Source organism: Mytilus californianus, unplaced genomic scaffold (assembly GCF_021869535.1).
Source record: "Mytilus californianus isolate M0D057914Y unplaced genomic scaffold, xbMytCali1.0.p SCAF_61, whole genome shotgun sequence".
Classification (NCBI taxonomy): Eukaryota; Metazoa; Mollusca; class Bivalvia; order Mytilida; family Mytilidae; genus Mytilus; species Mytilus californianus.
Genome location: NW_026262714.1, coordinates 90,168 through 372,438, shown reverse-complemented (window position 1 = coordinate 372,438; position 282,271 = coordinate 90,168). Strand labels below are relative to the sequence as shown.

The window sequence follows — 282,271 nt, the reverse complement described above, 5'->3', positions numbered from 1 at the left end:
TTCTGGAATATATAAATTGATTGATTGAATGGTGTTCAACGCCACTTTCAACAATGTTGTGGTTTTTCGTGGCGGTCAGTCTTTATTGGTGAAGGAAACCGGAGTGCCCGGAGGGAACCACCGACCTGCGGTAGGAAAACTGACAATCCTAGTCAATTAGGATTGGAGTCGAGTGCACCTCCCCCGTGCGGGATTCGAACGCACAAACTCAGAGTTGACAGGCTAGTGATGCAGTAGTTCGACTACTTTTTTTTCTCCTGCGTACTTAGACCACTCGGCCACCGAGGCCCCTGTAATATACATAGATAATCGTCGTGTTAACATTGCGTTAATCTATAGCCGCCTTTGAACTGTCGTGGAAATATTTGAAAAGCATAGCGTACCACAGTCATGTAATTTGTTACAATCATTCAGGTATAAAAAAAAATGCATTTCCTTATACACTTAGCTTCATTACGCAATTGTAATTTAAAGGCCTTAATATTAAAATATGTTTGGAATCAAAAGAAAAAAGTAGAGCTCTGAAATTTAAAAGAAAACACTTCTAACGCTTTTCGATGCCTAATGCGGAGAAATATATGCTTACATGTAACAGTCCAGAGCACATGAAATCAACCCGTGATTTTGTAGGATGTGTTTTGCTCAGTCTTTTCGTATATAGTTTTGTAAAGTGGTGTATGTCTTTTCGTCGTTATAATGTTGTTTTTTTTTTGCCATGATTTTGTCAATCCCTTTACGACTTCCTTATATCAAACATGCGCTAATTATTATGTAGATTGATTAGCATATGTTAACTTTAATGTAGGTTTATAACATCACCGTTTAGCGAGTTTCACTTGCTTATTGTCGTATTAACATCATCAGTTTAAAACGAGTGGTAAACACATTGTATGATAAATATACTTTTTCGGGGATTGTTATTTGTTTTAAGCTATTATATATTCTTTACGTAGAAAAATAAAAAGAGCAGATTCTCCTCAACGCACATTAGACATTTCAAATAAATTTACAAAATTCATAAAAGGAATAGCAACATGATGTTATAAATTCCCAACTGTATGAACAGAAAGAACAAAACAAAATTACTACTCAATCCGTATAATTTTTTTTTCTTCGCGGAGATTTTTAATATGATAAAGGCATCCACGATTAATTCATGTTTCAATTATTTTTATTTTGTTACAAATAAAGAGAAATAGATGTAAAATAAACCAAATGAGGTCTAATATATGCTTGATTGTCCCACAAGGCGACATACAAAAAAAATATTTGTTTTAACAAATACAACTGATGATAAATAAAAAAATACACAATTGAAAACTTTTCGTCGTACATACACGCCTCAAGATATGTTTGCAAAGCTTGAAACAGTTTTGGTACATGACATACATTGAAATGATACATTGTATATCAATACATAATTCACAAAAAAAAAGAAGATAAAAGTGACTTTATTTTGTTACGCTGTAATTTATTGGTATTGCCGAAGTTTTTGAAATGAAATTTACGCAACGTTTGGAAATTTAAAGGTTTTATGTTAATACCTATTACATAATTGGTTTTACAATACAACTTAATTGAAACGGTGTGAAACAAACTGACGATATATTTCGTGAAGAAAAGGTGTTTCAAAGTAGAAAGGTTTGTCGCACTAGTGTTTGTCATGTGGTCCAGCATTAAGGAATTAAAGCTTACCGTTATCACATGTTTCACCATGCCATCCTTTTGCACATTCTCCATTAGAACAAAGACCATTGAACTTGTTGCAAGGTACAGTGCGACAGTTACATTCCTTTGCACAGTCTTTCCCAAATTTCCAATCCTCGCATTCTACAGATACAAAATAATTATATGTTATACGAAAAATTTTAATCGAATTTGTAATGTGTTGACACATTAAAGTTATACTTCTATTTACTAGAACTCCTCTTCCCGCCCCAAAATAAAGATGAATAATAGATGAAAAAAATATACATTCATACAATAATTATTTGTACAAGTTTGGTTATATTGTCGCGTCTGATTTACCAATACATATTTCGGAATACAATACTTGGACCTATCCATTTAATCTTTAAAGATTTCATCCAAGCTTTTTCTTTTGTTGAAGTTCGTGTTGATCAATATCAGTATCTCCTTTCTTTGTGTAAATATGTCAATTTGAGTTGTCCTAGAATCAACTGAATGATAGGTAAGAATCCATTCATAGATTTGTAAATTGGAATACATGTGTAGCCTTTGTGCATGACATAATTAAGATCGTATTTCAAAGTGGCAATAATTGTCGTCTTTTAAAAAAAAACATTGCCCATTTAATGATTTGTTTATAGCTACATAATTTCATTTTAACAATAGTTTCGTCTATCACAAGTGATGACCAGTTGTCTGGCGACTCTGTTTATACATACCCTGATTGCAATTTTGTCCTTTGACAAAACCTGGCTTACATTCACTCGAATTATTGCAAACGCCGTTAACTTTGTCACATTGGTTTGATATGCATCCAAAACAGGTCTGCGAACAGTTAATACCAAAATACCCAACGTCACATTCTACAATGAAAACATTATCTACTAGTAATGAAAGTTTTGCCTGTTACTGAGAATAAGGAAATTACTGCCTGCATTTATTCACGAGATTAATGAAAAGAATGTTTAGATAAATGTTTAATTTTGACAACTGAGAGTCGAGTTGAGACATTTAAAAAAGGGATCAACTCAAAGTATGATTTTACAGTTAACAGTACATAACCATATTTGACATAAGCGGTCATCTCAGACGATTTTAATTTTGAAATTATAAAATCCCCCCTCCTCAGCAGCAATATACCATCTTCATTTGCATATGGGATATACATTTCTTAACTCATTCGGTATTCAAGAGATTGTAGCTGTTACTCAGACTTTATAAAACGTCATCACTGAACAGACAATTAACATTATCTAAAATTTAATTATCTTATTTCTGTTTGTTATCAAATAAAAATAGATAAAAAGAGTCATTATGCTAACATCAGCATTTTCTAAACATAAAAGATTCTTTTATTATTTCAGATATATTTCTAGTAACACAAATTCTGATGACAGACGGTATCAAACAATATATAATATTAATAATGTGTACTGCTGTATCCCGATTTTGAACATTTTTACCTATCATGTCTGTTTGTTTTGTTCACACATTGTTGTCAATATAATGGAATTTTATGCGACTGTCATACAAGTGAGAGGTTTAGCTAACTATACAACTAGGTTCAATCCACCATTTTCTAAATAAGAAAATGCCTGTACAAAGTCAGGAATATGACAGCTGTTATCCATTCGTTTAATGTGTTTGAGCTTTTGATTTGAATTTTCCTCGGAGTTCGGTAATTTTGTTATTTTACTTTAGATTAATTTCGATCAGTTTGCCAAAGTCAGAAGGAAGAAGGCAAAGTGATAATATAAAAATAAGAGGCGAACAAAAATGACACTAAAATAAAACCAAGAATATTGTAGATTTGCATTGTTGAAGGCAATCTCTATGATTCAAAAAGAAAAAGATTAACAAATTGTGAAGTTTGCTTTATAACAATGCCAAAAATCAAATAATAATGCATTTGTAATAATCTCAAGAACAGTGCGTCTTTAAAGCAATGTATTACATAGATACATCTCAGGTGAAATTTTGAATTTATTAATGCGGATTGCTTATACTTGAAAATAAATTGAAACAATTATGCATGATAAGCATCAAGCCAATAAAACAAACCTTTTGTACAATGGTATCCTTCCCATCCTTCATTGCAACCTCCAGTACACTCGCCTGATACGTGATGACATGGTTCATTTAAGCAGTTTGCAGAACAATGCCTACTACATTTACTTCCGAAGTTTCCATTAGCACAGACTGTAGAAAAATATGGTTAATTTAATGTTGTTATCGAAACATTGTGTCATTTAAGCAATTAAAAAACTGTAAAATGATTCTTTAAAACACGAACACTTTATATCCTAGAGTTTATTCATTTTACTTTTGCCGAGAAGCAATGTTTTATCAAATTGTGTTTATAATCCATGTATCATACATACACGTGTCAAGAAACAAACATGTTTAAACGATGCAAAGGGACTATGCTATTTCGAAGTTTTGTTTTAAATAAACGAATGATATCTTTCATATTTTGGTAAATGCTGAACAATTTCGGCTTATAATTTTCACCATGAATAGTGTAGCTATTTGGCTTCCCTTTTTCCATCAACAATGTTTTTCATTTAAGTCGAAAATGACTTTGTTTGGAGTTAGCTGTCATTAATCATTCATTATATACTATATTGCCCCCTTTAATCAATCCATAGATGTGCAAATGATAAAAAAATATGTTCAGCTCTAATATGTGAGTAGAGGATATATATTGAGAAAACTGCATGACAGGATTTTACAATAACACTAATATATTTACCAATGTCACATCGATAACCAATCCATCCATCTAAACAACCAGATGTACAATTTCCTGTAACTAAGTCACATGGTCCGTTACAGTGGCAAAACTTTTCACAATTGTCTCCGTATCTTCCTAGGGGACACCCTGTAGACAACATGAAACATTGGAATTAATATAAAATCCGTGTTTGATCTAGGTAGTTTACTGTGATAAATATCTGTTTGCGACAAGATCATGCATGATATAAAGATATATAATCGGTTTTAAAAGGCTTGTACTTCGTATATACAAATTATGATTATATTCTGTGATTGAAAACATTCTTTACTGATTTTATCTGTTATATATCCTCCTAAGTTCTTAATTGTTCGAATATTGTGCATGACTCTGAAACTTGAATAAAAGAAATAGTAGTAGTGAGCATGAAAATAGCAGCATATATATGGCAATTATCTGAAAAATGACAAAATCTCATATGTCAGTTTTTGTGTACTAATTTTTTAGATGAAGTAGAATATTATGTTTATAACAAAATTTGCTTTACCGCCAATTTCAAATTCACACACATCAACTTCACTTGCTGCAGGTGGCACATATATAATATATCTACAAACGGCATATACATTAATATCCTTAGTCGGACGTTCACCCTTATATAGCAGAATGCCATTATCCCAGGAATCACTGGTATTGGAACAGTATACTATATCTTCACCCGTTGTTACTTGTGTATCTGTAAGAAATAAGCATAAACTAACATCCTCGTATATATTAGATTGTGTTATCCCGTTTGTAATAAGTTTTCTAAAGGTACAGTGAAACTTCTATGAAATATGTGTGTTTATGGGAAAATTTAGTTAATGTTTTTGCTATCGAAATCCTCGACTAAATAGTTTACCAGTAATAGAATAAAAAGATTACGTTCATTGAAATCCAAATCGTCACTACAGGCACGGGCTGAGCAAGTGAAGTGGGATTTATAAACACCGTTAGATGGGATCAAAGGAATAAAGACGGTAAGTCAATTACCTAATTTATTAACTACAGTCGGTACACCTCGACATATTTAGTTAGATCTACCGAATTGTGCCGTTTTTCCTAAACCATAAATTTACATTCCAACAATGTATCACTTTACAAGAATGAGTACTCAAACTCTGGGTACATGCAACAATGCCGTATTCTGATTAATAACAGCTTGCCCAATTGTCAGTAGTAATATAATGCTTACTTACTATTGTCTAATAAATGTTAGAATAACTTCTTACCACCAAATGTGAAATAAACTGTAGTTACAACACTCAAAGATCCAGTGTCGACCTGTAGGTGAGAACCTGATCCGATTGTCATGGAGCACAGACCCTTTGTCCGGTTACCATCAATGGCCAAACTTGCTGGATGATTTGGTTTAGGTTGATTTTGTGTGGCTGTCCCATTTGAAGCTAAATTATCTGTGACATAAATAATTTTATCAATATTGTATGATAACTTTGTCGTGAAAATTCGTTTGTTTTACATTAGCGTAACCAGCATACAGGTGCTTTATTCAAACATTTTTAATTTTAAGCAATACTATTTGACAATTAAACAATGAAGAAAATTGAAGAAAAAAAATTAAACATACAAAACAAAACACAGAACACAAAATAACGTTTAAAACAAAATAACAAAATATAAAAAATTCATGTACAAGTTAAAGTATATTGTAATTGCAGTTTGACTTTCAATTTTAATAAGTTAAAATCGAAATAAGATATACATGTCCATTAAAGAATTTCAACAGATTCCAAAAGTCAGAATTATAGAAAGCTAACTATCATTCTATTATTCTTTCAAATTATTTTTCAATTTAATAGTAACCACTACTTGCTTTCTAAAACGAAATTAGAAGAAAACACCTACATTTGTTACAGTACTGTCCAGCTCGTAATGCTATGCATCCTTCAATACAAGCACCTGTATTTATATCACATTTGTTATTAAAACAGTTATGTTTGTCACATCCCCAGACACAAGAACCGTTTTGAGGATAACAATAATTGCTTATGCATGTTGCTGGACATGATTTCGTGCAGTTTGTGCTCCATGAACCTTTGAAGCAGCCTACAATACAAAATATTTTAGTACTGATATGTACAAACACATTCATATATCATATACAAGTCTAAATTGAAAACAACGTTCAAACCATATAAGTTTATAACCTCAAAAAAAAACATCTTCCTTCCAATCTGACTGATATTCATATCTTGTGTCATTGCATTGCTAGCAAACAATCTAACAAAAAAAGTGAAATAACAAAAATACCGAACTCCAAGGAAACTTCAAATCGGAAAGTTACTTATTAAAAACTCAAACACATAATACGAATAGAAAACAACTGTTATATATCTGACTTGGTACAGAAATTTCCTTATGTAGAAAATGGTGGATTAAACCTCTCACTTGTATGCCAGTCGCATAAAATTCCAAACGATCAGTCTGATATAGAATTCTGAAAATATTTGCGGACATGACTTATACCAGTCCAATGTTTAACAATAATATCCGGGAAATAACTTTTTTCGAGACACTCCTTGATAACTATGGTATAACATGGAACATCCGATCCTCCGTATATACGACGAAGAATATACGTCAAATGAACTAGACATATATTTACAAAGAGTGTGGTTATGTAAATAAAAAAGTTCTTAAATTGAATCTGCACCTGTTACATTGTACATAAAATATTAACTTATTGCGTATTATTGGACGACTTATGCTTATTTCCATTTAAATCAAACATGGGAAGATACTGTGTGTTTTGCTCAATGACATGATAATAATAGTGACGTACAAAGAGTATACAATCAGTGCTCATGACATGACAGGTTGAAGCTGCAACTAGTCGAATTACTTCGGGTTATATTTTCATTTTTCTATAATTTGAAATCATCAATTATTTCAACATTCTCTTTTTAAACGAATTATATGTTGTGAGTACATTAATAAAAAAAATCCTACACCAACCCTTTACAATAAATGGTTTCCTCTACTGGAAAAGGGATGAGAAGTTTTCATCCCAGGAATTTCATCACAAAACCATTGATTCTTACATTAATAATGTTCTGTAAACGTTTGAATACTTTACCATAGATTGCTACGTAACACAATTCTACGAAGCAAGTTGCACTGGGTCTTCTATTGACGAAATACATATTTTTGGCTAGCATATTACAAGTAATATTCTGAGTAATGTTAGGTTGGCCTTCTATTCCTAAGTCTGTGTAGCACCGATTTGAATCCTTACTTTCATCTGCGGTTCCATTCCCTAGATACAAACGAAACTCATCCATACGTTCTGGGTCTGTAAGAAGGAAACTAATGATAAACAATGTTTAAACCTATTAAGTATAGCTCCACCTAAGAATCATGCAATATGAAGAAAAAGTGATTTACCTTATGTTACCACTGTGCTTCATATTTGGTTATGTGACACATTTTGAGTAAAAATTAAAATATATTCAACCATAATTGTTGATGCCTACTATTAATGTCATTTATACACTAATAAAAATTCAGATGGGCATGTTTTCCTCACTATATAAGCATTGGAAATATGATGGATGTAATAACAAATATCTGCTGTGAACAGGCTATTTGTAGTAAACCATTTAGCATTACAGAAAATATTGAATCTTCCAAACAACATATCAATTTTTTTTTATTTGAAGCCTTGCACCTATCTCAAATTATTTTCATTTTAAATTAACCGCTTTTTCTTACTATTCCAAGAAAGACAACTCATGTTGAACTTCAAAACAAGTAAAAAAAAAATTCATATTGTATTCTGCATCTTTTGAAAAAAAAAACAACAGTTTGAGAAATTGTTAATTTAGTAAAGATTCATTTGTTTATGGTGTTAGATTGGATATATTAATATTTTTTACTAATCATTTTTGTCAAGTGCATCTTGTATATTGTTTACAATTCATCACTTCCGGTTCTGCTTCACTACATGTGGAGGCAAATTTACGATGTTGTTTATGCAGCTTTCTGCAAAATAATTCTAGTTGTGGTCTTTACTAACGTTACTCAAAAGACACAACTCTTATTAAGCTAAGTGTTTGTCACACAGATATGTAAAATATCACTTGAATTAGCTGTTGGACTGAAATTCTGAATGTAGAAATATCGCTGCGTACAACTACAAATTACTACAATCATGAACGAACAACTGAAGAAAGCAGACATGTTAAAAGTGTTATCCCACAGAGAAAGGATTTTTGCTACTAATATTTCACTCAGAGTTTATCCATCACTCTGTATCAAACTTGGTATAGAGTATCGACAGGGTGGAGGTTACTTAAACTTGTTGACATCCTGACCATGAAAGCAAAAGACAAACATTCAGAGGCCTTTCAAGTTTCCATAGACAAAGGATCCTGGAGGAATACAAATATTTGGAAGTGGTAGGTTTAACATGTTTACTTTTTTTATTATTAAATGTGAAGTACAAGTACATTAATAATAGGATTATTATTTTAATTCTTTTTTTTTTTTTTTTTTTTGGGGGGGGGGGGTCTCTATCTACACATGTACATGTAGTATTTGTTCAAATGTTCACTGTGTTTCATGTATGTGACCAATAGCTTTCATGTTGGTCTGGGCCCAGCGGGATCTGTCCCTAAGTCCAATTAAAAAAATATGTGTGTTTCCTATTTCCTTACCTACCCTATAATTCTAAGCTTAGATATACATGTAGGAAGATGTGGTATGAGTGCCAATGAGACAACTCTCCATCCAAGTTACAATTTATAAAAGTAAACCATTATAGGTCAATGTACGGCCTTCAACACGGAGCATTGGCTCACACCGAACAGCAAGCTATAAACGGCCCCAAAAAATTACTAGTGTAAAACCATTCAAGCGGAAAAACCAACGGTCTAATCTATATAAAAATGAGAAACACCTATGAACCACATAAAATGACGACAACTACTGTAATCAGATTCCTGACTAGGCATACATGTGCATGATATACGGTACGGGTACAGTACCTTAAAGTTTTTTTGGTCAATTTTCAAAAAGCACTGTTCAAGTCAGAATTTCTCACACATAGACTCAATATAAAAAAAATTGTAAAATAATTAAAAAAATTCCAACCTACATGTTCATGTACCTACCCCATTTTTTTCAAAGATGTAATCATGGTACATGTAATAGGAAAATTACATACATACATATTATTTTATTTAGCCTAACCCATCCCTCCCTAAAACTTAAATCTACCAGTCCCCATACATTTTATAATTATAATGTTGCAATTGAAATGGAATGCTACCCATGTAGTCATGACAGTTGACTTGTTTGGTTAAATTATTTATTATTACTAAAATAAACCCCCTAAATATTTGAAATATCAAAATAGGAAGATGTGGAATGATTGCCAATGCACAATGTTTTACTAGACATGCTAGAGATCAATTGACAGTCACATAGAAGTAAACAACTTTCTAGGTTACTATCATTAACACTGTACAGCCTTCAACAATGAGTAAACCCATTTATATTGTATAGTAAGCTATAAATAGCCCAGAAATGACAAATGTAAAGCATTTCAAACAGAAAACTAACAGTCTGATTTATATACAATTTATTTTTTTAATAAAAAACAAATATGATATATACAAAGTACATGTACAGAAACAACATGAACAAAGGACATCTGAATTACATGCATTACAGGCTTTGAAGGCAACTATTATTCTTAATATGAGTGAGGAACTGAAATACATACATGTACATTGTATTTACTGTAATTTTTTTTATACATCATGGTGGACATCACTGACTTCATATCACTCTTTACTGTTGCCAGACTCACTTTAAGGAACCTTGGAATTGCATTTGTATTTCACTTTACTTCCTATTCCTAATTAAGCCTGCCCATACAGAAAAAATGATAGGATGGCCAACTGCATTGCTCAACTGGCCGCCAGTTGAACAAACAGTTGAGGGCCAGTTGAGGGCTAGCTGGCAATCAGTTGAGCAAATAGTTGAGGGCCAGTTGAGGGCTACCTGGATTTTTGCCATGCAAATTAGGTAGCCCTCAACTATCAAATGCTCAACTTTATGCAAATTAGTTGATCAAGGTTGAGAAAATATCATAGTTGAGGGCTAGGTGTCCAACAGTTGAGCAATTAGAGTTGAGGGCTACCTGGCTAACAGTTGAAGACCAGGTCATTATAGTTGAGGGCTAGGTGGCCAATAGTTGAGGGCCAGGTCATTAAAAGTTGAGGGCTAGGTGGCCAATAGTTGAGGGCCAGGTCTTTAAAAGTTGAGCATTACATGTATCTGGTCATTGCAAACTGATGACTACACATTGTAGAAAAAATAAATTTAAATTGTGTATTTTATATAGCCAAAATACTGCTGAAAGATCTTAACACACAACAGACTACATGACGGCTTTATCCTTGCTTTTTAAAAGTTATTATCTAGTAAATAAAATCTAGTTAATCCTGCAGCCATATTAATCTTTATGCAAGGAGAAGTATTTAGATATATATTGAAATACTCAAAACAGAAAGTGTTGTTCAACCAGAAAAAAAATTATATATATTTATCTGTCATTTGTGGATAGATGTCTTATTTGCAGTCATACCCCAGATCTCTAGTTTTATACCAAATTCATTAGAATATTCTTATTTTATTAGAAATACTTTCTAAAACAAATTGTCTTAATAATAAAATGAATATGTCTCCTGTCTTACACATTTTGATAATATATAAATTAATACATAAATATATTGTCTCAAATTTTTCTTCACTCTAAAAAGTTAAGAAGACACTTTAAATATCACTATTTTGAACTAAAAGAGCATATACACTTATTCAAAATGGTGGAAATTCTAATCCAATGTACTTACCAAAAGATGTTAACATAAATATGTGTTAAAACATCAATCTTCCTAAATCCAAGAGTCATGTCATCAGAAGAATACACTGCACTATTCAATGTCAATACAGTTATTTGTAACTTTTTGATCTACATCCATTGTAAAATTCATATTTTATTCATGATAGCTAGAAGACATCTTTGCTTGCCATGTGCATGCTCAAGCCCAGTTAAAATTTTAAATGTTTGAGGTTGTTTAGGGTATTTTGACAGTGTGATCCCTTTGAAATTTGCCCCTAATAATAACTGTTAATTACCTTAATCATGAATATTTGATATATCTTATAATAAAAAAAATACTGTTTGTTTTTTTAATTTATCTTTATGTTATGAGTTATAGTTAAGTTAAAATACAGAAAAATGTATAAAAAGATGTGCTTCCCTTAATTTGGCCTCAAACTCTGTGTACATTTATAATAGTACTTCCTGTCTACTTGCATTATACACAGAGATAAATGGAAACCAGATGGCACATAACATTTATATCACCAGCTCATATTTCTAATTGCTCAACTTTTGCTCAACTATATGAAAAGTTAAACCAAAGATCAATTGCTCAACTTTTCCTCAACTACAAAAAAAAATCAAAGTCTGAATGCTCAACTTTTCCTCAACTACAAAAAATTCAAAGTCTGAATGCTCAACTTTTGCTCAACTATATGAAAACCAAAGATCAATTGCTCAACTTTTCCTCAACTTAATGACCAGCTTCAGTTGAGGGCCAGTTGAGCGACATCTATCAAACATACAGTGCTTGGCCAGGTTTGAGTTGAGCTAAGATGCTCAACACCTAGCCCTCAACTATTTTGCTTAAAACAGCTAGCCCTCAACTGTCCGCCACATGGCCCTCAACTGGCCCTCAACTTTTTTTTCTGTAGGGGTGATACAAACAAAAATATTTTTTGAGAAAAGGTATGAATATGAAAAACAAGATGTGGTATGATTGCCAATGAGACAACTATCCACAAGAGACCAAATGACACAGAAATTAACAACTATAGGTCAACATACGGCCTTCAACAATGAGCAAAGCCCATACCGCATAGTCAGATATTACAGGCTTACAATGAATGAAGATTATTCTATATTTATACAATTTTTTTGTTTTGCTTTATTCAAAAATCTTATGAATATTAACTTGTTTTTAAGGTATCTAAAATGTAGCTGCTACCAGTGCCATTTAAAGTTACCAGAGCAGAAATTTAAGTTAAGGAGAAAGTGATACACAAGGTAATTTACCAATAGAAAAATATTTTTTTTAAAGGTATTGATAATTTTTATATCAGAGAATTTACTTGTCAAAACAAATAGAGAAATGTTAGTAGATTGCGCCACTTTTCTTCTCCTGTATACACTTTTTCAATGCCTTTATTTTACTGCACTGATACTTTTGATTTCTATACACACATTATGTAAAGTACATTAGATTACAACTGGGCTTAAAAAGTTCAATTTCATTGATATGAAACTTTTGTAACTCTATATCCTGATATCATATACGGTGAATCAATGTGCTTGTAACTTTTAGTTAGAGTCTGATTATATGGTTACAATGTACCTTGTTACGCAGGGTTGTCAATAAATTCAAACGGTTACACGCCATTTTTCCGACTGCCCATTGTTCCGATAACCCATTACTCCGACAACCCAATAATCCGACAGCCCAATAATCCGACAACCCATTGCTCCGACAACCCAATAATCCGACAACCCATTAGTCCAACACTTAGAAATAATTATATTCCCCGGTATCAGGGTTAAAAAAAAAAAATGTCTGTCTGTACTGTAACGTATATGTTATTACATATATAGTCCTAATACTTTTTATATAGTTACTTAATTCATAATATGTATAATTATACATAATTACAATTTGTGTATAGAGGTACAATTTATATCATTCAATTATGTATTTTCGCGCCTTTTTGTATATACAGAAATCGCTTAATATTTACGGAATTAAAAAACGGATATACAGAACTATGTCCGTACGAATAGACTTGTATATACAGAATTATGATGTAAAATTCTTAGCTTACGCAAATACAGACTATACAGAATTTTAATTACGTACTATATATATGCAGAATTTTAATTACAAAACAAAATGTACTTTATACAGGGAATTATTTATTCAGATTCTGATCAAACAATTTTCAACAAATTAGGCGGGGTCAGAATATGATTTGCTGATATTGTGTGGCTCCAATATCACCAAATCCGACCCGCCACCTTAGGGATTAGGTGGGTGTCTCATTCAAAACAACCTACGACTTTTAAAAAAAATCTAAAATATGTGTGTCTTTTTATGTTGTAATCTTATACCACTGTTTCAGGCTAGGGTGAAGGTTGGCACCTGTTAAAACGTTTAAACCTGCTGCATTTTTTGCTCCTGTCCTAAGTCAGGAGCTTGTTCTTCAGTGGTTGTCGTTTGTTGGTGTGGTTCATAAGTGTTTCTCGTCTTTTATTGGATGGAAAGTTGTCTCATTGGCAAGCATATTGCATCTCCTTATTTTTATATTACACAAGAACAAACAATAGACACTTAAAACTAGTTAATCTAAAACCAACGTATATATATTGACCTCCATTGGATTTTGTTTTGTTGTGATTGTTTTTCACCAAAATGTATGTAAAAATGAAAAAGAACCCCATTGTGATACATACAGCCAAGCGTTAAGAATAATGACCCGTGATTTTTCTGACTTAAGTGGTTGTGGTGGCTCCGTTTTCGTGTTTTCATTAAAAGAATATATGCTGAGTCTACGAAAAATCACCCTGTTTCTCACATTTTCTTGCCTTTCATGAAAAATATAACATTTTTGCTACGGATCCCAGTACAATTTCTGAATAAAACTATATATATTGATGGGAGTAGGGGGGCATAGTTTTTTTCAAGAGTCTATTTGTTTCCAATGAAAATACAAAGCAAAACAAAATTTTAACTAGTTTTTTTATACAAATCAAACAATAAGAACAAACAACCCCCCCCCCCCCCTTCACTTCAAAGAGCCCACAAATTTTCAAAACTTGGATCAGATATATAATATAGAAAATTAAATTTACTCTTTATTTTTCTATATTTATCAAATCTATTTATAACTTTCTACTTTCACTTTTCAATTAATTCCTCTGCCAGAGCGATATTCATTTTGATACAAAAATATAATGTAGGAAGATATGTACTTCAATTTTTAAAAAACAAAATTTAACAGTTGTTTCGAGTTTTTGACATCACAATGCTTGTTGAATTAAACAGGCGATTTTATTTGAATTGAATTTTGTTGTACACACTTCATCAGATTTTGTTTTCTATCATGGAGAAATAAACTACTCACTGTTCCAAGTTACTCAATGTGTACTACAGTGTATAACAGTGATTAGTTTATTTCTCCATGATAGAAAACAAAATCTGATCATTCCTTAATCATCTTTTAAAATCAGTTGGTAGTCTTTTATGACATTTGATTTCTATGATTTTCATGCTTACAATTTTTTTTAAAACATGATCATACATGTACCATTAATTGGCACTAATACATTTGTATTTCAATATTTGCAGATTTTCCAGAAGAATTTCATAATCATTAATGAGCTACATAACATACATAAAGCTATCAGAGTTACATATAAAGTCTTGGCGGCAGCATGATATAAGATGTTTGAACCAAGACCGTTGACATACTACCCTTTTGGATGAATTAAAGCCCGAAGAAGTTTTGATCATTATGGACTGGGCCATGAATTTTTTTGCCCTAATCCTTCAAGGAAAAGTAATCAAAGTGGTTTGGTTAGAAGGGACTAAATTGGCTTGTGTGTGTCTGCATCTTCAAAGATAATGACTTGATTGATTATTTGTGAAAATTTTTTTCATAGAATTATAAGGAAAATAACGCTTTTAACTGGTTTTTGTCTTGCCTGTAAAAAAAAGGGAGCACTATGCGAGACTTAGTGATTACTATCTGACTGCATCAGTGTGAACTATTTGTATAAATCTTTATGTTTTAGAAGGGAGAAGACCAGGATGCTTCACACCTTGTATGCAGATACCTTATGCTAAGAAGTTTCCTTCTGTCATGTGTCCCTTTTCCTTGACCTCATTTTCATGGTTCAGCAAAACCATAAAATATATATCTACCAGGTGGATAGTGTTGAAAAACTTTAAAAACAAATCAGTTTTTTGGTCATGTGAATTTCTCACTTGTTATGAATAATAAGATTTTTTATGCCCTTCTTAGGGCATTATGTTTTTTGGTCTGTACACGTTAGTTTGTTCGTCTGTCTATTCGTTCGTCCATAGCCCACTTCAGGTTAAATTTATTGGTCAAGGTAGTTTATGATGAAGTTGAAGTCCAATCAACCTGAAACTTATTACTCATTTTCCCTATGATATGATCTTTCTAATTTTAATGCCAAATTAGAGTTTTGACCTCTAATTTCACAGTCCACAGAACACAGTATTAGAAAATGGTAGTGTGAGTGGGACATCTGTGTACTTTGGATACATTCTTGTTGTATATATGGGTTCCTTGTAATGCCTACATGTCTGTCAGAGAGGGTTCACATGACATTGACCTCATTTCATGTGATCAAGGTTTAAGTTAGGTGAATAGGTACTTTTCTCAGATACTATAAACAGTAGGTCAACTGTATGTGTGTATGGTATGATTGTAAAGGGACACAATAACTACTAAATTGAAAGGGGTTCATATACCCCCTCCCTTTTTTTCCAAAGTTCACATGGAATTCCTCTAAAATTTTAAAGAATAAGTACATTTTTCAATAATTTAAAGGGTATTATTCCTGCATTATAAACATATCTAAAAAGCTTTCATGTATTTATTATAGAGCTGATACTGTCAGAGTTAACATACAGAAAAGGGGTGACAAATACATGTATTTTTAAAGGGTTATTTTAAAGTATAGAGTCAATATTTAATATTTATGCTCCTAACAATGATTATGTTCAGAAAATTATAGTTTGAACAAATATTGTTTAGGTGATTTGAAATGAAAATTTGTCAATCTAGTCATTTGTCTCCATGGCAACCAAATTTACTTTTGAAACTAATTTCTTTATTTTGAATAATTTGATGATACTTGGTGGAAAAAAATACAGAAATAAAATGCGTGATTAAATTTATATCATTATAAAGCATACATTTATTAAAAATGTGTATTTCTCAAAATCGTTGTGTTCTGTTTCCATGGAAACTGGTAGTTTGATTTGAGGATAATTATAAATTTATAACTGTTTTCTTTACTTTGTTATAATGTTTAGGTATAATAGAAGTTAAAAAGACATAATCATATGAATTGTGCTATGAATACATGAAAAAAAATTAGCCTACTGTAAAAAAAAAAATTTGAGCAATAAAAAAATGAGACAAAAAAAACTTTTTTTTCCCAAAAATCTAAAGGAGGCTTCAAATGATTATTTTTAATATGTTATAGACAAAGGTCCAATGAACAAATGCTAACAAACAGTTTATTCATAGGACTCTGTTCATGGAAGAAAATAGAATTTGAAAAACGTTATTTTCACTCCTTTTAAGAAAATGAAAAACTGCAACAATTGGTTGCCATGGAAACAAGAGTTGCCATAGTTGCAACTTCTGTTTATCAACTTTAATTTTTAGAACAAATGTGAAACTATGATAATATGTAGATGTTTTATCGAAATTAATTAGCTGTTTATAAAAAAATCTGTGATGAAAAACGGTAATTTTTGAGGTTTTAGGACTAAAATTAAAGAGCTGTTATGGTGCCATTGTAACCATAGCAACCAAATGTACAACACATGTTTTACTGTTATTTTTTTGAGTTTTCTATCAAAATAGAACAAATGAAGCCCAAAAAAGTCAATTTAACAACCATCACTGTATCACCCTCTGCATGATTCTTAGGTGGAGCTATACTTAAATGTATATCAAAATGGAAAAAAAAACGGTCTCGAAAGTTTTTAAACAAGATTTTTGTAGGAACCATGATTTGCTTGCAAAAATCTTAAATTTTAGCAAAAGATATAGGATAGAGATTAAATTTTCCTTTTTATTGTAACGTGAATAGTTCTTGCTCTCCAACATTTCTTGCAGAGTTTTACAAATTACTCACAATTATGAACTTCCAATATTTGTAATTATTCAATATTAAATAAATATGCAAATTATATTGATAAAAGACATGGATAGTTTGTATCTTTTGTGTAGAAATGTCATTTGTGGTGATACTATTGACTTCATAAATATGTTGCAAAATAGATATTTCGGATTATTTTATATCTGACTCTGTGGTATGGGTTTTACTCATTGTTTACGGCCGCACGATGACTTATAGTTGTAAACTTCTGTGTCGTTTTGTCTCTGGTGGAGAGTTGTCTCATTTAAAATCGTACCACATCGTCTTATTTTTTATATTTGAAAAACAGCGGAATGTTAATCATAATCATTGATCAGTTGCAATGTTGTTTGTTTTCTAAATATTATAGATTATATAGAAATAATGAAATATTAAAGATTATATAGAAATAATGAGATGCTGTATGATTTCCAATAAGACAACTACAACCTGGGACCAATGGACTAGAATGCAAACCGCTATATGTCACTGTACGGCATTCAATAATTAGAAAACCTCGTACAGTAAAAGTAAGTTTTAAATGACCCGGCATGGCAAAATTTGCAAACATCAAGATTATAACCAACGACTGATTTAGCTCAAAAGCAATGAACGAATTATACAAATGACAGACAAAAACCAACGAAAATCATTTGATTATATAGGTCCTGCCAACCCTCTAGTGCCAGTAATGTAACAGCACAACATAAGAAAACACCTGTTGAATTCAGTTGGAAACGACTTAACTCATCATCAGATAGGCAAATAGCACAAAAACAACCGAAAAAAGACAAAACAAACACAGAGTACCAATTTTAGTCCAATTACGCATAATAAATACTAGGGATGTCAACTCGGTGAACAATTACTGATCGATACTCATAGGTTTTATCGAGCAATACTCGAGTACTCGCTCGGGAATATATCTACAACACGGAAACACAAAAATTCGTATTTTGCATTCTGTGATTTCTTATTCAACGGACGAAAAAACATCAACATAAGCATCTGGGACAAGGAATTACGCACAATAATTAATAGTTCATTACATACAAGTAATAATTAAGTAAAAAATACTAATGTAACCAATATCATTTAATGAACACTTACTTAGATATTATAACAAGGAAAACCCATATCAAACAATAGTATTTGGCAATTGTTAAGAAAACACATTTAACATTTACAAAGGTGTAAGGATTAAAAGTTTAACTATTTACTGGGGGTCACCAATCGAAGAATTGCTAAGACATGTTTAGTCTAAAGTGCTGTCTAGGTATAGCCGACATATTTTCGGAGGTATTTTAAATGACAATTTAGCACAAGCATTCGAAACAAAATGTATTTTATTTACTAGTATGATTTATCAGTGATACCTATTTAATTTTCTGAAAGAGATATTCAAGAAGATCAATTGTACATAAAGAGGACATCAATATTCTAACATGAAACCGATTAGTCAAGTATCGTTTTGGTATTCGATACTCAGTATTACCGAGCGATATACTCGAATACTCGAGTACTCGTTGACATCCCTAATAAATACCTCTTTTTTCACAAACTTTAATATCAAGCAGTACACATATTGCTCATTTGGTGTACATATTAAATTACAAGACTGCGAAAGACAAACCTCGTGCAATGCCAAAATAGAAGTATCGACAGTATGTGAGACCACTAGTGTTTATACTTGTGTAACCATACAAATGTAGTTATGAGTTATTGACTTTGACCATAAACTGTGCTTCATAACAATACCGGAACAAGTCTTATATCACAGGAGGCCAATTTGTGCCCTTATGAATACCTACAATCTGGCTTCAAATATACCAAGGTTATATTTGCTTACAGCAGACACGCGTGCCGTCTAAATACGCCTCATTAGTGGCGCTCGAAATAAAACAGTTGGAATGCAAGATAAAACACGAATTTGAAGATCATTGAAACACCAAAAATTTTGAAACTTGTGCAAAATACGGCTAATACTATGCTTTGAGGTACAAACATTTAGTGTTTTGAATAATTCTTAACTTTGTGAACAAAAATTTTGAAGAAAATTACTGTATTATATAAGTTTCATGTCGTCACATAAGTGCTGTGTAATAAGGTTGTTATACCCTCGAAAACATCCATCAGCAATGGAATAGCCCTGGCTATAGTTGTAAAACATACCACAGATACACTTTGAAGCAATCTGGAGCGTACTTTTTATAACCAATTTGCAAACAGTCTCGGATTTTACAATGTATGTTTACAATGAATAATCTGTTTCAAAAAGCTAACGATTTTTTTACTCCAATGCCAAGTTGGCCTTTGCTGCATCGGGCACAATTTTCAGGTTTTCTTCAATGTTCTTCAATTTCTTATTTCATTTTGCCTTCCAAATGTTTTGATTCAAGCACCAATTATGAGTTTTATTTAGACGAAACGCCTATATGGCGTTCTACATTTTATGCCTGGGATATGTGGTGAGATTTACGATCACTGGGCTGAAGCCACTATTGATGGACGTTTTGTCCTCTGTGGTATCACCGGAAAGTAGTCAGTTCTTCTGTTTTAAATGAAAAGCAATCTTTTGTGTAGAAATGTCATTTGTGGTGATACTATTGACTTCATAAAGATGTTGCAAAATAGACATTTCGGAGTCTTTTATATCTGACTATGAAGTATGGGTTTTATGATACGGTCATTTCTAAACAAATGCGTGTTAAGAAATTCTGAATTATTCGAGACACTTAGGTTTTTCTACCTACAATGCTATAGATTGCCTTAGTCGTATTTTGCACAACTGTGTGGAGTTTTGGTTTTAAATACTTTTCAACTACATCCGCAGCTTTTTTCAAATGTATATGTTCGACATTCACTAATGAATTTGATTTAGATGAAACGCACGTCCGGCGTAACAAATGATAAGCCTTGGATAATATGCATAAAACCACGTCAGTTAATATATTCAATCGTAGTACTAATTTATTGTAGGACATGTAGAAAACTATGTCCGTTCGGAACAATTCTTAACTTAGGTAGTTTTATGCATATTAGTCCTGGTATCTTTAATGAATTAAGCTTAAACCATTGTGGTGACGTCAGCCTATTCATTTACCGTGGATTCTTTTTCTAGAATCCACGCTTCCTAAATCTGCCGCTGAAATTGACTCACCAAATTATATTCAATTGTTTCCTTTGTGTGCCTAATTTCATTCAGTTTGAATTGGCTAATTTACTGATTTCTGTTCACTAATGGAATTAATTTAAAAACTTACCTTTAATTTTTGTAATTTTTATATGCCTTCATTGGGAATCGAACCCTTCCTTGAAATCTGTTATGTGTGACTCACATCAATACATCGACGAAACCTCTCGGCTTCCAATGGGTTACACTATAAATGTCTATTTTATATATTTAAATAAACATTTGATATACATCGATTCATCGGACACACAGGGCTTGTACCTTTATATAGACACAATAGGCAGTCGTATAGTATGAGTTGGTAGCCGCGAGGTTAGCATGGTTAAAATCAATGAGTTAAAGATAGGGATTTGTCGGTTTAGGTTCGAATCCCTGTATTCTCTCTGTTGTTCCAATTCTTAAGTTATCCTGGTTTTATTCTAATTTTGCATGTTATAGTGGATATATTTGTAATAATAGCGAGTTTTATCGGGTTTTTTTTAATTATTATTGGCTATTTCACATGTTTGAAACAAAAATGATTACATTCTATTTGTCAATTTTTGTTTTATAAATATAGTATGATTTCATCTGTTTTACTACATAATTTTACAAAGGTTTGTTCGCAAATTCCTAGAAAATCGTGATTTGCCTAGAGTGCTAGAAAAATTTCGATAACATACTTATTATATATACTTTATATATGCTTTTTGGTCGGGATGTTGTCTTTTTGACACTTTCCCCATTTCCATTTTCAATTTTATTAGAAATAATTTGAATATGTCTTATTTTGTATAAACAGATAATATTCGTATGCCTGATAATATGAAGATCTTTAAAGGTAGAAGTGTTAAATTGGTATTTTGTTAACTTATTAATTGTGATCTGAGATTTATCAATGCAACGTTGGACACGATAATATGGTTATTTAAACTCACTTACAATACCTTCTAATTAAGAAAAGGCTTTAATATTGAAAAGAAATTAACACAATAGTTTAAGTTATAGATACAAGTATTAGATACAATACAAAGGTAACAAAGAAACAGGCCGGTAACAACCGTTGCCGGATAGTTTTTCTGCACGAGTAGTCAGGTCAATGTCCGAGGCGATAGCCGAGGACCTTGACCTGACTACAAGTGCAGAAAAACTATACGGCAGGTTGTTTCCGGCCTGTTTTTTTGTTACTTTTGTTTTGTATCTGACTTGTACGACGTTTCAAGAAAGTAATAATACATTTTGCAAGACTAAACATTTGAGAAACTTAGATAGCCACAAAGCAGTAAATGTAAGTTATAGTATAAACACACTTTTTTTTTCATTTCCCTTCAACCGAGAGTTTTTTACAAGAAAAAAATCAGGAATCTAATAATTTGATAAAAAAGAACCATATCAAGTAAAAGATGAATGTTGTACACATTTAAGACTTTTTAAAATGCAACTTCGTCAAAAAGTAATATATTAAAGAAATATTTTAGTGGTAAGTAAGCTAACGTTTGATTTTTATATATGAAACGGAAAGCGGGGAGGGGGGCCTAATTTAATTTGAAATAAACAGGCTGTGATCTTTATTTTGATGAAAAAATGCAGAATGTGCCATTCCATCCCCCCCATTCCCCCTTTAAAAAAATCGTAAAAATCGCACGTTTGTTGCCAAATACATGAATTCAATATTCAGTGGTGGGGGTCCCGGGGGTTGTAACACCCCTTTTTTGAACGATCAATACATTTAAATGGGGACATATAGTTGGACCCCCCCCCCTGTTTTGTCCTGGATTGGAAACCCTCTTTTTTAAAACGGCTGGATCCGCAACTGATATATATGTATATATAAATTCAATAACAATATAAATGTATCAAAAGAATGAATTTCCTACTTCATTAGTGAATGAAATGTTATGAAAAAATGGATTTTGTCTTATTTATAATATTATATATATTCAGGCATATACTTTGATTTTTTTTTTAAATTCATGCTCGTCTCTAGATCTGCAAGTGTTGATCGGGATTAAACACGTGTTACTATATGGTCCAATCGCAGCTTACCGTCCAAAATTGATGACATAAGTTGAATGATTTTCTTCTAGATTTGCTGCTTATTTGGACGTGTATTACACGAACACTTTTTTTTTTATAGGATCAATCGTGCATTGGTGAGTTGATAGGGATTTTATCTTTTGATAAGATTTGATTTTTATTTACTTATTTCCTGTCTTTTTTTATTGAAATATGAACGTCGGTATCATCATTTCTTTACTTTCAGCACTGTCCAAAATACTATTCATGTCCATATATCGAAGAAAACATTTATTGACCGATTATTTTGCTTCATAAATGGGGCGGTATGTTCTTTTCTGTGTATATTAACTATTTACTTTTCAACGCCATCACCCAAATATTTTTGTTTAAATTAGCACTATACGGTATTCGGAAAATCAGGAATCATGCAGAACATTAATTTGTCATCTGCTTGACCATAGTAATTTTTTTCTCATAAAATTTGGGATCAAAATATCTTTTTTTTAGGAGAAAACTATACCCCCCCCCCCCTCTTTTTGAAGTTAAATGTCTAATCCCTTAGTGTACTGAAATGAATAGTATTTTACTGAAAATGTTTGAAAAAAGATATTGATGCTAACGTAAATATTTTGTTTAATAAAAAGACAGGAAATATGTCGGTGAACCAAAAAGTTCAAATCTAATTGAAAGTTAAAGTGCCCATGAACTCACTGATCATGCACGAGTGAATCTATTCATAAAAAGTGTCCGTGTAACAACTAAAAAGAGTCCGTGTATCATCTAAAAAGAGTCCGTGTAACACCCGTTAATGTACTGTTTTTCTATGGCTCTGCGGGGGGCAAAGTCGTACAATGGATAAGCGTAGATTCATGAAAAACAAACCATTCGCCCTCCGGGCTCATGGTTTCTTTTTCAAGAATTCACGCTTATCCATTGTATCTATATAACATAATAGACAAGACTAGTACGTGTGGTCCGATCTATAGGAATACAATACAAAATATGTCAGTTTTAGTACAAAGACAGCAATCGCACAGGCAACGTCGTTCAATTTAGTGTATCCCTAGGGTTTCAAACAAACATCCTTTTCGGGTGGTACGACGTTTGTTTGGAAACGTGAAAATTGATGACTTGTGTCTAAGCAGACGCTATCGGCCCTGATGCTGAAGGACAACTATCCCTAAGGTGTGTCGAATATTCCCTCTTTAAATTCTGAGCCGGGTCCAAAAAGACAAAAAAAGTCTATAAATTTTTCCTATCGATGCAATTACAGACTGATTCCCTCGTCGATTGGAAACCGCTTACCGCGTTTGTTTTCCCATTCTCGAAAGTCTATTATTTGTGAATCTTTCCACTTTGTGACTTTGGCAAATGTATTGTGTCCTTTCAGTCATCTTCCTTGTCTTATACCATGTAAATGAACACACGATGAGGGCTTGGCTATGTTGTTTACGTCACTTATTAATTGATATTGTCACTGGGTTTTTTCATGACATGACCATGTTTGGATATAACACTTCCAGTATGACTCATCGTATTTAAGGGTCACTATGGTCAGTCGTATCAATATGATGACTGATCCTGTATGATTCATGCCGTGTTTGCAATTTTTTAGGCGTCACTAACTTCAGGTGTTGACCCTATACCATCTGGTGTGACTCATTAGGGTGGTGCCATTTTATAACGATAGATCATGTCTATGACTCATTAAGGGTATTTTCATCCTTTAAGGATATATGACATCAATGAGGGATAGTGGTGTCATATGGTCAAGCTCCTCTTTGTTGATTGAAACATCTCATACCCAAATACATGTACTCCGTTTAAAAACCAGGAAGTAAAGTAATGTGCGTCACAAGGTTAAACAGTTTCTGACATCAAAAAAAGTATTCATGTTTGAAATTGATATATTCCTTATGTTAAAAGACCTTTTGCCATTACTCCTAACCTATTATGTTTGTGCAGAGATTATGCAGCATGGATATGTATCTTGTTTTAAATTTTATAACGGTAAATGTCTACACAACAAAGTAACAGTTTGTTATGAATATATTTTGCCTGCATTCATTAGTTATGTGCGGTTACTTAATAACTGCGGGATTATACACTCCTCATTTTTCAAATACTTTTGTTTGAAACTATAAAATCATCAGAAAAAGGTCAATAATCCGCTACTGCTTAATATTCTAATGAAAAACGACTTTAAATTACAAGTTCAGTTAAAACAATTTATACAGACCAAAATAGCAACTCTGTAGGATTAGAAAGTCAGCGACATTTCATCTGCCGTAATGTTAATTTCAACTATTGCACCCTTGATAGACTGTAAACATATGTGTTTATTTTTTTTTTTATTGCAGTATTTCATAGACTATCATGATATACAGGTTCAAATCAACAGTTTTGTGAAAAAATAAGATACATGTATTCAATTTTAAAGAAAACGTAAGAGTTCTAATTTACCGTATTGTCAGTACGTCGCTTATTTTGCATTTTAATTTATGAAACAGTATAAAGTTAGTACTTCCGGCGCTTCCACCAGACCAACAAAACAAGACTAGCCATGAAAATCATACGAAGAAGTGTAAAAAAGGAAATGCTCTTGAAAAAAAAAATTAGTTCAACCTTTATTTTATCTGTAAAAACAATAGTTTTCCCGTTTTCTTAACGTCACGATTGGTTTACATTTTATGTAAAACCACCTTATAGTGTCTTGCTGTAAACTTGTTCACCAATCCCCTCTAATTTTGATGACATTTTATTTTATACGACCGAGCATCGCCTTGCTGAACAAACAACATTGAATCATTCTTGAATCATAATCTTTTTAGAAAATTGATAACGCCGTGAAAAAAAATCACCCTAGCGAACCTAACAGGACAGAGTCGATCAAGCTTTAGTATAAAAACGATGAATCGAGACTACTCCAGTCTACTTTATCAATATATAATCAAATTTCAAATGTGTATTTTTTACTGATTTGAAGAATTAGATTGTAGAAATTTGTACAGAGAAGCATTATTTGCTTTCATCGTAAAAAGAAGTGGGAAGGACGGAAATTTATTTTGTTTTTATACACGCTTATACGAAAGCGGATTCTTTCAGTATTTTTCTACTGTTTATAAAAAAATAAATAACAAAAGTTTTTTTTTTATTTTTTAAATTCTTATGTAACGATAATGTTTAAAAAGGCATTCATACGCGTGCACTGTATAAGTCATTTACAATTTCAAACATTGATTTAAAAATTGCCCATTTTTTTATACCGCAAAAGACAGGGAAACAACTGACTATTTCGATTTTAAACTCTCATCTCTGTAACTGAGTTTCCACTTTCAATCACTTCAAGAACTTTTTGTAAATAAGAATCAGTTTATATATCATGTTATCAAATATTATGTTGAACATTTTCAATTATATTTGCTCTTTTTTGATGCAAAATAGTTTGAATGTTTGTATATAGGAACATTGCAGAGCGTGAAATGTGTCCACGGCATAAGCAAACAGGAACACCGATATTGTACCACGATATTCGGATTCTAATTATCATGTTGCTACTAGTGTCAAACTTTATATTCCATATAATAAACATGAAACATTACCAAATACCAAAATTGTATCAGTACAGATCATCAAAGCCTATTTTTGACAAAAAATAGGAAATTCTGTTTAAGACGCCACTCAGTAATGTTTTCAAAAAATATGAATTCCAATTTCTCTGTCATCAAACTACAAACATTTGACAATTTTAAGCTGCTTGATTTTATAAAATTGCAATGTTATTGTTAATACAAACCAAAACTTTAAAAAGAATTCGCTTTGAGAAAACATATCATTTTGCATAAATAGGAAATAGAACTACAACTTATGCAAAACACTTTTTTTTTAAAAGCGTTAACAGTTTTTTTTTTTTTTTTTTTGTTATTTCATTTAATTTATACCGAAATTAAGAAAATGTGCGACATATTACAGGAAAAAAGTCCTAATCCATATCCAACAATGTCGTTTTTACAGGTTGAATTGCGATCAACTAATCAACTAATCAATAATATGCTATCCGAATATACACAAAAGTCTTGCCACTGGACATTCAGGTGATAACAATTGCTGAATCATTCTTCTGACAGTTAACTCAACAATACCTTATGGTTTTATATGGTTTATGGTTGTTTTAATTTTCTAACAGATAAAGATAATTCAACAGATGAATACGTGTTTTCTGCCGGTTTTCCTCGCTTATGTGAAAGCCAATGATTAAGGGTTTTCATCCCACCTCAGACAATTTTATTCTGATATCGTAATATCTAGATCTAAATTGAACATTAATATATGACTTGATTATTTACTGAATTCTTTTCATTTGATGGGTTAAATCTGAAAGTTTTAAAAACCTAATCAAATTGAATTTGAATATTTAGGAGTCTAAATAATACCTATTAAAGTTTGAATAATACTTTTGCGCATATATCCATTTATTCAAAATGTTATTTAGAGATATTCATTGTTGTAGATATAATATCCCAACTTTTAGATGTTTTTTTTATTCTTCATTGAAACATATCAATCAATTTGTATTTGAAAGACAAAACACTCTCAAAATAATTTGGTTTTGTAAAGAAGACGATAACCATCCTCATTTTTGCGGTAAATACTCATATTTGCCAAATTCTATGAAAGCTGCAGCTTTGGTCAATTATTTGGTAACATGTACAAAAAAAAATGTAATTAAATACCCCATTATGTTGTTTGAACTTATAAGAACGACACCAAAAGAATTGACACTGCGAATCATAAAAAAAAAGATTGGAAAACGATTTGAAGACGACCCTGACATGAAATATATTTTGATGAATTTGTCCCCACCTTTGTCTAGTACTTGATAAATCTACTATACTTTCATTGCATATACTTATGAGATGGACTTTTTCTCACAAAATTCATCTGAATCAATTCCTGAGCTTATTTTAAGACATTTATGCATGAAGTATATATTGAAACTGTGTTTACCCATTGGCCCCTTATTTCATGTTCAAATTATGAACTGAAAAATTAATGCACGAAAAAACCACGTGACTGCACATATGTTAATTATAGTCAGTTCTATTCTTCCGAGATATTTACATGCATATGTCCTTACATTGGCATTTGCATGAAAGCAGACGTGTCTATTACAGAGACATCAACGTAACAACACACACAAACCAAATAAACAAATAATCAAACAATATGCATTTTGGAGCTGAATTAATGTCGCAACTGATGTTTTGTATATTTCCATTTTGACCATAATAAAACAAAATTGCAAGGAAGTGGGTACCTCCCCTTCCCCCTGCAATGGTAACATTATTAAACACTCTAAAATCGTTTGGTCAAACAGTTCAATGGAAAATAAGAAAAATCATGATATCTGAAAATGACTGTTTTATGAAAAATGGTATTCTATAAAATTTTCTATGATTTCCTCTGCGAAACAATATTGTTATGTACAAGTAGCATATTTATTAAGTTATCAGAATAAATTAGTCGTTGCACCTTTTCAGCACATTTTATATATGACTGGTGCAGTTGCAGTTTTTTTAATAAGCTATAAAGTCTGGTTTATTGGAAATTGGAATATTGACGGAAAACAAAATTGTAGAAATCTGATCGATGCTTGGGGTAAAGGTCAAACAACAAATTGAAAGTTATTGTCTCCTTTTATTTCTTCGATATGGTAACTTCAAATAGTATATATTTTATGTGTATGTTTTTCAATGAAAAACAAATCCTACAGAGTCCCTAGAAAGTTGTTATTACAAATCTATCTATACTACTTAAATAACGAAGTCCAATTTGTTAGCCGGCATGACGTTTAGACAACGAATCAAAGAATTCAACTTTACCAATAATTAACAAGTTCCGTGTCAAATCCGATACCGATACCAATAGTATATGTCACATGTATTTTGCGATTGTAGTATGTATGTATGTTATTTATGTTCCTCCTTTAATAGGAGCAACACCATGGATTGGTGTTAAGGGGGACATTTAACACACTGTATAGGTACAGATGTAATGTGATCATTTGCCTACCCAGTTTTCCAGCCTGGCCAGATCTTACTACCAGAAAGTTAACCTTCCCCCAAAATATTAAGTACAACGCAAAAAAACATACGAACGTACACTCACCTGATTCGCTCATCCTCAAAATATAAAAAAACAAAAACTTAAAAACAAGTAAAAAAACCAGGACGGGTTCAAACATAAAAATTTTGAAGAGGCGAAAACGGTACACCTTATAATCATGCAGCACAACTTTAGCAGATGATAATACGATTACTAAAAATTACTACAATTAGGTGTAGGTACTTTAATACAGTCACGGACCCGCGATGTCGCGGGTGTGTTCTAGTTCTTTATATTTTAGCACCCAATTATTTTCCGTTCTATAATTTTTAGCCTCTGTTTCTCTTTTTTTTTCTTTTTTGCCATTTATTCTGCACATTTTGCCTTGTATCTTCTATCCTGTTAACCCTATCCGGACCCACATACATGTAACAGAAAAGCATGACGATTTTACTGCATGGCATGAATTTTACCATTTTTTCAATTGCTTCTCATATTTTGTACTTAAAGATTGTAATATCTAAAAGATTTATAACTAAACACTCAGACACAACTTTATGTATAACATGATTTCAAACATAGAACAAGTTAAACTAATCCAAGTCAATTTAGTTGGGGGACGACCATTTGATATTGTGAGGAGGGCAAGGTTTGGATGATTTTCACCTGTTGCAAGGCTGGCTGATTTATTTTCGATTTTGAACACAATTTTTTGAGAAAATTAAATGGACTTCTGTTACACCACTGTCCCAGGTTAAGGGAAGGTTGGGATCCCGCTAACATGTTTAACCCCGCCACATTCTGTATGTATATGCCTGTCCCAAGTCAGGATCCTGTAATTCAGTGGTTGTCGTTTGTTTATGTGTTACATATTTGTTTTTCGTTCATTTTTTGTACATAGATTAGGCCGTTAGTTTTCTTGTTTGAATTGTTTTACATTGTCATTTCGGGGCCTTTTATAGCTGACTGTGCGGTATGGGCTTTGCTCATTGTTGAAGGCTGTACGGTGACCTATAGTTGTTAATTTCTGTGTCATTTGGTCTCTTTTGGTGAGTTGTCTCATTGGCAATCATACATGTACCACATCTTCTTTTTTATATTCTCCATAGCGCGTATAACATGAATTTTGATAAGAGTTACAGAAAAAGCATGGAACAATATATCATATGAAAAAAAATATTTATTTTGTATAGTTCGGTACTACCAATAATAAATAAACCTATTGATATTCGGTTAGGTTCTGTGGAACCTTGGCCTGTGCTTCTGAAAGATATGTTACATTTCCATTTTATCAAAACGAAAAACAAACCTTTTTATTTACATGTTCTATATTTTCTTATTACATTGTCCCAACGTAAACAGAATGATTTACTATTGAAAGTGTTCCATACTTTATTAAAAAGAATATTTGATGCATTTTGCAGGTTCAAGAATTACCAGATGATGAACGTTTTTCATTCGATTATTAAGTGAGAATATGATTATATAATTTAAAATATAATAGAAAACTTGCTAAATTTTGGAAAATTTGATTATTTCCAAATTCACAATATCAGCTGATAAAAAACTCGTAACAATTTATTTTGAGAGAAGTAAGTTTACTACTTTCGTCAAGTTCATATGCTTTATTCCGTTTTTCATGGACTCAATTTTGATAATCTTAGATAATTTGATTTTCTTTGAAGAAAGTTGTGATGTTTTGTTGCTTGAACTTTTGATAAATTTTGTTTTTTCGACCAATCTTTTTTTCTTTCTTTTATGTAATGTGTGGGGCGTTGTTGTTTAGATATGTTGTTGGTTTTTAGACATATCTTTATTGACCATGTGCTTACATTTGAAACAGAATATTTACACATATCCAAATCAGATGATGGGAAGGACATTCAGAGAGAAAAAAATTCACAAACTTCCCCAGATGATAATAATTTCCCTGCATTACAAATTTATATCTGAAACAAATCAAAAGAGAAAATCAATATCTGATATGTGCAGTTGAGTTGTAGAATTGTCTAAATGAATGATTCGTATTAATATAATAGTAAAACTAAAAGTAAATGCATTTAAATGTTTTAAAGATACTGGATTGGATGATATTATTAACTGATAAGGTCGTGTATACTTAAACATTTCAACATAGGAAGGAAGACTAAAAAATATACAGACGAAAGTAAGAGGATAGTAAAGGCCCATGGTTACAACTGGAAGGATGTAGATGACATCAAGACTACATGTATACAGATGTCTTTGGTGTTCCAGAGGTAACATCTTTCATTCAGCATACACACATTACCTCTCAAATCAATTCACCTTTCGCAGTCTAATTTCTTTTTTAATTCGTTTTGTTTTTTAAACGTGTTTTGTGAATAACTTTTATAAGGTATGCTCTAGGCCCAAATTTTGGAAAACCAAAAAACAAAAACGTTTGAGGTCACAAAACAATCAAAATTTCCTATCAATAGCAGACAAAATCGTCTAAAAAATTTGTATATAAAAAATATTTCTAAGATAGATATCTTATAAACTTTAGAAGATATATAATAAAGTATACAATATATCTTATAAACTATATGAGATATAGGGTTATCTCAGGTGCTAAGCAAGGGTAAGCAGATCCTGCTCCACATGTGGCATCCGTTGTGTTGCTCATTTTAGTACAAACCCGATAATAAGTCTAATTCGGTATGTCACATTCGGGAAAAGGGGGCGGGATTGTAGTTACGATATGAGACATATCCACTATCATCTTTGAAACGGATATTTCATAACGGTCACCCAACTCGTGATGGTGTCCGTAAATTTTACGAAGGGATGATTCCAACTTCACCACTTAGAACTCTTGGTTTAAAAGCTTCCTTGTGAGCAGCAACCCTCTAGCAAAGAAATCATATAGGAAATACAAGTTCTGGAATATCGTATTAACTGGGAGATATATACTCCGTATGCAGGCGCTGCTGGAATGTTGCTAGATAGAAATGAAAAGTTAACAATTGGGAAGCTGAAATCATCTCTTTTGTCGTAAAGTTTTGTTTTCAACCGACCCTCATTGTCAATTTCTAGACGGAAGTCAAAATATGAGGCAGACTTAACTGTATCTGTTGTATTCTTTATCTCAAGTTCGATGGGATAGATGCGTTAAGCATAGTCACCACATTTTGAATTATTAAGTGGGAGAACATCATCTATATAGCGGAAAGTAAATTTAAAGGATACTGCTAACGTCTCTTTTTTTCTTGCTAAGAAGTTCCTGTATGAAGTCAGTCTCATATGAACAAAGGAACAAGTCGGCAAGAAGAGGGGCACAGTTTGTTCCCATGGGAATACTGATTGTTTGTTAAAGAACACGTCCTCCAAACATAACAAATATGTTGTCAATCAAGAAATCAAGCATCTTGATAAGTTCAGTTTCAGAGAATGGTTTGTTTGAATCAGAGTGATTTTTTACAAAGTAGGATGTAAGTAGGATATATTCCCCCCACCTCCACCCCCCTTTTAGAAAAGATACGTGTTTCTAAGTTGGCCATTCTTTTTTATGAAACAAAGCAGGACCAACTCTTTTCAATTTGTCTTTTAGTTTGGAACAAGGAATACTTGTGTAAAGTGTAGAAGACCCTGCAATATACCGTTGTTTATAAGTACACTTATGTAGTTAAGGTACCCAATACAGTGATGGACGATCCAGTTCTTCAACTTTGTTAAATTCAAAAGGTATATAGAACAGACCTATGATTATCCAGGAGTTCCTTCTTAGCAAGTGTCGTGGGGGTAAATGTTGAGTTTCCAAGTGAATTGTCAATACCTAATTCATTTATCAAGCAGGTTATGTAATGTGATTTACACGCAAAAACGATATCTTATATATTTTCTTTATAAGATATCTTATAAATTATATGAGATATCTTATAAACTATATAAGATATCTTATAAAGTATATAAGATATCTTATATAAAAAATATTTATAAGATATCTTATATAAAAGATATTTATAAGATATCTTATATAAAAAATATTTATAAGGTATCTTATATAAAAAATATTTATAAGATATCTTATATACTTTATAACTTATCTTATAAACTCTAGAAGATATCTTATAAGGTATATAAGATATCTTATAAAGTATATGAAATATCTTATAAAGTAGACATAGTTGATAGGTGTAAATATGAAATTTAGGCTACACAAACTTGATAATAGTAACGTTGGTTAACTCGATAAAAAACCGAAGGAAAGTGTGGAAATTGTTTATTATAAATGTCGATACAATTGATACAGAGGGGAATTTCCAATTTGAACTAATTGTGAAATCCTTAACGTCCGACCTTATTTTGTATTCATATCAAACAGAATTAATACAGAACCTTCTCAAAGACTAAAGAAAAATATTTTGAATATTTCTTTAATTCCAAGTTCAGATATATTGAAGATATCCTATCACTTTATAACCAACATTTCGGTCTGTGCTTATATTTCATATATCCCAGTGAACCTGCGATAAGGAATACTACCGAAATTAGAATGGTTGTTTCATATCTTCATCTTTTCTTTAATATTGATAATATTTGTGTGACGGCTTCAAACGAAAATATATACCAAAGGTGAAAAGTGGTGTGGTCCAGACACAAAATTGCAAGAAGGGGAAATATATCATAAGGATGTTCAGACTAATCAGTTGCAGACAATCTGATAACTCCAAGGAAAAAGTCAAAGAACGACGAAAAGAAAAACAACATTCAACAAATCACTACATAGAAAACTAAAGACGAACACGAACCTTACTAAACACTGGGAAATATATCATGTGCTCTGGAAGGTTTAGTAGATTCTGCTCCACCTGTGGCGTATGTGTGTTGCTCGTGTTAATACAAAGTCAGAGATATGTACAGAGTTACAAGAAAGAACAAGCGACGGTAAGTAAGTTTTAAGGTCACCATCATAAATTAGGTGACCGTAAAGCTAAACCGTATCTCAACTCACTAGCAACATCTTTCCAAGGTTTAAGATATTGAAATACTTAGTAACATATCATGTCTGTAGATTTACCATTAGTGTCCCATTCCTGTTTGTGACATTTTGACTGATTACAGATTCAGAGGGCGGCAAAAGCATGTATAGAAAAAGACGCTTACGCTTTTAACGCATCCAATTTCACTCTTTTTGAAGTTCATGCAGTTCCCTCAGTTATTGTTTTGAAATCTAATCATCAATAAACTACTTTTGTCTCTAATTTACAAGGAGATGTACAGATACAAAAAAGTAACCGGCTAAAGCAAGGAAATCATAGCCACGGGTATCAAAATTTAATTTGATCTATATTTTTTCATATGCTTATACATAATGCAATTAAAAAGCAACAAGCAGAGCAAGGGATAACATACTCTAAAAAAATAGATCAGTTAATCATTTGTTAATGGGTAACTTGCCTTTTTAACACTATAAACCTTAACTGGGATTCATTTTTTTATTAATTAACCAAGACAAATTTAACGAACAAAATTTTATCTTAGCAGTCCGATACATAATAGTTAATGGGTATAACGACATTGCGGTCAATTATAACCCTAGTTCAAATAACAATATTAACAATATGTTCCGGCAAAGGGTCAAAATCGTGTAATAACGTTCCAACAATGATCCAACAGAAGTCATTTGAGGTCATAATTACATATCAAAGTAAAGTGCTTAGTATAATGTTTATTCATCCTGCATAGAAAAGCTTTTTTGTTTATCGTCTGCCACTTAATTTCGAATCGAACAAAGAAAGCTTCAATAATACAAGATAAAAGGCGATTCTAGACATCAAAAATGCCTTTTAAAGTTGTTAGTCTTTTTTTTTATACTGAAGCAGTATTCGGTGAAAACGTTATACAGAATAGTCATAAACAGTATACGAGACGTTTCCTTTTTCCACCAACTCAATTTAATTCGGGGTGTTGTTGAAAGTATTGGAATAGAATAGAGTCTATAATATAATTGAAGGCTTTTAAACAAGTTGATGTTTATACATACAATAGAAAGGGAGAATATTTCTAATCAATATTGTATTTTACGGAAAATGATATATGATAAAATTAGCCCTAATACGAATAAATCTGCATGTGCAATACTGTTGCTGGTCGCCCTGTTGATATCAATACAGCTTTTTGGCTTGGTCCAATACAGCAAAAAGCCTTATTACCCTGTGGGTAAATTGTCAGAAAATTAAAAAAAAAACTGCAGTTTTAAGTTTTCTGTACAAATTGTTTTTGTATTTGATTGATGTTTTGAACTAAAAGTACACACATGCTCTCTTCGTACAAAATTTAATGCAAACTAGGTATGTACATTTTATATGTGTTGAAAAAAACATTATCTGATGTTAAAATAAATACAAATTTACTTGCTTCTGGAATTTGTACGTGTATACTTTAAATTCATCTATTGATTAATTCATCTATCACTTACAATCTTCTCGGAAGTAGATCAAAATGTTTGTCATATGGGCAACTGCTGGAAGTTGTAGGCCCCACCATGCATAACGCTGATTTGCAGCTGTATTAGCGCATCCATCAGTCTTCTTATTATTTGCAGGTCCTTCTATTGCAAGATGTGCAAAACGTCCTGGATAAGTTGTGCGTTGTAACGCGAATCCTTGTGGTGCAAGATTCACTGAAAAAGAAATAGTACAAATGTAAAATTTTATCGGATTTTGTACATTAAGTTGAATGTCTAAAATGTTGTTCTAAGTATTTCAACTGTTGGTATTGATCGTTCGTATTATTTTTCAATTATCCCCTGAGAAACAATTGGAAGAGCTGACGACCGTTGTTTGTTAAGTAGTCTGATTCAAGGGCAAATATATGACCCGTTCAATTATACCATTGGATTATAGTTATCTCTACACCTACACGCACTTTCATAATTTATCCTAAGTAATTATTATAACAACTCTAAAAGGTTGTAGTATATTTGGTTTCTAATCAATTACAGTTCTAGCATTTAAAGACGTGGCGATGTATAAAATATTTTTTACTACTTATATACATGTTTGTTCTCTGAAAGTTGTAATCATTTAAAAACATTCCAGTATAACTCTGCATTTAAAATTTGCTTTTATTTTATTTTGATCCATTAACATTATTTTTAAGGGAATCATTTGTAAAAGAAGGTAAATCAAGAAGAGTAACTTGAAATTTAAATTGCTTATAAACTCATCATAAATACCAGGATTAAACGTTTGTATGCTAGACGCGCGTTTCGATCACAAAAGACTCATCATCGTCGCTCGAAAAAAAAAGTCAAAAAGTCCAAATATAGTACGAAATCAAAGAGTATGGAGGACCCAAAATTCCGAAATGTTTGCCAACAAAACTCGCGTCTGGCGTACAAACATGTTTGACCCGATTTCCTTGTCGTTTGTTGCGTTATGTGGCTACCCTTCGAGTTAGAGTTCGTGTAAAAGTTAAACTTAACCTTTTGAGTTCGAGATAGATTTCAAGCCAAATTAAGAGTTAAAGTTTGAGTTCCGTTTCCATCGGGAGCTACAACTTTGAGTTATTGTTTTTTAATCGAAATATTGAGAGTGTTGCTCTTGTTTAATCTTTATTTCCCTTTTATATCTCGAAAACATTAAAAAAAAAAGAAGAAAGAAATCAAGAAAAACGGGTAATCAAGCGGTCTATGCATTTTGAGCCAATGCGCATAAGAAAAAAAAACAACAACATAGAAATCGGATCAAGAATAGACATTTTTCCAAAATCTTCATCATGATGTGGTTTTACTTCATCAAGTAATTGGATAGCCACATCAAATAATGATAAAACCACATCAAACACTAGAACGAACACATCACGTAGTGTAATTTCGGAACTACATTATGTAATGCTAAAGCCTTAACAAAACCCACATTGATTAATGTTAAAACCACACCGAGTAACGTCTTATCAACATTGAAAAGGGATAATATCTCATCAATTATCATAATATCCTGTCATTACGAATTGACGAATCATCATTATGTAATAACAAAACCATATCATGCAATGAAAAAAACTGCACTACGTTAAGCCACACACGCATCAATTAATCTTAAAACCACATTACCTAATGACACAACATCATTGAATAAAGTTGAAATCATATTAATTTATAACAAAACTGTATCAAGTCATAAAACCACCATAGCACGTAATATCTAAATATCATTAAGTAGTTACGATACAATATTACGTAATATCAAAACCTTATTAAGTAAAGTCAAAACAATAGCATGTAATGACAAAATATCATCAAGTAATGATTAAACCACATGACGTAATGTCAGAGCACCAAAATAAAAACAGCTGTGGCGTTTCATGTAGGATCTTTTTGAGAATGTCTTTTAGTGTAAATATTTCGTTATCATTGAACTGTAATGGCTTACAAACCGTCAAAAAATAAAGACAAGTACAGAAGAAGCACTTGCAAACGCCTTATTCTCCTAGAAAGGACGATTATATGGCCGTGGTCATATTGAGCTAAACTCGGTGAGGTTCACACTAAACTCTATTACATTTCCATCGATAAAGATCATTGTTTACATGTAGTTCAAAACAAGTTTGATTTTGACTACATGCACTCGATAGTCAATGTAGCCAATGTGTGGGTTAAGTGTACAAAAAACTAGATATTAAGAAGGTGGATTTTATTATGAATATTTCAGAAAGTTATATATATTGAATAAAAATGATTATAATAATGTTATGAATTAAGTTAGAAACTATAGTACAATAACTACCGACCGTGCAAGACCCTCGTGGGTAGTCAAGGTCGTTAAAAACTCCCCACGTCGTCGTACAATAACTCAACATTTGCTCTGTCAAAACATGATTACATTTAAAGCCTTAGTAGACAATTTGATTTTCGGTGGGAGGGGGATATTTTTGTTGATAGAATATTTATTTTACACCGGATGATTGTACGGTTGATGTACGTATTTAGCGCGAAAATAATTTTCACTTTTTGTACGCACCTATTTCTTTCAACTTGAAGTCTTTCGTTTTGTAGGACAAGCTAATCCTTTTCATCATGTCTTGGACAAGGTTATTTTTTACAGTTAGTACCAGAATATATATTTCCAAAATTACCCCATGGGTGACTAAGGAATAGACATATGGTCACTGAGGTCTTCTTCCGACCGACCGTAAAACCCTTGAAAAATTGGGGCGTCCTTTTGGCTATGGGGGATACACAATGTATACAAGTACTCAGCCACATCAGGTCAGAATTGGGACTTTAAATCCGATGCATCAGGTAGAAAGAGCAATAACCTTTTTAAGACCTATTTGAGGGGTCCGTAGGTGGCAAGGCAAAATTTCTGTCCCTATCCAATATATTTTCATTTTTCAATGGTAGTCCAAATTGCCCTGATCTTCATCTCGGACGGCCTTTATTAAAGGACTTATCTATTGGATTCATTGTATTTATTGTGATTTTGTGTTCATCCTGAACATACAAATATTTGCCACTGGATGTTTTATCCAGTTCTCTTTTTGTTTTGTTTTTTTTTGGGGGGGGGGGGGGGGGAGGAATTCAAAATCAAGATCTGTTAACTATAGTGATTTAAGTTGTATCAAAGTAACCTAAATGTAACATCTTCAGGCTCAAATAATGTATAGGTTAAAGTGACTTTTAAGTAGCTTAAAACGTGAGTAGACGAGACATTTTTGCAAATTTGACCATCATTCTTGAATTGAAATTAAGAAAAAATTCATGGAAGCCATAGATTTGTTGGAAATTAACACATGGCTCAGTTTTTCAGATATTAGGCAAACATGAGAAAACTCGATAAAATTCGTAATTTAAGGGCAATAACTCATATACGAAGTTGTCTGACAGTTTTAAAGTAAATAGACAATGTGTAGATCTCATCATTCTGAACATTTTTGCCACTGACAAATTTTCTCCATTCATAGCGATTTTCAAGATAATAGACCAAACTTGCATTTTACCCCTATGTTCTTTTTTAGCTATGTCGGCCATGTTGTGTGGCAGGCGGGGTCATCAGACACATTTTTTAAACTATATACCATAATGATGATTGTGGCCAAATGTAGTTAAATTCTGCCCAGTAGTTTCAGAGGAGAATATTTTTGTAAAAGTTAACGACGACGGACGACGACGACGGACGCCAAGTGACGAGAAAAGTTCACTTGGCCTTTAAGCCAGGTGAGTTGAAAATATATAAAGTAGAATAGAGAATGGAAATGGTGAATGTGTCAAAAAGACAACAACCCGATCAGAAAACAGCTCAAGGCCACCAATGAGTCTTCAACGCTGCAAGAAAATCCCACACCCGAAGGCGGGCTTTAGCTGGCCACTCAACAATAATGTAAACTATTTCAGCGAAATTGACACCACACATACTAATGAACCAAAATTAAATAAACACACAAGACTATCAAAGGTTAGAGGTTCCTGACTTGGGGCAGGCGTAAAATGCTGCAGGTTAAACATGTTTGTGAGATCTCAATGCCCGTAAGTCTCTAGCCAATGTGGTATAAACAAATACACAGAAATAAACACAGTACAACTCAGTTCAAAAGAAGTCCGAGTCCGATGTTAGAATAGGTAACAGAAGAAATTAAGCAAAATGACAATGAAAAAAATAAATTCAACAAAGGACTACTAGCAGTTATTGACATTCCAGCTCCAGACATCAATTATGCTGAGCGAAAGGATATGGCTCGATCATATGAAAATCATCTACTATCCCTCCCGTTAGAGATATAGTATACCATCATAAATTAAACGAGAAGAACATAATCCGTAGCATGCCAACAACAAATTTTAAAGTGTTTGTTGAGTAAATATTTTATTTCTGTGTCATGAGTCGATGAGTCAAACAGTCTTGGCAGAATATTTATGTTTTGTTTAAAGAGAAATACATACATTATAATTTACATAGCGCCACTGTAATCATGGAAAGCTAATTATCTCAAAGTTTTGTTTTAGTCCGTAGTTAAATCGCGTAGAATAATATAGCCAGATAGTAGAAAAAGTACAAATTTTGTTGCACCAAAGCTTCATGTTTACAATCAGTGCTATCGCTCAGGGAAACCAATTGAAAACGGCAAACAGGTCCAAAGGACCGGAGTTTCATCCGTAAATGCTGATATGAATTGATGTTAATTTTGAATTGTCGTATATGCTAGTTTTTACCAGTTAAATGTAACTGCACTTAAACATGATCAAGATACTGGCAATTTAATCAATGTTATTTAACTTTTTAGCTTAATTTCTGATAATTTGTTTGAACAATCATCGGATCCTGAAATTCGAAATCATAATAACGAAAAGTTGTTAAAAACTGCGAGATTAGTCTTCAAACCTTTTCACCTCCGCTAATTATATGGACTGAATATGTGAGGACTCATAAACATGTTTTTTAACTGAAGTGATTTCTCATATGGTGTTAAGAATAAACATATCCAGACTACAAAGACAATTTTAATTTTTTTTAAACTTGTGTAATGGTCGGTTTGCAAGGGTAGTGCTAGAAAAGTCAATTTGCATTACACCAGGGACTTTTGATAGCGAAAGCACCTGTTGTCGTTCCACCATATCACAAGGTTCCTATAAGTAATATTGAACACGTTAGTATTACAATAGCTAAAGGCAACAATTGTAATATTTACTGTGTTATCAAAATATAATTTTTATGTTAGAATCTGTCAAAATACAAAAAGTCTTAAGCATTGTTTAAGAGTACAAAACATAGATCCCGTGACTAAAAACATTGAGATTGTCATCATTGAGATTTGAATTCGTGGTTCACCTGTACCCACGAAATCCACGAAAATTATTTTTCAACGAATAATAATGAATCTACAGTGTCTAAAAACATGCTCGACGCATATTGTTAGAAGCTCCAGATTACATAATTTTATTCAATTTAAGGTAGTTCGGGGGTTTAAATTTTCGCGCCTTCTGCGCAGAAAGGTGCGCATTCTTTGTCGTAAACAAATATTTTTACGATAACCCGATAAATACAAAAAACATTGGTAAACAATTTTTTTCAGCGGATAACTTACTTTGAATAATATTTTTTGCAATCATTCAATGAAACGAATGTGTTTAATTTATCTTTTTATAAGACGAAATGTAGCATGTTTACTTCCGGTAAAAGTGAATGGCGAGTAGTCGAAAAAAATCTCAACAAAAAGAGAAGATATGAAACAAGTGAACCACTTATTAAGATGACTGACTTGATTCTCAGGAATAATACATATTGAGAATCATTTTGGTGTATTATTAAGCGGGTTCACAAATTAACATCACTGAAACTGGACTTGAAAGTGACGGAGCACCCTTTGAAAAAAATGGCCATGGAGGTAAGATGTTAATTTCGCAATGCGACAATCGCAATAAATAATAGTCTGCTCTAAAGAAATTATGCCATCCATCAGAAACCACAAGGGGCAATTCTCACAAACAAAATCTGTCAAAAAAATAACAAAATTAATTCTAGATAGAGTTCAGCAAAAACATAAAAACAACAACCGAGTATCAGATCATTCCTATGGCGGGCTATGCTACATTTTGTAACCCCGTAACACCAACAGAGAACATTACAGCAAGCACATTAACTGATGATGACTTAACATATATACCACCTGATCTTGTACCCTTAAGTCACTGTAGACTAGTGACCGAACTGGACACATTGGCTAACCAGCTAAAAGGTTGCAGAGAATGTAGTATACCTTTAAATTTACATTTGCATGATGCAAAGGGAGTCCGGTGCTATGGTCTGACCGGCATAGTGTACATTATTTGTCAAAACTCGTCATGTCAAACCTTAAACAGAATTAAACTAGGCAAGGTCCACTTTGGGAGAGAAAAGAAAGGTGTTGGAATTTTTGATGTCAACACGAAAGCTGCAACAGGTTTCTTTCATGTAGAGTTTCTAACCTTCCCAACCCCACATATGTCACCTGACATTTTTATTAGTCCTCTGGAAAAATAGTAGTGTCTTTCTTTTATGTTCATCTCATCATAAATCTGTTATTTATAAAATAGCATAACATTTTCTTGGTTGTAAAATTGAGACTGGAAATGGGGAATGTGTCAAGGAGACAACAACCTGACCAAAGAGCAGAAAACAGCCACCGATGGGTCTTCAACAATGAGAAAATCCTACACGCTGAGGCATGCTTCAGCTAGCCCCGTAACAAAAATGTGTACTAGTTCATTGAATAAGGACGTCATACTATATATATATATATAGCTACATCATGTACATGTAAACTCTGAAAGACCGAAATATATATATATGAACTATAATTAACAATCATAAAAGACAAACAAAGGCTAGAGACTCCTGATTTGGGACAGGCACAAAAATGCGGCAGGGTTAAACATGTTTTGTGAGATCTCAAGCCAATGGCTATATGCACATTAAAACTCAGTTTAAGTGAAGTCCGAGTCCGATGTCAAAATAGGTAACAAAAGAAACTAAACAAAATGACAATTATACATAAATTAACAAATGACTACCAACTGTTACTGACATGCCAGCCCCAGACCTCAATTAAACTGATTGAAAGATTATGTTTCATCATATGAATATCAACACTATCCCTTCCGTTAGGTGTTTAGTATCATACTATTTGTCGTCTGTTTATGTAGTTCATACGTGTTTCTCGTTTTTATATAGATTAGACCTTTGATTTTCCCGTTTGAATGGTTTAACACTAGTAATTTTTGGGGCCCTTTATAGCTTGCTGTTTGGTGTGAGCCAAGGCTCCGTGTTGAAGGCCGTACCTTGACCTATAATGGTTTACTTTTTTAAATTGTTACTTGGATGGAGAGTTGTCTCATTGGCACTCATAGTCATACAACATCTTCCTATATCTATCATAAAATATATGAGAAGAACATAACCCTGTACATCTGTACATGTATAGAAGAATAACATATAAATTATACTTTATTTCAAGTTATAGAAACAACGAGGTGCTTTTGAAGGGGCAACATAATAAGAAAATAACAATTAAAGCAATACAAAAGAACAATACTGACAGAAAGAATTACTTGATTGAGAAAAATGAAAAAAAAAAAAACACATCATGTACAAAATCATTAATTATACCTTGGATTTAATATATAAGTTATAGCATCAAACACATTTATAACACCATCTGTCTACTGGTATATATTTATAATTCATCTAAACATCAGCCGAACAATGTTATAGATCTGTAAATTTGCTTTCGCAAATTTATTTGTTCTTCCCTCGCCGGGATTCAAACTCATACTACTGAGATATCGTGGCACAAATTCGTATTGCACTATATCCAACACGTTAGACCACTCGACCACCTAGGCTTCACATATATATTACATTAAAAAACAATTCTGATAGCCTCAATTACAGAATTTGTAGTGATGATGAAAGGTCATGAAAGGCCTTGTGAAAAACACTTCATTAAACATGTTAAAAAATACACATTGAACCAATGTTTTTGATGTATTCACAATTCATTTTTATTAAACATCTTTTAATTATATAATAAACAATACAGGAATGATACATGCTGGTATTGGCGAGACTCAGCTCAACAACTTTTTGTCATCACTTAATGTCCATTGCATAGATGCAAAGACCTTGAAAATTAGAGAAAATGAAGCCGGCAGTGTTCTTGAGAATCAGGCCATCATGTCACAACAAAGACACTTGCAAAGGGAAATATTGAATTCCACAACAGGTTTGATAGCAATTATGGCTATTTTGTATTTATATACATTTTCTTATACTTTACCTTATAAGCCTGATTGAGTACTTGATAATATTGGTATAGTCTGAATATGGTCTCGACAAATGCTCAACCAGTCTGGACTCAGTTTCTACAATCTCAACCCAAAAAAAAGGCAAGAATTTTCAGTTTGTACTTAAATCAGATAGTCACCTTTAATTTTCTTTCTAACTTTTCTAAATCAACTTGGATTTTCATAAAACTATACAGCTATCTTAATTATATATTGATCTTACAAAATGCAGGTAATGTGGCTATTTTGTTGATTGCCATAAAATTTAAGGATTTAATTAATAGGTAAAAAAAAGTCACAATTTTCAATTGGGTCTAATTTCATAAAGATACCTATAAATTAAATTTTTAAATTTGACAGCAATAAACAAAAGTTGAAAACTACCAAATAACCTGGTATTTTGCAAGATCAATATTTAATTGAGATAGCTAAAGATGTTGATGAAAAATCAAAATTATAACTTGAAAAAGTTATGAAAATATTTAAAAGTGACTATCAGAATTTACTCCAAACTGAAAATTCTAGCTTTTTTTAACCAATTAATTAAGTCCTTAAATTTGATAGCTACACTCTAAACTACCAAACAACCTTGCATTCTGTAACATCATCATATAATTCAGATAGCTATAAAGTTTAATGAAAATCCAAGTTGATTTGGAAAAGTTTTATAAAAATTTAAAGGTGACAATCAGAATTTAGTCCAAACTGAAAATTCTTGCTGTTTTTACCTATTAATGAAATCCTTCAATTTGACAGCAATACACCAAGCTACCAAACAATATGGCATTCTGTAAGATCAATATATAATTGAGATAGCTGCAAAGTTTTATGAAAATCTAAGTTAATTGGAAAAATTTAAAGTTATAATTAAAGGTCAATATATTAATTTAATCAGAACTGAAAATTCTATTTTTTTCTACCTATTAATCAAAGCCTTTAATTTGACAGCAATGAACAAACTATCAAATAACCTGAAATTTTGTAAGATTAATATAAAATTCATTATATAGTTAGATAGGCTCATTCAGACCAGTCTAGACTAAATTTGAAGATCATGATTGTAGACACAGGTCGAAACAGAGTCAAGACTGGAGGAGCATTTGTCGAATCAATTATACAGACTATACCAAGATTGATATTAATTAATCACACTAATTAAGGACAGTCAAGACCAAAGTGGAGTACAGAAGTGGTCTATTATTACTGCTTATTTCTATATATATATATATATATATATATATATATATTATATGTGCATTTTTTTCCTATTAAATTAGAAGATCAAACAGACAGTAGAAGTGGAATATGCATAAGTACTGATACATGCTGGCAGAAAAAAGGATCTGGCCGATCGTGCAACAGCTTATCAGGTAAAAATGACAGTGCTTATTTCATGTCGATTCAGTGTGATCACCTGGTGGGGTGGATCTATAGAAATGCATTTTGCTTGTTAAATATTAGTTGCTTTCTTTTTGGAATACACCCCATTATAAAAAAAGAAGATGTGGTATGATTGCCAATGAGACAACTCTCAAAAAGAGACCAAAATGACACAGAAATTAACAACTATAGGTCACCGTACGGCCTTCAACAATGAGCAAAGCCCATACCGCACAGTCATACCCATTAGTCCAGTCAATCTAGCATAAATTTGACCCTAACCTTAAAGTAATTGCAACAGAAGATTTTTAAGTTTTAATCTTTAGCATTATACCCCAAATATACACAGCAAAAATTTCCATATATTCTTACTTGAGGAAGACTAAAAAATCATGATTTAAAATTCCTATGAAGATTTGCATTGAAAAAGGGAGATAACTCTGCAAAAAAGGCAGAAATATCAATTAAAATTGATACAAAATTATAACTTTACCGCTTCTATTCAATAGAATGTATTGATTGTTGATATTTTAGCCTTCTTTAGAGTATAACAAACAACTCTTAAGGTTTTTCCCTATCTTTTATCAAGCTACATTCTAGATTTCGTCATTCATTAGTTGACCATTTATTTATATATTCTTCTTTTTGTGGTTTAAAGTTTCTTTAAACAAGGTAGATGCTGAACAAATATAATATACAGATATAAACTAAACCAAATTTTCACATTATTTTTTCAAAATGGTCACAAAGCCACAAATTTGCAATTTGTTAAATGAAGAAAACAAAAAAAATGTGGATAGTGTCCACATGTGGACACAGATGATGCCCCTGCTTGCATATCATATAGTTATAAAGGAACATAACTGAAGAACGGTAAAAGTGACGCTACCCAAATTTGAACTTGATCTCAGTTTTGTGGTAATAAGCATTGTGTGTAAGTCTCATAACATTTGGTTGAGGCTAACTTAAGAAGAGAACAGAAACTAAAAATTCAGCAATTTTTATATTTGTAAACACGCATAACTCTAGAATGGTTGTGTATAAGTTTTATAACATTTGGTTGAGACAAACTAAAGTTAGAGAACGGAAACGAAAACTTCAGCAATTTTTATGTTTATAAAGGGACATAACTCAAGAATGGTAAAAGTGTTGCCACCAAATTTCGTACTTAATCTGTATTATGTAGTTATAAGCATTGTGTATAAGTTTCATAACATTTGGTTGAGGCAAACTAAAGTTAGAAAACGGATACAAAAATTTTGTACTTGATCTTAGTTTTGTGGTAATGAATATTGTGTATAGGTTTCATAATGTTTGGTTGGGGCAAACTTAAGTTACAGAATGGAAACTAAGATTTTTGCAATCTTTCGATTTATAAAGGGGCATAACTCAATAATGGTTAAAGTGACACTACCCAAATTCAACTTGATCTGTATTTTATCAGTGGAAGTCAAAATTAAACATTGCATTGTATAAAGCATTGATTGTAGTTGATTCAACCATAATCATGGACAAAGGAAGATAACTCCAATTCTAAAAATTAATAACTTGATATTTAGAGGAAAATAAAACTTTTGCAATTTTTCCATTTCTAAAGGAGCATAACTCTAGAACGGTTAAAGTGACGCCACCAAAATTCAAACTTGATCTGTGTTTTGTGGTAATAAGCATTGTGTATAAGTTTCATAACATTTGGTTTAGGCAAACTAAAGTTAGAGAACGGAAACGAAAAATTCAGCAATTTTTCCATTTGTAAAGGAGCATAACTCTAGAACGGTAAAAGTGACGCCACCAAAATTCTAACTTGATCTGTGTTTTGTGGTAATAAGCATTGTGTATAAGTTTCATAAAATTTGGTTGAGGCAAACCAAAGTTAGAGAACGGAAACCAATTTGGGACGTACGTACGTTCGTATGTACGTACAGACGGACAAGGGTAAAACTTAATGCCCCCTCCGCTACGGCGGGGGCATAATAAAAATACCCATAACTCTTTGGTATTGTACATTTCATGAGCTGAAGATTATATAATATAGTCAAATATGAACTTATAACCACATCTAAGTATCATACTTTACATAAATTTTAAGAAAATCGACCAAAAACTGACAAAAAAAAGACTCATTTTATTTTGCGGAGTTATCTCACCTTCCAATATGAATTTCCATAGGAAATTAAAAATGCTCACCAGGCTAAAAACAATACTTCTAATACTTTATATAAACTGCTTTTTTCTTGACCGATTTCATTATGATTAATTCACAGGATTGAATTTATGGGGTTCTTTAATATGTTGAATCTATTGTATTTTGTACCCTGTATTTTAATTGGTGCATATTGAGATCCAAAGGGTCTGAAATTAAACTTTATTCATAGCTGCATTTTTTGGATTCTTTGATATGCCCAATCTTACAATATTTGGATTTTTGAATTTGGTCCCAATTTTCAAATAGATAAGTCCACATAAAATATCCAAAGCTGTCAAAATTTTTTAAAATCTTAAAATTTTTCAAAAATTCAAAAATTAAATTATTGGGTTCTTTGGTATATCGAATACAACCATGTATTTAGATTTTTATACGACAGCAAAAAAATTTTGCGGTCGTATATTGGTATGACGTTGGTGTCATCGTGGTTGTCGTTGTCGTCCAAGACAAATTGGTTTTCGAACAATAACTTTAGTTTAAGTGAATAGATCTCTATGAAATTTTACCATAAGGTTCAATACCACAAAAGGAAAGTTGGGATTAATTTTGGGGGTTATGGTACCAACAGTTAAAGAATTAGGGGCAATTTTTGTAACTATCAGACAATAACTTGTGTGTTAGTGTATGAATTTCTCTGACATTGTACCACAAGGTTCCATATCACAAAGGGAATGCTGGGATTAATTTTTGGGGTAATTGCCTCAGAATTTTAGGAATAAGTGGCCAAAAAGGGGGCAAAAAACAAGCATTTTTCTAGTTTCATGACAATAACTTGTGTGTAAGTGTATGGATCTATCTGAAATTGTACTATAAGATTCCATATCACAAAGGGAAAGCTGGAATTGAGTTTGGGGGTAATTGCCCAAAATGTTTAGGAATAAGGGGCCAAAAATAAGCATTTTTCTAGTTTCCAGACAATAACTTGTGTTCAAGTGTATGGATCTCTCTGAAATTGTACTGCAAGGTAACATACCACAAAGGGAAGGCTGGGATTGATTTTTGGGGTAATTGCCTCAAAATTTTAGGAATTAGGGGCAAAAAAGGGGGCAAAAAACAAGCATTTTTCTAGTTTCATGACAATATTAACTTGTGTGTAAGTGTATGGATCTATCTGAAATTGTACTAAAAGGTTCCATATCACAAAGGGAAAGCTGGAATTGAGTTTGGGGGTAATTGCCCAAAACGTTTAGGAATAAGGGGCCAAAAGGGGCAAAAAATAAGCATTTTTCTAGATTCCAGACAATAACTTGTGTTCAAGTGTATGGATCTCTCTGAAATTGTACTGCAAGGTACCATACCACAAAGGGAAGGCTGGGATTGAGTTTGGGGGTGGTGAATCATAAGGGGGTTTAAAAAATTGGGGGGGGGATTTTTTCTTCTTTAAAATTTTCCATTTTAAGTTGGTTATTTCTGATTTATATATAGATTTCATCAAAAATTAAATTCTTTGGATTCTTTGATATGCTGAATCTAACCATGTATTTACATTTTAAATATTGGACCATAATAGGTAAATTAAAATTTTTTAAGTTCTTAGACCACATTCATTCTGTGTCAGAAACCTATGCTGTGTCAAATATTTAAACACAATCCAAATTCAGAGCTGTATCAAGCTTGAATGTTGTGTCCATACTTGCCCCAACTGTTTAGGGTTCAACCTCTGCGGTCGTATCAAGCTGCGCCCAGTGGAGCATTTTATTGAATTTGGTACCAATTTTCAAATAAATAATTTCACATTAAGGTGTAAAGGAGTCAAATGTTTTTGTTGATTCTTCAAAAGTTGAGATCTTGGGGTTCTTTGATATGGTGAATCTTATCGTGTATTTAGATTTTTGATTTGTTTGGCCTTGTTTTCAAGTTGGTCGAAATTGGGGTCCAAAATTAAATTTTGTTTTATTTCAACAACATTTTAGTATATGGGGTTCTTTGATATGCTCAATATAAAATTGTTCTTTTCAAATCTTGGCTTGAACATTGTGATTTAGATATAAAACTTCAATATGTTGCATTTTGAAGGAGTTTCAACACTGATTGGAAAAACCACAGGCAAAGTTGTAAACCATAAGGTTCGCATATCAAGCTGTAGAATTTGTGAAAGGGCAAAGAGCAGAGGTGTCTTACCACGAAAACATAAGTGTAGAAAGAATTGGAGTGGTTCGGCAAAGGTATTTACCATATGAAAGCAATAACAATGGTAATAAACAGCTGCGCCATGAGCACATGATACGCCCGTCACATTTTCAAAGAAAAAGTTCAATTACTTCTCAATGTCATATTTCAAATGTATAAAAATCAAAAGGGAGCTTACATCAATAGATATATATAAACAATTCACTAAAGTTTCATGAGAATTGCTGAAAGCATTTTTGAGTCATGTCCAAAACTGGAAAATCACCCCTTTTTTAATGAATAAAACCCCATAACTCGGAAATATAAAATCTAAAATTTATAAAAAACCAAAGGGATCTCACATCAATATACATAACAATTCATCAAAGTTTTATGCAAATTAGTTAAAGTGTTTTTGAGTTAATTTAATGTCCTACATGTTGACAACAGAAGAACAGACGGACAACGATATCCCATAATACGTCCCGTAATCTTTGCATTGTGAAAACAAACAACACTTCAATATTTACTTTGACAATAAGTTGTAATTTTGAATTGGCATATTCAATGTTTGATAAAAGTGAATGTGAGGACTATTCATTCTTTCGTGTTTCCAAAACATTTCAATTTCAATTTCAAATAATTGACAGATTATTAGAATTGTTAGATACAACTGTTGAATTAATCAAACCGTGTAAGCTTTCATTTTTGAGGAATTTATACAAAAAATTTTGTCAATGCAAAGTTTAAGGCTTTTGATAATCAAATATGGGGTTGTGGTATCATCTAAATGTTTACTGAATACACATTATTTTAAAAACTATTTCAGGGTATGGAACCAGATATGGTAGTCGAAATGTTAAAGGAATTAGATGAAAAAGGAGTGGATATATTAGAAGTAGTAGGAGATGATGATTCCACAGGGTTTGACCGAGCCAAGCGATTAATGCTCAATTCAAAAATGGAAAAAATAAGTGATAGAAATCATATCAAACATAACATTATTTCAAAGATAAATGAACTAAAGCCAAAACACAAAGAGTTAACTGGAATGGTTTGTGACGCAATTGTTAAAAACTTTACATACGTTGTCAACCAGAATGTAGGTAATCCGAGTGGTATTGAGGACGGCCTACATGCATCAATAAAACACATATTTGGCGAACATGATAACTGCAATGAAACTTGGTGCGGATACCTTAAAGACAAGGATTCTTATATCCATTCAAATCTTCCCCGTGGAAAAGACCTATGTTCGTCTGAACTCAGATCAGATCTTGAGAAACTGTTTATTCAAAAAATGGTTCCACAGTCTAAAAAGCTATCTAACTTGGGCTCATCACAGGCAAATGAAAGCTTTAATAACTTAATTGCTCTCAAAGCTCCAAAAACCAAACATTTCTCCACATCAGCATCTTTAAATTACAGAGTCAGCTCAGCTGTACTCCAAAAGAATGAGGGTTATAATTACATTGCTGAGGTATTATTTGATAAACATCCTATACTTAATTGCAATTAAGAACAATTGAACAGAAATTAGCAACTAACATTAAGGCTTTAATAATCACAATGAATGTGTAATAAATGCAATCTTATTTCATATATATATATACTTCTCTATTATTTAAAAATGTTATTGCTGTTGAAACTTTAAAAAGCTATCTATAGATAACATACTTTCATCTATTTGTACAGAAGTATCAAAATACTGTATATTCAAAAAGTAAAATTTTGAATAAGATGTCTGGCATAATTATACTCCTACCTCTGTGGATGGGAAAGAAGGAGATCTCCATCTTTAAAAGATTGAATATGGGATAAAATGATATCAGAAAGACTTATACAAGTTACGGCAAATATATTCAAACAAACAGTATTTTGATGACTTCAATCATGACTATTTGATGTTTACATGATGATACATGTATTCAGGTATTGGTCAGGTCAATGTTTGTGCTGAACATAGTTAATGAAATTTTATACATATTCATTATGATCTACATTTTGCAAATAATTGTATAAAAAACCAAATTAGGGTTAAATCTAGAATTTGTCATGTTGAAGTCCAAAGCAAAATGTCTGAATATGTTTTTAAAAATTTATATTATTAGCAAGGCCTTTGCAAATTCTATTCAGTGAAATTATTTAACCTAGTTACTACAAACAGTATTTCTAACAGAGAAAAACATGTAATTTATTTGGCATCTTTATTTAATTATATATGTACAAACAAACGTAAGAACAGATATCCATTGAAAATAAAATAAATGTATTAGATCACATGAACATTGTTGTTTCACTTCTATCAAGAAATATGTTTAGTCATGTTAATTCCCTAAATCAACTCGTAACACACAAAAAAAAAACAATTATAACTTGCACATCACCACATAATACTGGATAATCAAATGGAGTGGAAAAAGAAGGGCACTTACTGTGCTGATTATGTGTGGTAGTGATGGTAAGTCTATTTTTTGTCAAATTTATTCGGAATGTATTTTTTTAATATTAAAAAGAAATGAAAAGAAAACGAGAACAAATGCTCACATTTATCTGAATCTTTAATGTGTGATAAAAGAAAGATTAACCATACTTAAATGGGACATTCTAACTCATATCATAATAAGAAAATAAACAGAAAATGCCATGTTTCCTTTACATAATATTTTATGTTGGTGCTCCTTTAGAAATGAGTCTTATATATAAAGCAAACACAGCCTATTTACACCGAAATCTGCACATGATACTTAATAATACTTCAAAGTTTGATAAGAAAATGCAAAGGAAACTGCAAGATATCAATCATAACATTTGGTAAAAGCAAACTAAGGGAGCTACCATTTGATTTTTATGGGGGGGGCTAGGATGAAATTTGAAAAAAATAGGCAGGACAGGAGTTTTGAGTAAAAAAAAAGGCAGGATGAGATTATTTGCCAAAAAAAAAGGCAGGATGACAATTTATGTAAAAAAAAAAGTCAGGACCGAATAGAGTGAAAAATAAAACGGCAGGACTGAATAGAGGGAAAAATAAAACGGCAGGACTGAATAGAGGGAAAAATAAAAAGGCAGAACAAAATTTTTCATCCTAGCCCCCCCATAAAAATCAAATGGTAGCTCCCTAAAGTTAGAGAAAGGAAAGGAAAAATTCAGCAATTTTTCAATTTGTAAAGGGGCATAACTCTAGAACGGTTAAAGTGACACCAACAAAATTAAAACTTGGTGTGTGTTGTGTGGTAAAAACATTGTGATAAAGTTTCATAACATTTGGTTGAGGCAAATAAAAGCTGGAGAACGGAAATCAAATCTGGGACGTACATACGGACGAACAGACTTACATACGGACAAGGTTAAAATTCAATGCCCCCTCAGCTACGATGGGGCATAAAAATTAGCAAGTTCTGTCATTTTTTTTCCTGTGAATATTCAAAAAGAAAGGTTTTTTTCCAATTTCCCCTATATCCATTCAGAAATAAGCCTAGTTGCACCCATTTTCAGAGGTTAAAAATTCTCTTGAATGGCCGGTGACCCCCAAATTTTATTCCAATTTTATAAAATAGAGACTTCAAGCTTTTCAGTGTGAAAAAATGAGCAACTTCTGTCATTTTGTTTGCTGTGAAATTTTAATGAAAGACGTTTTATGTCCATTTTCCCTATATTTAGCCTTTTTGCACTCATTTACCGAGGCCAAAAAAATCTCTTGGATGGCCAGTGACCACCAAATATTTTTCCAATTTCGTAAAATAGAGACATCACGCTTTTAAGTATGAAAAAATGAGCAACTTCTGTCATTTTTGTTTGCTGTGAAAATTCAGTCAAAGAGGTTTTATGTCCATTTTCCCTATATCTAGCCTTTTTGCACTCATTTTCACTGGTCAAAAAATCTCTTGGATGGCCGGTGACCCCCAAATTTTATTCCAATTTCATAAAATAGAGACTTCAAGCTTTCCGTATGAAAAAATGAGCAACTTCTGTCATTTTGTTTGCTGTGAAAATTCAATCGAAGAGGTTTTTTTGTCCATTTTCCCTATATTTAGCCTTTTTGCACTCATTTTTAGAGGTCAAAAAATATCTTGGATGGCCGGTGACCCCCAAATTTTATTCCAATTTCATAAAATAGAGACATCAAGCTTTTCAGTATGAAAAAATGAGCAACTTCTGTCATTTTGATTGCTGTGAAAATTCAATCAAAGAGGTTTTTATGTCCATTTTCCCTAAATTTAGCCTTTTTGCACTCATTTTTAGAGGTCAAAAAATCTCTTGGATGGCCGGTAACCCCCAAATTTTATTCCAATTTCATAAAATAGACACATCAAGCTTTTCAGTATGAAAAAATTAGCAACTTTTGTCATTTTGTTTGCTGTTGAAATTCAATCAAAGGGGTTTTATGTCCATTTTCCCTATATTTAGCCTTTTTTCACTCATTTTTAGAGGTCGAAAAATTTCTTGGATGGCCGGTGACCCCCAAATTTTATTCCAATTTCATAAAATAGAGACATCAAGCTTTTCAGTATGAAAAAAATTAGCAACTTTTGTCATTTTGTTTGCTGTGAAAATTCAATCAAAGAGGTTTTATGTCCATTTTCCCTATATTTAGCCTTTTTGCACTCATTTTTAGAGGTCAAAAAATATCTTGGATGGCCGGTGACCCCCAAAGTTTATTCCAATTTCATAAAATAGAGACATCAAGCTTTTCAGTATGAAAAAATTAGCAACTTCTGTCATTTTGTTTGCTGTGAAAATTCAATCAAAGAGGTTTTTATGTCCATTTTCCCTATATTTAGCCTTTTTGCACTCATTTTTAGAGGTAAAAAAATCTCTTGGATGGCCGGTGACCCCCAAATTTTATTCCAATTTCATAAAATACAGACAATAAGCTTTTCAGTATGAAAAAATAAGCAACTTTTGTCGTTTTGTTTGCTGTGAAAATTCAATCGAAGAGGTTGTATGTCCATTTTCCCTATATTTAGCCTTTTTGCACTCATTTTTAGTGGTCAAAAAATCTCTTGGATGGCCGGTGACCCCCAAATTTTATTCCAATTTCATAAAATAGGGACATCAAGCTTTTCAGTATGAAAAAATGAGCAACTTCTGTCATTTTGTTTGCTGTGAAAATTCAATCAAAGGGGTTTTATGTCCATTTTCCCTATATTTAGCCTTTTTGCACTCATTTTTAGTGGTCAAAAAATCTCTTGGATAGCCAGTGACCCCCAAATTTTATTCCAATTTCATAAAATAGAGACATCAAACTTTTCAGTATGAAAAAATGAGCAACTTCTGTCATTTTGTTTGCTGTGAAAATTCAATCAAAGAGGTTTTATGTCCATTTTCCCTATATATCCATATAGCCTATTTGCACTCATTTTCAGAGGTCAAAAAATCTCTTAGATGGCCGGTGACCCCCAATTTTTTTTGAATTTTTTCAATGACCATGCTACAAAATTTAAGTTCACAAAGTATAACAAAATTCTGTCATTTTTTTTCTATACCCCTGAACTACCTTAATTGATGGTGTATTTGATCGGAATAGAAAAGCTAAATCTGAGCGAAATAAGTGCAAGTTCGCATATCAATTAGCTTTAAGTGAAAAAGGGAAAACGAGGAGGATTTCTTTATGGTCTATATCAAGTTCAAAAACATGAAAAAATCCAGACATGAGACAAGGTTCAAATTATCGCAGAAAGCTCGGGAAATTCTGGTTAAACGACCACCTCCTTTAATTGATTAAGTAATATCCAGTCAACATATATGGGATTGTACTATTTGTAAATAATTTGTATCAAAATTGTGTTATTGTTGACATTGACTGTGTGTTGGTGATAATTGCATCGTCAAGGTTTAAACAAGGATTCAATTGTGTCAGCGTACAATCATAGAGAAATCCCGTCGATTTTATACATTGGTTTCAGTTTTATCAATAATGATTGCGTTGCAACGGTTAGAAATATTTTTTTTATCACACATCGTATCAACCCTCAACCAGTTTAATCCTTCGATCAGAGGTCTAGGGATTATATTGGTGTCTCAGGTTGATACAGGTGCGATATAGAAAAAGCCATAGGATATTTCATGTTTATCATACAGTTTCAAAGAAGTATCACTGATATCTAAAGTTAGTAGCTTAATTAAATAAACCTGCTGTAATGATTTTAGTTCATTTACAGTGTATTCCAAAACACATCATGATTAAAGGAGCCATTTTATTGACAAAACGAGAAAGACAGCATATCATTAGTTTGACGAATACATGCACGTGTATTGCCATCTGCTAGGTTCATTTTAATATGTAATTGGTGCAGATTTTCTTATATTACTACAGTCACTTACATTGCGCTGCTACTGTCACAATAAAGGTCGCAGTGATAATTGATAATAGTGCTATCCTTAAAATCTTCTGAAATGAAATTTTATCTGTTATCATAATCACTATTGAAAATATTTACAAATAGCTGGAGTTTTTAAATTGTTTTGAAATGACTACTAATTCATGTGAAAGTAACTTTTATCTGAATGATTCATCAGCGTACTTCAATACTAGTTACATAGCGGGTATCACTAGTGGAGCAGGAACTACTGATCCTTCAGGGGAACATGAGTTTACTCACTTTTTATGGAGAGTGTGTTGATCATTATTTTTGTTTTTGTAATGTTTTGTTAGCTGTTTTTTGTCTATTCGAAATTTAAATTTTTGACCACAAACAAAACACAAAAAGACAGAATGAAATCTTCTGCTTCAGGAAAATAATATACATATGTTACAGGCATTTTCTTAATTTAAGTAAAATGCCTAAAACCTTAAGACATTTTGTAAAATGCCTAAAACCTAAAGACATTTTCTAAAATGCCTAAAACATTAAGACATTTTTAAAATGCCTGTAAGATTCAGGCATTATTAATATTGACTATTGTTTTCCGGAATTTTACAAAATGCGTGGAAAATTTGAAACGCATTTTTAAAAAATGCCTAAAATGGTTTTATTGAATGAAATGTTCACACAAACTGATCTATCGAAAGTACTGAACAATAGAGCAGGTTTGTGGTGTTAAATCTGGTCTTATAGCTATACAACAATATTTGGTCCAAGGACACAGTTATCGTCTTTTGGTTTTCGTTGTGTTTTCGTTGTCTACGAATATAGTCCCTAGTGTGAACAGTGTATAACTTGCATTTTTTTTTGATACATTTTCCCAATGTATTTCTTGATACTTAATGCATGAAATATTAAGTAAGGGGATGAAATTACATGTTAAAAAAAATTGGGTGCTAAATCTTTATGTTAAGTAGTGATTTGGTCCAGTTAAAAAAGGTCAAAAATAAGTACGTCTGAAGCTGTCAAACTGAATTTTAGACCCCCTTAACACAGAATTGTCAATATTTTGAGTCAGAGCTGGTAGAAGTTTCTATAATTTTGATATTAGTTGTCCCTATAGTAGTACACTACACTGTAAAACTCATTTTGAGATAGAGCAGGTGCGATTTTTTTAATTTGAATTTTTTGTCTAAAAGAAATGCACTACAAAATAACTGTGTTCTCGGGCCATTTGTTGAGCCTGGACCATGACATATTTAGCTCTGTCAATACATTTGTTTCTAATATTACTAAACTTTCGAAAAACAGGTGTTTTCGCAAACAGCACGCATATGAATATCTTCTTTTTCATTTGGTCCCAAAAGATTGAAGGTACCATTAGCTTGATTAGGTTGACTTACACCCTATGGCATAGCAGAGCATTCAAACAGGCTGAAACAGATCATTGCATGGCGGGGTATTCATGCGTAGCACAGGACACGCACCCTGTCCTGTCGACATACCCAGTAATGCTTCCTTTGAGATGATGCGATTCCCTCAGGTTTTGTTTGGTTACCGTGATTTAAACATCAATAAACCACTGTCACTTTAATTCATCGGGATCATAAGACTCACGAGTTCCCTTGAGGCAGTGAAGATGAAGATATTAATTCTTTGTATTACAACAAAACATGACTTTGTAACCAATGCTATGATGGGGAATCCATTTGGCTGTGAAGGATGTGAACATTTACATTCTTTCTGAAGGGGGATATTAAATCTGATGCATCGTGTAAAGAGTGTTCCACGCTCTACGTACGTTAACAACTCCTTGACCGTTCTATAGACGGTATGTTTGAGGGCAACATTTCTGTCCCTATCCAACATACTTCCATTTCAAGCCGCAGTCGAACTTTAAGCCGCTTATCCGGGTCAATTCATTGCAGAACTTACAATGTACACCTATGATTTCATATCAATTTGTTCTCTTCCTAGATATGCATGAAATATGTCCTTCTGAACGCAAACATCAACAACAAGCAGTAAAAAAAAACACCCTTCGTTTCCTCTGCTTCATATTACATGCTTCTGTTTTGTATATAGATTAACTTAAAATGTGTTTGTAAATTATGTTCAATTGTAAGAACAATTGGTCTTACCATCATGACAAGAAAATCATAAAATTTCTATCTGAAATACAGAGTAAGTACATATTTAACGTAATTTCACTAAAAATAACTAATTCATGTAATAATAGACAAACAAACTTTCCCAGCTTTTATTTTAAAATAAATATATCCTACCGTAGTCTATAATCGGTCATCATGTTGGTTCGTTCGGACTTTGTTATTGTACTTATCACACGGGAAAACTCCGCATTGACGTTACTACGCTAATACCAGGGTACAAAATTAGTGCAGAATACATTTTTTCTACTCTTCTAAATAAACAAACATTTCTAAAGATATGTTTTCATTGTTATTCTAAAGTATTGTACAAAAATGCCAATTTTCTAATTGCCGTTTCAAACCTGACTTCCGAATGCCTAAAAACATTCCAGAACTTCAGAAAATCCCTCTTCCGGCCTCCATTGCTTTGTTTACATTCCATTAAGCGTCATCAATCTTAATGGCAGACCAAACAGGCCAAGCAAATCGTATTTTTAAGAATTTCAAAATGGCAAGCACCTTACGTTTTACGCGATTTTCCCGCGAAAAAAAACATCCAAATTGAAAGAACAGCTTTAGGAAACAAACGATAATCATGCCATATTTTTGTTCAGGAATATAGAGTAGGTTAATAAAAAACAATATAAATATATTTTTCATAGAAAAAAATGTTGGTTCAATATAAAGAGATCGATATTCTGACCATAAGTAAGTATTCTTATAAAATTCCATTGATGTCAAATTTCATGGCTAATAATGAGGTTTCCTATTGAATAAACCCCCAATTTATTGCAAACTATTTAAAAGCAATATCATACAATCAAATAATATAATTGCCTTGTACTAAAAAATCAACTTATTGACAGTAGAGCAATTTGATTGGATATAACGATTCAATGTGTCACGTGGTTTTGAAGCCATTAGAATTTGAATGTAAACAAACCGGGTCAGCTGCTGCAGTATGGAACAACATCGTACATTCAGTGACTGAGAAACAATTATGAGTAACCAAGCTTGACAATACACAGTAATAGAAAAACAAAGCTAAGTCCACAGAAAAATAAAATCAAAAATGGCCTTAAGTGCACGACCTACCACCATTGCGGGATAATTTAACCGAACCATTACTTTTTTTTTCTTTACAAGATATTATGTATTATCCTTTTTCTACAAATCACCTGGAACTAAACATGCAAGTTGTTGAATTTTATTTAAAAATTTCAGTCGCTTAACAAAATGACTAGGTATTTTTAGTCATTTTAAATAATGACTGTCAAGGTTGGGGATTTTATCAATTGCCTGAAAATTCAGTCATTTTACAAAATGACTAAATTTAGAAAATGCCTGTAACATTATACATTTTTTAACAACGTATCTTATATTGAATTTCATACTTTATGACAATATGCATATTATAATGTTTCTTTTAATCAGCATAATATTCAATTATATATTTAACGTGTGTATCCTTCATTATTTTATTACGTTATACTGCTGTTGTACGTATATGTAATTATGAATAAAGAGAACCTTTAGCAAATATTCTCAATATAGTTTCACAGGAGAAAGTTTTGGAAATATGCTAGCAAGAATTAATGATTGCCTTTTAAGTACCGGTGGTTCTTTTTTCATTCAATCAGAATTATAAAACGAGAATTGTTTGTAGAGGGTTTGCAAAATATCAATACTATACTATACTGAACTCGCTAATCAGATATTATTTTTCAGCAATGTCTTTCAATCTCCCATAAATCATTCATGTCAATTTGGTTACTATGACAAGAAAATTTAGGAAAAAATCCCATAGGGTTTCAAATACTCAAATGAATTTCTTCTCAAACGAGTTATACAAAAAAAACTCACGTGAACTGATTTTTCGCAAGTTTGACGTGAATCTCATGTTAAACTCTTGTGAAATTCATATGAAATTGACGTGATTTTTTTTTTAAATAAAGTTATTCAAATAACATCTCAGTTTTCAAATTTATTAAAATCACGAAAAATACCATTTAAAAAATATGTTCACGTAAAATTTACGTCTCCGCTGTATTAATGAGTTAAGAGATTAGTCGAATACTACTAGCTGAAAACGATCTGTCTGGCTTTGTAATGAAATAAGAACATTTTGAGGCCGGAATACAATTCATTTACAAAACTTTTTATTTGAATAAATACATCTATGTAATTTCATCGTATTATTAGAACGGTTTTTCTTTACAAAAAAGGCCAGAAAACTAGAATCAGCATTATGAGGAGATATAGCTCATATAATTCAATTTTATGAAGGAAAGCTATGTTTTGTCTATTTCTATGATAGCAAGGACAAAGTATAGAGAATAATTTTCTTTAAATTTTCTTATATATACCCTTTGTCACGCACTAGAATTTTTATTGTCGTCCTTGATAGGACTTTTCCCGATTAAAATTAGTCAAGAGTCGGATCAAGATCCTGTGATTAGTGACTGAACATTTGTAAAAACATTTATTCAATCACGACAACAATAATATATTGTTCATGAAGCGTCCCTATTATTCCGTTCTTAATCTAATTCTCGTCAAATTTGTAACTTTCGCATGCTAAAACAAACAACAGAATCTGTCTCGACAGCGTCCCGATTCTCCGAAATGAGGTCCGACAGAGATCAGATAGTAAACCAACAGTGACCAGATGCAGGATTGTTACGATTTTTATCCGATACTGCAGAATTTGTCACGACATGGTCACGATTATAATCCCAGTAGACAAAATCAGCTGAGTTCCCGAATATTACGGGACGCACCTAGTCGAGAGTGTTTTGCTGACCTCTCCGGTTTATCCCCGATCCCAAGGACAAATTTACCTTTGATGTTGACCTCCATTAGCAGACAATTCTTGGACTATAATATGTATGGTCGATAAGTTATTCTGATTACAAATAGATAAAAAGAAAAAACAGTCCAACACAAAGTTACCAAAGCACTTTGTACAAAATTTAATGAAATTGCGACATATCGTAGCCAATAAGCAACATCCTTTTGTCGTTTATTGTAACAGTTTCTGAAAATGATGATAACAATCTACTTTCTAAATTCAAAATCTGATCTAGACCATTGCCTTTGAACTCAGTTTCATTTTCATTGTCCAAGGACCACATATAAATAGAATTTAGATCTCTATGAATTACGATTTATAAGTTACATTGATATGTCACTTATGTCAAAAGAGAAATTTTATGTCACTGGAACGCTTGGTCAAAATTGATTGAAACATGCAGAGGATACATATATCAAGCAATGAAACTGTACCTACCAGTAAAGACTACCATTTTTATGGTCATGATACGCATGCATGAAAGGGTTAATTGATTGTATGTCTTTGTTTGAAAATTACATAGCTTGCATGGTCATTTAGGCATCTCAGTAGACGATGTAGAATACTAGTATTTATAAATTCAACAAGATGAACACACACTATTAATAAAAATTATATTATACATCCAAATCGTGTAACGTATAAGCAAGAATTTCCGTATCTTCCATAACCATCTAAACACTAAAGATAAAATCAGAGAAACTTAGTGCTACTTTTTATATGTATAATGATCGTGATATGAACTTATTCAAACTTCAAATCTTTAATAGAATTGTATGCGAATACTGAAAGGTTGAACTTCTTGGGAGGATTTTATAGTTGCTAATACTCAAATGAATAATACAACTGGGTGAGTTTTGCAATAATCAGAACTCGCTTTCTGAAATCTGACAAATATATTTGATTGCAGATTTTCCTTACATAATAATCATACTCACTTTTTGGTCTTTCATGTACAAATGGCAATAATAAATGCACGCTATAATTTCTTAATTCTTAGTACTTAATCTTAGTTATTTCCTTATTCATTATATTATAATGATGATTTAAAATGTAACTGTTTGTACAAGTTTGTATTGTTTTTGTCAACCATCTATACAATTGGTTTGGTTCTTCGTTTTGTTTTTCTAAAAGTATTACATGAAGTAAAGAAAAAATAAACTAACCTTCATTGCAGCAATTACATGTACAACATCACATTGTGTCCACTGTTATATATGATTAACCAGGAAGTACTAGCCATAATGCTTACAAATCTGTATTTATACCCGATTTGGATTTCTTAAGTTGGTTTTTTGTACTCCTAGAGCAGTCAGGCATACATTTTGTACATATACATTGTATCCTATTAATGTCTTAAAAAGTTATAGATTTAAATGTAAACTTGGTAACGAAAGTTTTAAAAAGAATTCACAAAATGAATGTCATCTTTTCAACTAGTGTTTAACAGAGAAAACGACCCGTGTACTGTATGTGTAATATGTAATGATGTATTTGTCAAAATCCGGATGGATAAATCATGTAACTCGGTCATCTCATAGTATACTGGATTAAATGACGTGTGTAAAGCAGTCGACCATAAACCATTTTAAATCGCAGACCGCATTGTGTTCAGTATTGAAGCATTGTAACATTTAAACTATGTTTTTGTAAAATGTATCTATTACCACTTTTGAAAAGTGCATCTATTTATGTTAGCTTCAATACATCAATTTCACCCCACGCCCGGCTATCCCCCGCAATTTTAAATGCATGCCTCCTTATTGCATTTGAAATAAGTATGCAAAGTTTTAGGACGGATAGATGTATGTTCTCAAGGACATATGCACAGACAAATAGGCGTGATGTAAAACATATTACGTAACCTTTGTATAAGAGGATAAAGTTTTTAAAATGCGGAAGTAAATACGAAACAATGTCTCTAAATAACCGAGATATCCCATTGGTGTTGACACTTTCATTCGAACTTTTAAAACTCACCATCTGTGTGAATGATAGCTTCCTAGTTTGAAAGGACATGCTAAAAAAACGTTGATAAATTAAAAAATGATCCTTGTTAAGTTAACTTTGTTCTTTTCCTATTGAAGTAGCTGCTGTTGTAAATTGTTCACTGAGCAGCTACTTCATTATGTAAAATATTATAAGTCTGTAGTTTGAATCAATTATATTACTTTTGGTAAATTCATTATGTAGGTGATAGTTTAGATGAACACGTCTACATGAAGACTCTAAATTTAAACTATTTGAATCAAAAGAAACTTTTGTAAACAGTTACTGAAGAAGCAAGTTACTGTACGAATGTTTATTTAGGTCAGTCAGAGCCATGAAAAGGTACAAAAAAAACTAATACTCTAAATTATAAGTGTCATTGTACATTTCAAATAGACGTTCAAATGTTTAGTAAGAGCCTTATACTATGTTTATTTTTATATATGGAATTAAAATCTGTTTGAAAATTGTACACAACTCTATGGATTGATAAACACTATGTTGGCATTCAGGATGGCAGGATGTAAACTTTAATTATTCTTTATATTTGACCAACTGTCAATTTGAAAGTAATAACCAATAAAATTAATCTAACCCATGCTTTTAGCTAGTTTTTTAGGGATTCCATTACGTTGTTTTCTTAATCTGTTCCCACTTGTCACATTTGTTTCAAAATAGAACGAGCAAATGTGAATAACACAGGATGTAAATGTAAGTATCATTACCGACGACAGTGATGTAATTATTAGTTGTGTTTCCTCTTAGTGTGGTAGGCTAAAACGAAGAGCTATGTTGCACTTGAGAACCTACCTTATCATCAATATTTCCCTATATATATTTAAAATTTTTAAACGGATATTATACGCACGCATATTGCTCGTTTCTCTTTAAAATTGATTATAATCACAAAATATAAACTTAAAAACTTAAAATATATCTTTTTTTTTAAGATACACCAATCAAACCAGGATGCGATGCATATAGTGCAGATTAGGATCAACGTTTCTAGCTATAGGTTCACGGGCAATACGTATACACTTTTTGTTTGGCTTTGAGCGTTCCTGATGAAGGTAAATCCAGAAAAGCGCTTCGGACGCATGAAATTATCAAACGTGTTTTTTTTTTTCAATTTTTATAATTCCTCATCGACTTGAGCATATAATGTTACACATTTAAAAAAAGGGGGGCATATACTAAAGGGACAATAAAAAAACACAAGTCGAAGAAAACTAACAAAACTATGACTTAAACGATAAACTGTTGAAAATTCAGAAATAGACAATCTGATGGACAGCAACATTGCTTAATAATTCAAAGTTGCTGGACCTTGACCAAGAGAGCAGGGCCTCTAAATGGTCGACATTTTGATATGTACTGATAGTAATGCAGCTTAATAGAAAATATCATTGATATTTCACAAGTAGTTCCCATCAAACTGATTTTCATCAGAAAACAATTGTTGAAGACGACGCCGGAAAAACAACACTATTGTCGCAGGCGAGACAAAAACAAAAAAGACGAAAAGATAACCAACATACGAGTATACAAAACACTACATGGAAACATAAGAACTGAGCCACTCAAAAAAAAAAAGAAATGCAGGTGATTGTATGTTTAATTAGCCTTTCCTCTTCCGTAACAAATGATTTAAATTTCCCATTTTTAAAGTTGATTTATTGCACTTCAAACAATCAACATCAAACGTAAAAGTACAATAACCGTCTGACATGTACGAGCATATCTGTTAGTGGTTAGATAAGCATTTAATTAGCCGTTGTATGTATTCTTTGTCTTCTTATTCAATGGGTATCATGGCCCGCTCTATAAAAATGTCAATACATTCCCAAAGCAATTGATCTACTATGATGAAACATAGTTGGTATAATTAATTCAACACAATACACTACCCAGACAAACAAAAGACAAATTAAAGGTAACCGTTTGAAAAGTAATCTTATAATTCGAACAAATTGATATTAAAAACAAATAACGTATCACTTCCGGTATCAATTCGTATTAAATTATGTTATATATTACAATCATATATACATGTAAGTTTAAGATCATCGACACAAGATGATTGTATTGAATTATTTTAAAACATTAAAATTGAACAGGAGTGGATGTTTTTTTTTTTACAAACTTCTTATTTTTACGAGTTTAACTAGATTTAATCACTTTTATATAATCAAAAACTACAAAATATTAGGTCAATGTCAGACAAATATTCACTTGTTTGTATCAGGCATAGAAACTTGGGAAGGACGAGGTTTACCGAGCACTTTAACAGTTTCGTGCCGAATACAAACAAAAACAAATAAAATGATATTTTTCTGACATTGATCCAATACTGTTTAAATACTGACGCTAAATATGGCTACAATTATATTTATAATACATTTAGTACAGAAAAAAAAATGTCTATCCTTAAACGAACCCGGGATTGTAAGGCAAAGTGACGTGACATAAAATCGACAATGTACGAAAAACAGTCAGAGACATATCGTCGTGTGAGTCTTAAAATGATATATTTCCCATTTGGTAATAGTGGTAAACATCTTAGTTAAAAGCTCAATATCATAAATATTTGACTGAGACATACATTTGAATCGTATCTACGTACATGAAGAGTAACTCTTTGTTCGATTGTTTTTTTTTTAGATAAATAAAGCATCCCCCTTTTTGGATATAAAATATTTCACTACAAACAATGTAGTTTTAGAAATTTATCCTTATATTTCCATTGGAGATAGACCATGGATTTTTTAACTTTGTAATATCCCCGATTCTGTATGGCTAGATTTGCTAAGAATTGCTCATAGATTGAGTTCAAACCATGCAAACCATTTAATCATAGTACTACTAAAGATAATTTTGATAACAATTATTTAACATAAAAACTATATGAGAAATAGGGGAGATACAACACTATAAAAATATTTTTCTCTAAACTAAAAAAATGAATACGCCACTATTATTCAATGTGAGTGTGGAGATCAAACAGTATAGTTCTGAAAAAACTCGTAGACTGTAGAAATCTCGTATTATAGACTGTACTTGGATCTCAAATACATAGCTATCTCCATCTGTTTTAAAAGTGGACATATAACACTATAAGATTCACACCACGATATGTCTCAGATATCACTTAGTCTTTCTTACTATGTTTTGTTAATAATGACAACATGAAGTGTTTTAGACGCAGTAGAAATGTATATCGACTTGGTATCTCGAATGTCGATGTATGTACCGACCATGCATGTTAAAACATACAAAAGTTCGATGTTCTTTCTACGTTTTAAAATTAAAGTACGTCATATCAAATTTTCATCATTTAAGAATTAAACGCTGCTTTTTGTTGGTTTTATTGGATTGTAAAAACGTTGACCGAAGCATATTTTATATGAAGCGCGAAGCGCTTATACTAAACGTGTGCGCACTGTCAACGCTTTGGCGTTATAAGAAGAAGCATTGATGCTACACTCACGAAATTACGAGTTAAATCAATCCTTTCGATTGTTTTTCCTGTGCATTGTTTTGATGTTGTCACGAATAGCGCATCCAGTAATGGATTTTGCATTTTATACGGGAAAAAATTTACCTTTACGAATGCCTCAGCTAAGCAAAATTATGGAATCGTTTGCAACTTCTATGTATTGTAATTATCTAAGAATTGAATGCTTCTTCTTAGGTGTAAAAGCGTTGATCGAAGCACATTTTGTATGAAGCGCGGAAGTATTTTGTGGTTTTTGGTACAGCCATTGAATGATAAAATATACCGTAATTCTTAAGATAAGTAGAACTATGTCTCCATAATATTTAAGACCTTTATTACATCACGAACCTGGGGCCGGTATCATGAAGCAATCATAGTGCTTAAGACCATCTTAAGATCATCTTATTTGCCAAGAGGGTATCTTGAAGTAATCTTAGAATGATTGACAGCCCTTAAAATTCATGTTGCACTCGGAACCCTAAGAGTACTCTTTATCCTTCTCGGAACGCTCTCTTAGTTTTAATCGTATCGACTTGGTATCACGAATGTCGATAATCAACATAAGATCGTCTTTGATTACTCTTAGCACATTTTAAGTGTATCAGCATTCTTTTTTTACTAAAAACTTAACAAAAAATTCTAAGAGTGGTCAAGGGCACCCCTATCTCTCTCTTAGTTGATAAAATGTCGCTTGCAATATTCAAGAGATCAAAATAGAATATCCAAAAGGATTTCAGAGATCGAACAAATCCATTGGATTTGTTGACGGCCGTAGGATTGTCTGTGATAATAGAATCGGAAAACGTCCCGTGTAGCAACACTTTGTTCTGCTGAATAGCTGTCAGCATTGTTTCTAACTCATCTTTGTTAAAGTTAGCTTTTCATATAGAATCAAATTTATAACAGTGTAGACAAGACCATTCTTTGGCGCGCTCAATTCACCAATTGACTGGATCAGATCAGGTAACCGTTCGTCTGTTACGCCTACTTAACACATTGTTTTTACATTTAAACGTACGGGGTCACCAAAGGTTTCTTTACGGTTGAAAACAAGTAACTAAAAACAAAATACTACAGGCTTATTTATTCACATTGAATATTTGGACATTCTTCAACGACAATCGATTATCAAATTATTTATCATACCGCACCTTCTTTAAACATTAAAATAAAATTTTACTAGCTTCAGAAGTAGTAATGAACGTGTAAGCAATAATCTCTTTCGGACTTAAAAGCGATTTTACAATTGTCGCTTTCTAAAATTTGTACCGGCTCTGCGTCTTTTTAAAATCTTATCTTGTCTAAAAGTATTCATTTTTAGAACGAATGCAGGATAACTTTAAATCGTGGTGCAATTAAAAAGGATAAAGAAATATATTTTCGCACGGTCTTTTTCGAACTTGCGAAATATAGGGCAATAAAATGCTACATGTATTTAGACCTAGCTTAATACAATTTGCATTTACTTTATGAAATAGTAATATTTCGATTAAATATCTAAATATAATCAATCGTTGAATAAATTTATTTACTGGAAAGCTAGAATTCAAATTAGTTGGTCCAACTTTCTACTGACTGATTCAGCATTCGGACTAGATTATTCAGAATAATACATTTTAGTTTGATGAATGGGAAACTGGAATCTCTCTGCTAACCACTTTACTTGATGAAAAGCCATGCTTGGTTGCAGAACCGTATTCCCGAATTCATGATTACGCACATACCACTCATCTATTCTGAGAGTGCATTTTATCTTGATCTAATTTAATTCATTTGTGTGTGGGGAGGGGGATTAGTTCGTTTCTTAAGAACACACAGGAACAATATTTCTTAATCTCAGTGTTTTATATTTTTTTATCTCTAATTCTAAATTGATATTAATTAGTTTTTTTACCTTTTTTCGAATGATTGAGGACCGCTTGAAAAATTATGTATCCCTCCGAAACATAGATATATTTAACCAAAAGGGGTACACTATCATGCATTGGCACACTAACGTTCCCGCTAATATAATTGTTTGATTGCATAATAACCAATATTTATTGACTTACAGAATTGACCAATCCATTGAATGGGTTGCAATGCATGATGGACTACTATGTACTTTATCGAGAACACGCGTGTATTTCAGTGACCTACAATAATATTAACTCACTTTTTCTTCTTTTGTGTCTACGTTTAATAAAGCATAAGTTGTATGATCAGATTAAAATAACAAACGGAGAGCTGATGAACTGTAACACCTGATAATTTGAAGTTTATTAGACAAACAAAACCCTGTAACAGTGTTACTACATATGTGTTACAATTAATCTGTTTAGTAAGAGGCTTCCGGTTAATTATTCTACCACTAAGATATAATGAAACATTATTCAATGCTTAGATAGATTAAAAAAATGTAAGTACAATTCCTAATTAGATTGTTGTGATTCAACTGCTGAAGTTAACAGGTCGGGACATTTCCAGAGGCGGATTTTAGTGGTGTGGGGAAAAGGGGGTGGGGGTGGGAGGTATGGAGCTTCATACATTAATGCATAGACTTTTTACATGTCCTACTCCTACTACTTAGGCTATTGACTACCATATTTACCTAGTGTGGACAACAAACTTTGCCGTCGGGATTGTTTTAAGAATTACAGTTGGGGTGGGTTTAGTATCGACAGACCTAACTTTGGAATTGTTGAAGGCTTCTTGTGAATTTACCCACCAATTTTTAATCATGCTGCCCAGCAAACCTTATGTCATTGCCTACGATTGTTCCTAATGAGGACAAACACTTCTCTATGGGCATTTTTTTACGAATGAAAGTTTGAATTGGGTAGCTATGTGATCGCCAGAACACAACCTTGGTCCTTTAATGACTTTACCCACCTATTGGGCATTTTAGCCGACAAGTATCGTTTGTACCTCGTGTGGATAAAACCTTTTCAAAACCGTAGGAAATTTTTGGACCTCAGTTGCAGACGTTCTGTAAATTTACTCACCGGGGCTTTTAAGCCAAGCAAATATAAGGTCGTCGGCTATAATTTGTACCGAGTTTCGACAAAAGCTTTGCCGTAGGGATTTTTTTATGAATAAAAATTTGAATGGGTTAAGTTCGTTAGATCCCAAATTTGGACTTCAGTTGTAGGCCATCCGTAAATTCACTCAAGTAGGCCTTTTAGTCTGACAAGCCTTGGGCCATTGCCATTATTTGTTCCTCGTGTGGACAAAAGCATTTGCGTTGGAACTAAAAATAAAATGCCAACTTTTACAATTTGGCAATTCATAGCTTTTTCTTTCAAAGGAAGAAAACTAGCTGGAATGTTCTGTGCTTGAAAAATAATATGTTTTTTAACATGTTTAAAGCATGTGGATTTCAGTTAATTTTTAAAAAAGTTAAGTATCATCTATTTTTAAGACTAATTTTATTATTATAAGGGGAACAACAGTTTCTAATAAAAGAATACCAAAAAGGGAGAAAAGTAACGGAAAGAACTCATGAATATTCGATGTCTTGGTTTCAAAAATTATTATGGTGGCTTAAATAAATAAATAACTAATCAATTTTGTCTTTTGTCTGCATTTATTACATTTCGACTTCCTACTGGATATGCAAAGACGTTATATGTTTTACAAATCTTCGATTTTAGGTTCTTACGTAAAACAAAAGTTTGTTTTTGTCAATTTTGTAGAAGTAGATACTTAATGAATGACTTGTACATTTGTTTAATGGATGACAAACAAACAACAAGAACAAATCATAAGTGGTGTATTTCCTCACAGTTGCTGAACCGGAAACATGGTTGTTGTTGAATTACTATTATAATTATATTAATCCGTTTAATGATACTTGCCAGATATTACATTTATCTATTGTTATATACATGTAGTTTAGATACCGATTAATTATTCAGTTTACGGGTGATTAAAACTGACAAAAGAATGTTTCCTTATATTCTGTGTGTGCGTCTTTAGTAACATGGATCATGTTTGTGAATGTCTTGTCAATAGAAAAATACTTCTTAAGGTTTAAGATTCTTTGAATACGGTAGTTTTTGACCCGTTTGCATATGCAGTACCTGCACCACTTTGGTATGGTTTGGTGTGTTGGCGGGTATTGGATCAAAAATGAAGATTGGAAAGGTGGACTGTAAATGCTTTTAAACGGTTCAAACAAGATCAAACTAAATTGGTCCTCACTCTTAAAGGTTTCTGTGCTGGATTATTTCGTCTAAGAAACAAAGTATCGCGTCTCATATTTTGGGTATTTAATTAGAATTTTTCTGGTTTACCTCTCTTTGTCCCTTAATATATCAATAAAAGAAATAAATAACATTTTGTACGGTGTACATTTTGCTCATTATTTCATTATTGAAAGCATAGGGACGCTATAGCTGCTAAAATCCACGTCATTTTGACTTTGGTGAATAGTTGTTTAATTGGCAATCGTGGACGAGACGCACGTCTGGTGTATTGAATTTTAAGCCTAGTACCTTCTGCAAGCTATTATTCGTGTGTTTCTTTGTCCTATATGTTCTCCCATGTATTTGTATTGTGGTCCTGTCATATGATGTTGTCGTTTTGGTATTGTGTTTGACGTTGCCATAAAAGCTGGAGGTTTGGCATGCCACAAAACCAGGTTCAACCCACCATTTTTTTTCTTAAAATGTCCTGTACCAAGTCAGGAAAATGGCCATTGTTATATTATAGTTCGTTTCTGTGTGTGTTACATTTTAATGTTGTGTTTTTGTTGTGTCGTCGTTCTCCTCTTATATTTGATGCCTTTCCCTCAGTTTTAGTTTGTAACCCGGATTTGTTTTTATCTCTATCGATTTATGAGTTTCGAACAGCGGTATACTACTGTTGCCTTTATTTACCACATCTTCTTATTTTGTTTTTATAAATGTAACTCTAGAAGTTATGATTTTTGAAGAACAAGGTACATGCATCAATTTAATCATACAAAACTTAACGTGTAACAGCTAAGCGGAAAACCTGATAAATAGAACTAAACTTATCTTGTCTAGTTAAAGTCTTAATCCATTCAAGAATCATTCCCAATCTAGACCATGAACAAGAAACTTTTCTAAGGATCCGTTGATCGGAAATGCTATATCCATATATAATAGTGTTTGTGTGAAATAATACATTTAGGTTGATGAAGACATGTATTACACATACATATTAACCGGTACACATGTATGTTAGTTGTACGGGTGACATGATAATCTAAACTTCCGACGTCATTTGGATCATTGTTATTTCATTTTTATGTGGAATGATATATGACTACTCTGTAATATGAACGGAACGGAATCGTTCACTGTGCAGCGTTTTAGAACGTGTGTATCGGATTTATTTAAGGAAGAACAAAACAGGATCCTCGTATGGAAACAGAAGCATTTTTTTTTTAAGCAAGAAAAAAAGGTTAACAATAGATATAAGAAGATGTGGTATGAGTGCCAATGAGACAACTCTCTATCCAAGTCAAAATTTATAAAAGTAAACCGTTATAGGTCAAAGTACGGTCTTCAACATGGAGCCTTGGCTCACACCGAACAGCAAGCTATAAAGGGCCCCAAAAATTACCAGTGTAAAACTATTCAAACTGGAAAACCAACGATCTAATCTATATAAAAAACGAGAAACGAGAAACACTTATGAAACACATCAACAAACGACAACTACTGAACATCAGATTCCTGACTTAGACAGGTGCAAACAATTGCAGCGGGTTTAAACGTTTTAATGAAATCAAACCTTCCCCCTTATCTGAAACAATAGTGTAACATCACAACATAGAAAAACACACTATAAATTATCATTTGAAATGGCTTAACTCAATCAAAAGATATATTAACAGCAGTAAAAACATACACTGAACAAATAAATTTGATCTATGATACAATGCAAATACAAAATAAATAAACTAAGGGAAGAATAATTAAAGTAACATGTTATACCGCTGTGAAATGTTAAACAATTTAAGAAAAACAATATACTTGAACAAAAATATCAGCAACTTGCAATTACTTTAGACACAGGTAAATAAAAATAATTTTATTGTAAGGTATACGTGTACAGTTCAAATAGAGAAAGGAAATAATATTTTTTACAAAATAAATAAGTTTGATGTTCATAGTACGAAGAAGTGAAAATTTTTAGTAATACCAAACACTTATCAAAGCTGGTATATAGACCAGATATAACCCTTGAATAACATTAAATCACAAAAAAAAACATAACAATTAGTATCAACAGGTCATAAACAAGAAAGTTCAATTTGAAAGTACTCGCAGTTACTGACAGCTAGTTAAAAGCCAAAACCAATTAATAATAAAAAATCATGCATCAGAGACTAATGTTCATTCCTTAACCATATTTACTTTTCATACAAAAAGGGTCTTGAGATAAGCTTCCTATCGGGGAAAAATTTAGTGAATCATTGAAAAAAAGTTAGTACAAACAGATCCATCTTGTAAACTTTGTTTTTAACCGACCATATCTTTGCTTCCGATTTAACTTTGGTTATTTTTTTTTAATTTTTAGAATAGTCAACACTTGCCAAATCTTATTATAATTGCAACTTTAAGCGCTTCGGACGCACGGAATATTTTTTAATTTTTAAGAAACTAAGATTTCAACTCCGTCAAGCAAAGTTGACCTTAGATGGATTTGGCTATTATTTTTAGGTCCTCTTTGGTTATATAGATCGGTTCTTATTTATCTTTGGCTTTCAAATATTCGGTTTTGAGCGTTCTTGATGACGCAAAAACCAGAAAAGCGCTTCGAACGCACGAATTTTATAAAATGTAGTTTTCATTTTTTACAGCACCAGGTCGATACCACTCCTGGTGAACTATCAGTCCCAGAGGATATTATCAGCTCAGTAATTAGTAGTGCGGTCCTGACATGATTTATAATAACAAACCTTTGAAAATTGTCCGTTTACAAATTTATAAATTATTAAGAAACTAAGGTTTCAACTCCCGTAGGTAAAGTTGGTCTTAGAAGTATTTGGATGTTATTTTTATGTCCTCTTTTGTCATGTAGCTCTTCAAATATTTCGGTTCTTAACATTGGCTTTCAAATATTTTGAGCGTTCCTGATGAAGTTCAATCCAGAAAAGCGCTTCAGACACATGACATTTATCAATTGTTGTTTTCATTTGTTTTATCATCTCCATCATAACGTGGTTACAATCTTTAAAAATATAAAAAAAAAAAAATATGTTGTGAGAACTTTCTTGCGCATTCACCAAGCTGACGTACTGCCAAGGATGTAATGTAGATTAGCTGTATACCGTCATCATGGATCGTAATTAGCAGTACGCAATCGGTCTAGTTCTTTGCTTAAATCGGCAAATTTTGAGACAGAATGACAATTTATGTGTAAGATTATTTATATAAAGGAAGAAACATAAGTGATTTATTGCACTATTTAGACTGTTTTTAAATACCAAATATTTGCTTTTGTTCGATTATTTTTTTACAATTTAGCCATATAAGGAGAGATAAATCTTATATGATTGTTTTTAATAAAGGAATTTTAATGACATTTTTTTTTGTACTTGTAGCAAAGAAAGCCAATTCGGTGGCACAATTTTTTATTTTTATTTTTTTAAGCATAATTATTATAAAACTACATGTATCTGCTCATGTTTTATAAAAAACTTTGATTGATAGATTTCTTTCCATTCATTAAACGGGGTTTTTTCATGAATAATCTATGAAAAATTGGGCATTTTGTTCACAACTTGTAGCTTGAAAAATAGCAAGATTAGCCATACTTGTTACTGTATTTTTGAAAAAAAAGCATGATGAAATCTACATTTTTGCAAAATATGAGAAAATTCAATCTAAGGAAATTTATTTATACTGTAAATTCAGAAATTTATTGCGTGCATTTAATATTGCGTGTTCTTAAAAATGGACAAACATGCGAAATTAATTATTGCGATTTCATGAAAATCTGCATACAGATATATGTAAAAGATATCAGAATGCGAGTTCTTATTATTGCGATAATCAAAAGTCGCATTATTCACATTAATAAAAACATCTCAATCATTTTTGAATTTACAGTAGCTAGTGATGATCAACGTTAAACATTTTAAATAGACTTGTGTTACATTTTAACCTGTTTAAAACATATAATAAGTATACTTTGAAGCGAATCAACCCGAAGCTGTTAATGCAAACTCATGGACAAGTATAATTGGGCTCAACGTGGTCCAAATACTTTTTTCGTTCAGCGAAAGGTTCATGTTTGCAAACTTATTTATTAATTTCAGGAAACAACAAATCAAAAGCGCCATGTTTTTACTTTTACTATGTTCTGGATGCTGACTGGTTGTGTGATGTTCTCAATGCTAATTATCCCCATTTTCTCTATTCGATAATACAGATAGATTCGCTTATTATCATTTTAAGACACAACTTTTTTTCTTCTTTACTTTCAATTACGAAATCGAACCCACATTTCTGTAAGCATTTTATAATACATTATTTTCTGGACTGTTAGAATATTTACTCTACGACCTTCCTTCTCGGAGAAAAATCTATTATTATATCAACATCTTTGGTCGGTCAATTGTTTTTAGATTTATTATGTTAATCCGTTCATAGATCATGCAAATAATTGAAGGTGTGTGTCGTATTATGTAAAAATGATAATATCCTGTCACATGTTAGTGTACATGACTCAGGTTAGGAACCACAGTTGTTGTCGCTTATATCTTTGTCCATTATAGCAGATCTTAATTTCGTCATTATTGAGCTTTCTCTTTATATATATCTTGACATATAGATTTAGTGCGATTTAGATCTTAGCATAGTGACAGATATACAAGTATATTGTTGAATACCTATGGAACGCCACAGCTGTCTTATGCGGAACTCTGATATTACGTTATGTTTTTTTTTATTATTACTTGATGATATTTTGTCTTTACATAATATGGTTTTGACATTACGCAATGAAAAGCACATTAAACAAACGACATATGGAAATAGGTTAAAAAATAGAACATATTTTTTTCGGAAATGGTCACGTGGTTTTACCTCATCAGGTAATGTGATAACCATATCAACGAATGACAGGACCACATCAAATACTGAAACAAACACATCATGTAGTCTAAAATCGTCAAATTTTGAAACATCATTACGTAATGTTAAAGCCATATAAAGAATTCGCAAATCATCATTACGAAATAACAAAATCACATCATGTAATGAAACAACTACATTACGTTAAGTCACATACACATCAAGTAATGTTAAAACCACAATGCCTAATGACACAACCACATTAAATAATGATGAAACCACATCGAGCAATGACAAAACCATATTAAGTAATGATAAAACTATATCAAGCCAATAAGAAACCATATCGTGTAATATCGAAATATCATTAAATAATGACTTTTCCATATTGAGTTATATCAAAACATCATAACGTAATGTCAAAAACCATATTAAGTAAAGACAAAATATCATCAAGTAATAATAAAACAACATAACGTAATACCAGAGTTCCACATAAGACAGCTGTGGCGTTCCATAACGAACGTATGTTGACCTCTTGGTGTCTTTTTTTTACTTTTTGTGTTAATAGATTCTGAGTCATTAACATATCATCTTTAGTGACTGATTAAAACTATACATATATATACAATATATTCAGATCTCCATCTTTGTATACATAATTATATGAACAAGGCTGTGTGTTGTTATGGTACAGTAGTTCCTAAACTATCTGCATAGCAAATGACAAAAATGCACAGTGCAAGTCTTTAAAATGTTTTACTCTCCATCTTATAATACATCTAAAACTTAATAGATTCTTTATTGCAATGACTAAGAACAAAGTGGATTTATATTCTACCTCACTACGTTCGTCCGGATATAATGTAATCGTATTACTAGTATATGGCCTTTACAAAAACAAAAAACAAATGCACATTAAATTATCTGTGAATAAACTCTTCGTTAGGCTATAGCGAGAGTCGATTGTCAGAAAGATGACCACACAGGTTTTAAGTGCAAACACTCGGGGGCCACTTCCTATAACAAGGTGATAGGGCGTACCGCTGGAATGGGTCCTATTTTTCAGCTTGAAAATATGTGAACAGGTGGGGGAAAAATATCAGAAATATATAAAAGGTCAATACAGTTGTTAATTCTTCTTAGTCAGTCATCTTTCTTGGTGTTTCTTTCCACAAATTTTCCCTCTTTTGGCACTTTGGTATTCCACTTTTGCAACACACCAAACGAAATCCACCAATAAGGGAAAAGGTTATTTTTTTACCTACGCAATATATGAAAAGGTATATATATTCAAAATCGAAATAATATGAAAAGGGCGGGGTAACAGAACACAAGCGTGACCCCTAGCAATAAAGAATTGAAGTGCCCCTCCCCCTCGTGACTAACACAGATCTATGTCGGTGTCCTATATAGCTACTCGCTATAATCTCGAGACAAAGGGAAAGTTGTAAAGTATAGATTAAATAATAACACCAGAAAGAAAAGTTTTTACAACTAAGATTTGACGAAAGTGTAAGTTGCTTTTTAAGAGAATCGTAAATATAACAGTCTTTAGCAAAATCGGTACGCCAAAAGACAAAATTGTTTAAAAGCAAGACCAATAGTAGATAATGTGCTCAAAAGTAATTTCCTGGCCATTGTATGAGATAAAAGACGATTAACTTCCGCTAACTTTTAAGAATTTTTTTACTTAAAAAAACTAACAGAACGAAAAAGATATTGATCAAGATCTAATGACAGCTTAGCTAAATTAATGTATGTTAATAACCAGGCTACTAGACAGGTAGACAAATTTGTTCCAGAAATTATAACATTATTTCCCATTCTATATACATCTATTTTCCCCAGATTCAATATTCAAAGAAATATAAGTGTCAAACATTTTCATATTAGACATCTTTAAATTTGGAATATCAATGTAGCGTAGAAATCCGGCATATCCAGCTGACATCATTGCACAAATACTAACATTCGGTAAATGAGAATGATCAGTACCAATTTTGTCTAATATCTTCTGTAAATGATCTGCTATAATTGGTCCTTTCTTCACTATTGGTTTACCAGGAATTCTCTTTGCTCCTTCAATCTTCATCTCAATAAGCTTGTCTTCACATGGTTTATACATTTAACTGAAATCATGATATCACGTAATGCTATAAAAACGAGTTAATAACACTGATTCAGATACAGATTGTTGTACAAGCCCACTACTATAAACTGCAAAGAATGGTACACTTGAGGGCAATGGATTAACTTTATATGTAATACACCATACTTTTCATTTGTAGAAATTGCTTTACTGCTTCTCACAATACATATGCTTTTTTTCACGTCCGGTAAATTGTTGATTGGAGATCGCAAACTGAGAAATTTTCCTTCATGGTGCACTGTCCTGTAATAATGAAACATAAATAAAACTAAGCCCAACAACTTAGCTAAATAAGGAGTTATACAACACAATAACGTAAAAATCATGCAAATTGCATCTTTATTACAACTGAACTAAACAGCATCTTCATATAACAACTGCACAAGGTGCATCTTTATCTACTAACCGTACAAGGTGCATCTTTATTCAAAAACTGCACAATGTGCATTTTGTTATTCTTAAACCGCACAAGGTGCCTATTTTATTCTTAAACCGCACAAAGTGTATTTATTTTATTGTTAAAACGCACAATGTGCATTTTTCATTTTAAACCGCACAAGGTGCATCTCAATTATAAATTGCACAAGGTACATCTCCCTTAAGAATCTATTTAACTAATAAAGTATACAAACGTCAGCGCATGGTACATTCTGCAATGTTTACCTATTGAGATACGGTTATGACCTCAAAGTAATAATTTTACACCCGATAGTAAAAATGTGCAATGGACCGTACAAGAGAATGCGACCTCCTAAGATGAACAACCAAGTTTAAAAACAAGGACGTTACTGATGAATGGGATTGAGCGAAAACATTTTTTTTTTGATAGACCTGATTGAAAAAAGTTATTTTTGACGATCGAATTCAACAAAATCTTAACTTGTTCATTAAGACATGGGTGGAGCACACGAAATAGTGGCTGATGCTGACTTCGTACTGCTGAAAGTACGTCCTTTGTAGGGACAGATTCGGGCAGTGTGTCCTGGTCTTTTACAGCAGAAACATAGTCGGTCGTTGTACTGCTTCTGGGAGTTGCTTGCTGACTGTAGTCGTCAGTCTTGGGTTCAGATTCTTTGCTAAAGCCACGATAAAAGTCTCTAGCATTAAACATTTTTTTTAATTTTGAAGCATCTTTAACACTGTCAGCAAGAGGATCGTCCAGATATTCATAAACGATCCCCCCTGTAGTCTTCTTTTAAAATTACGTTTGTTCAACTACCGAGATTTCCTCCTCAGCCATAATAAACGTGTCCCTTTTTAGGCTAATGCGAGATTTGGTGGTCAGAGAGATGACCACATGTGTTTTAATTGCAAACAAATGGTTATAGGTCATGAATTTTCATGAACGGACAACGAAATTAATTTTATTGAAAATAAATTGGTGAAATCTGTAAACATCAAAAGAGCTCAGCAATGCAAGATCTACATAGTTCACATGCTTTACAATCTAAACTATTGAATGACTTTTTTTTAGCAGCTACTTCCCTTAAACCACACTGTTTGACTAATATTCGTGTCCGTCATATATGTTTCAAATATATTCTCCTCTGAAAAAACTAAGTACGGTGACCAATAGTTGTTAATTTCTGTGTCATTTGGTCTCTTGTGGAGAGTTGTCTCATTGGCAATCATACCACATCTTCTTTTTTATACAAATCAATTTCAGCCTAACTTGGACTAACTGATGGTTATGATATTAAGTGTATATATGTGTAGTTTGTGATTATTACCAGTCAGTGAACAAAAAATAGATGTAAAAAAATAACATTTTTCCCGTTGATGACGACTCGGGCCTTACAATTTTATTTCCGCTGACAAGCCATAACCTTGATATTTTTTCTCCCCTTTGGTCGGCGGAATGGCCGACCTGAATTTCTTTCGTAACATGCATTAATTATCTTATATCTTGAAAAAAAACAATAATACATAAACAAAATCTTTATTAGATAAACTTGCTCCAAATGTATAGACCTACCTGCTTCTTATTTTAACAAAAAATATTAAATGACTCCTAAAATTAAAATATAACCGAAACCATAATATGACTACCCAAGGAGTTATTGCCCTCAAATGATGATATTTTGCTAATTTTCATGCTATTGTGATTTATGTACAAAACTATAAGAGACAGGTAGAAACAGTAAAACTGCAAAAATAATCAACAATACAAGATATTCAAACAGGTTGACTTGACCAAAACCGTTGGATAACTTCCTGAGGAGTTATTGCTCATAAACAAGGATTTCTGACTATTCTTTACCAGGGTAGAACAAATAAACAGTTAATACAATAGTTATGTACTGAAAAAGGGGTCGACCTCAATGATTAGATGGGAAAGGACAAGGTTCACCTCTTGCCAAATATGGCTTTTTCATAAAATATCAAAATTGCAATTATTTGGTTCTTAAATGGATCTATTTCATAATTCACTACTAGGTTAAACAAATCACTTCATTAGACATTATAGGCTTCAAAGTCATTTGGAATATATTGTCAAAAACGATGGTTTGTATGCATTTTCTTTTACACAACTGCTTGAGGAAACCCTTGGCCGCAACCTAGGATCCAAAATGTCCTGAAGTCAAAAGTTGCCAATGATGATATTGAATCCATAGACACAAAAAAAATTCTGAATCAGGGTGGCGGCCAAAGTAAAGTATATTAAAAACTGTTAAAACTTATTGAAAAATGGACCAAAAATGACATAAATACACTTGAGGGGTTATTGTTTTGTCATGTTTAATGTGATGTGCCAAAAAGAAGTTACTAAGTATTTTGTATCAATAGTTATATCACAATTTTTTCTATGTGAAACTTGAAGTATATTGGCCTGATTAAAAAAAATCTTCCAATTCGTAGGGCCAATTTTAACCCTTTCTTGAACTTACTCCTTTGGAATGCCATTGAAAATGATCAAGGTATATTGGATATTGACAGACATTTAGCCATGCTACAGGCTATACTACGGAATCCTGGTCCTAAGGTAATTAACATACAGACAGCGCCAAATATGAAATCATGTAAAAAGTGATAATTTCCGGTAAAATGGACTAAAATAAAATCTATTCATTTTTTAAGGCTAATATATTTATAAATATGAAGCAGTTATACAATTTTTCTTATAATACTTTAAAAAAAAATGATACATTTAGCAATTCAAACACAATATATTTGTTCAGACAATTGAAGTTAAAAAAAGATACACCTTTACAAGACAGTTTGTTGTTGGTTTTTATAGTGATTAAGATTATAACACAATGATGACTGCTATATCCCTATTTTTGACATTTTTACCTAGTATGTCTGTTTGTTTTGTTCACACATTTGTGTCAATGTAAAGGAATTTTATGCGACTGTCATACAAGTGAGAGCTTTAGCTAGCTATAAAAACCAGGTTTAATCCTCCATTATCTACATAAAGAAAAGCAAGTAACAAGTCAAGAATATGACAGTTGTTTTCCATTCGTTTGATGTGTTTGAGCTTTTGATTTTGCCATTTGATTAAGGACTTTCCGATTTGAATTTTCCTTGGAGTTCGGTATTTTTGTTTTTTTACTTTTTACTGGCTGTACTCTATGTATACTGTGTGAATACACTATGTTAAACGGTGTCCTCTATGGAATGTGTCTTCCCATTCTTGGTGTATTGTGACTTTCATTTTAGGAACACTATATGACGACACTCATTTTTATGTTAATTTTATTTCCTATATTGGTTCTTCATTTTTATTTTGGATAAAATGATGTATTTTGCATACAAACAATGATTTATTTAATAGTAGCTTCGTGAATTATCTGAACGTTAGATCACGTTTCAGGATTTTTGACAATTTATTTAGAAAATATTGTAACAAATGTCAAAGCAGGAATTCAATCCGTCTTCCACATTATGTATCGTTGATATCAAACAAGCATGGCCCTTAATATAGTTGCATACTTTTACATGTAATGAATAAACATGGTAGGTATAGTCTGCAATTTCAATCCGTAAGAATCGTTTCATATATATAACTGACGGCTTTGAGACACAATTTGGGGTTGCTCTCATTTGACCTTTATTAGTTATATGAATAATCTGTATTTTGTGTCTTGTAGCATATTGTTATGACAGTCACAGTACATCGAGAAAGCGGTGGCACATTTCACAGAGGAAACCGTTATCATAAGTTTGATAATGCTGTTTCAAATTCATAGCTCCTCACCTTCCTGTTTACCGAATATATTCTAACACAAAATGATAATGCATGAAATACTCGTCATATTAATCTACGGAACTGCAAATGAAGCTTCCTGAAATTAGTTTTTTAGGCTTTACATATATGTGAACATGATTAACTGTCATATGTTTTGAATTCATTGCTCAACAACTTCCCAGTTACAAAACTCTTTAAGCGGGGGTTTCATTAGTGGGCAGTATCCCACAGTTTTACATGTTAAATCTTAATAATTATGTTAACACTCATGAACAAACGAAGACTACCATTCTTTTGGGCGATTTTCTAGTAGCCGCTCAGAAGTTATGTCCCTTATTTGCTTGAGCAATGCCCCGAAAAAAATGAAAGACACACAAACCGGTTTCTAGCCTCATACAAAAAAGTTAATATTTTCTGGCATGACCTAATATTGTATATATATATATATATATATATATACAAGTCTAAATTGAAAACAACATTCAAACCTATGATTGCGTTGGATAAAAACCGCAATTTTTATACGTATGCATGCAAATCAAATTTCTTGGTAGAGGGGTCTAAATACAGCACAAACAACATTTTCCAAAAGACCAAAAAAGTGAAAAAGTATATTTTAACAAAACGCATTTGACTAACAGGTCGAACAGCTGATGTTCTTAAGCCCTGCTGACTGCCATTGGCGATTGCCAAATAAACGTATCACAAGATGTAAAAATGGATCGTAATTATTAATTTAATACCAAACAGAAAACAATAAACTTGCGGAAAAGATAGTATACCGCAAACATGAGGTGCAAATATATATATATATATATATATGTTGTGAAGATACTTTAAGCAGTTTGTTTCCAAAAATAAACAAATGTTATATTTCAGTTTATTGATTGACATATGCATTATTAATTTGGTCATAGTCGTTTGATACAGTATCTGTTTGTTTCGCCAAATCCTGATATGCTGATAAACCTTCCATTTTCATAATGTCATCATAATGCTGCTCGTTACTACAAAATAAAGAACACATGATGGAATGTGCATTGTTAGTGGGAGACTATATTTATAAACTTACCAACACATAACATATAAGACTGTCAAGAGTAAATGTACATTGTAAATATACAAATCGTTTAAAGTGATTTTTGTATATCTTAACTTGAAATTAAACATTTGGAAAAGTCATGCCAATTGTATGCATTTTTTAATTGTTACTATAATCAACATATAGACATATATGTACAATACATTAACATTAAAAAAAATTATGAAATTCCTTTGTACAAGCTAAAGAAACGAGAGGAAAAACAAAACGAGGCTGTAGATCTTCAAGCTTTTCTCCTGTTTCGTAGCACTTGCAATCGTCAAGGAAGAATGTTTTTAACGACCCTATTTCAAAAGCTTTATACAATGAAATTGAGTATTTTCTGACAATTAACATACAATATTTTGAAATTAAAACTTGACTCCTTGGGATTTAAGGTTATTTCTTTGAAATCAACCATTGTCTTTGATTATTACATAAATTAGAGTTGCGTAAATGCGGGCGGTAAAGGGTACAAAACATAACTGTGACACAGAAAGTTATTTTCACTTATCATTCACTCAACATAGGAGCAGGACAACAAGCGATTTGATATAAGTACAACTTAAACATTTATTATAATTCGTATACCTTTTATTTGTATATATATGCATGAAATATTTGCAGATAGACGTCAAACAAACAATGATCAATCAATGATTCTAGTTTTATGTCACGTATTTGCATTGAACATTCCTGATGCATAGCATGTTTTCCCTGCCTATCCAGATATTGCTACTCATAATTTCTACCGGTATTATATCATTTAATGTTTTCGCAACGTATCTTTTGTATATTTTCCTTGATTTTGAAGTGTATAATAGCAATTGCAAATAACATGATTGTAATTGTAAAATATATAATAGAGTTTTCTTATAAAGTATAAATTCAATTCTTAACTGATCGATCATTTTTTAACAATTCGATATGTTTGTTTTAAATAACATAGACAATGTTAACGAAAACAGATTTTGTTTTTGCCATCAACTTTTTGAAAGCGTTTTCTCAAAATGTTGTTTATTATGAATTTTTGCTCTCACGAGCAAAGCTTGTTATCCGTGCTTTTTGTCAAAGATCTTATTTTCAGTTCCTTGTTGTGTTTCAATCAAATAGATATTTCGTAAGGATTCCATTATCAATAATGTTTTGTTTTATATTTTTCTTTTCATTGAGAAGGTTTATCATCATACTGAAGTTTTTTTTCATAGGAATGCAAATAATCGGTATATAATGCAGGCACTTGAACAGTTTATGAAATATACTTACCTATTTGAATGTGAATCGTTTATAGCTTTTCGACTATCTGTAAAACAAATGTGTTATATAGAATTATTGTCACAGAAGATCCAATAAGAAAAGACATTTAAAAGTGCAAAAATATGATACTAGGAACCTCTACTTTTTAAAACCTATTCTATATCAAACATATAATATATTCAGCTGATCCGTTGCAATATGTTTTAAAGAATAGCACAGCAACAATATAAAAAAAAAAATGAACAACGATTATAGTGCCGGGAAAGTTGTCAAATATAATTAAAGACTTTACATTTAACAGACAGACATATATAGACAATCACTTTCAACAACTGTATGGGTATTATTCAATATCCATTTCATCCAGCCATTTTGGATTTATTAGGAACTCTTAATCCTAAAACTTTGAAGCAAATGATGTATAAATAATCGAATATGCAAGAAGCTAAAGGACAAAAACAACACGTTATATGATAAGCTGACTTCACTTAAGGGCAGTTTGCATGAGGGTGTTTGGACCATAGTGTTCTCCTAATTTTCAAATTCATCCACGGACAATTTAACCAAAAAATGATATAAACTTTGAACTCCTAATTTTTATCTCTCCTGTACGCTACAATTAAGGAAATTGCTTTATCATCGTCTGATTATTGCCAAAAAGCACGTGCGCGCTTGTGACACTGTTGTGCTAAAACAAAATTGTTTGCATAATATGAAGTCTTTCCTATCTTAAATTTATTTTTGTCTTTATTTATCTATACATTCATTCAGCTGAACTATTGCAATATGTTTCATTTTTATAGTCACCTTTATTTAAAACTGTGTACAACAAACTTGCCAATTTCCTTCAGTATCTGCCAATAACTGATATCTTACTGAAATGTTTCTTTCTTAATGATTATATGAACTGTATTGCGTTAAGATACCTTGCTTTTTCAATATTCGTCTTCTCGCATTTATGACCATCCAAATTATTAACAGAAAAACAAACATGCTTGCTAAACCGCCTATGAAGAACCCAAATCTGATTATTGCTGATGATTCTGCTGAAACTGAAAACAAAATGTAAACATGAGTCAATATATATCTAAGCTAAATAAAAGATACATTATTTGTTACCAAATCGGCTACCACAATCGAAAAATAATCAAAGTTTTTTTGTTTTTTTTCTCAGATACATAAATAAAGTATAGATTTTGAAAAAAAAAATCTGAAGTACCAATACACAGATAGGAGTGTGATCTCGGTGTTTGGCCCCTTAAGAATTTTTCAAATATAAAAGTTATAGTTCAACAAAATTGGTTTCAGATAGCTGAAGAATAATTCAGTTTTCACAGTCACTGGGGTAAAGCTGATGACCGTAATTGGATTCACGGTCATCCCAAGATGGCGAATGAAAAATTAGTTCAATATCTGTATTGTCTGTTAAAGTGTTTCTATATTGTTTTCTTTACAAAGCATACATTGGTATGATGTAAATTTATAAAAGATTCACAACGAAATCACATGTTACTACCGAGAAATGTGTATGAAACAGGAAATTTGATTTTTAAAAAATCGCTAAGATGACCGTAAATCATCATTAAAATATTTTCAAGATGACCGTAACATATAACAAGGATGACCGTGATTGGTAAAAATATGACCGTAATTTGTAAAGGATGACCGTAACTTATAAAGTCTTTTAAAGGATGACCTTCAATTCTAAGAAAATGCGTATTTGTATTCATAGCTTTTTGTTGAGTTTGTCTCACTAGGGTCTCGGTGAGCGGATATAAATATGTTTAATCAATTTCTTTTTTACTATTTGCCGGATTTTGAGTTCATGACAATGATAGTAAATTGCATATTGCTCGTAAAGAATAAAATATTTATTGATAACGACGTTAAAATCTTAAAATTGACAGCAATACGACGACAATTTGAAGAACAAAAACATTAATTAAACATATGAATATCCGGTAATCGAGCCCATGTGTATGGTTCCACAGGAAGCAGAATAATGATGAACATCTAAATTTGTCTTGATATATGCATAACATTTCTGTTTGTACAATTTGACAAGGTTCCCCCTTGTAATACGCTATTCGTACAAGATTATTTTAAGGATCTATTTTGCTGGAGCTCACCTTCATTAGTTTGGTCGTAGTATTTTAAAAACATTTTCTGTTATTTTACTTGCAAGACAAAATGGAAGACCAATCAACAGAGACCATGGTTGTGGTATGTCATTAAAAGGAATCCCAGAAATAAAAAAAAATCATTTGGCTTGTAATTTGAGGAACATCTTTTGAATTTATATTTGGCTTTTAATCTTTCTAACATCACTTTAAGTTTTGTTACTTCAACTCTAAAATGTACGGACCGATAGGCAGAATGACCAGTGTTTTCATCCAAAACTTTCTTTCTAAAACAAAATGTTTGTGGACCAACCTGAGTGTCTATAGTGTGTATCAAAATGCTGCTTTTATTCGATTATGTGAATTTGCAGGTGGTATAATGATAATACATGTACTTATCTGAAATAAAGAACATTTGCAATGGCATTTGAAACGATGTAATATCAATGGGTGTACATGTATTGGCATTTTTAGATGTATTTATTATATGTCATTAAAAGGAATCCCAGAAATAAAATTATTTTTGGCTTGTAATTGGAGTGCACCCCATTTTTCATTTAACTTGTAAGGTGTCATTTAATCGCGCTTTTGTTGAATGTCTTCACCACTTGTTCATGTGCACGTCTTATTTTCTTCAATCTATAGGATAATATTCTCTTATAAATACGTTTTATACCAACATGATTAATTATTTGATACAAAAAAGGTATTAAAACAAAAACGGATATTTCTTAGAATTGACGGTCATCTTTTAAAAGTTACGGTCATCTTTTATAAATTACGGTCATCCTTTACAAATTACGGTCATCATCTAACCAATTACGGTCACCCTTGTTATGAATCGCTGGTACTGTTACGGTCATCTTGATTGTGATTTACGGTCATCTTAGCGATTTTTTCAAATCGAATTTCCTGTTTCATACGCATTTCTCTGTAGTAATTTGTGATTTCCTTTTGAATCTTTTATAAATTTACATCATACCAATGTATGCTTTGTAAAGAAAAAAATATAGAAACACTTTAACAGACAATACAGATATTGACCTAATTTTTCATTCGCCATCTTGGGATGAACGTGAATCCAATTACGGTCATCAGCTTTACCCCAGTGATAGTGAGTTTATATTAACATCAGGATTGGTTTTTTATGTTTTATATGCCATTCTGCCATTTACTCTTTGACAGTCCGTATTTTGGCATCCGTACCGGCCACAGGTCAAGAAATTACTTAATGTTTCCCCAAAACAAATTTTCGTTCCAACTTTTCGATGCAATTTTTTGGGGAAATAAGGTCAAATGTGTATGATTTTTATTTGATCTCTTGATAGATATATGTCAATGATTTCAGAAATTGTATCACTCAAAGGGGTTGCAATTATACTCGAAATAAAAAGTTTAGGGAATATGATGTGCATGCCCCTTTTGTAATATTTGATGGCAAATAAATGCGTAATGTAGCCATGAATACACAAAAAGGAATTTATATTTCAACATTTTAACTATTGGAAATTAAATCTATGGAAGATAATAAATTCATACAATGATATGCCATTGTGTGACACAAACAGTTTCCTTATTTTATAAGAAGGCCAGACAAAGAGGATTATTAACATTTTAGGAGGTAAATTTTTATTCTATTGTTTTTCAATATCAATTATCTAAGAAATGATTACAAGTTATTTCCAGCAAAAGTAGACGTTTGTTTTCATCATAACCCACAATAACATAACCGACTACATCACATACACCTACAATAAACGTGATGTTGTGAGTTACCTGGCGTCTCGCACTTACGACCACGGTAACCGTCGTTACATCCGACTCTGCAATTCCCTTCAAAAATATCACAAGACTGATTGAAGCAAGTCTCACAGAAGTAGGCGCAATTAAAACCAAAATAGCCAGATACACATTCTGAAATAGATAAACTAGAAGGTAATATATACTGGACATTGAATTAATTATCACATCTTTTACCTTTGTTTTTTGATGGGATTCGTGTTGCTCAGCCTTGAGTTTTCTATGTTGTATTTCGAAGAACGTTGTTTTTTTTTTCAAATTGCCATTGCCATTTAAACTACTTTGTATTGTATTAATGTTTTAAAAAATATTTGATATGATTATATCAAACATGTTTGAAAAGGTGCATAAACATTTTTACTTAACCATGGTATTTTGAACCCCACCATAGAAAATTGCACCCCTATACAATCTAAGGTATACATGTTTAACATTTAAGACTGGTTCTCTGTAACTATTTAAACTCTTATATAGGGAGTGTGGCACGCATGGTCATGGATTTTCTTCAAACTTCCCACACTTACTAGTCTTGATGAAACAAACAAAAAATGGCAAAATTTTGGTTGCTAAGCATATCGGTTGCCATAGCAACCGATGACCAGTTTTACCTCTTTTGGATATCTATGATTTTAAGCTAAAAATGGCTATTTTCAACATAATTTTTCATAATAAATGATTTAAAGAAAGAATATTTTTTTTAGATTTATTAAATATATGCATTTTATTCATGTAATTTAATAACTGATGTTTTCATATTCATTCTTAATCATAATCACATATACCCCCTATTTTATGTGGTTTGCATTAGGTAAAAAATACCCTTTTGAGGTCATTTTTGAATGCTCACTATAATTTTTTTGCGGACACCTGAGTTAAAGTCAACCATGAAAATATAAAAACCATAGTCTTATCTTATCAATGATTTGAAAAAGTTATGGGGAAGTATGTCTCATTTTTTTGTTAGCATGGATACAAAATTCTTAGTTTTCCTTTTTTCAGAATTTTTTTTTTTTTTTAAATTTTGAAAAAAAAATGTTTTTAAACCTTATTCTGCAGACAGAAAATAAAAAATAAATATACAATATGTAGAAATTGTAATCATCAAAATTTTAAACATATTCATACATAACGGTATTATAGTTTTAACTGTGTTGCTATGGAAACAATTTCATGATGATAAACAAGTTTAAAACAATTTTGAAAAAGTTTTAGTTAGTTTCTTAAATGTGCACAAACGTAGGAAAACTACAACACTTATTTAGTTTCACTATATACACACATGTGTATATATAAATAATTTTGCTGGTATAGTATATGGATAATGGTGTTGCCATTTGAAGGAAACAAATATTATTTCTCTAATCTGGATAAAAGTGCTGATTATGAAGAAATTTCAGTCTGTTTTCATGATCATTAAAATACACAAGAAAAACAATGACTCAATCTAGAAAAAACAAATAAAATCATTTAAAAAATTAAATATTCAGTTATGCAATATTTGCCATTGAATGTGTTGCCATGGAAACAAGTAGTCCATTTGCAAAAATACTGATAAGTGCTAATTTTTACAAATTCGTTTATTAAACTTCAATACATATATCAAAGAGTGTATACAATTTTGCTTACGTTATAAAGGTTTTCTTGTATTTAGGAAATATTAATAATATTTCAGGCATTATTAATGATAGTGTTGCCGTAGAAACAACCAATTATATGCATAAACTTGGAAAACGCTTTAAAATAGACTAAATCTCTAAAAAAAAACTCTCTTCTGTAAGTTTTCATTTTAATGCAGTGTCAACGAATGATGGTTTTTGCAAGTCATTCCATCAACTGTAATTCAAATGTTGTAGTGAAGATTAAAGATCAAAGTGCCAATTGGTGTTGACAGTTTGGAATTATAGCTAATAGCTCCTAACTATTTATATATAATATTAAGAACTTCAAGATACAATCAGAAAAATTGACAGTTAAAGGAAGGCCAAGCTTAAAATTATTTGTGTGAGGCACAGAAATAAATACTTATCACAAATGAAAATAATCAATATCGTTGGGGTGGGGGTTGGGTAAGATTTTGTAAAAAAGAAATGTTCGATTAGTTGTGGTTTGCTTTATGTCCAGTGTCAAACATCTCATGCATATTTCAGAAGAGAACAACATCAATAAATTTAATAGGAACATTGTAGGTCCTGTGCTAGTCTACTGACCAAAAATTAATTAAAGTCAATAATTTGATACAATTCAACACAATAAAAAATATAACCAAAAGAGTTAGACGTTGATCCTCTAAATACATGATATTGACCATCTCACCTTTCTATAAAGAAAAACATACCTTTATTATGAGCTGTTTATTTTCTATTCATTCTTAAACTCAATGTTTAAATGGAAAACATGTATACATGTAGCTATACGTTTCGATTAATATTGTATTATTGGATGATGAGAATCTACATGAAGATCGTTTTTGAGGTGAAGTTATAAAAAATAAAAAAATTCAAAACGGTCCTGCAATAAGTGTAGGGTGGGATGAAGGCGGACAATTTGAAATATCACTGGAAATCGGGATCAATTGGACAAGGACAGAAATTTTAATAGGTCAACTAGAAAGCCCATAAAGGAACAAAGGGCGTAACAAGCAAGGGGGGTGGGGTACAGTCGGCCGTCGATCCGATGGACCTGATATCCTTCCGACACACTTCTTGTTTGACGTTCTGGCCGGGGAGGAATTTTCGAGATTTTCCAAAAAGTTCCGTTTCCCTAAGAGGACCCGCGATATCTGTCAGCGGGTGACTGTGGGTCTTACAACGAGCAGCAGGGGGGAAATATACCATCTAGACAATTTTCATATAAGGGGTCCCACTGACTGCCTTAAGAGATGGCCCGCTACATTCATACAACAGTGATTCCATATGTAATCATCCAAATTTTTCCAATGAAAGGAGGGGCGGGCCCTCAAGGCCCCCTGGATCCGCCTATATAGCACTATATTAACATTAGTAATAGACATTGGATTAATGAAATTTGAGAAAATAACAATTATCTTAATGGATTTTTAGCAGCAAATTAAAAAAATATTGACAATATGATAACTCTTTACACAGGGTAACCTTAAAAGAATTATATGCATATAATTGAGAATGGAAATGGGGAATGTGTCAAAGAGACAACAACCCGACCATAGAGCAGACAACAACCGAAGGCCACCAATGGGTCTTCAATGCAGCGAGAAACTCCCGCACCCGGAGGCGTCCATTAGCTGGCCCCTAAACAAATATATATACTAGTTCAGTGATAATGGACGTCATACTAAACTCCAAATTATACACAAGAAACTAAAATTAAAAATCATACAAGACTAACAAAGACCAGAGGCTCCTGACTTGGGACAGGCGCAAAATTGCGGCGGGGTTAAACATGTCCGAGTTCGATGTCAGAATATGAAACAATCTAGTATATTATCAGAGCATAAACCTGAAGCACGGGGAGGCACTCTACTATCTCCACACGGCAATCAAGACAAACTCTGTAAAAAATACATATACTTTGATTTTCACTGAAAGTCCATTACAGAAAGATGTTTCTCAAAATTATTAATTGTCTTTCTTTTAACAAAAAAAAAAAAGATTTTACTTTGAAACAAGAGTCTATGTTTATAACAGATTATACATGTGACTTTTTGTCCGCGACTTTTTGTCTGTGACTTTTTGTCTGTGACTTTTTGTCTGTGACTTTCTGTCCTACATTCTGACCGTTATCATGACCAGGAAAAATGACTTTATACCTAATTAAATGTAATAGGCTTTGCATCAAATTTATAGAAACACTTAGATTGAACCATTATTTTTATTAAATAAGAAAATATTAAATGCTTTTCAAACTTTCGGGAACATTTAAAACTAAGACAATGCTCTGGCAACCCTCAAGTTAAGTCCGCGAATATGTTTACTTATAGTTTATGAAAATATTTTAAACTACCAAGATATCATGCATGCAGGGTCTCGGGCATACCTCAAGTAGTCTGCGAAATGTTTATTTGTTTTTAATCAAAATATTTTTAACTACCAAGATATCCTGTACAAGGCTCGGGCATGCCTTAAGTAGTACGTGGAAATAATTATTTATTGTAAGAAAATATTAAAAAAACAAACTATATTGGATTTATCAACTTACATGTATGTATGGCCTACTTCAATCACACCTTTTGTGTGTTACTTTATATTTGTGATCAAACGTGTCAAATTATAACAGGAAATATACAACATAATTTACAACACAGTTAAATACAATATACTACTCAATACCATAAAAAGTTTAAATAATATGGTGCTCGTCATAGTACCCTAAACTGTTTTCCCAGTTTTTTCCCAACTAATCTTAATTTTATTTTATTTTTTTAATTTTAAGCAAATCCTATAAGATATAAATAAGTATTAGGTAGTACAACAACCAGGACACAGTCAACGTTGGTTAGGTCAAGTATTTTACCCCAAAACAAATATTGTTCCTGTTTTAATAATATAAAAAAAAAAAACACATAAAGTTTCGTCGTTCAGGTCATTGCTGTTGTTGGTCAGGTCATTGTCAACGTTAAAAGGTCACGTTTTCTGAATTTTTCTGATTTTTTTAATATTTGTTTCTATATTTTTTCATTAATTTATATATTAAATGATCAGATTTTATTATATTTCAAATTTAACATAAATCCTTTAAGAAATAAAAAAAGTTATTAGCATTTTCATTCGGTCCTGTCATTGTCAGCGTTGGTCAGGTCACGTTTTAAGAAGATTTAAAAGAGTTTTCCTTAATATTTTTTCTTATATTTATGTATTGAATGGTCTAAATTTTTAACAATTCAAATTTGACATAAATCCTTTGAGAAAAAGAAAAGTTATTAGCGTTTTTGTTTTGGTCCAGTCATTACTGTAACCCACCAAAGGGAGATACTTCGTATTGTGAGGAATATTGCACAATGACCATTTTTTAGAAAATAATTTCGCATGTTTCTAGGTAGATTCCCCATAACAATTTTGATTTTTGACTAAAACAAGACTGAAATTAATTGTTTTTGTCTTTCTTTTTAATAGATGCAGCCGCATAATTTCACAACACTACACCAAATATTGTATTTTTCTTAAAAATCCCAACTTTTACGGCTGTTACCATGGTAACCAACCAATATTTATATCGGTTGGCATTATTTTTCTGACTAGTCTAATAGGATCTACATATCAGCCAATTTTCAGAAAGATCGGTGACTATGTGTGCCGAAAAAGTTTAAGTGGTTACAGAAAATTAGTATTAACAATCGTTTGGAGCAACTACAAATGTTGAATATCCATAGTGGTTCAAATTCCGATAGGGCAAAATTGATCCTGTGGTAATTTTTCCATATGGTATTTTGACCCCGGGGTCACTTTTCAGGGAGGGGGGATACTATATGACACCGTAGGTGATCTCAGATGCTTCAGAGTGGTCATATATCCTGCTCCACTAGTTACATCCGATGTGTTACCCATTTTATAGCTTACCTTATATGAAACGCAAGATCTTGAATATGATATCATATAAGAGAGATAGTCAATTAAAAAAGTATAACAAAAATACTGTACTCCAAGGCAAATTGAAAAAAGGGGGAGTTTATAAAATCTGTCAAAATCAAACGCTATCAATCGACGGAAGAAGTGATAAACAACTGCAATATTCCTGACTTAGTACAGGCATTTTCAGAAGAAAATGGAGGGTAACACCTGGTTTGTAACAGACGCTTCTTTAATGTAGCTAGAGAAAATTGGAAAGCTCACAAATGGAAAGCAGAAATCCTCTTTTGTGTCGTACAGTTAAGTCATCAACCAACGCCATTGTCAAGTTCTGGACGTTAGTCAAGATATGAGGTAGATATAACTGTATCTGTCGTATCAATTTACTGGTCTGATGGGATGTATGCGTTCAACATAGTAACGATATAGTGAGTGGACATAATCTACTAACCAGAACGTGAAGTTTAGAAAAAGGAACGTTCTTTCCATTCTTCATTTAGCTCATGTAAGACTCATATGAAAAAATTAACACTCCTGCAAGAACCGGAGCACACGTGTTAAACAATATAACCGCTCATAATAGTACGCCGATGAGCATTATGTAGGCGAAACACGCCTCCGGCATACCAGTTGATACGCAAGGTATCTTTAAAAAGTTTTTACAAACAACTTCAAATGTTTTTTATTTTACCTTGATCACACGAGTCACCTTTCCATCCCATTTTGCAGCCGTCATCTGAACATTCACCAGTAAATATGTTGCATGGTTTTTTAAGACAGTTACACTTCTTATTACAATTAGTTCCAAAATGCCAATCTTCGCATACTACAAAAAAAGTTTTAAAAGCAATCACAAAAAAATAGAAACCTAATATGAAACAATATTTATATATATATCATAATTGTCAGATCAAAGATATTTTAATATGTAATACTTTATATGAAGAAATTAAAAGCAAATGGCATATATATATCATACCAAAAAGACACCATGGCCCGCTCGTACTATCACAATTTGATATAAAATTAGGGAGATGTGTCATTATTGCCAAGGAGACAATTATCCACCAGAGTTCAAATGATATGGATAAAAACAAATATAAGTCACCTGACATGTTTCAACAATGAGAACAAAACATACTGTATGGCTATAGGTAGCTATAAAACGCGCACCAACAAGACAAATGTGAAACAATTCGAACGAGAATACTACGGGTTCGTTTATAACAAAATAAATAAGTAAATTTTGAGGTAAAGTTACGATGAAAATTTGTAAATCTAATTTTAATATACACATGATACAAATGAAGATAAAAACATAACAAACTTCAACAAAACCCTAATTAGGCATGCGTTTTTAAAACATCCATTCTTTATGATCACGTTTATTCAGTTGAGCATGCATTTAATCCACACTTTGACATTATCATGTATTTTACATCGTGAAATCTGGGTAAAACCCCTTAACTGTTATATATTTAAAAAAGTTCAAATCATAATGAATAAAATGTTTAAAAATTGTAACAAAAATACTGAACTCCAAGGCAAATTAAAAAAGGGGAAGTCCATAAAACTGACAAAATCAAACGCTATCAATCAACGGAACAAGTTGAAAACAACTGCAATATAACCTGACTTGGTAAAGGCATTTTCGGAAGAAAAGGGTGGGCGCGTTTAACCTGTTTTTCCGTAACTTCATGGGAAAGGGTCGTAAACATGATAACGGACAGACAAACGGACGAAAAACGTACGAAGGGATTATAATACAGACGCACGGTCACACAAACACAATGCCCATATCATCGAAGCAATATAAAAAAATAATAAGAAATGACAACCATGATTATGACTTGTATAACTACATTATCTGTCTAATATGAACATATACATTGTTATGCACTTATTTTTAAACATATAAAACTAGTGAAACTTACTTTGATTACAATATTTTCCATACACATAGCCAGGTTTACAAACACTGTCAATTTTGCAATCTCCACTAATATGATCACATTCATTAACTATACATCCATCACATGTCTCCGAACAATTCCAACCAAAGTTTCCGTTACTACACTCTGAAACAGCCAATTAAAATTTAAATGTACAGAGTGGCTTGATTTGTTTGTTAGGCAATTACAATCCATACATTTGTATGTCTTAGGTGAGCGCGTATAATTTATTTCGAGCAGCAGGGATTCTTCTAAAGCCATACATCTGCTCTTTTTGGTCACAACTCCACATGGTGAAAATTGTAAAATGAGATCATAATTTTGACGACTTTTGCTTCTGAATTTTTTCGATTATCAGAAAAAATTATGGTGTAAGTAGCCGGAAAAATAGTCCGGATACTTTTTCCACCGATAGGTCGAACATGTTACTGCCTTAGGTGTATTTACCCAACATCAAGTATTACGTAGATAATTGCACATCAGTCTCATACTATACATGGGTAGCAACATTAACAAATACTGTGAACCAACCAATTTTTGCGAGTAGAATAATAACGTGAATATAAAAATCGTGTCTAATATGTAAACATTGCACCTTTCCTTATATATAAATAAATAGAAAAATTACAAAATCGCGTAACTAATTCGCTGCGAAGTCTTAATGCAAGAGGTTAACGCGAAATAAAGTATCCGCTAGAATAAGTTACTTTACAGTATCATGATTACAAGCAATTGTCTTGTTGTAGGGTCGCTTTATCGTAAAAGTATACCCTACATTAAGCATGGAGATGCCCTTTTTAAACACACAATTCAATCCAAAATTTATTTATTCATTTAACGAGAAAAGAATATTAAATGAAAGCTTATTTAACAAGGTATTGTCGTGCAAAATATTTCATCCCACTTTTTGATGATGACGAATAAAATTCATCCTCAGTGGGTATAATAAAATAATATTTACCGCGTTTCGATCAGTATAGCGGGTAAATGTTTTATTTTCGGTGTGCAATCATTAATTTTCGGTAGGCCGATGTTAAACTGTCCAATCAGGCGGCTGATTTGTTGTCATATCTAAGGTGGTTTGTGTGGTAGTATCACTTTCTAGTCGTCGTTTGACCGAGTAAACTAATAGCCGCCAATTTGCAGCAAGTAATTCAGACAGTACAGAATGCCGTTCAATTTACACAGAACCAGTTGTTGAACAACATGACTAAGTTATTGGATACACGTCTAGAGGCATTCAAGAAAAGAATACAAGAGAACCAGGAAGTGATGTCAGATATACAGATAGCAAGAATGAACGAATCCATGAATGACAGTTACAAATTTCAAAAAAGGGGGAACGAGGAACATTACAAACAGAACCAGAAAGTGTTCGTGAACATCCAAGAAGCACACCGCCGAATTTGAGACCGACGTAGTCCAACATCAACAGTGTTATGAGAAAACTGCTGTCGGTACATGTATGGATTTGATTAAAAATCAGACTAGTATTAGATGCAAGACTATCAATCCACATGTCGTTAAGTTTAAACACAAATATGAAGATGGAAAAACTGCAAGACAATTTTACGAAAAAGCAGATTTTATATTTATCTTACGATTTGAAAAGCGCACATCATCATATCAGTATTTTTCAAGCAGACACGATATGTTTCAATTGGGAGCATGCATATTATGTGTACAATGATTTGCCTTTTGGGTTGTCAACTAGCGGCTATTTTTATTCCAAGGTAGTCAGGGAGGTTATCAAATATTGGAGAAGTACAGGTCTAAGAACCGTCATGTATCTAAGAGATGGCCTCGGAGGGGGCAAAGACATGGCAGAGGCTATGTTATCGAGTGCAAAAATTTCACTCTGATTTGGAGAAAGTTGGTTTTGTTCTTGCACCAGAGAAGGGCAATTGGCACTAATCCAAAGTTTATAATGGTTGGGCTTTCATTTGGATATGGCAGAAGGGGTTATAAAAATTACTCAGAAAAGAATATAAAAGCCTTTGAAAATTTTAGAAATTTCCGGGCACATTTTCACTGTGCTACTAGGCATTTTCATTGCAAGTATTGTAGGACAGATTATATCAATGCAGCCTGTATTAGGAGATCAGGCACGTTTAAGAACAAAGTATTTGTATCAATGTTTATTAAAAGGACAATTTGTAACGCCCAGGTACTAGAAAGTACGGACGCATTCAAAGAATGTAATTTTGGGAAACAGAAAGGTAGAAAGATAGGAATTGGCAGTTACATGTATAGACTTTATCCGAAGATGTGTGAACTGTTAATCAACTCTAAAAGAGACAATACATTTAAATCATATCTTAATTCTTACAGACGATTGGAACTTTGCATTACATTGAAAGGTCATAAATATTTGCCAGCTCAGTCAGTTCATGTTGCACTTTATTAAACACATTTATTGAACAATGATTCAACTCATCACCCCGTTTGTGATGCAGTATACGGCATAAAATGGGCACATGGGATAAATCTACTGAAAACACCACAAAAAACACTTTCGTAACATCGATTCTTGAAGCTTTTCGGGTGTTCGTGTTGCTCAGTCTTTAGTTTTCTATGTTGTGTTTTGTGTACTTTTGTTTGTCTGTTGGTCCTTTTCTTTTTCAGCCATGGCGTTGTCAGTTTATTTTCGACTTATGAGTTTGAATGTTCCTCTGGTATCTTTCGCTTCTCTTTTGTAAAAGAGTAGCATAAAAAAAGACAAAAAAAAAAGATCTCATTACTTCTTAAACTTTTATTGAACTTTGTGACATGTTTAAAGATTCTTCAGATTTACTTGTTAAAAGACTTTTGGCAATGATGATTTTGTCTTCTTTGATGTGGTTAGGTCAGGTCCTTGCGATATTGTGATGTTAAAGTACAGGAACATCATTTATTTTGTATGCTAGTAATAAAAAAAGCAAAACCGACGAATATAGACAAAGCTATGAAGTGTTGATTTCTAGGGGTATCTTATCTGCCTGTACTTACACAATGTATATTAGGTACATTAGGTAGGCGGGTTTTGATGATTTTGGTCAGAAGAAATTTTATTTGTTTCTGCTTATTTATAGATCTCTTAATACATGCAAGCTCATTACTTAAGATAAAAAACTTAGTTACACGGCGGTTAGAGAGTCAGTTCTTAAAGACCAAACAGCCTATTCAGTTCTACCAGTGATTTTTCCTTAAAATTTTGTGTGAAGGTATTTCATGATTTGAGGAACAAAATATGATAAAAAAAATTGGGGGTCACCGACTTAGTTTTGTCACTATAGCAACCTCAGTTTCGTGTTTTCCCGAATATTAACATGATATTTGCTTGTTATTTAAACTCTCAAAAAATCCCATTATATCAAAGCATAATTCTTGTTTCACGTTAAACAGTAGATTTGTGTCTATCAAATACAAGTTCAAGAGTTTAAGACTCTTATTGTTTTGATCTTAAAAAGTATGATTTATTTCATTCCCGCCAAAAATAAAACACAAGAATGAAAAACGTTTCAAGTATTAAAAAATATCTACCAGTGATTTTTTCATAAAAATTTCAAGAAGGAAAGTGCCATGTGTACTCTTCAAAATAAAGCAAAAAAATGTATATGTCACCGACCTTTCAAAAAAATTATGATGAATTTTCATGTTTTTTTCTCGTTCGTTTTGAAGAAAAGAGTTGTCTTTCTTCAGAACATTGAATCTGACGTCATAGTACAAGTTTTCATTGCTGGCGTACTGTCTGAAAAAAATTGCAAATTGGACGTTTGAAAACCACATTTAAATTTTCAAGAATCAAGAATAACAACTATATTCACCTACTTTATTATCCGGTAGTACAAGAGATCATATGTATGTATCAGTATCAGATCTCATGATGTTGTTGCCGCACAAAATTAACCTTCAGACAAATCATCCGTCGGAATGAAAAATTGTTCGAAATAACCTTTTACGACGCTTTAGAAAGGAAAGTCTAGATCTATTTTTGTCCTCTCCCTCTCATTAGCAAAATCATTGGAAATAAAAAGAGAAATGAAAGATGACACTGGCTTACTTACAGACTATTTGACTATATTAGACAAGATGTGTGGGTTTTTTTGTCACGTCAATTTCAGAACTTCGCCCTAGCGCACTCTTTCGCTACTGTTGACAGACGGACAGACATTAGCACGGACGGACTTTTTTATACCATTATGTGTCCCGACTAAGACGAGCGTATACAAATTATTCCATCTAGTTTGTGGATTCATTATTTCTGAATATTTAAAATTTAAAATATAAGAAAATTAAAATTATAGGTATAATATATGAATTAACGTTTTTGATTCTAAAACGTTTTACATCCATTTAACCTATCATAACATACGATCTCCGTTATTACTACCTCACGTGTTTTGAATAAACGAGACAGTAAATATAAAATACAAATACGTTTTTAATTCAAAAATTGGTTTAGAATCTAAGAAATAATTTTCCGTTGTAAACTATAAAGTATTTCTCAAAACAGGATGAAATATTATGAATCTAAATAGCTCATTTTGGAAATTAAAACAACGACAAGGTTGTATGTATAGATTGCCGGCATTGAAAATCGAAATTTGTTTTCAATCTTTCCGGTCATTGTAGCTTTTTGAAAGTGAGAAATTTTATGTAGGATCTTATTCTTTAAGCAATTGTTTTTTGTCATAAGTTAAATTTACAACAAGTTTAGTTTTTAAAACCGTAAATTTTTATTTTAATTCACATTCACTGAGTATATATTTATTTCTTATATTTTTTGCCTTAAGTTTCTGTGAGATCAGGCGAAATCTTTATCATTTCCCCTTGAGACAATTTGAAATGAAACAAATGACAAAAGACAATGAACCTTTATCATTTTTATTTTTACTATAAGATTTTGTCAATTAAGCAGTATAGATAAAATTTAACCTTATTGCAAGATCACCATTATTTTACGAGGATCTTAAAGAAGTAAGTTAATCTCAACATGCATACGTTGCCAGTATATCGAAACTTCTAGAAAGTATTGTTTATCGGCCTAACCTTCTGAAAACTCAGTTTTGAAAATCACATATTAAGTTAAAACTATAAGCGTAAGTCATATAAATTTACCAGTGTAAAGTTACACGGGCGTACGAGATTTGCGCCGATTTAAAAGAAAATTCGATCTTTAATTTGCGCCGATTTGATTCTTTCATTAGCGCCTATTTTATTTTTGTATCACTAGCCCCGATACTTTATTTGCTATACGAGTAAATACATGTACATGTAGTAAACCTAGAATGTATATTGCATGGTAATATATGGACATAAATAGTGTTTCCTTATGTTTAAGATAATTTTGGTCATATTGTTCGAGAACTTCGTTTTGACACGAGAAAGAAAAGATGGACTTCGTTATTGGCAAGTACAACAAGTATAGAAAAGATGAAATGACAAGAAAGGAATATATCAGATGTGTGGCATATAAATTCTCGGCAAGATAATAACTCATTTGTACTAGTATTACATTTTTATGGATTTTATTGTTGTGCTTTGAAATACTGTAAATAGAATTTTACTCCGTGATTTTAGTGGATGTAAACAGAGTGCACAAATATCTTTTAAATTGACCTATCTTGCTCGAAATTCTACTCCCACCTCCCCTTTGTGAGCAGGGGACAACAGTTATATACATGTTATAATTGACAATTCATAACATATGTACAACTGGCTAACGGAAGAGGTTTATATGATAAATAAAAAAATAACTTTCACCTTTAAATTACCTGTACACAATCGGCGCAAATGAAAGACAAAATCGGCGCAAGTGAAGGAAAAAAAGTGAAATGCAGATCGGCGCAAATGCAGAAAGCCTAGTTCAAAATTTATATTTTTATTATTATTTTTATTAGAACGGAGGTTACAGATAGTGTAGTATCTTTTGTGTCCATTTGTGTTTAATTTCCTATAGGTATCAGTGCGACGCTTAATTCCACTTTTCTTGGAAGACGTGGTTTTAAGCGTACACTATGTTGGAATCCGTGAAAAACGCGAAATAGGACGTTATAATTTGACGTTTTTTTTCATGGCTAGAAACAACGTCATAGAGCTTTTATGTCACTACCAAGTTGCGTTAGTTGATGCGCATCAACAATAGGCTGTTTGGTCTTTAAGAGAATAAGACAATTTGTCCAGAGGGAAACAGGACTTCATTAATTCAGATAAGGTGGGGCCACGGTGGTGGCTAACGCTGATGTTAGCAACAGATGCTTAAAGAAGCACGGTAGATGAATGTCTGACTCTAAATAGTAGATTCCACTGAGAAACGTTTGAAGATTTCTAAGGTATAAAGTCTGTAGATTGCCCCTTTCTTTGGATTTTTATCACTTACGACGAGTTGTCGGCAAATTTGAAATTGCATTGGAGTTATTTTTGTTTCTGCCATGTGTACGATATAGGTGTTTGTAGTCTGCTGTCAGTGGCAGAAAAGTGTGTCATTTGTGTGCCTGTCGTCTATAGTGTAGATAATACTGATAATTTTCATCCACAGTCAATGTTTGCCCGTCAGAGCTGCAAATCGCTTATTAAAATCAAATCATCAATAAACATTTATTTTCAGACTAATTCACTGCAGTAAATTCAGTACTGTTCAGACAATTTGTTTGCAGTCATTTCAAAACTGTTAAGAAGCTTTTCAGACGATCCAGTAAGGAGTTGATGTGTAAATAACATCTACTGAACATTCTGAACGTAGATCGAACAGATCTTAATTCACTGCAAGAAAATTGTCTGAACAGTACTGCATTCACCGCAGTGGATAAATCTGAAAATTGACTGAAATACTAAAAATGACTTAATAATTCATTGGTTGACCTCTAAAAGCTGTTCAGATCAAAATGATGTTTCATTACAATTGGGTTTACAAGGATATGCTCCTTGTCGCATCCGATCAACAATGGCAAAATAGTGCAGTCTGATATCCAGTAAAAATAATGAAAGTAGACATCATCGGTAACAAAATAACTTGTCTGCTGGTGTATAAAAATAAGTAAGTGTCATCTCAGTCACTAGCTAGCATTGCACGATATAGATCTTATAAAAAAAGCACTAGACAATTTGGGTCAACCAATGTGAGTTATCTTAAAAATAAAATAATTTCATCTACGTTCTAGCCGTCGAAATCGTGACAAAAACTTTAGAGAGAGCTATTAATCCGTTTTTTGAATTTCATGTTCTTTAATATGATTGCATGGTTTATAATTGTTGTGGATTAAGGTTTTGGTGCAGCCGAAGCTCTTTTATAATTTACCTACACCAGGAACTCTCAAACCCCAAAATATGAAAGCCAAGACATAAACAAATAACTAAACTCATGTACGGTCAACTTTACCTGACGGAGATGGAACCTAAGTGTCTAAATACTTTATACATTTATCAGCGGAAAATTTAGGAAAGATTGTAAAAAATCATGTCAGCCCGCAGCACCGATTAGTACTGAGTTGATGATATGCTGGGGGATGAACAGTCCACCACAACATGCACAATTGGTATCGAATCAGTGACAGTAAATCAACGCTTATTACCCAAACATAAAGAAATAGACCTCATCTTAAATAATTAATTTTCGCTGGACTATTGAAATAAGTCAGATAAGGTACTGATTGCCATCTCATTAGGAAATTTTCCGAACAATTTATGGGAATGTTGCATGAAAAAAAAATACAACCTTCGTCGTCGCTGTTGACATGCGGACAAATCTATCCGATTTAGCTATTTATTCGAGCAGCGAATTTAGTTGTCTTTGGTGTGTTTGAATGGTTTATAATTGATGATCGTAAATTGTGTTTTTTTTTTCGGAAAACATAAATTTAACAAACATCCCCCGTTTGTGTGGATTTTTTTCGATTTCAATCTGTACCTACAGTGCAGTGATAATACACACGATGTTGTGCCTGCAAAATTGTGTCATATTTGAACGCAATTTTAAGTTTCTGCAATATATCAAACATTACATCATCAAATTGGTAGCTTACTTAATTGAATCGGATGTATTATGTTTATGTCTACAACTTATTTTCCACTGGGAAATCGAAAGCTGACGAACAATAATAGTCGTTTCAAGTAACTTGCAATATACTTCCCACCACACATACTTAATTTAAATAAACAAACCTTCTGTGCAATTGAATCTTTCCCATCCTTTCTTGCAGCCTGCCGTACATTTTCCCGTCATATAATCACAGGGCGGTGATAAACAGTTTGCTGAGCAGTCTCGAAGGCACTGATCACCGAATTTTCCTTCATCACAGGCTGTTAAATAGAATAAGTAGTTAGCATAATATATTATTTCCTTAAATAACCCATTTGTTCTATTAATCCAAGATAAAACTACGTACAATACAATGCATATTATACGTTGCAGAAACGTGATACCTTCATACTTAGGTCAATTGGAAACATATAAACGATATTCTAATGATTCTCTATATAAAAGTAACACAGTTAAAAGAAACTCACATTCAAGCAAAATAAAAAATTCAGGAAATGAATAAACTATCCATCAGGCTGCAATACCTAAATATTGATAATGTTCCCGAGGGCCTACTTTCAAACTAATTCAAGAGGGATTTTCTTACAAAAGATTATGAATTCCCATCAAGGTGTAAATATTAGTAATGTAAATGGCAAGTAGATGGTACATGAAATCAAAAACTAAATTATGGATTTAACTAAAACTATTATCAAAATTGTTGCGATATTAAAGACACACCTTATATATTCCTTTTCACGAATGTGACCTACCGAATTAGTATGGAACGCCACAGCTGTCTTATGTGGAACACTGCTATTACTTTATGTTGTTTTATTATTACTTGATGATATTTTGTCTTTACTTAATATGGTTTTGACATTACGTAATGATGTTTTGATACAACTCAATATGGAATAGTCATTACTTAATGATATTTCGATATTACACGATATGGTTTCGTATTGACTTGATATAGTTTTGTCATTACTCAATATGGTTTTGTCATTACTCGATGTGGTTTCACCATTATTTAATGTGGTTGTGTCATTAATCAATGTGGTTTTAACATTACTTGATGTGAATGTGACTTAACGTTATGTAGTTGTTTCATTACATGATGTGGTTTAATTTGTTATTTTGTAATGATGATTTGCCTATTCTTTATATGATTTTAACACTACGTAATGATGTTTCAAAATTTGACAATTTTACACTACCTGATGTGTTTGTTTCATTATTTGATGTTGTCCTGTCATTCTTTGATGTGGTTAACCCATTACTTGATGAGGTAAAATCACGTGACCGATTCGGAAAAACCTTTTCTATTTTTAGATAGATTTCCATGTTGTATGTGCCTTGGATGAGTGTGGCCATCCATCGAATTAGAGTTCGGGTTACTATTTGAGTTAAAATTTGAGTTAGGTTCGATTTCGAATTTAAGTCATTATTAGAATTAAAGTTTTAGTTAGCATTGAGTTTCGAGTTGGACTTCGAGTTTGAGTCACATTTAAAGGTAGAGTTTTAGTTACAACATTAAATTTGAGTCACTTTTTGAGGTAGAGTTTGAGTAAGATTCGAATTTAAGTCTCATTTAGATTAATTAAGATTATGAGTTGAAATTCGAGCTATCTTATATGAGTTCGTAATTAAATTTTCTATCGCGGAACAAGGACTTTTGCTCGGGCTTCCGAAAAGAGGGCTCCGGGGTATGCGTACAAAAGATAAACAATGTTACAGTATACAAAACGCAACATAGAAGTTGATATAAATCTAGATGTGGTGTGATTGACAATGGGACAACTATCCAACAGAGTTTAAATGCAGTGGATGTAAGAAATCATATATAGGCAACCGTACAGCCTTAAACACACCGTATAGTCAGCTACAAAAGGCCACCATGCACCATGTGAAAAAATTCAAACGAACAAACAAATGGTCTTATTTATAAATAAACAATTTACAAAAAAAAAAAATCACACACATGTATACAACGACAACAATTGAACTTCATGCTCCTGACTTGGGGCAGGTACATAAAGAAAGTGCACGTGGCGGAGTTTAACGTGTATGTGCGCGCTAAATCATAACCTTACATCGGACTGTTACAGTTGTGTAACAGCACAACATGAGAAAAAATGTAAACTAGACAAAGTGATGCCCCCGCACTCAACTCATTTAACCGCTTATACCCCAAAAATGACAAAATAAAGTTCAATTATCTCCCAAAAGAGCAAAAAATAATAAAAATAAAAACCCTGACCACATGCACACCTTCAATATATGTACAAACAGCCAGCAGAGTGAAAACTTCCTAGCATTCAAACTGTAGGAGGAGTTATCTGGAAACGCTCTTCTTATGCAAGTAAATTTCCCAAAAAAAGTTCAACTATCTCCCAAAAGAGCAAATATTAATAAACATTAAACCCTGACCACATGCACACCTTCAATATATGTACAAACAGACAGTAAAGAGAAAACTTCCTAGGATTCAAACTGTAGGAGGAGTTATGCGGAATAACTATATACCCATAATGGGACGAACAGACGGACGGACGGACGGACGAACAGGGGTAAAACAATATGCCCCCAACTTTCAGTTGCGGTGGCATACAAAACAGTTTCATTTGGCTGATTCAATAGATCGGTATGACTTGGTAATATAAATCCATCGGGGTGATCTCGGATGCTCCAGAAAGGCACCCGTCGTGTTATTCGAGAAAGTACAAACCCAGTGATTTGGTTTTATTTGGTAGTTTATATACAAGAAAAAGATGACGGTATTATGGTTACGACCACTGGAACATGTCCGTCGTCACATGTGAAACAGATATTCCAAAAAGTTTATTTTTCAATTAGTGCGAGGTAGATCAAGGAATTCAATTGATTACAAATAAAAGATTGGTATTCGTATAAGTTCAAATGATCATTTACGCTAAAAAAAAATTCGGATATTCTTATTTTAAAGTATTGATGCTTTGTCGCTTAGTCCGAGCCCCCCTCCCCCCCGCTTCCCTGTAACTTTAGTGTGAGTTGATTTGAAGTGTTTCATTTGTTAACAATAAAGTTCAAGTCTTTTGATTTGTGTCGAGCCTGCGGTATCAATGTAACGGCAGTGAGACACAACAAACCTCTATTTCGTCGTCGATAGTGGCGTCGGCGTCTACATCTCCATTTTTTTTTTATTTCTATTGAGTTTAACCTTTCATTATACATGTTACTAAACATGTATGCCATCATAATTTTGTACTTTTAGAATATCATACTGTATTTGTTCACCTCGACTATTGTACCTGTATTTATATTGTATGTTTCTCTGTAAACTTGTATTTAGTTTTTTAGAGAATAAAGTATCTATGTATCTATCCATAGATCGTTAGGTTTCTAGTTTTTTACATTTTTCATTTCGGGACCTTTTATAGCTTACTATAGGGTATGGGTTTTCAAGCTCATTGTTGAAAACCATACAGTTTTGTTTTAGTTAAATAAAACCAAATTAAACTGTTTTGACATGATAAATTTGTAAACCTCCATGAAGTGTTTTAAAACTTGTATAGGAGTTATTCCTCAATTTCAAGAAAAAGTATCTACAGAAAAACATTTTTTTTTTATTTTTTTTTTACCGATAAATGTATAGATAAATGTACAGACGATCAACATGACGCTTTTACACTTACAGCAGCAATATCAGGCGAGACACATGGTTCCGTGGAATATTTTACAAATTTATTACAAAAATACTGCTTCCGATTGAGAACTTAGGATGAAAACAACAGGACCAAGTTGTTTGGGGATATCCCAATTATGTCCGAAATACTGTAAACTTTTTAATACTTTTTTCTTATCATTGTCTGCCGTTCCCCTTTTTCATACCAAATAACTCTGAACAACCACTCGAACTTTAATTTGAACTTTAACTCAATGGATAGCGATACCCATCCAAAGCACATTAAACAAACGATATATTGAAATCTGTTTAAAAATAGAACATATTTTTTTCCGAATTGGTCACGTGGTTTTTTACCTCATCAAGTAATGGGATAACCACATCAAAGAATGACAGGACCACATCAAATACTGAAACAAACACATCATGTAGTGTAAAATCGTCAAATTTTGAAACATCATTGCGTAATGTTAAAATCATGTAAAGAATAGGCAAATCATCATTACGAAATAACAAAACCACGTCATGTAATGAAACAACTACATAACGTTAAGTCACATTCACATCAAGTAATGTTAAAACCACATTGACTAATGACACAACCAAATTAAATAATGGTGAAACCACATCGAGTAATGACAAAACCATATTGAGTAATGACAAAACTGTATCAAGTCAATACGAAACCATATCGTGTAATATCGAAATATCATTAAGTAATGACTATTCCATATTGAGTTATATCAAAACATCATTACGTAATGTCAAAACCATATTAAGTAAAGACAAAATATCATCAAGTAATAATAAAACAACATAAAGTAATATCAGAGTTCCACATAAGACAGCTGTGGCGTTCCATACATTAGACTATTTACCGGATTTGTAAAAACATAAACAACACGACGGGTGCCACATGTGGAGCAGGATCTGCCTACCCTTCAGAAGCACCTGAGATCACCCCCAGTTTTTTGTGGGGTTCGTGTTGCTTAGTCTTTAGTTTTCTATGTTGTGTCATCTGTACTTTTATTTCTCTGTTTGTTTTTATATTTTTGGCCATGGCGTTGTCAGTTTGTTTTTGATCTATGAGTTTGACTGTCCCTTTGGTATCTTTCGTCCCTCTTTTATATTCAATTTTTAAAAGAACTAAGGCTTTATGCAATAAACTTGTTTCCATAGATTAAACAAAGTAGACGCCCTAAAGATACTGTGTCCCTCACCTAGGTCTATGTGCATCTTCAACAATGGACACTCTACAACGTTTTAGACTAGAGTAGAATTCATGACAAAAATCTCGTTTTTGTTGATTTTGTATTCCTAATAACCTTTTTTTCTGTTTACAGCTTTTCTTTATTTTCGTAGTTTTTGCCCAAAAAATAAAAAGGGGAAAATTTTTATTGAAGGGCACTCACTTCTATAAAGAGTCTCGTGACGATTTAGGTAAAATATGACTTACATGTATTTGTGGATTTTGTCTAGCAGATAATGTTTGCTATTTAAAGTGTCTGTCTATTGATAGTTTTCAAGATAATAGTCAAAACACGCAAAAAGGGATAAAATTCGTCACCAAAGAGCAAGAGCTCCAATAATGTTTCGTCTGAAAAATTTCGGAGATGTTGACTCATTCGTAGATGTTGTAGATCTTGTCTTGTCGATCATTTATCATCAGCGTTTGAAGTTTCTATCTATCTATTATAGTTTTCAAGATAAAAAAGCACAATTAGAGAAAATGACGATTTCGGCATGTAAATTCAATGTAGATTTTGTCTTGCTGATCAATTTTGCATTTAAACGATGCTTTCTATCTTATATAGGTTTCAAAATAATAGACACAAATGGAAAAAATTGATACAATTCGTCATTTAGAACCAATAACTTCTAGACGAAGTCGTCTGCTAGTTTTGATAAAAAAATAGATAGAAGTTAGATCTCAACATTGTGCTAATCCGATTTTCTAAGTTTGGCTCAGAAGTTTCAGAGGAGAATATTTGTGTTAAAGTTAACGGACGACGGACCCCAAGTGATGAGCTACAAAGCATAAACAGTGATACATTTAAAACATGTACAAGTATAATCAAAATTTATAATCAATTAGATAATCATTGATTCTTCTCACATGACTATTTTTTCTGGAAAAAAAGTATAACAAAAATACAGAAGTCCAAGGTAATTGAAAAAAGGGATGTCATTAAAACCTGACAAGACATGATCAATCAACGGAAAAAAGTGAAAAACAACTGTCATATTCCTGACTTGGTACAGACATGTTCCAAAGAACATGGTGGGTTAAACATGGTGTTATCATGCTAAACCTCTCACTTGTATGACAGTTTTTATAACTCCGTTATATTAAAAAAAGGGTGATCAACCCAAAAAGATATAAAAGGTAAAATTACAATAATTGGGAATTTACAATCTAACTGATAGCTTACTGTTATTTGTAAATGAATGAATTATTATAATAGCAAACGGAAAGTGAAGAGTTCATGGTTTTAATATCATGAACCGTTGAATATTGAGATATTGTCGAGATATTTTATTTCTAGTTATGCTTTGCATTGTTTATTTTATCTACATGTAGGTAAGACTTACGCTAAAGACTACATTGTTATCATTCCTGTAACGGATGGAAATTATTTATCGGGGCACTGCAAACGTTATGACAGAAGCAATTCTCGTTGGTTCAAGTATATTGAAGTGGCATGAAAACCTCATGCTGATAGAAATGGAATGATAACGCCATAAGTGTTTCTTTCATTTCGAGTTAAGCCAAACAATATGAAACAAATAAACATATTATCATATGTCTTAAAATTAACTGAAAAAAAGAAAATGGCTTAGTAATATGTATTCAATGTTTATTTTTTTACCAAATATACCCATTGATGATACTACTAATCACTATGTACATGTATAAGAATGTTTATAATCAACGTTTCGTTTGTAAAAGAAGCACATAAAAATAAAGAGCTCCTCGTTATCATTGGATAATAAAATGTTAATTCTCAGCATGTATTACAACTATATATGTAACATTACCAAGCCTTTTATATACTAATACAAATATACCTACTTGATCTTACTACGCATTATTTAGACATTAGATGAAATAATGAAACTGTTACCTCTGTCACATTTTTTACCAAGCCAACCAACTAAGCAACCGAACAAACAGTTTCCGGTTATTAAATCACATGGTCCAATACAGTTTTCGGGACAAGTCAATTGACAGCTGTCTCCATATTTCCCATAAGGACATCCTGCAAGTAAAGTGTCGTATTGCCCATGATTACCCTCAACACTTTGTCATTTATTAGAGATGGTTCACAGTCAAAGTCACGAAGTTTTAAACATTTCAAAGTATTTGTTTTCAATTTATATTTGAATTGTATGCTCGAATTGACTTTTCATAATTTAATTTCCTGGCCAACGTAGATACAAGTATCTTGTCGTAGGGAGGGATAAATCGTACTTTGTAAAAACTTGCAGTGGACTTTATGACGGGTGCCTCGTGTGGATCTAGATCTGCTTACCTTTCTTGAGCACATAAGATTAACCCCTGTTTTGTAGGGCTAGATTTTGTGTAGTTTTGTCTTTTTGTGATTCTCCATTTTGCCAAAATTGTCCATGTTCTTCGACTGAGGATTTTGTTTGATTTCCCCTTGATATATTCTGATTATCGTTTAAAATATAATATGGTATTACATTTGTTCACCCTGAACATAAGCAGGATCCTCTAATTTTATGTCAGTTAATAATTACAGATAACGTTCTTAATTCGAAAATTCTAAATACTTACCGCCAATTTCAATTTCACATATATCGATCTTTGAATTTCCATTCAGAATTGGCGGTATATAAATAATATATTTGCAAACAGCAAATACGTCGGTGTCATTGTTATGATGCTCTGCATTGTATAACACTGTACCCTCAGCCCATGAATCAGTAGTATTAGAACAATACACTTTGTGAATACCGACAGAGGGATTCATGTCTGCAAATTAGAAATAATTGAACTGAGACTCTAGTAATTATGAATAAACAAAGCAGTTCTAGAAATAAGAAAACACAAAGAAAAACGTCGAGAGATACATTTAGAAAAAGTTTGCTATAGAAACCTATTGACAAAATTGACAATATATTTCATTTTACAAGTAATATTGCGTGTAATGCTTCTTGTTTTATGTGTGTTTCATCTATGACTCGTTTAAGTCAAAACTCCGACAAGTAAGTTCATTTAAAAATCGTATAATAAGTCTGTAGTTTAGATGTTATATATGTTATTGCTTTTTCCTTCATATTCTGGTCTACGGGAATGTTAATCAGCAATTTTTATCTCGCTTAAATTGTTACTTCTCGTCGATTGTTTTTGATCAGTCTGATAGATACAGGCATCTTCCAGCTTGTAATAATTATTTCGTATAGTAGTTTGTTACTTTTCACTAACGCGTTACTGTTATAAAGACAAGATATTGAAATGAAAATAAGACTGTATGTCCTTCCGACAACAACTTCTAAAATATATATTCGTTTAATTTATAGCCCACATAAAACATGTAAACATTCGTAAAGTTTTTTTTAATCATAGATTGGTAATTTGTTGATACACGTACTAGTTCAAGAGGTGTTAATAGTACCTGTTATGCAAAACGCAGCACATGTTCGATAATATTAGTTACATAGTCTCGTAGACCTAATACGATATATAAGGGGTCAGTAAATTCCTTATGGGTGAGAGCGAAGCTCGAACCCCATAAGCAATGTATTGTCCCCATATATATCGTATTACGTCACCACCACACTGTGTAACGAATGTATCATACCGACTATCTTAAGACATGGCATTTAGACTAGTGGCCTATCAAAAAAGTAAAATATCAAAAATACCGATTGTTTAATTGTCATAATAATTATAGATCAATGGAAAAGTATGGAATGTGCATATTAGGTGTATTATAAAACTGAACTGTCAATAACTTTTCGATGAACCGATTTCTTATATTTCAAGGCAGAAATGTAGAATGAGAGTACAAGAACGTATCATATTTAAATTAAGTATTTAATCATGTATTCAAACAAATGTTTATGTTTAGTTATAAAGCATAGTTTTAAAATATTTTTGTTGAACTTTCAATCTCAGATAATACGGTGTACTATAGACCAGATATTATACACGGTCTCCACGAGGTAGCTTTTCAGTTATAAAGGAAAGTAACACCACTTCTAACCGTGCATTAGAATAAGCCACGCCTAATAACCCCATATGAAATATACACGGTCTCCACGTGGTAGCTTTTAACCAATGATATTCCTAGAAATGTATAGGTTGCAATTCTGTAAATATAGACAATGCAATTTCCCATAGGAACTCCCTTTACGGCTAAAACTGTGCCACTTTTACTGTGAAGTTTCGTGAAAAACTATATCCCAGAATGGAAAATTAAAGTTGATATGCACTACTATTTTATTCAAAGGTCAAAATATAGGGCTGTGCGGCATATTTTCAACATTTATATGCCGTGAACTTCTAAGAGTTTAAACTTATAAAATTCTATACTAGCCCTAACTCCATTTTTTGACCTCCTAAGAATTAAATTTTAGGCGCTACCATGATATTCTATACTGGTAACATTCCCAAATTATGTCTCTATGAGATGAAACACAGAGATCATATCTGGAACCAGTACGTTAACAAATTAACATATCTATGAATATTATATATCTCCCCAAAAGAGGCGTGGCTTGTGAAACAGCTGTATTTACAAAGTGCAACATATAGGAGGTAAGATACTTTAACCTCTTATGTTAAGCACTAATTAAGAGCTTTCGAATCTTTTAAAATTATATTTCCTAATAGTTTATAATCCTGATTAGGACAATATCTTTCTGCAGCTTTAATTTATAAACAATTGAGACGTATCCTGGTCCTGTGATAGTCGTAAAGTCTTGCATAGAATCAATCTAATGCCATGCCTTAGGGTATAAGCATACTTTTGAAAATAAGTCACAAGATTTCTCTTTTAGTATATTCATATTGTGAATTATCAATTTCTCGACACAATCTTAAATTCAAACACCGATATTATTTTCATATCAACATAACGAGGAGCTGTTAATATCGTGTCTGTTTTTACATTGCCTGAAAATGTATAAAGTTTGCAATTATTGTTGTCAAAAGAGTGTTTGTGAAAGACAATTTTAAACTAACAAACAGGCCGACTCAAAGCAAAGTCAACAGAACTTCGACCGTAGCTGATATATATAAACTAGCCATATCAGCGAGGGAAGCATTCGTTTATCCCGACACATTATCAGGGTTTTGTTTATACTATACAAAAAAATAACTACAAGAAAGGCTGCAATCTACAGGTTAAATTATTATGATCAAAACACAATTTTTATCATTACATTGTTTTACTCACCGTCAACGAACAGATTTTACTCACCTCCAAAGAAAAGATACACCCCGGTTATGACAATTAACGATTCATTCCCAATCTGCATATACGATTTCGAACTGGTTGATACTATACTGATGCAGGAAGTGGTGTTTCCATCGGTTAATACATTTGCGGATAAACTGGGACCAGTAAGGCTTTGTTTTGCAGTTCTATTGTACACCGTATTATCTGAGATTGAAAGTATAACAAACATATTTTGAAACTATGCTTTATAAGTAAACATAACAATTTGTTTGAATACATGAATAAATACTTAATTCAAATATGATACATTTTTGTACTCTCATTATACATTTCTACCTTGAAATAAAAAAAAATCGGTTCCTCTATGGACAGTTCAGTTTTATATTACACCTAATATGCACCTTCCATACACATCAAAATAAAATCTTTAAATTTGTTTAATGCATATTTCGACTTTTTTTACATTTCTGTACTTTACCATTTAACAAATCTGTCGAGGATTTTCATGAAGTGTGTTCTAATATTTTTATAATATGATGATCTTACTTCATACACACTTGATTTATCTCAGTATTATTATATTTGTAAAGTTTGGCTGTCACACATTGGTGCTTGGTATAAACTTTAAATTATAGCTATATATATTTATTTTGCAAACCTTTGAATATTTTCATTTAGAACGAATAATAGCTATTGTATTAACCATTTAAATTCAAATTGTATATATAGATTGTAAATAAATGAAAAAAGTTTCTGCTATTAATTTTAAAGAAAACCAATGGTCTGAGGTATTGGTGTGAACGTAAAACTATTGACATAATTTCTTCGTGATGTTTCGGATTTTTAGTAAGCGTAAACAAAGTTAAATTGAGCTAATGGAGTATTCTCCAGCATCCACCTTCGTGTCCGCATGTGCATATGCGTCCTCAACCATTTTTCACTATAGGTTAAATTGTTATGAATCTTTAGAACTCGATTCAATAGTGTGAGCAGGTATTGTGAAACATATTTTTGTCTTTGTTTTGTTTTTTCCAATTTCCTCAAACTTCGTAGCACGTTGGTGTTCCTTTTAATTTTGAAATGTTCGTGTACAAAAAAAGGACACGTCCATGAATTCAAGTATTGTGGCTAGATGTAAAAGGGTCAACACATTTTAATTTCTTAAGATCAGCTGTTGTGTCCTGGATTTTAACTCGTTAACATCAATTAAAATAAGGATATTCTCCAAAATATGTAACTTAGCAAGATTTTCGTTACTAATGGTATTTCCAATTATATGTTATTCTAAAAATATACAGCATATACTGCATGTAAACTATTTCAAAATATATGTAATTTTATATTATACAGTGGTATATAATCCTTCTGTTGAATCTTGATCTTGTTAATGCCCTGTTTACAAATGGTAGTGAAGCAAATCCGTTTATATGTAGCCAATATTGCTATCTAGTTGTATTGAAAAATCTTCGAGAGGGTTGTTTAACAATATAATTATTTACATGCATTTTTTTTTTATTGATTTTGTTTTCAATTTATGAATATCAATCTGTTTTTTGTCACAGTCACTGTACATTTCATCAGTTAACTAAATATATTATAAGATCTGCGTGGCCTTTTAGAATAGCGAAATACTTTGCAAAGAATGTGGTGATATGTATATCAAAGGTTTTTTTAACGTGTTGCATACTGATCTAATGACAAAATGGCAATCCTATGATATTTTAGGAAACTTGCAAAGGAGGTTAGAATATAATATATCACGATTATAGAAAGCTACAAGTTTAAAAAAAAAACGATGATTTTTTACGAGAAAATGTTGCTGATTCGCGAGGTTATGCCTGCCGGTAGTCATTTGAAAATTTAGTTCATTATTTTTGGAGTGTGTTTTATTTACAGAATCACAAAGAAAAACACCTTCAAGTTACCTTTTTGCCAGAATTTGAAATCAGAATTTTTTTTTAATGATATACCTTGTCGGACAAATCGGAATAACATTATTCTAAAAGAATGTTTAACAGCCATCAAACAAGCTAAGAGGGCTTAATCAACGATGAATACAGACGACGTTACGAGGATTATTTCCTCTTCTTTCTTCCCTTTCTTATGAATGTACATTACATAATTGTAATTGCTGGTGCATACTTATGTAAAACCAAAAAAAGCTAAACATCTGTATAGTGCATAAAGTAGACCTTGTATGTTTTGGTAATCCTTTGTAACATTTTATAAAGAAATATGTTTTAGGTATAATGAAAGCATTATTTCTTGTCCGAATGCGTCATCGATCGAGTGAAGGAACAGCGACAACGAAATATAAACAAATTATACTTGTTTCGAAACAAACTGGGTCTAGTGCAATGATATATAATTGCTGTGGTTTGGAGTTGATATGACTTCGTAGACTGACATAACATTGAGTCATTTATTTCATTTATTAAACCTACAGAATGTACAATATCTCCCACCTCGTCCAGGTACACATCCCTTCGTACAAACATCTGTTCTCGCATGACACTCTCCGTGATTACACTTCTGTTCATCACAACCCCAAATACAGGAGCCATTTTGAGGAAAGCAGTGACTGCCTATACATTCAACTGGACAATCAGTTGTACAATTGGGTCCCCAAGTACCTTTCCAGCATCCTTCAAATAAATACAAACATAATTATGTAAAAAGTAGTTGAGTTCAATGTAGATTTTTGGTGGGTATCATGTCCTTTTCATGCATGTGTACATTAACAATTTGCACATCACCAACTTGTTGTCAGATTAAACTATGATAAAGCAAAAGAAATGGCACTATCGGTACCACCTTTTATTGCACCAATCGTGTTTCGAAATTTTAGAAATGTCTTTTAAAAGTTTAACAATTCGTTTTGATTTTTCTTTTTTTACTGGGGGAAATGCAGTTTGACTGTCTGATTCTATACATCACTTTGCTTTAATACTTTACCGTATATTTCAATGTAACATAATTCGATCTTCGTATTTCTGTTGAAAAAATAAATATTCTTGGTAGGGTTATTATCCAAATCGATACTCTGATTCAGGTTAAGGTAGGCTTGGTTCTTCCAATCTCTGTAGCATAATTCAACGGAGGTTGAAAACAAAGAGCCATTGGCGAGGTACAACCGGAAACCATTCATGCGCGTTGGCGCTGTAAAACAAATAATATAGAAGTGTATTAATATGGCACTTGTGTTGCTCAAGCAAGTACACGTCGGTGACAACTCGTTTTTGAAAATGTCACAATCGACACGCTTGATTGTTCTCTGTTGCAGTCTACTATAATTTTCAAAGATTGCATGTCACCTTTCCTATCTTAAACATGTACATAAAGACGACAAAAAAGGAACAAGGAAAACAAAATGGAGTATTCAAGTATGACTTGAAAGAACTACTTACTGATCATCAGTAAATGCCACTCCGATAAAACAATGAAGAAACTCTTCAATCAGATGAATAAAATCTCTCCAAAATAGTAAAAAGTGTGATAGAAAAAATAAAAGCGATAAGAAGGGGTACATATCAAATAGACGTTCCGGATATGACCACAAAGTGCATTGTTTAGGATCATTGGCAGTAATTAAAGGAACAATTGAACTGGTTTGATATCACAAAAGACTTCCGAAAACAAAAGAACTTTTTTGTACATTCATCTAGACATGAACATATGAAGTTCACCATTATTTCGCTTGGAATCTCTATGTAACGTTTTACAATTCAAATGGGGAAGGTATGATACGATCACGTAAATTTTGCCCCTTGAATTCGAAAAATCAAAACGTATTACATGTATAATCTATCAAAATACAACCTACAGATATTCAGAGGACTATCAATTTGTAATCATGTTTTAAATTTTATTGTGTCTATTACTTTTGCTCATATCTAATGTTCTCAGAAATTACGAGTGAAATAGCTCTTTGGTGACAAATATGTCAATTTCTTAATGCTTATGATATCATACTGACATAATTTAAAAAATATACATCTAGGAAATGAAGTATCCTGATTATATTATCCTAACCATCATCATAAAAAGTTAACATAACTTTCAAAAGGTTGAAAAGATATTCGGATCTTCAGAGGCATGTCATGACACTAATCATGCAAACATATTCCTATTTTAAACGTTATGGTGTTTTTTCCCCATTTATTTCGCTATCTAACATCCATCAATGTTCCAGTGGCAGTCCAAATTTTCCAAACTTCCTCTCAATAGATCAACTATCAAACCTATCTTGTGTCTATTTTTTGATAATTGCCACATCGTCAACCGAGCAACAATTAACCGATCAATCAGAAGGAAGATTTAAAAAAATAGATATGCTTAGTGTGTCAGTCAAGTACAAAGCAGGGAGTATATTCTTATCACATTAAAATCTTTGCGTCCTCGTATATATGTTTTATTTGTCATCCTCCTCCCCTTCACCCCCTCCTCATTATCATAATTTAACTTTGTCTTGAATTAGTTTACATGTACAATCAAATTGAGCTGATTTGTACCAGAAAAACAATCCATTGATACGATTTGATAACATTATTGTTCGTCCCCTACCACGAAGCGAAGGATGAATATGAAAATGTTGCAGTTCGTTATTACCTCGTCCGTCAGTCCGTTCGTCCGTCTTATCTGTCCGTCCGGCTGCCTTATCGTGGTATCGTTTAGCTGTCGGTCCGATTGAAAATGTAAAGGACTAAAGTTCTCATCGGAATGTACTTGCGATCCTTCTTAAGTCGGTGATTTGTGATTATTGTTTACATGTAAGTACTTTTGTGGCTTGTATTGATCTATAGAACTATAAGTTAAGCATTTGGCAACTGATTTTTACGGTTTGTTCTTATGTTGTGCTGTTACACCACTGTCATAAGGTTAGGGGGACGGTTGAGCGCTCACAAAGTATCTAGTTCAACCCCGCCACATTCTTCATGTGCCTGTTCCAAGTCAGAAGCCTGTAATTCATTGGTTTTCGTTGGTTGATGTCTGTCATATTTTGTTTTGTAAATTGTATTGTTATAAATGATGCCATAACTTTTTCGTATATTTTTATTTTTACTTTTTTTCCATTTGGGACCTTTTATTCTATATGGTATGGATTTTGCTCATTGTTAAAGGCCGTTTAGTGACCTATAATTGCTAACACCAACGTCATCTCTGGTGGATAGTTGTTTAGTTTTTTAGTAATTAATGAATTTATCAAGGAGAAAAACAATAGTAACAAATCAGGTCATTTCTAAAGTGCACTAACTGTTAAAGCTGATAAAACCCTGTGTGAGTATCAGTCCAGGAACAGTGGTATCAAATTAGTGCTCGAAAATAAAAATGATTTCTAACTTCGTGCGTCGGAGGTGTTTTACTGAATTTAGCTTTAGCTTTATCAGGAACACTCAAATCTAGACATTTGAAAGCCAGGGATGTACATTAGGAGCGATATGACCAAAGGGAACCTAAAATGAATAGTCAAAAGTCACCAAAGATTATCTTTAAACGAAATTCGGTTCTTTAAATAAACTTATTCTTAAAGGTTACCAATTCAACACTGTAATTAGATCTTTGGTTATTGTTTTTATTGGTATTAATATTGATTTTGTTATCAGTAAATTAAAATCAAACTAAATATCATTTTTTTTTCAATAGTATGCATATTCCTGGCTCTACAGTCTGTCGATATCTGTATCTTGGCATTGCACAAGGTCATGTTTTTCTCTGACTGTTTATGACGTCTTTACACTAAATCCATTGGATGTTGGATGTGTACTGATTGATATTTAATCTTGGATGCATGATTTTTTTATTAGTTGTTATTGGCTTTGAACCAGCTGTCAGTAACTGCGAGTACTCTCAGATCTGTAATTTGTGTCTTTTTGTTGTTGGGATGTATAAGTACCCTGCCACGTCCACTTTGTGTTTATGTTACTTGTTTTTGTGCTTTGTATCTATCTGATGAGTTAAGCCCTTTTCCTCTGATTTTAATAGTTTGTTCATATGTTGTACTGTTACGCCGCTGTCCCAGGTAAAGGTGAGGGTTGGGCGCTCGCTAACATGTTTAACCCCGCCACATTCTGTGCCTGTCCCACTTCAAGAAGCATGCAATTGAGTGGTTGTCGTTTGTTTTGTATATCATATTTGTTTTTTGTTCATTATTTTTGTACATAAATCAGGCCGTTAGTTTTCTCGTTTGAATTGTTTTACATTTTTCATTTCGGTGCCTTTTATAGCTGACTAGGCGGTATGAGCTTTGCTCATTGTTGAAGGCCGTGCAGTGACCTATATTTGTTAATGTATGTGTTATTTGGTATCTAGTGGAGAGTTGTCTCATTGGGAATCATACCACATCTTCTTATTTTTATATGTATACTAGTATATGAATTAAAATCGAAAGAAATCAGGAAACTATTGAAAATGTGTAAAAATCGCGAGATACTTAGCATAAAAAAAATCCTATACAATTTCTAAAGCGTTAGCGAGTAACCACATGATAAGCACAACTTCAATATGACACTTATTGATCCGAAAAAATGTTTCTGGTCTTCTCGTATCTTTTATATATGTCAAGAATTAAATAACAAAATTTTCGTAATAGGTCACGTCACAGATAATTAGTTTAAGGAAAGTATAAGATCGATTTATTGGGTTAAGCTATTGCAACTTATATAATACCGTTTGTTCTTATGATGTGCGGTTACACCAGTGTTCCAGGTCAGGTTGATGTTTGAGCGACCACAAACACGTTTAACCCCGTCACATTCTTATGCGCTTGTGTGTCAAATTTGTTTTTCGTAAATTGCATTGTATAAACTAGGCTGTTAGTTGTTATCATTTTAATTGTTTCCCATCAATACCGGGGGAGTTGAAACCTTAGTTTCTTTATAATTGTAAAATGTATAAACGAAGGACTGACTACTGACCGAAGGATACCACATGGGACTGATAGTCCCACAACAGCGGTATCGACCTAGTACTGTGAAAAATGGAAACAACACTTTATATATTTCCGAAGAGCTTTTCTGGATTTACCTTCATCTGAAATGATCAAGTCCAAAGAATGTGGGGTAGTTATACATGTTTGGGAGCGCTGTCTCGTGTAATTTAGACTCATTTCAAGTTTCTTGTTCTAACTGGAAACTTAAAGTTAATGCAGATAAAAGTGAAATGGTGTTGTTTGACACGTTAAGGGAATCTAATATTTTCCAGGTCGGAAAAAAACTAGAAATATGATAATTAAGTACTACAATTAAAAGGAATGGACTCTTTAAGACAGCCAAAAAGTCTATACTACGAGATCCTAACATAAAAACACATTACGGTCTTGCAATCAAAACACAGATCGAATGTTTAGTTAAATGATCAAATTTTTTTTTCTGTACAGGTGTTTTAAAAGTATTGGGTTTCATCAATAACGATATAGTGAAAACAAAAGTCCATTTATAATAATAATTGTTATAAATAATTGACAAAACTTGCAATTTACCCCTATGTTCTATTTTTAGCCATCTTGGTTGGCAAGCGGGGTCATCGGGCACATTTTTAAAACTAGATACTCCAATGATGATTGTGGCCAAGTTTGGTTAAATTTGGCCCAGTAGTTTCAGAGGAGATGATTTTTGTAAAAGTTAACAGACGACGACGGACGCCAAGTGATGAGAAAAGCTCATTTGGCCCTTTGTGCCAGGCGAGCTAAAAAATTGATTGGCAATTGTAACAACCTGATATCATTTTTCTATTTTGCTTGAGTGTACGTGATAATAGCCAACATGTCGCCATGCTTTTGTTTATTTAGATGTTTAGCGAGCATATGCAACACAATTATTAAACTGGCTGCTCTAAGAAAAGGAAAGATCTTTAAGTCTCTAAATAGTAAACGGATGACAGTCTATGGAAATTTAACGTCGTAAATATTACTCTCAACGGACCGAGGTTAAGTACTGAACCCAGTTACGGACCACTCAATACTTAATATGCAAATCCTTGAAAAATTTGTTTGTGTTATCAACATTTTTTTTTTTCACAGTATCAGTGCAAAAATTACGTATAGTACGGTTTTGAAATATTCAATAACCTATATTCTATTTATAATAAATTCTGACATTTGACTGTCAACCAAACGATCAGGTTAAGAAATATTGCCCACCATGTTAAACTGACCCGCTGAAAAATGTTTTGACTCGATAGTATATAATATCCAGGACGACGACGGACTACTTACAAACAGAGAAAAGGTAGCATTTCTGTTCATAATTTCTTATTTGTATGAAATTGTTGAATACAGATACATATATTTCTATTTTCTATTGTGATATGTAAGAATTTCTACCATCGTTTTTGATTAATTCAGAGGTAAGTAAAAATGCACGCATACTAATAGATAAACTGAACCTTATCTCTGATTTGTTACATTTCTCGTTAAATTGTGCACATTGTACGGAGAGAACTACGAAAACAAAAAGACACATGCGATTGCATGATTAGTCATGTTTTTGCATTCTTGTATTTCTATGCCTGGATTCTAAATTATGAGTCGTGTCCAAAAGTAAAGACCAGTTTTGAAAATGTTGCCTACATGTACCACACCAGGACCAAGTTTTGTCTATATACAGGACCCGATTTTGTTTAGTTTTAAAACCGCAAATTATGAAAAGCAACACATATCTGAACATTTTTCGTTCAAAGAAATAAAAAAAAAAAAAAAAAACCTGTCGTGTAAAGATTTTATTACAGAAATTTCGAAATAACCAGTAATACCCTTATTGCCTTTAGTACATCTTATTTCACTCGTATAAGAACTAGGTTGTAGTGGAATACAAGAACTTATTAGCACTAAAAATTGATTCTGTTATAAAATCTAGATATTTGTCAGTATATACTAGTATGAAATGGCAACTTCTTCCAGCCTGTTAAGTAATTGTATTATTGACGCTCTTAGGTATAAGGGTCAGCTTTTCTTTTTTTTTTGTTGGGGGTTGGGGGTTTGGGTAAATATTTTCTAAAACTGAACGTAATGGGTTAGTTTAGAATTTATTTACCACATTGCTAAACATTTATACAATTTGCCACAGACCTCTGGAGTAGCAAGCCTTAAATATATTTGTCTTTTACAATTGCTCATTTCTATACTTAGGTGACATTATACAAGAAGTCTGAGTACAAAAGGACTCTTGCATTTAACTTTTTTTTGCAGACAGTATGGTCTGATACAAAGTTTTTTCACTTTTCAGTGAAAAACTTGCATGTAATTTTAGTCTCCACATGCATATATTAAAACCACTTGTGTCCTACAGAAGAAAAGCAAGATAGTATGTGAAATGAAACAGGTACAAAAGGCGTTGTAAAGTGCTTTTATACAAATTTAGTGAAATCTTTATGTTGAATTTCAACTTTTATGTACCAAGCTCCTCCCATTTTACTTGCTTCAAACAGGCCGTTAGACCATTCATCCAACACATTTTGTCTGTGATAATATACTTTTCTCTAGATTCAGAGTTCACAAATGAATAATACAACTTGATAAAAGCCTAGAAACACAAATACTGACACATGAAAACCTGTCAGATAGAAAGTCAGAATGCCACTTATGCATACAAATAGAAAAGGCTTAAGCTTTGAAATGCTTATTTTGACCATATAATGCCAAAATGGGACATTTTTGCAGAATTTCTATCAAATAAAAGTTTAAATCCTTTACTTTCATGCAGTTTGACAAATTAACACCATTGAACTATCAGGGAAGTTGGCAAAATACACATTCTACATTTACTGATTTCATCTTTTACGCCCGATAACACAGTTATTTCGAAGTGCATTTGTTGTAGACAATAAATTAAAATAAAACAAATCGGACCTGCGCTTCCTCAATAATATTTTTACAGTGTGGTGTACTACTTTTGGGACAAATTATATCAAAATTTTAAAAAACTTCATCAGCTCTAACTCAAGAATATGTACAATTTTATGTTAAGGGGGTCTTGAATTCTCTTGACAGGTTCCGAAATACTAATTTTTAACCTTTTTTAGCTGGACCAAATCACTACTTTACTTTAAAATGCTTGACCCAAATTTTTTTACAGTGTAATTTCATCCCCCTACTTGCTATTTGAAGACATGAAGAAATAAATTTGGAAGAGGTATGAAAAATAATTGCGAATAATACACTGTGCACACTAGGGACCACTTAGTTCAGTATATATGCATGCACTGGTTCAATAATTTCTATAACATTAAAATTACAAGAAACTCGTTTCATATGACTTAAATCTTTTGAAAAAAATTAATTACAAATGAATAGTGACTTTAAGATAAATTAAGTTCACCAAAATCTTACAAACAAACAATGAACGGTTCAAAAAAATTGTTATTTGTGCCCCCTGAATTATGTCTTTAATAAAGTTTGATGATTTTCCTCTCATGTAAGGGTTTCATTCTAATATGATAACTAAAGTATCATTATTTGTTTTAATGAAGTTCATATTGAGCAGAGCAACACACATATTGCCCAGCAAAAACCAAACATATTTCAATTAAAGACTACACATGTATTCGTCTTCGTTTTGTACAAATAAGCGACAATCTAAATCATCTTGTATGTATGCGAATCACTAGCAACAAGATATAAAAAATCATTCCTATTGAAAGTTGAAATCAAATGTTGAAAAGAAAAAAAAAACAAACAAAAACTAAATTTTTGAATGTTGAACGTTGAAATCGAATGTTGAATGTTGAAAACGAATGTTGAACGTTGAAAACAAATGTTGAATATTGAAAACGAATATTTAATGTTGAAATCGAATGTTGAAAAAAAAAATGAAAAAAAATGAAAAAAGAAAAAAAACAAATTTGACAAAAACATTTGAATGTTGAATGTTGAAATCGAATGTTGGATGTTTAAAACGTTTAAAAAAAGTTAAAAAAAAAAAAAAAATGAATGTTGAATGTTGAATATTGAACCAACTTGACATCCGTCTTATTTGTAGATCCTCTCCTGCTGACATTTTTTGTTCTAAATAGTTTTGTCAAGGGCAATTCCTTTTAAAAGGAAAAGAATAACGATTTCAGGAATCTAACTTTTGTGTTAATCTAGTTCTGTTGCACCGCTTATCACAGTTCCTTTCTATCGACTATAGTTTTCGAGAAAAACACAAAGATGGATACAAATCGTCAGTAAAGAGCAATAACTTCTATAAGGAGTAAATTGACAATTTCAAGGGCGTCTGATTTTCACAATAAACAAAATATTAGACGATTCTCGCATTTTACCCACTATGTTTTATGTCCATTTTTAACTGGTAGACAGAATCATCTGACATATATTTTGAACTAGATCACAAGAACTAGGGCTAGGTTTGGTTTAAATTGGTACAGTAGTTTCAGAAGAGAAGACATTCTTAAAAGTTAACAGACGACTGACGGCGACGGACGACAACGATAACGTTGGATGACGATAGGCAACTACGTCGACGGACGACAACAGACGCTACATGATGACAATAGCTAATACTGGTCCAGGTATCAAACAATAATGTATTAAGATATTGTTTGGGAATTTGATTTAAAAAAATAAACATAAATTGTTGGTGAATATCATGATTTGGAACAACTAACAGGTTGTAAATTCAGGGCTTACCATCCTTCCGGTAATAACTCTTAACATTTGTAATGTAGGCTAGTCGTGGGAGAAATAAACCCCACCATGCTGTTTTATTAACAGCTGTAGCTGAACATCCATCTTCCCAATTATTATTCGCAGGTCCTTCTATTGCCAGGTTTGCAGTATAATCAATACCTGATGCGTCTGTATATGTTGTTTCTTGTGCTACTGTTCCATGTAAAGCCAGATTTACTGTAAAAAGAGGTGAACTATTTACAATGTTGTACTTTCTTATTCATTCTTATTTTAGTAGTAGTTGTGTACATTTGCATAATTCTGTAACATTTATACTAAACACGTCACTGTCACTATATTTTTATGGATGTTTTCAGTGTGTTAAACTTATAGTGTAATACATGGTCTTTATCGTATGACATATTGTCATTTCAGTTCTTAAATATAGGTTCACTGCTGATGTCTTAGGTTTGACAGTACATTTTAAACATACACAAATATATTGGAACACTTGCAATTATATGCAATCATCGAAGCTAGCATGCCATTACATTTAAAGACCATAATAATAAAGGAATTTATACCAATGAATTCAGTTGTTGTTGGTGAACTACAAGATTTGTTCAAAAATAAAAAAAAAAAATTGGCGACTATAATAAACGACAAAACTGTGGAAACCACACGTTGTCTGTATTGTTCATGGCATTGGCGTATAACGGGTATGCATTCTTCTACATAAAGTTACGGTGCCGATATGAGACGTTTGAAATTAATAGACAATTTTTTTGAAAAGATTTCTAAATATTCCATCTCTTTCCTATACAATTGTAAGAGATTGTGCAATATCTACAACTAAATACAAAAATATTATTTTTCAAAACATTCTTCAGAAAGATCTTTAACACCTCGTTAATAATTCCTTACTTTTTTAACTGTTTTTTCCCCCTCATTTTTAACATAGCAACTATAGTTGTGTAGGCTAAATTGATGTACACAAATTGCATTATTGCAACCTATTTGTAAATTTGATTTTTTTAAAATGCAGTCTGAATAAAAATGCACTACCGGTATTTCACAAAAAAACTACCTAAGAAGAAATCAATAAGTATTGTCGACAACTGTTTATATACGGTTGAGTGTTTTTTTTTTTGGGGGGGGGGATAAGTTTTGTCGTCGGGTTGCTGTTTCCTTGTCGTACACCTTACACCTCTTTTTAATTATATTCGTTGAAGCCTATTTATATGAGAATATATATGTAAAGATGTAAAGATTAGATAGAAATATTCTTTACCTTTAAACAGTGAACTAAGAAATTTCTAAACTGAAGCGTAAAACACAAATTCAGAAAACAATTCGTAATAACAACTAACTTCTACAATAAATCTGAAATAGTTAAACAGAACAGAAACAGGGATATAATATGAACAAAATGAACAGAAATTTGCAAATAAAAAAAAAATGGAAAACACAACCAAAACAGACAAATCAGGAGACCACAACACAAACGACCGGGTCTGTTGAAAGACAAAAAGACGAGAATAATAGAGACAAACAACTTTATACATACAATTAAATTCGATAAAACATACTTTTGGAAATAGTAAAGAACTCGATGGAACCCTGCGTTTGTATAAAGTTGGCTGTCAAAACACTAAGTCATTTTATCAGTGAAATATACAACGATCTAATCTTGCTTAGGTGCTATAAAATGAAGATTCAACGATTCTTTAACCAAAGACTGAACTGTATAATGTTAAATACAGAAAAACTGTAAACATTCAACATTTTTCACTTAAGAGCATTTCTTGAGCTTAAGGGGATACTGTAAAAGTTTACTGTTATTCTAATAAGGTTTAAAAGAAAAAAAATATAGAATGTATCTAAATTTTAACTCCTAATAAACACCCCATTTAAAGGTAAAAAACAAATGATTGTCTTCATTATAATTTTAGTGTGAAAAAAGGATGTTCGGCATAATAAAATACTTAACGACCCCGAAACCAGATATTGCCCTCGGCGTCGCCTCAATCAAAGGTCGTATCTCAGGAACAACAAACTTGATATTCCCCTTATAACCAGTCAATACGTGTATACTTTTCATTTAATGTTATTGCTGTTAGTCCCTTCGAAAAAATACCTCATTGTTCATATATCACTGCACCCGCATTGTCTCATGTTACCATAAACGGTTCCCCGAATAAATCAATGGAAGTTCAAAATGTATTGATATTTCATAATAGATAAATGTAACAATTGCCAACGATGGTACAATTTTTATTGATACTTACTCTGTGCTCTTACTGGAACGAAAAGGGTTGCTATAATCAAAAGTACACCTTGTTGCAGCTTTGATATCATCTGAAAGTGAGTTATGTAATCATATACATAATAAACATAATAAAATGTATAACTTAAATTGTTTCAGACATTCTCTTTTAATCGGAAGCAGTTAAATAAACTGGCAACCTTACTACATATACTTATACAGTTCACACTGCATTCCATAATTATAATGCATTTAATCAAATATGAACCAAAATACTAGACTGTAACTATCCGTTGAGTTAGAATTCGATTTAAAGTTCGAGTTATTGTCGAGTTGGGGATTATGGTTTTTTCCTAAAAAAATATTCTGATATCCCAGTTTGATAAGAAAAATATTGTGGTCAAGCAGATGACAAAAATAAATTTTCCTAATTCAGATTTTCCCAATACCTTATAGTGTTCAATTTTGAAAAAAAATAATTTGATTGATAGCGTCGAAAAACTAAAAAAAAAATTTCAGACTCAGACAAAAAACCATAACCCCCTCAGACTCGAATAGTTCCTTGAGCTTTAACTCGAACTCTTAATCGAAGTATAAGCCCAACTCATACTATACTCAAACGTTTACTTGAACTTTTTCTCGAATATAACACGAACTCTAACTCGATCGATAGTTATACACATGTTCGTAAGCAGACAACAGCCGAAGGCCCCCATGTATATATATTACAGTCTTTAGCCATACCATCAAAATATTATTCCATATTTCTGTTGAATACTTTAAGTACAATTTTCAACTTAAACACATCAAAATAAGTCTGTAACCAAAACGATTGATTGCAGATGTTTCAGGCCATTTTAAGTACAATTGGCTATATCATGGCGGCCTGTTTATATTGGTAGAGGAAGCAGAAGTACCGACGGGGAGATCAACCTATCTTCGTCACAAACACTAACAGTCCTAATCAATTAAGACTGAAAGTCGAATGCACCTTGCTACAGTGTAGTTCTTATTCGCAGGTTCAGTTTTGACAAACTATATGTAAGCTAGTGATCGCTGTAGATGTAGATGGAAATACTCAGACCACTCGGCCATCGAGGTCCCTTTACCTAAATAAAGTTATATGTATCTGAAAGAAAATATGCTCATGAAGATTTACGTCCGATAATTTTGTTTTTTTGTTTTTTTAAAGACTCTTTGTTTCATTGTCTTTTTTTTAGAATAATAATTTTGAAAAGTCTATAAACAATTACGTTTTGGGACATAAGGGTTTAGTTACATGTATAATGATGAAGGATCTACAGACTGTAGAACCCAAAAAGTACATATAGCTATTCATGGAACTGTCACTACCTAATAAGATTGACCTTTTTTTAAATGGTCATGGTGCACTTTACATAAATAGTACAGTAAAATTGCCTTTTGTTTTAGTTTGAAAATTTATTTGATATTTCAAATGGAAAAATGGCGGATTTAAGAGACACAGCTGCAGAATAAGCAGAAATTCAACAAGATGAAAAGATATAGACAACAAATAGCCAAAGAATTAATCGACTGTGTATTAAATGAGTATATTTGCATCTTAACATCAACACAGAAATAAAAAATTAAATTGTATGGGAATACTCTTAATTCTTCCCTATAAAAAGACGATTTAAAATGTAACTTTTTGTACTATTTTTTATTGGGCTATACAATTGGATACTGCATCAATGGTCTCTTGGTAGCGTGTTTGCCTCGAGTGCGGGGGTTCGAACCCAGTCCAGATCAAGCTAAAGACTTTAAAATTGTAATTTTGCTGCTACTTCTCTGATAAGCACACGACATTAAGGAATAATGGCAAATACTGGTTGGCTCGGAAGTCAGAATGATGTGACCGGGAAGGTTGACATGTCTTCCTGCAGACAGTTACATTATTAACTAGAACGTTAAAAATCCGGCTCAGTTTGTCGGTCTAGTACAAAGTAGGGTTAATATTCATATTAAATTTACATGTTCTCGTCATGAACATGTATTTAATTTACCGCTGGACGTTAAATAGCCATCCATCATCATGATCTATAACATTGGTTTGAACAGTATGTATTCGTTCTGTTTCAAAATGTATAACATGAGATAAGTAGCTTACCTTCATTGCAACAAGAACAACATCACCGTGTGTCCACTGTCAACCAGGAAGTACAAGGCATACTGTTTATATGTTACAGTATATACCCGATTTGGATATCTTTAACTGGTTCATTGTACACAGAGAGCAGTCAGGCATACAAATATCATATAACTGTCTTTATAAAAAGTTATAGATTCAAACGCAATGAAATTATTTATAGTATTTACTAGTGTTTAACAGAGCAAACTGTATATCCCATGTGTAAATTGTTCGTTTGTTAAACTTCGTCTGGATAAACCATGTAGCCTGTTCAAAGTATGCCGGAATAAATGACGTTGTGACAGCATACGTGACAAAAAAAAATAATCGTTTAAAGGGATACCCAACACTTTGACAAAAAAACAATCTGTTGTTTGATTGTTTTTTATGTTTGGTGGACAAGAAGATAAACCTTTCTTACAAAGGCTGTCAACTTTTTAGGGGAAATTCACCATACGGATTCATAAATACACCAGTAAGGTTCCATACCTAGGGCATTGTGCTTCCTTTGAAAATAAGGTAAAACAATGGGTATCGGGTTAAAATTTCACTATTTTTTTTCAGTTGTTAGTATATAATCCCTTAAACGTCTTGTTTACATAGTGTAAATGTTGAAATTGATCTGGGACTAATACACGAATTGTTACTTTATAGGTTTGATGCTGCATCTGCGTACTGTGTTTGGTCTATCATAGTTAAAGTTGTAATAAAGTGTTGTTCAAATTTGGTTTGGTCCAATCAACAATCAACAATTTAACACTTTTGAAGCATTTATCCCAGCATCACATCTAACTCATACGATCATGGTTCATATTTTGGTGAATTTTAGCAGACGACATAATTTCACATTTCTAATCCGATCAATTAATTCATATTTCGTAATTTTCTATTTTATTATGCATTAAGCTTTAACACTATTTTCAAATTTTAAATTATATTACTTTGTGATATTAGCTTTATATTTTTGTATTATAATTTTTCAAACTATGTCATTTGTAGATCGAACATAACTATCCTTTTTATATAAAAGTACATTTCTTCATTAAATTCTATATTTTATTCTTTGTAATGCATTTCTTTTTTCATTAATTATATCAATTCTATAAAAAGGTAAAAACGGTTTATTTTTTGCCTCTATTAATCAGGTTTTTATATTGAACTTTTAACATGTACTGTATTGACGTTGCACACGATGTTGATACTCTATAGAACGACTCAAGCGTTCAAACTTTTATTTGATAAGCTTAATTAACTGATCTGAACTTAGATTCGGTTTGTCGAAAAATTAATATTTTTTACAAATGAAATTCAAAGTGGTGGCATATATTTTTTTTAATGAATATTCATTTATAGGAATTGTAATTCTTTCAGGTCCATAATTTAAAATTTCTCTTTTGACAGCAGTTCGCATTAATGAAAGCATACATGAATTTCTAAATTTACAAAGACTTTTTTTTAGATATAAATTTATTTTCCCTAATTCTTGTATATATATATTCCTTTCATTGCATTTCTTTCAGTTTCCTTTCATTTCTATGTTTAATCATATACCGATGCTTTCTATGTCACAAAGGATTTAGGCTAGTCAAATATTTGTGAGTCATGTTTTTTTTTTCATTTTCGTATTTTTGTGGCATTATGAATGTCCTTTGTTTGTTAAAATTTGCCTGCAATGGTTTTTCTCTATTTTTTTCTTTTTTCAATTAACAATAATATTATATTTTTTTTTATTTAGACGTTTTAAAACCTGTAGATAGACATCGTTCCTTAACTTTGGCTTAAGTAAAACACATATACTAAAACTCGTGGATCACGGTACACGATCGATCGCGTAAAAAACTGCAATTCAGAAACTTCTGCTGATGATTATATACATCACAGTGTATATTTACATATTGATAGATAACTATTTCACCGACATAAGTTTTTCAAATACATTGTATAATCTACAAGAATAGCATTTATTGTCCAACCGAAGTCCATTAGACTGCATCGAGATATTTTGTCCAGTCACAAAATTAGACGAAACCAAAACGCAAGGACAATGATTCGTTTTTCGTTGAGGAATATGGGAAACCACTTACTCGAAACGTTTTCAATAAGAAACTGAAAAACTAAAATTATGTCATAAGGACATAGCGAAAACTATTATTTTATATAATAGCGAAATTCCTTTTAATCAGGCGCGGCTACCAGTGCCAGTTCCCAAAGAAAAAAAGGACAATATGATGCAAACACTTGGAAGATGGAAATATGATTATTTTAAATATTATATCATAACTTCAAAAAGACGTTAAAGATGCACTTAAAAGAATCAAATAACACTGTAACATTCGTTTGGCAATCTCTTCCGAAATTCTATACTGTGCGCAATGTTATATGAATCATATTTTACTTTGTATCATGTCCCTCGTCCTACCCTTGTGTCTCTTTTCTTTTTCTAGTTGATCTCAATATTAAAGATAAAGATTTTACATAGACTGTAATGTTTTTTTTTATCAACTATCGAATTCATTCACAAGACCAAGGCGTCACCAGGCACGCCATCTTCAATTGGTTTGGGTACTCCATATCATAACTTGGGCAGGCAACATTACGTTACATATTTCGTTTTGTGCTTGATAATGTATTTGGCCAAATATATTACCGTTCCCTACTACTGAATAGTTATGTTGACATCGTACCTTAACGAGGAATAGTTCTTATCGTGATTGCTCAGCCGCTCTATTTCACGCTAATGTCCAAATTTTTGAACTCGTCGACAAGAATTGTTTTTCTTTTTTTTTCTCTCTTTTTTCATTTCTCTATTTCTTTTTTGAAAGTTTTACCGGTTCTAAAGTGTGGTTGGCACTGTTATTGTTTGCGTCTGAACTTTTACGCATTATTAATGGTTCCTGGATATTCATATCTGAATTTGGGCTTGGTCTGTGCTAGTTGATTTATCCATCTGCAGATTTTCATAATCTTGGCTACTACATGGCTTGTACATACATGTACGCTTGCATTTCTGCTTCTTTGACAATTTGTTTATATAAGATCGTTTTAGCTTAAACCGAGTTTTCATTTAGGCCTAGATTTAAGTTACCTTATATAAATTTTGTCAAAACAAGTTAAATGTTATTACAATCTAGTGTACTCTTTCGCGCTGCATGCTTAGCAGAGAAGCAGCAAATACTAATTCAAAAGTCTTTGGTTTGACCTTACATTGGATTTAACCCACAATCTACAGCACTAGAGGCGAGCGAACTATTACAACATCGAGGCGAATGTCTATTTGTTGGGTCATTTATCCATATGTATAAAAAAATATATATATAATCATTGAAAATAGAAATTATTATCAATGTATATAAAAAATGGAGATGTGGTATGGTTGCCAATGAGACAACTATCTACCAGAGCTAGAGTTCAAATGACGAAGATAATTAGTTCTCAACATTTGACACTATTTTCTTCAAACTGATCCTATTTTCTTGTTTGAAAGTCGTTCTTATACCCATGCTGGTATAAAGTTTTATACTGCACTACATTAAGGAGGTTTATGAAAAGACTATGCAAGTACATATTGATATTTGGTTGTTTAATGCCCAGTGGCAAATATTTCATGCATGTTCAGAACAAGCATATGCGTAAACATAAAAAGGTCAAACACATATAAATTTATATTTGCACCAATATCCGAGGTTTTCTTTTCTTTTTCTTACCATATTCTGGTGCAGCTACCATGTCTGCTTTTTTCTTGACTAATCTGTGCAAAGTATTTCCCCCTAGAGCTGATACCAGTCCTTGAACCCTGCAAAAAAAAAAAAAAAATAAAAAAACATAAATGGAAATATATCAAATAATTATTTACAGATTTCAGTTTTTCTGGAGGGGCCTCATTGGCCAAGTGGTTTAAGTTGTCGAAATGTATGACAAGAGAAAAACACAGTAGATGAACTATTGTTATACAGTATCACTTGCCTGTCAACTCTGAGGTTGTGAGTACTTTTCCACTTGAAAATTTATTTGCATGTTTGTACATAATTGTTGAAAGCATTTTGTGCTGCTAATTATTTATTTTTATTCTGTCTTATGCAAGGTGTAACAAGGGATAGGTGGTGGTCTCATCTCGAATTCCCGGGTAAATAAATACCAAATCACGAATTCCCGTGAAAATAATGTATCCGTTCCCGTATTACGATATCAGTTAATCCCGATTATCTGATGAGCTAACTTGCTATTCCCGAATTTCCGCGTATTAAACCATTTATCCCGAATTCCCGAAAAAGGTCCGTCAGCCTTTTTACGAGTCAAGGATATTCATATACTTCATGTACTTGAATCAGAGACCTAATATGTCTCTGATTTTATTCTGTTTTATGCAAGGTATAGCAAGGGATAGGTTGTGGTCTCATCTCGAATTCCCGAGTAAATAAATACCAAATACCGAATTCCCGTGAAAATAATGTATCCGATAAAGTCTTCAATACTTAGTATTGCGGAGGGTGGGGCTTTATGGAGCTACATATATGGTAAATGCATAAGGTTTTTACTAGTCCAACTCCTTGCTTTGACTTGTTATGTTTGTAGGTCACCCTTTTTTTCAAAATCCTGGATCAGCAAATGAAAATATTTTCAGCTGTTTTAACATGTTATATTGTTTGTTTCTTTTCAAATACTAACTTCAACACTCAAGCTTTTCATTTTACTTGCAATCTTTCTTCGCCTGATGAAAACAAGTCAAAACAGCCATTAATTCTTTTCAATTCCATTGTTTAGAAAATATATGCGATTATTACTGACAGTTACACAAATTTATCGACACTTTTACATTTTGTTGTTTTCACCTTAAATAATTTCATAATTTTACCATAATTGAAGATTGAGTAGTGATTACTGGAAAAATAGAATAAAATAGAAAATCAATATTGCGATTACAGTCTTTTCTTAGATTGAGTGTCATTAATGGCATATTTTAATGAATTTAAGTGTGTTAATATGGCCTTTAATGTTTTGTTTTAATATATCCTGATTTTGTTATGTAAATATCAGTATTGAATAGTTTGGTTGCTCTGTAAAATCGCTTCTTGTTTTTTACTTTGCAATTTTTATATATTATATTATATAACTTTTTCATACCTGTAGATCACTGTGTTGTAGACGAAACAAAAGAAATATTGCAAAAGCAAATGCGTGTCATTTATAGTTTAATGAACATTTTGTACTATGAACCGATATATAATCCTATTGGTAATGTTCATAATATATTATCATCGTATTTTCGTCTCTTGAAGAAAAAGGCTTATCAACAATGCATTTTGAAATTATTTTGCGGATTTATTCAGTGTTAAGTACATTATATGTGTATTAGAAGTATCCTGGCATTATTAGTTACATAGTGTTCTAGTGTCCTAATACGATATATATGAGGTCAGTAAATCCCCATATCGAATTTACTGACGCCATATATATCGTATTAGGTCGTATTAGGTCACTAGCACACTGTGTAACGAATTTATCTTACCGACTATCTTATTAATAACATGTGGTATTTAGACTAGTGGCCTATCAAAGTGATTAATTCTTCAATATTTAGTATTAAGAACCTACTTCTATTTGTCTATACAAAAACAAATGTTAACAATAACAACTAGTTAGCTTTAAATGTGAATTCATTTCAATCGTTCATCATCAATTTATTCGTCTGTTGAAACTTTTAAGATTTTTCCTCAACACCTTGCTGTGTTTATAAAGGGACGTAACACCACTACTAACATTGTATTGAAATAAGCCCTGCCTACTAACCTAATATGAAATATACACCGTCTCCACGCGGTTGCTTTTAACCAATCATATTCTTAGAAATGAATTGGAGTTAAGATAATACGATTTACCTAATTTTGAATATGAATAAATGAAAATGTGGAGTATTAATCATACAACTAACCAAATGACATCTGTCGTAGACGTCTTGAGTCTTCAACAACAGCACATGTCTTACAAATATAGCAATATTTAAAGCGTCCCAAGTTTAAAACAGTAGTGACAACAATTAGCAGATATTCTTCAAGATCTGCCAAATGACTACCATCAACAGCAATATACAAATGAAACACAGAAATACATATGCCAATACACATGCAATGACTTGGTTCTATATAACATTTTTATATATATACATGTATATACACATTCAAAATAATGTTCTAACATGAAAAAAAAAAAAAATAAATAAACAAATAAAATAAAACAATTCTAAGTCATTTGAAAACGCTTTCATATTGAAAACTATGCTTGATTATGACATTTTGAAATCATACATCATTACATAAAGAATATCTTTGGATATAATAATATTAAGCTGGAAAGTGCATTTCGAATAAACATGCGTTGAATGGACGATTATACATGTATCAACAGACTTGAGTCATCTAAACGACATGAGGTTTAACGGTCGCTGATGATATATTTCCAATAACACACAACAATGTTTGCGCATTTTACAATTACCAACGGAAGTTTAGTCTTTATTAATTGGCGTATCGAGTCTTAATCTATTAAGTTCTATGACATATTATTCTGATAGTTCTGAAAAATGATTCCACCTGTTAAATTCAAACAAGAGTGCACACGCTGAAATTTTTGCCTTCTTTACTAACCATTGATTTTATGTTGATAGTCCTAAATAAGAAGCGTTACTACAAGTAACACATAAACTTAACATGATCCAAGAAAATGAGGTCAAGATCAGATAAACCAAACGAGAAATACATGACTTTTTGTACACCTTACAATCATTCAATAAACCAAACATAGTTGACCTATTGCTTATAGTTTGTAAGAAACAGTCTTAACCAAGAAAACTAAACATTGACCAATAAACCATGAAAATGAGGTCAAGGTCAGATACCTGCCAGACAGATATATACACCTAACAATCCTTCCATACAACAAATATAGTTGATCTATTGCTTATAGTTAAAGAAAAACAGATCAAAACACAAAAACTTAACACTGAGAAATGAACTGTGAAAATGAGGTAAAGGTCAAATAAAACCTGCAAGACTGACATGTACATCATAAAATATTTCCATACACCAATTATAGTTGACCTATTGCATATAGTATTAGAAAAAAAGACCAAAACTTAAAAACCTAACTTTGAACACTGAACCATGAAAATGAGGTCAAGATAAGATGACACCTACCAGTTGGACATGTACACCTTACAATCACTCCATATACCAAATACAGTAGACCTACTGCTTATAGTATCTGATATATGTACTTGACCATGTAAAATTAACCTTGTTCACTGAACCATGAAATGAGGTCGAGGTCAAATGAAAATTGTCTGACGGGCATGAGGACCTTGCAAGGTACGCACATACTAAATATAGTTATCCTATTACTCATAATAAGAAAGAAATTAACATTACAAAAAATGTTGACTTTTTTTTGCAAGTAGTCAACGAACCATGAAACTGAGGTCAAGGACAATGGACATATGACAGACGGAAACTTTGTAACATAGGGCATCTATATACAAAGTATGAAGCATCCAGGTCTTCTAGCTTCTAAAATATAAAGCGTTTAAGAAATTAGCTAACGCCGCCGCCGCCGCCACCGCCGGATCACTATCCCTATGTCGAGATTTCTGCGACAAAAGTCGCAGGCTCGACAAAAATGAATGCTATCGATGAAGTTTTTGATAGGTTATAACCGATCAGTGGCAAATATTACATGCATATTCGTTGGAAGTACTTGATCAGTTGCATGCTCATATTGTTGATTTCGAATCTGTTCAAAGTTTTTATTTTTCTACCCTATATACCACTTTCCCTCATAATCTCATTAAGAAAAAAATCACATACCGAATTAAATGGGTATTTAAAAAGTCAGAAGGCGAATATAAGTGTTCAAACTCTTTCACGTAATTTTTTTTAGTAACAAAAAACAAAAGAAATGTGTCAATTGGACTTGCTTTGATACGATAACTGAACTTGAATTTTTACTATATAACGTTATTGTTCGCTATGGAGATTCCGTATCTCGTCAAGTTATCGGAATTCCAATGGGGACTCAGTATGAACCACTTATTGCGGACCTGTTTCTGTATTGTTACGAGTTACAATTTATGACTAAAATCAGCAAGGACCCATCGAAACAACATCTGATACACAAATTTAATAACACTTTTAGATATTTGGATGATATATTGGCTCTCAATAATGACGACTTCAGTATGTACACTAAAGAGATTTATTCTGCTGAACTGACTTTAATAAAGCTAATACTAAAAATGAGCACTGCCCTTTTCTGGATCTTGATATCTATATCTTTAACGGGAAGCTAAATACCAAAATTTATGATTAAAGATATGATTTTTCATTTCCTATTGTTAATTATCTATTTTTAGATGGTGACGTTCCCTTGTCACCATCTTATGGTGTTTATATATTTCAATTTGTTCGATTCGCTCGTGTATACAACAACATATTTGATTTTAACGAAAGAAATCTCTGTATTACTGAAAAATTATTACACCTGGGTTTTTTTCGATATCCAAAACTTGTCAAAACATTTACTAAATTCTATCATCGTTACTAGGATATCATTTGTAGATATAAATCAACGTGCAGACATCTTATACGTTCAGGTATTTCACATCCAATCTTTTATTGTAATATTCTATGCAAAGCACAAAAATGTCGTCAGTTACATCAAAAGCTAACCAACTTGTGAAACCTTTAAACAGCCTTATTCAGCGGAATAATGTTCCGATACTATTGTCAGGTCATTAAAGATGGCATTCTTTGGAATTAATAATGATTCACTCATAGGGTCTTTGCATCAGAAATAAACACATTTATTCTAAAACCAGTTGTTGGCATGATACAGGTAATGTTTTTCTCGCCTGTCCGAAGTCATTAACCTCTGGCTTTTGTTTGTCTTGTATGTTTTTTAATTTGGTTCAATCATGTGTTTTGGAGTTAAGTGTGACGTCCATTTTCGCTGAACTAGTACACATTTTTGTTTAGGGGCTAGCTGAAGCCCGCCTCCGGGTGCGGGATTTTCTGGCTGTGTTGATGAACCAGTGGTGGCCTTGGGCTGTTTTCTGTTCTTCGATCGGGTCGTTGTCTCTTTGACACGTTCCCCGTTTCTATTCTCAATTTATATCAGGATTTTGACATGTGAATGTATAAAATAAAAAACAAAAATTCCGAACTCCATGGAAAATTCAAAACGAAAAATCCCTTATCAAATGGAAAAATCTAAAGCTCAAACATATCAAACAACTGTCATGTTCCTGACTTGGTACAGGCATTTGAACTTAATACGGATATATGTACCCTGCCTTGTACTAAACCGACACGCTGTCCCAGATTATGTATGTGTTATAACATTTGTATAAGTAGTAAACAATGTAACGGTCAACAGGGAGAAGTTAACCTTTCCCCGAAACACAATTCTGACTATGATTCGACAATTGTTTACTCTTTCTCCTTATTGTGCTTACTACTTAGAAAGTAATTTCAAGTCTTTTGTTTGACCAAGCAGTCGATCGACAGAACAACATCTCTAACTCGAGATAAGCACGCTACCACTAGACCACAGAGACAATAAAACTAATGATCAAGAAAGACAATTCTTATCCGATACCAAATTATATTGGAGATACAGATAATTGTTTTCTTTTTTTAAATTTTAGTTCATTTGTATGTTCCGGAGTAGTTTTTTGCTGAACTATTATACATTATTTTTAGGGGCAAGATAAGCCTGCTTCTGGCCACGGGATTTACCGCTGCGTTGAAGAGCCATTCGTAGCATTGGGCTGTTGTTTGCTCTTTGATCTTGTTGTTGTTTCTTTGACATATTCCTTGTTTCCATTCTCTATTCTATGTATTATTATGTAAACATTCGATTGCATTTATTCCGGATACAGTATGGATAAGGAAATTTGGTGTGATTGAAAATGAGACACATATCTGAAAGATCCCAAAATAAAGCGGATATCAGCAACTGCATGTCACCATAGTCATACTTCTATGGAAGTTTAAAAAGTAAAAAACCAAATAAAATATATAAGGCACCAAATATTATTTTAATTTCATCAATTAGTATGGATAATTGTACAAACGTTTTTTAAACAAGATATGTAGAATCTCTAACATGTATATTGCAACTAACACACGACATAGGCAAAATCTATTTGTTCTTACAAAAGATGGGGGAGGGGGGGGGGGGGGGGGGTAATTCCATAAAATTAACCAATTTTTTGCCAAGGTGTAATGCTTCTAGGGGCTTGGGGGGTCACTATTGACTAAGCAAAATGTCTGTATGTTGCAAAAAACAGCAAAACAAAACAAGGACATTTATTCCCTTCTCTAATATCTCACATTAATTTATCACCTGCATTGTTGTTTCTTCACACTGAGACATATATTATGAATAATCATTAATTATATGATTTTAGCAAGATTTTCATAAAATTATTTTCATCTTTAAATTTTTACAATTACAAAAACTACTTTACATGGCGATCAGAGTTTGAAATAGGACGACATATATGGACGTTTTGAATTGATTTAGGTAAGTATATTGGATTCTCATAAAGATAATAAATGAATCCATTGTTCATATGCTACGAATTGCATCCGTCAATATTGTTGCAATGTACGTTTCATATTTACATGATATTGTTCAATTAAAATTACACAATACTGTGGTAAGAATAATAACAGGCAAATAAAACTAGTTACAAAAAAATAAATAAAAAATTAAATAAAATTGAGAATGGAAATGGGGAATATGTCAAAGAGACAACAACCCGACCAAAGAGCAGACAACAGCCGAAGGCCACCGATGCTTCAACGCAGCGAGAAAATCCAGCACCCGGAGGTGGTCCTCAGCTGGCCCCTAAATAAAATTGTGTACTAGTTCAGTGAAAATGGAGGTCACACTAAACTCCAAAACATATAAATGAACTAAAATTAAAACACATACAAGACTAACTAATCGCCGCGATATAGCCTTGTTGTGCTAATGCGGCGTAAAGCAACCAACAATCAATCAATCATACAAGACTAACAAAGGCCAGAGGCTACTGACTTGGGACAGGCGCAAAAATGACTTTTTCGTTGATTAAATATTCGCATATAGTGAATCGTTGGTACATTATGTATCTCCTTCCAGTAGCACTCTGATACACCTGTAACAATATTCGCACTGATCCTGAAATTTACGAAGAAGAGTAAGGGTAAAACATAGGTAATTCTTACAAAATGGTGTGTATGTCTTATCTGCAAAATAAATCAATTTTCAAAAGGAGGACGAAGAACATATCTCATATAGTACGTCTTGGGGTAACAGTTTTATGGTTCAAAATTATTGAATTCTTTAAAAATTGAATCGTTCAAAACGTTCAAAATAACGAACTCTTCAAGTTTGGTAACACCCCGGGTTTTTATGACTGACGATATATACATATCTTATTGGGTAATATGTTGACTATGATGAAATGTAGTAACTGCTGTAGCATATATTTTATCGATTTGATTGAATAGCTAATTATGACTGAGAATGGAATCATCTTAATGTACATTTAATATTTCTTTAAATGATAGAATTATAACATAAAAACGAAGCATCGGTGGTAAAAAGTACAGTACAGAGAGTAAAGTCTTATTACTATGGATGCTTTAATCCGGCAAGATGTCAGACTGGTCCGACAGTTGTTCGAGTGTGATTGACACCTGCTGTAAAATTACCTGTGCAATACCAGTTGAAGGTCATAAATCAATCCGTTCCAGCTTGATTAGAATTAAATTTTACCTGTAAAGATATTTTAGTGTGTATGGAGGATAGATACCTGTAAAATATTGTACTGTATTGTATTCAATGAAGAAAATTACAATAAAATATCGAAAATATGATATGGGATCAAATTTTATTCGAACTTGTTAACTGACCGTATAAAAAATGGAGGGATGACGATTTTTAATAATGAATTGTTAACCATTAGTATTTTATAATGTTCAAAATAATAACATTTCATGAGGCACTTAAAGATCCTTTAAGAAAATTGTCCTTTTGGATCAGGATTATATGATTTTCATTGTTTTTTAAGAAGCTTCATTATATCATAGATATAATAACCACATTATACAGACTTATTTGAGGCATACAATTATGCAAATAGGTCTTTATATGACATCTTTCCGCCAATCTCGGCTCGTGCAGTTGGGATTTTTTTGTAAATTGATATCATATTTTTTTACCATTTTATAATAACATGAATAAAGTTATGTTAAGTTTATTTTACGATTTCGAAATGTAAATTTATCCATAAACCGAGAGGTTACTTACCTTTTTAAAAAATCTTTTACTTGACACAATTCGAAATTGTGCTTATTAACGGCCCATCTGAATTTGTTGAAATACTAATAAGTTTGTTTTAGTGAGTCTGAATTTGTAACCGCCAAAATAGCATATTTTCAAAAAGATCGGCCAATTCATACATTTCTTAAATACACCGATGTTTAATACATCATACATGTAAAATAAAATATTTAGTTCAAATTTGTTTCCCGTATCTATATTTAATATATTAAAATTTATTTCAAGAGGTAAACATTAACACATTAAAACTGTTCGTTCGGTCCGTCGGGAATACTGGTTACGTATACCATGTATTATAAACGACGCTCGTTTGTGTTGACATTTCTTATTTCTCTCCCTTTCTTTTAAAACTCTTTGGTTTTTTTTTATCGAAAAATCGATAATACGCCGATAGTGGACAACTGTATTTGGAAGAAGAAAACAAATCATGTAACACGGACAATGATACAAACTTCTTACATTTATTTTATTTACAACAATCAAGGATTTGAATAGTAAGTTCGTAAAAAAAAAAATATAAAATTCTGGTATTTCGCATGCTCAGCCTGGGAAAATGATATAAAATAGATATATGATGTCCCAGGTATAGCCGATCGATTAAACATGACGTTATTGGAAACAATTCTTTATTTGTTTTATTTCAATATTTATAAAGCTATGATCATGTGCCGAATCCTTGTTTCATATGCACGTCAATGTCGTATATTCCAGCATTATTTAAGATTTTGTTTGTAAATAAATGTATACAGTTATAAATTATGGAATTGACAAATTTGTTGGCCCTCGTTGTAAACAAAAAAAAAAGCCTATCGATTTTTCTCTCAGTTCAGTATTTATAGATTGTAACGCGTGGTTTCACATCAATGTAATGATGCAATCTGACATTTGGAGCACGTGTTTAGTTGCAGGACGCTGGGACTATAATACATTGTACTAACATATACTAGTAGTTAGTATAATAGTCTCAGCGGGAAGTCTAGATGCCATGGACAAATAAATGTATTTCCAAACATACGAGGTAACAAAAAACGTCTTTGAATAGATTATTAATAAAAAATAAAATATGGCGACCTGAATACCCGATTTAAAACTCTCCAAACTATCATTCTTCGTTTCATTCGTGCCTTTTCGTGATTAATGAAGATACGAGAGCGACCTTATTTTAATAAAGAAAGGCCTTAGACGTTACACTATCGTATTTGTTAGTTTTGTGATAGTCATCTTGCTATGTTGCATATACCTTTAATATGCAGGTGTATATAATATGTAATAAACTGTAGCATGTGTAACTGTACCTATCCTTTATTCATCAGTTGTCTTTTAAAAAATATACAATTTCAAAAGAACAAGATATAATACAGAAATAACCACATTGTTCCTTGATCAAGTAAGTGCTCCAGAATGGCAAATGATTTATTAGAAAATAAAAAGATGTGGTATGATTGCCAATAAGACAACTCTCCACCAGAGACCAAATTTCATAGAAGTTAACAATTATATGTCACCGTACGGCGTTCAACGATTATCAATTACCGGTTATTACATTATGTATCTTTATTTTACTTTGACTTTTCCATTTCATAATTCTAATTTGATTTTTGTTTGTTGTGTTAGTTTCGTTTTTGTTTTTTGTGTTTTTTTTTTTAAATTTTTGTCGTTTTCTGTTGTTGTTTTTCTTAATCATTGTTGTTTCAAATGAAATAAATTAAATTATTCAGTCGACTCAATATAAGAGTTATTGCCCTTTTTACCAATTTTGAGTGTTTTTGTCTATTATCTTGAAATCTATTATAGATAGATAGACACTTTAAATAGCAAAAATGGTCAGACAGACAAAATCTACAAACAAGTCAGCATAGAAACAGAAAAAAACCCATTAGAAATACAAGATCAACAAAATAGAGTTGGTAACTCCACTTCATAGACGATGTCATACAGCCACGTTATAGAGAGAAAAGGCAAAGACGATATTGTATGGATGAATATTAGGCGTCGTTAAACTCTATTGAAATATTTTGAATTGACTTGAAACACTTTACTGAAGTCCATTATCAAGTAGACAAAGGATTAACAAGAAAATACAATCAAAGGTAAATACAAAATGCATGTTTTTACACAATGAAATGGTTCTATATACAAATCTTTTTTATGTCTTATAAATACAAAATAATTTTCTGAAATGAAAAACAGTTGATTTAAAATCTAATTTATTTAAAAAAAAATCACTAGGAAAACAATGCTTGATTTCGATATTTGTATACATGTATCATACATCATTAAATATAGAATATATAATAACACTTTCTTTGGATATGATAATATGAAGCTTGAATGTGCATTTCAAATAAATGTATTAATATGCGTTGCATGGATGATTATACTTGTATAAAAAAAATGAGTTATCTAATGACATGAGGTCTAAAGGTCGTTGATGAAATATTTTCAATTACATACTACAATGAAAGCTTAACAAGTTTGATATCTATTCTTTGGCGTATAGAGTATCAATCTGATAATATTCGTTTGATACTGAATGTGCCGCGAGGTCCTGATACGTAGATACAGTTTCAATTCCGAGATTATCATAATGCTGTTCATTGCTAAAAAAAGAAAAATAATGTCAATTCATGACAGGTTTTTGTATATTTATTTTTGCCAAATCGTTTCCTCAAAATGTGATTTATTGTTTGTCGTTTCGTCTTTTGTTAGTTTTGTCCTGATATAAGAAGATCTTTTTTTTATTGTATTTTTTTTTATCAATGTACATACATGTAAGATAAAGCAAAATAGCAAAAAAATCAATTGAATCCACCGGCAGTACTGGATTGCCGATCGGTCTGTCATATTAAACAGAAAAATTAACAGCAGAGTAACCACATGCCCGATATATAGGAATTCCATATCATTTACCTTTCAATGGGGCACGACTTGCGACCAAATAATCGCTTGATGTCGATTTCCAATTCGTATAACGTATTTCTAAATTGTTAATGTTTGATATATATATAAATAGACTTGTATGGGAATTGTATGCGAGAAAGCACTTATATTGTTAAGTTCCATATAATTTTATTTACAAGCAAATCATCTCCAGTAAAAATAATTTGTGCACGCTGATTTTCAAACTCATCCGAGGTATTACTAATGTAAATTTTTGGAGGGATAGGAGCACAGACATAACATTTATCAGCACATATATATATTCCTTTTTCAGCATCAGGTGGTGGACAATAAACCTTGATCACATCCTAACACTGAACTGAAAGTGACCATGACAAGCTATAATAATTAATTTGAAGTGTTTTAGTGGCTCTTTCGAAATTATATTTATGTCACATTTCATATGACAGACCTTATTATCTTTATGGCAATTTTTACAAACTACTACAAAAGAGAAATGACATAGAACGTGAACGTAATGCATTGCGATCGGAATGAACATAACAGTGTCTAAAAACTTACTTTACTAAAAAAAGGTTGGTCTTTACTGATTCTCATCTATATGAGATTTTGTCATAAATCATGTGCATGGTACCATTACCGATGCAACAACTATCCATCATTTATCATGGGATATAAATGTGAACAATTGAGTTCACTATTGTTCTTTTAGATTTATTACCGGTATTGCCATATTTATACATTCTACATATTCATTGATTATAAAAAAAATCATACATTCCTTAGGAAACACATTTTTAAAACATTAATATGCTTCCTTGATTTGTTGTTCGCTTTTTAAATGTTACTGAGACATCTAGGCTCTTCACAGTAATTTTTTTAATTCGAAAAATGGACCTTTTACAAAATAGTCCAATATTTGTAATACTTGTAACATGAACATATTTAGCACTAGACGTTAGCAAACAGCAACCACTGAATCAATCAATTTAACAGAAATAACATATCCAGTTAATCGAACGATGATTATAGTATATAAAATTATAGCTTAAATAAAATCATAAGCTTATTGTGTCCGTGTTTCTAATAGGGATTGATTATAAATGATCAAATTCATGGATGAATATTAGGAAATTCCCTTTCCTTTAAGTCGAGTTTCAAATTGTTTAATTTTGTAGCAAACGATTTAATGTATAACTTACATATGAACATGCAAACGTTACATTGGTGGCCTTCGGTTGTTGTCTGCTCTTTGGTCGGGTTGTTGTATCTTTGACATATTCCCTATTTCCATTCTCAATTTTATAACATTTTAATATGAACAGAATACAAAATGAAATGCATACCTTTTTGGGTTGGCTGTTTTGTTCTTTTGCCCTATCAAAAATAATTCAATATATATATAATATAGAGTATTTTTTTATTTGAAATTATGAGTGAATTTTTTCTTTTGTTTTTCTTTAAACATAAGGCATTTTCATTAATGTAGAACTGTGGATATCTGCTGTACATGTACAAATGTCTTTTGAAAATACGACCAACCGGTTTGATGAATAAAGTTATATTCGGAATGAAAACAAAAACCTAGAGGGAATCAATTAGAGCCATTTGCATAATAGACTGTATATCAAATGAGACTCAAAAACTACAGATGGGTGCAATCCTAACCTGTACAAAAGCTAACTTGGAGCAGACTTGCTACTGACAAGACCTAAGGACCGGTCTTCTTATGACAGATTGGCGTGTTTAAGACTTTTCATATCAGACCTGATTTTTTATTATGTAAACAATAATCGTATTATTCTTTTTTTCCCAGTACAGCAAATTACTATACTCGTTAATGACTCATTATACGTATTATGCACATTAAAATTTTCTTTTTCATTTTATGTTGTTATATACATTAAATAATGGCTATACAATTTCACACTTGTTGATCGATATATATCATGCAGCTACCATAAAAGAAAGGAAAGATTTGTTTAACTGGAAGGCGGATAGAAAGGTAAGCGAAGGCATTGGAAACAGATTTGTATATGATGGGATATAAACATCATTGTTTACGTTGCTTCGTTTCCATTTTTAAAGTCTCTCCCTAAATATAATTCTATGCATAACATGGATTTTTCATCGTAATTCACCTTTCTTGCCTTAGATTTACTATTCTGTTTTTGACGAAATGTTCAACGAAAAGTGTATAGTGTCCGGATATATGAGGTGTTATAGTTATGAACCATTTCGTCAATTTCGGCATGTTCATTTTTACCGATTATAAATGATATCTGGGACGTATGAACAAATAAACTCGTCCTGAACATGAATGAAATGTTTGCCCCTGGACGTTTAGCTACCAACAACCAATCGATCAAGCGTCATACTTTTTATCATAAAGTACAAATATGGTCAATGTTGGTTGATGCGGTCAAATATTTTTGTTATAAGAGCCAGCCTGAGATATTAAAAATACTGCTTTTTTTGTGATGCGTCAATATTTTGAATTTACAGAGGACATGCTGGCACTGTAAATTGATGTGGACAAAATTCTGTAGTCATTGTGTTCCAATATTGCTGTCATTTTTATTATAAAATTCATTCTGACATTTAATAAGAGTAAAATGGACGATACAATAGATGCTTTAAAACATAGGTCGATAAAGGCTAACAACAAGAACAACAGACAAAAATATGCACCAAACAAACAATTTAAGGCACTTCTCAAAATATGTGCACCACCATCCCCCAAAAAACAAAATAAATTAAAAAAAAAAAAAAAACAGAGATAAACCTAAGTGATCCGGACGGTCAGTAGCTCGTCATTCTCTAGCTGCATGTAGTAGCCCTCGTCGCGTTAGTTCTGTTAAAATCATTTGATGAGTAAAAAAATGCAACAAGGCTTAAAATAAAGGTTTCAAAATCAAAAACCATCGGTGTACGTAGATTCTCCAACCCTTATTTTTGACCATAAAAATGACAGAGGCTAGCTTTCAAGGAAATATACCACTTTACTAACAACAACAAGAAAATTGAATTAACTCTTCAAAATAGTTAAATGAAGGATGTATTCATCCATATAGCATGTATAGAGTCAAGGTAATTTTTGCATTATTAACTAAGAATTTTCTCCTAAATTGTAAGGATTTTACTCTGAATTTTCCATTTCAAATAATAGCTCCTATTGCATTTGTACACCAAAACGTTTTATTTTCAACACTGGGTGTTTGCCATCTTAAATGGTGGTATTGGTCATCATCTGTGATAGTAAATGTACTTTTGGACTTTCTTGTGAATTGCGATCATGTATGTGTAAATGCACTATATGTTAATACACTAAATTATAACTGTATGTGCTTACTTTGTGTTATGGATATTCGTCTTCTGATAATAATGACCACTATACCGAGGGTCAACAAAGCTCCCAAAACTAAACCCCCAATAAAGAAGCCTAATTGAGTAGACAAAGGGGAATAAGTACTGGTTGAATCAGCTACAACTGAAATATTAAATACAAATTTACTCGAATATAGCTAGTGCATCTAATAATAATAATAATATCAGATTTTAACATGGGATTTCTGATATCAGACGACTAATCAGCCTTTCGACATTATCTCAGTCCAAGAGCCAAAAATTCGAGAGCTGATATTAACTAAACTGATGAATGCAAGTGATATGACAAATGTCATGTCATGATTCTTTAATCATAGACTTACACTTAGAAAAATTATGTTTGTATAATGTATTATAATATTTTCATAATTTTACTGATCAACAAGTTGAAGGTAGAACTTTAGATCTATTCATCCGGTTCCGAAGCACTGAGTTGATTCCCAGTTGTTTTGTCGGAGTTCCTGTTGCTCAATCTTGAGTTTTTATGGTATTTTTTGTGGACCTGTTTATCTCCTTGTCCCTTTTCCTCTTTTGCAATTGAGTTTTCTCTTCGACTGTTTAGATTTTAATGTTCCCTTGATATCTTCTGCCTCTTTTGATGATGAAATTATTTTAAATGCTGGTTGGAATACAGTACATATAACTCTCTCAGAGGTTCCTCAAGGCGTTTTTACCGACAAAAATGGACACTTAAGGGTTTCCAAATGATTGGAAAATGACAATCGTCAGTATCGAACTTTCCCTTTTTTTTCATGAAAGTTAATTATATAAGAATTTGAAAAATATTGGCCATACAATTCACAAGGTATTGCACGGAAACGGCAGAAAGTGTCATTTCTGAGTCAATCAAAAACAACTCTTTAACGACACCAGTTAACATTGTTGATATCAAACTGGACCTTCAGTTTGTCATAATAAACACCGTTTTGAAATTTTAAGATTATTAGTTGAACGATTATTAAGTTAATGGAAACAATAAGAAACAAACTGCCGTATTACCAATATTAAAATAATAACTTTTTTTCTCATCGGAATAACCAAAAACGAGATGCATTTGACACAGAATTAAATTAATGAAATATTTTCAATTTTTCGACACGGCCAATTGCAAACAGCAACCTGAAACACATTAATTTGGTGTTCAGTATATTCTTTATTTTTTTGGCACTTCTCGTTATGTACTTCATGATTCCTGTTATTGTGTCTTTCATCCTACTGTCATGAATGTGTTGTATATTTTCATATGAAACTTTACGTTGGGCTTTTTTAGTAGAAATTTTTTCCAAGTAGCGTCAATTTGCATTACGTTACCATTCGAAACAGACGTGCGATAATAACAAGAAGCAGTTAATAATACTTTAATGTTAGCCGGTTAAGCACTATGTGCGAAGTCAATTGAATGTACACAAATTTAATCATAATTTCGCACCGTTAATTATTTTTTAGTCGTTTTAAATACGTAATAATAATATATATTAATTACACTGTCATATCTTACCATATATTTAATAAGACATGCATGTTTTATCTAGCTTTGCTCATGTGGCAAAGGAGACCAGAGGAAAAACACAAAAGTATAAATCGAAAAAAAAACTGACGATATCACAGCAATAACGAGGAAAAGACAAAAACAGTGAAAAACAGTTCAGAAAACAATTCATAGAAAGCTAAAGACTACGGGACACGAACCGCCGTAAACAAACAGAGCATCTCATGTGCTTTTGAAAGGTAAGCGTATCCTTCTAAACATGTTGCACATGTCGTGTTGCCCGTGAAACGTTGGAAAACTACGATAAAATTACGAACTGTCGATTGTTATTGCCGTGAGCACCATTTTTCGTAGATTATGGGAAATGTTTGTTGGTATTGATACTTGTTGTCAAGGCTCTGACAAATTATCCAAAACATATTCAAATGACTGTTATTTAATTGAACACTTCAATTCTTAAATTCAATTAAATTGATCAATAACATCATTGAAAATAAGTATGCGTTATACATGCAGTAAATATGTGTATGTTCTTTTAAACTCTCGGCTTAATGTTTGCGAACTTTTACACATGCAGCTTTTGTCTGTATAATTCACTACTTATTTGATCATTAGAAATACATATGCATTAAAATGTACTTATCATAATCAAGATAAGCAACGTACCACTAGTAACGTATGTTATTATCATCCTTAGATAAAAGGCGCCGACAACCATACATTATTTTGTTTGTAAAAGTCCCTTTATTATATTATCATGTAGTGCGTGATAATGTATGTACGCGTGTATGCTAATTATATATAAATTCATTAATTTAGAGATGTAACAAACAGTTCTGAAATGCCCATATATGATCAATCAGATAAAGAACAAAGACGATAAAAACAAAAATCGGGAATGCTAGTATTTATGATAGCTTGCGGTTGTTTCCTTTAAAAATAATAATGTTGTGAAATTCTAAGAATACGTAATTTAGAATTAATCGGGGAACTGTCTATCGCTAAGAAACTAATACAAAACGAAAATACAAGATTGTAAACTAAGGCAGTGGCAGATACAAAGGCGAAAGTTGGATTCGTGTAGTGTTTTTGGGATTTGTTTTTTGTTTTTTGTTTTTTTTTAAAGCCATACATTTTCAAGATTTTGCTTGTTTCAATTTGTTTTACTCAACTCGTGTTCAGTTTGGATAATTTATTTCAAATGTAGTTTTCAATTTGTGTAATTATGAACGTATTGATATCCTGTTTCTGTACTGACAACTTATGCTAACCCTCCGGAACAAGTAGCTTTCATTAATTCTCTGTTAATGTATTTTGTATCAGTAGTTAGTTTATTTTACACTTTGGTACTTGTAATGCATTGTCAATTGATAAGTCGCCAATTGTTATATTGGATTTCAGTATAGACCAGTGGAATGAATATGTGTAAGGTATCATTACGATTGAGAATTGGATATCGCTTGATATCAAATCAGGAATTTAATTTAAGTATAATAATAAATGAGCCTACGGCAAGTTTATTATTATTATCTAAATTAAATAACAAGAGTTGATATCAAGCGTTAACCAAATCTCACAAGTTCTTAAACATATTTCTCTTATGATCAATACTCTCATTGTGTTAAATCAAAAGTTCCCAGAATCCTTGTTTTAGTCTTTTGCACATACCAGTATGACGTCATATGTTCTGTTCTGGATTCAAACTTAACAGAAGACCTTGCACTATGCCCGTCGCGCTAGATTACCCGACCACCTAGGCTCGAGCTGTCTAGCGCGACGGGCATAGTGCAAGGCGATTTGGTGCCACGATTTCTCAGTAGCATGAGTCCGAATTCCGGCCAGGGAAGAACAAAAATTTGCTTCCGCAAATTTACAGATCCAACATTGTTGGGCTGTTATTCAGACGAATTATATATACAGAATGTGTTTTCAGCCTTGTATCACCATCACTGGTGATCCGATGGATAAAATCTGTCGTAAAGTTGTCACTGGTTCACACGTACTTATATATATTAGTTTTACTTTGAGCACTATATAAAGACTGTGTGTCATCTTGGGATAATAGTAAAGTACGTAACTATCATCAGTGTAATACCAGCGGTTTCTGCAAATAGCTAAATGATGTTTGTTTTTATTCTATGATACATATATTTCAAAATTAAAGTAATAGAATCAATAGCAAATAGGTGTCTGTACATCTGATTCACATTACAGTTCTATTAATATATAACATAAGTTAATGTGTGGATTTATTAAAGTTTGAAATTACCTAAGAAAATTATGAAAATAATAACAATACGATCAGTCTCATTAAAAAACAATTCAAACAACATGTACGTCTGAGCAAACCCTTCAACAGTTACAATTTCTTAAATTGTTTTATAAAGCCTTTAAAAGAAAATGTATTTTAACCATACTATTGTATTCATATTCAATGAATCGATATATTGTTTCCTTTCTATTTCCGCAATCCATTTTTTTTAACCATATAAGAAAATACACAGTTTGAAATTCCCTTTTCAGACAGAATTTAAAGACTGAACGATAAATTCAACTTCAATAAAACAAAAACATACTTGTTTATTTTTTTCTAACGGTCAGTTTAAAAAAACAATTGCAACATATATTGTATATGGACTAATACATTAGAAATACCTGACATCATTGTGCACGTGCGGCCACGGTATCCGTCGATACAACCGGCTCTGCAATTCCCCTGCATTATATCACATGAATGATTAAAACATGTTTCACAAAATATCTTACAGCTGAATCCAAAATAACCATTAGTACATTCTGTAAAAAGAAAATGATAAAACTATATACAGGCAGCCAAGTACAAACAAAAGTCAAGTTTTCTTCAAAATATAAATCTTTTAAGATTACAGAAGGGAGGATAATAAAAGTATATCTGTTGAAGTTATCTAGTTCAAAACACATTATTGTCAGTCATATGAAACATGTATAACTGATCACGACACGAATTGTTTTAAATGAAAAAAAAACTCAAATATATTCTGAATGATTACTTCATCTTGAATGGTCAGATCCATGGTGTATGTGAGGTACCCTGGAGATCTTTCTCATAATGTAAAGAGTATGGGTCTAAGGGAACTGTCGCATAAAAGAAAAAAATTAAGGAAATTTTCATGATTTAAAATTTTTCAAAAGCAAATGTATGCCAAGTTAACGTATGATATTTTTTTAGTTAAAATCCTTGATTTTAAACATTACTCTTTCCATTTTGTAATTAATCCTTGTCAAAACTTTATATCCGTACTCAGAGAAAGTGACAAATCAACTATAATTGCTAAAAACGCACGACATTCCGTTGTCCGTTATCGATACCAACGTACAGTCTCAGTTAAAAGCGATAATTGTAAAGGCTACAAATACGAGGACGAACATGTCGTAAGCAGTCTTTCTGACCCTTTGAAATATACGATGAGGATAAAATTTGGCGGAGGCAATTACACCGCACTATGACAATACCATGCCTCAAACCAACATAAAAGTAAAATGTTAAAGTTGTTTACATTAAGAGTTGCTGTATATGGTTAATGACATCAACACTAAGAAATAGGAAGAACATTACACATTTTCAATTCATTTCTTTTTACATTCATTTTCATTTCTGAATATTTGTAACGGTCGAAATCAAGCACCTTTTAACACCATTCAATTCCATATAAAAACAAATATTTTTGTAGGAATCTTTTAGAAACTAGAATATCCGATAATTTTACCTTTTTTCTATTAACCACATCTCCTTACTTTTATATCAGTTTAATCTCCAATCATCGAAACAATTCATAGATGAAAAACTCGTATTGAAACACAATTGAACACCAACATTTTCTAGTAATTTTTTTATGATATTTAACTGCTCCTCGATTTAAGAATTTACATGATGTCATAACTGTACGTCACTGACGTTGCCTAGGAAAATAATTGTATAGGTAAAAGTTGGCTGTTTTAAATTTTATATTAACCACTCTTGATTTTTCTCGCGGTGAACATGTTTTATCATAGAAGATTGCGTACGCTTTAAGTCAAGAAGAGAAAGGAAATTTTAAAGTCATATACATGTAATCAATCTCATTGTCCGCAGCAATTTAACTGCTAATAAACTAGCCAAAGACTTTGTTTATGCAAGGTATATACATATATTCTAGGTTAGATTTAGGAATTATCGTCAACATTCAATTTTAAAACATGGACATTGAAGTGTAAAAACACAAATTCAATAAATAAAGCGAGAACCTTGATTGAGGACGTCGCACAAGCTGTCAACATGATTCTGAGACCTATTTCAGATGTATTTTGAAGTGGAGCCGTAAATTGTTATCCAAGATTTAGTACATTAAATATGTTAAATAGTAAAAATCAATCAGAGATGTCTGCTGAAAAGTCTCCACTGAATGTGCAAGAATGTTCAAATTTCAAATTACCTTCATCACACGAAGCACCATGCCATCCTCTTTCACACTCTTCCACAGAACAAGTACCATCAAATTTATTACAAGGTGTAGTGCGGCAGTTACATTTTTTTGCACAGTTTATCCCAAAATACCAATCGTCACATTCTACAGAAAAAAAAACATGATAATGTGTAATAATTAAAGAGTACCAGGCGTTATATCTGACAAACAAAATAATAATTTTTACCATTAAAATCGGAAATTGTTTGAATTTGGAAACATTTGTTATTGCCCTGGTGTCCCTTTGAGATGGTTATGACCAGTGGGATACATTTGTGATGAATCACACTCATCTTTTAGATTGCAGCCTGCGATTGGCCACTAACTTTATTTGCAATGTCATACTCGGAATTTGTATTAGAACCATGATAACTAGAGAAACAGATTTGACGAAAAACTTGTATCATACATTTAATTTGGAAAATTAACTATCTCAAGTTGAAAAATGAAATTATCAATATGGTGTTGTGGTATGATCTATTTATTATTGTTGTTTGTTTAAAGATTCTATTAAAAGGTACGTGGCAGTGGTGAAAGAGAGAAGCGAAAGATACTAAAGGGATATTCAAACTCATAAGTCGAAACCAAACTGACAATGCCATGGTAAAAAATTAAAAAAACGACGAAAAGACCATCAACAGCACACAAAACAAAACAAAACAAAACACAAAACACAAAAAAACGAAAGACTGACCAATAATACAAAGTGTTGGGTCTTCGGGTGTTCATTGTTCATTTCTGTTTTCTGTAATTCTATAGGCCATTTTTTTTTCTATTCGGTAAAACAATTGTTTATACTATAAAATTCTTGTGTTCAGATTCTACATATGCATATTTCCTATTATATCATAATTTTGACATCTACTACACAATACTTTTGGTTAAATCCACGCCCCTTAATCATTATGATAGAGAGGTAGAAGTTACCAGAAGGTATCTAACTCATAAGTCGAAACGAATTCACAGGGCCAAGCCAAGCCAAAAAAAAAAAAAAAACAATCAAAATACAAACACGTTATAAAACACAACTAAGACAACTAAAAACTGAGCAAAATAAAACCCAACAAAAATCGGGGGTGATCTCAGGTGCTCCGGAAAGGTCAGCCGTCTTTAATTCATAATAATATCTTTTTGTGACATTTAAAATACTCCAAACAAAAAGTCAGTCAGAAGCAATTTAAGTTATTTATTAGATTAAAAAAAAATCAAAACCAAAGCGTCAGTCCAGAAGAATAGAAACGCAGAAACGAACCACGGGACATTAAAAAGGAACAATGACAATCACGCCTTAGAGACAAATAAACCTTAACAACTGTAGAGGCCTACATAAGACTTTCAAGACTAAGTGATATATCATATGTCATAAATGCTTTATACGAATTCTACAAATACGATCAACTACCTGTACAAGCATTTTACTGTTGTTGCAAATATCAAAATATACCCCCAACAAATCAAATACAATAGCATCCGTCCTCGAGCATCAGACATTTTATTTCAAATGATCTACTAGTCTAATGCCAATTATCAATAATACATTTTGTGTAAATTTCGTTATTCTGTAATCAGTTTTTTTTTTTTACCTTATTCTTTTTTTTTACACAGTTATTCTTTATATTTTATATATTTTAGCATCCATTATTCTCTATTCTTTATTTTTTGGGGGCATAATTCTCTATTCTGTAAACCCCATCCACACCCTCACATATCAAAGTAATTTGTAAAGCATCATAGGTAACATTGCTTGATATAGTTCTATATGTATTGCATACCCTGATTGCAGTACTCTCCATTCAAAAAGCCTGGTTTACATGCACTGATATAAGTGCACCTGCCGGTAACTTTATCACACATGTTTGATATACACCCGAGACAGGTCTGTGAACAGTTTGAACCAAAATGGCCAATGTCACATTCTAAAATCACAACATTATCGATTGTCATAGTTATATCAACACATGTGTTCTGGTAATAATATACACGTTCATACAATATCATTTTATTTTCTTAAATTCATGATGATCCATGTAATGCAGGGTATTTCATTTATACCTTCTCTGCTGTATCAATTATGGACACTTGCATGTTTATGGTTTATGATTTTCGGCAATCTAATACCTAAGATTTCGCCACAGGAAAAAATTATTGAAAAAAGTAATCTTTAGATATAATCATGACACAAAAGCATATAGATACTCTGGAATTTCAATAAGTGTGAACTTTACAATATCATAAATATTATTAAAACCAACATTAAGGCGAAGTGTACGTAATTGCACGCCTCTAGCGGAATTTAGGATAAAAAACGTGCGTCGTTAGTTACGCGGGTTATCTCCCCTACTCCAAGAAAGGAAAAATGGGCACATGAAAGAAAAATGACTTCGTGCGGTCTATCATGAATCCAAACAAGTATTCATGTGCTATCTCAAAACTTCAAAGAAATTATTAGAATGACTCCAATCAGAAATCTAAGTATCCTATTGTAAGTTAGTCTGACTTTATTACCACTGTTTTTGTTTTAGACACGCAGGAGCAGGTACACAATACGACTCGTGTTTTTTTTTCAACAGAAGGTAAAACCGCATAAACAACAAAATTATAACCAAATAAACAAATAAACCAGTGACAATTCTGCTTCTATTCGTATCAAATTCATTAAAATCAAACCAGAATTGACCCCACAATATTTTTTGAAAAACCATAGTTTTGAATGAAATTCACAGTGTAGCGTAAAATTGTAGGTAACGAATAATTATATTGCATGTGAATTTGTGTGTTGAACAAGAAAGACGTTGGCATGTCCGTTTTTATGCAATTGAAAATTTTATGATGTTTTATATTTTATTATTTATGTTAAAAGTATAAAAGATACTAAGGGGTAATCGACAACTAGTGCAACATCATGAACATTTATAAGCCGAAGGCGAAGAAAAAGCCAACAGCAAAAAAAAAAAAAACCCATCAGATTCCGTCAACAAAACATTACACACTCAGAAACTAAGAATTGAGCACTATTACATTTATCTCAGAATAAGTAAAATATATGTCATCTAAATCTCAGTTTTCAAGGTGCAGAAAATAAACAGGTGTCTTCTATTCCGTCCGCAATTTTTGGGGAAAGTAAAATCTAAATTTAGAACCATGGTTGAAACTGAAACTACACATGTATGATAAAAATAGAACGTGTTATTTTTTCTTTATCAAATTCCAATTTCGAAGGGATAGCGAAATATGTTTTCTTTTGTTGTGCTTTTGTGTATCATTCAGCAGTAGTATAAGGTAGGGGAAGATGGGGTAGGGGTGAAGAAAATAAGGTCTACAATGTCGGGGCTTTTTATAACCGACTATACGATATGGATTTTTCTCATTGTTGAAGGCCGTATGGTTGCCTATAATAATTGCTTACATCCACATCATTTAAGGTAGCTGGGGTGTCTAAATGTTGGACGATAAATTTTTCTTAAACTTCTGTAAAAGACCTCTGGGTCAATGTAATTTCAAATTTCAATATAAAAACTGGGGATCACGGACCTTGTTTTTTCGTAATAACACATTGAAATTAACGAAATTTGGGTTATTTTATATTGTTAATATAGGGGAAACTTAAGTTTTCCTTATTGCGGAAACATTAAACGATAGAATTGGCTAAAATTCGATGAGAAAATTGCTTTTCATTAATAACTCCGTTTTATCAAATAAAAATAGGGGGTCACGGGCCTTATTTTCTTGAAAAAATCCCCAAAAATTTTAAATATACTTTACGACACTTAATATTTTGATAGTTCAATCTTTAAATTTCAAGTTTTAGGTATTTTGTTGTATATTAAATGATACTTGGTAAAATATTTTTAAAACAAAAAAGTATTTTTGCAACATGATCAGAACGGACGCTCAGAAAAAGACACCCGATCTACCTTAAACTGTGGCAGATAGTTGTCTCATTTGCAATCATACCACATCTCCTTATTTTCATATTATATATATACAGGGACAAGTTATATCAAAAACTCCGATCTGTTTTACTTTGCTAAAATTCATATGCGGGTTCTTCTTTTGACCTTATTACAGCCATAAAAATTCTCAAGATAATATGCAGATGCAGTTTTCTTATTTTTTGGGAGTCGTGCATGTGGATATTCAACAAATAATGGTACAAGAAATTATTTCCTTTTTTACTTAAAATCTCCAGCAAACATTATATTATGCTTTGTCGTGTAGTTAAAGAAAAGGGAAAGCGATCGAGACAGGAAATTTTTAAAATAAAATTGCAGAGTTGTGTCACGTGCACGTGTGTGAACCTGACAAATAAAATGGGTTTTGTGCGCAATACCTCGAATAGCGCCGGAAATGGTGAGGATGAAAAGATGCAGCAAATTATATACACTTTTTTTAAAATACAAACATGCAGAAATAAGATTTTAAAAAAGACGTGTATACGCGATCCCAATATTATAACCGATGATTTAAATACGTATAGAATCATTCTGTTGGCAACGCTGTGTTAACCGGGACAATTTCAAACTTGATATTTGATTCATAATTATTAGAACAATACAATATAAAAATAAGAAGATGTGGTATGATTGCCAATGAGACAACTCTCCACAAGAGTCCAAATGACACAGAAATTAACAACTATAGGTCACCGTACGGCCTTCAACAATGATCAAAGCCCATAGTCAGCTATAAATACAAGCATTTCAAAAAAGATGTGGAACCCTGTCTAATTAAGAAAAGATGGAGTTAAAGTCTATACAGTAACTTTCTTTCACTTGCAGTATATTTATTTGCCAATTTGCTTTTTTTTTGGCGGCAGAAATATCCTTAAAAAATACTCAGTTTATTTCCTTATCAATTGATTACGCTTGAGCATTTGCAATAATTAGGAAAATGGGTTAAAAATAATTCGTAAATATAAATCAACATGTAGACATCTTATACGTTCAGGTATTTCACATCCAATATTTTATGGTAATATTCTTTACAAAGCACAAAAATGTCGGCATTCACCTCAAAAGCTAACCAAAACTTTAAACAGACTTATTTGGAAAGGATGTAGTTACGATACTGTTGTCAGGTCATTAAGGATTGCATATTTTGGTATTAATATTGATTCACTCATAGGGTCTTTGCATCGGAAATAAACACTATTATTCTAAAACCAGTTGTTGGCATGATACGGGTTATGTTCTTCTCATATATTTTATGATTGTATGATACTAAACCCCTAACGGGAGGTATTGTACTTGATTTTCATATGATGAAGACATAATCTTTCAATCAGTTTAATTGAGGTCTGGAGCTGGCATGTCAATAACTGCTAGTAGTCCTTTGTTAATTTATGTATCATTGTCTTTTTGTTTAGTTTCTTTTGTTACCTATTCTGACATCGGACTCGGGCTTCTTTTAAACTGAGTTATACTGTGCGTATTGCTATGTGTTTCTTTATTCTACTTTGGCTAGAGGTATAGGGGGAGGGTTGAGATCTCACAAAACATGTTTAACCCCGCCGCATTTTTGCGCCTGTCCCAAGTCAGGAGCCTCCGGCCTTTGTTAGTCTTGTATATTTTTTAAATTTTAGTTCATTTATATGTTTTGGAGTTTAGTGTGACGTCCATTTTCACTGAACTAGTACACAATTTTATTTAGGGGCCAGCTGAGGACCACCTCCGGGTGCGGGATTTTCTCGCTGCGTTGAAGACCCATTGGTGGCCTTCGGCTGTTGTCTGCTCTTTGGTCGGGTTGTTGTCTCTTTGACATATTCCCCATTTCCATTCTCAATTTTATACACACTCACGATTTTGTTTCGACACTGTACGGTATAATAGCGTTATAGAGTTATATCGAGTAGAAATTGTGATGACGTTACAGTAGACATCAATAACGTCGCCGAATGCTTTTTATTCTTTCCGCTAAAAATCAAACTTCCACAGGATATAGCTTGAAAACTAGCACGGTTGCTAAGGACTTTCTTTGCACCATCGGGTTCGTCGTTCATTTTTGAATCGCATATCGATTTTTAAAAAAATTCTGTGGACCAACGAATTAGAAAATCTTGATAAAGTAAAAATATCTGCCGATTTTTATGATTTTCCCTATATATCCTTTGTATTTTTGGCGTAGCATGCTGTTAATTTCAACAGCTTGTATCTGAAAAACGAAAACGGTTACCCCCTTTTTTTATTTTATTGTCTGATGTATTTTTATAAGCAGAATCCACATATAAAATTAAAAAAAAATCTGTGGAGTAGTTAATTACGTACACTTCGCCTTAAACTCATCAAAGATACAAGGATAAAAATTGTGTACGCCAGACGAGCGTTTTGTCTACAAAAGACTCATCAGTGACGCTCAAATAACAAAAATTAAAAAGTAGGAAGTTGAAGAGCATTGAAGACCCAATATATCGAGAGGTTTTGCTAAATAAATCTAAGGTAATATATTCATTGGATAGAAAATCCCTATTATTTCGAAAAATTTATAGTTTTTAAGATTACAATGATATTATGACCATAGCAATGACGATTCATGTCAACACAGTTGATCAGAACAAATACAATAGGTCTTTCCACAGAAAAGTGGAAAGACCTAATAAATGGAGAGGAGAGGAAAGAAAAGAGGTGTCGTGTGCCAGTGAGATATTTTATGATATATATGATAAATTAGAATGGTTAAAAGTGCACATTTACAATATAAATCAATTGTTTTAAAAACAATTGTTAAACGGTCTTTCCCCTCCGAAACATGATTAATTGGGTTTTTGCTTGGTTGGTTGATTGATTGATTGTTTGATTGAATGATTGATTGATTGATTGATTGAAAATTTGCATGGCATTCTCTCTATGCGAGGCATCGGACTTGACGTTCATATTCTGACCGGGCTACGTACTTATTCATCCCGCATTCCCAAACGGACAGCCTCAGGATTTCCTAATAAATAAAAATTCTTACATCTTTTTTTTTTATTTTCTCTATTTGCTACGAGAACTGGTACTTCATGGTTTCTTTTATGTGTTGTGTGTGCATTTTGTTTCAACTTGTAGGTAAAAAAACTGAGTAACATTTTGTCTTGGAAGTTTCACTTTCCATATTTGGATATGGAATGTTTAATTCTAATTTTAGGTCTGCGCGCGTGATGATATTTTGAAGTCACGTGACGCTCGAATATATATATCTGGAGTTGCTTACTACTACAATATCTTTATTAATTTACAATATTGCCGTCAACATTGTTATTGTAGGAATGAACACTATCACAGTTATTTAAATTTTTATTTAACTATTCTTTAGGTTTTTAAAATTGACCCACAAAAAAATTCCGATGAAACAAACCTTTTGTACAATTGTATTTCTCCCATCCTCTATTGCAACCTTCATTACATTTACCTGACACGTGATTACATGGTGGATTTAGGCAGTTTGCAGAACAATGTTCTCTACATTGATTTCCGAACATTCCACTAGAACAAGCTGTAAACAAATACGTGGGGTATTAATGATTTTTGAACACTTCCATGCCCATTCCATTCAAGCAAAGACTAAACATTATTCGATCCTATAAAGTCATTTTACGAGAATCAATATAATTGTATTCAAGAAATGCTAAAGCTTTTAGTAACATAAAATGACTAAAACGAGGCTGAAAATATGATTAGTAGAATACTAAAATATAAAAACATTGCTATTATGAGCAAATCGTTTATATCTAGATAGCTCTTGTTAGATATTGTTTATTGTAAAGAAATACTATCAACATTGTTTTTATATGTTATAGACTTGAAAATAGATTATGTTAATTTTATTAATCAATGTATATGTTAATTGAACTTGAAGAAGGGTAATCAACTGATAATTTATTAAGATTCTAGCCATTATAGTGGTTCACGGCCGATACAATCTTCAGGAAACGACAGCAGTGTAATCGTCAATCACTTGGTAAATTATAATCAGTCCGTCCGACTTTGTAAATGAAAGAGCTACATGTATCTGTGATTCCTTTTTATTAATGAAATTGAAATAGACGTGCATTTTTCTAGTTTTTTTAAATACAACAAGCTTTTCGCTCTCACTTCTACTTCAGTATTGAAGCTTTATCTACTCTCGAAATTCGATTAGCAACAATGTATTTTACTAAACAAAATACCGTTTGTTTTGGAAGTCAAAGTTTAGCTCCTACAGCCTACAATTTAAATTCTGTAATAATTTCATACAAGTAAAGAAAAAGAAAAAACACATGTGACGAGAGGATATATGTTTCATGTTGCAGGTTTAGAAATTCATCAAGCCATAAATACATTTACCAATGTCACATCTGTAACCAATCCACCCATCTAAACATCCAAATGTGCAATTTCCTGTAATTAAGTCATATGGTCCGTTGCAGTGGCAAACATTTTTACAGTTGATTCCATATCTTCCTAAAGGACAGCCTGTAGACGACATGATATGTCAAATTTAAAAAATAATATACATTTGTTTGAAGATAAACGATAGACATTGCACTGTAATATCATGCTAGTAAAAAATAGTTTATATACTGGTAATAATTATAAATAATACATATATGGCGAGCCGTTTTCATATTTATTCAATTTCAAGATATCTTATCAAATAAATAAGATATCTTATTAAGTATACAAGATATCTTGTGTGCTTTTTGAGATATCTTATTATAGTTTAGATTAATAAGATTTCTATTATACTTTAAATGGGCATAAGCTACGATTCAGACAAAATTTGGAATATAATTCTTTTTGTGTCAATAATAACAAAAGCTGAATTTTGAAATAATAGTTCGTTATAAGTAGTCAGTTTGGTCCAAATTTGTCAAAATAAGGTCAGAAACATCAGTGCTGTATTATTCACTTACAAGTCAATAATGTATCCCCATCGAATCCATATTCATGTAACCTTCAATCTAACCCCTTAGCTAGAGATGGGTTACACATGTTTTTAGTGTTCAGCTATTAAAAGGAAAATAATGTCAGCATTTAAAGTGAAACAAGGATAAACCATTTGATTCACTGAATCGATCCACAAAAAATAATTCTTATACAGATAACAAGGATTATTAACATATCTTTTTTACCTATAATATGAAATCAAACAGCCCTAGAAACATCTAATTGTACGTGGTCGCTATCCATCTATATTTATGCTTATATCGGGTTATATGACCGTCGGCAGTCTTCGGAGGTCATCTTGATGGTTAATTCGATGGCATCTAGACTAACATATACATGAAATGCTGATACATATTATCGAGTCCATGCATTGTTAATTATCTATTTTAGACCTTTTGTAATTTGGATATACGTTTAAGTATGTTATAAATCAAATATGAGAATTTGAGTCCAATCGGTAACATAGATTTGACAGCTAATGCCCCGTTAAAAGCTATCTTTTTAACTTTAAACGACATCTTGTAAACTATATAAAGATATCTTATATATTTTTAAAGATATATAATTCAAATACTTTATGAGATATCTTTTAAAGTTTATAAGATATATCTTTAAAATTATATAAGATACTTTTAATCTTATTTAGTTTATAAAATATCTTATTAACTTTATAAGATATCATTTAAGCAATACAAGATATTTTATAAGCAATACAAGATACCTTATATATTGATAAAAGCAAAAATATACAAATATCTTATATGATTGAATTATCAGATATCTTGATTAATCTATCAAATATCTTTTTTTAGCATATTAGATATCTTATTTAATGAATAAGATCTTATTTGATATGTAATATATCTTATTTGATATGTAAGATATTGTATTAAAGGTAGATTGGGTATCTTTTATTACGCATCCCTTCTGGGCATGTTGCAAAAATACTTTTTTGTTTTAAAAATATTGTACCAAGAATTATTCAATTTACAACAAAAATATCTAAAACTTGAAATTTAAAATTTAACTATAAAAAAATGTAAGTGTCATACAGTGTATTTAAAATTTTCGGAAAAAATCCTTTTAAAATCAAGGGCAGATAATTATATATCGAATTTGATAGGACAATTTGCCTTTCTGTGTTTTTTTTTTTTTTTAGAAAATCAGGCCATTGATCCCCTTCTTTTATTAGAAATTTCAGAAGTATTAACGAAAAGATTCTCTCCTTGAACTAGCCAATATTATCGTGTAATGATTCCTCTATATAAAAGAATCCCGACTTCGTTAATTTCAATGCATTTTAACGAAAACATAAGGTCCATGACCCCCTTTCTTATATTGAAATTTGAAAGAAAATTTACCCAGAAGTCTTTTACAGAAGTCTACGAAAATTCTATCGCCGAATATTTAGACACCTCAGCTACATTTTTTGTACCTTAATATATAAGATATCTAATTTAATGGTTTAGATATCTCTTTTAGTTTATAAGATATCTCTTTAAGTTTATTAAGGACTAACATGCAATGAATTAATCATTTAAAGATTATAATAGAATTTCTTTGTGTAACTGAACGAACACAGATAACATGAGAATGACTCAATCTCCAGTTAAGATACCTACCACCGATTTCAATTTCACACAATTCCACTAAAGAATCTCCATTTAACATCGGTGGTACATATATCAAATATATGCAAACAACAAATACATTGATGTCCGTCTCCAAACGTTTGCCCCTGTACAATAATGTGCCATCATTCCACGTATCAGTGGTATTAGAACAATAGACTGTATGACCATCGTCATCGGTCGTTTTATCTGTAGACAAAATAACAGCTGTTATAAAGAAAGGGAAAAAGCATTGCCAATAAAAACAATCAAATTGTGTCAGTTTTTTATAATTTGGTTTAAGTTTTTTTTTTTTGGTGCTTATACTCGATATGATGAGTATAGATAGACCTTTAAGGTTGATTTTATTGTTATACTGTTACCCTGTTGTCTCATGTAAGGACAGAGGCAAGGATCGCACAAATATATTTCACCCCGCCACATTCTTTATTGGCAGATACCAGGAGTATGTTATCAGTTAGTTATCGTTGGTTCCTGTCTGCATAATTGTTTTTCGATTATTTGATTTTTTGACATGGATCAGTTCGTTGACATGTTGTTTTTTATTTCAAATTCAATCAATTTGGGGCCTATTATAGCATGCTATACATATTGCGTTTTGCATATTGTTACAGATTGTAAGTAGACCATTAGTTTTTCGCATCCTTGTCCTTAGGGTTTTGGCGGATAGTTGACTCAGATTCATACCCCATCTACTTGCTATTATATAGCAGAAGCAATACGCTGGTGATTGTCTTTTGGTTGCAGAATTTCATGGTCGCAGTTGAATTCATTCATCTCTATTTGAGATTCGGAGCTATTTAGAGCATAGCATAATGTACAAACCCCTGTAAATCGTTTAAGATCGTATGCTAGCCATTAGATGTTGCCTGAGTTTGTTATGCTGTTGTTGTGCCGATTCATGTACGTGTATGTCGAATTATGTTTTATACACACAGAGCAAAATAAAACCTTCCAAATTAGTTTATCTCATGTTTTGAAATATTTTAGTAATTGTCAGACTAAGAAAGGCTGAGTCAATATGACGTATCTATTTAACATTTATACCGTTTGTCACTTGATGTTTTTGAAAAAAAAGAACGATTTGAATATTAAAAAGTATAACACAAATTATTTTGTCCTTTATTTTTTCACAAACATTTCAATTATCTTTTCTAGTCAATCATGAGATTATAATGAGCATTAACTGTGCCCGTCTAATTTCAGATCAATTTCATTAACTGTTATGAATCACAATTTATGATAAAACGTCATAGATACCGAACAAATCCCACCTTTTTTAGTTATCTTAACGATATCTGCATATATATAAATGATACAATCAGTAAAAACAAGTATTCTTTATTAAGGTATAATTTGTTTTTGTATCTTTTGGTTATCCACTATACTGTTATTGCAGAGTTACTACATTTTCCTGTGTTTATTTTATTGTATGTTCTTATATGTATATTATTGTCAGTCCATTGATCAAGATTCAAAAGATGGAATGTTGAGATCTATAAAAAAACATTTTTTTTGTAAGTAATCTCGATAGTGATTGTCTTATGCAATTATAATATATTGTGTTACTTGAGAAATTTCGTGTTATTGGTAAATATTTGATTTTTATATTAAATCTATTCACAACGTTTATAGATTCGAGACGATTCAGCGCATGTCATTTAATGAATGCACCTGTTTTTTGTATTAACACTGTTTTCTTCCATCTATATTTCTTTTGATTATCTTTTCGTTGGGTTTCTGTGAATTGATATTTACCCAACAACGCCTTTAATGCATGCCTAATCAAGTCCGTTTATTATGTATAAAAGATTAATACCGTGTCACTATATGGCTTCTAACCTAGCAACAAGATGCATAAATTAAAATCACAAAAATACTTAACTCCGAGGAAAATTCAAAAAAGAAAGTCCCCAATCAAATGGCAAAATCAACAAAACAAACACATCAAACGAATGGATAACAACTGTCATATTCCGGACTTGGTACAGGCATTTTCTTATGTAGAAAATGGTGGATCGAACCTGGTTTTATAGCTAGCCAAACCTCTATTAATGTATCATATCGCATGTGTTACACGCAACTGCGATACTTAAATATTACACATTGCCAAACCAGTAGCCCTATACAAAAACTAGGTCAAGAGAACATTAAGGTGCAAGATTTATGTGTACATTTGGTTCATGTAATAATAATTAAATTTCCAAAAATTCCTGATAAGTGGTGATCTGCTCACCTCCAAAAACAAAATGCACTGTAGTTATAACACTTAGGGATTCAAATGCAACTTGCAAATAGGAACTGGTTCCAGTAAAAGAAAAACTATTACAAGTTGATATGAGTCCATCGACTGAAAGTCTTGCATTAGTTTGGCCCACAGGAATTATCTTTGCTGTTTGATTGTAAGCCAAGTTATCTGTGAATTAAACAAGCCGTTATTCAATATTACAAAGAAAAATGCATAATTGAATAACTGAAAATATTATATATTAGTCGGATTTAAAAACAAATGAAGGCAGAAATTATGCGTGAAGTAATTCAATTATATAATACGAATGAAATGTTTCTTTTCAGAGAGAAACCCAAAACAGTCATTATTTGACCACTTCAATTGAAAAAAAACTCACTTCTGCATCCGAAACGAATTTAATATCAATATGAATAGCATGATACCCTCTTTGTGGTATTTATTTGTGATGCCATTGTGATATTTATGTTTTTACATTTAATGTTAACCACTATCAAACATTAGCAACAGTCGTACCAAACTGGTCGTTTATCTGAATGCGTGTTTTGTTCTTCTGACAATTGATACTCTTATCTTTAGATCGCTTAAAATCTATTAATATCATCCATTTTTATCTGACCTGTAGAGTTAACAGAACTCGATTTTTCATACGAAAAGCAGCTTCCGTATCAGCATTTTCATACATTGTGTTTAGTATGAAATATCAAGTCAGTATGCAATACCCACCGTATTGTTTCCCGGCAATTGAAATTCGATAATAAGTCGCATTCGATGAAGTCTAAATCGAGGGCAAAAAAGACAGGATCTCGCTACGATAAATGAAACATGTGCGTGGTCATCTAAGACACACATATTATATAATGGCGTCCGTGAATCATTTGGAGGGATGCTGTTAATATTACAATTATGAAACCTTAGTTGAATAACTTCCTTGTAAATAACAACGGTCTATAAGGAAAATCATGATAGCTGGTGAATATCTTATCAACTGGGATTGATATAGTCCATACGCAGGTGCCGACGGATTATCGTTACATTCAGATGTCTCTCATTGTCATTGTTTTGATATAAAGCATCCTAAACGATATATTCTGTGTTTAACGTATCCTTTTTTTTAAGGTCAATAGGATATAATTAGGAGTCCAACGTGGTCATCAAACTATGACTGAACGTAAAGTCAAAGAAAATCCAACATTGTTTTTATTCTTCCTGAGAAGCTTCTGTATTACGTCCACCCCATTAGAGTGAGAACAAGTCGGCAAAACGTGGAGTTAAGCTTTTTCCCTTAGGGATGCTGATTGTCTGTTGAAAAACACGTTCTTTAAACATAACATTGCAAGAATGTTGACAATTTAAAAAATTTTGATATGATACAAAATGGTTTTCACAAAGTAGGATTTTTTCCTGTTTTAAACTATATATTTTTGTCAACATTCCCTACACTTTGTTATGACACAAAGTTTGGCTCTTTCCTCATTATAGAATACAGGATACTAGTGCGAAAGTTAAAAAAAAATGAAAGGTTTGCATAATTGTATGTACTCTAACTGATCTTTGGATTAATTTATTATCCACATTTGATTCACACCGCCGTTGAGGTGGGTATGTTACAATTACACTTGAGACCAACAATTATTGTTGTTACAAAACGATTTTTATAGTTTGGATAGAGGTCTCGTTGATCATTATGGATAACATAGCAGTATTAGTTTGTCTGTTGGGACACTTATGTATCTGTGTATCCAGTAGAGTGAAGGGATATCAAGCTCTTCATTGTTGGACGTAAATCCAAAGGAACATATGGCAGAGAGCTATGATTGTTGTGATTGTTTACCAGTTTTCAACACGATATCATAAAATTCTAAACAGGTTAGAATGCATACGTACACCGGATGAAAATGGACAAATCAGTTTCTAAACTAAACTGTTATTGTTGGAATTAAATTAAACGAAAAAGTATATAATATAATATAATATAAATAAGTCTAAATTGAAAACAACGTTCAAACCTATGATTGCGTTGGACAAAAACCACAATGTTTATACGCGTGCATGCAAAACAAATTTCTTGGTAGAGGGGTCTAAATACAGCACAAACAACATTTTCCAAAAGACAAAAAAAGTGAAATGTATATTTAGACAAAACGCATTTGACTAACAGGTCGAACAACGGATGTTCTTAAACCCTACTAACTGCCATTGACGATTGCCAAATAAACGGATCAAAAGATGTAACAAAATGGATCTTTATTTTTAATTTAATACCAAACAGAAAACAATAAACTTGCGGAAAAGATGATATACCGCAAACATGAGGTGCACAAATTTGTACACCATATCCGGATTTCGACAATTAATATCTCTTCAGTGATGTTAAGATCGAAACTGTATTTGGAAGGCCATATAATTTACCTCAATTTAGGATAGACTCTTGAATTTTGAAGAGTCGAAATAGGATGAACGGATCATATAAACCCGAAGGCAAATATAATACAAGCCCAAACGAAAAATATATTAACATCAACGGTACAATTTTATTTTGCACCAGATGCGTATTTGGGCAAGTGATTTGTCGTCAGTGATGCTCGAACCAAATATATTTGAAAATCCATAAAAAATGAAAACATTGAAGAGCTGATTAAATAACAAAGGGCCAAAAGTATAGCCAAAACCCAGACGAGGCACCAGAGCTACGCATGTACTTACTGTTAAATGATTTCAAAATCTAAATCAGCAAATTCTAATAAAACAATATCCGTATATTCATGCAAGTACCAAAGGTTCGGCAAATGGGCTGTTGATACCCTCTGAACTAACATTCCACCAGCAGAGGTATTCGTAAAGGAGAGAGAGAGAAGATACAAAGGAGCATTAAAAATAACAAGTCCAAAAAAATAAAAAAAATATCATGGCAAAAAATAACGACGAAAAAACAACAATAATAATAAATTTTAGAAAGACGTATACAACATATTCTTGGTCCCTATTCCTATCCACGTTAAATATTTCACTTATCAAATATTTGTGGGAGGGGGCGGGATCAATATACCGTTATATACACAACAGACTGCACTGGTTATCGGATCTCTGGACACACCAAACCAGGTACTTCATATATGTGAAAACCGCCTCGGTGGTCTCATGGTAGCGTGTTCGCCTCGATTACGGGAGGTCGTGGGTTCGAACCCTAGTCGGGTCAGATCAAAGACTAAAAAAAATGATATTTGCTTCTTCTCCTCTATACACGCGGCATTAAGGAGTAAGAGCATAGACTGGACGGCTCGGAGTCAGAATAATGTGTCCGGGTAAGGTAACATGTCTTCTTGCAGACTGTCACTAGCACGTTAAAAAATCCGGCTCAGCATTTGGGTCTAGTACAAAGCAGAGTAAATATTCATATTACATTAACATGTTCTCGTCCTGAATATGCATAATAATTTGCCATCATCATCATCATCATCATCATCATCATCATCATCATCATCATCATCATCATCATCATCATCATCATCATCAGAGAAACAGGCAACAATTTTAGAATTCATTCATACATTTTGTTATATTCAAATTTATCAGTCAAAATGTGTTCTACTAGGATCACCAGTCTTCACCTTCATTTGATACCTAATTTAACAAAATGTATTCTACATAGTCTGATATTTACACCTATACGAAGGAGTTCTTTTGTTTTTAATACGTACTGCTCTCCAGTATTTTCTTTTCGATCGTGCCCAATTTGGCTGTGTTACATCTTATAAAGTCTATCCGAATTAATATTGCAAAGAATTCCGCTCAAGCCGGTGTTAGGGGCCATCTTAAACTTGTAGTGAGGTGAGATTTTTTTTTTTTTTGGCTCCTGGTTGAAGGCCTGACTCTGACTTTGAGATGAGAACAGCAGTAAAAACGCTGTTCCTTTGGCTTATGTGGGTTTTTTTGGCTGTACATGTACTGATTTTGTATCATTGATGGATACCCCATATCTTTAGTTTTTTTCTTTTTACAATAACAGGTGCTGCTTCACATGTGCTACCGATCGTTCTGCTGTACACAATGTAACCGAAAAGTGACTTACTAAAAAATGATATGAGTGTTTGAACAATCCAAACTGTAAGCCGATTTTCTAAAAATGAAAGATAGTGTTACTAAAACGTAACTTTATATCAAAACCTTGTCACAACTATGCAGATCTGACTTGCACTTCAACTTCGTATTGTGGACTTTGATCTGAATAGTTGAGTCGTTTTCATTGAATTTTGCAAGTATGTACATGCTGTAAATTAATTGTTATCTAACGGATGCTTAAGTTCCATAAAGTATGCCATCTCTGTGAACTAACATATATCATTTTCAAATAATATGCGCTAATCTGTATAATGTAGAATTATTTTCTTGATCTTGTATGATTGCTTTGTTAATTTTTTGTAATATCTATCTGATTATTTGTCTGATGAACTGGCATTTGGAATTCTAGTTTAAAATCGAGGCATGGCATTTGTCAATTTATCATTTTTAGTCCCGAGGATAGTTTATACTGGTCATATACACCTGCATTAAAACCGATGATTATCATACTCATTTTCTCTGTTTACATATATATTAATAAACTATGAAGTAAATTACCAAAACTTTAAATTGTTACATAATTTCATGTTATATTATAGATAATGCATACTTTAAGGTTTTTCTTGTTGTATAACACACCGAGGTGTGTCATCATTGATCAAATGAAAGACTGACCGTAGAGATGTCTTTCTTTGGGAACTCCTGACACCCCAATGTGTGTTATACGACAAGAAAAACCTTAAAATATGCATTATTTGACTTATATACCGTCAAAACATATTTTTTTCTGCAAAGACTAACAGGATTTGCATCCTATTTTACCGACCAAAATAATGTTGGATATTCTTTTCTGATGCGTTCAGGTTTAAATACGTCCCCGGCTCATTTATAAATTGAGATAAAACTCACTAATTAATCTAGATATAAACTTAAGAAATCAGTATCTAGTTACAAAAGAAATATTGCTGTAACTGCATGAGCAAGACTCAAATGAATTGCTACGGTGTATGAAAAATACAAGTCACTGTGTTAGTAATTTACTGTTTCAACTTAGTGTATGACAGTGGATGCTATGTTTTTTTTCTTTTTCTTCATGACATGTGTATCGCAGAAAGGCAGAAGATTTTTTTTCAACAATTTTTAACGAATTATTCAGAATAATTGTTTTCCCACATTTGTCTAGAAATACATTTTTTTAACGGAGAATAAGGATTAAATATTATAATCAACCCACCTCATTATAAAGTACGTTGCTGTTCTTCTATAAAAAAAAATATTTGGTCATTTGATCATTTGATAGAGCAAAAGGTCAAACTATGATTTCCAATACAGTGTGAAACAACAAGATTTCCAAAATCCTGCATACGAGTTTGTTAAATATGGCTTGTATAGAAGTGTTGTGAACAGTTTTTCATTATTAATTCACATAATTTCCCGATAAATCAACATAACTTCACATTATTTGTTTCGAAAGTTAAAAGTGCGTCATCGACGATTTTTTGTATTTCAGTCTAATAAACAGAGGAAAGGATTGTTTCTGCCTTAAACCTATCAAAGATGGAAATTTAAAAAGTAAAATTGGCAACAACCCACGATTACTATCAGACAAATTATATGTTTAAGTAAGTAACAGGTTGAAGCTAAGTTAGAGAAAATAATGACTTTACACAGGTCATTATTAGTTTGATGCCTTGAAGCAAATTTCATTGGAACATGCATTGTCCGGGTTGATTCTTCAAAAGAAAAACCTACCGTTCTGGAAGAAAATAACTCCATAAAGGTATGTTATGATTGAATAATCTTGATTATGAACCATCTATAGAGTCATGACCATATCTACATCTATTTTAAAACAACACGTATTTTTAGATTACAGATGCAGTTCTAACCTGTACATAAGTATAATTGAACATGTTGGAGCAGACTGTCAAGTTAATTTCGTCGGTAGTAGCCAAGGTCTTCTTTTTAAGGACTGCTGCAGATTTATTGACTTGAATATCATATCAGACATGAGCTTTTATTACATTAACGATAAACGCATTGTTATATTTTCAAGTGCAGCAAAATACTATACTCTTTATTGACTCTCTCTCTCTCTCTATATATATATAAATATATATAATATATATAAATATATATATATATATATATATCTCGAGCCAAGACGCCGTGTGGAAGGCCGTACTTTGACCTATAATTATTTACTTTTTACACCTTGTGACTTGGATGGATAGTTGTCTCATTGGCACTTATACCACATCTTCTTACTTATATATATATATATATATATATATTAGTGTTTTCAAATCGAACAGATTTGTTTAACCGGTTAATCGGATAATCTTTCGACCGATTAACCGATAAACCGGTAGTTAAGTTGATGTGTTAAGGCCTTATCTATAGTACCGTACAAATGTATATTGTTTATGATACGATAGCTTGAAGTTTATCCTTGGACATTATAAGGCTTGGCTTCGAGCATTCCTGGTGACGTTTTACTTTTAATAATCCAATACTGCCGTATCTACTATGACGTTTGCAATAACTTCATATTGAGAAGTTGTAAATCTTCTTGATCTCGTCGAATAGACAATGTCTGAAACCGTTGATTTTTTCATTTTCTCTGATGTCTCAGAAGATAATGTGGAGTGTATCAACTCGAGATGATTAAGCGACCCAGTATACATTAGAGAGTTGCCTCATTGGCATCCAGACCACATTTTCTTATTTTTATATCAACCGTAAAATTTAATCCGCTTACGACTGTTCAAAATACATATATGCTGATTATGTTTAATTTATATCTTGCCCGAGCTGATAGAGAAGTTTTCTTTGTGCTAATTAATTTTATGTTTTCAAGGTTAACAATTACAATCAATATACTGGACAATTAATTTGTCAAATTAATTACCACGACGATCATTTTAAAATTGAACAAAATGTATTAATGCTTTCAATACACATTTATATCAAATCTTTTAAAATTGAAAAAGGTCCGGTTAACCGGTTAGCATTTTTGGTATTCGATATTCGGTCCTTCCGACGGTTGACCGGTTAACCGTTGACAACCCTTATATATAGACTTGTTTATATTTTTTCGTTTGGGCTTGTATTATATTTGCCTTAGGGTTTATATGATCCGTTCATCCTATTTTGACACCTCAAAATTCAAGAGTCTATCCTAAATTGAGGTAAATTGTTGGGCTTTCCAAATACCGTTTCGATTCCTAACATCACTGAAGAGACATTATTTGTCGAAATCCGGATATGGTGTACAAAAACCTTTGCACCTTCTGTTTGCGGTATATCACTTTTTCCGCAAGTTTATTGTTTTCTGTTTAGTATTAAATTTAAAATTAAGATCCATTTTTTACATCGGTGATCCGTTTATTTGGCAATCGCCAATGGCAGTTAGCAGGGTTAAAGAACATTTGTTGTTAGACCTGTTAGTCAAATGCGTTTTGTTAAAATATACTTTTTCACTTTTTTGGTCTTTTGGAATATGTTGTTTGTGCAATCATAGGTTTGAACGTTGTTTTCAATTTAGACTTGTATATATATATATATATATATATATATATATACTCGTAATTTCTTTTTTCATTTATCGTCCTGAATATGCATGAAATATTAATCACTGGACGTTAAGCAACCAACAATCAATCAATCAATCATGTTTCATTTCATATTTTTGTATACATAAAATAATGACCTTTAAATTGACCCATTTTTTACAGTCTCTTCCTTAACATATATTCTTTGCATTACATGAATTTTTTTATCATAAATCACTTTGTTTGCCTTGGATTTACGATTATTTAATGTTTTAGGGAATGTTCCAACGGAAGTTGTATGTTGCTCGGATATATCAGGAGTTGTATTGTTTTGAACTTTCTCGTTAAGTTCGTCAGAGTCATCTTTAAATTACCGATTACTGATACATGGGACGTCCGACATTATAAACTCGTTCTGAACATGCATGAAATATTTGTCATTGGCCGTTAAGAAAAAAAAAAAAAAAAACAATAAATCAATCGACATAATATACTATCCCCAGATGATACATGTGATACCGCCATATACTTATAAAGTAAAAATATGCAGTACAAAACAGCTGATTTTTAGTGACGGTTCAATATTTTTAATATTAACAGGAAATGCTGTTACTCTAAATTGATGTCGACAAAATGTTGTAGTCATTGTATCTGTATCAATATTACTATCATTTGTATTATACAGTCCATCCTGAGTTCACAGATTCATTGATCTATGATACGGCTATATAATTTCAATAATAAAGTGCAAATATGGTCAGTTTTGGTTGATGCGGTCAAAAAGTTTTGTCAGCCTGAGATATGGAAACTACTGAATTTTGATGACGGTTCAGTATTTTGAATAAAAAGAAGACATGCTGGCATTCTAAATTGATGCAGAAAATTACACAATAGAAATGTGGGCACTTTCTAAAATAAAGCCGGACATACATGTTAGTAACTATACACCAATATTGCTTTCAGTTATCATGTCAATTTGATACAATATTCGTACTCTTTGTTTTTGCCGTTATCATGTCAATTTGATACAACATGTTCAATATTCGTACTCTTCGTTTTTGCCGTTGTTAATCGATGCTATCCAAGTTTATACGCTTTCAAATGTACACCGACTGGTACAATTTAAAAAGGGATCAGAATTTTTATATAAAATATAAATGACCTGAGGAATTTGATATTTTTTTTAAAATATATAATGTACGTTAGCTGTATGTTTTAACTGGATAACAGATATAGTTTTCGATTTGCTAAAATACAGATCATTGAGAAATTTCTATTCAAAACAAAGTTTTATTCGTACTGTATTATTGAATCTGTATTGTTTATATCAAGAAACAAAGACATTTTAAAACATGGTATCAATCGATGTAAAGCGGTCCTGGTCGCAAGTTAACTTAATGTTGAGTTGTCAAGGTCGAAGTTAACTTTTTGCAGGTCTGGTTTCAAAGTTAACTTCAGTAGCGGACCTGTCTAAAGTTAACTTTTTCGGCAATCCTGAAAACAGTCCTAGGCCCAAGTCTGCTTTTCTTGTTAACTTGATTTTGTTCCTTGGACCGATCGGGGCAGTGCTAAATCCTATAGCAGGTTAACTTTGACCAGTCAAAATCACTAGTTGTCAAGTTGTCTTGCTGTACAGGTTATGACTTCACCCATCTTTACCTACGTGCTATCTTTTGTATGCATTTGACTTAATTTTTGATCCATAGTCTAATTTGATTTGATTCGTACCCTTCGTTGATGATCGTTATGGAATATCCGTTTCACAGATGATAGCGGATATGTTCTAAATGTCGTAACTACTATCCCGTCCCTTTTTCCCCGAATGTGACCTACCGAATTAGACTTATTACCGGACTTGTACTAACATGAGCAACACAACGGGTGCCACATGTGGAGCAGGATCTGCTTACCCTTCCTTCCGGATCATCTGAGATCACCCCCAGTTTTTGGTTTGGTTCGTGGTACTCAGTCTTTAGTTTTCTAAGTTGTGTTTGTGTACTATTGTTTGTCTGTTAGTCTTTTTCTTTTTTAGCAATGGCGTTGTCAGTTTATTTTCGATTTTTGAGTTTGAATATCCCTTTGGTATCTTTCACATCTCTTTTAAAAATACGGTCCAAGAAAGAGCATTACAAATCAAACTTACTAGTATTTAGTTCGTTTAAGATGTTATGATTCATCTTGAAAATGAAATATTGGCGAAAGTAAATAGTCTTCATTTTTCATTTTTTGAAATAATGTCTTGATCACTGATGTATTCACTTTTTACATATAATTCTAGATCATATGTACAATTGTGTATATAAGTAAACTTCCATTATCCAAATAAATTGTGTTCAAACTAATGCCAAGTCACGCACGAATTTTGAGAACGCCCCAAAGTTATACAAAACAGCCACATGTTAGTTTTACAAAAATATTTTATATATCCCATAATACAATACAAATCTTCAAAAGTGATTTAAAGCGTTGATTTTGCTGTTGTTCGTATGTTTTATCATATGTATATAATAACCAATTACCAATAATGCAGTGCTTTTGCTTTTCGTGCCGCCGTTTCACATATTGTTCTTGGTGTAACTTTGGAACTCTTTATTTGTTAAATGGGCAACGAAAATTTGTTTTCTTCAAATTGATTCATCAAACATTTATTGTCCTGTATGAAAGAGACATTTCCGTATTATATGGGAGATTAGTTTTTTGGATACGTAAATGTTTGCGTTATTTGATTTTGCTCGTCTCAGGATACACAGTAAGCAGAGTATGTGTGCTGTTCCAACGCTCAACTTTGATGATCTAGAGGGGAATGGGTATACCCGAAATAGAATATACTTCGGCTTGGATTTGACCAGCTCTTTACATGTCACGAGATGTTTGTTGAATTAAAATAGTGTTTCTATAATTAAGAAAAGTATCTTGTCAATGTATACTTTTGAATGCTCTCTTTGTCTTCCAAAAAAGTAAAATAACAAAAATGGGTCATTTTCAAAAAATTTCGAATTTTGAAATTTTGAAATTGATTTAAAGTTACTTATTCAAACAACCCTCGTCATAAGCAATCAAAACAAACAGTACTTATAGAACAACATATAAAAAGATGCAATCTTGATAATGTCATACAAGAATATAATGAAATATTTTTTGATAGGTGGTGCAATATTTTGTCTCTCCTGTTACCATGTTCAAAAGAAATTTCGGGTTATTTAGAAAAAGTTTCGATAAAATTTTAAGCTTATTTTTCGTAGCCAATAAGATGGTTTTCAAGAGTAAAAACTTCCATATATATTCATTCCGTGAAATAATAGATTATTTGCTAATTTTCAATGTTGTACTGAAAATGCCTACACAAATTGATTTTCAAAGGTTAAAAAAATAACCACCAGTAATGCAAGTCTAATATAGCAATTCATAATGTTCAGTATTTGTTCTCTCATTCAAATAAACCCAACATCAAGTAAATCCCTCGCACGTTGGTTTACTTTTGTCCTTATTTTATTGGTAACAGGAACGTACGTTAATGATATATCACTATAATAAGTTCTATCCTGTTACCTGTTTGTCTATCCTGTTACCGATAGCAGTATTGCACCTGCAAATGCTAAATTGCGAAGTTTAAGACGTTATAACCTTTAGATAAGTTCAAACAACGAAACATTTCATTATGTGTGCAACTATATGTTATTATAAACTTTTTAAAGACGTTTCTGTCTACTATTGTCTATCCTGCTACTGTAACCATAGCAACCATAGTAAGGGGATAGACAAATTTCTTCATTTTTAAATGCTGTTGTGAAATAACTACTCCCTTTGATGAAGTGATAATGTTTTTCTGTTGTGATTTTGGTTTCCAACACGTTATTGCACTGTTTGCAAGTATAATATTAGTGTAATCAATCAATATGTTGGTAACAGCATAGACATGACAAAAAAGTACCCACTATTTGTTTTCACTTAATGTTTTGAAATTTCTTTTCTCTACACTGTTATACAAGAAACGTGCTGTGTTAAATGTTAAAGTTACTTTGCGCTTTTGAAATCAACACTGACTAGTTCAATATTCTGAAGGGAAAAAAATTTAACGGCTGATTTAAGTAGCGGTAACAGGATGGACATGAACTTCATGTACGCTGATTGAATTTAGTTTGTAGAAAAAATGTTACATATAATAATAAAGAAGCTACGATTTTTCGTCAGAGTTATTATTTACGTTCCAAAAAAGTCCCTTTTGCAGATATCAAGGCGATCCGAAAATAGGGAAAAAATCATTTGAAATGTGTTACTCGGACACTGTACGCACATAAATTACGCAAAAATCGGACTTAAATATATTTTAATCTTAACATAATAAATCTAAATCGTGTTTATTATTAATGTTCTGACTCATAAACCCTACAAACTTTCATTTAAACACTTACAACTGCATTTTCCATTAGAAATAAAAATTTTAGCATGGGTGTACTGAAAATTCGACATTTTTTTGAAAATGTCCCGAATATTGAACTCCAAGGAAAATTCAAATCTGAAAGTCCCTTATCAAATGGCAAAATCAAAAGCTCAAACACATCGAAACGAATGGAAAACAACTGTCATATTCCTGAATTGGTACAGGCATTTCCTTATTTTCAAATGGCGGATTAAACTAGGTTTTATAGCTAGCTGAACCTTTCACTTGTATGACAGTCGCGTAAAATTCCATTATATTGACAACAATGTGTGAACAAAAGAAAAAGACATAATAGGTAAAAAATGTCAAAAATAGGGATAAAGCAGTCAACATAGTGTTATAATCTTAATCACTATAAAAACAAACAAATATGTCAACAAAGAAAAACAAAATGGCTTATGGACAAAGCACATAAGCAAAAATGAAAGACCAGAATACAAAAAATTACCAGTTTACTCTGTTTGCAAGTATACAATTATTTAGACATATACAAATGTTTTAGCATGCTGCCCGTAGCAGCAATTGTTTATTGAGCTTTTATTACAATGCAATTTAACTTGCTTGCGTACGTTACTGACACGCTGTTTAAATAATATTGTAATGATCAGTTTTTTTTTTTTATTTTTCAAGAATAACGGATTTGAGTTCATAGACTTAATGTACACATAAGATCTATCACTTAAATTTCCTGGTCAGGCTCTACAGATGCAAGAGACGTCTTTAATTTTGAACGACACACACGTACTTAACTCCAGTCATAAAAGTGATTGATTGAATGATTGACTAATTGATTGTTCGGTTGATAAATAAATTGATCGTTTGATTTATAAATTGCCAGTTTACTTCATTGTGAATCCAGTCAATATTTTTGAGGGAGAAAAAACTCTCTATTGTGATTTTTAAATGCTAATGCGTGTTGGTATTGTTGATTCGAAAGCAACTAATTACAATATAGATTTATATGTTATTAGAATGTTAGCTCTTAAATGTTCTCTTTATTATCTGAATTATTTATACGTATATCGTACGCTGTAGGTTAATAAGATATATTTATAGGATTTTAAATCTACTGAGATAGCAAGCTGCCAAAACTTAAATTAAATTCAATTTCTTGCTTTTTATGCATTTTTTGTATTAATGTTAATCATAACTAATAAAAAACGATATCGTCAATTGTTGGATTTCACCGAATCTCTTCAAATTAAAAAAAAATAAAATTTCGATGTTAGTTAGACAAAATTTGCCTGATTTTCTGTATCAGTGTTATGTAGCGGTCAACAGTAAATCAGAAAATTAGTCAAAATTAAGTTGTTCAGATGACACCTAATCCAATGATTGTCCTGATATGCTGGTACTTTTAGTGTAAATGTACTTGTTCTCTCTTTATTAACTTAATATTATATTTTATTGTGTCATGATTTGATTTAGCACGGTGTCATAAGGACATTATTGCTACTTACGCCCAAACATCAATACTTCGAATTTTGCATAACTTATACAATGATACAATTTCAATATAAAATTTATGATTATGAAATAAGTCATGAAATGCAGTTTGCTACTCTTTTTACAAATCTCTCCCTCGACAGTATTATTAGTTATTCTAGTATGTACATGATGTAGTGTATGTACAGATGATACTTTAAGAGTAACAAAACCTATCCACAGTTGATCAGTTAAGTAATAGATAATTGAAGCCTCACTTTCGCTGGAATCTTACATTCAATTAATATCACCCGGTTACAAAAAACAATAACTATTGACATTAATGCGCATGTAGAAAAGCATTATATTTAATTTGAATCAAATATTATAATGATGAGTTGCAACAATGTATGCATAATGACAAACTGTTTTAAGATTTCATAATTTAGAAGGCATCCTTACTTGTTAGCAACACTTTTATTGATGTGTTGTTTAAACAGAATGCTAAAATATGAATATATCAGTATTGCCAAAAGTATTCACATCATGCAACACATATCCTTGAAGCAATAATACAAAGATTAAAAGATGTAACCACACTTACATTTATTGCAGTATTGTCCAGCTCGTCCAAGAACACACCCTCCAAAGCAAACACCTGTAGTACTGTAACACGTATTACTCATACAGTTTTTAGGGTCACATCCCCAAATACAGGTTCCATTTGTAGGATAACAATGTTGGTCAATACATTTGGGTGGACATGGTTTTGCACACTTTTCTCCCCAGAAACCTTTCCAACATCCTATAAGTAGACAATTTGCATACTACCAAGTCTAGTAATATTATATCGGTGAACAAGTTTTTATTTGTAATAAACGACTAATAGTATATCATTAATATTGGTGGTTCTTGACGCTAGGAATTGATATATGTGCATATTGACTGCAAAATTACTTTCTTTATTCGAGCGTCACTGATGATATTTTTTTTGTAGACGAAAAGTGCGTCTGGCGTACAAAATTTTAAGCCTGCTATCTATAATGTGTTTAATGGTTTCATACATGTGAAAAGTTCAAACAAATTAGACACTCGATTGATTTAAAAGCGAAGAAAGACATATTTAATGGAATTTAATTGCACGTTACATACAGCAGTATTTTCACTTTTAAAGTATAACGCATGAAAAAAGATTAGCACCATTAGTATATGCATGCCTATTTTATATATCTCCAAATGTTGTCTTTTTGTATGATATTCAGTCTTACAAGAGACAATATTCCGTCAATTTGTTTTTTTTTTATACTAGATTGTCTTAGGAATGTCGGTTACGTCGTGTTGTTGTAGTGTGTTAGTATTCGAATTTTGTGCTTGTACCAAGTCAGGTTTATTGACCATGGCCAATGGAAAAGGAACTACAACTACAACACACCGCACACACACCGTAATATTGAATAACATGAACCCCACCAAAACTTTAAGCGAATGCAGATGCTCATGCTGGGCGGGAGAGGAGGGTAGGGTAAGTGGGATGGTGGTAAAGAGATCTTGTGCAAGGACAGGAGATGAACTGAGGAATAAACTTAAAATACTTGTTAAAATAACAAACAAAAAAATTTATATGTGTATGTGTGAAGGAAGAAATTATAATATCAATAATATTGGGCATTGTATCTCTCATTTTTGGTGTATGATATATATTCATCCCTTTATACTTCAATGTATGGATATGAGACAATTCATTGTCATTGCATTCGTGTATTACGCATTATCATGTACTCGAGAAAAAATGCATCGTTTTAATTTAGAAATGTTATGCCCTCCGTTATTCTGAACTTGCTGTTGTATTTTCCTTTGAACTTTTACCAAGGCGTATAAATGCATTCTTGGTCATGTTAACGTTGATATGAAATTGCAAACACTCGGTCGATCAAATTGTCTTACCTATTTACCTTTTCACCTTTAAAAAAATGAGTTAATGATTGTAAAATAAATTTGTTTTTATCTAAAGAAATAATCTTTACCATTTTGCGTATTTAAAATCTTCAGTAATTATGAGTTAGCATATCGGAGTAGCTATGAACAGATTAAACAGAAGCAGTAATTTTCAGTAGCCACACGGTGGTCATAATTTGACACTTTACATTGCTCTTTTCAATCTGCATTCGGACATTACAAGCTGTTACGTACGTGTGAAATACCAAAGTGAATTCAATTTGTCAAAATTCATTTTTACTATGATACATTAAAACTACAACCATGATACATTAAAACTACAACCATAATATTATAATCAAGATAAAAAAATATGATATTATAGAGCAATTGAAACGCCGTTGGTATATAAAGGAGATTCTGAGCTGGATCACATATGTGTTTAAACATTTATTTAATCGTATTCACGATCAGGTATATATTCCGTAATATACTTTTAATTTGGCGAATAATATGCCTTGACGAGAAGTTTTCGGCTAAAACTGGATATGAATTCACGCAATAATAATTGCCTGACAAAATTAAACAAATAACCGTCATGTAATTTCGGTTTAATTATAAACTGTTTCAATTTAATGGTCTTCATTATCTTAATTCAGATTACATGTTTATTCAAAAACATGACCTGTAAATTGTTGATATCATTGAATTTGAATTGCAAATTCTACTGTCGTTTTTTGCTCGATTAAAATGTTTGATGTGTATCTATTTTACGGACACATCGTAAAATGTTGTACTTTTCATTTATTATAGTGTATAAAACTTACTGGTTAACTTCTGGTGTAATTTCAAATTTAACTTTCAAACACGAAGTTGTTACATTTACAATTACTTACATTGCACTTTGGTAAACTGGTTATTTTTACAGGGATAAGATAACATAGGGAAATGAAGACAACATGACGAGCTGTCATGTCATCAAAAAAATACAACGAAGCATTGATCTTACATGTTACCTTGACACTACTCAACACAGCTTGTATGACCAAGTCAATACGACAACTAAGTGGAGCCAACTTTGATCGCACTATCAATTAAGTAATCAACAACATGGATCGCAGAACATAACGGCAATACCCAGCACTAAATGGGACTGCTGTCAATGCAGTACTGTTCAAACCATTCGCTTGCAGTCAGGTATGATCTGTTCAATCTAAGTTCAAACTGTTTAGTAGTTGCTATTAACCTATACAGATCCTAAACAAACTGAATTATCGTTGTCAATTAATCTGAAAATTGACCGAAAGACTCAACATGACTAAATAATATAATATTGTTCAGACTTTTCAGATGATGATAAGATCAAAATGACCGTTTCAAAGTAAAATTTTTAAACTAGTGATGAAACCGGGTGATTACATTGATTACCGAAACACGTTGATGTACCTCCGTCGAGAAACTTTACAAGTTCTGTCAGGAGCTAGAAAATGTCCATAGAGAAATATAATTTCAGTTACTAAAAGTAGAAGAAACGTCTCATATCGTGGTCCGGAAATTGGCAGCAGCACAGGAATCATTGGTACATGTACATGTACATTCCTACACTAAGTATTGAATATTCACAGGTAAATATTAAGACTTTCGGAAGGAAATCAGAAAATGGTGTGCTTTAAAGTCTCAAATATCAAGCCTAGAACGGTAGAAGCGTGCCAAAGCAAAAGCTACTAGAACAAAAATCGCAATTGCTGAAAAAAAAGACATGATCCTTCAACGGGAAGCAACGGGTTTTGTATAGGCAAACTAAGATAAAGTTTAAATGAAACAAAAAGACAACCAAATGACACTACAGTATGCTTCATTGCAACATGGATCAAGAGGCCACACGTAGAAAATCAGATATTGAACAATTGGCTAAACGCAGGAAAGCTAAATTGGAACAAGTAGCCGATTGTGCATTATACAAGAAAGCTGAGATAAAGGCCGCTTTCGCTTCGAACTTTCAAGAGACACAGAGAGAAGCTGCAGTGGCCAACATCCGTATGCAAGAGTTCGAAGACAGCAAAGCTCTAGGGTAATCATCCTTACCGTACTAAAGACTCATTCCAAGACAAGTACAATACACCCTCAATCAACATCTTGACTGTGGCTGAACTTATTTATAATGCATTTGAATTTGCGACATAACGCAAGCATTAGATAAAGCTGGAGTATTGGTAAATATTTTCTCAGATAGAATTTTCATACACTTTGCCAAATGAAGACTTTTCCATGCTTTTTTGCAAAAATTTAATAAAAAGTATGGTTCACCGTGCTATTTTGTAAGCTATAAGTCGTTCAAAATTGCCCAAATTTGAATAGATTGTTCATGAAAAAACACTGTTTGTGAATGAAAAGAAATCTTTTGTATCTTTTAAAATAAAATATGAGAAGATAGGTTTTTAAATATGCTTTTAGAAAATAAGAATAAAAAATGATGTCACCGAACTTGTTTTCTTGCTATAAGTAAATTGAAAATTTCTCTATCATTCCCTTATAAAAGATTTACTATTTGAATTATCTCCCCTTAAATGACTAATTTGACAATTTTATTCGAACAAACACAAATCTTTGTTATTAGATAAATCAGTCTGAATAATGCAATGAATCGCTTATTTTTCTTTATTCCAATAAACAGTCTAACCCACTAATTGCCAATCTGTCTCAAAATTTGCAGATTTAAGCAAAGAACTAGATTTATTGTGAACTGCTATCTTACAATCAAAGATGGTGGTATACAGTTAATCTACCTTAATAAACAACATACAACCGCACTACAAATCACGAGGGTGCAACCACCTGTAAGTTCTTAGTCTGGCTCGACCGAAACAGCCAACAATGGGAAACCGAATGAATCAGTTGAAACTAGGTCAACAATCCTTTATTTCTCTTGCCTGATTTGAATACTTTTTTAATTCTATTTGACGTTATGGACAAACTGGGAAACAAAACTTTATATACTGGCAGATAAGTCACTTCCGGAAAAGTGGAAGCGGGTTTGTCATATCAATTATATGTGGAAATGTAAGATTCAACATGTCTTTATAAATAGAATGTGATCACATTCTCATTTATTGGGACGACATTCCTATACCTGAAATCAAAATGCATCATCCTCACCTAATAGAGCCCAGAGAAAGCATTCCGTTGATTGAGGATCATTAACAAATTCTACTCTTAATATTGAGAGACTCTATAAAGGCAAACAACGTCCTTGTCTCACGCGTAGGACCACACAGAGATAATTATGCCCGACAGCTGAAACTGGAAAAGATAATAATATGAGTGACTCGAATTGACCAGCAAGACATTCCTCTTGAATTAAACATAAACATAACCAAACGTTTGCTATTGCTGCCAACAGCTAACAGTCTGTATGATTATACATTGAGAAAACAAACTCAAATAATGCCATAAAACAATAATTAAAATCAATCATTATCTGATTAGACCACTAAACAGAAATCTTGAAGATATACTCTGATGTCAATTGAAACTTTGCCCACTTCATGCACTGAAGAGTGTTCACACTATTCGACGACTGGAACTATGTGCCGCCGTGCTAGCCGTTGCGATTGCACAATGTTTCTTAAATAGACTTCCCAATAGACACAGGGAAATAATATACAGAAGGTAGAGTGGTCTAAGGTTACATCAATTGTGAGACAAAGAGATTCCTTATCAGAAAAACAAATCAACAAGGATTGTTAACATAACATTTTCTCAAATGTAATAATTTATGTTTATTTAGATCGTGTGGTAATATCATGTGTAGAGTCGAGTCCACTACTATAATAATCAATACACACATATAATTACAAAAACAAGGAATTATACAATACTATAACAACTTTAGTCGAAGATTAAACAACTAAAGCTTAAAAAACACAATAAGAGTTAATAGAATCAGTGGCACTTTAATTCTACCTGAAAGGTCTTTGTTAAGGAATTCGGGAAACTGTAAATAAAATAAAAGACTCGAAAGAAAAGTTGGACAAAAGATCGACTACTTAAGCAATATACATGTATATTCACCGTATAACCTAAGATATATACATGTATGGTACTTTCATGTACCTGTGTTTGTTAATTTAACTTTCAACACCTACCCTCTACGTCGAGGTTTGGTTGCATTTTGTATTTTGACATACTTACGGTAGTACATTCGAGCTATTTGTTAACAAATTGATAACTTCCTTATTTTCTTTTTTTCTTTATTCTATTTTGTTATATATATATTTTTTTTTCTTTGGTTTTGTATCTATCCATTTTGTTTAAAATACTCCTGTCTTGAATGTTATAAGGCGAGTATACAATGTATGCTTACATGTAGTTTTAAAACATTTCGTATACTGAACATTATATATGAGTCGGTAAGGAGGATTTCCATAAACGGTTCATTTATGATACGCGTGTTTTTTGTGTTATGAATTGAGGAATGACACACATGCGAAGAAATCTTTTCCTGATAGATGGTTGTGGACACTATTTGCTGACAGAACCAACATGTGTAGTTATAAGACCAATTAGTCATGGCCCTGTTGCTTTCTATGATACATTCTGCAATTTCAAGCATTTATTTCTATGCGTCTTACGTCTAAATAAAGTGACAGTCCTTTCATGTCAAAACTTTTCGACATCCTTGATTGTACTGAAACAATAAAATTCCCTTAATTGCATATAAGATATAACATGTATAACTGATTCCTGGAAGTTTGGTAGTACAAAACAGCACTTCTGATTTGATCAGCAGGCAAAGTATTCCCTCTTTTTTCAATTTGGTGTACTATTTCTTTTATGCAAAAGGGTTCTACAGTGTACTTGAGCTTTCATTTGATAAAAAAAAATATCCAAAGTTACAGTTATGCGAAGGAACTATTTTGTATAAAATATTTACTACTTTTATGTATGTTCGTTCTGACCATTCCCGAAGTAGGGATTCTATACTTTAAATGGATTGTGTTGAGTACTACTATTTATACGGTTTTTTTTGCAGACGCTGAAGTGCATTTCTTCCACAATATCACAATGATATTGTCAGAAAAATTTTCTTTTTATGTGTAACTTCTATTTATTTTATTTTGTTAAAGACACGGTTGTTTGTTATATTTAAAACCACACAAACCTATTGAAGTAGTTGTCTGCAAAAAGAAATTTATATAATGCGCTAACATTTGTTTCACTTCCTCAAAATTATCAAAATGCAGCCAACGACAGAAATTTATTTTTGATAAGCATGTTCGATCGTCAGTGAAATGAAACATCAAAGATTAGATAATAACCTTTCATAATGTTTCGAAATGCAAAATTCCATATTTACATGTTTAAAGCATCTAGATCAGGTAACAAATGCATCCACACTAGGAGGAAAATGCATGTACTTTTGGGATCAGTTCGATATAATCAGTCATAGAACCTAGAACTTTATTTATGGTAGAATTGAAAAAAAAATGGTCAATTCCGGAACAGTTAGGATCAATTCTTAAGTAGAATTGTCCAAATCTGTTGTTGTTAAAACTATCGGAATCTGTTCTAAGGTACATGCAACTATCATAATCTGTTCAGGATAGACTGCTCGTAACTAATCTATGGGAAACATTGTGAAGGATAGAATTATCAAAAGCTGTTAAGGAGTAGAAATGTCAAAAATTACACTAGGGAAGAACTGTCAGAATCTGCTCATTTATAGAAATGTCTAAATTTTTTATGGTCCTGAAATTTTCAAAATTGTTCAATCGAAGAACTCTTAAAATTTGTTCGAAGGGTAGAATTGTCTAAATATGTTCTTGGATAGAACAGTTCCTGCCAAATACTGTTCTTAACTAGAAAGGTATATAATTTATCCCATATAAAATATATGTATTGTTATGACATCACTAGCCCCTACATGCATATATGCGGCATAACCCGAAATAATCAGATAATTGATTTATGATGTAATACATGTAACTGAAACCCCTATATTTTCATGATATACTTTGATACCTTTAAACAGACGATATTCAAGCTTGTCTGTTTATATGTATCAATGTATGCTGATATGAAAAGAAAAAAAATCCTAAAATGGATATTAAGTATAGAGGTCGTTTTAGGTACACAATTAGCATTGAAAGAGTTACCTATTGTCAATTAGATATACTCGGAGTTCAATACAGTATATATGTATTAACGTAAAGTAACGTGAACTCTAGTTTTTTCTTGACATTGCAGAAAATCATGTATCCCTATACATGCTATACTGCTTATTATAAATTATGGTGTGGATATTCGATCAATTCTGCAAAATACACTCACCTTCAGCATCGATAAACTTTCCGTTGTGTGTTGGGAGCATTTTTATTTTTAGCTTTTTTTTTTATTCTAAATTTCTTGAAAACAATATTTAAGAGGGAAGTGAAAAATATAGTTCGTTACCATTTAAAATCATGGAAAAAATATTTATTTTAGTTTTGATGTCTAGTGATATTTTCGTTGTTTGGTTTCTGTTTCATTGACGTATACACTACGTCTCCTTTTATGTATATAAACATTAACATGTTGTGCATTACCGACCTGTTGTCATATTAAACTTTGTAAGCAAAAATGAAATAACATAAATTGTACCAACTTTACTGCACAAGTCGTATTTCGACAATTATGTCTATTTAGTGGTTAAAAATTCCGGTTTTTTTTTGCGAAGGCAGCTGGTGTTTTCTTTTCTTTTTTAAATTGAGCAAATGCAGTTTGTCTGTCAGATTGTAAAAAAAACTAATTGTTGTTAATACGTTACCGTATATTTCTATGTAACATAATTGGATGAACGTGTATCTGTTGAAGAAGTACACATTTGTTGAAGGGCTATTATCACAATCGATGCTCCTATTCAGGTTAAGGTAGGCCTGTTTTTTAATATCTCTGTAGCATAGTTCAGTTGTTTCGGAATACACAGTTCCATTTGAAAGGTACAACCGGAAATCATTCATTCGGGTTGGCACTGTAAAACAAATATAATAGTAGTGATTTAATGCAGCATCGGTCATGTTGCATAAGCAAGGGGAAGCCCGTGATATCTCGATTTCGAAATTATCACAATCGAGGCGTATTGATATCTGATAAAGTCTGCTATAGATTTTAAAAGAAAAGGAATAATAAAGCTTGACGTAAGGAAACTATATTAACTGAGCAAATACCATTTCGATATGAAAATGAAGTGACACATTGATAAGATAACTACAAAAACTACGAAAAGATAAAAAAAAATATGATCGATTACATCTATAAACGACATGACAAAATGTAAACACACGAAAAATTAACGGCCTTACTGAAATCAAAACAATGAAAGAACAATACCTATGCCACTCATGAACCAACGTCAACCACCGAATGACAGGCTCATTGAAAACATATGGTGGAGTTAAATATGTTAGCGTTGTTTATTGTTATTTTGACTCATCTCAAGTTCTTTGTTATAACTTAAAACTTGAGGTTAATGCAGATAAAAGTAAAATAGTGGTGTTTGTTTTCCAATTTTTTTCATACTTCAAAAGTGTCTTTTACGTTGTCCGGTACGAAAAAGAAGGAGACATGTTTTGAATGATTTTGATAATTAAGGAGATGTCTACCCAGGACCACAACATTTAAGACAGATTAATAGTCTTTCGACAGTATAACTACTACAATCCTTAAAAAGGTAGAACTCACATTCAAAACACAGCTCAATCTTTAAGTAAAATGATCCAACCTGTGTAACTGTACAGGCGCAAAAGATCTGGTCCCATTAACTACGATATGATCGAAAAAGTCCATTTGAAATTTTGTAAATTGCTGTTACCTTGTACATTTGTTGTAAGAGGCAATAGCTGTCAAATTAACGTTCACCGATTTGTCTCAAATTCTCATACTTGATCTAAAACATGTAAAATGTTTATCCAAATAACAAACCCAAAAAAACAATTAACAGTCTTAGACTTCGGGTTAAAATTCCATTTTTTTTTTATTGTTTAATACGATGGAGACTATTTACTTTATCCCATGGTTCAGCGGGATGTTACTTTCTCGTGCAGACCAATAAAAAACCAACAATATATGTATTTTAGACCAGTCGCAATCTAATAAAAGTGGAGATGACGTATGAAGAATTTCAGTGGTCATGTGATCTGATATTAACATTAATATAAACATAAATACACAGACAAACATATGTAAACTGATAATGACGTATTGTCTAGGTCTGTTTGATTTCATGCAATAGATTTCAGAGATAAAAAAATGGTTCTTTACGGTTATTCTTCCGTTTATTTGTTAGTTTTTTTGTTTTTTTTTTTGCAATTTTGGCAGTGTTTTCTTTTAGACAACTGAACATGATTAGCACATGTGTAACCCATTTTCAACTAAGAGTGAAATTGAAAGTTGCATGAAAACACATTCATATGAGGTTGAGTTATTGACTTGAAACTGATAATACATGCACGAATTTTTTTTAAAGCTTTGTTTTACAACATTGACCCAAACTGACTGTTAATAGCGAAATATTTAAATTTTGATATTTAAAACATAGTAAAATGTTTATCCAAATAACAAAAGGTCCAAAAAAAACAAAACAATTAACAGTCCTTGACTTCGGATTAAAATTCCAGATTTTTTTATTGTTTAATACGATGGAGACTATTTACTTTATCCCATGGTTCAGCGGGATGTTACTTTCTCATGCAGACCAATAAAAACCAACAATATATGTATTTTAGACCAGTCGCAATCTAATAAACGTGGAGATGACGTATGCAGTTTGGGTCAATGTTGTAAAAAAAAAAGCTTTAAAAAAACACTCGTGCATGTATTATCAGTTTCAAAAACTAACATGATAGGTACAATAATTTAATGCTGGTCTTAACTACTTTTTGGAAAAAAGTTTAAATAAAAATATAGTAGAATTTGCAACGAACCTGTTTCGCTCAACTGATATTTTTTTAATAAAACAGATACAAATCAGAAGAACTTTTCTATGGTTACTGGATTCAAGGGCATTAACTATCTACAGGAGTCAACTGATGATTAAGGCCATGTTCGATCTTATTTTGCTGATCATTTTTGTTGTTTACAAAACAATGTAGTTTCCACAAACAAACACCAATGAGAAAGGGTGAAATAATCACTCAACGACAATCATTATTTATGTTGTCACCTGACGGCTAAGATCATATAGACGTATTTTTAGATTGTGTCCTGATTATCATTTTTGCTCTTTACATATTCTCTCCGTCTACTATTGTTTCCACAAAAAACATCACAAATATGGGTACAAATCATCAGCAGCAATAACTCTTATGATAAATTGACTAAATAAGGTGTGTTCATCGATGTTGACTTTTTTACATCTTGTCCGGCTGATCTTTTTGCTCCCTATCTAGAATAGTGTACATAACAATACACCCTACTAGGTAAAAACTTGTCATTCAAGAGCAATCTATATGACTTATATAAGGAATACACTGACGATTTCAACCATTTGCCAAATTGAGACTTTTAGTCCTACTTATCATTTTGCTAGTTATAGTTTTTTTCATCTACAATAATTTCCGAAAGAAAAAGAACCCAAAAAAATATCGGTAAAAATGTCGACTTACGATTTCGACGATTCTAACTGATTTGTAGATCTTGTCTTGCTGGCAATTTTTCTTCTTAGTAGTTTCGTGTTCACAACTTTCGTTTCAACATCAAACAGAAGTATAGGTTAAAGTCTTAATTCAAAGCCAATACTCCAATAAGGTGAACAGTGACGATGTCAACAATCTAACTTATTCGGAATCCAATCTTTTTTATTTTGTTGATTCGCTTTTTACTGTTTCTTTCTATACACTTTATTCTCCGTGAAGAGAAAAACACGAAGATAGATTAAAATCGTAATCAAAGAGCAATACATTGTAACTCCTATAAGGAGTCAACTGACAGTTACAACATATTTTCGTATTCGTTGATCTTATCCTGTTGATCATTTTGCCAAGTACAGTTTCTCTTTATCTATCATGTCTATAGAATATTCCCGATAATAACAAGCATCGAAAAAGGTAATTACTCGTTATACAAGATATATTATAACCCCTAAAATTATCGTCTGACTGTTAGTATGATTTGCCATTTTGAAAATTTGTGCCGCGACTGATTTTCCCAATAAACAATAGTTTACACTATATAAGACGATACTTGCATTTAACCTCCTCATTTCATTTTCAGCTTTGTTGGACATCTTTTTTTTGTAGGCAGAATCATCGAACACCTGTTGTAAACTAGACATACGAAGAATGATTGTGAACAATGTTGGTTTCATATGACTCAGTAGTTCCAAAGAAAAGATTTTTGTGAAACAACTGTAATACAACTGATTGCGGCGTACGAATACAATGACGAATAGCAAGTATGGCGACCGACAACGATAGACGCCAAGAGATGACAATATCTCATTTAGGCCCGTTGGTCAAGGTTTACAAAAAAAAAGTATTAAGATATTGTATGGTGTTAATTTTCAGAAGAAAAATGGGGGATCCACAATCCCCCAAATTTTCTTCTGAAATCTAACACCATACTATATTTTAATACTTTTTTGAAACAACTAATAGTTCGTATATTCAGGACTGACCATCATTCCGTAAATACATCTGAACACTAGTAATGTAGGCTAATTTGGGAAGAAGAAGACCCCACCATGTGCTCGATTGATTACCAGCTGTAGATGAACATCCATCATTCCAATTGTTATTCGCAGGTCCTTCTATTGCCAAGTTCGCATTGTATGAAATACCAGCTCCGTCTTTATATGTTGTGTCTTGTTCTGCTCTTCCATGTAAAGCCAGATTTACTGCAAATAAAGATTAACTGTTAAACAGTACTTTCTTTTCACTTGTTATCTCACTTGTTGTATACAGTTGGAAAATTTGTTACGTGAAGGATAAACTAGTCACTGACGATATATTTTATGGATACTTGCAATGTGTTAAACTATCAAATTAATGTAATATACGGTCTTTATCGCATGACATATTGTCATTTCGTTCAACGAAGCCTTAAATACCTAAATGAATGATGGGAATTTGTACAAAAGAATATAGTTGTTCGTGGTAGAATACTTACGATTGGTTCATAAATCAAGCCAGATATTGTTTAAGACATTACATTTTGTCAGTCTAAATGAAATGACAAAAAGTTGGAAACTAGATTTTATTTAAACATTATGAAATAACATTTTTCTGTATTGTTAATGACATTGATGTTTTATGAGTATCCATTTTATCTGAATGTAAAGGGGCTGATATTAAGATTGTGAAATAAATAGACAATTTGTTTTCGAAGATCTCCAAGTATTCTACTTCTCTCTTTTATAATTGTCACATACTGTGATATATCTACAACCAAAGGAAGAAAAATAAGATTTCAAGACATCATTCACGCAGCTGTTTGACACCTCGTTATTTTATATGTGTGTATGTTTTTCCCGTTTAAAACATCATTGAACATAGCAACTATACTAATGTACAATGTTGCAACCTAATTACAAAGATGATTTCTAAAAATGCAATTTAGTCATGATGCACAGCCGGTATTTCACAAATACGTTTTGGTTATATTGTTGTTGGGTTGCTGTTTCTTTGACTTTTGCCTATCATCACTTTATATTTTATATTCTTTGAAGCTAATATTTTCTAAGTATAATGAGAATATAAATACTGAATGGAAATATTAGTTAGATTCAACAGTGAACTTTACAAAAGTGTTCAACGCTTATTCAGCTTAATGGAGAAATGAAACTGAAATAATAACTAATTTCCTTATGAACAGAATGAATTTAAAACAGTTAAACATGAAAGAAACAGGATAATAATATATAGATCATAATAAGAAGAAATTTACAAATTAAAGAATTGACGGAAAACACAAACGTAACGAACACAACAAGACACCGCAAAACAAAAGCCAGAGTTTGAAAACAACAGGTTCTGTTGAATAACAAAGAGACAAACTACTGTTCACGTATAATCAAAATGCGACAAATTAAAAAAAAACTCTAAGAATAAGTAAAGGATGCTGTGGAACCTTGTGTCTCGCCTGCGTTTGCTGTAGTCTATGTAAATGTGCAAAGTCCATTTATCAGTAAAATGTAGAAAATAGTCTTATTTTGACTAGGTGCTATCGCATGAAGGTTCAAAAACGTTATTCAAGTTTTAGAATCTTTAATCATATACTGTAACTACTGTTGACTAAAAACTAAATCAATTACATATAGTTTATTTTTGAATAGAAAACAATATAAATGTCTTCCCCTAAATGGTATTTTTTGATGATCTGGGGGTGTCTGTAAAATTTGACCGAAATTCTTATAATGTTAGACAAATGAAGTTTGTGGTTTGAAGACTGCAATCCCAAAGTGTAACAAAATGTTGCCAAAAAGGAAAATATTCGATTCAACAGTAAAATACAGAAAAGGTACTAATCATGCAACTGTTTTCAGTATATTTTTTCATCATGAAAAAGCTTATCGTCAAGTTGGGAAATTATTATGAATGTTTGACAGGGTTATTGACGTCTGTAATACGTAAATGCCAGACTATATCTAAATATCAACTAAAATAAAGCACAATTTTATAGTTTCATACGACAATTTTGTAGAAACATACTGCTATAGATGCAGTCTTTGATATTAAAAAAAGCTTCCATCAAAGTTTTGTAAGATGTCATAAAGGTTTGACCAAGTAGTCCGTTATCTGACATTTTATTCAGAATGTGAAATTGCTAACCCCAGATTATTCATACATGTTGACTGCACAAATATTATTTCATGTGTTAGTAAAATACAGATCATAAAAATCAAATAAAAAAATGACTCTGCATTATATATGTATCTCTTTATAACGATGAAGTTTCTGTTAACGTTTCCTGAAATGCATTCAGGGTTTGAAAAGGGTGTTTTCGTAGAATTAAACACTGTATAAATTGACAACAAGTATTGCCCTTGGCTTGTCTTCGATTTAAAGCTGCATCTCGGGGACAACAAACTTACTACTCATTTAAAGTTTTGCGATAATTCGCTTCGATGTGTGATTTCACACTTTTAAGAGATTATTTGATAACATGCAGACTTCTTATACGTTCAGGTATTTCACATCCAATTTTTTATGGAAATATTCTTTATAAAGCACAAAAATGTCAGTATTCACCTCTGAAACTAACAAAACCTTTAAATAGACTTATTAAGAAGGGATATAGTTACGATACTGTTGTCAGGTCAGTAAAGATTGCATATTTTGGCGTTAATATTGATTCACTTATAGGGTCTTTGCATCGGCACTAAACACATTTATTTAAAAACCAGTTGTTGGCATGACACGGGTTATGTTCTTCTGATATATGTTATGATGGTATGATTCTAAACCCCTAACGGGAAGGATTGTGCCTGATATTCATATGATGAAGACATAATTTTTCAATCAGTTTAATTGAAGTCTGGAGCTGGCATGTCAGTTAACTGCTAGTAGTCTGTTGTTATTTATGTATTATTGTCATTTTGTTTATTTTCTTTGGTTACATCTTCTGACATCAGACTCGGACTTCTCTTGAACTGTATTTTAATGTGCGTATTGTTATGCGTTTACTTTTCTACATTGGCTAGAGGTATTAGGGGAGGGTTGAGATCTCATAAACATGTCTAACCCCGCCGCATTTTTGCGCCTGTCCCAAGTCAGGAGCCTCTAGCCTTTGTTAGTCTTGTATTATTTTTAATTTTAGTTTCTTGTGTACAATTTGGAGTTTATTATGGCGTTCATTATCACTGAACTAGTATATATATTTGTTTAGGGGCCAGCTGAAGGACGCCTCCGGGTGCGGGAATTTCTCGCTTCATTGAAGACCTGTTGGTGACCTTCTGCTGTTGTCTGTTCTATGGTCGGGTTGTTGTCTCTTTGACACATTCCCCATTTCCATTCTCAATTTTACATGTTACAATTCGCAAAGATGGTATAATTATATATGTACTTACTCTGTGCTGTAACTGTCATCATACAAGTCTGTATCATAATAAGAATAATATGTGTTTGCAGCTTTGAGATCATCTGAAAGTGAGTTTTGTAATCATATAACTATCAAGATTATCAACACTACCAAATATTCTTACCGATATTGATTTTAAACATAGTTTATTCAGGATTGAGCAACAGGCATAGCCTATAAAAGCTCTCTCCATAAGGATATTCTGTCTTGAACGGAGGCAATTAAATATTCTTGCAGCTATACAGTTCATTGTGCATTCCATGATCATATATAATAAAATATTAACCAAAAATCAACAATACATTTTTGCAAAAAATTTGAAAATATTCTTTTAACTTATCAAAGCGAAATAACCAGACAAACAAATAAATGTTGCTCTCTGGTTCATTACTAGAATGTTGCTGACCATCGAAATAGAATTTTAGAGTTATAGTCGAAATTCGAGTTTATGTTCGAGTTAAAGTTGTAGTTAAATTTCGAATTGAAGTTCGAGTTAAATTTCGAATTGAAGTTGGAGTTAATGTTTGATGTTTAGTTCGAGTTATGCTTCCAGTTCAAAAATATATTCATGTCCATAAAGAAAACTAAACAAATGTAGTTTACTATTTGTATGCTCATACTAATAGGAAATATCGTGGGTGAATCCAGAGGGTGGAAGACCCACTTGTGTAGGAAAATTTGTGTTTTTTTTTTTCCTTTTTCCTTTTTCAATTCGATCCCCTTTACTATTTTCGGCGGGCTTCTCTGTCCCCTTGTTTTTAAAGTCATTGCTCTAAAACAGAAATTCACTGAATGCGAACTCAAATTTAATAACTCGAATTCTTACTCGAAGATTAGCTCGAACTCGTGACTCAAAATGTGACGCATACTTGAGTTGTGACTCAAACTCTCTTACTCGAACTTTTATTCGAGCTCTTAATCGAACTTATAAGTTGGAATGTCCCTTTGGTATCGTATGCCTATGTTGTTGAGGTTTGTTTTTCTCTGTATGTCACAATATTACGACAATTCTCTACTCATAGCACGCGTTGTGCTTCAATTCTTCCGGTTAATTTCCCATGTGCATAGATGTATATTTTGTAAGATAGTAAAGTCACAAAATTTCGAAACCTACAGGAATTTAAAAGAGTCATCTTAACATACTTTAATAATTTTTCAACATTTTTGCTCACATATAGTGTATTACCATAAAATCATCACATGATTTCACAATGCCGTTGAAGACTTATTTGTACAATTTGCGACATACATGTACTGAGCAAATCAAATGACATATGTAACCAAATTGATTGATTGTAGGTTTTTAACACAATTTCCAGCACACTTTGCTATATCATGGGGGCCTGTTACTTATTTGTATGGGCCTGAGTACCGGTTGGACAGATCCACCAGTCTCCAGCAGGAACACTAACAATCACAGTCAATTAAGATGTGAGCTAAACGCACCTTGTCGAAGTGTAACTCGCTCTCATGACTTTAACGTTGATAGACTACATGAATATAGCAAGAGATTGCTGTACCTGTAGATTAAGTACTCAGGCCACACGGCATTTGAGGCACAAAACTGAAGTTATCTGTATCTGAATGACAATATATACTTAGTTTTATTAAGACTCTTTTAATTCTTTTTTTTTTTTTAGAAATAGTTTTCAAAATTGCCATTATCTTTAATCTTTAAGGTTTGTATAATGATTTATGGTCACAGATAGTAGAACTATAAAGTACATATATCAAGCCATGGAACTATGACTATCTTTGTTGAGATTGAAAAACGTTTTTTTTTTTTTTTTAAGTGGTCACGGTACAATTAAATAAAGGGTACATAAATTGGCCATCTGTCTTAGTTTGAAATGTATTTGATAACTTAAATGGAAAAATGACGAATTACAGTAGAAAGAGTTGCAAAAGATGTATACATTCATAAAAAAAGATGATAATAATGGAAATGATAACAAATAACCTAACCATATCAGTTAAACATTGTGCTAGTGATCAAATACGATATATATACGGGGTCATAAATTGCGTATGGGGTGAGAGCGAGCATACTCTGTAACGAATTTATCATTCCGACTATCTTTAAACAGGAAGAGTATATGTTATTGTAAACAGATCATGAATACTTTTCAATTATTGTAAAATTGATCAAAAAGAGTCTTTAAATCAATATTTGGTGTCAGGTGGACTATAACAGTGATCTAGTCTTCATAATTAAGAACATACATGCACTGGCGTTTACAAAAACAACTGCCACTAATAACAACATTAAACAGCTACTACTTACTGGGTATTTAAAATAAACCCCGCAACTGTGTATATGTATATCAGAAAATTAGATAAAATTTGGGATACCTATATACGGATTTTGAGTAATCATAAGAATATTCTTCAGCAAAACCAAAATGTTATTAGAATTATTTTAAATATTGTCTATCAGATCAAAATTAAATCGCATTTGTTAATGATGTCTTTCGTTTCAAAATTTAACAAAAATATGTTTAATTTTCAATCAGGTTTCAAAATTAGTATTCTGATCAGTACTGGATTTTGATTAGCATAAATCAGAATTCCAATTTTAATAGTAGATTTACTGAATACCAATTTGTACTTTATCATATATCTCTTGCAGCCATTAGCACACAAATAATAATAAGACACTAACTCAGTACTAAAGTACATTCACATGTGTGGTATAAACCTTTTCAGATTTCAAATCTTTAATGACCCGGTATGCAAATAATCTTTATTATTTCATTATTCGTTATATTATAATGATAATTTTATTTCTAACGAGTATAAGTTTGTATTTTGTGTGTTAATCATCTATGAAATATGTTTGAACAGTATGTGTTTCTTTGTTCTATTTTCTAAAAGCTTTATATCAAGTACAGAAAAAAAGTTACCTTCATTGCAACAACAACAACATCACAATATATCCACTAGTACAGTTAACCAGGAAGTACACGACACACTGTTTTTCTATATTTATATATACCAAATTTGGATGTCAATAGTAAATTCATTGTATCCCTAGCTAGTGCAGTCAGGCATACAAATATCATGTTAATTTCTTCAACAGTTATCGATTTAAATGTAAACGAAGTACTTAAAAGTATTCACAAAATTGAATGACAATTTTTTTTAACTAGTTTTATACAAAACAAATTATACGTTTGTCCTATGTGTATTTTTGTTATTTGTTAAAGTTTGGATGGATGAATCATGTACGCTGGTCATAGTATATGGAAATAAATGGCGCTGTGATAGCAATCGACAGAAAAAAAAGTAATCGTTTCATCGGAGACCGAACTGTTTTAAGTTTTGAAACATTGTAACATCACTATGTTTTGGTAAAATGTAGCAATTGCCGCTTTATCAAAGTATTTATGCCATGTAAATTCATATATCTTCATCCCGCCTCCCAAGCAACTTTAATTACATGCCATCATTAAGAATAAGTAGGTCAAGTGTGAGAATGCAAGATATACGTTTCAAATGACATACGAACACACAAAAACGCACCATGTAATACATATTACGTATAATGTGTGCAAGGAGATGCAGGTAAAACATGTAGACGTAAATACGAAGTTCTCTAAAAAACCGAGATATCCCATTGATGTTTACACTTTCATTCGAAGTTTTAAAACTACATATGTGTAATGTATAGCTTCTAGTTTGAAAGGACATGATTAAAACGTTGATAATGTAAAACATGGTCTTTGCCAAGCTTAACTTCTTGCGTTTGTTTGTACTGTATTCGTGTCACGTAGTGTTGTCATTTTAGCTGTATTTTTAACATTGCCATATAAGCGGGAGGTTTGGCTAGCCATAAAACCAGGTTCAACCCACCATGTTTTCTTAAAATGTCCAGTACCAAGTCAGAAATATGACAGTTATATCAAATAGTCCCTTTCTATGGATGTTGGCGTTTGTTTTTGAAGCAGTTCAGTGTTTCTGCTATTCTGTTGTTTTCCTCTTATAGTTGATGTGTTTCCCTTGGTTTTGGTTTGTTACCCGGATTTGTTTTCGCTTTATCGATTTATGACTATTGAACAGCGGTATACTACTGTTGCCTTTATTTACTTCGATATGTAAACTGTAAACTCCCTCAGGCAAAGTTGACCTTAGATGGATTTGGCTATTTTTTAGGTCTTCTTTGGTCGTATAGCTCTCCAACTGTTTCGGTTCTTATACATCCTTTGCTTTCAAATATTTGGCATTGAGCGTTCCGGATGAAGGTAAATCCAAAAAAGCACTTCCGACGCATGAAATTTATAACGTGTTGTTTTCATTTTTTTTTAAGGCTATCGTTTGCTTTACAACATGACTGCCTTCTTCAACAGCGTTAATGAGAAAGTTCATTTGTGGTAAAAAAAAATGCTAACAATTTTAGATTCACTAGTATATAGAATTTTATATTGATTTTTCTTTTTATTGAATTCTAATACTTTTTTTTGTTTAAATATATGCAAACATACGTATTGCACACTGTACAAATATTTCCACCCAATCTATCATGATTCGTAGGAATCTTCATCTAGAAAAGTTAAAGTCACGAAAAAAATACAATTAAGCAATGTATTAGCTGGCATTAAAAGCTGTAACATTAGCTCATAATTATTCACCGCATTGTTCATCACACACAGCATTTTTCTATTTAGTGGTTTGTGGACTTATTGTCTTTCGATTTTTGCCATGACATTGTCAGTTCTGTTCGACTTAATGTTTTGAATTTCCTCTTGGCACCTCCTGGCCCTTTTTTATAGTCTTCGCCTCAAGAGTACGTTCATATATGAATTTCTAATATTTTTAGAATTTATTAGGTAAAATTTCCTTATATTTTTATTCGACAACCTCTACAAAATGATGACCAGTGGATCTAGATTAAACAATTTTATATCCATTTTTTTTTTAGATAGAACTGCATTGTTTTATAAGAATGATGCCACTTAGAAACAGTGGTAGCGGGCTAGAAGTATTGACATATGCTTCATGAAAAGTGTCTTTTTTTAAAAGACAAAGAACAATGTTTGGTTCATCGGACTTAAGATGCGTTTTTGTCACCATGTCTACCGAACAACAAAAAATGAATAAAGTGTGTAAAGTTTAGAAATATAAAAAAATTGCATAATTGTGTAGTTTAGAAGAAAATGACTTTCAAATGAAACAGAAATCCATACTCTAGTGGTTTTTTCTCTCCTAGCCACAACGGAACATCCTTATCTATAATGAAATTTTTTAAACTGTTGATCAACAAGAAACTTTTTTGAACACTCGCTAAACCCCAAAAATGAGGTCAGGAACAGTGAACGTCGACAGACTAAACCTTCCCGACATAAGGCATCTGTTTTACAAGATATGAAGCATCCATGTCATCTACCTTCTGTAATGCAAAGCTTTATCAAGAAAACTCATCTCTGCCGTGCCCAGATTAGCATTCCTGTCTTATTGCATTATGTTACAATCTTTTCAGCTATAAAAACTTGTCTTAATTTTGCTTTTTTTTATCTGCTCCTACCTCTCTTCATTACCTTTGTTCAAGATCAAAGTTAAAACACTTTTGATGTTCCTAAAGGAGCATTTCTGTGAAGTTTGTTGAATTTCACATTTTTTCTGTTGTTGACTATAGCTTTAATTGCAGGAACAATCCTTATATAGCAAATGTGACATAACTAGTTTAATCCCGTTACATTTGCATTTGCCTTTTCTAAATCAGGCAAATCGTCAGAAATTTTTGTATGAAATAACATATATTTTTTCTTTATTTTAAACATTGAGTTTTCATGTCCGATCTCTGATTGTTTCTGTTAATATTCCAAACTTCTAGAAGACTCTGGACGATTCAGAGATATGCATATATACACTTGTCTATTGGTCAAAACTATACGTTGGCCTCTTGCTGCCTGTTTTGCTATTTTGTTGCTCGGTTTCTATCTCGTTGATGTATATCCAATATCTCATTTTGTTCGTACTTGTTACACAAATATATAAGTGTCTGAGTGTTTCTTTAAATTATAGTTTGTTTTTCTTCCAATTTTAAATGGACAACAGAACAGTTTCTAAAGTTCAGTTGTTGGCATATGATGACATGAAGAACGGTTGTTAACGTGTTCAAATCATCATATAATTAAGGGATATGAAACTGAACTTGTTCTGAGAAAAGCATCTTAAAGAGAATTTTTTTAAACAATCTGAACTTTGACGAAAAAAATGCACAATATGTGGTTTTTGTAGTATAATAATACTTTATTCAGAAGAAATACAGCTTATAGAATATACATTTTACATCAAATTTTTAAATGCATCAGTGTAATATTTATAACAATAATTATACAAAATACACGTATGGCGGAGAATGACGATAAATTCATATGATAAATAAGGAATACAACTATAAATTGTACGTATTACGGATTTTGTCGATGTTGAACAAATATTTACCTGAATTATTAAGTTCTTTCGCATTCTGAACTGATAACAACTGTATAAGTTTAAAAGTGGATGGTTTTTGCCAATACTATTTCTTAATATATTGTTTTCTTACATCACTATATCTATTACTTTCTAAAATAAAATGGTATTCGTCTTTAACAGTATTGCTATTGCACATAGTACATAATCAATTTTCTCTATCTACATTGTAATTTCTGCCTGTCTCGATATTGAGGCTATGGGCAGATATACGATATTTACATTATATAAGGTTTATATATTTGATTAACAGGTCTATCTAAATAAAATTGCAATATATCTGTGTCATATATATATCTATTAATTATACATTTAGATGAATTGTTGAAAAACGCATTAACATCAGTGATAAAGGTATCTTTCATTCGTTTTTTTAGCTCATGTATACATATATCAACACTATTTACGCTTTGGTTTAGCCATACATCATGAAAACCATATTTACATAAAATATCTCTGACTGAACATGCCCAATTCAATTTGTCTTTGATTTTTTTAAATGAAATCTCCAATATATCTTCATAACATGCTTTTAATATAGTTATCAGTATTTAATAATTTAAACCAAAACTGAACCACTATTCTTTGTCTTTCATAATACGTTGGGTAACGTCCCAATTCACAATAAACCATGTTATTAACAGCAGTTTTTCGAACCTTTAGAATTCGTTTTAAAAAATACAAATGTACTTTCTCTATATCATCAGCTTTATGATTACCCCACACTTCACAGCTATAATTAAGAATACTAGATACATAAGTATTAAAAAAGGACAGTAACGTTTCACAGTTATAATAATCATCTACAATTTTACTACATAAAGCAAAAACAGCCATTTCTACCTTGATTGGCTAGCATTTTTTGTTTATGTAAAAAACTACCATTATAGTTAACAAGGATACCTTAATATACAAATTTGTCATATATATCAAGTTGTTATTATTTGAAAACCAATTGTCTTGACTTTGTACACTACCTCTGTTTCTAAACACGACTACTTTAGTTTTAGAAATATTGATATATAAACCATATTCCTTTGAAGAAGAGTTTAAAGCATTTATCATATTTTGCGAATCCTCTATGTTCTCGCTAAATAAAACAATGTCGTCTGCGTACATAAGTAAAAATAAATTTAAATATTTCAACTCATATGATTGAAAGCTATTACTAATTAGCTCTATTTACATATCATTAACATACAATGAGTATAATAATGGAGATAAAGATTCCCCTTCCATCAAGCGAGTATTACACTAAAAAAAATCTGAAATTTTTCCATTACACTTTATACAAGTTTATAATTTTGAATACATAGAATTAATAACAGTAAGAAGTTTACCAGTAACTCCACATCTAACTAGACTAAACCACAACTTTACACGAAAAACAGTATCAAAGGCTTTGATATAATCGATGAAACAACAGTACAAGCGTTTACCCTTTCTTAACGAGTTAGAAATCAAAGAATGAAGACAGAAGATGTCATCAGACGTGCCATATCAAGGACGGACTCCAAACTGTGCATCTGTCAGAGTGTTGTTAATCTTGCACCATGTTATAAGTCTTGAATAAATCAACGACATAAATAGTTTTTCTAGATGTGACACCAATGAAATACCTCTGTAGTTTCCTGGATCGTCAGGATTTCCTTTCTTAAATATTGGAATTAAAATACATTTCACCCAGATTTCTGGAAACTTTCCGGAACATAAAATGTTATTGAAAAGTTTGCAAAGAACAGGTTTCAATAAAGTTTTACCAAAAAGAATATAATCGTTCATTATATCATCATAACCAGTGGACATGTCTCTTTTTAATTTTTTTGATGCACGAATCAAGATCTTCCTCAGAAAAAAAATGGTTTCCGGAGTATCACTCATTCCAACATTCACTTCGGGTTAAGCCATTAGTTTTTTTAAGATGTTCCTCGAATTGATCCAATGAAATATTATTTGTAACGTGCTTTTTACGTTTTTTAAATTCTTATAGGAACGTTTTGGATTTTCATCCTTAATGACGAAAGCATATTTCCACGTTGATTCTTATATTGTCTTTTAAGTCTGTTTTCGCAGCACTTATACTTTTGCTTTGCAAGGCTAACGTTAATTCTGTTTTATCCGAGCGGTATTTGTTGCAACTGTCTAGCAAATTTTGATATTGTCTATATAATGTTTTACATTAATCAGTAAACCAAGACTTGTCTGCATTAAAGTTATGTACTTTATCACAATTTTTTTCAAAATTCACACTGTTCTTTGCATGCTACTTCAGATTTCGTGTACTGTTCATATATATCGGTTACAATATCATTTAGACTTTCGACACATGTATCAATATCGCTGTTTTCGTCAAAGTTTACAAGTAGATCATCAAACTTTTGTGTGTTGAGTATCAATTTACTTCTGATATCATCTTCCGACCCCTCATTCCAGTTAAATACATTGAACTTAGTTTTATTAGAATGACATTTACCGTAAGTCTGATTATTACCCTTAAGGTAGAATTCAAATACTATTGAAGCATGACATGAATACATATTAAATGGTTCAACATAAAACGATTTTAAAGATTTAAACATTTCACTATGTGTAAACAATAAGTAATCAATAATACTACTACCGTTTTTGTTGTTAGATGTAATTTTTTCACTGTCTGTTCCGAATCTTCCAATACATATACGTAGACCGGACGACTGGCATAACTGCAATATACGTTGTCCGAAACTATTTGGTGATTTGACGTCTTCAGATTTCCTAGTAGACATTTGCAGAAACTGTCATACACCTACGATTAGGATTACAATTACACTTACATGTAGCATTTAAATCTTGGGTCGTCTCAAAGTGTAAATATAAAACGTCGTTCCAAATTAAACTCTAACTCATGAAGTTTTTCCATAGTTTAACAACGGGGTTTTAAACAAATGTATGTAGTAATATGTATAGATTAATTATAATACATGGTGTTATCAAGGTTGGACATGATGAAAATGTACGGAGTATGATAGAATGGTAAAACATCATTTAATAAATTTTACACGAGACGTGAAAAAAAATCGCAATTGTCGTTGGCTAGGTTGGGACAATTAGAAATTTATTTCAGCAAGAATTAGTGCTAAGAAAGGGCGATCAACTAAGAAGCACGTTGACAATATTTAATGTTTATGCATAGACATATATTTCCTTTTTCTTTTTTAAAGAGAATGAGGGAATCAGCGGGTGGGTGTTTAAGAAATATATATATTCTTCATGGCATTGTACTTGCCATTGTACTTGCCATTGTACTTGCCATTCGGTATATTTTTATTATCTTTTATTTTTTTCTGAATTAGGAAAGCACTTTTGTCCACGTTTTTGGTATAAACAAATCAAAAATATACAAAAAAACATAACACCGTTATCAGTGAATACCTTTGTGTCGAATATATAATTTAAACTATTCGTCAGACTTTGTTAAAATGTGAAATAGGTGTACCCAAATAGTTGGAATTTGTAATATCTATCTTTTCAAATTAAGCAAGACCAATACCAGGTCTGGACCTGTGTCGCTGCATGTAATTGATTGAGGTTGGATTATATTGATTCGGAGGCAAAAATGTTTGTTCCCTTCCATCAAGCGAAGAAAACTTTACGAAAATTTTCGTTGTGGAATGAGTCTTGTAAAATGTCAAACTATCGCCAAACAGGAAGTGGCTGAACGGCAGATGTAGATATTACTTATACGCTGAAACTCATAATTACTAATTATAACGAAATATAAATTGATTCCCTTCAATAAAAGCCAGGAAAACTTTGAGGAAAGTTTTCTATCCTAGGTCTTTTTGAGAGATGAACGGACTGACGGACGGAGTCGAGCGGTTACTAAACCTGCTTTCTCCTTCAGCGACACAGGAAAAAAATGACTACAAGGTTCTGAGTTGTTAGTTTTTGTGCAATTTGTGTATAGATCTTGTGAATCGTTTGAGTATGGACGTTTTTTTCACGACGAAACATGATCCGGGACCGGTACAATTTTCTTGAAATTGTACTATAGAGTGCACTCATCAGACGGTGCTCATTTCAAAAGAAAGTTAATCCTCAAAAGTATTGCTTTGATTAAAAGGGATAAAAGATGATAAGGTTTATCAGGTGAGAAGAAGTTGTTCAAAAAAATCACACACTATTTATGTCGGCTAGGGAGCAGTTGCGGATACAAAAGTGTAATCATGAAACAAAGGACATTGATACAATTGTATTTCAAAAGCACTGCGCTGCGGTGGGTTTAATAATTATATATTGTGTAACTTGTGTATCGCATTTTCCCGTAATTTTCAAGTGCACCATTTGTAGAGTACCCTCTGAACAAAATTTTTGCTGATTTTTCTAAACTAAAATAATGAAGACGGAATTTTGGAAACATAACATAAAGAGTAGTAACCTGTTTCTTGGGGAGAGCGTTTGGTTCTCTGCTGTTTTTTGTGGGCGACAAAATGTATCCGAACAGACATCAAGCATTAATTCCTTATACAAGACTACAGATTGTTCGAAACCCGAAGAATATGTAGAGTAAGTGTAGAAAATTAAATAGACTTATTACACACTATAGAGTAAAGGTTAAAAACGCCATCGGAGAATTAAAAAAAAATACAAAGTTATGGGGATTTTTTGGTGTCATCCAATACAGCGATTCGAATCTGTTGTGACCATATGCGCTGCATTAGTATGTCGTCGAAAAGATGTATTTGCAATACAAAAAAAAATCATTTGGTTTTACTATGTATCTCTATTATTTTTTTTTATTTTGAGATGAACCCTTGTTTTTCGTCAACTGTAATCGTAAGTCTAAGTGTAATCCTAGGTGTAGACCTAGTTTCCGCAAATGTCTAGTACATATATAACTATCCTTAACATAGTCAATAAAAGAAATACTATTTATAAGTTCTTTATCTAGTGTATCATTAGCTATAGTGTTCGCATTTATACCTACTCGTCTATTCAAATCGCCTTTTCACTACCTATTTTTATTTCTTAATCAATAAATATTAAATTTACAATAATTTGAACATAAATGAGTTAACTTATTTCCAAATATAAAAACACAAGTAATACAATTAGACGTAACCAATCCAGTATTTCTCATTACTGATGACGTGTACTTCATACTCTCTAGCTATTGGTGCTGCACATATATCTGTAATGAGAAATATAATTACACATCACACAATGAACTGAAGAGTCGTCAGATTGTTGTATCAAATCAGATTGAAAGAAAAACAGAACACACTTTGTTTGTAGATGAAAAGGCTATTTCAAAACAAGTTAAAATATAATGTGTGTTCATTTATTTCAGAATCTAACTGTTAAAATTTATTAATTAAAACGAAATACTCAACAATTTAGAAATTGTTTATTATAATGTATAAACATAGTTATGTTCGCGATGAAATATATAACAACTAATAAATGATATAAGTAATACATATGTACTTGTACGTTATAGAAAAATAAGGTGAGGGGGCATATGTGAATCTATTTATGACTCTAATATTTTCTTTTTCACATTGTGCATGCATGAACGAAAGTAGTCACATGTGGAGCAGCATCTGCTATTTTGTCATTTCGGAACACCTAAGATCACTCCCGGTTTATGGTGGAGTTCGTGTTGCTCAGTTTTTGGTTTTCTGTGTTGTGTTTTATAAAACTGTTGCATGTCTTTTAGTCGTTTTTTGTTTTTTGTTATGGTGTTGTCAGTTTGTGATCGACTTATGAGTTTCAAAATCCATTTGGTATCTTCTGCCTCACTTTTGAGACATTTCTTGGATAAATTATTTATAGGTATCTGTGTCCAATGTTTGCAATTGCTACTTTTTAGACATGACAACTAAAGATAAAAACATGTCCGTCACCTCCCCTACGTTTTGTTCAAAGGAAATAAAATGCGACATATTTGTGAAAGATCTTCTATATCATAATTTTAGAGATTTACATCCGAACTAATTTCGGACTGATGAAAAAAAGTGTATCGCTATTTTTTTTTTTTTTTTTTTTTTGTTTAACCGAAATTAAAGATTTATATTAGGCTATTTTTTGGCTTTAGTTGAAACAAAAATCATTTCTGCTAAATTAACCACAGTAGAAAATATTTCATGGATACTCAGGACGATAATACATTAACAATAAATACAAATGGTAGGTTATACAAGGTAGGTCGATTGGAATTAAGTTTGGAAAAGTTTGACTTCCATTGAAAAATGAAGGGGTGTTGGTTAGGGGCAAAATTTCATCCTTGCAACTACCGACTACGGTTCAATCTGAGAGTTGCAAGGGTTCTCAGCCGTTAAGGGAGTGTGCATTTCACATTTTCAAGGAAGTTTCCGCCCAAAGAACTCTTCATGGTAGCGTTGAAGACATCTCTTTGAATGATATATGATCGACTTTGGTTTGATTGATCGAACTTAATGTTTTGTCGCAAATGACAATTAATATATTACATTTGTCATACAGTCATCCCCCACTTCTTCGATTACGCAAGAAAATCATGCCAAGCGCATAGCAATAGGTATTTCATTAGTATATGTTTATTTACTGCTCATCACAAAACTGTCGAACTTGCACTTGTGATGACCAACATGAATGTTCACCCCGGTTGTTTGTAAAGTTTGTGTAAAATCGTACAAGTTTTTGTGGACTCGTCATAGTTTAATCGACACTTTATCTTTTGCTTTTTTATTGTGTTCGTGGTATTGTATAATTCACATCTGTTTTGCATATTACTGTTATAGCATTTCTGGTAAGTATTCTAATTTTACTTACATTTGACTTCATACATGTACCACAACATGTTAGATACACTGTAGAGACAACATTTAATAGTCTCTGGTTGTTGACCAAATACCATACGTTCCGTTTCCATTTATTTACCAAATTTTAGAATTGCTATCTGTATGATGAGTGGGCGTTGTTATCCCATGTTAATCATTATTAGCTAGGACCAATTGGCAGGTATGAGATTTCCGAAAAATAATAGCAAATGTCATTATTATAATTACAATCATTATGGAAAGAAACTATAACCCTCAAATTAAGACATTTTTCAATATAATTATTCTAAAAAGTTGCAATATGTAAACACTAACTTCTATCTTTTCTGGAATGCAATGAAATGGTAATGACTATACAGTCGTTATGTTATAAAAATAATGTATTAAATAATACTTATTATTCTTACATAGACTTCAATTAATTGTGTTATATTTGAATTGAAGTTTCAATGACTACAATGAAAAAGTTCACAAATTAGGCTCTTATGATAAACACATGCATAAATTTTACGAGTGAAAAACGAAAGCACAAAACTCTTCAATAAAAATAGAGTGATTGAAAACTAGATAGTAAAATCGACTATATAATGTAAAACACACAAACAAACTAAGTAATGCAAACACAACTTAAACATTTTGTTAAAAACGAATTATTGAGAATAAAAGAAAAAAATTCCATGTTATTTACACTGTACATACACTAAAAATACAACAATCAAACCTATATTATGTAAGTTATAGTGAATACTCAAAGCAAAGCAAGGTGGCAAAGCTTTGAGGCAAGTTAGCGTTTACAAATATCTTTCTCAGTAATGCCAGTCGTAGCATATTCATTTATTACACTGAAATAAATTTACCGGATGAGGAATACAGTGAATTTGTTAATCACAGCCTTAGATCTGTATGGAACCCAAATAATACAAAATGTAATGGCGATGGATGAAATTTCGTTTGCTCTAATTTCAATGCATATATCGCCCATTGGACCAAAATACATGTAGAGATCGTAACTATTCATAAGTGTGGTATTTGTGAAAAGACTTTTCGAAATTTTAGTTCATGTAAAAGGCATGTAGCCTTTTGTCATCATACACCTCATCCAGAAGTATTAGTAAGGAAAGATAAAGTGAAAAACCATTCATATCGGAACCCGCTCTGCTACCCTTATAGGAAAGGAACCGAGACCGAGAACGAGAGACATCAAATATTAAATGACATGAGACGGCAAGCGCAGGAGAACAGGAAAAGAATGGCAAACACAATCGCGGCAGCAGTTGAGTAGAGAGAATTAAGAACTTTTAATCCTTTTGATTGACTTTAATATTTTTGTTTTATAATTAAAATTTGTCTTAGGGGGAGGAATGTAGTCAAACGGAGTTATGTTCCATGACAAATGTTTAATTAACTTTTCACTTATTACTTTATCCTATGTTCAGTTTTATCTTTGGCATTTAATTTATAATAAGATCGTCTATAATTGAAATCTTTTAGTTATTCAGGAGTAAGTTGTTATAATTTATTAATAAGTTGTTGTACTTCCAAATTGCCGAGTTATGTTTTAATTTGTCTAAAGACGGGTTTCCTGTCTGATATGGTGAAGCTTTCTACTCTGCTGGTAAGTTAACCTGGTCTATTCTAAACGCTAAATTTATAGATTGATTCATGTTTTTTTAGAGTAAATTTATGGAGTCTAATTTGCTCCTTGAAACCTCACTATTTTTGATATTAATTTACATTGCTAAATTATACTCCCCATTTACTTCTGATACATTTTTAGTCTACATTTTTTGATACTACTTTACACTTGTTGAATTTGCTTGCCTTGTTGTATTTTTTTAATAAAAGTTTATTGTTGAAACAGCATTAAGTCTCTTTTAGCTCCAGATAGAGGAAAAATAAACATACAGGACAACAATAGAAGTCTGAATAGAGAACATCTTTAAAAATACAGAGTAAATATATAGAATACAAGTTATCAACAGCATACCGGTTTGAAATTAGTGAGTTGAGCTATCACTGGGCATTCGTCAAGCTTAAAGTGCATCATACATTGAGGACGTATCAGAAGAATCTTGCAAACCTTATCCAATCGAACTCCTCCTATTACAGTACATAATGAAGTTGATGCATGCAAGTTTGAACTAATAACGTTGCCTGACATTTATATATGTGTAAATTGTAGTAATTAAACTCATATTTATAGGATAAAAACGATAACTATATTGTGCAAAATATGTGTTGGTATTTTATACTATTTTTAGTCTAATTATAAAATATGTCAAATACGATACTCTCGTAGTTAAGCAAATTTTAAGATGTACATAGGCATAAACAACTCATTCTGATATTATCAAACATACAAAAATGAATTCATTTTTATATTAGCAATCATTTAAAAACAAATGTATTGGTTATTTGTTTTCTCAGCGAAACATATTTTGATAATTGCTTTATAAAAAGAATAGGTATCATACGATATTCCAATGCTACCATATAACAGTAAAATACGACATGATGAAAAGTAGAACATAATTTTCGTAAGAATAAAATGCTTACAATACTTAGTTTACCAGTAGTGCCCGACCCAGCCATCTACACATCCTTCAGTACAAACACCTGTTTGGTTATTGCAATTGTTATTACGACAATTCTGTGGATCACATCCCCATACACAAAAGCCATTTCTAGGATAACAATGCTGATCTATACATTTAGGTGGGCATGCATCAGCGTAGTCCGTTCCCCATGTACCTTTCCAACATCCTGCAAAGTTAGTATTTACAGATACGATTAACTTTTTAATGTATAATATGAATGTTTTCGATAATAAAATTACATATCTACACCATCAGAAATAACGCTGGTTTTGGAATTTGCCAATACAATTTTACAGGTCAGACATTATAACATTTTGTCAGCTTCGACTAATGATCGTGTACATGTATCACTTGATATGCGTACCCTGTCGGTCACTTTCCTTGCAATCCCGATTGTTTTCTTTCCGCCTTTTCTCTGTTATATCTTGGCGAATTGAAAGAACTAAAAATCGGAATACTACTTATCATAGATACATGCATGTCAAAACAGACCATCAAGAGGTTTCAGGGCCATTTTATAGTATGAGGTATACGGTTAATTCGTTTAAAACAGAAGAGAGCAAGTAATAATCTGTTCTCTGGCTTTTCGAAAGGCTTGCTATTTGACATCTGTCAACTACGAAAACAATTCATACAATGGAGAAATTCCAACGAATGTGAGTTTTAATGTCAAGACAAAAGAGTTGAAGTCAATTAAAGATTTGAAAAAATATTTATACATACATATAATGTAAGAAAAAAAAACAAAAAAAAACATGAACATTGCGATTACCTGAATATATTTTGTCATCTACAAACCTCTTTAATTTAAGTCATTGCAGCCTAAGTAAATCTGCATTAAATGTTTACCCTATTGGGTAACTTTATAGAACTTGGTCGTCCCTTGGACCTCCCCGTTCCGGTAGTAAACTTTGCTCAAGTGGGGCGTCAGTGTTTTGGACGTGATGTATGTCCGGTCGGAATGGGAAAGTCAGATCTGAGGGCTCGTGTAGAAAGAGAATCAAGATCTCTGCATATTTATTCTACTATGACTCATGAAATAATAACCATGACATTAATATCAAAATAAAAAAAAAATAAATTTTTCCATTTTGGTATTATTTAATTACATTTTTCATATAAATCGAATTTTGAATAAAACAGCATTGTCACCATTATTCACCTGCGAGAAAGTATATTCACCTCACAAAACGTCACGTGCTTTTACGTGTATAATTATGGTAAAATCGTTTGATGTACGATTGGTCTTGGTAAATAATTGCCGTTACATACATTTTATCTCTGGGACTACGGAATAAAACAATTACCGTCTTTTGTCTCGATAAGTATGTGGTTTTATTGATTTTTGAAAAAACTGATATTCACTTCAGTCGTTGGCCTCAGTGAATATCATTTTTCAGAAGTCAATTAAAACACATATTTACCTCATCAAAAGACAGTTAAACAGCATATTCACCCGAAAAAAAGGATATTCACCGCGCTACACGTCACGTGCTTTTACATGTAACGTTACGGCAAGATGTTTAATGTATAAAAAGTTTTGGTTAATAATTAAATGCACTTTTTTGTATCGGAATAGGGAATAAAACAATGACTGTCCTTTGTATCTTTAAATATGTGGACCACACATCTACCTCATCAAAGGCAGAAATAGTATGCCATCATAAAGTAATGTCAATTTCAAGGAGATACTGTACTTGATCTCATCCAGTCAATTTATATAAACGTTTACTTTATTAAATTGTTTGAAAATTGATGCATGCAATGTAACCGTAGTGTACGTTTGATTTTATTATAAACTGTGACAAGAATATTTTCTTAATTATCTTAATCAAGATTAAAAGTAGTATGATTAGCTAGTTATAAAACCAGGTTTAACCCACCATTTTCTTCGGGAAATGCCCATACCAAGTCAGGAATATGACAGTTGTTTCACTCGTTCCGTTGATTGATAACGTTTTATTTTGTCAATTTTTTTGGTCTTCCCCTTTTTGAATTTACCTTGGAGTTCGGTATTTTTGTTATACTCTGTTACATATCTATTTAACAAATATGAACTGTAAATAGTTGATATCATTGAATTTGAACTGTACATTATGCTTTTGTTTTGGTTCGATTACTTTATATAGTGTTTGATGCATATTTCAGGTACATTCTGTAAAATATTGTACTTTTCATTTATTTCAATGTATAAAACTTTCTGAGAGAAAGAACATTATCCACCCACAGAAGATAAATGGTTGATGCCTTATAGACTTGATATATTGTTTAGACTCCTGTCTACTTTTGAAGTTTGTATGGTTCTCTTTAATATCAAAGGATATTTCCGTCGTGGGGTTTCTGTTTAATTGACGTATAAACTCCATCATCTCCTGTTATATGTGTTATGTATATGAATTTCTCTTATTCTTTTGCATTTAAAACTTTCTGGACCCATTGTTTAGAACAATTTAATCAACGTGTGGTTGTCGATTACCCCAGTAGATGATTAGCTAAGTTTAACGTGTTATTTTCATTTTTTAAAGGTCATAACCTTTTTGAGCTCTCTCAAGGAACCGAAATGTGCTAACAGGTGTTAGATTGATTGATTGATTGGTGTTTGCTTTACGCCGCCTCAGCGCAAAAAGTCTATATCGCGGCGAGAGCTAATTCGAACATTTAACAATTTAAAGTATATTTTTAAAATCAGACAAAGGTCCTTCAATATACTAAAACTCAAGTCTAAAGCACAATTAACAGGTGTTAAAGAAATTGACAACTTTATACAAACTTTTATTATGCGGAAATGAGTATATATTTCACTATATGCAATGTATTAAATTAAATCAAGTGTTATTTTATTAATGTTTGCTACTATTTGATCCAGAGATGCATACATTAAATTGTTACCCATCAATTTTATAAATGTATGACGAAGAAATCAGGAATGAATCCGATAATCCACTGGTACCAATGTAAAAATCTATGCACATCACCAAAATGTACCTGTTGTCAAATTAAGCTATGTTAGCTCAAATTAAACAACAATTACGGTACCAGTTTTACTGAACCAGTCATATTTCTACTATTTATGTCTATTCAGTAATTAATAGTTCGTTTAGATAAAAATGCAACTTGTATTTTCTTTTTAATTGAATTGGGCTTATAGAGTTCATCCGTCTGATTCTAAAAAATATTGTTTTAATACTTTTCCATATACCTCTATGTAACATAATTCGATGAGTGTATTTCTGTTGAAGAAATAAACATTCTTGGTAGGGCTTAAATCGCAATCGATACTCTGATTCAGGTTTCGGTAGGCTTGGTTTTTCGTATCTCTATAGCACCGTTCACTTTTAGCATACACAGTGTCATTTGAAAAGTACAATCGGAAATCATTCATGCGCTCTGGTTCTGTAAACCAAAAAACAGATATTAATTAATACGGCACTCGTAGTGTTGTTCAAGCAGAAGTCGGTGATAACTCTCTCTAGATAATGTCACAATCCAGAAAATAATACAATGTTTGATGGTTTCCTGGTGCAGTTTATTATAATTTTCAAAAAAATCATGTCCCCTTTTCTATATTTCACAATTACAGTGACGATAAAAAATAAAAATAAAAAAGGACGATTATTTAAGTCTGACTTAAAGGAACTCCTTACTGAGTAAATAATACGCCGATTTATAAGGAAGAGACACCTCAACCAGAGGAATAAAATTTCTCCAAAAAGGAAAAAAATTACAAATAAATTGTGTCATATTCTTGCTCATATTAAATTTTCCCAAACTTCGAATGAAACGGCTCAATAAGGATAAATAAGTCAATTTTTCCATGTTTATGATATCATACTGATCGACATTTCTGAAATGAAGTTCCAGATTATGTCATTCTAACCATCATCAATTAAGTTAACATATTTCTGTTGCTTTCAAACATGCCATAATTTTCCAGAGGCAGTCTGAATTTTCAAACGTACTCTCTGTGATTATACCTTCTGTATCGTTTGTCAATTTTTTTCTGCATGAGATAATTGATTTATATTCAACAATCAATCAATCAATCAATCAATTAATCAGAAGGCAGATTTTAGAAAATAGATTTTTGTAGTGTGTTGGTCAAGTAAAACGCAGGGTCAACTACCATCCCACTCCCATCCTCCTCCTCCTCCTCCTTCTTCTCCTCCTCCTCCTCCTCCTCCTCCTCCTCCTCCTCCTCCTCATCATCATCATCATCATCATCATCATCATCATCATCATCATCATCATCATCATCATCATCATCATCATCATCATCATCATCATCATCATCATCATCATCATCATCATCACTTTCATCATCACCATCAGCAATTATACCAAAAAGACAAAACATTGATATGATTAGATATAATAAATGATTTTTGTCTCTCATAACGAAGCGAGGCATAAATCTGGAAATGTTGCAGTTTGTTAGTCCTTAGTTCCTCAGTCAGACCGTTCCATTCGTCTGTCTATCTGTCCGTCTGTTGTTTAATCTTGATGTTGACTTTCCGTCCGACCACAAATGTAAAGGAATAAAGTTTCAATTGGAAAGTTTCTCGGATAGTTTCGAAAATCAACGCCTTTCATTTTTTTCATAGGCAGTCTCCGATGGAAATGAAATAACAAAGAAATCAAAACTATCCTATCAAAATTTAAAGTTATTTATGTCAAAGGTTTATGCAGGTCTAGGATAGTTATATTTTACCCAAAAAAAAATCTTAGTTCAGGATTAAATGCACCAACATACCATACACCTATAACATATTAGCATTCAAACGTTTATTATCTGTAGTAGTCTTACTGTTTTGCGTCAAAAAGTCGTGCACGATGCCTTTTCCGTTCAATCAAGATCGATAGTCAAGAATGAACATTTCTTAAACTTTGAAAAAATGCATTTTATTGTATCGTTTGCTTTGCATTACTCAAAATATATTTTCCTGTGTCCTAATATTTGTTTTTTTTTCTATCCTAATTTGGTTTTCTTTTCTTTTCACTGATAACGTACCATTGAGGTGTTTTTTCCGGAATTTGCCGAGTGACGCCGAATTGACATGCGATAACGTTACGGAAAGGCATAATAACCGGAAGCAGTTGATACAGTTTTCATATCAGCCCGCTGAGCACCATAACGGAAAAGATGGAATTTACGTAAATGTAATGCTATTATCATACTGTAAAAACTATAAGTGATTTGCTTTGAGTATACGATAAATATATTTATTATATCCTTGGAGTAAATAACTTGTAATTATTTTTAAAGTATGATAATAGCAATAAATTTGCGTAAATTCCATATTTTCTAAAATGGTGTTGATATGAAAAATTTATTAACTGCTTCCGGTTATTATCGCATGGCAATTCGTCGTCACTCGACAAATTCCGGAAAAGGTACCTAATTGGTACGTTTTCAATGAAAATATCTTGACTTAGGGCTGATGATACATTCATAAAATCTCAAATATCGGTTTAAATCGTCATTTAATGGTAATAACTCATAAAAAGGAGAAGAGTGAAGGTTTCAACCGTGTGACAATTTGTAAATCTAGTCATATTGGGCCATTTTTACTAGCTATAACACCAGGTTTAATCCACCATTTTCTAAATAAGAAAATACCTGTACCAGGTCAGAAATAAGATAGTTGTTATCCATTCGTTGGATGTGTTTCAGCTTTTGATTTTGCCATTTGATTACGGACTTTCCGTTTTGAATTTTCCTCAGAGTTCGGTATTTTTGTTATTTTACTTTTTATTAAAATTTCTTTCTATCTATTATAAGAATACAAAAAGATGGATAAAAATCGCTAGTAAATAGCAATGACTTCGATGAAGAGTCAACAGACAATTTTAACAATTTGACGTATTTGTAGATCTTTTCCTGTTGATATGTTTGCCATATACAGTTTCTCTTTATATAATTTTCCACATAATAAACAACATCGGTCAGAAAAAAAAAAGACGTAACAATTCGTTGTTTAAGAGAAAAAAATGATCGTTTGACAATTTAGGTACATTTTTAGGTAAATGTGTACATAATGAGCTTTTCTGGCCCGTCTGATTATCCCAATAAACAACAGTTTACCAAATAATAGACGATACTTGCATTTTAATCCCTTATGTTTTATTATTAGCCTTGTTTGCATTTTGGTTTGTAGACAGAATCATCGGACATATGTTTTGAACCAGATATCACAATGACAATTCTTGATACGTTTGATTTCAGTTGGCACAGTAGTTTCAGATGAGAAGACTTTTGCAAAAGATAACAGATGACCGACGGTGACGGACGGCTAAAATGACGACAACGAACTAATACAGACGCCAAGAGATGACAATGGCTCATACTAGCGCTTCTAGATGGGAGATAATAATGGTTTTGAGCAACTAACAGTTTGAACATTTTGGACTTACCATCACTCCGTAGATAAAACTTAACATTTGTAATGTAGGCTAATTTGGGAAGAAATAGACGCCACCATGCTGTCGTTTGGTTATCAGCTGTAGATGAACATCCATCTGCCCAATTATTATTCGCATGTCCTTCTACTGCCAGGTTTGCATTGTATGAAATACCAGCTGCGTCTTTAAATGTTGTTTCTTGTGCTACTATTCCATGTAAAGCCAGATTTACTGTAAAAAAGGGTGAACATTTTACAGGGTACTTTTTTCTATTTTGTTATTATACTTGTAATAAATTGAAATAAGGAGATGTGGTATGGTTCTCAATGAAACAGCTATCCACCAAAATTTCAATGAAGTGGATGTAAGTAATTATAGGCAACTGTACGCCCTTTAACAATGAGAAAAACCCATACCGTATAGTCGGTTATAAAAGGCCCGGACATGAAAAATATGACACAATTCAAAAGACCACTTTCGAGTTATGTCCTTCACCTGAAAAGTTCGTCAAATATTCGCGCCTTCATGACGTCATTTACCAGATAGAGGGGATTGCCTGTATCCCTGCTTTATAAAAGTTCATCTAACGTCTTCGTGCAGGATAAACTAGAAATAATGTTTGTTCCGTAGGTACTTAATCACAATTTCCTAATGATAGCAGGGCTGATTATCAATTATAAGAATTTAATTTGCCGAATAATTCGTGCAATATAGCAATAAATATTTTACAACCGATCGCTCAATATGGGAAGGAAGTGACGATGCCCCTAAACGCACGAATGATGTTCACTCTAAAACCAAAGTTTTTAACGGAAATGCAACGAACTCGAAAGTGAGAAAACTAACAATCTAATTTATAACAAAACAATTTACGAAAATCAAATATGACAGACATGAACCTACAACAACCACTGAACTATAGGCTTTGTTGTTTACATTTGCATAATGTTGTTACATGTATGCTACATTAGTCACTGTCTATCTATTTGTTATGGATACTTCTAATATGTTAAACTATTAATGTAACACACGTTGATTATCATAACTATGATACTTGACATTTCCGTTACGAATATATGTTTAGTGGTTTTAATGTATATTTTTAAAATGCACTAATATTTTGTTACACAGTCATCCATTCCATTGTAAAATGTATGTTAAACTGTTAAACACATGTACAATATACGGTCTTTAGCGTATGAGACATTGTCATTTACGTTCCTAATTATAGTTTTACTGCTGATGTTTGAGGTTTTACTGTACATTTTAATTAAACAAATGTTTTTGTACACATGCAATTGAATTGTATTCAGTCATCTAAACACAAATGGAAAAACAAAATCATATATTTCAAAACACCCTTCAGACAGCTGTTTATAACCTCGTTATTCTTTATGTTTGTCGGTTTTTTCCTCACTTTCAAACCTAGCAACCATAGTTATGTAGGAAACTTGGTGTACATTGTTGCAACAAAATTGCAAAGATTGTCTTTGAAGAATGTAATTTGAAACATGACGCACAACCGGCATTTAACAAGGTATCTGATATGTATCTAACTATCAACTACAGAAAAGAGAAAGTTTGTTTAATATATATATATCCGTTTAATACGATAAAATATTGTTAAACAATATTACCCAATATTTATCTTTTGATAATAAAAAAGCTTCTGTGAAATGTCATGAAGGTCTAACCAAGGAGATCTTTTTTTTCTGATAATGTTATACAATTTGTAAAATCTTTAACCCCAGATTGTACATAGATGTTGACTGCAAGTCGTTTCTAAAATACTGATAATAAAAATCAAATCAAACTTTTACTCTGCATGGTATATGTATCTCTTGATAATGAAGAAGATTCAGTAAACGATTCCTGAAATTCTGTTAAGGTTTGTAAAAAGTTGTTCGGTATAATAAAACACCCAACGACCTTTAAACCAAATACTGCCCATGGCTTCGCCTCGAACAAAAGTTGACTTCTCATGGGCAATCACAATGCTATTCCCCTAATGACCACCCAATTAGTGTAAACTATTTATTTTATAGTATTGTGATAATTCCCTTTGATGTGATTCCTCGATGTTGAATATATACATTGCACGCGCCTGGTCTCCTGTAACCACAATTTACACCATTGTTCTATTGTTATACTTCATAGTTTCTATTTCTGAAACAAGTGTAAATTGAATAGATCTATTGTTACGAATAACAATGGATTTTGACCACAGGGTGTGACGAGCGGGGTTTCTGGAAACCCCTGCTTCTACATTCCGAAAACACAGTCCATTGTTATTCATTACAATATAAATTGATTATTTTTCAAATAGCAGCATGAAAATAAGAAATTACTAATAGTGTTCACTACAAGGTGTTTCAAGATATTAAAAACAGATTTTAGGAAATTCCAATAGCGAAAAAAATATTAAGCATCTATTTTGAATAAAAAGAAATCCTTTAAAGAAATATAATTTGATTGATAGCGTTGAAAAACTAAATAAAGTTGTTCGCAGTTTGCGAGAAAAAAATATTTTCTGACTCCGACAAAAACCCATACCCCCCCCCCCCCCCCTTTTTGAAGTTCAAATGGTTGCTCTATAATACTCCTTTGCTTGGAGGTAAAATTTTTGATCCAAGTCATATGTCTCTATTCTAAAGCATTGATCTTAAAAAAAAACAGGAGTTATAACTCCCAGACCCCCCCCCCCTCCCCTCCCCTGGACCCCGGTCGTCGGGTTTCTAATCCAGACACACCTATGCCTCAGTGTGTCCGAATATGAATGTTTGTTTTTTCTCGAGAATGGGGGGGGGGGGGGGGCTTCTTTTTTTTAAAAAACCATAACATAAAAAAAACATTTATGATTACCTTCATTAATCTGATCAATACAGTTAAGTACTTTGGGTTATAATATTGCCTTTATCTTTAGTCTCTTCTACCAATTCCAACGCTTGACTCAAAATGTCGTCCGTCTTTTACCCGTCCATAATGACAACTGCATACAAGGAGCATGGTGTATTTTTTTTTTGTGTGATAAGAATGCACGAAACGGTCAACCTTGAACTGCTGATCCATATTTGCACCAGGATTTAACGGGAATATGCAAAACAGCAACTTTGACATTTGTAAAATCTACTCACTTGTCAAAGTTTGAAAGAACGTAGCCTAAGTAAGGTTACTAGTGGGGTTTTATGTAAAAAAAAATGTTTTTCTTATAAATCATGGTTCGGTTTTGTCAATAAATATGCTATCCGTTCTTTTGCATTTAATAATCAATGTTAACAAATATAGGGTTTAGCATTGGGTGTAAGTTAGTTATACACCTCGGGATACGGCGTGTCTGGACAAGAAAACCCTCCGGCCTCCGGCCGTCGGGGTTTCTTATCCAGACACACCTATCCCTCGGTGTATAACTATTACAGATTCACTTGATTAATCAATGTAAGTTCAAAAATATATTGTTATTTCATAATAGATACATGTTACAATTGGTAAAGATAGTACAATTTTGTATAATTATACTTACTTTGCGCTGTTACTGTAACAAAAAACGTCGTTATGATAATTAAAAATACATATGGTTGCAGCTTTGAAATCATCTGAAAGTAAGTTTTGTAATCATAAAAATCTCTAGATTACTAATAACAACATTATTCAATATAACTTAATATTAATAAATTCTTTACAGACATTATGTTTTGCATGTACATGGAACCAATTAAATAGACTGGCAACAATACGGTTCACCGCAATTCCATCATAAAATATTATAAACAAATATGAACAAAAAATCTAAAATAGGTTTCTGCAAAAACTGTTTTACCTTATCAAATCAAAATTACCAGACACGCAAGAAAATGTTGCTCGCTAGTTCGTAACTAGAATGTTGCTTGCTTGCGATAGATTTAGATTTTGATTTAAAGTATTAATTAGAGTTCGAGTATTAGTTCGAAATGTGACTCAAAATCGAAGTTTAACTCGAGCTCACTAATTCGAATTTTTACACAAATATTCACTCTTAATTCTTAATCGACTACGAAGCATAAATCGAACTTTGACTTGAAATTTTACTTGACATCTACCTCACACGTTTAATATAACTCTAATTGAAAGGTAAGTCAACAACAGTCCTTTGACACCAAATTGTACATGTATCATATTTTAATTAGTTACATGAAAAATGAGACATCATCGGAAAGTGCGTTAAAAAAGAAATTATCGTATGCTTGTTACAAGAAAAGAACGTCTATTTCGAGCGAGAAGATATCAAAAATTAAGATTAATATTAAGAAATCAGATTCCATCACTGCTTTTTGTACGACACGACATTGCGACAATTCCCTTCTCGAAGCACGCGTTATGTATGGCTAATTTTCAATGTACTGGTACATGTATGTATTCTTCTAAAGTAACATAGTCACAATTACAAAATGTAGAAACCTTATTAGTTAGGAATTATAAATTCTAAAATCAAAGAGTCATAACATAATTTAATTATATTTAAACAAATTTGTTTATATGCAGTGTGTATCAAGACAATCAAAATATTATTCCACATTGCTGTCGGACATTTGTTTTTATACAATTTGCAACGTAAACGCATCAAATGACGTATGTAACCAAAATAGATGGTATTTTGTGTTTAACGCCATTTTCAGCGCAAGTGGCTATATCATGACGGACTATTATTATTGCTGGATGAAGGAAGCCGGCGTACAAGCCGGAGAGATCCATCGGTCTTCGACAGGAACACTACCAATCCTAGTGAATTAAGAATGAAGCCGAACGCACCTCTCCTAAGTGGATTTCGAACTCGTGACTTTAGTGTTGACAGACTAGTGATCTCTAACATGTAGAGGAACTACGTAGACCACACTGCCATCAAGGCTCCGTTACCAAATAAAATTATATTTATATAAAAGACAATATCTCCGTGCAGATTTACTTTTTGTAACATTTTTTGCTAATGCTGAGAATTTTTTCTGTTTTTATTTAAAACAAAACCATAATCTATGAAAAAAAATATTATTAAATCAATAGTGCAGGTCAACAGCACACTCCAAAACAAATTCTATTCACACATGAACACATTTTAATCAACACAGTATGTACGAATGACAGAAATTATCTCTTTGTTATCTTATATTTGCTGTAAGGTAAGATGGTAAACCAGAAAAACACTTCAACACATACCAGCTCCTCCTCGTTTTTACTGCAATTTCATACGAAATGTCAGTTGTTTGCAATGAAAAATGACAAAGGAGCGCTGGAAATTTCATAAAGTGTGAAGTCAAATTAAGAATAGTGGTAACTGTATTTCACATTTTTGTTTTATCAAATATTATTAGTTGCTATATTTAGAGTCAAATGATTACAAATTTCCTTATTCTATCCTTCTTTTCAGTCTGCAATTAGGACACCAATTAAACTTATTCACACACATTGTAATTGGAAACATGATTCAATTTGTAATTATGATCAAATTTAATTTTTATATTGAATCGTTGTGGACAGGTTTCAATCTAGACTTTCTCAAAAAAGACAATTGAACACAGAAGCTGTAATAACATGCATTACGGTTGTTGATTAGAATATGTACAGCAATGTACATGTAACACATTGTTTTCATCAATCAATTTGGTTTTCATTCAAAACTTTGAAATTTACTATTTTTCTAAGATTTTTCAATAAAATGTTTTCGGTGAAAGGATTGTTAAACCTCACATCACAACGTTTACACATTTAGTATGGTTATATCACATAACTGATTTCAAGCTTTTTTCAAGGGTTCCAATTAATACAATTGAAGTCATCCGTTCGATTGTTACTGACGCAATCATGGTTTGGTCGACCGTTATTGAATATCTATATCTCAAAATGACCAAACCCATGTTCTGTTTGAAGTAATCTCAATTCCGACCACATTTCTTTATTGTGACATAACCGAATATGACTTATATACGTGTTTTTACTGACATAGAATTACACGACGGGTGTCCCCAGTGGCACAGGAACAGCCTACTCTACCCTCCTAGAGCACTTGAGTTCATCACAAGTTTATGGTCGGGTTCGTTTTGCATTGTCTTTTGTTTTACGGCAGTGTTTAGTTATTATTGTTTGTTTTTTTTTCGTCGGTTTTCTTTTTTGTCATGGTGATGCCTGTTTTTATTGGACTATAATAATGGTTTTACATTATGTAGTCATTTAGTAACGGGATCTACAAGACATAAGTTTCTTTGGAAAAAGTAAGTTGTAATAAATTCTCCACCGCTCTGTGGTCATTATGGAGGAACATTTCTGCTGGTTTTGTGTGTCATTCAGTTGTTGTCTCAGTGACTGACGAAGGTACACAAGATAACCTTCAATGCATATGAGAAGATCATGGCGGTAATCTCTTTTCATAAAAAACATGACTACAGGAACTTGATAATCGTACATAGTACACAATTTCAATTATGTTTGAAGATCATTTTTTGTCACGGTATTATATATTACAGGTATTTGAAGAAGAAAAAAAACATATCAAATATGTGTTACTAATAAGTAACAAAGAACGGAAGCATAAAAGAAAATCAGTGGCTGTGTAATTAAGTGTTTAGAGCCTTTGTCTTATTCATAGGATAACATTTAATTTAGATACATGTAAATTAACACATGAACATGTTTAAGCATAACTTCATTTACGATTTATTATTACATTAATCTTTTTTTCTTTTTTTTTATCTTTCAACTATAGATATTCCTGATAAATAACATTAAATGTTATTAGAAATTAAAATACATTTTCTATTTTATCCCTTCACGGGTCTTCCTCAGTAGTGTAATCACATTGAACGAAAAAGATGTTCATAACAGTATCTAATAGGCTAATATGTTCTTCTTTCGTTGTACACGCTTTATACAACCTAATTAAAAAATTGATATGAAAATAAGATTCAAATAGTTTTTTGTTCAATGATATAAAGCGAAAATGTACCTTCATTGCTACCAAACAACATTACATTGTGTCCACTGTAAAACAGGAAGTACAAGATAAACTGTTAGTGCATATACCCGTACTTTATATCTAACAAAATATAAGTAGGTAAAAACGCTAGATCTATTATTCACACATGCACTTCAATTTTATTGATTGAACAAAAGATTTTAAATGTCTACAATAGATTAAATGTCAACTTATTACTATGGTTTAACAAAGCATAAAATCTGTGTATGTTAAACGGTTCATGTTCTAAAGGTTTAAACTCTCAATTGATGCAACACACAGGGACTCGGTTAGCAGATTAACATTTTGTTAAACAATGTTTTGCAATTTTTTTTCGGATTTCCTGTCTATTTGTATTACGGTATTAACGTTTTTAACGTTGGCATCATATTTCTTTGTTTTCTAGCAATGTACAGTTTACTATCCATATCCGTATACTGTAGAATTTTTCAGTATAGTGAAGAAATTACAGTTTTATAGCAGCCGGCAGCAGAAATAATCACATTATTACACAGTCTTTGAATTTGTCGTAATACAAAAGAAAAAAATCAGTATGTCTGTCGATGTAGTATAATATTTGCCGCTGCAACAATGTTTTATGGATTTGATATATTGTGAGCTTCAACCAGAGGTGGATCCAGGGGGTGGTCACCCGGTGCCGGTGACCACCCCCTGTGTTTGCAAAAATGGTGCACCATGTACCAATAAAATGTGCACCTTGAACATTTTGAAAAATGAATTCTTTGATTAAATCAATTTGTCTATCGTAATCACCAGTCATAAAGTTGTTATTACTTACCTTAAGGCGAAATACATGTACTAGTACCTTGACATGTATGTTTACACAATGAACATGTAATCAACGATCGCTAATTACTTGGTCGATTTCTTTGATGTCAAGGTGTAAAAATGAAGAGACAGTCCTCAATCTTAGATGTTTTTAGCAGGTATTCATACTTTTATTTACATTACGTTTATCTTAATTTTTAAAGTTTGTATACTAACTTTTCTCGACCAGTAATGTTTTTTTACTGTGATGCCAAAATTCAAATATAATTTTAAAGTTTTTAAGTCACATAAATATCCTATATTTTACGAGAAAATGTCCGTAAATCAGGAATATTTGCAGGTATGTTGAAAACTAAAACCTTCACCCTCCAGCAATAATAATAGGCCGTCATGATATAGCCACTTGCGCTGAAAATGGCGTTAAAGACATACTATCATCTATTTTGGTTACATAGATTACGTCATTTGATGCGCTTACGTTGCAAATTGTACAAAAAAAAATGTCCGACAGCAATGTGGAATAATATTTGGTTGTCTTGATACACACTGCATATAAACAAATTTGTTTAAATATCATTAAATTATGTTATGACTCTTTGATTTTAGAATTTATAATTCCTAACTAATAAGGTTTCTACATTTTGTAATTGTGACTATGTTACTTTAGAAGAATACATACATGTACAAAGTAAAATCACAAAAATACTGAACTCCGAGGAAAATTCAATCGGAAAGTCCCTAATCACATGGCAAAATCAAATGACAAAACACATCAAACGAATGGACAACAACTGTCATATTCCTGACTTGGCACAGGCATTTTCAAATGTAGAAAATGGTGGATTGAACCTGGTTTTATAGCGCTAAACCTCTCACTTGTACGACAGTCTTATCAAATTTCGTTATATTTACAACGATGCTTGAACAAAACAGACATTATAAATAAAATAGTCAAAATATGGGTACAGCAGTCATCACTGTGTTACAATATCAAAACAAACAATTATTTACAAAAAAAGCACAAAAGCATCTATCAAATTAAGACCCACATTCATTGCTTCGCGTGTCTGACGTCAGAAAATGTAAACGTCACATAAGAAAAAAGTTTGTCATTCAATGTCTATTCAAAACAATTTTATAATTTCACATGGGGAATGTTGGTATACAGGGTTAAAAAATCAAAAGTTATGTTAGAATTAATTTCAGAAATAGACCGAGATTTATAATTGTCCAGAAGTTCTTCAGAACCCTTAAGAATCCACATATGTACCAGTACATGGAAAATTAGCCATACATATAGAAGAGCAACGCGTGCTTCGAGAAGGGAATTGTCGCAATGTCGTGTCGTATGAAAAGCAGTGATGGAATCTGATTTCTTAATATGAATCTTAATTTTTGATATTTTCTCGAAATAGACGTTCTTTTCTGGTAACAAGCACACGATAATTTCTTTTTTAACGCACTTTTCCGATGATGTCTCATTTTTCATGTAACTAATTAAAATATGATACATGTACATAATGCTCGGCCAATGGCATAAAAAAAGGTATATAAACGAACCCAAATAGAAATCGCTGAAAGAAAAGCACCAAACTCTATTATGACTTCATGATTAAATGCATGGAAATACCAAGTACCAGCAAAGAATAATCAAAGACTGCAGTATATAAATATTATTATATCAGCTGGTAGGAATTCATGCCATGCTATAGTCTTGTATTGGTTGCTGTTCTTCAGTGTTTGTACAATATCAATATATGATATACATACATATATCCCTGCTATTCAAGATTTATTTAATCGGGAAAGTATTACATTCACGTGCGTTGTTATCTGAGAAACTGGTTTTGCATATGACATGAACGTTTTGAAAAAAATGAAATAATCTTTATCAATGTAATGCGTCCGTATAGCTTATTTCCCTTCACCAAAAACGTTCAAAGCCGATTATTCGAAAATCAAAAGTGTAAAAGAACCAACACAGGGGAAGAGGTTAATTACAAAACAAACGACCTAAATATATTAACCAAAATCAAAGAAAGATCACGAGGCGTATGTTTTATCTAATAGAAAAACAAAAATTGTATAAGTAAAAGAGAGGCGAAAGAAACCAAAGGGATAATCAAACTCATAAGTCGAAAACAAACTGAAAATGCCATGTCAAAAAACAAACAATCACGAAAAGACAACCAACAGTACACAAAAGACATACACGCATAGCAAACTAAAGGCTGAGCAACACGAACCCCACAAAAAAGGGGTGATCTCAGGTGCAACAGAAGGATGAGCAGATCCTGCTGCACATGCAACACTCGACCTGTTACTCTTATAAAATACATTATTCGTTGATAAGTTATACCAATTGATTAGGTATCACACAATAGCGGATTGGTCAATGACTTCTATCTAACACTCAGACATCACCAAATTAATAGTTACAGTAGTGATTATTCTACACGTTGTGTTGATTCATCAATATCGACCTGTTCAACATATTATGCAGACCAACATCCACCAACAGGTATAACAATACATTGTCTGCATCCCCTTTTTAATATGCCATTTTGAAAAAGACACAATATTCTAGTTATTTATTTGTGTTATAGCACCTTAACCATGTTAACACAAAAGGAAATATTGTTTATTTGAAAAAAGAAATACCAAGCGGACGATCATATTTCATTGGAAAGAACATTTATTCCTTAGTAGCTTTAAAAAGATATATAGATACAATTTATTCCTTCTTATAAACTAATAATGTTGTCGACTGGACCAGTCATTCATACGAATAATCATCATAATTTTATATAAATATATTTATTATACACATTGTATTTATAACATAATATAAGACTACCGTATGGAAATCCATACAAGGTTATTTTTCATATTAATGACGAAATATACGTGTACAGAAATCCGTTGCTTACTCAAACAGATAACTGTTTTGAACTAAAGATTTGCATATACCGAATCCCTTTCTAGAAAATCTTTGATACACTTGTAACAGTACTCGTATTGATCCTAAAAATAAAAAAAATATCACCATCTTACGTTGATCATGTATGTGAATAACTATTGGACTTGTTTGAATAAGGTTTCATGTTGTCGAATAATGATATGAATTTACAATTTATTAGATCTATAACTCAATGAATACATGTATAAGGCTAGGAATATAATCGAGAAACATTACATGTCTTTTGTACTTTTAAGGATGTAGTAGGTTGAAGTTTAAAAAATCTGAAATTTAAAATTGATACTATGAATCAGAAGACCATTAGATAAGGAACAAGATAAGCTAAAAACATTGATAGGTTATGGACCTCCTTTTCGAGATATTCAATGTTTTTTAAAAATGGCGAGAAAAGGCTGACTCGGACTTTTACCTTATATTTAGCATTGGCATTATTTGGGTCTCAAATCGTAAGAAAAGAATCTGCTTAAATTTTGGTAACTGACCTTTTATGAGCTACAATGTATTGAAGTTTTATATGAAAAGAAAAGTGAGTGATATGGGTAAAAAAACCAATGAGTCCGAACATCTGACAAAAATTCCTAAACCTTACATGACTACATCCTTAAGGTGATGTATGTTTGATATGTTTGTATGATCTTGATGCTTTTTTCGCACTTTTGTATGGCTCTAACAGTTATATAACAAATCAGGAATATGGCTTCGACAGCTTCTGTGATGTATATGTATTTCATATTGATCAATGTCTTTAGAGGAAAACTTACAAAATTTGTCAAGAATTCTGGTCGCCGAATTTGTATTGTTCTTATTACTTGAAACACGTCGACTTGATCGTCTATCTTCATTTTCTCTAAAATCAAACTTAATGCAAACAGTCCGCTTTTTGTAGCACCATTTCTGGAAAAATATATGTTTAGAAAACATACCTTGCTCATTTTATTTATCCGCGGTCATGTCAGACCAGGGATGGATAAAGGAAGCAATTCATTAACATTAGGAAAAATTGATTAAGAATCATTTTATAATTTTTCTGGGTTCGAAATATTAAAAACAGAATCCAAGTAGTTATAATAATAGAATAGAACCAGTGTCATTTTCTAAATGCAACGATACTGTTATGTCGTCTGATTTGTTTAGTATTTTGTAATGTGATAATTTTAAAACATTTTTTTTTAAATTTTGTCCTTTATAATACTACAATGATACTGAAAACTAAACACTAAATGTATTTACTAATCTAGAAATTATGTTGGTGTAATAACTAAAACGGAAAACGCATACTAGAAAGTGTACCGATATTTTTTCATTTAAAAAAAAAGGGCTGCGAAATTTTTCGCTATTCGAGGCTTTCATTAATTAACCAGCATTTGTTAGTGGATGTTATATCATATTTCATCCCTGTGTTATTTATTTCAGGTGAGACATGAGTTCATTGTTTTTAGAAGTCTAATTTGCATTGCCAAATTAACCTAAGAGGTCTAACTTGTAACATACCTGCATACGACAGTCACTGGACCTGTTTGCTGTTTTCGTTGTTCGATTACTCTTTGCAATAGTACAAGCATATTCGTTGTTGACGGTAGCAAAGTACTGTCACTTTCAATTTCTCTTGGAGATAAAACAAATATAGACCTTTTTTCGTGTTGAATCTTAAAAATACAAACACTAACACATTTAGATTATAGATGCTTTCATTCTGTTAAGGCTATAGTTTTCAGTGGGTAGTATTGTTTGCATTATCAAGGAAATGTAAAATATTATAACAGTCAGTATTTCACTTCCTGAAATCCGATTGTTTACATTGTTCTAATGAAATTCTGTTTTATAAAATACTGCGTGGGTACTAAATTAAATATTTACTGTGAAATTGTGGCGATTTTTTTCAAATGTAGAACAGCTGGCTGTGCCCTTTTTTATTGGTAACCCTCTTCTCAGTTGCATTGCTAAGATAATAATAACAGTATACTACACTCTTGGATTCTCTTTTGGGTATATGTCTATACACAAATGTCTGTCATTAGCAAGTGGTTATTTTCTAAGTGAGTACCATAAACTTGTAATGCTTTTTACATTCATCAGACCATATTTGCTTATCATAGACATGTCTATCAGTAAACAGGAATTTAGCCACTTATATTGGATATTCATGTATGTAAAATATACCAATATGAGTTGCATGTTTTGTATTATTACATAATCAAAATATTGAATATGAAATTAGAAATAACACTTTAAACATTTGCAATGTATCATGGTTCATTTCCAAATGCCAAACGTATATTTTACACCCATAACATAACAAATAACAACTACTACATCACACTTATCAATATGTCGAGGTGTATGCTAGATGTAACACAATATACACTTTTCTTGTCCCATCGTTTGGACGAAATTGTACGTATTTTAATAACAATTCTATTGGTAACAAAATGCAACATGAACCCTAGTCCAATTGTAATGATCATATCATTTGTGTCCTGAATATTACAAAAGTAACAATTCTACCATTATTTAAAATTTGTCTTATTTTCTTACCCCTCGATGAACCAGGGAAAGCTGGATTTCTTCCGGTGTATTATCAATATCTAGGTCAATGTTAAAATTTTCAAACGCTAGTGTTTTGTCTTTTCCTGACCATAATGGAGCATCCTTAAATTAAACCAACTTATAAAATTGTTACGTAAAAAGTAAAATAACAAAAATACCGAACTCCAAGAAAAATTCAAATCGGAAAGTCCCTTATAAAATGGCAAAATCAAAAGCTCAAACACATCAAACGAATGGAAAACAACTGTCATAATCCTGACTTGGTACAAGCATTTCCTTATGTAGAAAATTGTAGATTAAACCTGGTTTTATAGCTAGCTAAACCTCTCACTTGTATGACAAAGCGCTTCAGACCCAACCAATTAATATAGTGTTATTTTCATTTTACTTCGGATCAGAAAGTATTGAATACAGTGTTTTATTTACTTAGTTCATTTATTCATTTGTTTAAAACGGTTCAACTGTGAAAGTTGCAGAGAGAATATTTTTGAGACAGCGATCACCAGACGCCAAAGTACATTTGACAAGCTAATATATACATATTCCTTATTATTATAAAAACTAGTTCTTTGTCAATGAAGCAATTAGTATAATTACGCTTCATTTAATTCTAACCATACAATGCAGACACACTATTTCTGAGATCATGTGCATACAGTATTTTTTTTTAATAAGTATCGATTGTCCCGAATAACGTTACAAAAAAAAACCTGAATGTTCAAACATATGGAGTTGAAAGATTCATCGTTAAAGCATTTGTTGAACGATGTTTAAAAGTTATAACCTGTCAGGTTTGTATTTTATACATTTTAACAAACTTAATTCTATACAATTTCTCCAGAAACTAAAACGGAGAATTAGCAATACGTAATTAATGCATGACCACATGTGACACAGATAAGAGACATATAGAGGTCAACATAGTCTTATTTGATAGATATATAGTTATAAATTATGTCTTAATTTTTTTGTTTGTATATCGAAAAGGCTGAAAATGCGTTTAAAAAAAATATATAAATATATCAAAGATCTGTTAATAACACCAACTCCTCGAAATGATTTCAGCCTTAACATAATGCCACTGATATTCTGATATTCTGATGTCACAAATAACCATGTTGATATGCTTTCTGTTTTGACATTTTTGGTCACGAATTATCATTACAATATACATGTACGCTACAGTTGTTTTACGTGATGAGAAATATGTGGTAAAAGTTTTCCATGTTTCATTTATAATGCTGAAATTCTGTGTGTGTCAGTCAAGGCATATACTCAACAGCATGCATTAGCGACTTTATCTAATTTCAAGTTTGATACGTTTATACTTCGATTATGTAAATTTATTCAGAAAATATAGAAAATGTCAATCTTATCGTAAATAGAATTTAGGCCAATTAAAATGTTTATAACTTTCAATTACTACTGCTGATTACATTACAAATGTAAATATAACCAGATTAACTGCATATATTAGTTTTCATGCCATCAAGAGTTTATTTTTTGCACTTAATCATAATTGTGATGTCAATACAACTAAAGTAGTTTATAATTGCCTCACTTCATTAAGTTTATCCAGTAAAACAACAATACTGGAATCATGATCATACACCATTGTACAGAAATCAACCACAGTTTCCTTCAAAGGACATTGGGTTACCAAAAAGCTTCCGTGTGATGAGTATCCCTGAAATCATAAGATTGATTTGCTTCAAGTTACTAATATATGTTTGAATACTTGAAAATGTTGTTTTCGTAATTGATGCAGTGTCAAATAATATACTAAAAATTATAAAGCGTTCATTTTATCTTTTTGTTTTTTTTTCTCCATGTTGAAGGCCTCACTGTGACTTTGAGATGAAGAACAGCAATACAGTCACTGTTCTTTTACTCTGTGTGTGTTTTGTGCTGTGCGTGTACGAATTTTGTGACATGGATGAATACCCAATATCCTTTGTTTTTCTATTATATTAACGGAATTTGTCTCTTGTGCTGTGTGGAGGCCAAAGAAAATTTTTCCGTGATTTATATGCACGATCTTCTCTATTTTTCAAGTTATGGTGTATTTATTCTTGAGATAACTACTCTTATGTGTGCCACATCATTTTCTCAATTTTAGGCCAGTTTGTGTACTAAAAGTTTAATAAGACACACACCACTATTCTTGGCCCTAATTCCTATCCACGTTAACTTTTTCAATTCCAAACATTTTAGAGGGGATCAATATACCGTTATTGATACATCAGACCGTACTGGTTACCCGAACTTTGCATACACCAACCAGGTACTTCATATCTGTGAAACAGGCACCATATGCCCTAAATTTTAGAATTAATTCATACATTTTTGTATTATTCAAAATTATCAGTCAATATGTGTTCTACAAGGATCACCAGTCCTTCAGCTTTCATTTGATACCTTAATAACTAAAATATATTCTACAAAGTTTTATATTTATACCTAATAGTATCCGTAGAAACTATCAAATATGTACCGCTTTCCAATATGTTCTTTTTTGACCGGGCCCGATTTGGTGGTGATACATCTTACAAAGTCTATCCGAATTTTGCTAATAGTTTCGCTCAAACCGGTGCTCGGGGTTGTCTTAAACTTACAGTGAGGTGAGAGGTTTTATTTTGCTCCGTGTCGAAGGCCTCATTGTGACTTTTAGATGTGGAACAGCAACAAAAGCGCTGTTCATTTGCTTTTTGAGTGGTTTTTGCTATGCATGTACTGATTTTGTGTCATAAATGGAAACCCCATATCCTTTGTATTTCTATTATATACTACAAAACAGTTTCATTATATATGTATACTATTTCACACGTGTTAAAAAAGACAATCAAACACGTATATGGAAACCAAAAGGTTTTACATGTTTAACTTAAAAAGTGTATGCAATATATCTTGTAACGTTTATAAATACATGTTAATCTATTTGAGAAAAAACAAGGCTACGGGAATATGGTATAATCTACAATGAGAATAGATAGAAAGTAATCCTCTACAGACTGCTCAATCTTCAAAATAATAATTAACCAAACTGCTCTTGTATTAAACATAATTTTACCAAACACACATTTTACGATACTTAAAAACTTACCGGAATCATAACTGCATTTATGTAATCGTTTTTGTTTTTGCCCAAGGACATAAGATATAGCCTGTATTCGTCATCTACGATGCAAAAGAAAACGAAATGAAACAAAAAGAGGAATATGTCAAAACATTTCCAATGAATAGTCTAAGACGTTAATTAAACTTATTGCAATATTTTTTGTTGATTCATAGCGCCACAAGATTACATAGTTTGATTTATATTCGTGATGTTTCGTCTCAATAAGACATTCCATCTACATTTTATGTCTTAACTCTAGATGAGGCGGCTTTAAATGTTATTATCTAAATCGTTGATATTTTATTAATATCTATTTCACATAAACAATAAAATGGACAAAAACAAAACAAAAAACAATCAGATGATTTCCTTGAAACACACATCTAAAATCTGTTATGGCATATTTTATTCAATATTACCCATGTTTATATGTTTTATATGTATATATTTACCCAAACATATACATAACATCAGGAATTATTTAAGAAATTATCTTGCTCTTGACAAATAGATTCAAACAGCTCATTTCTTCAACCGAGTGACCTACTGCTATTCAATTCCTGAGGTGATCCAATGAAACAATTAAAGTTTCACAACAGAGGGGGAATGGCATACATTTTTTTCAATGTCTTACTGCCAGTCGTTAATGTAAAAGGCATTGGTAAAGTAGGTCATTAAGATTTTGGTCGAGTCTTTTATGTTATCCTTCGTTTAACAACAGCTATAGTAGTGAATGGATCGACACAACTACTGCAACCGCAACATATGATTTGTTTTTTTTTTATATATTTTCTATACATTTTCATATAGCATGTACCACCACTCCAACTGTCCACATCAGAATTTTACTTTTTTACTGTTTCTTACCTCAATTTACCTTATTGTTTTAACTTTTGAACTTATAGGTTAACAGGTATAACATACACTCCCGTTTACTTTCAATGATGCTTGGAAATTGATTGCAAAATATATAAAGCCGCAGGCTAGTAGAAAAAATTATTTGTACTTTTATTAACTAACTTTAAAACCATATTATGATAAGCTACCTTTCTTGCTTTTTTTCTTTTTTTTTGGAAAACGCAGTTCACTCCCTCCATTGAAACATTGTGGCTTTTTTTTATATAAGAAAATTGCAATTATACGCGTATACATTATGCATAATGAATTAGTGAATATACTATACACTCACTTGGTAAAATATCATTCACTGCATTCTTAGAAATATTCTCCTTTAGTCTTGCAGATGTATATTTGTCAGCAAAATGTGACGGACGAAGACTTTGTAACCTCTATTAAAAAAAGTACTAGTATGATGCATTGTTGGTTGCTCCATTGATTGATGATTATTACGCCGAATATGCGCAAAAAGGCTACATCGCGGCGATGAGCATGTGTTTTATATGAACAGATAACATATATATTTGTGAAACATAAATACGCAAACAAAATAGTTCTTAAATTCAAATATGTCTATTTTACAGAACAGCAGTAACCTGATATAAGTATTTATTTGTTAAGAATATCTTGCAACTGACTGTTACGTACAAAACCTAAATAATAACGTACCAAAGTTTAAGACTTTAGTCAGACCTCATCATGACTACTAACCGTATATATTACTCTTTTCTACAAATCTTCATTGCAAGTGATGACACGTAATCGTTATATTCCTATATATGGTCAAGGGGGTTGTATACCTTAATCACTTTGTATTAACATATGTCATGAGTCGGAAATTGAGTTGATTTGTACAACATGTGTATAATGCGTGTTGAACGATGAATTCAAAATTAAGATTTTTGAGTATACTTGTTAATCCCACAACAAGTACGGAACAATCATCAGTGATTGTAATTGTTATATATCTTGATGTTTTATGTCTGTTAATGAATTCGTATACCCACATTTCATTTAACACAATATTTTATTCTTTTAACTTATATCACGCAATTATTTCCCCTTTCACAACACTAATGATTATGATGATTGTTCTGTTTTCTGTTTTTATTTTCTCAACATGAAAACAGATATTGATATTGTTGTCCGTAGATTTTGATGGCTACTTGTAGACTTATCCGTCGTGAGTATCACATTGCATCCCCTTTTGAGAAGATGAACATGTATTAGATGATTCAATGTTTTGTTTCTACTATATTTGACCTTTGGAAAAAGATTTCACTAAGTCACAACAAAAAAAGGGAATTCAGAAACGGAAATGTAACATATAAACCTTACCTGGCAACTCAAATATAATTTGAAATCATGTATCATTATATATTACATAAAAAAACCGTACATCATCAGTTCTTCCGTTAATATAAGATTACTTACCTGAAACTCTAATCTGTACACCTTTTGGTTTTGTGGAATTGTCGCATTATCCTGTATCTTGTCAACATATCTACTGAAATCTTTCACTGGAATAGATGTGTCTAGCACGGTGAACAATTCTTGCAATGCTTCAAACACAGCCTCATATTGTTCCTACAAGTATTGAGCTCTACGTTTTATGTATCAACTTTGATAAACACTATTTCAGTCGTAATGTAGTGATTAACAAATATTAGAAATGAAATGAAGTTCATTTTCATAGTTTGCATGTAAAACTAAATTTTCAAATTGGATGTTGTCAGGTATATGCATCGGGCAAATCGGCAATCTAATTTAAAATTATATGATTTCTGACATGAATTCATAAAGGAATTAAGAAATACGAACTTGATTATATAACAATTAAAATACTGTACTAGTTTTCGAAATTTCCAGTTCTATGCAATCCTTCGATCATTCAAAATCAGTGCACATCATTACAAAAGTTTAAACCGTTCATACATTGGTGTCGTTATCTATTGAATGAAAACGGTTTTGACAAATTTTGAATATTAAGTGAATTAATATATGCAGTCGGCATGTTTCGTCCAAAAATCAAATGCATGTAGTGTACTTGTTATGAGTTTATACAAAGTACACTTAAAAGACAGGAATAATACATCTGAAATAAATCATCATAAATTAGCATGTCACTGTCAACAAATTAGTATTTCGGGAAGTATAGAATCAATTACCGTATATATTTCTTATAGATTATGCATTTCAGAAAACGTATCTATTAGAAAGGATCAAAGCACACTGTTTTCACAATCAAAATCATTTACGGACATGATGCGTCTTCCAAACCGTTGCTTCTGCACAAAAACTGTTTTAAAATTGAGGGTTCATCAATAAGATATAAACTATTATTTAAATATTATTAATTGTTTTATCTCGGACTTTTTTGTTGTTTCCCGTGTGATTTAGACAACAACAAGTTGTGGAAATGATGTTGATAATAAGAAAAAAACAAAAAAGAAGGCCAATGAACCTGTATTATTTATATATCATACATATATATATAACGCAGGCCAGGGTTGTAAATCATTGTTCAGAAATTTTACATTTCTCCAAATATAGCGGTAATAGTAAATAGATTGTGTTGAGATAGCTGATCGTACATGTACCTGTTACTTCTGGGCAAGGATAACCGTTGCATGAATGTTTCTATTTAAGATATGTTTTTGAATTATAGGAAACGAGATATAACAGTAATTGAAAGATGTCCGAAACTATGAACGTTTGGTGACATGTTCGAAAGAAATGGGGGTTGGGTAGGTCGTCATCTGATCTATTGTACACGTAAATAACAAAATTATCATTTCCAGAATATTTATCCTATGTATATATATTTTTTATCATTATTTGACTATTTTGTTTAGAATTTCGGCCACTGACCATTGCCCATTGTTCTTACTTTTATAGGATCACTCTTTTTTTTAAAGTGACCCATTAAAGGTGTTGCGAACAAAAATGCCGTAACTTATGAAATGATTGAAATGTAAAAACGGAGACATAAGAAGTCATTTTCATTATGTAGAAGTCGTTCAACAAAGTAATTAACTAATTTAAAAACTATCAAATAACAAAACTAAATACGAGAAAGGGAAATTCTACACAGCTTGATTCACTGCATTTTAATTGTTATCTTGCTTGTATTGTATCTATTTTACAAAGATTTAACTACAATTATAACCTAATTATACTTACAAATGTTTGAATCATATTCAGTCTGTCCCTCCGCATAATCTTCACATATTCCACGATATCGACATAACCAACTGATTTTCCATGTTCGTATAAAGAATCTATAGCAATAAATGTCCCCGTTCTGCCAATGCCAGCACTTAAATAAAATACAACATGTTTATACAATTCAGAAAGATGTTAAAACTATTAAGTTTGATTCAATTTTAAAGATTTTAAAACATGCTCTGCTGTTGCTAAAAACTGAGATCGCCTCTGAAAACTGAATAATGCAAAAAAGTTTACCGCTTCTGTTCATTTGAGCCAATATGAAACGAAAATACCAGCAGATAATCTCAATATTTCAAACATACAATTACATCACATATACTTTGAGATCGTTTGATGCATTTTGTAATATTGTTAGAGTGGTTTTTTGGCATCTATATCCGTTCAATATGTTTAATTATCCAGCTACACTTTCTTGCTTGATCTTATAACATGTTATTGTCTAACATTATTTTACTATAAACGATTGTCAAGAATTCTTCTCATTTTTATTTCTCCGTTTCATAATTTTCTGCTTATACATTTAGATATAGCATTATAATTTGCGTTTCAAACATGGTATAGGATCAAAGACGCTTTTATCTATTGAAAAGAAGATTTCAAATGTTATGCATGCACAATTGCCAGACTGTTATAAATTGTAAAAAACGTTTCAACAAAAAATACCGAACTCCAAGTTAAAATAAAAAAGAGGAAGTTTACATTACTATATCAACCATTGTAACGAAAGGGAAACAATCTTGTTAAGGCATTTCCCGACGAAAATGGTGGGTGAAACCTTGTTTGATAGCTAGCTAAACCTCACACTTGTATGATAGATGTAAACAGTAATTCTTGACGAAACAAATATACCTGCAGTGTACCAAAAGTGGTCCATGCTGATTACGGTTATTGTTTTTGACTGCCCTGTAGAAATTCACCAGCTTTATACTGTCTGGAACACCGTGATCAGGCCATTGAGTAAAATGATAATGGTGAACCTTTCGTTTTTCTTTTGCCTAATATAATAAAATGAATACTATGATTTTTAAAAACTAAATAACATAAAACCATTATTATTTTTGCTTTTTATTCAAAACAATACGTCATTTTCAAAATTTTCACATTGAATTTCGAGAGACAATGAACTCTAGACCATTACAGATTTTTACGAGAAAAACAAACATGACAAGGGCGCTGATTGGTGTCTTTTTGTTATACAACATTTCAGACTTCATTACCAAAATTGTTCTTACAGACAGTAGTAAATACATTTCATGTATTTTTGTTTTATATATAATATAATATAATAATTTAATATAAAGCTCAGGCGCTACTCTGTTCAATTTGTAAATACTGATTCTCAGATCCTCTATTATAAATTATATTTCATCTGATTATATCAAAAGTTAGTTATAGAGTAAACTGACGTGTGTTTAGGATTATTATCATGAACAAACGTGAGGTTCAATAACCATCCGTATGAGCTCTGTTGTTTGTATCATCAGTGTTGTCTTTTAAGGAAATTAATCAACATTAAGATGCTAATTACCGTTTTGTGTCCAACTTTAATCAGCCTGTACACATACTCGGAGTGTTCTTTTTCTACTTGCATGGTCAAGGTATAGCAGTCTACTATTAACGGTTTGTTAGTTGCCTGTGGCCAATACTGTTCACATTTTTTCTACAACGTTACAGTTATACATTATTGCATTATTATTTCGTTTGTTTTGGATAAAAATAAAACAAGACCAAAAAGGGATATAAATTTTGGTTAGACAGCCGCCAGTCAAACAAAACAATATACATCAAGAAGACAATTTCATGTCTTTGGCTAAACAACATGTTAACCTTGGGCGTTTGTAATTAACATTGACTTGTTGTTTAACATTTCATTAAAGAGTTGTTCTTGGTATCGCAATAGTTATGTCACCAAACTAATACAAAATGTGCTAAATGCAAAATATTAAGGTTGAGATGGATGTGCTAGTCTCACAAACTCTGGACTTCCGTTTAATTTGTATTAATAACCGATACTAAATCACAGAAATGTTCAAACTTATGAATCATTACACTTGTTAGGCAGGCTTTGCTTTGCTTGCTTTTCAAATTGTTGACGCTGTTTGTAACAATGGTAATTGAGTAGTTTACAATGCTTACACATGTAGTTTGTTTTTGAATGCGCTACTTACATTGAATTTTATAAAACATGCTTGCACAATACTGTAAGGTAATATAACGCGTTGATAATAATGTTTTTTTTTTAAATGTTTACTCGATTGTACATTATAAAGGAAGAGATTTTAAACTAAGAGTAAAGCAAACATTCTTTCATATTCCTGTGAATGTACGTTATATATTCAATATCTAACACGATTTGAATAATATCAAATACTTTTCTATCTTCCTCCAGTTGGGTGACCATCACTATTTTGCAGACGTTCTCCTGCCAAACCATATGCCAGAAATCTCTAAGAGTATTTCTTTTTGGACCTGAAGTCGACAAAACAAAACATGTGAAAGTGCCCGTCAATGTTTAAAAACGAATGGAGTTTACTTTTTACGACATCGCATGTAATTTATTGCTTTCTTTTCGAATGTGTTTACTTGAACATACGCTATATAAAGCGCGAGATTTCAAAACAACAACGCGCGCAAATATATGTTGATTATCAAACTATTTACATCTAGTTATTTCTATTGTTGTACTTTTTTATGAAGACGATACTGTTGACCCCACATTGTTTTATCGTGATAAGTATTGAAAATCTTTGTTATATAATCATGAATGAAATTGACAAAACATGATGTTTTTATCTCCTCAACATAGCAAACGATGTTGGCATATAAAACCAATACGGATTAGTAATTTTTTTGTATAATGATGATCTATCATGAATATTTAATCTAAAATCAAAATACGACAACACTTTATATATTCTTTGATTATATACACAAACCTTGTGTAGCTATGTATGCCTTTTCTTTATGATAGCTCTGCAATTTAAAAATATTACATTAATTAAGTGACGCTTCATAGTTATACAATTTACTTTACAACCTTACTCAATTATTTAATAAGGGTAAACATATCGTAATACATGATCAGCATCAAAATGCTCATGTATATGTGCATTGACAGACACAATATATATGATCCAAATATATCGTTGATAATTTAGATTTTTTTCAGCATATACGATAAGTTGTCTCTCATATAGCTTACCCAAACAAACAATGATGGTTAATACCAGCATTGACACTTATCCTAAAGCTGTCATAGCCTATTTAAAATTTCAGTTGCTCATATACTTATGTGTATATTTTATTTTCTCCTAAGTTTTGTAATTTTTCAATTCATTTTGTCACAGTTTTTAGACTGTTAAAATGTAATTCTGATACATTCAAGTTCATGCTACATAACATAAGTTGTAAAATTCTGTGTTTTTAAAAATTAAATATTATGTTTATAGATAAACAAATGCATACAAATTTAAAAATAACTTACGTCGATGTAATTTGCATTTATATAATCATATTTTGTGTCTCCTTTCAACACTACTCTGGAGTGGTCATCTGTAAAAGAAAAATGGGTTTCTGTGGTTTTGATACTCATTTATTTTGTAGCATAGATACATGTTTTATCTTGTGTTTGTCCTTTTTTAATTATTGTTCACGGTAACAACACAATTCATCAACAAATTAGTTCCTGATATTGGTGTGTTCAATGTTAAAACGTTCTCAATATATCTTCATTTTTTTTCACTGACGTTTGAAATAATTTCCGCGCGTGCAAATGTTCAATTACTGTAAATAGGAACATATTTCTTACTCTACATATACAAGATATATATATTTCTAAGTATTTTGTCACTTACATGGCCATGTAGTCAAAAATCTGTTTTTAGCTTTATTCTCTTCTTTTGATCCCTCAATATGAGCATGAATAAGACCTTTCGGGAACATCTGAAACATATTTAATTCATCATTTGACGAACTAATCAATCATAGATCTTTACCTTAAACACTGTACTTACGCAATATCATAATAAAATCGTATGACAAAGCTACATAAAGCTTAACATAACTATAACAATCGACAAGAATGGTAAAAGAGAGACGAGGAATACCAAAAGGACATTCAAACTCATAAGTCGAACATAAATAGACAACGCCATGGCTAAAAAGGAAAAAGACAAACAACATAGAAAACTAAAGACTGAGCAACACGAACCCCGTCAAAAACTAGGGCTGATCTCAGGTGTTCCGGAAGGGTAGGCAGATCCTGCTCCACATGTGGCACCTGTCGTGTTGATCATGTAACAAACCCGGTGATATGTCCAATTCGGTAGGTCACATTCGGGGGAAAGGGGACGATATTGTAGTTACGACAATTGGAACATATCCGTCGTCATCTGTAATGTTCGTTTTAGAATATGACTACCTTGACAACTTTCGAATTCTGTTGGATCTCCGGAAAAAAAGGGAGGTTCGTTAAGGTGTGAAAATCCGATGGCCTCATTTTAAATTTTAAATTCCCGTCCTAATACAAAATATAAGATATTTTGGTGTATGGCAGGTAGTTGTCTCATTTGAAATCAAACCACGTCTTATAATATATGAAATGTAACATTTACTACATAGCATATACCGTTTTAGAGAGTATTGATTTCTTTGGAGTGTTTTTTATTTTCAAGATATCAGGCTTTACATTTGGAACGTTAGACGTCCGTTTCGTCTACATAAGAATAATTAATGACGCTCGAATAAAAACGGCCACACGAACAAATCCAATACAAAATTGAAGAGCATTAACAACCAAACATTCTAGCCAAATATTCACAGTAGAAAAAAAATTAAAAAGAAAAATAAATGTTGTTTTTATTGAAATATAATGCATTTAAAAAAAAACTATATATATATATATATATATATATATATATATATATTACAAAGTTTTGAATTTTGTCCACGCTGTGCATAAAATAGGGAAAAAAAACAAATAAGGCTGAAAATGCACCAAATATTTATATTCAATATGAATATTCACATTGAATATAAATATTTGGTGCATTTTCAGCCTTATTTTTTTTTTTTTTTTTCCCTATATATTATATATATATATATAAAATGACTGAATAATAGCCAACGATAAATCTTACGGGGCGATGGATCATATAATTATGATACAGTACACTACAAAATATAACATATAACCAGTCTAAAAGGGTACAACATCACCAAAAAATAACAATAAAATGAACAAATGTTACTATAATATTTCGGATAACAGATATCCTTCATCAGTATGATCACGATGTAAAATGAATCTTATCAATCTGTTCTGATTATAAAACTATAGCAATCTTGAATCTATACACAAAAAAAAAACAGTTTTACCAGAACATACTAGAGACGCTAGTACAATTCAAAAATTTCCAAACACGGCGCAACGACATACCTAAAATAAAAATAGTAATAATTTGCGATATGAGCTAGCACAACTTAAAATTCCAAAGGTGACGACAGTTAAGATGTTACAACAACTGCGTGGAAATACATTCCCAATAAACAGCACTGACCTATCTACATGATCTAAGCTTGTATAATATTTCAAATTTGACAACGGTAGAGTAATTAAAACAGAGGCTGCGTATTTAAACACCCCAAATAAATAGCAGTTTGATAATGATAAGAAAAATAATTGAACGTGACTGCGTACTTTTACATCCATCCCAAATGAGTAAAACCCTGTAATTAAAACTAGTATAATTAAAAAAATCCTTAAAAATGTAGAAGTCTAGTACAGAAGCCGGAGCTACTGGAAACAAGTCATGGCAGGAAAATAAGTGATGGCAGGAACAAGAGTGATGGTAGGGAAAATGAGTGAAACATTCCATGTTATATATATATATATTTGGAAGAAAAACAGTGTTTTGAAAAATTAAATATTTATATTCTGAACAATGCTTAGTCGTGAATAAAATCAGATAGTATGTGTTTTACAAACCATATATTCTTTTTCAAATCCTTCGTCGTGACGTTTTTCAATTATTACATCTGCTAGGTCCTCAATACGAATTTTGTATTGACATATATCATCTTCCAATATCATGTTGCCATATACATTCACATTCTCTTGTTCCTCTACATCTGGTAAGTTATTGGAACTTATGTCATCAATATTGATTTTTCTATCGTGCTTTTTTGAAAACGATAGTCGTATATTTTCTGAACTTGTAAAGTTGCTTTTCACATTTTCGTACATTGCACATTGATTAGTTGTAGATGAACAAATTTTGTTATCTGAAAATTTAGAAATAAATATAACGAAGAACATTATAAGAGACAGTTTAAAAACAACATCGTTAATATATGTGTAAAAACGTTTCATTATAATTACTCTTTAAACATCATTGTGTTAGTTAATATTTTGGCACGGTACTGTATTTCTGCTAGCGTCTTTGTTTCATTGGATGAGTTGTCGTGTTATTATTTATTTCTTCCCATCGAATTTTTATTTGTTATGTAGAATACGACAGCTTCGTGACTTGTTACTGACGGGTACGAACTGCTCATGCATTATTTTTTTTTTGACATTAATTATTGACCATTGTTTAGATTTTTCTTTTTTTTTCTTGTAGCGTTGATGTTGTTAACGTCTTAAATTGTATCAGCCTCTAATTACTATGACACAGGAAAAGATAATACATGTGTGGCCACAAAATAAAACATATATACATATATATACATGTATATAAGTCTAAATTGAAAATAACGTTCAAACTTATGATTGCGTTGGAAAAAAACCGCAATTTTTATACGTGTGCATGCAAAACAAATTTCTTGGTAGAGGAGTCTAAATACAGCACAAACAATATTTTCCAAAAGACCAAAGTGAAAAGTATATTTAAACAAAACGCATTTGACAAACAGGTCGAACAACGTATGTTCTTAAACCCTGCTGACTGCCATTGGCAATTGCCAAATAAACGGATCACAAGATGTAACAAAATGGATCTTTATTATTAATTTAATACCAAACAGAAAACAAAAAACTTGCGGAAAAGATTGTGTACCGCAAACATGAGGTGCAAAAATGTGTACACCATATCCGGATTTCGACAATTAATGTCTCTTCAGTGATGTTAGAAATCGAAACGGTATTTGGAAGGCCATATAATTTACCTCAATTTAGGATAGACTCTTGAATTTTGAAGAGTCGAAATAGGATGAACGGATCATATAGACCCGAACGAAAATTATATGTATATATGTGGTGTATAGTTAAATGACGTCCAAAGCAGTCCGATATAGATTGGACATAAATGTAAATCACATCGATCCAATTATATCCAATGATAGCATATTAAAAGATACTACACTATATGTAACCTTGCATGACATTAAAACGTTCAAATATAAATGTTGGAATTTTTAGGTGTGGACATGGGCACATTTTAATGACTAACGGTTAGAATTTGAACTTTTGTGATTTTTTTAATTGAGCTTTTAATTTTGGACCGGTAAAGAATGGTTCTAGTAGTTTCGAGGTACTGGTACCAAATGTATTTTTACTTTTACTCAATCATTGGAAGAAATAGTTTAACTGATTCCCATAAAATAAAATAACTGCTTAAAGGGGTAGACCTTGGAAAGCCCAAAATGTTCCTTTCGTTTATGTTTTCTTATATTTACACCATTGAAATAGTATGGGTTCATGCATCATCTGCCAAATCATCTGGCATATATTCTCGTGTGTTTGCATCTGTTCTCATTAGGAATACCCATGACTGTTGAAATGCGTAGTAGACAGTTTTTAAAGTAAATCTGAAATGTTATGGTAATTTTTTGTATACTGAGTGTAAATAAATGGTATAAAATTAATGATAAGGCAAAATTTCTGGACAGCTTAGATAACACATTTATTTTTTAAACTTTGCCAGGAAAAAAAATTGTCATTCGATTCCTGAAAAAATTGCTGAAACAAATATTGTTGATAAACCTTGAATATTGCAAACTTTTATTGAATTTGCCTGTTGAACTTTTCAAAATCTTCAAAGGTTTATTTAACCTTCTTTTTTAATTGTATCGATTATTCTAAAATACTACTCTTACCCACCGAGGATCCTGTAGTCATAAATTTTGTAGACGTATCAGCTGAAGATATGAATTATATCTAATTAATAGGTTTTTTCTTTCACTTTTCACAACCAGGGTCTCATTTATATATATAATTAGGTATGCAAAATAAGTTTATATTTATTATAAGATTGATTTATTTTTCCCTTTTTTTTGCTGAAGCCGACAAAACTATATTAGCCTTTTTTTTTTTTTGCTGTCAGCATCAAAATCGTTGCAAGCCACGTACAAGTTACACTTCTCCAGGTTTCAGCTTAATAACACTAAAATAATGATAATTTTCAGACATTTTTATACTTTTGTAAAATACCATACATTTTGTATTTACATTGAGTTGTCAGGAAAATCAGGATGTGATTTACACCATCGAATGAATGACAAGAACTTCTCAATGGCATCCGCAGTTGTTGATTTTGTGATATCAAACATGATCACCGTGTCTATAAAATCTGATTTATTTCTTTTCCCCATTTTTGCTTTCACTTGTCTCTATGTATGTATATATGTAAAGATAAGAACGTCTAAACAAGTGACAACTCTACGACAGATCCATCCGTTGGATCACCAGTGAAGGTGATAAACGGCTGAAAACACATATTATATTAATGATTACTCTAAATATCAGCACAACAATGTTAAATCTGCAAATTTGCGGAAGCAAATTTTTGTTCTTCCCTCGCCGGGATTCAACTCATGCTATTGGGATATCGAGAAAACACCGCCTGCACTGTGTCCAGCGCTCTAGACCACACGGCCACCTAGTCTGAACTAATAATTCACACTGTATCTTACGATCCTTTACGATAGATATTTAGCTTATCTGCAATCAATTCCATCTTCATGCCTAATATATCATGTACTGTGTTACAACTCTATATTCTACTGAGGAGGAAAGGTAACACTTGGCCACCGAAAACTAAATCATCAGTTATCTATGTTGTGTTTGTGTATTATTGCTTGTCTGTTGGTCTTTTTCTTTTTTAGCCATGGTGTTGTCTGTTTATTTTCGACTGATGAGTTTAAATGCCCGTTTGCTATCTTTCGCCTCTCTTTTTTAACGGGAAGGAATAAACTATGTTTTATTTAAATTATTAGCTTATATTGTTCGGGATGTGTGTTTATATTGTGCAATTATTATGCAAGTTCCTCTATGTTCACTTTAAAAATGATGAAGAAATGTGAGAAATTTGAACATTCCGAAGGTTCATATGCATGTCAGGAGGTTTACAAAAAGACGTATTGGCTAGTGCAATTATTATGCGTCAATATTGGACTATGGAATACAAAACTAATCATGTAGCAATTCCGAGGCAAAAATAAGCACTTTCATAATATAAAAATTCCAACCCAAGTTGGTGTGTGTTAAGGTTATTTACAAATATTCACGTTTAACATGTTTGTATTGATACATCACCAAAATAATAAATTGCCGTAATTGGTACAAGTTTACGATCTTTTTGCTTTGCCCTTAAACTTCGTAGTTTGATTTGACTTTGCAACAGCTTTGATTCAAACGCCACTGATGAGTTTAATGAAGCCGAAAATTGCGTCTATCGTACAAATTGATAAACCTGATGTCATGCAAAGCTCTGATTCATTGCCCGGCTTAAGCTATACATTTTGATCTTTTTTGGTTATAGTAGCTCTTCAATTTTGGAGAAAAAATTTGGATTTTCCAATACTTCGGCCCCCTCTAGTATCATCGAAGAGACAATTTTTGCCAAAGTGCCGATCTAGTGCAGTAAAATTGGTTCCATTTATTTAATTGATCAGGTTTTATCAATTAGAAAGAATACTTTAACCGTTTAAGCATTTAGTTATTTTTTCTTGCATCTTTAAAAAAACAAATCAATTTAAAACGTACATAATCCTTAATCCACACCCGTACAATATACACACACAACTCTAGATTCAATTTTGATATTTACCCGAGAGATCATAAAATATATATCTGAGATGAAATTCGATAGTTGTCGCAAAAATGAAACAAAAAAGTATTTTTTTTTTGTAGACAAGAAACAAATTGAAATATTTTATTGAAATTTAATAAAAAAATATATGCCAACATTTAAGTAAACTGGCAAAAACACACATAAAAAGTTACGTTTAAAAATGAAAAAGAATTATTATATTGATAATAATTAACATCAGTTTTATAGATTAAAGGAGTATGGGTAGAACACGACTTGACACACGATTCAGGATTTTCCATGTACACTAATTAAAAAAGGTTTATCTTTTTTATCTATAGATTGCATTCTAAAGTACACATGCTTGGCTCTGATCGTGGATTGTTCAGCGACTAATATTACATAATATACAGGATAATATCAATCGAAAGCAAAAGAAAAATATTTGATTTGTAAAATCAGATCATTCGTTAAATTCAACATTCAAAATATATTTTTTTTTAAACACCAGCATGCATAATTTGAATATGACTGATGTACTTATTATTATATCTAACAATTAGCATTGGTAGTCTCGGCAGCTGTTTCTCTCCTAGTGCGGGAAGTTTGTTGTTCAACAACCCAACACACGTTAATTTGTTGCGTTATTCCCTAGCTCTTAGATAAATTCCGAAAAATCAAGAAAGCGTTAAACTGTTCTTAAAATGAAAAGCAAAACTGGTGCAATGAAAGAGAATTCTGCTACGAGACAGACATATAAACTGTTCACTAGATTTATAATTATGTACATTTTCTTTTATGAGTCTTTTTTTACTTAATATACTATTTGTTATATTTTTCTACTATATAATTTATTAGTTCTTGCTCAAAGTAATTGATTGTTAAACAAAATGCCAGAGAAGTATCAAAATCGAATTTTGACAATATGCTTGTATTTTTTTTTTTTTTTTTTTGCATTTATTTAAAAGGTGCTTTATTCATTAATTCCATTGCATTTGATGTAGTCCTACTTAAAACATAATCAAATGTTTTTATCAAATATTGTATGATATTCACCTTTATACTGGTATACATGTATATGTTTATGGTTTTTATAAACAACCATCCTTAATGTTCATTGTATTATTAATACAAATACAAAAGACATCAACAACTCATAGAGTTGCCTACATATTCACTATTACAAGTAACAAAAATAGTGTTATGCAATAAAACGCTGAGTTTAATCTGGTTGTAAATTAATTTGCCCCTAACTATTCTTTGTTTTTATAACACTTAATCTATTATATTTTATTTGAACTATACCAACATTTTTCATATTCATATAATTTTGTACCTAAAATATTGGCATAGGTTAAACATCTGTCAAAAGTCAACAAAATTAAGTAAATCAGACACTTTTAATATATTTTTCTTGACAAATAATTGTCTAAAAACAATAATTTTACATATTTTATAAATAGGCCAATGTGGTTTGCTAATACTTTTTAGAATTCGTACACATGCAAACAATTCTAAGAACAGTGATTTTCCATAATGCAAAATATTAAAGATTAAGATGTATTGATGGTTAAAGGATATCACGCCCCTTTTGAAGTAGATTTTTAAAGTTCATATCGAATTGCAAAGACGAAAATTTAAATAGGAATATTTTTTAGAAATATTACAAATCATTATATCTTTACAGACGGAATGAATAAATGCGGGATTATTCGAATGCCCGAAAGCACGACTGTAAAGTTTTTTTTATTAACACACTTTTCCCGGTTACAACAATTATTCTTTCCTTATGTCACCAATTAAATATTAACAATTCTATCGAAAATTATAATAAAATTAATTAGCAGTCAATTTGTATACGTTATCTTATGAAAAAGACAAACAATATTACTTTGAAAGACCACAAAAGAACATTTTCCAAGCTTTGTCGATTTTTTTCATAAAGTGGAGCAACCAATGATAAATACAGAGAAAGTGTGGCCCGTTTTGCACTCGAATATTTAAAATCTTAACACGACTGAACCCGATCTTACAAAATCTTAACAGCATTTTTACATTTGGTCTGATTTGTTCTGAAAGTGATCTGATCAAGTAAATCAAGTAAATTCAGTCGATTAAGACTTGATTAGAATAAAATGACCGTTTCAGACTGAAATATAGTTACTAGTGACAGTAAAAAATGAAAACAACACGTTATAAATTGTATGCGTCCGAATAATGAACGCTCAAAGCCGAATATTTGAAAACCAAGGATGTACAAGAACCGAAACATTTGAAGAGCTTTATAACCAAAAAGGACCTAAAACATAGCCAATTATATCAAATACGTACTTTTTTCAATGTAGGAATGTTGTCTTTGCTTTTGTGATCTGAAAAACCTTCTGTAATACACAAAAGAAAGTGTAACTCCATTGATTAATTCTGCTGTATTGAAATGAACTAACATTGATATATTAATTTTCTATACATGGTGTATTACATTGGCTAGAGGTATAGGGTAGGGTTGAGATCCCACAAAACATGTTTAACCCCGCCGCATTTTTGCGCCTGTCCCAAGTCAGGAACCACTGGCCTTAGTTAATCTTGTATGTTTTTTTGTTTTGTTTTGGTGCATTAATATGTTGTACCTTACACAAGTATTCCCCATTACAAACTAAAAGACAAATTGAAAGAGTTGGTCCTGCTGTGTTTCATCAAAAAGAATGGCCAACGTAGATACAAGTATCTTGTCTTAGGGAGGGATAAATCGTACTTTCTAAAAAATCATTGAAACGGACATTATTAAGATGCTGGATTTCTTGATTGACAACGTATTTGTTACTGTGGATTAATTATTATTCGTTGGATACCAATTTTCGTGGTTTTCGGAGTACAGGTGAACCACGAATTCAAATGTTCAACGAATTACACAAGTTTTCCTCAATCCACGAAAATTGATACCCACGAAAATATATGAATCCGCAGTACATTTGGACGTGTTTTTCAACAAACAATCGGCATCCCCATGAGAACCAACTGTGCCTCTCTTCTTGCCGACTTGTTTCTTTGTTTATACGAGGCTGACTTCACACAGAAACTTTTAAGAGGAAAGAAAAGAAGTTTGCAGTATCCTTTAACTTTACTTTCCGCTACATAGATGATGTTCTCTTGCTAAATAATTCAAAATTTGGTGACTATGTTGAACGCATCTATCCCATCGAACTTGAGATTAAGGATACAACAGATACAGTTAAGTTCGCCTCATATCTTGACCCCTAGTTTTTTGTGGGATTCGTGTTGCTCAGTCTTTAGTTTTCTTTGTTGTGTTTTGTGTACTTTTATTTGTCTGTTTGTCTTTTTTCAGCCATGGCGTTGTCAGCTAATTTTCGACTTATGTGTTTGAATGTCTTGAGCCTCTCTTTTTCGGAGTTTAGTGTGACGTCCATATTCTCTGAACCAGTATACATTTTTGTTTAGAGGCCAGCTAGAGCCCGCCTCCAGGTGCGGGATTTTCTCGCTGTGTTGAAGACCCATTGGTGACCTTGAGCTGTTTTCTGCCCTTTGGTCAAGTTGTTGTCTCTTTGACACATTCCCCGTTTCCATTCTCAATTTTATCATAAAATTATAGATAATCATCCGAACATTAAGTCATATATAGACAAAACTCACAGTGGCGTTCTTGATTACAATGTACATGTCTATTTACATGTTTATTTTTTTTTATATAAAAACATGTATGATATTAATCTGGATAGACGTTATCCTAATATTTCTTTGTAAGAAAAAAAATAAAAGAAATTGGAAAAAAGTCAAAATAACACACCTAAAAAATTATGCTTTCCGGTTGTACGTCGCCCGTAGGGCCGACGCCCATTATTTCCCAGGAATGGACAGTTATTTGGACTTTCGCTAACTTTAAATTCACCTTAAATATTAAGAGCAAATCTTCAGATTATAAAATTTTTAAGAATTTTATTTCATTTTGTAGTGGTTTTCTCTAATTTTCCCCGTATTGTGACCAATAATCCACAGGCAAAATGTAAAATCGAGCTGACCATTTACTCACTTAATGAAGTATTTATGAACAGTAGAATAGTTACTATAAAAAGATCTTAAAAAAAGTCATCCTAATTTTTGTTTTTAGTCATTGGATACGCACGTCCTTCTTATAGTGGGGTTGAAAGGATATTTATTTGTGTCTTTAAGGTTCTTCATAACCTTTTGACTAATATGGCCGTATTAACGCTACAAGTTGTAATTGAGTACAGACAAACCTGTGCACCTGGAAAAGTTTTAAGACATGGCAGGAACTAGATAATTAAATTTTAAATCCATTTTATGTTTCAGAGAATTATAAAATTTTCTGGATTTTGCTATTCATTTTTTTTTTTCATTCTTGCAGAAGGTGCCAAAATAAACTAAGTTGGGATAGAGGTTTGAAAAGCTCCCCTCATATAATAAATGTTGTGAGTAATATTGATTTAAATGGACAATAGATGGACAATAGACATCTGCAAACAATATGTGATTTAAACTATGTAACTGAGTGGACCGTATCAAATGAAACTATTGTGTTTGTTTATTTGCTCTCTTCTGCAGACTGGAAAAAATGCACATCAAAATCAAGATAAGTTTTTAATTTTCTGAAACATAGACTACATACGACTTTTATATGTCTAGGTTCTGCAATGCCTTAAAACTTTCCTAGATGCATCAGTTTGTCTGTACTCATAGATTTTATGGTGTAAACACGGCCATATTTGTCAATTCCTTTTGATGAACCTTAAATGGTATTTCGGGAGAGGAAAAAAAACTAGTATTTATGCATATATGTTCATGGATTATGTATGATTTTCATTTAATATCTTAGACGTAAAATCGTCTGAGAAAAATGAATCGTACAACTAGAACAAATTTTCAGGTATGTAACAACCTAGTCTAGATTATTTAACTAATAAGGGTGTGCTAGATTATGAGTCATTTCAAAAACACAATGTGATTCTATATTTTAAACCATTCTATTAGATCAAATAAAATTAAATAAGAAAACAATGTTTCATGCATTACCGAATTTTTTTTCTTTCCCTTTGCTCATAACAACGAAAAGAATGTTATGCATATTTTAGATGAGTCTTAAATAGCAATACAAACAAACTGAAAATATTTTTTATTCTTCCCTTTAATCAGAAAGGAAGCTAAAAGTGTTGGAAAAAAACCCACGTGATTAAAAATATTTCTGGATTCCGTTTTGTATGTCTTTAACTTAAGTTGAAAACTACTTTTTGGCTTCATTTAAACATTTCAAGATTAACGCCGTCATTTCCACTGCCGCTATAACTGTTATATTTGCTGGTCATATAACAACAGTAAATGAATTCGATTATGTTTCGCGTTTCTGTTTGAAACAGAATTAAAAAAACGCCCAAAATATAACATAAGCCTTATTCAAGTATTATTCATACCCCCTCAAATTCTAATCATTAGTACTATATTCAAATTATAACAACGCACAATCAAATAATATACCGAATACGCTATTTTGACCATTCCAGTTTCTTGAACTATCAATATTCATTCTATTAAACCACAATATTATTGTAGAAACTATCCGAGTAATTTTCCTGTTTTTATTGTACATATTTAAATGGAACAAACGATTTTTGCTGTACAAAATCAAAATACAACACTTTAAATTTCAAGGAAATGATATCTCAAACGGCAACATTAAAAGCAAGTCTTTAAGTGAAATATAGTTTGCTCTAATTTTCCTTATTGAAAAATGTTAATGTGTTCAATATTACAAAAGAATTCAACTGAGTTAACACATTTGATATTTTGTAAATACACAGAAGAGGAATGGCACTCAATGAAAAAAAATCGTTTTTACCCGCTTGGCTACTATCTGTGACAGAAATGCAGCAAAGATTTGCATCGGAAAACAAATTATAGATACTGTTGTTGAATTTTAGTGAATACGCTACTATATATCATTCGCTGAAATTACGACTCGCAAATAAAAGCTGTTTATTGATAATGAGATATTTGGTATTCATTGTATTACTACGATCAAAATTAAAAAAAAAACATCCAGTATCAGCCGTATTAGAAAGTTTTAATCTTCATTCAAAATCGCGTTACGTCCTTTAGAATTATTTCCATGGGTGAACACTTTTTTAGAAAGTGCCCATGGAAATATCCAAAGGCAAAACATCCAGATGAATGAAGATGAACAATAGAAAATAACTCTCGATTCCTGAAAAATAATGGAGAGTTTGAACAAAAGATTTACGTCACAAGTGTATTTTAACTAAAGGCCAGGAATAATTATATACTCTAATATTTTTGTAAATTATAATTATAAAAATTATATAAGGTCTATGAAACATGAGAATGATAATTCTTGGAGAAAAAACAGAAACAAAATGAATACCTGTAAACGATACACAAAATAATTGCAAGAATCACGACAAATATTGCAGCACAAATTCCTCCTATGATGGCTGTAACAAGTCCTCGTTCTTCTAAAGACTGCAAGTCTATAAAAAATATATATATTATTGACTATAATGCATCCATCATGTATATCAAACTTGAATCAACACAATGATAATGATTCCAGCTTAGTTATTCATTCTTTCATAAATTGTATTTGTACAGCAATGTTATATATTTTTTTTTATTTTTTTCACGATTCTGTAAATAAATTTGTTTTTTACTTTTTCATCAGTTGTATTAACACTTTAAACTAGCAGTATCTAATTAAATATTATAAAAATTTCTTCTTTCTACCATTCATGTTATTTCATTTTGAATAACAAAAATCCTTTTATTACCTGCTTTCGTGCACTGAGGACCACTGAATTTATTATTACAACCATAAGTACAATTGCCTTCAAATATTTCACAGGACGTGTTTAAGCAATTGTTACAGTAATCAATACAATTCGATCCGTAATATCCCTCGCTGCATTCTACAATGAAAATTAAAATATGCATTACATGGCTTTATATCAACTTTAAAAGGTAAACAATACATGTAATTAAAAGTATCAAAAATAAATCGTCCCACAATAGAATAGTATAAAGCGCTCAACATAAAATTCTGTCCTAATTCCTCTATATATTTGTTTAGTTTGTTTCATCATATCAATTTCATCCATTACTGTTTATGAGGTTGAATTTTCTTGGAAATAAGTCAGAATTACAGTGTGAAAAAGCAATGCAATGTATTTTCTGGAATGTGTCTAAAACCATCAAAAAGGGAACATGAAGCGAATCGAGAGGTCTTTGTCAAAAGCGGTAAATGAAATAAAATACGGAAATAATTCATACAGGAAATCATACAAAGCCAGATATTTTCTGTAAATAAACTCATCATAGATACCAGGGTTAAAATTGTGTACGCTAGACGCGCAATTCTTATACAAAAGACTCATTAGTGACGCTGGAATCAAAAAAGGTTAAAAAGGCCAAATAAATTACAAAGTTGAAGAGCACTGCTTCTCTGGGTGACCGTTTTATTTCGATTATATCTTATAAAACTTATAAAATCGCCATTCATTTAATATATTTGTGATCTTTAAGTATTATCTGAAATGTGTGTTCATTGTTTATTCGCTAGGAATTATCTCTATCTAAATGGATATTTGAAACAACTAATTTTTAATAGCTTCGGTATGTCATAAAAATAGAAAGACTTAAGATTTATGACTAAGTAATAAGTATTTCTATTACTTCCTTTGACAAACCTTTATTACAAGATTCCCCAGACCATCCTTTGTCACATTTGCCGTCAGAACACATTCCAGTAGATTTATCACAAGGTTCCAATCTAGAGAGACAATTGCATTTTTCTGTACAATTATCACCATAGTACATGTGCTCACATGCTAAAAATATATCGAAAAAAATTGCCATCTAAAAATACATCTTTTCTATGTATATAAAAAGTATGATGCAATATGGATCATTAATTTATAATATCGAAAGTTGTATTGAGTGTAATTTAGTGATTTTTCAATGTAAGAGGAATAAAATTAAAGGTAGTGATTACAAAATGTCAATCGAGTACATCTTGTCGATGTCAATTAGATAGAAATAATTGTTTTATTAATAAATTAATAAACTTTTCATACGCGTAATTAATTATTCCTAACCTAAGTAAGACTCACTACGATTTATAATTAATGATCGATTCTTTCTGAAATTGATGTATGCTTCTAAATCAAAAAGAAATTTCATGGGTTTTTAAAAAACTTCTAACTCATGAATCTATTCTTATTCCTGATATTCTAGAAGCTGGAGTGTACACGATGAATCCGAATAATAAACTATATTAGAATTACCGTTTCAAAATAAGTTTATGATTTGTAATTTTTATCATCATTTTTATAACTAGACAAATCATAATAATTAAGGTTACTATCATCACATCTGCTTGCACAAAATATTTTTGCTGAAACATAATGAAACCGGAAAAAAAAACAGAATTTGAACTATTGGAATAATCAATAGTGGTTTTTAAATCAAAGAAACCCATCTTCATACACATATGTATGTTGCACGAAAGACAAGAATCGTAGAACTTTGGATTTATAAATCATACTGCATCTTTCAAATCACTGTGCAGATGAGATTCGTCGAGGACAAATTCTTGGTTATTGAAATATTAAAGCTTTCACAATATCGATATGAAGCCTTCAAAAGTCATATTCTAGAACAAATCCTATAACAGAAAAAAGTATCGTGTGTATGAATCACAAATGCAAATTATATCAACATATCCTTCAAAAATACAAAACCATTGAAATAAATACATACCTTGATTACATTTTAAGTCGTGTATATATCCTGGTTTACATTTGTCTGTCACATTACAAAAGCCATCAAAACGGTCACATAGATCAGATATGCATCCTTCACATGACTGGGAACAATTTCTACCAAAATATCCGGTACTGCATTCTAAAATGTCAATGCATATTTGAATGATTTTATTCAGTATGGTTGGGGATGAAGATAATGATTATGAATCACATACAAATGTAGTTTACCATAGACCACTTTTTGTCTATTAACAATTTTAACAAAGACATCTTGCTACGGCGATTAGTAAGAAGAATTAAGATGATTAACATATCAAACCTCCTGCACAATGTCGGGAATTGCAATATCACCATAAAATAGGAAACGTTTTGACATGATATTAAATATTACCTCATCAAATCCTTCATTCATCGCGGCACTAACATATCATGAATGTATGTTCGTAAGAAAGATTTTATTCAATAAAAAATGAAAACAACACAATATAAATTTCATGGGTCCGAAGCACTTTCTTTGAAGCCGAAAACATAAAATAAAACTCTGGAAATTCCCTTTGTCATTGAAAAATTTATGGACGTTCGATATGGAGAGAAATTAGCCTTGTAACAATCAATCAAACGACCCATCAATAAAAATTTGGTTCATCCATGTGCAGTCGGTGAGGCCTTATCCCTCCATATTCATGAATCATCTGATTGAACGAGTTCATTCCAACTGAACGTAGATGTATATTCATAGAGCCAAAGAGCAAAACGGAAGCCCCCTTTTGAATATTGTTTTAACTGGTAAGAAGTCCTAGTGAAGAGTATCCCAGTCATATCTTATAGGTGTCATAAATTTAATCGTAATTGCCGGAATTGAACTGAACATCCAGCAGGTCAATGTTTTAAACACCCAATACTATAGACAGAATTGCTAGAAATGAAAACCAGTTAAACAAGTAAGGTTAATATGCCTTAAAACGATTTTCATGTTTTGGTTTCTAAATATGTGGTCTCGAGTGAGCCTACGGTTTATTCCAGGAACATGTGGTATGCGCACGATGATCATTACGTTTTCCACAAACTGAACGACATCTATGTTTTACCTTCTGAACAGTCATGAGCTGTCCATCCTTGTTTACATCCTCCATTGCATTCCCCTGTCACATGATTACAAGATGATTTGACACAGTGAGACGAACATGTATGCACACATTGATTCCCAAATAGACCTTCACTACAGGCTAAAATAAAGTTTAAGAATGATTGAAACTTTACCATTTAACAAACTACGCTAAATAACCTGTTGCACTTTCTTTGAAGCCTAAAATATATATAAAAAGAACTTTTGCTTTTATTAAGAAAAATGGGTTTTCTTCTCAGTTATATTTGAAGAACTTCATCATTCTTGTTTTATACATATATAGACATACATGTAATGTTTTAATGAACAATTACAAACTTTTACAATTTTTGCTTTTTCCTAATTATTTACGGTATTATTCTTAACATAGGCTTACTTTTATTGCACCTATTACCGACCCAACCATCAGTACAACCAAATGTGCAGTGTCCACTAACTAAGTCACACGATCCTGATATACAGTTTTCTGAACATTTCATTCCACAGTATACTCCGTATGTTCCTAAAGGGCAACCTGTTGTAGGAAACATCATTTATAATATAGATTGAAGTGGTTTAGAAGCCTACAAACTTAACTGGTTTAAGATGTAATTTTGTTAAAGTCAAGAAAACTAGTACTGTTGAATTGCATATGATCCGTTCTGTTGAGTTGCACATAAGCCGTACACTGTTGGGTTACATGTGAGCCGTTGACCTTATAAAAGGAATGAATATATTTACACCTTTCTGTATACTAGTATTTCAGTGTGTACATCATTTTCAAAATTAATTTATTAATAAAATACAAGTTGATGGATGAACTGATAAAATATGATTCAGCTAAACTTGCTTACTAATAGTGAGCCTAGTATATTTTGACCCAGATTTTTGGCGAGGTTTGAGTTAATCAATCATTTCTGTAGTTGAAAATTTATGTTGGATATAAAAATAAGATGTGGTATGCTTGCCAATGAGACAATTCTCCACAAGAGACCAAATGAATCAGAAATTAACAACTATAGGTCACCGTACGGCATTCACGGAGGTTGTTTTGTGCTTTCCTTCTTTGAACTGGCCTTTTTTTAGTTGTTTGATCTCTTTAAAGCAAATTACTATCTTAAAATTGATGTTAGGTTTTCGTTATAAGCAATATAGCCCTACTATATCATTTTCACACTATCTGTTCAATTTTTGTTTCATACAGTAGGCGTGTAGAGAAAACGATATATCATTCCTGTGATCGAGGAATTAATTTTTGCACTTACCACCAATTTCTATTTCACACAAGTCTACCCTTGAAGTGCCTCTTATAGTTGGTGGTACATAAATTACATATCTGCAGACAGCAGTTACGTAGATATCTTCTGTCGGACGTTCACCATTGTATATTTCTATTGCGTTATTCCAGGAGTCACTCGTGTTTGAACAATATACTGAATAGTTACTGTTGTTAAATTGTGCAGATTCTGTTTATTTTTTGCTGTTTTGTTCTCGGATAGATAAAAACATTCTACACGTAATTTAGAGTACTGTCAAGAGCATTGCTGATAAACATGTACATATAGTCATTTTAAAGTATGTATAATACGAGTATGCATTTGAGACATAAGAGCCATATATGATATGATAAATGTAACTCGGTTATTTAGATTTTTAAACATTCAAAATAAATAAATCTGTCATTAAAAGACGATTGGCTTGTTAATAAAATGTAGTTGGCATGACTATAAAAGGACCAAAGACGTACAATATTAAACGACACAAGAATGTTCGAAGTCGGTCACCATATGATTATTTTATATCATTTAAACGAAAATGTTTGTATCAACATCATATAGTTTAATAAGAAAAATCTATGTATTAGAAATTGGAGATTTTATGATTTTAAGACAAATTCAAGAAGGTTTTTCGCTGATTTTATGTGCTTTCTATACAAATGTTCTCCTATTTTGAAAGAATTCAATCAGTAATTTTTCAGATTTTTAAAGAGATATATGCATTATTTTTTCGATTTTTAGTTATAGTTCAACGAGTCAAAGTTGTATGCTTAATTTTAGCAAAATCTGGGACATAGCCCATTTACTGTTCCTTGACCTTATTTGTATGGCCGTAGTGATGTCATAATAATCAAGTATTTAATTTGTTTTACAATCTTATATTTGTTCACTCTTTCACAACATATGCATACATTTAGTAATTGAAAACGTACTGATTAAATTTGGAAGCTTTTACAGTAAGATAAGGAGATAAGACAATCCCTATTGTTTGTCACCTGACAATTGGATATGTGTCATAAACGGACTGTAACAGTAGAACACGTCAGGAATCACTTGTTGAGCAAAACTTGCTGGGAAAACTTGCTACATAATATATTTAAAATGAAACATAAATCACATCTCTATGGTAACTTACCACCAAGAGTAATATAAATCATGGTAATGATACTCATTAAACCAGTGTCAACCTGGAGAAAGGAGTTAGATCCAGATGTCACTGAACAGATACCGGTCCGGTTTCCATCAACCGACAGAAATGCTGGATGATTTGTTTTCGATGGTGTTTGAGTTGCTATTCCATTAGAAGCAAGATTATCTGTAAGGGACATATATGTATGAATAATAGCGATTCCTTATATAATTAGTGTCAAGAAAACGTAAACGGTCTTTAAGTATTTGATGTACCAATGCAAAATTAGAATTAAACACATTTTCTAATACAATTTATATCTTTAATTTAAAGTTCATTAAATAAACAAAGGACTCACAGCTAGTGTTATTACAGTACTGTCCAATAAGTCCAGCTTTACATCATTCTGTGCATATACTGGTGATCATATCACAAGTGTCATGGAGGCAATCACATCCCCAAACACAGGAACCATTTCCAGGATAGCAGTGATTGGATATGCTGTTAGCAGGACAGGGATTTAAACAATTAACTCCCCATGTACCTTTCCAGCATCCTACGAGAAAAACGTATAGATGGATCATTACGATATTTGTCTAGCTTATACCAAATATGGAATTTCACAGATATTGACTGAAATTTAAGGTACCTCGTTCTGGTCAGCTTACAATTTGGGCTTTCTTTGGTACCAAATATGTGTTTGTCTCATAACGTTAGATGATTATTGCACGTCTTTTGCTTTTCTAAGACTGTTTTTTTTTATTGAAAATTAGGATAATATAAAAAAAAAACAATAGAGAGGGGGGAGTATAGTAAAAAAAAACACATTATTATTGTCTCTTTTAGTGAAAGTTTTAATTTTTATAAAACTACGTTTAACTTAGTTATACATGTTCTAATGCTAAATGAATCAGATGACACAATCTGGACACTTTAGTTCTGACATGTCAATTATTATGACTTCATCAGCTCTCCAACGTTTGCATTGCTTTTGGTTTATCAAACATTTTGGCCTCTAGCATCACTGCATACACATTTATTGTAATAAATGCGCACCTAGTGCACTAAAATTGGCACCGTTGAGGTATTCCTAAACCTATAGAAGAATTCGAAGAAATTGACATATAGAAACAATGCTATTGGTCAAATCGGCTCTTTTAAGAATCCTCTACCCAAAATGGTAGTTTACCTGCCTTCAAATCTTTCAGCCAATAACGAACTTGAGTTTGAACTGTTAGCGAAAATAGTAAATAAAAATAGCCTTCGTACTATGGATAACCATCATTAATTATGTCATACCATCAGAACAATTTAAAAAAATATGAGTCTATGAAAACAGCTCGAGGGAAAGTATTTTATGGAAAGTTTGATAATAATGCGACGTAGTTTGACAATGCTACGGACAGAGTTACCATTAAGCATTTGATTGTATTTGGATTCCAAAAAGATGCATACCCAAGAATGGAGTTGAGGATACTGATGTGTAATACAGTATATAGAACAATTTATTATTGAAAATACCAACCGTATATTGCTATACAGCACAGTTCTACAAAGGCACCTTCTCCGTTTTGTCCTATGCTTGATCTATTGTTGAAGAAATACACATTTTTGGTGATTGTATTACAGTCGATATCCTGGGTTGTGTTGGGTAATCATGTTATCAGAAGATCTGTGTAACATAACAATTTATCCCCAGCATCAACTGTTCCATTGGACATATACAAGCTAAAGCCATTCATTCGATCTGGTCCTACGTTAAACAAATATATGCTTTTGTTAACTTTGATTTGTGCTCGATATTAAATTATATTTCGATAAATAATATAAAATATTTCAGAAAAAACACTTTCTAAAATTGAATAATTAGAGATGTATAGTAAACCGATCATTAAAATATACATTTAACCAATCAAAAATGAAAACAACATTAACTTTATAAGAGTGTAAATACAAAATTCACATGAGTGACAATCAGGGCACAAACTTTAAATGAAATTAATTCTAATTACGAAAGGTCGGCTATACTTGAACGAAAGGCAAACACTGTCGATATTACCGATTGCATATCATAACATACCATGGATGTTCAAGTTTTCTTAGTGTTCAAACATTCGTAATCAATTTATCAGAAATGACTACCAAAAGATACTACGAATAGGAATTTCCACAAATTAACCAGTGGTATATACGAAGAAAGTGCATTTCAAAATATCGGTGTATAAAGTACTTTACCGAATTATAGATTTTACTTTTACGAATCTGCACCATTTCTTCTATATAAACGAATAGACATCAACAATTGAAAAATACATTCCACAATAAGATTGTGCACAAATATCTCTTCAGAAAAGAAAAGAAATAATAAAAATGAACTCTTTGGTTCATATTTTAAGATGTTGATAAGGTAATGAATAGCCAGTTAAAAATTTAGTGGTTAAAAAGTCTTCCTCTTTAAAACTGAGACATGGAAATGTTTATCTCAAATTTTCTGCCGAAAATTGGGGTTGCAGTCTCTATGCCGAAATGATTTGCCCGTATTATTAATTGTATACAATATTTGCCTTTAAATATGATAATAATGGGTTCATTTCTGGTAAAAATCTTGTGACATGTAACTAATCGGAGAAGTTCATTCTCAAATTGCCCGATATGAATATTGACAAAGAACAAATCACTATCTCTAAGGCAAAAGGGGTGGCGGATTCCTTACAACATAGGTATATACGCTCTTGTGTGTAATATTTGTTTTATCCAGTATTTTATAAAGTTCTTTGCAATTTTGTCGATGAAAATGTTTAAAAAATAACATTGCACATACCAGAAAAGTGGACGCCGATAGTAAATCTCGCAAAATGTAAAGGTTACATTATCATCAATTTCATAAAGCCCAATTTTAAAATTGACATAAATTCATATTTCAAAAACTTCTAATACTTACTGGTATTCCTATAGTATATTTGAACATTAGTCACGTAAACTACTTCAGGGAGTTCCAAACCCCACCATGCCGTAAGCTGATTTGCACCTGTATGTGAACATCCACCGCTCCATTCGTTATTTATTTGTCCCGTAATGGCGTAGCTTGCACTATATACATAATATGTTGAACTCTGTGTCACTTTTCCTTTTAGTGCCAAGTTTTCTGGAATTCATTTAATTAACATTTTGATTTGTATACCCTATCACATGCGATGATGTATTTTGTAACGAAATTTATTAACCATTTAAAGTTTGCTTTCAAACATTTATAATTATCAATTTCGCGGGTCAACACTTTTGTTTTCAAATATAAGTAGTCTGTATGTATTTATTATACGGAATAGAATACTTCACGTTTTTCAGTAAACGTGTGTTTAACTTGAACGTATTAAACATGTTAAAGGAACCTCAGTAGTAAAAAAGGTGACTTTTTTAAACAAAAATGGTCTCCTGGACAATGGTTGTAAATTTAGTTTCGATGAATCTTCAATAAGCAGAAAATGATACGTTAAATCAGATGCCTCATGTTTGAACTGTTACTACTGTTGTTCTTCATGATTGATAATTTATCTAACGAAAAACGACAGGTCGATAGGCGGAAGGAAAGATAGGAATGAGGGGTCGGGAAGCGGGATTCATGGGCGGGAACTGCGAAAAGAGGGGAAAAAGGGATAAGCTGGACATGTTTTTTGATTGATTTTCGTCTGGAAGTAATGGGGAGTGAAGTGTAAGCGTGGATGGTAATTGAGAATAGGGAGAGGGCAGAGAGAGTTGAGGGTAGAAACCCACTGTCCAACTTCTCAATAAATGTTTTTGAAACTTTTGAATAACGAAAGAAAATTATCCGTTTATCAACGGGCCGGCCAAGAGGAGAGCCTTCAGATCGATCAAAACTATAAAAGGTCTGATTTATTCTTCCCATGAACATGATGAACTTTCTATGTGCTTGATAAAATAAACTGCATAAACATAGATTAAGTACTTAGACGGCCAATTAGAAAATCGTCAATATTCAATAATAATGCATCGCAACTAAGACATGTAAGAGTAGATGAATTAGTCAAGTACCTGTTTAAGTTTCCAATTTCACAAGAATAGTTGAAGAGTTAGAACCTTTTTATAAAGGTTTATGAACTGGATGTTCCTTTATAGGCAATAATATAGATTCTTGACTAGCTTTCTCAATTTGAAAACAGATTCTGACTTTAAAAAAGAATGTTCACGAATAAAAGATATTTGATATGGTGGCGGAATAACTAAATAATGATTTGGGTAGACTCTTGTGCAATGTCTAACGTTATTTCAAAGATTACCAAAGACGGGTGCCACATGTGGAGCATGATCTGCTTACTCTTCCGGAGCACCTGAGATCACCCCAGTTTTTGGTGGGGTTCGTGTTGCTCAGTCTTTGGTTTTCTATGTTGTGTTTTGTGTACTTTTGTTTTTTCTGTTGGTCTTTTTCTTTTTTAGCCAATGCGTTGTCGGTTTATTTTTGACTTATGAGTTTGAATGTCCCTTTGGTATCTTTCGCCTCTCTTTCAAAATGCACTATAAAACTCACATTGCTTTGATATGAATTAAATGCGTAGATCTAATGATTAAAATCTTTAATTTCAATAAAACCTGCACTAAAGGCTATTTTCAACTTGCACTGAGATGTGAATTTGATTGAAGACCTCAGCTTGACGTTGTGATGAAGAACAGCAAAAATGAGCTGTTCATTTGCATTTGGTATTGTTAACGTATATGTGGATTTTTTAATGAAATTATTCTTGATATACTTTCTTTTCCAGTTGATAATGTACAATTGACCCTAATGTTGTTGTGATTTTCATTACAATTACATGTAAAGTCTGTTGGAATTATGGTAGATTGGTGGAGTAAGAAAAATTGGCGATGATGAATGGCTGTTTAACTTCCAGCAGCAAATTAAATACAATTTCTGGACAAGAACATGTTAAAGGGATATGAATATTATTCCTGCTTTGTACTAGAATAATGAGTCACATTGTAACGAGCTAATTCAGAAATTAACATTCCATAGTTAGGCATGTCACGCTACCTTGATACACCATTCTATGTTCGAGCCGACTAGTCGCTGTTATTACTTCGTAATGATGCGTGCTTAGCTGAGAAGCATTCCAATTTTTCAGTTTTTTGGAATGACCCGGCCAGGGTTCGAACCCACGACCTTTCGCACTCGAGGCAAAAACGTTTCTCCGAGATCATTGAGTTGATATATTACGTAAGTATGAGTTTGTTTTTTTAATTTTGTTCATTTGATTGTTTCGGAGTTCAGTATAGCGTCCATTTTGCTGGACTAGTATACATTATTGTTAAGGGGCCTGCTGAAGCAAGCCCACCTCCGGGAGCGCGATGTTCTCGCTGCGTTGAAGACCCATTGGTGTCCTTGGGCTGTTTCTGCTCTTTGGTCGGGCGGTTGTCCCTTTGACACATTCCCCATTTTCATTCTTTAGTCTATGAGAGCCATGTTTATAACATTTAAAACAAATAAAATCAAAGGATCAACAACATCAATTGGTTCACTACATAACGAAACGGTACGGGGAAAATAAAAAGTAGACAAGATACCCATAGACGTAGAGTTTCCTCTTTGTACATGATGACGTATTATATTTATCAATCTTATCTTAAAATTAAACAAAATAAACGGTTCTGTAATAAACATAACACAATATCCGTAGTGCTAATGCTTTTTGATATATAATGTCTACAAGAACAAGATTGTATATACTGCAACTAGTTGTTCTCTCGTCAACAACGACATCCTGGAACTCGCTAACTGTTGCACTACAGTTCATCTCTTCTCTCCTTAAAATTTCTGTTTTAAGTAAATGTAATATTAAACCTGTTTTTACTATTGTGGATCCATACCTGGTCAAATATATCATGCAAGAACATGAATAAACTGTACCTTCCAAGGATATCTATAACAGAAACTTGATACAACCCAAAATGTACTTTTGTAGAAATTTAATCAACTGAACATTATGTATAAAGATACCAAACATTTAATGTATATTGAATAAGTCTTACAATCGGATTTCTACCATTATAGAAATAAGAAGATATGGTATGCTTGCCAATGAGACATCTCTCCACGATAGACCAAATAACTTAGAAGTTAACAGCTATAGGTCACCATATTAAAATAAGGAGATGAGCTTTGATTGCAAATGAGACAACTATCCACCAAAGTTCAAATAAAATGGATTAAAGCAATTATAGGCAACTGTACGGCCTTCGACAATGCGAAAACCCATACCGTATAGTTGGCTATCAAAGGCCATTTTAACAGTTACTTTTTGCTCCGATAGACCATACATAGATCAAAACAAATTTCAATTTAAAGTTTTGCAAACTTTATAATGCGTATCAATCTATATTAAAATCTACAATATGATATCTTTATCAAATTTTCCCTGTACTTTATGAAATTACAGTGTATTTTTTCTAAACTCTTTCCTTTTACCCTCTGATCTAACTTTTTATGTATATAAACTCACATGAAACATCCGATAATGATCTTTATGTTATAGTTTATTGTTCACAAATGTACTTTTTTTATACATATTCGCCTACCTCTCATGTAAATACAAATGGTTTTTTTTTAATTATATTTGTGTCTATATTTGTTTAAAACACTTCTTTTGTTTCTTAATGCATTTTTAAATTGTTTGTTTAGTAGTATGTTGTATTTATTCATCAATAAAACATGTTAACACTACAAACAAACATTTGGATATCAACAAGCTTAAAAGATCAGACTATGAGTGCGAAACAATATTATTCTTCCTGACACTACATTGTACATGTACCTTCTTAGATTATATAGCAAAACAAGATATAATTGTTCATTGTTAAATACAATACGAATGCTTGTACCTGTAGTTTGTTTTTTTTACAATGTTTTGATCTTTTGACGTTTGTCTCGTTGGCTAAGCACACAATTCCTTTCGCAAAGCACATTATTCGGGATTTTCAATCCTGTGGTTCGTTATAGTCAAAAGACATCTTACTAGGTCTAGAGCTAGACAAGACTGTCAAATAAAAAGAAATAAACAAATGCTTTTGCGGTCATTACATGAATAACTCATAGCTTTCGCCTCGGTTGACAATGTTTTCTCGGGGTAACAATCTGCTTTATCGCATACTCAGCTGTAAGTGTTATTTAATGTATTATACTGAAAGTTCTGTTATTACTGTCTATTAAATTTCAAATTCAAAGTAATACTACTATGACGTCTTGTAAATAACAACTATCCGCATTTCATGAGGTGCACAATTGATTAAGTGTCTCCGTAGAGGAGAATAGAGTTTTAGCCATAAAGAATACGAAGTGATCATAATCGACATGTATGTACACCTTTCGCCAATTTAAATATAACAATTGTTTATAAAAGTTGACGAAAAACGGCATGGTCTTATGTAATTTTTGGGGTGTTCTATATATATATAATGTTTTATAGATAATGATTTTTAGTGTTTTTTCATCATTGAGATATTTCAAAATTAGCTTTTTATTCATATCGGCTATATGATTAATGCTTCATATGTGTGAGGAACTCTATACTTTCTTATGTGCTTACTTTGTGCTGTAACTATTAAAGATGAAATCTTGACAATCGTTATGAAGACTTGTATGTGCATAATTGTATCTGAAATGTGAGGTTAAAACACGCTTGTATTATTTGAAGCTTAAACTGTGCAAGTCTTAACAATAAACGACTTTAAGGAAGACGTAGCACAGTACTGAATTAAATCGGAAAACTTAAAACATTAATTTATTATAGTATGATATGAATATATGGAAATAAATATTAATAGTCAAAACTATTGAGAGGTCCATCCTTGTCAAAAGTAAATATGAAGTTAAAACTTTTAAAAGCTAAACAGTAAACCATAGAAGATTTTGACAAGACATTCATTTTCAAAGTACCTAACGACTTCGGAGTAGATTTAGAAGTAGCTAGAACCGATCAGATTTAGTCCTAGATTAATATAATGATATATACATGTAGATAATTAGCTAATTGACCAAGCAGTGGTAACAATTGTCAAGAAGAACAATACTGCATAGACATTTGAAATAATATAATTGAAGGTTTAAATGTCTTAAAACAACACATTGGTGTTAAGATACAAATAAAATAGTACACTATTCAATTAAACACAAATTGTCCACTGGAACTCAAATGACGATTTTTTTCAATTTGAAATATTGAATTATTTCAATTAGAAAATTTAACATCTTGAAGTTAATAGGATTTAAAATTGAAAACTGTGGAGGACAAACTAAGACACCAATACATGTAGATGAGGATCTTTTGCGGAAACCAATCAATCACTTTATTATTACACAAATATATAATGCATATGTAGGTAATATTTAGTAATACGAACCATGCACTTCAATCGTATCCGTTAACCATATTACATGTAGTATTAAACCTAGATTCATTACTGCCGCGTTGGTCTAATGGAATGTAAGAGTTTGAGAATTGAACTTAAAGCCTGATTAACCAAATCTCAATTTTTCATATGCTGTTTCTTAGCTTAGAAGTTTTATTCAGATGAAAGATAGATTCGAAAACAATTGTTGGGTTGTGGTAACGCGTTTTGTTCACGAAAATACCAATCACATAATCATATAACACTTAAATATTGTTAGCCTGATTATGCATGTAATATTTGCCGCTGCACCCATAATGTTATCAGACAAGTAAGGTACAGTTAAATAATACAAGTTCTTTAAATTATAATAATTATTTATTCCGTTGCTTGAAATTATTTATTTATATACAATAAATAAAATCGTACATTTGTAAGTATGCAATCATCTGATTTCCTACCTTATTTCCAGATATAATTCCAAGACGTAGTTATATACTTTCCGTCTATTTGTTACCGGATAAAATGTTACAGGTTGATGGTCACATTACTAAGTCTTCTTAAATCTAGCAGGAAGTCAAGATGTTGTCTTTTTAATTAAATTTAAAATGAATTTTTAACATTACCCAACAGGAAAATTGATTTTAATCTACCTAAATGTATCATTACCAAAGCGATGAACCATAAGAAGTGATAAAGTGTACAAGACTTAAACTTTGTTTATTCATCTGTTATCCTAACATAAGTGATGCCCGCACTGTATCAAAAAATGTTTTGCTTATCAAATTCGTAACGGACACGTGTAACTATTTAACAATCGTACATGGTAACTATTTTTGTAGCAACGTGTGTTTCAAGTAAAGACAAAGAATGAAAGGGACAATTCTGATTTGTAAACGAATGCGTACACCAATGCAAATATCAAACATATGATTACGTAAAAAGAAAACCTAATATCTCAATTTAATATTATTTACTAAAGATGAAAATGTACTTTTAACAATTAAATGATGCACGGGTTTCAAAAATATTTATAAGGAAACTGTTCATTCAAAGTGATATTTCAAAGTATCATGCCGTCTTTGTTTTATCGTGTCAGCTTGATCACTTTGAAATCGGCACGTCGTGGATTAAATCTCCTGCTAGACCAGACAAAAGACTTCAACATTTGTATAGTATGCTACTACTTTTCCTTTATGCAGACCGCTTTTAGGATTAAGAGCAAAGACCGATCGACATAGAATCAGTATAATATGTCCGGATAAGGTGACAAACCTTCCTTCGAACTGTATTCTGTAACTATGTATACAGCACATTAAAATCATTCTATGGTACAAAAAAAAACATTGTTGGCACGAAATTATTCTCATCAATAGTGTTAAATGAAACTGGTAATTTGCATTGGGTAGTCCATGAATCATGCAAGTTTTTATTACAGGAAGTTAGGGTCAGTATGGTCATCTCGTGATCAGGGTCAGGATTAATTACCAGTATAATTGGTTAAAGATATCTAATTGACCAATGAGGATTAAGTGCATGTTATCTCTTCACATGTGATTAGATGCGCCGTCATTCTCGAACTTGCACTGAATGCTAGTAAACGCCATTTTTGTTTTGTCAAGAAAGTTGAAGATTTTAAATTTCCCACTCACCTACTCCTTTAAATCTTTAACAGATGTACATGTATATTCAAATGTGTTATATTTTGAAAATTAAAAAGTTTATTTTATGATAATGATTTATAATCTATGATTGTGCAATATTTGTTAGTTTCCCAGCAAACACAAAAACATCTTTAAAATGTTTTTAAAATGTTGTGTCTAATGTCATGAAAATATCACAAAAAAACGTCAGAAAAACATTAAATGTATGGTAGAATATATATCGCTAAAACGTTTTCTAATATATTTTCTAAAATATTTGCATAATATAATTAAAATGTTGTAAAGAAATATCATGATAATGTGAAAAACAATGGCGTATAAAACATTTTGATAATCTTTTAAAAAATATTTTCTAGAAATATTTTCTGAACGTTTGAAAAACATCATGAACCTCAAATAATGTTATAAAAATGTTCTTTGGATGTTTTCTTGCAAGTGAGACTGTGCCTAAAAAATGTTTTCAAAATGTTTTAAGAAGATGTTTTTGGTTGATATCTAGATCATATCAATATAAAAATTTCTGTACTTTTGATTGAGTTTCCTGCTTTTTTAAATAACAAATCATTAGTTAAATTAATTTATACACAGTGATTAATTCTATATACAAACAAGAATAAATCATTTGTTTTGCTAAGCATATGAAATTCAATTCAAAGTCTCTAAAAACAAGAAGTATCTACAAATTTTGACACATCCAAAATGGCAGACACAACTCATCATGATCAAGCCACTTACCAAATATGAAGTCATTCTGTTCATCAGCATTACTAATTAAAGTAATGAAAAATTTGAGAACATTCAACATTTTGAAATACAATGTATAAGCAAACAGGAAACAGGTGCCAGATACAAAAATGTTCTCACATCACAGTTCATCACTATCAAGCAGCTCATTAAATATGAACTCATCTTTATCAGCAGTTTTGGGAAAAACAGTGATGAAAATATTTGTTGGACAAAATCCGACAAATGTAGGTGGACAGACGACAGACAGTGCAAGAAAGCCCACATTCCAACCACAATGGTATAATGTTTAGTTTTTCACTCTCAACTTTTATTACCTATCTTATACACATCATGCATATGTCAACCTGAACATGCATGACATATATGCCATTGGACATTACGCAAACATTATACACATTTTTAAGTTCAAGTTACATCGACTAAAACTTGTGTCCCAAATTCAGATTTTTCAATACAACTTCTCTTTCTAAACTAAAACACTACACTTCTAATAGGGTTACATCTTAAGTCAATAATCATTGATAATTGGCTGAAGAGATGAGAACAAAACACCATTTTACATCAACTATTTGATTTATTTAAGAATACATTGAAAAAGTCAATCAATTGTCTTATTCAAAATCACTTGGAATGTCTTGTAGTGTCTTATATCTTTTTCTTGCTGTGCCATGCTTCTGAAAAAAAAATTAATCTTACATTCGTATATAAACTTCTTGCACATTCCTTTATTATAGAACGATTCACGTTGCCTGAAGGATATACATCACCTCCCCTTTAAAGTTTTGAAACAAATAACGATGATAGTCTGTCGGAAGGGGACGATAAATGGCTGACCGTGTTAAGAGAGAGCAATGTGCCACACTGAACTTCATTTAGTTATTAAAAAAAAAACATATAAAAAACTTTAGACTAGATATGTGTCCAGTCAAGAGTCTTATTTCATTATAGTATACTTGTTGATTGTTGTCTATCATATTTTTTTTCTTTTATTGTTTTGTATAAATCAGGCTGTTGTTTTTCTTGGTTTTTTTTAGTTTTCATTAAATGCATTGTATCATGTAGGGGCCTTTAAAAGCCCTGCTACATAATGTCATTAAACATCTTATTGTCCTTTTTAAGTGTTAAAACTTAGAGTGACATAGTTTATAACTTGTCATTTGTATCTAAGGGCATATGATAGAGTCCTAGAAGTATACTATAGGCACATAATAACTTATCGAAGTGTTACGCATTGTTTTCGCAATGATGATAATAATATAACTTAACTTCCGAGAAACACACAGATGTCATTAAATGAGTTGTTTATATATGTATTTGAAATACTTCGAAGGAAAGCATATTTGTTGTTTATGAAAGCACACTGTTGGACTAAAAGATTAAATTTAAATAAACAACTTGTTTCTATTTTGTCACAAAAAAAAATAATTTATTCAAATATCCAGATGTATCTTTTCTGTATTGTATGCCCTTAATCTTGAATGTAATGCATTGTTTATGCTAAATATTTGAATTAAATATGGAATAACAGTAATTCTGTATGAAAATCTTACTTCAAAAAAAAATTCTCCTGAAAGGTTGTAGACATTCCAAAGAACCTGCGCCACTTCCAAATTGTAAACCTGCATATTGAACTTGTCCTTTGTGGCTTTTCTTTTAGCTCCTGTTAAAAAATAAAAGATACATTGTATGTACATTGTATGTATGAAGCAATAAATATAATTTTAAGCAACAGTTTATATTATATTGCTTGTACTGAAGTCTTACATAGTCTTTGTAATGTTCATTAAGCTGTTAAGGGAAATTTAATTTACTGTTTTGCAAATACATACATACACAAATGGTGCTTATATTAGTGTTATTGTAACTTGTTTGTGTGCTTCGGAAACAAGGTATTGAGTCATGCTTGTTGCAATAGTTGTTGTTGGTTTAAGCCTGTCAAATTTCTTTTTCATAATGTGTATTTAATGTAGGCAGTTAGTTGTTTGGTTTCAATTGTGTTGAGAAAAATTTAACATTTGTTTGTCAAGGCTTCAAAGTGGACTATATGGCATTGGTTTTCTCAGTTTTGAAAGCCGTACAGTGACCTATAATTTCTTTTATCCAAGTCATTTAAATTCTGGTGGATAGCTGTCTCATACACCTTATCGCTATTTCAGTATTTGGAAATCTGTCCTGCTTGAACTTTTTACGTTAGCATACGTCATACAATAATACACCTTATCACTTTTCCATTGTGGCATCAGATATTTTTTATGATGACGTCAAAATTTTAAGGGAACTCGTGACAGTTGTGTGATGTCCAGTAATAGCGGACAAATAGCAATAAGGTGTATTACTTTCAATTGTGGTGTCAAATATTATTATATGACGGCAACTTTTTAAGGGAACTTTTGTGATGTCCAAGTCCAGTAATGGTGGACAAATAGCAATAAGGTGTATTGGCAATCAAACACACAAGCCACATATCCTGATATTTTTTTTATATTAATGAACAAATTCATAATTGTTGTACGTAGATGCTTGAACAGTGGCGGATTTAGGGGCCCCGACCACCCTTATGGAGCTACTTATAAGATAAATGTATAGACTATTTACAAGTATCACTCCAAACGTTTGCTTGCCTTGGGCAGGGGCCCCCCTTTTTTCAAAACATTGATCCGCATCTCCAGAAACAGATGTAATTTGGTTCCGATTATGATTGAACACACACAATGAATGCACAAGTTTCGTCTTAACAGATTAATCATTCTTACCAAGTGAGTATATATCGCGTAACAAACAATTTTCTTGGCTCTCTTTGTTGATATCCTGTCATCGTTTCGAAATTCAAATTTCAAAATCATTTCCGGTGATAAAACAAAAGTCGATTCCGGAAAAGGTCGGTTTTCCGTAAGGCATATAAACGATACGAAAATTGAACTTAGTACAGTTACAGTTTTCATTTCTTAATTTCTAAAATATACACGAACGAAATGAATAAACATTAAAGAAAGGTGATTGTTTATTAATACATTATTGCTTAATTTAATGTTGACTCTTTTGAATTTTAATATAAGAAGGAATAAAATCTGACTTCAAGGATCTTCAAGATATCAATTAAGGATTTCAACCATAGTATCTTGCTTGTCATGATATTGACGAAATGTAGTACTATATCTTATCCTGAAAAAAAAACCGAGCTAATTCCACAATACGTTGTTTGTGTGGTTTTGAATAAAGTTTAAATAAAATGTTATTTTTATATCCGTAAAATGTTGAATAAAATATCAGTAAGACTATTAAGTAATGTGTATGTGAGAATATTTTATAGAAAACATTTAGCTGATATTTTTCAGATGTTTTATGTAAAACATTTTAATTTTACGTTATAAAACATTTTATGCAAATAGCAAAACTATATTTTCTGTAAAACATTTTTTTGTAGAATGTTTTTTGGATATTTGGAAAATATTTACTTTAAATGTTGTTAAAATATAAAATACCAATTGAAGAAAATATTATTTTTTTATATTATAAAATATCTACGGGATATTTTAGAACAATGTTTGAGAACATGAATAAAAGATATTAGCAAATAATATTTTGTTAATGTTGTAAAAACATTTTACTTAAATGTTAGAAATAAAACATTTCAAAAACAATAAAATAAACATTTTTTTTATGTTTAAATGATATCTTATTGAAATATTTTGTGAGAGACGTCCATATGACATTTAAAAAATGTTTTTAAAATGTTGTGTGTTTGCTGGGTTATCATGTTTATTGACTTTTTGCAATTTTTTTATTGATGATGGTGGTATTTTTGTTATTTTACTTTTTATTTATTCCCCACCTTTGCAAATTATTGTCATTTATTCAGTTTTGGTGTATTACATAATTGTTCGTAACAGTCGGTTGTATTATGTTTTTTTATGATTTCTGCATAAATGACCTAAATCGCAAATTTTGTGTTAGATATTCTGCAAATGAACTCGAATCATTGGAGTATTTCCCTCTTACTTCATAAGTTAAAAAGAAAAATTTGGCTGACGAAAAATAGTTTTTGTATAATAAGTATATAAATCAAAACAACAAAAATACACTGCGCAAAAAAATATCACGTATTAAACACAATTTATTTTAAACGATAACCATATAAATCAATAATAAAACAATGTCGGTGACGACACTGATCAAAAGTTATGTCTAAATAACAATTGTACATTTTAAAAAAATAATTAGTTAAAATGTGTTATTAGAAATATACATGCAAATACACGATATTTTATGTTCAGTATTTATCGAGATAATTGCATTAGAAGCTTGTGAAACTGACATCTAAAAAATGTTAACCCTTGCTGCACATTGATTAAAAAAATTGGAAAAAGTCATGTACATACAAAATCTAAAAATCTTTCAGATCTCCAATTTTTGGAGTGTTCCACAAAGTCTTTAGTATGTTACAATTTCCTAAACTATACTTATTTATCACATTCTAAGTTTTCTAGTACACCGGTCTGATCTTGTCACATGAAAATTCAATATAGAAATATTGTCTTTTCATGAATATAACAATATAAAAGTCTGTCTGTGCAGGTTAAAAAAATAAAGATAAATATTCTTATAAAGTAGGCATCTTTTTACTTTTTTTTATACAATTTTAAGAAAAGGTCGTCCCGATTTTTGTACATGTATTTGCGGTCTTCTCGATCTATTCACATTCAATGTTTACATCGGTAAAAGGTCCGTTTGAATTTGCTTAGTAACTTAATTTCAAAAGTGCCAATCTTTGCTGCATATCAATCGATTCCTTTGGAATTTTTTTCCCAGACTTTCTCTGGTCTAGCTGCATATATATACGGATAATTAGCATGTTCTAGAGAGGTATACAGCCAATTAAAAAAAATAATTGAAGTTGGTGCTCCAGGAACTTATTCGCATAGCAACATTTTAAACCAATTTTACACCAAGCTCCTTTAGTCTGCTGTTTTCGTCGTTTTCTATTTAAAGAGGGAAATGCTAACATTAAATGGAAGTTTTGTTTTTATTTCAACGTATTTCTACTTTTAGTATTTACCAGAACATTATCTCGTGAATTTATAATTGATAGCGTCCTTGCTAAAATGGGACAAACATTGAAAAGATCTAGGTTTTAGTGTTTACAGGGGAGGTAATATTTTGTCACTAGATTTCCCACTGCGTAGTAGAGGCTAGCGTGTTTGGTAAACAACTGAATAAATGCACTCACCAGGAAATCAATATTGTACTGGGTCTGTTTGAAAAGGGCGTTACATGTAATTTCGGAGGTAAATTTGGTTCAACACGCAAATGTGTTAAGAAATATATGTTTAATACATTTAGAACAAAACTTCTGTAAATTCATTATTATTCGCGGGATACCAATGTTGTTGATTTCGTGGATATAGGTAAACCACGGATTTAAATGTTCAACAAAGTACAAATATTCTATAGGCTTGTAAGCAGACTATGGTAAAACCACGAAATCAAATACTCACAAAACAAAAAGGAACCCACTGTACGTGGATACAATTAAAGTGTGTTTAATTAACAAAAAACTCATCATATCTGTATAAGTATAGATACAAAGATTAACAATTTATACACCAGACGTGCGTTTCGCCTACAAAAGCCTCTTCAGTGACGCACGAAACTATAAAAAAATAACAAAATTCAAGATATTATCTACTCTCTTTCAGGTTTTTTAATCTATAAAGTTTGAATATTTCATTTTAGATCTAAAACATATGTACATAGTTGTCAAGTCATAACTGGAAATTTGAAAATTTTCAGCTGGAGTTAGACTGGGTCTTCATGGACATTGGGAATGTTTTTTCCGTGCCAGCATGGAGGTGTTGCTGGACTAAACAATTTCGCTGGGTTCAAACAGGTGTTGAAACTATGTTATCACTTGGTGGATTCAGGTGGTGGATGGAGCTCCAGAACAAGTTGAGGGGCGTTTTCTCAGTGTGGATTGAAATGATTTTTTTCTCTTCAAAATATATCATGTATTCTGTGTTTCATTTACACATAAAATTGAGAATGGAAATGGGGAATGTGTCAAAGAGACAACAACCCGACCAAACAGCAGAAAACAGCCGACGGCCACCAATGGGTCTTCAACACAGCGAGAAAATCCCGCATCCGGAGGCGGGCTTCAGCTGGCCCCTAAACAAAATGTGTACTAGTTCAATGAAAATGGACGTCACACTTAACTCCAAAACATAAACTTGAACTAAAATTAAAAAACATACAAGACTAACAAAGGCCAGAGGCTCCTGACTTGGGACATGCGCAAAAATGCGGCGGAGTTAAACATGTTTTGTGAAATCTCAACCCTCCCCCTATACCTCTAGCTAATGTAGAATAAACAAAAACACAGTAATACGCACAGTAAAACTCAGTTTAGAAGAAGTCCGATGTCAGAAAAGGTAACTTAAGAAACTAAGCAAAATTACAATGATACATAAATAAACAAGGGACTACTAGCAGTTACTGACATGCCAGCTCCAGACCTCGATTAAACTGATTGAAAGATTTTGTCTTCATCATATGACAATCAAGCACAATCCATCCCGTTAGGGGTTTAGAATCATACCATCATAAAATATATGAGAAGAACATAACCCGTATCATGCCAACAACTGGTTTTAGAATAAATGTGTTTATTTCGGATGCAAAGACTCTATGAGTGAATCAATATTAATACCAACATATGCCATCTTTAATGAACTGACACCAGTATCATAACAATATCCCTCCTGAATAAGTCTGTTTAAAGGTTTGGTTAGCTTTTGAGGTGAATGTCGACATTTTTGTGCTTTGTATAGAATATTACCTTAAAAAATGGGATGTGAAATACCTGAACGTATAAGGTGTCTGCATGTTGATTCATATTTACGAATGATGTCCTTGTACCGATGATAAAATTTAGTAAATGTTTTGACTAGTTTGTAATATCGAAAACTCTGGTGTAATTATTTTTCAGTAATACAGAGATTTCTTTCGTTAAAATCAAATACGTTGTTACATACACGCGCGAATCGAACAAACAAGTTGGGATATATAAACACCATAAGATGGTGACAAGGGCACATCATCATCTAGAAATGGATAATTAACAATAGGAAATGAAAATTCATCTCTTTTATCATAAATTTTGGCCAACATTTCATTTTTATAATTGCTTTTTTTTATCAGTCTCGTGAACTTATACCCCGGATTATTTTTGTTTCTGAATTATAATAAAAATACCTGAAGAATATGTCTGTCTGTGGTGGTAGACCACCATGGTCACTAAGGAACTATCTGACAATCATACCAACAGCAATGCCGGTGTTATCATGCTGGTAGTCTGTACACCTGAAGTTACCTTTGTGTCTGTGCTGGTACTTGTCATGACAATTTTATCCATTTGGCTACATTATGTTGGTAAAACTCAACTAACATTGCGTAAAAGGATGACTCAACATCGGTCGGATAATAAAAATATACGTAATTCAGGATTCCTAGTAACCATTTCATAAACCGGACCATGATTCATCTATTTCAATGAAAGTATGTATCATTGAGATGAAATTTTCCACCATACTAATAGCCCAATTGTACCAAGTTCGCTTTTCCGAACAGATAGAGATCATTTCTGAAAAGGGGAATATTCGGTACTGCAATACCATACAGTTGCAATGAAAACATCGAATGTGGAGGAAACTTTTCAAGTCCAAGAAGCAGTGATGTAAATGTATTAATATTATTCAACAATAGCTCAGGACCAAAGCGTAATCAGAACCAGGATCATAAACATAATCATCGTCCAAATAAATGTAAAAAAAAATTTTCAAATCTAAATCACTCACTTGGAGCTTTGATGACCTTCTTTCACATCTCTATCATCCGCTTGGATTACATGACATTCGTTTCAAAAATAATTTTCACTGCCTATAAACTTTCTAAAATGTTTAAGATATTAGGCACTTGACAAAAGATTCATAAATATGTTTTCCCAAATATACAGACTAATAAGTATAAATTGTGATGTAGCTTTTAACACAGTAAGATCAGAACCGGTACATGATGAAAAAAGGAAACCCCTCATGTTTACTTTTCAAATAAAGGAATCGATGCTATCAGCATCAGCAACATTCTTCATTGATAAGAAGTGTAACATTTAAAATTCCGCCTTATTTTCAAAACCAGTCTGTTTCTATTGTCTTCTACATTTACATCAAAAACTAAAATATATACAAAAATAAACAACTATTGCGAGACCTTTATTTAGAAGAAAACTCGAAAACCCTCTGACATGTGACTGTTCTCACTCTCTATATTTTTACAAGCCCTCTGGCCATGTAATAACTGGTGATCTAAACATAATTCAACATAAAAATCTCCGAAAGGTGATATATCATGGACCTAAATTTCGAATGTCACAAAACTTCATTTGAAACCATAATTTCTCAATAAAAAGGAATACCGTTATGGATTACGACAGAGCATTGGCAAAACGAGAAACGGTTGAACTAGACATTCTGTCAGAATGGGTTAAAGCAGATAGGTATTTGATATAACGTCGAATCCACAAGTTGATAAACTGTGTAAATGTTTGACCTAAGTCCTTATTCAGATACAAATAACCTCTGAAATATCTATCCCTTCTTCACGATAAACATGTTGTTTCTACTGACAAAGCTTCAAAAAATATTGTGTTTGTCTATTACAGCAAATCCTATTGCTACGAGTGACTAATCAAAGAATTATGAATTAATGAATACTAGGGTAATCCCAAGTACAAAAACGTAACTTGTGATAAGGACGAGAACTTGGCAAACCATAAGTCCTACATGGCCTCATTTAATATTTCAATGAGCAACACATCTGATGACTTACCTAATTTGTTTTTTGAATACCTGGACTTCACAAAGCTCCGTACAAACAACGGTATATTGCCAGCTCCTCTGTGTGTTCTACCAAGGAATTGTCAATAACATTAATTAACAATACGCAGTAAATACTGTGATACTGTTTACTCGCGAAGTGGCATTAACCATGTGTGGATTCTTAAGAACTCAAAAGAAATTCTTGAAAATTTTAAATCTCGGTCATTCTCTGAAATAAATTTTATCAAAACATTCGAATTCTACCTTGGCCGCAATTTCCTTTTGATGGACTAAAGACGTCATATCAGTATACTCTAGGTCTCTAAGTCTTCCAGTTTACACCAACTTACCACTCAAGTGAAACACACAAAGGGAAATAACATAACTCTTACTACATGTAACCGGGTCGCTTTAGTCCAAATTTAGCTTGCTATTATGAGGAAGAATTGAGAATTTTTTTAACCGATATATTTTGTGGTTTGTGAGGGGTAGCAATAACAAGAAAACAGTATACGGGGAGATTACTCCAAGATGAAAGAGTGTCTAGTTCAACATATTGAGTTTCAAAAGCGCTTCAACTGTTCAATACCATATATCAAGTATACCAAATATCATATCACCATGTTGAATAACAGAAGCGGCAGTGTAAAAATCACAATCAGAAAAATATCAAAAGGTCTTTAAAAGAAATGTGTAAAGAAGTGGTAATAATTTTCTTTTTGAGTGGACATTGCAACAAAATGTAACGAAAAGGAATATTATGGCTGCAATTTTTCGGGTCTCTTATTGCTAAGATAAAAAATCACAAAACCGGTAGCAACAATAACAAATCTGTATATCTGGGAAATTAAACGATCAAGGAGGTACCACTGACGATTGGAAAACAGAATACGACAAAGGTTTAATATCATTGACAGTCAGTTGTTCGATCATATCTTGTCATTTTACAACACAATATATCATTACTGTAAGTAATGTGATGCTATTATTAGTTTAAAGCGGACTTTCATTTTTCTTTATAAATTGTTTGACATGTTATCATAATGATTGTTATCCCGGTTTTTAACGGTTACTTTACTGTATGAATTTTGCTCATTGTTTATGGATGGATGAATGACTGTTTAACGTCAAGTAGGCAGTAAAATTCATATTGAAGACTAGAACATGATAATGTAGTATGACTATCAGTACTGACACGCAAAGCCGGATTTTTAACGTCTAAGTTCACAAGGTAACAATCCGTAAAATGTTACCCT

At 31.9% G+C, this 282,271-nt stretch overlaps 4 protein-coding genes and 3 long non-coding RNA genes across 9 annotated transcripts; 1 reads left to right on the top strand and 6 right to left on the bottom strand.

Annotated features, from left to right (window-relative positions):
* Positions 1–544: 544 nt before the first annotated feature.
* Positions 545–61,962, bottom strand: LOC127707269 (multiple epidermal growth factor-like domains protein 6). The gene is made up of 12 exons (XM_052211807.1): positions 61,735–61,962; positions 55,587–55,653; positions 35,225–35,428; positions 7,560–7,775; positions 6,329–6,529; positions 5,695–5,877; positions 4,971–5,159; positions 4,442–4,570; positions 3,751–3,888; positions 2,409–2,552; positions 1,696–1,830; positions 545–561 (listed from the first exon to the last, which is right to left on the bottom strand). Exons 1-12 carry the CDS (start codon positions 61,738–61,740, stop codon positions 545–547), a joined length of 1,629 nt encoding a protein of 542 aa, XP_052067767.1. The 5' UTR covers positions 61,741–61,962.
* On the top strand, positions 7,821–15,265 carry LOC127707288 (uncharacterized). The gene is made up of 3 exons (XR_007984748.1): positions 7,821–8,880; positions 12,519–12,599; positions 14,932–15,265. It is a non-coding gene; the product is annotated as an uncharacterized LOC127707288 (long non-coding RNA).
* A 20,189-nt stretch (positions 61,963–82,151) lies between the features above and the next one.
* Positions 82,152–199,147, bottom strand: LOC127707284 (multiple epidermal growth factor-like domains protein 6). 3 transcript variants are annotated; one of them, XM_052211819.1, is made up of 15 exons: positions 199,087–199,147; positions 196,173–196,245; positions 192,783–193,001; positions 188,937–189,140; positions 115,718–115,918; positions 113,295–113,477; positions 110,645–110,842; positions 109,971–110,105; positions 103,322–103,459; positions 95,162–95,305; positions 93,919–94,053; positions 87,664–87,801; positions 84,694–84,819; positions 83,777–83,813; positions 82,152–82,436 (listed from the first exon to the last, which is right to left on the bottom strand). In XM_052211819.1, exons 1-15 carry the CDS (start codon positions 199,090–199,092, stop codon positions 82,310–82,312), a joined length of 2,064 nt encoding a protein of 687 aa, XP_052067779.1. In that variant the 5' UTR covers positions 199,093–199,147; the 3' UTR covers positions 82,152–82,309. The 3 variants fall into 3 exon arrangements, with proteins under 3 accessions (XP_052067779.1, XP_052067780.1, XP_052067781.1); XM_052211820.1 differs by lacking the exons at positions 188,937–189,140; positions 192,783–193,001; positions 196,173–196,245; positions 199,087–199,147 and adding exons at positions 116,229–116,432; positions 124,897–125,112; positions 127,164–127,233; positions 129,270–129,382; XM_052211821.1 differs by lacking the exons at positions 82,152–82,436; positions 83,777–83,813; positions 84,694–84,819; ... (6 more) ...; positions 113,295–113,477; positions 115,718–115,918 and adding exons at positions 151,249–152,247; positions 153,903–154,037; positions 155,705–155,848; ... (3 more) ...; positions 166,703–166,882; positions 180,801–181,001.
* On the bottom strand, positions 143,695–151,158 carry LOC127707287 (uncharacterized). The gene is made up of 3 exons (XR_007984747.1): positions 147,928–151,158; positions 145,922–145,952; positions 143,695–144,274 (listed from the first exon to the last, which is right to left on the bottom strand). It is a non-coding gene; the product is annotated as an uncharacterized LOC127707287 (long non-coding RNA).
* Positions 199,148–215,137: 15,990 nt separating the features above from the next.
* LOC127707285 (uncharacterized) lies at positions 215,138–225,512 on the bottom strand. The gene is made up of 4 exons (XM_052211822.1): positions 225,424–225,512; positions 221,974–222,046; positions 218,466–218,684; positions 215,138–215,447 (listed from the first exon to the last, which is right to left on the bottom strand). Exons 1-4 carry the CDS (start codon positions 225,427–225,429, stop codon positions 215,206–215,208), a joined length of 540 nt encoding a protein of 179 aa, XP_052067782.1. The 5' UTR covers positions 225,430–225,512; the 3' UTR covers positions 215,138–215,205.
* Positions 225,513–228,668: 3,156 nt separating this feature from the next.
* LOC127707267 (receptor-type tyrosine-protein phosphatase alpha-like) lies at positions 228,669–259,485 on the bottom strand. The gene is made up of 18 exons (XM_052211806.1): positions 259,329–259,485; positions 257,822–257,965; positions 256,750–256,890; positions 244,981–245,276; positions 242,849–242,936; positions 242,479–242,546; positions 241,931–241,967; positions 241,366–241,463; positions 240,523–240,654; positions 239,844–239,989; positions 238,947–239,082; positions 237,198–237,350; positions 236,056–236,155; positions 234,852–234,925; positions 231,737–231,850; positions 230,693–230,847; positions 229,963–230,095; positions 228,669–228,704 (listed from the first exon to the last, which is right to left on the bottom strand). Exons 1-18 carry the CDS (start codon positions 259,483–259,485, stop codon positions 228,669–228,671), a joined length of 2,208 nt encoding a protein of 735 aa, XP_052067766.1.
* A 13,211-nt stretch (positions 259,486–272,696) lies between these two features.
* LOC127707286 (uncharacterized) lies at positions 272,697–275,492 on the bottom strand. The gene is made up of 3 exons (XR_007984746.1): positions 274,896–275,492; positions 273,693–273,802; positions 272,697–272,816 (listed from the first exon to the last, which is right to left on the bottom strand). It is a non-coding gene; the product is annotated as an uncharacterized LOC127707286 (long non-coding RNA).
* Positions 275,493–282,271: the final 6,779 nt, after the last annotated feature.

What these genes read in the sequence shown, in the direction of transcription:
- LOC127707269 (XM_052211807.1), bottom strand. An exon ending in AGTTTATTTCACATTTGGTG is followed by an intron (nt 5,160 to 5,694) that starts GTAAGAAGTTAT and finishes TATTTCTTACAG; the next exon opens with ATACACAAGTAACAACGGGT. An exon ending in TGGTTATCGATGTGACATTG is followed by an intron (nt 3,889 to 4,441) that starts GTAAATATATTA and finishes ATTTTTCTACAG; the next exon opens with TCTGTGCTAATGGAAACTTC.
- LOC127707284 (XM_052211819.1), bottom strand. An exon ending in GATGACAGTTACAGCACAGA is followed by an intron (nt 193,002 to 196,172) that starts GTAAGTACATAT and finishes CTTTATTTGCAG; the next exon opens with TAAATCTGGCTTTACATGGA. An exon ending in TCGTAAGTGCGAGACGCCAG is followed by an intron (nt 84,820 to 87,663) that starts GTAACTCACAAC and finishes TTTTGTTTTCAG; the next exon opens with TTTCAGCAGAATCATCAGCA.
- LOC127707267 (XM_052211806.1), bottom strand. Translation starts at nt 259,485, where the DNA reads ATGATGTTTCCTACAACAGGTTGCCCTTTAGGAACATACGGAGTATAC. An exon ending in CGGTAATAGGTGCAATAAAA is followed by an intron (nt 257,966 to 259,328) that starts GTAAGCCTATGT and finishes TTGACATTTTAG; the next exon opens with AATGCAGTACCGGATATTTT. An exon ending in GGCATACATAGCTACACAAG is followed by an intron (nt 241,464 to 241,930) that starts GTTTGTGTATAT and finishes TGTCGACTTCAG; the next exon opens with GTCCAAAAAGAAATACTCTT.
- LOC127707285 (XM_052211822.1), bottom strand. An exon ending in TGTTACAGTAACAGCGCAAA is followed by an intron (nt 218,685 to 221,973) that starts GTAAGTATAATT and finishes CCTTTTTTACAG; the next exon opens with TAAATCTGGCTTTACATGGA. An exon ending in GTTTTATCTACGGAGTGATG is followed by an intron (nt 215,448 to 218,465) that starts GTAAGTCCAAAA and finishes TTTGGTTTACAG; the next exon opens with AACCAGAGCGCATGAATGAT.